The sequence below is a fragment of the Syngnathus scovelli genome, chromosome 3 (assembly GCF_024217435.2).
Source record: "Syngnathus scovelli strain Florida chromosome 3, RoL_Ssco_1.2, whole genome shotgun sequence".
NCBI classification, from domain to species: Eukaryota; Metazoa; Chordata; class Actinopteri; order Syngnathiformes; family Syngnathidae; genus Syngnathus; species Syngnathus scovelli.
In genome coordinates this window covers 11,049,619-11,326,748 of record NC_090849.1, presented here as the reverse complement: position 1 = coordinate 11,326,748, position 277,130 = coordinate 11,049,619, and the positions used below count along the sequence as shown (strand labels likewise).

General features: G+C 39.9%; 13 protein-coding genes and 9 non-coding genes across 35 annotated transcripts; 12 read left to right on the top strand and 10 right to left on the bottom strand.

The window, feature by feature from the left end:
* Positions 1-3,824: 3,824 nt before the first annotated feature.
* Positions 3,825-13,871, bottom strand: vamp8 (vesicle-associated membrane protein 8 (endobrevin)). Its single transcript, XM_049763596.1, has 3 exons — positions 13,704-13,871; positions 6,860-7,021; positions 3,825-5,520 (listed from the first exon to the last, which is right to left on the bottom strand). Exons 1-3 carry the CDS (start codon positions 13,716-13,718, stop codon positions 5,335-5,337), a joined length of 363 nt encoding a protein of 120 aa, XP_049619553.1. The 5' UTR covers positions 13,719-13,871; the 3' UTR covers positions 3,825-5,334.
* Positions 13,872-16,792: 2,921 nt separating this feature from the next.
* ncaph (non-SMC condensin I complex, subunit H) lies at positions 16,793-30,298 on the bottom strand. 2 transcript variants are annotated; one of them, XM_049763817.2, is made up of 18 exons: positions 30,167-30,298; positions 28,640-28,862; positions 27,706-27,796; positions 27,502-27,594; positions 26,337-26,454; positions 26,042-26,181; positions 25,312-25,501; positions 25,096-25,178; positions 23,909-24,099; positions 23,600-23,745; positions 23,099-23,205; positions 20,561-20,680; positions 20,145-20,252; positions 19,511-19,648; positions 18,841-18,951; positions 18,652-18,728; positions 18,245-18,320; positions 16,793-17,335 (listed from the first exon to the last, which is right to left on the bottom strand). In XM_049763817.2, the coding sequence occupies exons 2-18, from the start codon at positions 28,855-28,857 to the stop codon at positions 17,276-17,278; spliced, it is 2,067 nt and encodes a 688-aa protein (XP_049619774.1). In that variant the 5' UTR covers positions 28,858-28,862; positions 30,167-30,298; the 3' UTR covers positions 16,793-17,275. The 2 variants fall into 2 exon arrangements, with proteins under 2 accessions (XP_049619774.1, XP_068506361.1); XM_068650260.1 differs by having other exon boundaries at positions 28,640-28,864; positions 30,189-30,280.
* Positions 30,299-48,467: 18,169 nt separating this feature from the next.
* On the top strand, positions 48,468-48,539 carry trnad-guc (transfer RNA aspartic acid (anticodon GUC)). Its single transcript has one exon. It is a non-coding gene; the product is annotated as a tRNA-Asp (tRNA).
* Positions 48,540-49,078: 539 nt separating this feature from the next.
* trnad-guc (transfer RNA aspartic acid (anticodon GUC)) lies at positions 49,079-49,150 on the bottom strand. The gene has a single exon. It is a non-coding gene; the product is annotated as a tRNA-Asp (tRNA).
* A 360-nt stretch (positions 49,151-49,510) lies between these two features.
* trnav-uac (transfer RNA valine (anticodon UAC)) lies at positions 49,511-49,583 on the top strand. Its single transcript has one exon. It is a non-coding gene; the product is annotated as a tRNA-Val (tRNA).
* A 440-nt stretch (positions 49,584-50,023) lies between these two features.
* trnav-aac (transfer RNA valine (anticodon AAC)) lies at positions 50,024-50,096 on the top strand. Its single transcript has one exon. It is a non-coding gene; the product is annotated as a tRNA-Val (tRNA).
* Positions 50,097-50,197: 101 nt separating this feature from the next.
* On the top strand, positions 50,198-50,270 carry trnav-cac (transfer RNA valine (anticodon CAC)). The gene has a single exon. It is a non-coding gene; the product is annotated as a tRNA-Val (tRNA).
* A 279-nt stretch (positions 50,271-50,549) lies between these two features.
* trnav-aac (transfer RNA valine (anticodon AAC)) lies at positions 50,550-50,622 on the top strand. The gene has a single exon. It is a non-coding gene; the product is annotated as a tRNA-Val (tRNA).
* Positions 50,623-54,569: 3,947 nt separating this feature from the next.
* Positions 54,570-56,300, top strand: LOC125994258 (uncharacterized protein C6orf136 homolog). Its single transcript, XM_049763489.2, has 5 exons — positions 54,570-54,816; positions 55,092-55,168; positions 55,252-55,452; positions 55,540-55,609; positions 55,707-56,300. Exons 1-5 carry the CDS (start codon positions 54,688-54,690, stop codon positions 55,848-55,850), a joined length of 621 nt encoding a protein of 206 aa, XP_049619446.2. The 5' UTR covers positions 54,570-54,687; the 3' UTR covers positions 55,851-56,300.
* Positions 56,301-62,544: 6,244 nt separating this feature from the next.
* tacr1a (tachykinin receptor 1a) lies at positions 62,545-106,960 on the bottom strand. Its single transcript, XM_049763467.2, has 5 exons — positions 106,219-106,960; positions 92,789-92,983; positions 79,141-79,291; positions 78,142-78,338; positions 62,545-69,736 (listed from the first exon to the last, which is right to left on the bottom strand). The coding sequence occupies exons 1-5, from the start codon at positions 106,620-106,622 to the stop codon at positions 69,352-69,354; spliced, it is 1,332 nt and encodes a 443-aa protein (XP_049619424.1). The 5' UTR covers positions 106,623-106,960; the 3' UTR covers positions 62,545-69,351.
* A 3,272-nt stretch (positions 106,961-110,232) lies between these two features.
* On the bottom strand, positions 110,233-121,493 carry LOC125994255 (protein starmaker-like). 2 transcript variants are annotated; one of them, XM_049763468.2, is made up of 15 exons: positions 120,606-121,493; positions 119,633-119,749; positions 119,253-119,409; positions 118,773-118,962; positions 118,539-118,643; positions 117,725-117,829; positions 116,916-117,020; positions 116,103-116,207; positions 115,292-115,396; positions 114,386-114,490; positions 113,575-113,679; positions 112,763-112,867; positions 112,001-112,150; positions 111,842-111,928; positions 110,233-110,766 (listed from the first exon to the last, which is right to left on the bottom strand). In XM_049763468.2, the coding sequence occupies exons 4-13, from the start codon at positions 118,887-118,889 to the stop codon at positions 112,025-112,027; spliced, it is 1,083 nt and encodes a 360-aa protein (XP_049619425.1). In that variant the 5' UTR covers positions 118,890-118,962; positions 119,253-119,409; positions 119,633-119,749; positions 120,606-121,493; the 3' UTR covers positions 110,233-110,766; positions 111,842-111,928; positions 112,001-112,024. The 2 variants fall into 2 exon arrangements, with proteins under 2 accessions (XP_049619425.1, XP_068506298.1); XM_068650197.1 differs by having other exon boundaries at positions 111,842-112,150.
* A 10,525-nt stretch (positions 121,494-132,018) lies between these two features.
* Positions 132,019-146,355, top strand: zgc:110329 (uncharacterized protein LOC550500 homolog). Its single transcript, XM_049763718.1, has 8 exons — positions 132,019-132,354; positions 137,497-137,682; positions 139,073-139,147; positions 139,259-139,354; positions 140,342-140,458; positions 143,264-143,314; positions 143,848-143,964; positions 145,228-146,355. Exons 1-8 carry the CDS (start codon positions 132,268-132,270, stop codon positions 145,561-145,563), a joined length of 1,065 nt encoding a protein of 354 aa, XP_049619675.1. The 5' UTR covers positions 132,019-132,267; the 3' UTR covers positions 145,564-146,355.
* Positions 146,356-146,791: 436 nt separating this feature from the next.
* Positions 146,792-146,864, bottom strand: trnak-cuu (transfer RNA lysine (anticodon CUU)). The gene has a single exon. It is a non-coding gene; the product is annotated as a tRNA-Lys (tRNA).
* An 86-nt stretch (positions 146,865-146,950) lies between these two features.
* On the bottom strand, positions 146,951-147,023 carry trnak-cuu (transfer RNA lysine (anticodon CUU)). The gene has a single exon. It is a non-coding gene; the product is annotated as a tRNA-Lys (tRNA).
* Positions 147,024-147,319: 296 nt separating this feature from the next.
* On the bottom strand, positions 147,320-147,392 carry trnak-cuu (transfer RNA lysine (anticodon CUU)). Its single transcript has one exon. It is a non-coding gene; the product is annotated as a tRNA-Lys (tRNA).
* Positions 147,393-152,294: 4,902 nt separating this feature from the next.
* slc4a5a (solute carrier family 4 member 5a) lies at positions 152,295-188,525 on the top strand. Of its 2 annotated transcripts, none has more exons than XM_049763543.2 (26): positions 152,295-152,445; positions 160,422-160,483; positions 160,907-161,119; positions 162,384-162,513; positions 164,877-165,037; positions 167,155-167,307; positions 167,604-167,714; positions 168,629-168,684; positions 172,232-172,389; positions 172,465-172,552; positions 174,937-175,091; positions 175,158-175,286; positions 175,742-175,916; positions 176,060-176,193; positions 176,906-177,177; positions 178,038-178,072; positions 178,403-178,594; positions 179,390-179,503; positions 180,826-180,987; positions 182,301-182,479; positions 182,627-182,699; positions 183,750-183,818; positions 184,304-184,477; positions 184,740-184,907; positions 184,988-185,046; positions 187,708-188,525. In XM_049763543.2, exons 2-26 carry the CDS (start codon positions 160,426-160,428, stop codon positions 187,871-187,873), a joined length of 3,384 nt encoding a protein of 1,127 aa, XP_049619500.1. In that variant the 5' UTR covers positions 152,295-152,445; positions 160,422-160,425; the 3' UTR covers positions 187,874-188,525. The 2 variants fall into 2 exon arrangements, with proteins under 2 accessions (XP_049619500.1, XP_049619499.1); XM_049763542.2 differs by having other exon boundaries at positions 160,904-161,119.
* ogfod2 (2-oxoglutarate and iron-dependent oxygenase domain containing 2) lies at positions 188,349-195,931 on the bottom strand. Of its 3 annotated transcripts, XM_049763547.1 has the most exons (8): positions 195,863-195,931; positions 195,700-195,781; positions 195,559-195,615; positions 194,656-194,766; positions 194,478-194,577; positions 193,994-194,118; positions 192,456-192,725; positions 188,349-192,231 (listed from the first exon to the last, which is right to left on the bottom strand). In XM_049763547.1, exons 1-8 carry the CDS (start codon positions 195,874-195,876, stop codon positions 191,965-191,967), a joined length of 1,026 nt encoding a protein of 341 aa, XP_049619504.1. In that variant the 5' UTR covers positions 195,877-195,931; the 3' UTR covers positions 188,349-191,964. The 3 variants fall into 3 exon arrangements, with proteins under 3 accessions (XP_049619504.1, XP_049619502.1, XP_049619503.1); XM_049763545.1 differs by having other exon boundaries at positions 195,700-195,927; XM_049763546.2 differs by having other exon boundaries at positions 192,468-192,725; positions 195,700-195,927.
* A 545-nt stretch (positions 195,932-196,476) lies between these two features.
* zgc:113436 (uncharacterized protein LOC503528 homolog) lies at positions 196,477-199,988 on the top strand. 4 transcript variants are annotated; one of them, XM_049716456.2, is made up of 8 exons: positions 196,477-196,774; positions 197,458-197,651; positions 197,736-197,847; positions 197,945-198,083; positions 198,364-198,418; positions 198,497-198,778; positions 198,855-198,971; positions 199,516-199,988. In XM_049716456.2, exons 1-8 carry the CDS (start codon positions 196,606-196,608, stop codon positions 199,765-199,767), a joined length of 1,320 nt encoding a protein of 439 aa, XP_049572413.1. In that variant the 5' UTR covers positions 196,477-196,605; the 3' UTR covers positions 199,768-199,988. The 4 variants fall into 4 exon arrangements, with proteins under 4 accessions (XP_049572413.1, XP_049572414.1, XP_049572416.2 ...); XM_049716457.2 differs by having other exon boundaries at positions 196,478-196,774; positions 198,521-198,778; XM_049716459.2 differs by having other exon boundaries at positions 196,625-196,774; positions 197,458-197,607; positions 198,521-198,778.
* A 509-nt stretch (positions 199,989-200,497) lies between these two features.
* abcb9 (ATP-binding cassette, sub-family B (MDR/TAP), member 9) lies at positions 200,498-207,858 on the top strand. Of its 2 annotated transcripts, XM_049764241.2 has the most exons (12): positions 200,498-201,806; positions 202,928-203,042; positions 203,696-203,826; positions 203,899-203,936; positions 204,033-204,104; positions 204,187-204,384; positions 204,460-204,588; positions 204,692-204,880; positions 204,977-205,150; positions 205,811-205,970; positions 206,120-206,256; positions 207,466-207,858. In XM_049764241.2, exons 1-12 carry the CDS (start codon positions 201,152-201,154, stop codon positions 207,778-207,780), a joined length of 2,313 nt encoding a protein of 770 aa, XP_049620198.1. In that variant the 5' UTR covers positions 200,498-201,151; the 3' UTR covers positions 207,781-207,858. The 2 variants fall into 2 exon arrangements, with proteins under 2 accessions (XP_049620198.1, XP_049620196.1); XM_049764239.2 differs by having other exon boundaries at positions 200,499-201,806; positions 203,899-204,104.
* Positions 207,859-209,123: 1,265 nt separating this feature from the next.
* Positions 209,124-223,872, top strand: vps37ba (VPS37B subunit of ESCRT-I a). The gene is made up of 4 exons (XM_049716574.2): positions 209,124-209,326; positions 214,526-214,697; positions 220,944-221,026; positions 221,375-223,872. The coding sequence occupies exons 1-4, from the start codon at positions 209,222-209,224 to the stop codon at positions 221,867-221,869; spliced, it is 855 nt and encodes a 284-aa protein (XP_049572531.1). The 5' UTR covers positions 209,124-209,221; the 3' UTR covers positions 221,870-223,872.
* Positions 223,873-224,702: 830 nt separating this feature from the next.
* ppp3cca (protein phosphatase 3, catalytic subunit, gamma isozyme, a) lies at positions 224,703-253,045 on the top strand. Of its 4 annotated transcripts, none has more exons than XM_049716444.2 (14): positions 224,703-225,392; positions 231,868-232,065; positions 234,752-234,876; positions 239,410-239,521; positions 242,572-242,717; positions 243,023-243,162; positions 243,524-243,601; positions 243,681-243,775; positions 243,862-243,987; positions 245,449-245,526; positions 245,972-246,056; positions 246,775-246,872; positions 249,639-249,645; positions 250,711-253,045. In XM_049716444.2, exons 1-14 carry the CDS (start codon positions 225,332-225,334, stop codon positions 250,901-250,903), a joined length of 1,542 nt encoding a protein of 513 aa, XP_049572401.1. In that variant the 5' UTR covers positions 224,703-225,331; the 3' UTR covers positions 250,904-253,045. The 4 variants fall into 4 exon arrangements, with proteins under 4 accessions (XP_049572401.1, XP_049572399.1, XP_049572398.1 ...); XM_049716442.2 differs by lacking the exon at positions 249,639-249,645 and adding an exon at positions 248,999-249,025 and having other exon boundaries at positions 224,704-225,392; positions 250,752-253,045; XM_049716441.2 differs by lacking the exon at positions 249,639-249,645 and adding an exon at positions 248,999-249,025 and having other exon boundaries at positions 224,704-225,392; positions 250,743-253,045.
* Positions 253,046-254,521: 1,476 nt separating this feature from the next.
* On the bottom strand, positions 254,522-268,112 carry adam28 (ADAM metallopeptidase domain 28). Of its 2 annotated transcripts, none has more exons than XM_049764231.2 (22): positions 267,928-268,112; positions 266,229-266,317; positions 265,760-265,836; positions 265,370-265,448; positions 265,218-265,294; positions 264,534-264,717; positions 264,250-264,312; positions 264,029-264,100; positions 263,629-263,798; positions 263,228-263,309; positions 262,739-262,872; positions 261,889-262,066; positions 260,366-260,455; positions 258,852-259,047; positions 258,628-258,733; positions 258,367-258,523; positions 258,200-258,280; positions 257,046-257,139; positions 256,851-256,959; positions 256,662-256,752; positions 256,485-256,580; positions 254,522-255,277 (listed from the first exon to the last, which is right to left on the bottom strand). In XM_049764231.2, the coding sequence occupies exons 1-22, from the start codon at positions 267,983-267,985 to the stop codon at positions 255,245-255,247; spliced, it is 2,316 nt and encodes a 771-aa protein (XP_049620188.1). In that variant the 5' UTR covers positions 267,986-268,112; the 3' UTR covers positions 254,522-255,244. The 2 variants fall into 2 exon arrangements, with proteins under 2 accessions (XP_049620188.1, XP_049620187.1); XM_049764230.2 differs by lacking the exon at positions 267,928-268,112 and adding an exon at positions 266,787-266,829.
* Between the last annotated feature and the right edge of the window lie 9,018 nt (positions 268,113-277,130).

The following is a 277,130-nucleotide window of genomic DNA, read 5'->3' as shown; positions in this document are numbered from 1 at the left end:
TTAACTACTGAAAAGACATGTTTAAATTCATTGTCATACAGCCACCCATCATTATCCAAACAGCTAATTATAGGTAATGAGTGGCAATCTAGATGCAACCATTTATGTTACTTTTTTGGAATTGATTGATTGATTGATATCTTTATTTCGAACATCCAAAACAAAAAATAAATAAAACAATAACACTCTAAAGTGCCACATATAAGTCCATACAACAAACAAACAAAAAAATAAACCAACAAACAGAAATAAATAAATTACTTAATAAATAATAATACATAAGTAAATAAATCAATAAAGAATGCTCGGAAAGGAGCATAGCTTTTTGGATTCCTACCCCTTTCTCACTTTATCCATTAAACCAATGATTCAACATATACTGTAATTCTACAACAGAACACAAGCAGACACACTTTCACACTTATTTTTCTGTTTCATTTTTACGTGTGTAGCCCTTTGGCACTTTTAGCCTTTGTACCCACTAAACAACATATTTTTGTACATTCTTTTAAACTGGTGGATATTTGAACTTTGCTTGAGTTCCTCACTTAGATTGTTCCATAGTTTGACCCCGGTTATAGTTATACAGAAACTTTTTATGGTTGTTCTTATGTTTAAGATTTTGAAGTTGTGATTCCCCCTTAACATAACCTCCCTTCCGATTCCTAAATAAGTTTTGGATATTTTCTGGTAGTTGTTTTGCTTTTGCCCTATACATGATGTTTGCTGTTTGATAAGATACTTTGTCAGTGAATTTCAATAGTTTGGATCGTATGAAAAATGGATTTGTGTGTTCCAAGTAGTTGACTTTATGAATAGTCCTTATTGTTCTTTTCTGCAGAATGATAAGTGGCTGTAGTGAAGTTTTATAAGTATTCCCCCAAACCTCAGCACAGTAATGCAAATAGGGCAAGACAAGAGAACAGTAAAGTGTACGAAGGGAATGATAATCCAGAAATTCTTTTGCTTTGTATATGACTGCCATGCTTCTTGAAATTTTAGACTTTACGTTTTTGATGTGTGGCTTCCAACTCAGCCTGTTATCTATTATAACCCCAAGAAATTTGTTTTCCTGCACCCTTTCAATTTCAGTCCCATCTATTTCTATTCGTATCTTTATGTTCGCTTTGCCAAATACCATAAACTTGGTCTTACTTACATTTAATGATAATTTGTTCCAGTCGCAACACATTTTTATTTTTTTCATTTCCTCATTCAACACTGATTCCACTTGTTGGATGTTATCACCTGAACAAAAGATATTTGTGTCATCTACAAAATTGACGAGTTTTAGTTCTTTAGAGACTTTGCACATGTCATTTATATACAAAATAAATAATTTAGGGCCTAAAACTGACCCTTGTGGAACACCACAAGCTATGTCCAAATATCCAGAACAGTGATTACCCAACTTTACATACTGTTGCCGTTCTCGCAGATAATCCTTTATCCAGTCTAATACTAATCCCCTTATCCCATATTTTTCTAATTTATTGAATAGTATATTATGATTAATTGTGTCAAAAGCTTTTTTGAGGTCAATGAAAACTACTGCATGTCGTTTGGTGTCTATTGCATCTGTGATTTCCTCGATTGAAATAATTTATGTTTTTCCAAAAATCCATCCATTCTACTGTTAAAAAGCTTTGCCAATGTTTTTGAGAGTTGTGGGAATATTGAGATAGGTCTGTAGTATGTAAAGTTATGTTTGCTCCCAGTTTTATAAAGAGGAATGACCTTAGCAAATTTCATCATCATCATCATGATGATGATGATGGTTTGGGAATGTACCAGTTAAAAATGACAAGTTACAGATGTACACAAGTGGCTTTGAAATCCCCTCAATGATTTGCTTAACTAACATCATATCAATCCCATTGCAGTCGGTAGGTGTTTTATTTTTGCATTGTTTTACAATGTTAATGATTTCATTTTCATCAACTGCCTTCAAAAACATTGAGTGAGGATTCCTTTCTATTATTTTATCTCTGTTGCCTACGTCTGGTGCTGGAATCGGTATGTTTTTTTTTGCTATTTGAGGCCCAACATTTACAAAGAACTGATTAAAACTGTTTGCCACTTCTTCCATATTATAATTTTCAGTATTATTTATAACAAAATATTTAGGTAATTTGTGTTGTTCGGTACCTTCTCTAATAATGTGGTTTCGGAGAGTCCATATCCCCTTAATATTGTTTTTGTTATCCTCTAATTTATTCTTATAATATTTTTTCTTACTTAATCTTATAATATTAGTTAATCTATTCTTAAATCTCTTATATTTATCTACAGTGCCTTCTGTTCTCTGTTTTATGAAGTTCCTATAGAGTAAATTTTTCTTTTTACAGGCATTTCTTAAGCCTTTCGTCAACCATGGACTATTCTTATATTTAGTTTTTTTATTATATTTCTTGATTGGACAATGCTTATCATATAATGAAGTGAATATAGTCATCAATTTATGGTATGCATTATTTACATCTTTTTCTTTATATATTGCATCCCAGTTCTGTTCCATTAATTCATGTTTTAGAGTAGCAATTGTCTCATCTGTCCTAATTCTTCTTTGTTGTTTATACACCCCAATTTCAGATTTGAAATTATTGTCATATACTGTAAACACTGGAAGGTGGTCAGTAATATCAGTAATTAATAACCCGCTGGTTGTCTTGTTTTCTCTTATATTAGTGAATATGTTATCTATCAGAGTAGCACTGTGATGTTACTCTTGTGGGTCTAGTGATTGTAGGAAAGAGACTCAGGCTATGCATTAGATTTAAAAAAAATCATCAATATTTTGTTGCTTATTTGGATTTAATAGATCAATGTTATAATCCCCGCAAATAAAAATATTTTTGTTGCCTTTTTGTATAATCACACTTTCTATCCATTCTGTGAATGTCTCAATGCTAGAACCAGGAGCTCTATAGACACAGCTTATAATAATGTCTTTTTTCTTTTCAACACAAGTCTGTATCGTGAGACATTCAAGAAGATTTCACACATTTCATAAATGTTTAAATTTTTCCACGAGCAATTTCATGTAATATTTCTTTCCAAAAGAGGCATTTAATGCATTACTGCTCAACTATGAATGACAGTTTTGATAACCTAATGTACATAAGCAGTACCAATAGAGGAAGTGGATGGACAAACGGATAAATAAAATACCTTCGGATGACCATGAATATATATTTTTTTTAAGAGGAAGCTTTCTTGATTGCCAGTAGAAAGACCAGCTTATAGCCAGTGTAAGGGGGGGAAAAACATGGTACTGAAAATATTTTTTTACATTGTTTGCTCATTGCCCAAAGTGGAACAAAATTTATTTCAGGCCTGTAACCAAAGAATAGCCCGTTTCCTAAATAAGACTTTTTTCCCCTGCAAATCTCATGGAGAGATGTAAATTCAAAAGCCAGCAATGCTTTATTAATGTTGAAATGTTGTATTGTCAGTCAACAAAAGTACTCAAAGATTGCATCACTAGGAGCTAGTGGACTACAAAGTGAAGGCTTGTCATGCATTTTAGTGTAATACTGTGTTATCAAATGCATTTCAGAAAGACGTGACAATGTTTTTACACTAAACAATGAATACAATCAAATCCCCATCAGTAACAATAATCCTGGGGTGATGCACATTTTACATAAATGGTTTCTAAATGAAGACAATGAGAGAGACCATGGGGGGGATACTAACTGGTTGACAGTGCATTGGCAAATGAACCACCCCAGTCCACTGGCTTTGAATTTTTTTTTTCGATTGAAAAGTAGCAAGTGTTTTACCTGTATTGATTTTCTGTAAGAAATAAAGACAACACATAATAATTTTCAGAAGAAAATGTCTTTATTTCATATAAGAAAACTAAAACCAATACATAAAAGTAATGTTGAGTTGAAAAAGCTGGTTAGCTGATCAACGCTCAAGAGGTCATCACAACAGTAACAGGTGAGGCTGGATTCTCTGAGACTCACATACTCTGAGCCAGGTGAACGCGGTAACATTATAACAGAATTTAAAAAAAATTAGAAGAGGAACAGGTCAAGGGTTAAAAAAAAAAAAAAGACTGAAAAAAAGTATATGCAGCCTATTTTTTTCTAGAAATAAATGTATGACCCTAATTGTCTTTGATACAAGCGCAGCTCAAAATTTATTAAAAAAAAAAAGTAGACTGACAACATAATGTATTTAATAAATACCCCTAAATCATAGACACTCATTAACATAAAGCTGAAAGACAGTCATCCGTATATACTGAACACATAAAAATGGGAATATTTCGACTATATACAGTTAAAGGGAATTAAATTGACCTTCAAGATTTACAGTGCAGCGGGGTGGCAGATTTCCATCGTCACACTTGCACATTAATATTTGGGTGTCATCTCTCACAAATCATCTTACAAGCTTTAAGACAAACAGATATCAGTTTAGCATAAGCAGAGCAAGAGGAGCCATGATACCCAAGTTGTTGACCCTGCTGGTCCACCGATTGACATTGTGAACCAAGTTTGGGCTTTTATGCTTCACGATGTTGACGTTGGCACGGCTAAGTGAAAACCGCTCCTTTTCTTTGGTTAGTAGGCAAAGAAACAAGTCAGGATAGCAGCTATGAGTGGAGAGAGAGTGTGAATGCAACAAAAATGAAAACAGAAATAGGCATGAACTGCCAAGCGTCAAAGCACAAGCTTACGATTCTGTGTATGCTAAAACGAATAGATGTTTGTAGAAAGGTAACAAGAAAAGCTACCACTTCAACACTGATGTGATTTTTCAATAACGCAAGTGTCACATCGTGCTTTTCACCAACCAGAGGAGCTAGTTTCGACAATAAAAACTCCCAGTGTAATTTGGAGACTATTTAAATGGATATTTAGTTTGAAAAACTAACTTTGTATGGCTTCAAAACTACAAAATTCCAACATTTGAAAATATTTCAGCCTTCCTTCACTGTGACCTTCAGTAAAATGACATCTATACATTCAACAAGTCAAACAACTATCAGGAAAGCAAAGGACTCCCTATTGATATTTCGATACAAATACTGGGTCGAGCTCATTCAGGCTTGAACAATTTCTCTGCTGAACCTATTCAACCGCATTAAATATACTTTGACATATGTGAAAGGGTCAATAAAGTTACTTACACCAAATAATAAAAGAACAATCAAATAAAAACTGAAAGTCACTGTTAGACTCAGCCTAAAAAAATATCAAACATTTCAACAGACAGCAAGCAATTTGCTTAATATGTCCTATCATTTTGTAATCGTGCAACAGGAAGGTGCTCAATGATTAAATTATATCAGTATGTACAATTACTTCAAGTATGTTTTTATGGCTTGGGCGTGGGTTCGATGATAGGCGGCACAGGGGCACTGACTGGGATGACACCAGTGGCCAGGAGGATAATGATGAGCACGATGATGAGGACGACGACCACGATGGCCACGATCAGCTTGACATTTTTCCACCAGTAGGAGCGAGCCACTTTATGAGATGTGTGCTTGAAGTGCTTAGCCTGCACACAGGAGGACACCCCACACATTTCATGCTGTGACAGCGTCTAATGTATGAAATTCCTTTAATATGATCACAGTTAGGATTAAAATTGTGATTGATGCACTGTTTTCATGGACAGTAAAAATATTCCATCCATCCATCCATCCATCCATGTTTGGATGGATGGATGGATGGATGGATGGATGGATGGATGGATGGATGGATGGATGGATGGATGGATGGATGGATGGATGGTGAGCCGTGATTAGTTGTGACCCGATACCAGGCAACTGTGATGTTATTTTCAGTCAACAGAGAATGGCAAAATGGCCACCGACTGACATGGATAAAAACAGGTTGATTTTGCCCATTTAATTCATATTTCTCAAACAAAGCATAAATCAAAACGGTGCGTATCAACAAGTTACATGACAATGGCACCAAATACTCATGAAATGTATGTAAAGTTTTGACTGATGACAAAAGTAATGAAAATGTACAGAAGAGGATTAGGGCCAGTGAAGAAAAAAAAAAGTGGGGCGACACTATTCAGACTTTTTTTCTTATAATTCTGACTTTAAAGTCAGAATTCCCACTATTCTGACTTTAAAGTGAGAATTCCCACTTTCTGACTTTAAAGTCAGAATTCTGACTTTATTCTCAGAACTCTGACTTTAAAGTCAGAAAGTGGGAATTCTCACTTTAGTCATTCTGACTTTACAGTCAGAAAGTGGAATTCTGACTTTAGTCTCAGAATTCTGACTTTAAAGTCAAAATTACCACTTTAAAGTCAGAATTCTGAGAAAAAAAGTCAGAATCCTGTCACCCCCCCTCTTTTCTTCACCCTAACCCTCTTCCGTAAAAAGTGTCTTTAAAAAAAAAAAAAAAAAATCCTCAAATCATCATTCTGGCATTTAGCAAATAGAAATAATTACCACCAAATGCTCATGAAATGTCGGTAACTTTCTGATGGCCGAAACTCCTAATGAAAAATTGTCTGAAAAATCATTATTCTAGCATTTTGCAAATAATTTTCGTCCTCCTAACTGGTCTAAAATTGGAAAGATTTAGTCTGATTTCGCGTCAGTAAACTTCCGGTTTCAATTGTACACCGTATAATAAAAAGTGCAGGAAAAGAGGCACTGAATAGTTTTAATTTGTAAGCTGTTCAGCGGCTTCTACAACCAAAAACAAAGAAGGTCTATGCAAAAGCAGTTATATGTGGCTCTGTTGACTTGTAATTCAGGTTTGGCTGATAAGAATCACTGTCGTCACTGGCCTCTTTGTTTGTGAATACAGTCCACAAAGCAAATACCCATCAATTTATTTCTAGAATAAAAATCCTAAAAAAGACTGACCCCATCTTGCAGGTCCTCCGACTTGCCCACAAGTTCATCCAATCTTTCTCCTCGGGCCAGGATTCGGTCCACATTCTGTGTCATGATGTTTTTCACGCTATCTACTTCATTTCTTAAGGCGGCCGTTTTATCCAATACCTCTGGAACCTCACCCCCTCGCTCCTAAGCACAGAGTAGGAAAAAATGTTAGTCATACATTGAAATTGGCCCATCATATTTTGAGTGCTGATGTTAAAATGCTCTCACACCCAAGCTCTACTATCTCCATGATATTACCAGCCAATTAGGTCATAGTTACTCTGATTTATGTTCGCAGGTGATTTCTCGTAAGAACCACCTCTCAACACAATGGAACCTGAAACGTAAATTGGATATACTATATCCCTGTGTTGGTGCTGTGTTCCTTGACCTGAAAAAGGCTTTTGATACTGTTACCCATGAAATTCTTAATAGACTTCAATTTCTCGCCCGAGGCAATTCAGTGGCTTAAATCATCCTCAAGACAATAATGTGTACAAATTGACAGTGTAAAATCATCGGTCTTGGATGTCTTTGTTGGTGTCCCGCAAGGATCAATACTTGGTCGCCTGTTATTCTCCCTGTACATAAACGATCTCCCCAAAACATGTAATAAGGTGAATTTTTAAATGTATGCCGATGCGGCTATAAATTACACTCATGCAAGGAGTGTTAAAGAGTATTCTGACCTCAGCCATGGAGCAAGTAATGGGATGGCTTTTTAAATCATATTTGCTTCAAGTCAAGTTAAGTCAAGTCAAGTCAAGTCAAGTCTTGTCGTCTGACACAGACAGATGGGTTGAGTTTGTATGTTCTCACTGCTTGCATGCTTTTTCTCAGGGTACTCCGGCATCCCCCCACATTCCAAACACAAGCATGATAAGGGTCAGTGAAGACTCAATTGTCCTTGGGTGTGAATGTGAGGTTGAATTGTTGTTTGTCCTTTTATGCCTGGTGATTTGCTGTGCACCCTGCCTTTCCAGCTACAATTCGAATGAGCAAAAGCAGTACTGAGAATGCATCAATAAATGTATTTGATTTGGTCTGAACAATTTTTAACCGTCCAATTTGTCTATTTATTGAGAAGACTAGAAGATGAGCCCTTTATTATCATTGGCAAGTTGCCATTTTCCCCCTTGCTGCAAAATATTCATTAACAATATTGTACAAAAAGAATCTTAATTAAATGCAGGCATTGAATGGTCTGCTCAATCTTGAACTAATATTTATAACATGCAATGTTCTTGTGAGATTGCAACTCCAAGGGGGGGGGGGGGGGGGGGGGAAACACCTGAAGTCACGGTTTGTTTAAAAAAACGAAAACAAATAAAGTGCAGCATGAATTAACTATTTGACGAGCTCTTTATCAATTCCATTGCGTCATGCAATCCATTCAACAAACCGACTGGCATTAACATCATTAGCATGGATATAAACAGAGCTAACATGCCACTCCTGTGCTTATGCCATACAGTGATTTTAAAACAAATACAGGCAAAGTGTTGCCATATTCCATGTTCATGGATGGCGCGAAAACTTAAATATCAAGGATGAATGAATTGATATTGATAACACACACTGGGCAAAGGCAAAATAAAATTAAGCTAGTTTCATTCCACCATCAAACACGGCAGAGAGTTTCAAAATGGACCGAGGTCACTGTATGGGCCTGTACCGGTCATTCGGGTTTGGTCACTGCAGTGTTCTCAACAATCTGTCTTGTATTTTTTATTAACTTTATTTATAACTCAGCACATACTACATAGTATATAGATATCTCTTTTTATGAGTCATCTGATTGATTAGATATTTTGCCAAATAAGTATTAACGTCAGCAAAAAAAAAATCTATTATATGGCAGGTCCAACTATAGACCAGAGGTTTGGTATTTAATCAGAGTCCAACTTAAGGCAGCAGTAGTTTTACGTTGCATAGTGCATAACTACACTTGCGTTTCAATAATGTTAATCCCCAAAACTGATGTGCGCCACTTTGTCATTCGTCATCAATCTTAACACTAACTGGTTCTTTTTGGGTTAATGCCAACAATGGTTAACTTATTGTTACACTTGAATAATCTTTATGAACGTTAAAAAAGAACTACAACGTTATTATTGAGATAGTTTGTCTCAAGGATGTATTTTATTTTCCTGTATTTGTCATGAGAAACATTGTTTAGAATTACAAAACAAAGGTTCACTAGCATAGTGGAACGGATTGCCCTCTACCTTTGAGGTTAATGTTTGTTTTGTACGTTATCAATCTCACAACAGGGTTTTTAACCCTGTATTGGCAAGCTCGTTCTTTGTTTTGACTGGTTGACAAAAACACTTTCAAATGAACCATTTGGCATGTAGACAATGTAGACATGCACATGCTGATGCCATCTCAGGTTGGGTCAACAGCAAGTAAGGCAGTGACCTCACACAACTATGGAGCGATTACAGAGCAGAAATATGATAGCAGTCTGGCGTTCCATTGTATACAGACAGGTACCAAGTCTCATGAGTCTCCATTGTACCGTAAACATTACGTCTCTAGGAAACAGGTTTTGCTGCATCACTTGCTGTCCTCCACAGCTTTCTCTACCTCCCTGTCAATGATTTTTCCAACTCGCCCACTTTTCTTGTTCATGTCCTTTCATTTATTAGTCATTATGTCAACTCTTACGCTCCGTCGAGAACAATTCTACATGGTCAAAAGTTCCACAGTCTAAATGCATATTTACTGTTACTGCTTTCCACTGAAGTGCCATTGGGGCAGAACAACAAACATTTGAATTATCCATGGAAAACTCACCTACACTACTTTTCAGATTCCAAGAGATTTCAGAAAGACAAAAATGTTTGACCTATGCATCAAATAATACATTTCCATAAACATCAACTTCTATGCTTTTTGGTGACTGTACCGGTCTCCTTGTACAGCAGACATGATATTTTACGACCAACTCCATAACAACAACAAAAATATATATATTTTAAATTATTAAAAAAAAAAAAAAAAGAAAAAAAAAAGAAACCTGAAACATTTGGGAGAAAAAAACCCTCAAGACTGAATAGACTGAAAAACCTTAGATCAGGGGGTCCTTTGGGTCTGGTTTTCTGGATGTTTTCTATGTATCCCTGCTGCAACACACACCTTATTCAAATGATCAAGATTGTTATAGAAAACATCTAGAAAACCGGACGCTGGGGACCAGGATTCAAGACCCCTGCCTTGGATTATTTATGATAGCAGCACAGAACGTCCCTGTCGTCAACAAGACTGTTTGCTGTAATATTTTTACAGATCCATGATCATGAGTCGATCTGCAAATAATGACATTACAACCAATCATAGATGGTTTGCATGAAAATGCAATATATCTGCCAATCTGATCAGATCTGTGTAAAATCTATCATACGCAACATAAAAAGAGAGAAGGGAGATAAAAATAAAACATTGAGATAATATGGCTGAGTTCACAATTTTCCGATTGAAACTTGTGTTAAATGGGAGTCAACTCATAACTGCCACCATTTGTAGTGATTGATTAACTGATTGATAAACCCAATTCACCTTCTAATGTTCTAGTATGCTTATACTTCCCATCTTACAGTACAAAAACGTGTACAGCATCATAGGGTTTTGTTCAAAGGTCTCAGTCAGAGTAGGGCACAAATGAATTTCTGAGGCACTAAATATGCCATTAATTAATCGGAGTGAAGACAGTTTGTGAAGTCAATTGACTTAATGGTGTCTTTTTTATTCATACAAAATGCCGTAAGTGAACAGTGGTGTGAAGACTTGTTTAATTCATTGTCTCTCTGTTGCAACATGATGATGACACACTGACAACTGAAGGTCAGATGCTACTTCTCTGTGAGGATATCCTGTTTGAACCATTTCAATGAATATATGTATGGTAAGGTTGATCAATTGTCAGATGGTCTCATGTCAAAATGTGAACAGAATGACAATGAGGACCATTTAAATAACAACTCTAATTGAACATGGAAATATATCGGTGAGTTTGTCAATCAAACATGTACATTACGACTTTAGCCTGAGAGAAATTGTGCAAAAACTAGTGAAGAATTGTACAGCTAGACATGTATTAAAATTTTAGAGAAAGATAAATTATGTTTACATGTATAGGTACCATTTTGTTTATCCTGACATCACCTAAAATTCAAGTATCACTATACTTTTTGTGAATAATTTCCACCGTGGTACATACACAGAGATGGTACTTCAGCATAATCATAAGTATTGCTACTTATTTGGGAGTTTAATGTAATTATGATACACCCAACTCCACTCCTGTGATCTGTCAGCAGCAAGTTAAGGGTGTGCACTGGTTCTTGCCACGTGAAAAATGAAAAACAAGATCTCATCGAGGGTGCAGCATTTTCTGTGTGCAAATTCACAGGCTGCGTCCTGCAATGGTCGTTTATTTTGGCTGGTGATTAGTGTCAAAAACACATAAAGCCCGTCCAAAATGACCACGGTTTATGCGGTCTGCGGCGGCTACACGAGGAGGAGCAATTGAAGGCGTTGGAAGTCCCAGCCCGCTAATTGTTTTTCCAGAATTTGGAAATCAGGTGGGAGTGGGTCACGCTGGAACTGACATCATGCAGTCGAAAACGCAGCCTTTGAATTGGACATAGGCCCACCCAACTGAGGACAAGCGCTGCAAAAAACTTGATGAATGTATATTGTAAATACCCAATTTTTTTTCAATTTGTCAGTGTTTCTAATTGCAACCCTGCTTTTCATCACCTCGCACACAGATGTCAAACTCAAGGCCCGGGGGCCAGATACACCCCACCACATCATTTTATGTGGCCCGCAAAGACAAATTGTGCATCAAATTCGTGTGTCATTACTAGAATTGCAAATCGTCTTCACTTTTAATAATATCTTCTTTTTTTTTATATTTGACCACTTTTTACTCGTCTGATTTGAAAATGAGTTTATTTTGTAGCTTTTACAGTATATGTATGAGGTGCTCATACATTTATTTGGATTGACAGTTATAATGGCCCTCCGAAAGAAGCTATGACTACAATGCGGCCCACCAAAAAAAATGAGTTTGACACCCCTGACCTAGCACATTGGTGTCAAACTCAAAGACTGGGGTACAGATACGGCCTGCCACATCCTTCTGTGTAGCCCACGAAGACAATTCAAATTCATGTCAGTACTAAAATTGCAAATGGTCTTCACTTTTAAAAAAATAGATATTGCAAAATATTTGAACATGTTTTACTTTGATTTGAAGACTAGTTAATCAATTTGTTGTGTCGTCTATACTGTATATAATATGAGGCATTCATACATTTATTTGTGTTGACAGTCATAATGACCCTCCGAATAAAACTATGACGACGATGCGGCCCGCAACAAAAATAAGTTTGAAACCCCTGGTAGCACACGTCAACATCCATCTGTCAGTGCACATCCAGTACAGCCTGCAAAAGGCAGCAAAACAAAGCGGATAGCACATACTGTAGTATGTGGGACGACAGGAATCTGCCATTCTCCTTTCTCCCTCAATCCCTCTTCTCTGAAGAGTTTTGTAATGTGAAACATTTCAAACAGCACATGCCTCTCAGACTGAGTCATGTGCTGCTGTAGAAGTGATACAAAAGGTATAAGGTATTTTGAGTTTGAAAATCATTGGGCCATCCATCACCCAGTGTTTCATGCCTTCAGGACACACTGCATCATCATCCAATGGCATCATGGAACGACCACTTTGGCTCACTATGTTATCCATCCATCCATCCATTTTCTGAACCGCTTAGTCCCCACGGGGGTCGCGGGCGTGCTGGAGCCTATCCCAGCCGTCATCGGGCAGTAGGCGGGGGACACCCTGAACTGGTTGCCAGCCAATCGCAGGGCACACAGAGACAGACAACCAATCGCACTCACACCTAGGGACAATTTGGAGTCTTCAATCGGCCTACCAAGCATGTTTTTGGAATGTGGGAGGAAACCGGAGTGCCCGGAGAAAACCCACGCGGGCCCGGGGAGAACATGCAAACTCCACACAGGGAGGGCCGGAGGTGGAATCGAACCCGCACCCTCCTAACTGTGAGGCGGACGTGCTACCCAGTGCGCCACCGAGCCGCCATCTCACTATGTTATGAGTTTCTTTATTACAAACATTTCAAAAAGGCCTAAAAAATATGCCCAGGGTGCATCTGCAACTTTCCCCAAATGACTAAATTGTTTGCTAGTGAATAGAACCATGCCATTAACTTAGTTCCATACTGATTAGCGACCCTTATTGGACGATTTCAAGAAAAACAAAAAGGTGATAGTGTTTACTTGGAAGCAATATTTTTAAAACAATTTAGTAAATTTAGACGTGCAGTTTAACCTGAAGAATGGAATGCTCTGGTTGGTAGTGAAGCGTCTTGAGGCCCAGGTACGGGAGTACAAACAATTTAGTCAAAAAGACCAACTTTAACCGAAGTTATATGTCAGAATCATACATGAAGACGACAAATGAAACTCGGGCAACGATTCTTAGAACGTAACCACGTCCAGAACACTAATTTAGTGTCAGTTTAGCACGATCAAATAAATAGCTTGCTTCTCGACAAGGAAATGAGAACATGACGCTCAACGGGCGCTTTAGCGCAGCTATTTTGATGAGCTTTCTCTTGAGTGCGAATGAAAAGATCGGCTCGGAAACTTTTTTCGAACAAACTGTTAAACATGTTAAGCAAATAAAACTACTGCGTTTGTAAACAAACACACACAATTGCAGATAACGCCAACGTACAAAACCCAATTTCTTAACCGGAGTAGTCAAGCGTCGAATATTCCTTACCGGATCATAGTCCATCTTGTAGCAAAAGCGCAGTTTTCACCAAACAAGCGAGACTTTGACACAGTTCGTACTAGTTTTAATTCTTCAGCGGCAGAATTACTTGACGAAAGAACAGCACCCTTCCCCTTGTTGAACTTCCTGGTTGTGTTATTTTTTTCCCCGTCTCATTTGAAACTTCATTCCTTCGACCGGAGTGTCAAGTTTGCAATATTACTCACTGACTGACACGGGTTATTTGTGTGTTGTTAGCAGCTTTTCTGTCATCAAATTCCAAAACATTTGTATGACTTCTTCATTGTCACACGTCACATTTTTAAAATGATAAATCAATTTATCTTGGCTGCAAGTAAAACAATATTCCTTGTTTTTATTTTGAAGGCCCTGTTGTGCCTTTCCTTTATTGACGTCAGTGGTACAACCAATGACGTCATACTCCGCTGTTTCCACCGTGCGTTATGACAATCATCAGGACTAACTATTGAAAAAGAGATGTACCATTCTTTACAGAACTCTAATGGGTAGCCTACACATTTTGACCCAATAGCGCACAGGTGTCAAACTCAAGGCACGGGGGCCAGATACGGCCCGCCACATCATTTTATGTGGCCCGCGAAGACAAATTGTGCATCAAATTTGTGTGTGATTACTAGACTTGCAAATTGTCTTCACTATTAATACTATTATAAATATTTGACTAGTTTTTACTCATCTGATTTGAAAACGAGTTACTATTTGTCAGTTTGTTTTGTAGCTTTTACTGTATATAATATGAGGTGCTCATACATTTATTTGGGTTGACAGTCATAATGGCCCTCTGAAAGAAGCTATGACTACAATGCGGCCTGCCAAAAAATTGAGTTTGACACCCCTGCAATAGCGACTTTGATTCAATTTGAAAAATGACCCTACACCAGGTTGTCTCTCACAACTTCGTCTTGTTGAATGTCGGACATTCATTACAACAGTTCCTGTACCTGTGCACACTGACGTTATGTCACATTCCACCCAGCAACCAGCACCTGCCCAGACAAACCGGTTCTACCGCTATAGGAAGGTGCTGGTGGATTTTCACTAGTTAATTTGTTCTCGACCGCTTCAGGATGATCTTAACGCAATACGTTACAAGCTGCCTAATTATTAACATTTTTAGTTTTTGCTATTTTCCAGTCAATACAAATATTTTGTAACTGCAACTCCCAAAGTAAAACAGATTCCAGATGTTTGGTAACATGCGTCGGTCAAAAATACCCAAGGATCAAGAATGAAAGCAGACTTTTAACCTGGGTTGACATCACTGAGTTTTGAGGATGGGGTCATTTCATGCAAATGCACCACTGCATGACCCGCCCTGTCCCCACAGGAGGCCAATGAAGAATATGGTTTCTCATTGCTATATTGATGACTAATGCTAATCTGTACGTTCAACAAAATCTTCTACAGCTCTGCTTACCTTTCAGCTTTGATGGTTTGTCAGATATCGTCATTTGACCGTTGCTCAAATCAAAATTGATTACTCAGACACATTTTTGGAAATGGACATTGTGATAATTTACTTGGATATGGAATTCCACAATTGAGGGTTGTCAACCCGGAATTTGTAAGGATTCCAACTATTTGTTTCGAAGCGGGGGAAAAAAATGTCCCCTTAAAGCCAGAAAATGGAATACCTGGGTGTTCACAATACATAATAGTAGCAATCCTGTGAATCATTAAACTAGAATTTAATTGTATAACCACAGTTTATTTTTTTAGATTTCTTATAATCTGCAAGGCATGGAGTCTTGTCACGCATTTCAGCTAAGATTTTTTTAACGACATTCCACAGTTCATTCAAATTTCTCCTTTTTTGATGTCACCCCACTGGACTGGATTTATGTTTGCTGATTGGGCAGGCCAGAACATGAAGTTTGTTGGTTTGGAACTAAGCTTTTGCTGGTTTACTTGTTTGTAACTGTCTCGTTAAAACACCCATTTCAAGGGCATTTCATGTCCTTTTCAGCATAAGACAACAAGACCTCGTCAAGTATTTGCACATATTCAAACTGATACATGGCATGTGATATATGGGCCCCACACCATAGTAGGAGAAAAATGCCCATATCACGATACTTGCACCATCATGCTTCACTGTATTCACCGTCAACTGTGGCTTGAATTTGCTTTTCGAGAGATTCTTGCAAATAAATTAGCTTCACGCAGGTGTCTTCTGTCACAGCACTTGCAGGTAACTCTAGACCAGTGGTTCTCAACCTGGGTTCGATCGAACACTAGGGGTTCTGTGAGTTGGTCTCAGGGATTCGGCAGAGCCTCCACTGCAGATGTCGGAACACACCTAATTTATCGTGTAAATTCGTGATGTCGCATATCTGAATTGGTCTCGCAAAGGCAACAGCAGAAGTCACACTGATTTGCAGGTGTGTCATTTGTTGTGTTCATGTGAGTTCGTGTTGGTTTCGTTCATTGAACAAGGTGATGTCCATGCACGGCTCATTTTGTGCACCAGTAAAAAACATCTATGTCTTGAATTTGAAAAAAAAATTCTTATTTTCACAAAAGAGGGGTTCGGTGAATGCACATATGAAACTGGTGGAGTTCAGTACCTCCAACAAGGTTAAGAACCACTGCTCTAGACTGTTTTTGATCATCCTGATCTTTCTGTTATTCTGGTGGTTATTCTTCAATCCATTCTGATGGTTGTTTTTTGTTGTTTCTTTGGTCCATTCTAAAGCATTGGAGATCATTGTAGATGAACAGCCTATCATTTTTGCTCCTCTCCAATCAGCGATTTGATCAAATGTTATTCTTCTGAACAATGTCGTAAATGTCCCATTTTCCTTCGGCTTTCAAAGAAAAATGTATGTTTCAACAGGTGCTGGCTTCATCCTTAAATAGGGGAGACCTGACCCATACTTGTTTGCTCCACAAAATTTACGAACTCACTGACTGCCACACTAATGTGAGCACCCCCTTTTCTACTTTTTTTGTTGGTGCAGTGAATGTAATGTGTTACTATCTACCTTTTGACATTTGATGTAGCAAGGCATAAACAAAAAATAAATTGAGTGAATAAAAGCCAACTTTTGAAAATATTAGATTGAAAAAGGAAACAACTTTGTTTATTCATTCAATAAGTTGCAGGAACTTGAACTTCCAAGCCCAAGTACAGTATTCCATTGAGATGAGGATACAGGCCAAATTAGAATGTTAAGATTTTTAGTTTTCACAAATTGATTGCAACATGGTGGCAGTTAAGTGGCCTTGAAGATCTTACGCAAATTTTATACAAAGCATGAACTACTATGCTATTCATAGCCAAAGCCTGCTTTTACCATAATGACGATTAACAACCGCCAACCGCAATACTAATGAAACTTGATTCAATGAATACTGTGACCCATTTTTTTTCTCCTGAAGAGAACACACATCATCCAAAGTAGTTACATTTCTCTGAAATCTATGGAAGCCAACAAAATATATTTGCTGCTGAAAAACACAAATTATACACTTTAAGCGTTATATAAAAGCATAAAATAATTCAACATAAAACCTTTTATATCCAAATACGTTTCTCCTCAACGGCCTTGCCTAATGATAATGTCTGACATGTCATCAACCTTCTCCAGCTCCAAATTCTGCACAGACAGAACATACAGAAAAACATTTTGTCAAATGGGAACAGGGGCATAGAATAGTTGGGAAATTTGAGACAAATCCAGAACAGCAGATCCATTCCAGGCCAGTATTTATAAAATAGGCCCTGATTTCTATATTATTTTTAATACATACAGTTATTGTTTACAAGCAGCAAACCGTATTTTCCGCACCATAAGGCACAGCTAAAAGCCTTTAATTTTCTCAAAAATGAAGGTCGGCCTTTTAATAAGGTGAGCCTTTTGTGTGCCAAAATTCTAAAATCTGTAAAGTTGTTGTTTTGTGTGGCTTCCGTATTATACAGGCCAGATGAGCCAATCAGAAGACATTGCGTTTTACGTAAGTAGGGGCAAAAAACCCAATAAGAATACTGTGCGCAACACGTAGAGTATGTACCTCCGCCGCCATTGATAAATAAACATCGTTTGTGCAAAGAAAATAGCATTAGGACCTTCTAAAATGGTAGAGACAACGAGACATGCGTACGAAGCACAATTACAGATTTCTGGAAAGCCAGGATCATTGCAGAAGAGCAACGTCTCAACAACGAGAACGAACTTGGCATGTTTAATGGCGGACTTGCCCAACTGTTTAATTTGGATACAGAAGATGAGGACTTGGGCAGATTTGCGTATGAATATCAATTAACAATAACGTGAATACAGTAGAGTACATGGTTAACGTAGAATAGAGTACAACCAAACTCACTGTCTTGCTCCCACAACTTTTTTTTTTTTTTGGTTTACTGTAAGTCAAGGCATGCATGCGCCCTATAATGTGGTGTGCCCTATGTGTGGATTAAATACAAAATAGACCCCGCAATTGACAAGTCACCACAAGGTCAGTTTTAGGAAGAAATCACAAGGTCAGTTTTAGGAAGAAATACTCACCTTTTCATTTGCAAGATGGAGCAGAGCAACAAACGCCAAAGGTACTGACAAGTTCTGAGCCATTGTATTGGGTAATCTAGACCAGCAGAAAGATTCAGTCTTTAGTAATACAGTATGTTTAAAATTGCTGATTTTAGTTACATCAGAGCAAATTGCTTACTGTGTGTATTCTTCACTACTGTACAAACAACACATTTAACATTATAGCGGGGAACGAAATTTCGTTTTTTTTGTGTGTCTTTGGCATGCGGAGAAATTGACAATAAAGCTGACTTTGACTTTTTTGACTTTGACTCGTGTTACTCAGTAAAAACTAAAGAGTAATAAAAAAGTAATTTGTGAACCATTAGTCAGTGAATACTTTTCCTTCCTTAGGGCAGGAAAATTGTGTAAGAAAGGTCTGTTACCTCTGAAGCAATGTCTTTGTGGTCTGGCTGAAGACTTTTTCCCCACAAACCTCTGGTTTCTCTGCAACATCCACTTCCTAGATTGAAATTATTGAAATATAACCAGGTGAACAAACATGCAAAATGATGAATGTGGAGAACAAAAATACATAAAAGGTGAACCATTGGCAATCTATCAGGGAACTTTACCTTAGTGGGATTTTCTGGGCTATCAGTTAGAAGAGTCCACATACTGCTTTTGAGTCGTTTCATGTCCATTTTCTTGGCTGTCTTAGCATAGTTGATTTCTATTTTGTTGACCTTCATGGAGAAAGAAATTATTATTTACATTCTGTGTGCAGTATACACTATGATTGCAATATAATTGCGATTTGATACAACATTTTGCTAATTGCAAAAGCTGCGATTTAACACGGCGCGTAAAGGAGGTGCGAGCAGGCAGAGATGTCATCGCTGGAACTAAAGCCTGCCGTCGACGGTGCATGGAATTTTCGGCGACTTTTCCGTCTTACGAGACCCTGAGGCAACTAAATAACACATTTGATCTGTTTTGCCTCGCAAGGTTAAAAACATAAAACTTCACAGTGTGTGTACGTGGGAATGGGGGACTGTCTTTATGTGCAAGTGTGTGACTGATATGTAAATACGAGTGTCTTTGCTAATGGACAACCTGTCGTGTCAGACACTACAGCAGTCTGATAGTTTTTGTGTGTGTGTTTTTTTTTTTTAATAGTACCATGATCATTTTGCTTACTATGATTCTGATTCTATGATTCGCACCATTTCACCTTTGTAAAATGAAACCTTAGGTCAACAAAGAAACTTAGTTATTGTGAGAAGACGCTTGATAATCACATACTCTATGCGGTTCGGGCACAAGATCTCCATCGCCATAAGTCGAAACGTCTTCTTGTGAGAGCGGCGGAAAATTCTCGCCTGAAGGTTGGGTATCGTCACTGTCGGGAAACCCTTCCATGTCATCGTCACTGTCAGCAGCCTGAAGAGGATGATGGTTAAATACTGCGTGTAAACACTAGGAGGGTTCATTTGTTGTAGCAAGACAAATGTTGACATGACAGTCCTAAGATGTGAAGTAAATGATATCACTGATCATGGTCACATTTCTTGTATTACTGGAAAATTCAGTCTATTGAATGAACCTGAAAATAAGCTGCACCCACAAAATATAGTATTCTTTTCACATATAATGTAAAAAACAAAAAAACAGCATAAAGTAAAATAACAGTCATACTGATGGAACAAGAACATATATGTACAAAAAAAAATCTGTCCCGTTTTCGTTTAGATTGAGTGCTCTATGTGCACGAGCACAGCAGAGCGAAATACCAATTCAAATGCCTAACTGCAGATTTATTTTAAAAATGTTAACGTTTACACTAAACATGGAGGTCATCTGACATTTCATGAATAGAAAAAGCGGGACAAGTTCAGGGCACGTTTTGGAGAAGCAAACTCAAAATGGGACTTCATACCTGAAGACCAGGGCAAAAGTTGGTTGTATCGTTGGGATTGTTGTAGTCGTAATCTCCAATGCCTTCTCCAAGCTCCCCCGAGAGCCTCTTCTGTGCTTCTTGACATAACTACAATGAAACAAAATTCAATGCAATATTATGCTCAGGTACTAATGAGAATTTAAATCCATTACGGGGATGGTTGGAATACATTTGAATAATGCTCATAAAAACAAAATTTATGTTAAATCTGGTCAAATAATTTTTTTCTAAATTCTCGCATGCATGCATGCACACGCGCGCACGCACGCGCGCACGCGCGCACGCACGCACGCACGCACGCACACACACACACCTACCTCGCTTGTATTTTTTTGCATATACTGTAAATAAGATATCTGTATGTGTGTTGGCTGAGACTAGCAGTATGGCCTCACCGACATGGACGGTTTAAGGTTGAGCTGGGAGAGAGCCTCTGGATGAAACTGGAAGTCGGCTGGGAGAGTTGTTTTCTTGTTGCTGGAACTGAGGGCAGACTTGGTGATAGTGGTAGCAGCCTACAAATGGAAGACGACATTGGATTGACTTCACACTTACTGTCGTTATATATACTGTAATTTCCGGACTATAAGCCGCGACTTTTTTCCAAAATTTTGGACCCTGCGGCTTATATAAGATTTTTTTCGTGATTTTTGTGATGATTTGATCACTTTTACTCTTAACACTATTATATACCGTAAAAACTACAAAACAAACTGACAAATAACTCCTTTTGAAATCAGACGAGTAAAAACTGGTCAAATATTTAAAAAAAAAAGATAATGACACACAAATTTGATGCACAATTTATCTTCGCGGGCCACATAGAATGATGTGGTGGGCCGTATCTGGCCCCCGGGCCTTGAGTTTGACACCTGTGGTCTAAACCCTTTCTCTTACTCTCCCATGTGACTCAGAGATTACACAAAGCAGTGGCGCTGTTTGGACCATCTGCATTGTATTAAAACCCAATCAATCAGCATTAAAATTCAATTCTTCTGACATTTTGCTCACCAAAAACAAGTTGTAATGAATGTGAACTTTTAATGCATTTTATTCAGAAGGTTACTTTGAACCTTAAACGGCAGCGCGGTGTACTTATGGATTTCTACGGCCTCCAGGGGGCGCTCTAGCAGGAAGCAACAGTGAGACAGGCAAAGAAGAGATAATGCGCCGAAGAAGACGTGCTAGTTTGTGTTTACATTTCGCGCATCACGCAGAACGCGATCAAGACGGACATTACTGAAAGGAAGCTTTTATACACAAACCGTCATCATGGGGGACAAAAGAAATGCATATGATGCCGCTTTTAAGCCAAAGGCAGTCGATGTTGATGACATTATCTTGTGTCTACTCTGGAGCATATTTATGGACTTTTACGGCCTCCGGTCTCCAGGGGGCGCTCTAGCAGGAAGCAAGAGCGAGACAGACGAAGAAGAGATAATGCGCCGAAGAAGACGTGCCAGTTTGTGTTTTGATCGTCTCGCGCATCACGCACACACCCGCACTCACACCACAAAGAAGAGACAGAACGAGATCAAGACGGACATTACTGAAAGGAAGCTTTTATACACAAACCGTCATTATGGGGGACACAAGAAATGCATATGATGCAGCTTTTAAGCTATACGTGTCGCTCGCTAGTTTAATGTAATTTAGCGCTTCATGCATGAATAAGATTAGCATGAACAGACCCTCATCACACTCAAAGAAATGCATAAAAGAGACGACGAAAGAGAGAATGAGAAAGTGTGAGGCGAAGGATATCTAACGCTATTCCAATCGGACACTAAGGAGGAAGACTTCGATGGTTTCAGTGCACAGGAGGAAGATGAAGACGGCTCTTTTTTTTACTTTTACTGGTATGTTTTTTTTTTTTAACCAGCCCTGTTAGTGCTGTGCTACCGTATTGCTGCTGTGTTGCTGCTGTGTTACCGCCGCGTCTCAGTGACTTTGCTGTGTTACTTCCGTGTTGCTGCGGCATTACTGCCGCGTCACAGGCAGTGTTTGAAAAGAAATGTTAAGGTATGTTATTAAAGTTTTTAAAAGACTTTCTGTGTCCAGTCTTTCTTTGCTAATAAGTCGCGTGCACACTTCCGCGTTGCTGCGGTACTACTGCTGCGTCACAGGCAATGTTTAGAAAGACATGTTCAAGTATGTTATTAAAACATTAAAAAGGCTTTCTATGTACTGTCTTTCTTTGTAAAAAAACTTGTGTGCATGTGCGGTTTATAATCCGATGCAGTTTATGTAAGAAAAAAACTGAAATATCCCTGAATTTTAGCTGGTGCGGTTTATAATCCGGTGTGGTTTATAGTCCGGCAATTACAGTATATTTATTTATATATATATATATATATATATATATATATATATATATATATATATATATATATATATATATATATATATATAATTTTTTTTTTTTTTTACAATGTTGAATAAGGTACCGTAATTGCCGGACTATAAACCGCACCGGATTATAAGGCGCACCAGCTAAAATTCAGGGATATTTCAGTTTTTTTCTTATATAAGCCTCACCGGACTATAAGCCGCACGTGCACACGAGTTTTTTACAAAGAAAGACAGTAGGAAACGTGTGGACGCGGTATTATTAACAAGTTAATAAATCCAAATGTTTACATATTGTGTTCAGTAGAAACATTGGTAATTAGTTGTGCGGCATTATTTAGGAAAACTATATTTTAAAAAAATGACAGATTTATGCAAAAATACAGGCAAGTCCATAGGGTTCACATATTTTTTCCTTGCAACTGTTTAGGTATATGTTTGCATTTCACAAGTAATAATAGAAATAGCTTAATAACATTTAAGCATAGCCTGCTGCATTTTTTTTGCAGTTCGACGATGAGACAAATAGTAACTTTTGACAACAAACATTTGTAAGCAAAATACTGTATAGAGAAAATAGTTACTCTTGTGGTACGGAAGTAGGTCTCAAAGTTGACATCCGTGTTGAAGTCTATTTCAAAGGCCTTTTTGGGCTTCTTTTTTCGTGTCTCCTTGTCAGGTAAATGGTCCACTGGTGGGAAAAATAAAATATAATAGTTAATAGTTAGTCTGTGCTTTAAACAAAAGTGTAAAAGTATAAATGACAAACTCTTCTAACACTGACATCTATGATAACGAAATTATCAACTTTATCAAACTAGCTTGTTGACAAGAATGCAAGAAAAAAAGATTGTCTTAAATTATATTGTGAACATATTGCACATTTGATGTGTCATTCGCACTGCTGTACAGTTGAAATCCATTGGTAAGAATAGATTGCAGCCAACAGAGTCAAACGATCCTTAAAAGGACAAATTAAAACAATAACTTAAGATAATTTGCACCAAAGAAAGTTGGTTTCATCTGACAATTATGGGGGTGTTGCATAACCGTAATTGTTTTTCCCCTGATTTGAAATTACTTACACTTGTGTTTTGGCTTGAATTGCCAGTAGCCCGGTCCGGCCCACGCGGCCATTGTCCTTGGGCTGAAGTACGAATACTCCCTGGGCTGAGAGGACAGCTGCAGACACATAGTGGTGATATCTCCCTCTCCAATTGGTATCACACCGCTACAACACCAAAGAAAGTGAATGAGATTTTTTTTTTTCAGAGAAGAAATATTTTGTGGTATCTGGTGAAACAATCTCTTTGCAACAGGTGACATTTACAGAATTCTGTAAGCAGCAAGATTTCATTGAATAGAAGACAAAACTGCTCGCTTGTTGCTCTCACCGTCCTCTTCCAGAGACGAAAGGCTCGCAACCGTCTTTATGTTCTTTTGGCCCCTCCTCACAGTCGCCCTGCTCCTCTTCGTAGTCTCCATCAAATTCAGGGCAATCTTCATCAGCTTCTGGTTCAGGCTCAGCATTGACGTCGAAAACGTGTTCACCCTGCTTCATTTTCTCCAAAAGTTGGTTCATTGTCTATAAGAGGACAAAAATGCTTGAATCAAGATTGCAGCTTGGATGTGTAAACTTCCACTCCAACAGTATTCAGTTATTCATTTGTTTTCTGAAAAATAATACCTTCACTACTGTGTGAGGATTGCTATCCACTAGTTGGTTTCACCCTCTCTAAAGTCTAGTCTGCTTTCATATACCAAGTTGTCAGGTGTGCCGAGGCCAGGTAGAAGAAAACAACCTGGGTCCACCATCAACCATGGTGTAGTGTGGTCTGCCTAATTCCCAAAAACAATTGGCGCTTGCACCATGTTGTTTTCCTGCTCGCAATGCATTGTGGTCTATTTTCAACTTTTTAGTGAACATCAACAACATCAATGGTCATTACTTTTCCAAGTGCATTGTGAGTTCCCAACATTTTTGCTTGGACATTCGGACACCCTTGAAAACGGCATAAACCTTTTAGAACTGGAATCCGAAACTGCTTATTTCAAGCCTAATTAACAAGATGTTACACCCCATTCTGAGTACGCATTGATGTGTTATAACCGCCTCCCGAGGTCAACTTTAAGTAACCCCCAATAAAAACAATTTTAACACCCCTGATAAACAGTCAATGTGGCATATCTTGACTTGGTAAGATCTGTCCACTTTTCTGTGAAAACTGTGTCAGAGTCTCATGTATAAAACTCTCTCCAGGTCTCCTAAAGATTTTCAACAGAATTCAATAACACTCTTCTTTTGCTGACCTGGATATTTATTTTGGGCCATTATATTGTCAAGGAAAAAGGTAACATTTTCCAGGAAATTTTGAATATGTTTATTATATTGGTAGTTACACTCAATACTTAAACTTTCTATTTTATTTATTTCTGTCCTAAATAAGCGATTTAGAAATGATGACAGGTATCAAAATTATTCTTTGATCGTCAACAATATTATTATTGTGGTTATATTTAGTAGTGGACTTGAACTTCACTGCAAACTACGACTACAATGGTCAATAATCGATTGTCTGACCTGCTCAGGGTTCCAGCTTGTGAAGGAGAAGTCCTTCAGAGAGGGGCAGATGTCGCTTTTTTCCTGAGACCGCTGCAGTCCAGCTTTCAAAATCACATCACAGACATATGGTTTGAACGGCAGGTTACACAACAATTGAAACATATCAAATACTACATACAAGAGCGGCAAAGAAATATTACTAAGGTCGAATTAGTTCTTTTTCTTCTTTCTTACCCATAAATGGGGACGTAGGGACCGTCATAGCAGGTGGGGGAGAGTAGGAGGATGTAGACTGCAAAAGGGTCATGAGGGATGGAAAGAGCAGCTCACAGCGATTGTTTTCACTGAAGAGAACTGACAGGAAGACCCCAGCTGTGCTACTTTCATCAAAGGATGATGCCATGCGATGAAACATGGGGTCTATCTAGAGGGGATGGATACAACAGTCAAGACAAAAAAAAGTTAAAGCTAAGAAAAGTCATTGTTCTAATAATAATGACAAAAAAATATTTAGAAATCACTTTAGGGTGAGTAGTTCACTGGTGAAATACATCAGCAATTTTGTGCTCCCTCTTAAGAGCTCCAGTTAGGAGGAGAGCATTTAAGAAAGAAAGGCATTTAACAATGACAATGAGATATATTAAATATTAACCCATTGTAAACGGGTTCTTTTGAAAAAGCAAAATACTAATCAAAAGGCTGTGGAAACTGCAGCTTTAAATTTGAATTTACTGACAGTCATCAACACTAAAGTTATTGATGAATGCAAAAGAATTCAATTAACATTGTGCAACTCTGCTTTGATGATTTTATGCTATGAGCGTTTCTTGCTTTTGTGTGCAAGTGTTGTTCTGTACCGATAATAACTTCAAAACTTCTTTGGTTAATGTCCAAAGACAAGATGTACACAAGAAAAATCTCCAGTTATGAATGCCATTTGAACAGATTCAGCAAATGGCAGTACCTCACACTTCCTCTCCGACTCAGCACTATTTAAGTTGCTCAGATTCTGCTCCACTGTCTTCTTAGGGGGCCTTTTCTTCTTTGGCTGCTTGGTTGTTACTTCAGCATCTTCATTTTGCTCTTCCTCTTTGAGTCCATTGTCTATGGTTGCACACATAGACCAGTGAGATGTTTTACTTTAGGTGTTTTTTTTGGTTTTTTTACTCTGGCGAAAATCATAAGCAGACACCTATGGGAGTAGCTGTTTGTTTAAAAATAATTCAAAATGCATGTAATCACAGCAATGAAGCACTGACCATCTCCGGGTTTGGTTTCAGCCCCAAGGCCACCGAGTACTCTGTAGGCATCAGCATGAACTGCATCCACCCTCACAGCATAGATCTTGGTACTGGCATCCAGTGTCCCAGCTGCCACCTGGAAGCAAAAAACACTCAGTGCTTGTGTGTCATATACATACATATTCACACGTGACGAGTGAAATAAAATGAATGGAATTCTGTAAATTGGGTATGATTGCATTATCAAGGTAACGGGTCTGGCAACACCAATGCATCAAGCGCATCGATTCAGTTGAGCCAAACCCTTTTGTCAGTGCACATATCATTTTAAGAAAAAGTCACATGACACATACAGTCGCTTCATCCCCTGCCACAGAGGAGCTCGAAGCACAAATCATCCCTCCAAGCCATTGTGATATGGAGCCCAAAAAAAAGAAGTCTTTTCAGGTGTGTGATCATTTTGGTCTTATATTTGTAGCCAACTGGTTATTAGCACAATTGGATACCAACTAACAACATTTCCTTATGTCTTCTCGTTCCTCTCACTTCCAGCTGGATCAATCACAATTAAAATCAACTTTGAAGTAACTCTTCGCTTAAATTATTCATCTTTTTTGCTGCAAGTTACATATCGCATTCATAGAGAGGAATGTCCTACATATTGTAAACAAAAGAACCTCCTCAATGTTGACACAAATGAGATCACAAATAAACCTACAAATTAAACACCGGTAGACAGAAATTTGTCAATTTTCTCACCAACTTTATTAATGAAATATTACATAATACAGTGGGGTTTTTTTTTCCTCCTAAATCCGGCTGTTTCATTTTTGGCCATCAAGCTTTCTTTTTAAATAAAACGAGCCCATCATGACACCTTTTTATATGGCAAGTGGAGCAGCAGGGTAAACCGTTTAAATCCTTTTTTGGGCAACACATCAGGTTTTTTTTTTGTGGCGTATTAAATGAGCTGTTAAACGCAGCTCTATCCTTATAAACTTTTGAGACGCTAATAGGTTTGACAAACACTGCAGTACAGTATTACTACTGTAGCTGATGTGACTAAACTCAAATTAGCTGTTGTTTTAGTCATCATATTAGACAAATACAAACAATTGAATAAGTTAAAGACTACTTTTCAAAACACACAATGTAAGAACAAGATGACAAACCTCCAACATACCTTGAAGTTAGTGAGCTCCGAATCTTTCTGTTTAAGAATGTCAGCCATGTAATCAATAAGATGTAGACCGAAGGCATTTTTTGTTGTAATTTTCTACCAAAACAAGAAACACTGTGCGTTAGTGATGAAAACATGATCGATTACTGAGTGATTTCTCTGTAATTGAGCCTTTTTAAGGTCTGCGCAAAAATATGCTCCACTTACATTCTCAGTGGAAAGTTTGATGCAGGTGGAGTAATGTTCTGAGATTTGAGCATTGGACAACTTTGGCACGGCGGCAGGTGTCCCTGCAGCACTGAACACAATTTTGACAGCTTCAATTAGTATGCATTCTATACCTTCTCTGCAACTCATGTGATAGCCACTAATCATCCAAACAAGAACAAAAAAAAAACTGTGTTCTACAGCGATTTGATGTTCTGGAATAACTAACGGACGCTGATTAGGACACAAATAAAGTGCAGCTGATTGAGTTGGATTTTTCTGATCAGTACTTTGTTGCATTATAAAAACATGCAAAAACAGTGGCCTTAATTCCTCATAGGAATTATTGGGCCATACGAAAAGGAGCTAAACATTGCTTACTTCGAGTGATAACATTCGCCCACATGCTTTGTATAATAGACTGGCGGCCGTATGTGTGAATTAATCGATCCATTGTGTTTACCTATTCCAGTTGACTTGGTGCAAGAGGCGGAGCACTTAAGGACAATTTTGAGCAGGGGTTTCAAACTTATTAGGACCATCATGACAGTGAAAGCAAATAAATACTTAATTGTCTCAAAGCATTATTACATAATACACAAAAAATTGATAGATTACTAATTTTGAAATCAGAAGTCAAGGGTAACAGTTTGTTCAATTAAATCAATCTATATTTTTTCTTTTCTTTAATGTTAATAAAGACCAATATTATGCAGAAGTATACTCATAACAATAATGCTTTTTAAGACAAATAATACTGTTTATAGTGATGACAGAGAGTTGGGGGTGCGCAAAATGTAATCTTCTCACTTGAACATCAAAGATTGCTGGCATACATGGATAAAACAGTTTTCTAAAAATAAGAATGAACACATTTGATTTTTGCAGAACACCCTGAGCCCCGAGGATTCTTTCACTTCTGATTGGAATTTACCTGTGATGTGCAGAGTCATTCAAAGAGGAATCCAAAGCAGTTTGAAGGTCAATTACTCTTGAGCGTCGGCGCTGACGTCGCTCCTTCTCATCATCGTTGCCGGGAAAGGCTGCAAGTAATGGTGTGCTACAGGCTGCTGGCGATACGCCCTTGTGCTTCATGGATGACGATATCCATCCTTGGTGCAACCGCGAGACAGGTGAGCTGGCCGCACTCATCTTGGCTAAATACAGAGAGCAAATTAGAAACTATGTACATTGTATCAGTCCAATACCAGACTTATTTAGATGTATCGGGCACCATTGTAAGATGCTGATACTGATGCCCATATGAATGGCTGACAGACTGTTTATATGAATGAACTGTATCCTCGTCCACTCTCTCACATGCCAATTAAGATGCAATTTCGATAAGTCCATGTACGTTTATATTAATAACTGGAGTGTGCTATTAATGTGTTGCTACCAAGATGTTTTAAAACAGAATGTTATTACAATATTAAATGCAGTAAGTAAGGTATATTTTCTTTTTGAATGCAGTACTGTACAGGCAACATAGAGTTTTCTTCATGTGTATTATACAGACGACTGTTTCCTACTTGTTTTTGCACTCGTATGCACAGTACTTATAAATACCACTGATTGGGAGTCACGTATTAAGTAATTTACTTTGCACACATTAACCAATAATGTCTTGTACTATTTCATGTCGAGGGTTATTTTGACAATGTAAAATTGTAGTGTTGGTGCAAAGTAGAACTGACTGCATACTTGACAAAAAAAATCAGTTCGCTGAGCTCTGTACACTAAAACCAGCAGACACAGAGACAGCTTCTTCCCCCAGGCTGTCGCTCTGATGAACTCACACCACTCTTAGAGTCTCAGAGTCATTACTGTGCAATAACATCCCGCTTGCCACACCTTTTTTGTCTACACTGTTTGTACTATGTGTCCTCTCTGCATCCATTGCAGCCTGGTCATCCTAGAAGAGGGACCCTCCCATCTGTGGTCTCTTCTCAAGGTTTCTCATTTCCCCTAGCTGGAGTTTTGAGTTTTTCCTTGCCCTCTTGGGAGTTTAAGATCAGGGGGTGTTTGAGAATATCTTTCGTTCTTCACATGTCCTGAGTGTTGTTGTTAGTCACCAAAATGTTGAACAGAGGCTGTGATTTACCGAAGTCAAATTCCTTGTTTGGCACGCTCAAACATGGCGAATAAAAAACTCCTGAAAAAAACTCCTGAATCCTGAACGCGACGTAAACGTTGCCAAACGGGATTATAAAAGGAAAAAAAAGTGGTTATGTTAAGATTGCAAAATGAGAAATCACGATATAGTAAACATGATGGAGCTAATATAGCGACTTCGGAGAAACACATAAAGCGTTAGCATAATGCTACATTCACACTAAATCCGTTTCAAGCATTTCAGACGGTGCGATTCAATAATCTTTACGCTTAGCACTGTAAAAACAAACGCACGGTTCAAGTTCTGTTGTTGGACGAAGGAACATACTTTTACGTACAACCTTACCATAAAACGTGTTGTTTTTCCTCACGGTATTCTGAAATGTGTAAAATCCAGTGCGGGTTGATAATGGTAAAAACACACCACAATGCTTACTAGCGGCCAAGCGTTTGAATTTTGCGCCGAAATGTTTATTGCACGGACGCAAATGTGAATGGACCAACGGAAGACTCCTCGTGGTTGAAGCCAGGCGGCAGCCATTTTACGTTGCCACCACGACTGACGACTGTTCATTTTTTTCCCCTTCAGCTAAAAATTTTAAGTGCACATTTCAGGCTTAGATCCCTATATGGAGACACGAGAGCCTCTTAAGGAAACAACTGTACTCTTTGTATCGACATCAGTGTATGTTACCCCGATGTCATGACGTTTGTTAGGTTTACATTGTGCAGTGAATTTGTTCATTTCATTGTTGATGTTTCTGACATGGTGTGGCCAAATACTTGAGTATAGTTTTTAAAAGAGAAAATTTAAAATCAAATCCTTGCTGATGAACTATGTATGCGGTTCTTTTCCCAGATTTGTTGGTAAATTTGGATGGAAGAGGATTAGGGCCAGTGAAGAAAAATAAGGTTGACAAGATTCTTACTTTTCCCCTTAGAATTCCGACTTTATTCTCAGAATTCCAACATTAATAAGTCAGAAGTCTTTAAAGTTAGAATTCTGAGAAAGAAAGTCAGAATCTTGTAAACCTTTTTCTTCTTCATCCTCTTCCATACACTTGCATGCCATAGTCAGTGGATTTTTTTTTTTTTTTTGTCAAGACAAAGAATAACGTGAAAACGCCGGAGAAAAATCGTGTTCGTCATAGTCAGTGGATTTTTAATTTTTTTTTTGTCAAGACAAAGAATAACGTGAAAACGCCGGAGAAAAATCGTGTTCGTCAAGCTGAGAGATTGGCAACGCAACATGGCCAATGGCTTCAATCCTATCGACGGCGAGCAAATCCGTATTTATATATGTCCGTGTTTACGTGACAGTACAACGCGTAGCTACGTCATTCTGTTGTTGATTTATTTTTTTTTTTTTTTTTATGTGGAACAAGATAACTCGCGTCCCCGTTTATGATCATATATAAACTTAACTCGTCTTTGATAACTCTTGATATACATTTTAAAATGGGACATAAATTTTGTATTTAATTCCATGTTCACGCATAGTCTGGAAAGGACAAAAAGTGACACAAATAAATATACCATTGTGGCAGAAGGGAGGAACACGTCCATTAATGAATTAACATTAATTCCATTAATGTCTGACAGCAACAACTGTGGCTACTGGCTAGAGACAATTCATCAAAGATACAAAGAGAGCAAAACATCACAAAGAACAAACATGTTGCCCCACCAGTAACAGTAGGCCTGCTGGGTGAGAGGCCTGGTACTGAGGTTAAATAATAATATATAATATAATAATTAAATAATTACATACATACATACTATTACTACATACAACTACCTGACCGACTAGGATCTCAATGCTAGTTTGTCACAGAAAGTACGTTGAGAAGCGAAACCGTTGCGTTCTGAAGCAATTTTCCTCATTAGAAATAACTGAAAACGCAATAATCCGTTCTCAATCAGCAAGTTTTTACCCTAATGTTGTCTTTTTATATCACAATTGTGGAGTAAGAATGCATAGAGTTGAACATGCAATATAAGTGAAAAAAGAAACACATAATGAAAACGGTAGATTCAAGATCTACATACCTTGACATTGATGAGGCACTGAAGGCGGAGATGAGGTGCGAGGGGCAGTGGTCATAGTTTGGAAGGGGAATCTCCTTTCATAAAAGTCTGGTGGCTGCATTTTGTCCGTGTTTTCCTTTCTTTGCTTTTTATTACTGGGACCTGGCCAGTAACCCTCTGTCTTACTATAGACAAGGAGTGATCTCTGATCACTATTCGGTTAGACCTCTGCTCAATAGTCACAAATTATTTCTAGCATAGGTCCTATAGTTCCTGATAACATTCAATTTAGCTTAGTGCAAATTTCCTCAAAAATTTACATTCCATCAGACAGAATTGGAAGGATAATGAACATTTCAGCAGCAAGATTAGGATCCCACATAAATAATACTGTAAACGTCAGGCTTGTGAAAGAAAATTAATTATATACATAGTTTTGATGGCGTTATAATATTACAATTTACATATGTTGAGCGACCGGTCTCGCGAGCCTCGAAAGACAAGTAATATGATGTTGTGATTATTGCTGTCACAAGATGGCAGCGGATTATGGTTCATATTGTGTGTGTGTGTGTGTGCGTGTGTGTGTGTGTGTGTGTGTGTGTGTGCGTGCGTGTGTGCGTGTGTGCGCGCGCGCGCGTGTGTGTGTGTGTTCTTAATCAGGACTAGAGACAGGAGACATTGAATAAGATTGTTATTTGCAATTAGGTCTTGCAAAGAAATCCAGATCTTTGGGAGAGAGTGAAGAGAAAGGATGATTACATAGCCATCTGTTTGTCCAATATCTGTTCTTTTTTTTTTGTCCTGTTTCAGGTCACCTGGGAGTCAGGGTGCACTCTGAACTAATTATCAGTGAATCACGGGGTGATTGTGCAGCATTGACCAGAAATTGAGCCAAGGTCAGTTGCATGAAAGTGATGTGAACCACAACACTACCAACCAATGACCCCTTCATACGATATGTCAAATGGTAATGTAAAATGTAATGTTTTATAGTAAACGCAAACTAACTACTACCATTATCCTAACTAATAAAGTTACTCAATTTTGGGCACTTGCAGACAACTGATGGAGGTTTAAAATATGACAAAATACCATGTGGATGAGGTGACAGAGAAAATATGTGGCCTATGCCTTTGAGACCATGTTTCTTCCCTCTTGATGAATGTGAGGTCAATATCCACTCAATAGGAGAGCTCCTTATTGATCTCCTCTGAGAAATACTACTCTCTTCAGCTGCTCAATGAGGATACAATGTTTACCAATACCTTTGTGCTTGAACAGACATTTAATTAAGCCAATTAACCACAAACCCCAGCTACATAGTTGCCATAATGAGTAGTTCCTATACAAATTTGTCATTATTCAATTTTAAGTAAAATTCCAAAAGAATAATTTGTTTGAAACCGGATACAGCATGTTGTGAAAGAGGTAAGATGTGACAAATAGAGTTTTGAGTTGGAGTTCTATAAACACAACAATCTACCACCTCATCCATTTTGGACCCATGTGGGCTTTGGACCCAGTCCAGTCCAGCCCGAAGTCACCTGTTCTTCTTCTTTTGCTGTTGTCTATTGGCATTTGGCAACCCAGCCAATGTTGTCTTTTTCCATTGCAAGAAAACCAATGAGAATTGATGGCGGCTCTATGTTGTAAAGTTTGCTGCCGCCATCTAGAGACGGTCAGTTGTATCGGAAATTTAGCTGGAGTCTCAAGACAAAAAAAATTACCAAGTGACATCTTGCATCTTGATAAAGTCTCGACACTCATATCTAAGGGCACCACTGTATAATATACTAATAACATAATGTACGTTATTGTTACGGCTTTCCCGTAAGCAGTCTTCACTCTCATAATTTGTTTACCTTTTACTCTGGATCACTTTCCTGACACGACCGTTCATTTTTCATCTGGGAATGTGATTGGCAATAGTTGAGTACTGGTGCAATGGCTGGGAATGATCTTTTATCATCTGTGTCAAATAAAGTGAATTTGACTTAAAGCTCCAGGCTTCCTGTTTGTAAATTGTTTGTTCTCGTTTAGAAGAGGATCCAAAAGAAGCAGCATGGTGTTATGGTGGTTAGCACACTTGTCTCACAGTTTTCGGGTTCTGTGTTTGAATCTCAACTCAGGTCCCACTGTAGTTAGTTTTGCATTGTTTTTTATTATCACCAGTCATACACTATTTCTTCTATTGCAGGCTCAGAATTTGGACTCAGAAGCAGACATGACACGGAAGTTGAAAAGCCAAAGTCTTTATATACAGAAATCTAACAATAGTGAACACAGCTAGACATTCTATCTGGAAGAAATCTCGACGAGTCAACATACTGACAACTTTTCACTCTGTAACTCAAGTTTATGTACCAGTATTGTGAGACATTAGGCCTATATGACAGAATAAAAGTGACATAATGAAATGACGAAGCATTTAAATATTACAGCAACTGCATCGCAACTGGTAAGAACCAAAAACAAAATGTGTTTTTCTAACAATGTACCACTGCCCTTTTGTGTATAACTTTTCTTCTGCTATAATATGTAAAAGGAATTATGCCCACTAATCATGTGGCACATTATTTTTAGAATAACCTTTTTCTGTCGTGCTTATCTGACAAGTGAATCCTCTAAAATGAGAACACACCAAACACACTACATACTGGTTCCACTCTGTTCAGTCATCTCCATCTTGTTGACCCAAATGATCTCGTGAATATAGATGGATCGATATTCATATAACAGGTGGCGGCGTTCCAAATATTGATCTGATTCCCCAAACTACTGTTTTAGAGGAAAATCATATTTTATTTTCAAGACTGTTGAAAAATCATTTATATCCAACCTGCCCCCATTGACTTCCCCCCGCCCCGCTTTAAAGTATGCACCGAGCTGGCGTGGTATTCCAATTGTGAAGCTTTGCTAATTTTAACGATATGACGTTCACTTAGAATCAATTATTGCACAAACTCATGCAAAACCCAACACACTGACTCATTGAGTGGGACTTTGTACAGTTTCAGTTTCCAATAAAGTGATTATCAGCATGTCTTTAGAAATGTGTTAAACAAAAGGCTGTGCAAGTTCACATCCACCTATGGGAAGTGTTGCCTTGCACTGAGCACATTTCTTTCTTAATTTCGAAAAATCACAACATGTTTAATGTTCCTGAATTCAATCCAGTTCATTGGCATCTGTATGTCTTGGTTTGAAAGCAGAAAGATTAATGCATGCAACAGGGACTGTCCTGCCATGTCACTTTTATGCTTTTGTATAAACACCACCTGTTAACCATCTACCATTTTCGAGCTGGAATTGTATGGTCATTATCTGCTCTGATAAAATGAACACAAATGTTACCGCAAATTATGTGTTCATCAGGTGGACTGCATCCAAACTTGGCAAAATACTGGTATGGATAACTGCATCAGAGAGAAAAAAACGGATGCAGCAACCTTTTTTTAACAGTCTATGTATCCCCCCCGTTTACAACTATGTCTAGACCAGATTACATTCAGCAATGAAGGTAATATATTTCCTCTCAAAGGTGGGGGCTGGTTGCATCATCCAACAGTATGCTGTAAACAACATCAGGCAAACATGGCAGACCATCATCATCCACCTGGCACACATCTGCTTGATTTAAAAAAGTGCTGTAATTGTGCATTAATCCCGCCTACCCATTTTCTATACCGCTTGTCCTCACGGGGTCATAATCATTACATGAACTCATTATACATATTGTATATTAACAGTTTTAAAGTTAAGCTGATTCTGGACTGTGGCAGTTGAGCTGTGGTTAAAAACACACGAACATACGCACGTACACACACACACACACACACACACACACGCACACACACACAAACTACTTTGATGTGTCTATTGCTGTATAGTTATTCACTTTGCTTTGTGTTTGGAAATTTAAATGAACCTGTCCCAAAATGCTCAGTGTTACCTTTGGAGCAAAACATTTGCGTGTCCTGCTGGGTTGTACAGTTTTTCTGTAGAGGGCCTGCCACTGGGAAATTTAACGGGTCTATTGTTTTACAATAAAATGTAAACTGTACATTAATGAATTGTTGAGCCATCTTATTTTTCTCGCTGACCTTACTTTTAATTTCTTGTTGCATCCTAGCTTTCTTTCATCTTCGCAGTTTTACGAAATTATTCACCGTGCAGTCAAGCACACCCCTCGCTTTTGACATTTAACAGCCTTTGTGAAAAATAAAACTATAATCCATCAAGCAAGCTTTTCCTCCTCCCTTAGAATGAGGGTACAAAAAAGCTGCAGCTAGTAGCAACTAAAAATACTTATTTTGCTTGTGATGTCTAAGCTACATACAGATGTAATTTCCTCAGAAAAGAGCAGGCTCCTTTTTCTTGTTCATCGCTCTTAACACAAGAAAATATATCAGAACAGTAGATACTGCGAGTGTGATTTCAGTTGCAGATGTGCCAAAAAGTACGTTAATAGAATAGAAGTATTGATATTAGAGATCCCGGCTAGGCAAACCCAAGTATCAAGCGTGTTTGAGTGTAGTCAAAAATGAAAACACTGATTACCTCACTGTGTATTCCAGAGAAAGGCAGGTATTGTCGACTTGTCTACACAAGACAATACTTGACCATTAATTGCTGAGGTGAAAAGAGGAAAAGAAGCTAGCGACCTGAAAACTTCACATTCCAGGGTTATAAACTCGTCTTGGTATTTTGCACTGCAATTCTATATCACTGCAACCAGGGAATCACAAAAATCAACATTTTGTTTTTGTCGCACTTATTGGTTTTCTTTTGTGGCGCCGTTGTGAGTGGCAGCCTTTTCTAGAAGCCTATTGAGTTGCGCTCATGTCATCAGCATGTCTTTTATATACCCAGTCTGCGGTATGAATGCTGCTGGAAAACCAAATCTATCTATCTATCTATCTATCTATCTATCTATCTATCTATCTATCTATCTATCTATCTATCTATCTATCTATCTATCTATCTATCTATCTATCTATCTATCTATCTATCTATCTATCTATCTATCTATCTATCTATCTATCTATCTATCTATCTATCTATCCATCCATCCATCCATCCATCCATCCATCCATCCATCCATCCATCCATCCATCCATCCATCCATCCATACATCCATCCATCCATCCATCTATCTATCTGTCCATCTTTTCTTTTCATCAACATATTTGATTGCGCGGCTCGGTGGCGCACTGGGTAGCACGTCCGCCTCACAGTTAGGAGGGTGCGGGTTCGATTCCACCTCCGGCCCTCCCTGTGTGGAGTTTGCATGTTCTCCCCGGGCCCGCGTGGGTTTTCTCCGGGCACTCCGGTTTCCTCCCACATTCCAAAAACATGCTTGGTAGGCCGATTGAAGACTCCAAATTGTCCCTAGGTGTGAGTGTGAGTGCGATTGGTTGTCTGTCTCTGTGTGCCCTGCGATTGGCTGGCAACCAGTTCAGGGTGTCCCCCGCCTACTGCCCGATGACGGCTGGGATAGGCTCCAGCACGCCCGCGACCCCCGTGGGGACTAAGCGGTTCAGAAAATGGATGGATGGATATTTGATTGCCAATAATGGCCTAAGGGATGTTGTGCCTTCTTATTTCATGTATGTCCTAACTTGAACTCTATTTTATTAAATCAGTAGTGTGTGTGTGCGTGTGTGTTTGTGTGTGTGTTTGGGCGGGGTGTTAGTAACAGAATGAATGGCAAAATACAGTATATTGCACATTACATTTACAAAAACTCCTCGTCAGCGTGTACACAATGTCCAACTTGTTGCAAAGGAGTAGCGTTTTACTTCAGAATGCTGACAACTGTCAGAACTTGGTTGCAAGTGAGGATATGGTGTGAAGATTATTCCTCTTCTTCATGATATACCAACTATCAGCCCGTCATGGAAAAAAAAATTGTGTGGTTAATGCTAAATGTCATGTTTTTATTTCAGGTGGGGCTCGATTGTGTCGTGGCATGGTGTTTTTATTCGACACTGAGGAGAAACACGGAGAAAAAAGGATGCTCTACCCTCAAGATCTATTAAGCATGAGCTTAATAGTATGTGACCTGTCCCAATGTGACCTGCCATGTTTGGAGGGAACGTTTTAAACCGAAGCGCCTGCTCATATTCAGGTATTTTTAGACCACAGGCTTTGTAATGTCATTAATACATGCAAGCATAATAGCGGCAGTACAAAAAAAGAGACCCTTGTGATTTAGTTTTTCATGAGTCTTATGTATTGTGACTTTGTTGTCAGTGTCCACTTTTGGGTCCAATTCCTGCCTCTCATCGCAAAGGGAGCATCCTTAACAAAGCATTTTCATTTTCTGAATTAAGAGCTAAAGCATGGTATTGGAGAATTAAACTACCAAGAGAACATCGAGAAAAGTAGAGCTCTATACTAATGTTCAATAAATTCACCAAATCCTGTTCATTTAGCATTGGATAAATCTTCTACTAGCTCACAATGGGGAGAAAAAAAAGTGACTCGGAAATTCTCTTGTCTCCCACCTGCAGGTCCTCTGGTTTCACACTGGTTTGCTGTTGGCTTGGTCTATGGTGCATTTGCATGAGTTTCATCTTCAAAGTGCCGCTGTTGGCTGCCATTACTTGGAAATGACGTAGGCAATAATTCTCCAGCCCATCAGTCATACATTTTACAGTAAATGCATTAAAATCATGCATAGCGTTCCATCAGAAATACACATTGTAATGAAAATGCAAACTAATTAATTGTGGTGGAATTTTACTGCCTGAAGTACACTCAACCACCACTAGAGGTGTCAAACTCATTTTTTTCCGTGGGCCGTATTGTAGTCATAGCTTCTTTCGGAGGGCCATTATGACTGTCAACCCAAATAAATGTATGAGCACCTCATATTATATACAGTAAAAGCCACAAAACAGACTGACAAATAACTCGTTTTCAAATCAGACGAGTGAAAACTGGTCAAATATTTTTTAAAAAAAAGATAGATATTAAAAGTGAAGACATTTGCAATTCTAGTAATGACACACGAATTTGATGCACGATTTGTCTTCGCGGGCCACATAAAATGATGTGGCGGGCCGTATCTGGCCCCCAGGCCTTGAGTTTGACACCTGTGGCTTAAAACGTCTGAAGAGGTGTTTAAGGCTGCTATAGTTAAGGAGTTTGAGTTTGTTTTGAAAACACACACATTCACACACACACACACACACACACACACACACACACACACACACACACACACACACACACACACACACACACACACACACACACACACACACACACACACACACACACACATGATACACGATGCAGCTTTATGATGTTAACATTTATTCTCGAACTCTACATGGGAATAGGAAGAAATATGTCATAAGCAAAACTAGCTAGTTTCTTGAATGTTTTGGAGATGTTTACAGTGGCAATAAGCAATTATCCCCACATATGTATTTGCCAGATAGAGTCAGAGCACAGCTCACCTTTTTTCTGGGTTTCAGCTGTGATTGGTAAACTGACTGAGCTCTTCAGCATGGTGATGTCATTTTCAGTCTGCAAGCAACGGGCCAAATGATCGCCCCCTCAGATGGATTATAACAGGAGGATTTTGCTCCTCAATTCTTATTTCACAGACGCTACATTAATCAGAATGTCATGTTTAGACTAGTAGGGGTACATAGAACATATTATAAAGAAATGTTTTCACTCGACTTTTCTTTTATATCAGGCTAGATTTGTGCTCCATGCCATTAAAATCTAAAATTAATTAAAATTAATAAAAATGAATGGGCCTAATTACTCACCTGCATAACAGAAGGAACTAAAGTTCATCCGCAATGTGCCCCCGCTGCACAGCAAGTCATTCATCTGTCACAGCAGCCACTTCTCCGGGCCATTACACACGTTTGAAACACTATTAGTGGACACAGATTCAGTAACGCCTCATGCACCCCAAATAGTCAACATCCCTTTTGACAAAACCCCGCAGCTGCTAGCGTAGCCTACCATACTTTTGAGCTGTGTCGTGACTTAGGATGAAAACCTTTACAAGGGGCCGAAATGAGTTTCCTCTGCAGGGTGTCTGGGCTGTCCCTTAGATATAGGGTGAGAACCTTGGTCATCTGTGAGGGACTCGGAGTCGAGCCGATGCTCATTCATATTGAGAGGAGCCAGATAAGGTGGCTCGGGCATCTCATCAAGATGCCTCCTGGACGCATCCCCGGGGAGGTGTTCCGGGCATGTCCCACCGGCAGGAGATCCCGGGGATGTCTCAGGACACGCAGAAGAGACTACAGTATACATACTTGCTATTAAGAATAGTTAAATACTCATACCAATTCCATCTCTCCACTCAGCTGCATTGAACAACAGAAGCATCAGTAACTATCTAAATGCAAGAGTCCGCCTGCTCACATTACCAGCCAGCATGAGACACAAATAGAGTCATTTTATAACTCAATGGTGTGTAACAAGTGCAGTTTGTGGGTGGAGCAGCTTCCTCGGCTTCCATCATCCATCAGGCTATTTTCCTTAGCAACGATTCAAATCGGTGACGAGGGACCGTCAATCTGGGAGGAGCAGTTGGAGGTGGCAGCACATCTGAGGATTGGCATACATGGATTACAAACACAAGCAGAGATTAACAGCCAGACAATATTATGAGCTGTAACACACTCAGTAAGCATCCTAAATTCATTTTTCTGAGTGGCAGAGTCATCAGTTACTTGAAGAAAATCTTTATTCTCTACCTACCACACGGGATAAAAATGTTACATTTTATACCTTATTAAAAGACAAGAATGTATCATGTTCACCTTCAAACTAAATAAATAATAATCCGTGGATCATCATTATTATTACAATGATTTCAGGTGGTGGTTGCTTGTTGAAGCTCATATGATTTGAGATTAAATTAGCCCGTAATTACATCAATTAAATAATCAACATAAACAGTATCAATCAAAATCCAAGGGGGGATTTTCATCACAAAAAGGTAACATGGTAAAAATAATAATTATTTTCCAATCCTGACACATTCCCACATAGTGCCATATTAATCTTTCACTGACCAAAATGAGCCTTTTGTTTTTAGTTCCAAATGACCTTAAGTAGAATCTTACTTTGCATTGTGGAACATCATCCCTTTGTATATTATTTTAATCTCAGTCATCATTGACTAGTTGTTTGTTTGTTTTTTGTTTGTTTTCTAACCTAGAGTAACTGTTGAGTTACTGGAAATTTGAAATAACAGCCAGCAAATTGCATAGAATTGAATCATTGCATTGACAAACCACAAAACTTTTTTGTGTGTGTAACTTTCCATTACTGAGTTCTTCGCATTTCATCTGAGATTATTTTGCAGGAAAAAGTATGTTTGTTACTATTTTGCTGGATTACGCCGGCTTTCAGGCCTGATTTTCCATTTTGTTTAACTTCCCATGACTGAGGTTTGGTAAATACACTACAACCACCAGACGGAAGCAGGTTATTCATTTCATACAGTGCCAAGAATAATGGATGCCTGGAATATGGCTCATTTCAACTCTACTATGTGCTAAGCAAGAGAGTTGTCAGGCGCAGAGCAGGGAGAGGACTCGAATGCAGAGATTCCAAAGTTCAACAAAGTGTTTATTGTCTCCACTGATGGTCGAACAAAAAACGCCTCACGAGGAGGGAAAAAGGGGAAACTAAGGCGCCTCGAACCGAGGGAGAAAAAGGAGAAATCAAAGCGCCTCGAACCGAGGGAAATACAAAAAACAAGATAGCGATGTAACCAAGTTAACATCGGTGATCAAAGACGTTCAAACAAGGCTTCTACGTGGACTCAAGGGTTTCGTGATCGCTAGTGTTCTCAGCAAGGCAAGACGCACTGGCACTGGATACTAGGAAAGACGCGGGTTATATGGACACAGGAGGGGAACACAGGTGAAGACAGTTGGTCATTGACGCAGGTGCACACACTTGGAATCAGGGGATCACGTGACCGGACGCACAGGGGAAGGACACACTGACTGGAACGAGAGGAAAATCACACAATAAAACAGGAAATGATCCGGACGACACATGACAGCATGACAAGAGTCTTATTTAGAGAGGAGGGGAAGTCAACCTCCAAATTTTCCTTTGTCATACGTTCTGTGCAGTGCAACTAGCTGATATTGTTCTGATCAATGTCTTGTTTTTGGAATTTGAAGGCAAAATCCACCTGTTTTTATCCATCTCGAAGGGCGGCCATTTTGCCACTTGCTGTCTGTGACAAACCAGGCTGAGCAACCAAGTGCAGCATGAGGCTTTTATTAAATTTCGGGCAAAGGAAAGTGGGGAAAATGGAACTCTAGCAGAGCAGCAATGAAGCAGCAGCCAGGCAGGCGGACAACTGGTGCCTGAGCACAGCCACAGGCAACCCAGCAGGCTGACGGATTGGTAGGGAAGCAGGCATCATGCGACAATGAATCAGACAGGGGCAAGATGAATTCGCGGTCGGGAATGGGCAGGAGGTCAGACCAGGCAGAGTTCGGAGCAGATCGATCAAACAGGAAGGCATGACATAAGTGTGATCAGGAACAGGTAGTGGGTCAGGCTGGGCAGAGTTCAGGAATGGTCGGAAAAACAGGCTGGCAAGGTCGGCAACGGGACTCAGTCTGTGTGAGTAAATCGGCAGGATCACGGAAAAACTGACACAGGAGAGGTGCGCTTAAATAGGTGTCTTGATTTGCGGGTGATCAAGGCTGACCAGTTTTCTGAAGCTAAACCGTGATTGGTGTGCCCTGGCTATTAACGGGAGAATTTCGCTGCTCAACTCAAATTCCACAAACACAATATTCACCAGAATGTCGTGTTTAGACTAGTGGGGGGTGGGGGGCGCATACAGCATATTAGTGGACAAAAAAAAATCTTAGGATTGACTTCCACTTTAATTTAATTTGTTTACAGACCAAGTGTTTCATTCAGTTGTCTTCCCAAGACACAAACAAAGGCATAGGGAAGTGTGTTAAATAGTTTTGCATCAAGGAAAATCAACTCAAATTCTTTCACAGCATATACCGTATTTGCCGGTGTACAGGTCGACTCGGTGTATAAGTCGACCCCCTAAAATTCGACGGAAATTTACGATTTTATGATATATCCTTTGTATAAGTCGAGCTCAATTGTTGCATTATATTAAACTTCAAAATTCAATATGCGAAATTTATTGACGAAATCTGTTCAAATTCCGGGAGGCCGTGCGCATGCGGCTGTTTATAAGCACCGCGGAGGAGATCGCGGCCGGCGAGCTCGCGCACGCCGCCCGGCACCAACGGAAGGCCGGAAATAGCTCCAAGCCGAGCGGATCGGCTGTTTATAAGCACCGCGGAGGAGATCGCGGCGCCTCATTCGACTTCCAGCGGCCGGCGAGCTCGCGCACCCGCCCGGCACATCCGGGAGGCCGTGCGCACGCGCCAAGTGGCCGAAAATAGCCCCCGCCGAGCGGATCGGCTGTTTATAAGCACCGCGGAGGAGTTCGCGGCGCCTCATTCGACTTCCAGCGGCCGGCGAGCTCGCGCACGCCGCCCGGCACCAACGGGAGGCCGGAAATAGCTCCAAGCCGAGCGGATCGGCACTTTATAAGCACCGCGGAGGAGACTCATTGGACTTCCAGCGGGCCGCGCACTCGCGCACGCCGCCCGGTTCAAATTTTCTAAGTGCAACGCACAATGAGATGCATGAGAAACGGCCTTGGTTACCATCACATTTGAAGCGATGAATACGAAGTTAAATTTTATGACTCGGTGTATAAGTCGAGGTCGATTTTTTTCGGTCGATTTTGGATCGAAAAAGGTCGACCAATACACCGGCAAATACGGTAGTCAATTATAAAAAAAAAATACTAACTTAACATTTAAAGTGGAGCAAAGTCTGCCTCAAGAGTTAAATTGTGAAAAACAGTTCTTGATGGAACATATGGACTTTGATTTGCTGAAATAAAAACACAGTCACGGTCATTTGTATGCCAGGTGAGTGGCATAGGAACTTCATCAACTCAATAGGTTGATTAATTGACTCTCATCTTATTCCTAATCATTTCCTCATAATGTATGAAATCTCAATGCCCTTTAATCACTGATGTGGAGAGTAGACTCTTCATTCAAGCTTCCTCTACCTGGTCTTTGGTACTCATCTGCAATTACACTGTGAACATTGCTTAATATAACATTTTTATACACTTAAAGCTGTGCACTCTTGCTTGTCTGTAGTTCCTTGGTCATGTTTCTGCCAGTATTGAACTAAAATGCACATAGAATATGTGTGATGTACAAGAACCTTCAATCGTTTTTGACAGTAAAAAAGTCAGCACCTTGATAGTCGTGTTCTCCCGTTAATGTGTATGCCGGGAGAGGGCAGGGAAGGTGAGAAGAGGGCAAAGGCTGAGGAGTCTTTCATTTACTTGAGCTTTAGATTAAAGATGATGCACTTGCCCTGTGGTTATTCAGTTTAGTAGTAATTTGTTGAATGCTCGTTGGCCAATTTTAGTACTTTTATACCGAGCGCACTTGTGCCGATTATCATCCTTTTGCTGAAAAAACAAGAACCTCTGAATAAAAAAGTAATGTAAGGGAAATAGATTATTTTCTCCTATAAATAGATTATTCCTCCTCCTGGTCGGCCAAGCCTGGAAAACCTCAGCAAGGAGGTTTCCAGGACGTACTTTGATCAGATACCAACGCCACCTCATCTGGCTCCTTCCTCTGAATATGGAGGAGCAGTGGCTCTGCTCTGAATCTCTTTCCCGATGACTGAGTTTCTCTCCCTGTCAATATTGGAGAGCGCGGACACCCTGCAGAGTAAACTCATTCAACCCTATTGTGTCCAGGATCTTGTTCTTTTTCTCAAGAGCCATTACCGTTTGAACAATTGGGTCAGTTTCTATGATTTATTTATTTTTAACCAACAGCGTGTGGTGGATCAGTTTTGTATGCCCTGCAATGAACCCTTGTTGGCCATGTTGACCATCAAATTAGATGCTGCAAAAACATCGCTAATGCATTCCTATATCGTTATAGTAAATTTGCTACAAAAGCTCTAAATTGCTTGAGTGAGTCTAAGTAATTTCAAATACAGATGACACAGCAACAAAAGTAAATGGTGGTTTACTATCTAGCTAAAAGATACAGGACGGAGCGGTCAGCAAGAGAAATCTTCCATTATATCACCTAAGCCATTAGATTCCAGCCATTTAATTTACTCGGTCAGCATGTATCAATTACTCTCTATGGTAATTGGATGGCTATTTAAAGTGCACTCATTCTATGCTTGGTCCCAGATGATATAGAGAGCTCTACTTTGGTGACCGGTGCAAGTCTGGCGTGAGCGCGCCGCAAATCTATATGCAGATTGGTTGGACTGGCTGTTTCAAAATTGCAGACCAGAGTGGTGAAAAAGAGCGTTGTGCAATGTGTTTGCTTCCAACCAAAGTGGATCCTCTCATTCTTTTTAATGTGCCGCATGATTACTAGAATTGGGAGGATGAGAAAGCAAAATATTACAACTCTACTATTGCCTCAGAGTCACTTATGGATAGAATGGGCTGTATCTTAGCAACAGTGTTTCTACAGCTATCTTGAAAAAGTTAGTTACTTTACTGATCATGTGATTGGATCAGAAACTAAGTTAGATTACAGGTTATTGTATTAGTTTGTTTTCTCAGAGGCCAACAATTCTGCTTAACATCATAACAATAATGAAAACAGGTTGTATTTTAACAGTACACTTTAAGGATATGGTCTTTATTATAGAGTAAATATAAAATAAAGACAGCCTTTTCTACATAAATATATACACATGAATATCTTTTATATTAAAAAAAAGCAATTCTGGATCTCCATCCATCCAGCCATTTTCTGTACTACTTAGTCCCCACGGGGGTCGCGGGTGTGCTGGAGCCTATCCCAGCCGTCATCGGGTAGTAGGCGGGGGACACCCTGAACCGGTTGCCAGCCAATCGCAGGGCACACAGAGACAAACAACCATTTGCAATCGCATTCACACTTAGGGACAATTTGGAGTGCTCAATCGGCCTACCAAGCATGGTTTTGGGATGTGGGAGGAAACTGGAGTGCCCGTGGGCCTGGGGAGAACATGCAAACTCCACACAGGGAGGGCCCGAGGTGGAATCGCACCCGCATCCTCCTAACTGTGAGGCGGACGTGCTACCCAGTGCCCCTCCGAGCCGCCCTAATATCTTTTATATTAAAAAAAAGTCATTCTGGATCTCACTTAACATAAATGCCCTACTTGTTTTCATTGAAAAATAAAAATGTTTCTAGACTTCACTAAACATACATAATTTTCTATATTTATATAATATAAAATGAAAGCAGTGTTTTTTTCAAAAGACATGGTAGAACTAAACGATGTACTGTGCTGCGACTGCAAATGTTCTTTGAATTCATACATTTGTTTTCAATCTCCAGAAAAAACACTCTTTACAGTTCATACTGTACAACACATTTTAGTATTTTAAACTGTCACAAACTCACTAGGGACTGTATCTCCAGCTTGAAAATGCAAACAACTTTCTTTATTGGTACATGTACACAAGAGTCATGGGCTGAAAATGTGACTCAGTGCATGATCGACATCACTACCCGAGATGAAAGGGTGACCTCATCACAAAATGCTTCGATGGTACTTTTTTCCCTGGCCTGTCCTGGCACCATCCTTCATCAAAATTAGGGTGCTAAAAGCCTCAATATTTATGAGCAGGTGCTGCCTGGAGGCTTTGCCCAACCACCAGACCAGGGGACTGGAGAAAACAAAAAAGCACAAATCCCTCAATGTATGTATCCAAAACGTATCCTCAATGTAGCCAAACAATCTATCTTAGTGCCCAAAGTGGTCCCACCAATCAAAAGGTTTAATTATGTTTGGGGCAGAGGTTTTTAGAAAATTGCATGAAATTACTAACTAAATGGGAGATTGGGAGTACTAGAAATTGCCGTTGTGCTATTTAGGGTCATTTTTTATGAAGACAGATTAGCCTGGATAAAACACGGTGATGCAAAAACATGATAATTGTTTTTTGATAGCAGAGACGCTTGTTTTTATTTTAACAAACCATTGTTCCAAATTTTTAATTCATGAGGCATAAAGAAAGATTTTGTTACAAATGTAGTTGAACATTTTTTCTTTGCATGTTTAGAAAAGCTCTATAAGTCCAATTTAAGTGGCAAAGTCGCAAAGATGTTCGCCACCAGTTTATTGCAAACAGCTCTTGTTGTTGTTGGGAACTTGTTCAAAACTGCTTGTGACCTTGAAAGAACCCTGAATGAAACTGCATTCACTACTTGCAGAGCTGCTGCTCCCCTGGATTGAGACCAGCCAGATGAGATGGTTTAGGAATCCGATCAGGAAGCCTCCCTAGTGAGGTATGCTGGGGCACGTCTCAGAAGGATAACCTCGGGCACACTGGAGAGACTCTGTACGTCTTCTGGCTGGCCTGAGAACACCGCTGGAAGAGATGAATGAAGTTGCTGGAGGGAGCAAAGTCTGGGCTTCACTGCTAAAGTTGCTGCCCCCAGATAAGAGCGCAATACCTAGAATGGATGGATGGATGACTGGATGGATTATTGGATGGATTTGTTGCTGCTATAACAATGCAACACAATGCAAAGCAGGTATGCAAATGACTAATATTTAAAAATATTGAAATAAATACAGAAATAAAGTTCACAATTCTAGCCAAGATTTGATTCAAATCTGTAAGAGCATAGTAATAGGGGTGGCAATATTCTATGGGCTGTTGTATAATGACAACAGGTTGTGGGCCAATAACTTGTAAGCACCACTAATCTTTCGAACAGTATGTCTTTGTAACGAGACTGATATGTAGCACACGAGATTACTTTTTAAGATGTGGTTATGGAGAATGTCTAATAGCTGGAAATATAAATAAAGCTGAAAATATACCCCAAGTTTACTTCCCACCTCATTATACACTAAAGTCACACGCACACATGTACAGACACACACACACACGCCCACGCAAGCACACACGCAAACCACACACACACACACACGCACGCACGCACGCACGCACGCACGCACGCACGCACACACACACACACACACACACACACACACACACACACGCACACACACACACACACACACACACACACACACACACACACACACACACACACACACACACACACACAAGAGATCTCGTGACGTAACATGCAGGGACAATTCTTGATCCCTTTGTAGCCAGCAGGCCGCTAGGGTGCACTTTGTCCATATGTAATTAGCATTAACGATGGGCTTACTTTAGAGTCGAGATGTAGCGTTGGGTTACAAGTTTGATTTTGTAGCAAAATTGTGCAAAGTGCCTTCAAGATTGATTGAAGATTGGGGTGGAAAGAATCGCTATACATTTGATGTATTAAAAACAATTTGTAACAAAAAAGGTGTAACCAAAATGTGTCTCATTTCATCAAAACCGTTGGCCTCACATAGAGTGAATAATGTGTCTTTAAAAAAAGCAGGTGGTGTGGTATTAAATTAACACTTTGAGATTTCTCTGAAATGTAGTGCGATATAACTTACTCCACTACGCGCCCAGTTCTAGTGACAAGTTGGCTTCTTTGACTTCCTCGTTAGTATAGTGGACAGTATCTCCGCCTGTCACGTGGAAGTCCGGGGTTCGATTCCCCGACGGGGAGTAATTTTCTTCATGTGAACTAGCGTTGGGTATGTTGTCTACCAAAGTGTGTTAACGTGTTTGCAGCAAAGCTATTATATACCAACTGCAGTGGTTTTTGTGTGACAGTTTGTGTTAACTGCAGGCAGTGGAATTCCACCCCATTAACTGAATTATAAATTCATTATTTAATTAGTTTGCTCATTTGTTACTACATATTCACAACAGAAATGGTGCCTCGTCGGAATTGAAGTGAACTATGATGTTGGTAGATTTGGAGTTTGGAGAGCACACTGCACAGAGCTGGTTGAGACTTCACAAATATATCTGCAACTAACACAATTGTATAGGCTTTTCATATAAAAATTTGAATAACTATGTTTACAGGTCCTCTCTATTTTAGCTCTTTAAAAAGACGGCTTGGGTGACCCTGACAGGAGTGCGAGACTCCGGCCGACATAGTCTCGGGGTTATGGAGACGCACAAAGTGTCTCACCACAATAAAGTGGCGATCCCGTCAAGACACACGCACACGCATTAATTTATTCCAAAAGTATAACTCTCCCCGTCGGGGAATCGAACCCCGGTCTTCCGCGTGACAGGCGGAGATACTGTCCACTATACTAACGAGGAGCTCTTCTTCGTTACAAGTGCCCAGTGGAAGTGGCAGATATCCAGCAGGTAAAGATACACTGACACTGTCATACGAAAGAGTTCTCCAGTGTAGTTCACATTCGCCTAACACGCAAGAGTAAAAACGGCCCGGCGCCAGTCCGTGATGCCACTCTTTGCAAGATAGCTCACCAAGTGTGACCAGGGCAGTTTCCATAGAGTAGTGGTTATCACGTTCGCCTCACATGCAAAAGGTACCCGGTTCGAAATCGGGTGGAAACAAACCAGCCGTACCTTTCTGTGAGCCCATGTGAAGCTGTCTCCGGCGACAGGCCGTGATGCCACTTTTTGGAAGACGGCTCTCATGTAATCTGCAAGCAAGTTTCTATAGTGTAGTGGTTATCATGTTCGCCTTACACGTGAAAGGTCCCTGGTTCGAAACCGGGTGGAAACAAGCCAAATGAAATTTTGTGTCAGCCCATTTGAAAAATTTCTCCGGCTCCAGTCCGTGATGCCACTTTTTGAAAGACAGCTCTCATACAACAGTTTGGCAAGTTTCTATAGTGTAGTGGTTATCACATTCGTCATACACGCGAAAGGTCCCTGGTTCGAAATCGGGTGGAAACATGTCACATGTAATTTTCTGTCAGCCCGTTTGAAAAATTTGTCTCAGGCTCCAGTCTGTGATAACTTTGTCTTCTTTGGAAGACGGCTCTCAGGGACCAGTCAGGCAAGTTTCCATAGTGTAGTGGTTATTACGTTCGCCTCACACGCGAAAGGTCACCGGTTGAAACAAGTTATTTTGAACCTTTTTGTCAGCACATTTGAAAAATGTCTGGCGCCAGTCCGCGATGCTACTTTTTCCAATACGGCTCTCATTCAACCATCAGACAAGTTTCCATAGTGTAGTGGTTATCACGTTTGCCTAACACGCGAAAGGTCCCCGGTTCGAAACCGGGTGGAAACAAGCTATATGAACCTTTTCGTCAGCCCATTTGAAAAAAATTCTCCGGCTCCAGTCCGTGATGCCACTTTTTGAAAGACGGCTCTCGTTCAACAGTCATGCAAGTTTCCATAGTGTAGTGGTTATCACGTTCGCCTCACGCGCGAAAGGTCCCCGGTTCGAAACCAGGTGGAAACAAGCTGTTTTGAACCTTTTTGTCAGCACATTTGAAAAAAATTCTCCGGCTCCAGTCCGTGATGCCACTTTTTGAAAGACAGCTCTCGCAGCACAGTCATGCAAGTTTCCATAGTGTAGTGGTTATCACGATCGCCTCACACGCTAAAGGTCCCCGGTTCGAAACCGGTTGGAATCAAGCTATTTCGAACCTTTTTGTCAGCACATTTGAAAAATTTCATCTCCGGTGCCAGTCCGCGACGCCACTTTTTGCAATATGGCTCTCATTCAACAGTCAGACAAGTTACCATAGTGTAGTGGTTATCACGTTCGCCTAACACGCGAAAGGTCCCCGGTTCGAAACTGGGTGGAAACAAGCTGTATGAACCTTTTCGTCAGCCCATTTGAAAAAAATTCTCCGGCTCCAGTCCGTGATGCCACTTTTTGAAAGACAGCTCTAACACTATAGTCATGCAAGTTTCCATAGTCAAAGTCAAAGTCAGCTTTATTGTCAATTTCTCCACATGCCAAAGACACACAAAGAAACCGAAATTTCGTTCCCCCCTATCCCACGGTGACAAGACATGGCTCACAACAGACAAACAAGTAAACAAGTATAACAAAAGCGTGCTGAATAAATAATGAATAAATAACACAACAATAAATAAATAAATAAGAGGAGCAGAAAAAAAAGGAGCAAGTGCGCGTACAGCAGACATTCCCGAAAATAGCGCAACAGTGCCGCACGCTACGCAGAAGGGGGTAGCGAGTTCAGGGCCCTAACAGCCTGGAGAAAGAAGCTGTTGGCGAGTCTGGTGGTGCGGGAGCGCAGGCTCCTGTACCTCTTCCCAGAGGGCAGAAGGTCAAACAAAGAGTGAGCCGGGTGACTCACATCTCTGGCAATCGAGGTTGCCTTGCGGGCGAGATGGGAGGTGTAAATGTCCTTCAGGGAGGGGAGCGAAGCACCAATAATCTTACCAGCCGTATTCACTATGCGCTGCGGGGCCTTCAAGTTCTGTTCAGTGCAGTTACCACCCCAGACAGCGATGCAACTGGTGAGGACGCTCTCAATGGTGCCACGGTAGAATGTAGACAGGACTGCCTGAAGAGCACATGCACGCCTGAGCTTCCGCAGGAAGTACAGGCGGCGCTGAGCTTTCTTTGCCAGTGACGAGGTGTTTGCGGACCAGGAGAGGTCCTCACTGATGTGCACCCCCAGGAACTTGGTGCAGCTCACCCTCTCCACCACAGCACCGTCGATGATCAGTGGTAGATGTGTTGTGTGACCCTTCCGGAAGTCAACAATGATTTCCTTGGTCTTATTGACGTTCAGCAGGAGGTTGTTGTCCCTGCACCACGTGGTCAGAAGGTCAACTTCCGACCTGTACCGAGTCTCGTCGCCCTTCGTGATGAGACCCACCAGAGTCGTGTCGTCAGCAAACTTCACTATGCGGTTGTCGCTGTAGGTCGCAGTGCAGTCATGCGTCAGCAGGGTGAAGAGCAATGGACTGAGCACGCAGCCCTGGGGGGCCCCCGTGCTCAGCGTGATGCTGGCGGAGATTTTGTCGCCAACACGCACCACCTGAGGCCTCTGACAGAGGAAGTCCAGTAGCCAGTTGCAGAGGGAGGTACTGAGGCCCAGCTCGTCGAGTTTGCAGATGAGTCGCTGCGGCACAATGGTGTTGAAGGCATAGCTGAAGTCCACAAACAGCAACCTCACATATGAGTCCTTTCTCTCCAGGTGGGTGAGGGCCGAGTGGAGGGCAGAGCAGATGGCATCCTCAGAGGACCGCTTGGCACGGTACGCAAACTGGAAAGGGTCAATGGTGGGGGGGGAGAACGGACTTGATGTGCTCCATGACCAGCCGCTCAAAGCACTTCATGATGATGGGCATCAGTGCCACAGGGCGGTAGTCATTGAAGCAGGACGGTGCAGGTTTCTTCGGCACAGGAACGATGGTGGCAGCCTTGAAACATGAGGGGACGATGGCCTGCTGCAGGGAAACGTTAAAGATGTCCGTGAAGACACCCGACAGCTCCCCAGCGCAGTCCTTCAGCGCTCGACCCGGGATGTTGTCAGGGCCCGCCGCCTTACGGGTGTCAATAGCGGCAAGCGCCCTCCTCACACCGTCGGCAGAGAGGCGCAGGGGCTGCTCGTGTGGGGGGGGAGTGGTCTTCAGCGGGCAAGTGCTGTTCTGGGTGTCGAAGCGAGCAAAGAAGCAGTTCAGATCGTTCAGCAGACGGACGTCGCCCTCACAGCTCCTCGGCGACGTCCGTCTGCTGAACGATCTGAACCGCTTCTTTGCTCGCTTTGCTAGTGTAATGGTTATCACGTTCGCCTCACACGCGAAAGGTAACCGGGTGGAAACAAGCTATTTTGAACCTTTTTGTTAGCACATTTGAAAAATTCGTCTCTGGCGCCAGTCCGTGATGCCCCTTTTTGGAAGACGGCACTCGTGAGACAGTCAGGACACTGTCCATAGTGCAGTGGTTATCACGTTCCCCTCACACGCCAAAGGTCCCCGGGTGGAAACAAGCCTGAATAGCACTGTTGATTGCTTATTTTGGGCGTTGTGTAGCTATTTTATTTTAGTTAGCAGAGCTCTGAACGTTAATAAATGAGAAGTAGAGTGCCAAAACCAACATCCTTTTTGTCCTGTTATGATACAAATGGATTAACTTTCATTTCGAATCGTAAAAGTCCTGTGGCGACCGGTAAGTGGCAACGGGGGCAGGATTGTGAAGTCTGGAAGCCCCTAGTCACAAGTTGTCACATCAGGCGGTGGATGTTAGATGATCGTTGGGCTCTTGGACCGAGGCAGAAGAGCTCTTCGGTAGCTGCATCCACGACTGAGCAGCCCTTTTTAGGATCCACTCTGCTCACCCCTGTGGGGGAAGGGGCTAGAAAAGGTGCCCTAAACATAGCCTGCCTCAAACCTCCGGACTGGATTACCGCGTTCAGAGGGATCACCAATATGCGGTCGAAAACACAGAAACATGAATTTTGGAGCATGGAATGTGCGCACACTAATGGACAGTGTAACCAGTGATAGGCCGGAGAGGAGAACCGCCATCATTGCCAGGGAATTGAGAAGATGCCGGATTGACATAGCTGCTCTTTCAGAAACCCGACGGGCAGAGGAAGGTCATCTGAAGGAGGAAAAGGGTGGATGCACTTTCTTCTGGAAAGGAAAGGCCACAGATGAGCCTAGGATCCATGGGGTTGGTTTTGCCATCAAGAACCAACTGATCAGTCAGCTCTCTGAACTCCCTGTGGGAATCAGTGAGCGCCTGATGACACTCCGTCTGGTGCTGGCCAACAACCAGACGGCAACAGTTCTTAGTGCTTATGCACCTACCCTCATTTCCGATGAGGACAAAAAAGAGGCCTTCTATGCCTGTCTGGATGAGGTATTGTCAAAAATCCCCAAGGAGGACAAGATTATTATATTGGGGGATTTCAATGTCAGAGTGGGCCGTGACCACCACCTCTGGAAGGGCACCATTGGAAAGGAAGGCATTGGAAACATTAACTCCAGCGGGGTTTTGCTTCTTAGCAAATGTGCTCAATACGACTTTATCATCACCAATACCATCTTTCGCCAGAAGAACAAACTCAAGGGCTCATGGAGACACCCTCGCTCTAAACAATGGCATCTTATTGATTATGTCATAGTCAGAGCCAGGGATCAGCGCGACGTGAGCATCACAAAAGCCATGATGGATTCAGAGGACTGCTGGACAGATCACCGCCTGATACGATCCACGATGTCCATCAGACTCAAGAGGAAGAGGAGACTGCAAAAGAAGCTGAGCCGGCAAAGACTAAACCTTGAGACCCTGAATAAAACTGCCGCCCTGCAGCTGTTTCAGGCCTCTCTTGGAGAAAGCCGCAATCAGGAATACCCTGAGGACATTGAAGAACACTGGAGCCTGCTCAAGTCTTCCATCCGCGACACCTGCAGTGCCACTCTCGGGTACAAGGCCAGAAAGCATCAGGACTGGTTTGATGAGAACGACACAGAGATAGAACAGCTCATCTCCAAGAAAAGGGAAACCTTTCGTGTCTGGCAAAATGACATCACCTGCACAGCAAAGAGACAGGCTCACTCCAGAGCCAAGGCTGACGTCCAGAGCCGGGTGAGACAGATTAAAAACTCCTGGTGGACAGAAAGGGCACTGGAAATCCAGAGTTTGGCAGACTCTGGTGACACCAGAGGCTTTTTCAGTGCTACCAAGGCTGTCTACGGCCCAAGCCATCGCGGCCAAAACCCCAAGCGACGACAGAGCCATGAAACGGAGTCAACTCCGCGCTAACTGTCTCTCTTTTAGGTTCTCGAGGGGGACTAGAAGCGCAGCCGGCCGGAGTTTGGATCGAAGAACAATTTGCAGGCTCGTCGTCCATGTGACTTTGCAGCCTATTGGATTGGAGAGAAACAAGATGGAGGAGTTTCCCTGTCATCCCAACCCTGTGTATAGTCGCCATGTAAGAACAGAGGGCTTGCAAAGTGAAAGAGACAATGAAGGAGAGCAAAAGCTGGCCGTGGCATATGAAAGACTAAGGACGGAGGTAGGTAGGCAGATGCTTTCTCTGAGATAGATACGCTCCAGGGAAAGTGGCTGAATCTCTTTCCAAACAATCCAACTTCAATGCTTGTGTTGAGTTGTGCACTTGACAGTATTACCCATTGAATAGCTTCATGATGCAGGGCAGGGATTCGGCAAGTCGTGTGACAACTTTCCGTTCTTCTAGTTTAGTAACGAGAATGAGCATTGAGACATGTTATCTGGGAACAAATAACAGGAGTTTTTTTTTTTGTGATACATTGAAGCATTCTTTTACAGCTTCCAAAGAATCACGACTATACCATGTACTCCCGTGACGTTGAATTCATCAACGGACTTGTCAACACCAAGACCAGGTAGTGATTCAGCTTCCCTTAGCTTGAGACTATGATCCTATTTCTTTTCTTTTGTGACTGGCCCATCCGTCCGTCTCTTGCAGGGGACGTGCGATCTACCAACTCAGCAATTCGCTGTGGCGCCTGGTGTGTCTGTTCTGTTTCACCGACGTCCGGCTGGAGGTGTTGAAACTGACCAAGCACGTGGAAGACGGGACCATTAAGGCTCGCTGGAGGCTCCGGGGCCTTCCCTTCCTGACACTGATGCTTCGCTTCTACCGCAAAGACAAATCACACCTGTACAGGTAGCCCCACCCAGACTCTTTTGGGTCCATTTGAAAGCAGCCCGTCCATATGTGTCATTCTGACTGAATGGCATCTATCTGTTCCAGGTCCTATGACGCTTTCGCCACATTCTACATAGGACGGGATGGACTCATCCATTGTCATCAAGTTGAAAAGGTAAGAAAGTAGCTGCGGATGTGGCTTGGCGGGTTAGGGCTCGGTCAGGTTTTCCAGTGTTTCTTCCTTCAAACAGCAAACTTTTGTGATTGTGCAGGTGATGCCAGCTCAGCCCCCGGCCCTGCCCAGAGTTACGTCCCTCCTGGCCGGTGCTTTAGTAGCTCTGGGGGTGGAGGAAAACCGACCCGCCCTCAATCTGCTGCCCTCCCTCTTGTCATCACTGCGGCAGGTCCGAGAATGACGGATCATGTCACACTGAAGGTCCACGAGACTGTTTCTTTGGCATTATAGGAACAAGAGCTGTAGCACAACGCATGATATCGTTGCTTTTGGATTAAGTGCACAACTCTCCCGGCGATTGGTCTGAACTAGTAACCGCGGCATTTTAGGTCAACTATCACTTACTACATTTACTAATTGACCGAGTGTTGTGAAAATGCTACAACACGCAACTTTGGTTTACCATCGCCTTTCCCAACTTGTCTGGTGTTTTGTAGTGTACCAAAATATCCCATAATTATCTGCCTAAATAATTGTGACTAATTTAAAACTATTCTACTTGTTAATACCTACAAAATAACATTCTAACTGGAGATTGCTTTCACCCCAGCGACCCGGGTTCGAATCTCAGTGGGACGAAAAAACTTTTACCATAGAAAATTTGCAACACAGTTGCTCGTGTAACCATGTAACGATACACTTCTTTAGAACTACGGTTAGGTTTAAAGTTAGGGTTAGAGCTAGAATTAGGTTTAGAGCTAGTGTTAGGGTTAGAGCTAGGGTTAGGGTTAGAGCTAGGGTTAGGGTTAGTGCTAGGGTTAGGGTTAGAGCTAGGGTTGGGGTTAGGGTTAGGGTAGGGTTAGAGCTAGTGTTAGGGTTAGGGTTAGAGTTAGGGTTAGGGTTAGAGCTAGGGCTAGGGTTAGGGTTAGAGCTAGGGTTGGGGTTGGGGTTAGGGTTAGAGCTAGGGGTTAGGGTTAGAGCTAGGGTTAGAGCTAGGGTTAGGGTTAGAGCTAGGGTTAGAGCTAGGGCTAGGGTTAGGGTTAAAGCTAGGGTTAAGGCTAGGGTTAGAGCTAGGGTTAGGCTTAGAGCTAGGGTTAGAGCTAGCGATAGGGTTAGAGCTAGTGTTAGGGTTAGAGTTAGGGTTAGAGCTAGTGTTAGGGTTAGAGTTGGGGTTAGAGCTAGTGTTAGGGTTAGAGTTAGGGTTAGAACTAGGGTTAGAGCTAGGGTTAGCGCTAGGGTTAGAGCTAGAGTTAGGGTTAGAGCTAGGGTTAGGTTTAGGGCTAAGTTTAGGGTTAGAGCTAGGGTTAGGGTTTGAGCTAGGGTTAGGGTTAGAGCTAGGGTTAAGGTTAGATCTAGGGGTAGAGCTAGGGTTGGGGTTAGGGTTAGAGCTAGGGTTAGGGTTACACCTAGGGTTAGCGCTAGGGTGCTCTAACGCTATCCCTAACTCTAGCCCTAACCCCAACCCTAGCTCTAACCCTAACCCTAGCCCTAGCTCTAACCCTAACATTAGCTCTAACCCTAACCCTAACACTAGCTCTAGCCCTACCCAAACCCTAACCCTAACCCCAACCCTAGCTCTAACCCTAACCCTAGCACTAACCCTAACCCTAGCTCTAACCCTAACCCTAGCTCTAACCCTAACACTAGCTCTAAACCTAATTCTAGCTCTAACCCTAACTTTAAACCTAACCCTAGCTCTAAAGAAGTGTATCGTTATATGGTTACACGAGCAACTGTGTTGCAAATTTTCTATGAAAGTTTTTTCGTCCCACTGAGAATTTTGTTTTTATGTTTTAATTGGCGAATAAAGAAACAAGGAATAAAACACCAGACAAGTTTTAACATAAATGTTGCTTTTGTTGTGCAATTAACCCTTTATTTATTTATTGTCTTTTTTTTTTAACCTCCTGTAGTGTACCTACACATATTGTCATATAAAGCAGTTAACCAAATGTCTAATAATATTAAAAGCTAATTTCAAACCAGCAATCTAATGTGAAATTGCATTGAATAGATATATTGGATAACAATATTTAGGCGTATACAGGTATACACGACTATAAGTGTTATACTATGATACAAGTGTTTACCAGCTCAGTGGCCTAAGAGGAGTGTCTGCCCTGAGATTGGGAGATTGTGGGTTCAAACCCCTGCCGAGTCATACCAGCGACTATAACAATGATACCCATTTCTTCCCTGCTTGGCACTCAGTGTAAGGGGTTGAAATGGGCCCCCCCCCTGCTGCTCGCGATCATTGGGACTTTTGGCACTCAGTGTAAGGCAGGGGTGTCCAAGTCCAGTCCTCGAGGGCTGCATTCCTACATGTTTTCCAAGTTTCCCTCGTTAAACACACCTGATTCAAATGATCAGTTCATCCTCACGTTCTACAGGAGCCTGATCATTGAATCAGGTGTGTTTAACGAGGGAAACTTGGAAAACATGGAGGAATGCGGCCCTCGAGGACTGGACTTGGACACCCCTGTTGTAGGGTGACCAGATTTGGGGAGGACAGTCAATCAGGAGGTGGGGTTGAGGGCGGGTGTGGCACCATCTAGTGTCCAAGTGACGTAGGTACACCTGGAAATGGCCGTGTACCTAATGGAGTGTCTAAGTGACGTCACAGAACCAACAGCCAATCAGGAGGTGGGGGTGAGGGCGGGTGTGGCACTTTTCACTTAAACCAGGGGTGTCGACCTCCAGTCCTCTAGGGGCCGCGTTCCAATATGTTTTCCAAGTGACCCTCGTTAAGCGCACCTGCGTGAAAACTTTTAGCTACTTTCACGTTCTGCAGGAGCTAAAAGTTTTCACGCAGGTGCGCTTAACGAGGGAATCACACGGACACTCCATTAGGTACACCGCCCTTTTCAAGTGTACCTAATAACAGGCCACTTTATTAGGGAACTATCATGGTCAAAGGTGTCAAGCTCTAGTCCTCAGGGGGGCCGCGTTCCAACATGTTTTCCAAGTGACCCTCGTTAAACACACCTGCGTGAAAACTTTTAGCTACTTTCACGTTCTGCAGGAGCTAAAAGTTTTCACGCAGGTGCTCTTAACGAGGGTCACTTGGAAAACATGTTGGAATGCGGCCCCGAGGACTAGAGCTTGACACCTGTGACCTTCGACCATGATACCGTTTTACGTGATGTCGTAAATAAATAAATACATAAAGAATGAACGAATAAAAGAGATTTGAAACATCCATCCGCTTGTTGCGTGATACAAATATTGATGTAATCTCCCCTCCTTCACTGCATCGGGAAGCTGATCTAATACTGCTATGGAACATGATTAAAGCTCACTATAAAATAGTAAAATACAAATGACTGACTGAAAAAAGTCATCATCTAAAATAGTAAAATACAAATGAGTTAAAGCATTTTTCATCTGATGTAATGATCTCTACAACATTAGGTGGGTTATAACATGAAGTTCAACTTTACAGCAATTTAAAAGCTAACGTAACACGTTTGTACTGTACCATGTTTTATATCTTCTAAGAAAACATTTTGTATTTCATTTTCTAAACACGTTCAACTTTCCAAACGCTCACTGGCATCGAATCTTTTTCGAATACTCCCAAACTGAGAATGAGTATGTCAAATCAAAGCATCCGTCAAGGAGAGTAACACAAATATTTGAGCACAGGAACACACACACACACCTACATGCACACACACACACACACACACACACACACACACACACACACACACGCACACGCACACGCACACGCACACACACACACACACACACACACACACACACACACACACACACACACACACGCACACGCACACGCACACGCACACGCACATGCACACACACGCACACACACACTAAAAAGTGACACGCGAGCATGCTTCCATACTACAGAGTCATGAAACTATCAATGTGGACTAAATATTTTTGACAGGCAAATGTGTTCAAACGCATTCAACCACACAAGTTGTGTTATCATCTCAGTTGGAAAACTATTTCTCTTTGAATAACTTCATAGTAGAGTGCTTCTAGGAATAAAATGCACTGAGAAAATAGAAAAGTTGTATTCGCTGGGGGTTGCAAAAGCTTTTAATCTATTACATTGTTTCACAATGCTCTATATAACGTTATTAACAGCTTTACAATAGAGGATGTCATGTATGCTATGGTCTACGGTTTTTATATCAGTATTCTAAATCAGATACAGTAACAATTTAGTAATATGGTGTTCATTTAACAGCATCATTATTACGTTCATGATTATTTACTATAAATTACACAAGTAAACTGAAAACACAGTTTATTTGGGCCAAATTTTATGGTGGAAATATTCAATATTTGTGGTCTCATCATATTAACAACAGATTCAGCAATGCCCCTGAGAGTGTGGTAGTTTGTCTTCCTGACATTTAGCTATGTCCTCTACTAGCCTCTCCATTTCTTTTGGGAATGTACTCACTTAAAAGTCAGGATGACTAAGCACACTGCACAAATCAATGTCCAAAGCTCTGCCAGAAGTTTTTAAATTCAAAGTTGTTTCTATTGTTGTATTGTCCTTCAGAATGAAAGAACTAAGCAGTGGGAGGCAGAGAGCCCCAGAAATTATGGACTTGGAAATGAAGTGAGAGGAAGTATTGACCATTATTCCGTTCCTACTGCAGAGAATGCACTGTCACTATCTCCTGCCTAGCTGATAGTGACAATAATTAGTGGTGCTAAGAAGTCTATATTAATATTCCACTTACTTCCAATGTTTATTATTCCAAGATGGTCACCAGCTCCTGCAATTGCCAAGGAGCCACTGCGACACTTAAGTGTCTGTACTAAAAATGATTTTTTAACAATTAGTCCTTTTACTATTAAGCTGTAGTTAATCTAACAAAAGGATGAACCAGCCCCCCCTCACTCCCCCCCTCCCCCCGAAAAAATCTCACTATGAAAAGTATTTAAATGCAACTAAACAAATCATGAAACCGAAATGCAATTTGCTTACCTTCCTCACTAACATGAGATGGTAGCTTACCCCTACGTGATACTGGAAGCACATGACTGACAAACAATTTGACATATTTTGGTCGCTTCGACGGAAATTGAGCGATGCACACATCTATGTGAAAAAGCTTCAGTGGCTATGGCTTCCAATGCTCATTGCTCAAGTTCTTTTTCACGGCCAAGTAACGCATCCTGTACTTGCCAACCCTCCAGACTGAGGCATGGGAATGGTGTATATACAAAGACCTTAAAGGTCAAAAGGCCAGGAACAATGATAATAGGTACAGCACGTCGACGTTTGAGAACCGTGGTAGTTTTAGTGCTATAACCAGCCTGTGCGGTCGTCACCTGGCAGCCCTCTTGCACTTTGTTGAAAATATTGTATAATTTTTTTATTCACTTTCACTAAGTCAGTGGTGCATGCCACCCCAAGGCACTGATCTTCATATCAAGGAACTTAGAGTAAATCATGCCTCACTTAGAAAACCACTCTCCTAATTTTATACAGTACGTATGTGAACTACCTCCCAAGAGGCAATTGCATACTGGAGCTAATGTATGCTAATGTCACATATGCATGCATGTACACTGTCTTTCTCACTCTTGGGATTTCTTATTACAAATTTGTATGTGTACAAAAAAAAATACCTATATGAAAAAGTTGCTTGTTTCTTTTTATATAAACAAAATAGACTGAGAATTTGTTTTTATCATTGGCAATTTCCAAACTTTTTAAACCATTTCTGTGACCTATGATATAAACATGGGCGCAGATGGTACTGGGACAGGAGGGGTCATACCCCCCTCAGTTTCATTAAGAGCACGAGCCATCCCCACCACACAAGGCGAAAAAAACCTTTCGGTATAACAGAGGACTAATGTTTCTCTTCGGTGGGGTCGAACATGGAACCCGCTTAGCGCATGTTGTGCTACAACTAGTGATGTGTTTGTTTCACAAAAAAATGCTGGAATTTTCACAGCTCAGTCAGAATTTAAAAAAAATTCTCTGCCTGATATCAGATCGCCAACTCAGCAAGGCAGATGAATCCTACAAGCCAGATTGGTACTTTCTATGGTAACATTGAGGTTACATGTTTTGTTAGACATTTAGAAGCTTGAGAAGCGCTGGGGGCACACAACTCTGGAGCTTTACATTCTCAATTGAACTCACCTTCACAATGTGCAGCATTCTTCCACCAGACACTGTCATTTGTTGTCTTAACACACATTTGTAGTCTTTGGCTTCCAACGCAGCATGAGCCTCGCCATTGTTTTGTGTTTTATTGTTTTGTTTACTGCTCTTTGTATGCAGCTGTGGTTGTTTTTAAAATGCTTTATAAATAAGGTTGAGTTGATTGAGAATAATAGAGAGTCTCAGTTGAGCACTGTAGTCCTGTTGTGTTGAAAGCTACTTTCCCTTTCATCACTTTGACGCTGCCATAATAATCTCAATATGTGGACAGGACAGCTGTGTGGTAGGCAAGAGGTGAAAAAGGACAGGCTAATAATTCCTACTAAAGCTCGACTGTTACACCTCTGATGTGTCAGAGAAAGCGGTTCGACGTTTGTTTTGTTGCTACCTTATTGAAGGAAATGAAAACATAATAGCACCCACTCATGTCATACAGGATAATGGTATTATTTGGAATTCAGATAGACAGATTGTTTGTAGTCGAGAGTTTTCTGGCTATTACTAACTGTAACCAGGGACTGAGCCTCCCCTGATGGGTTTTCAGCAGCTGAAATGCAAACTCTTGCTTTCTCTCTCTCCTATGCTTTCTGCACCTGTGCAGGTCAGGCTTGAAAAAAAAATGAAAAAAAATCAGTCACTGTGTGAAGTTCAGCAACAAAGTAAATCACAAATCTTTTCCACTCTGATCTGAATATTACGGAAGTCGTTCAGCTTTAAATACTTTTTGTGCAATCGGAGACACACAAGGTAAAACAAGACAACGCAAGCACAATTTGGAAGTGTGAAAGGAAACTGTAATCTCTTTTTTTTTTTCAAATACTTGAGGACATTAACACATTTACACCCTGATATTTTGCCACAGAACACATAAAACGGCCACAGCCCAGTAAAAAGCAGATAATAGTGGAGGCGGGAATACATACAGAGCACATTTCAAAACATTGATAATCATACAGAAGTTAATATTTCCATTTCAAACAACAACAATGATGGTGTGGTTTTGGAGAAAGCCATCACAGTACCAAGGAAACAGTTAATTTTACTTGCTACATTGCTTTGATGACAACAAGCATGATGGTAACCACACAATTTCTACTCGGCCAAGTTTCATATTTCCTTCTCTTACTAATGTACAGTACATTCTACTAAAAAGGGATAACAAAAGGGACGGTTTGGTCAGTGAGATCATTTGCAGCTTTATGGGTATGACAACATTTTGAAAAACAATGCTGGAGGGCGAACAGACTTGGTGCAGGTCCACACTGATTCCTAACAGCGGCCATAACACGTACCTGCACATACACGTTAGTGGTACAGTCACATGTACATATAAAATGAACACAGTGTCACAAAAATGACTTCCCTTAAAATCATTACATTGTCCAAATCTCCCAGAATGATTTCAATTGCTTCTGCAATTATTGATCGAGGAAGAATATAAAAGATATATTTCTAAGTGTTGATATAGAAACTATTGATTCTTATTCTTTGATCACAGAATTGTCATCAATCAGTAATTTGGTGTTGCTCACACCATACATTACTGTAATTATTCACTGCAATACATATAAAGTATTTTTATTTCAGATATCAAGGTTACTTCTATTTACAGCACACAAGCCACATTACACATTCAAAGTAGCTTCAGTTAAAGAAGGTAACACCAGCGAGGTATGATTTTGTACAACTCAAGCGATTTCACAAAGTGACAGATTCATATCTCTAACTTGTATTAGTGCATTAATTATACAATTATTTTTCTTTTTTTTACAAGTTATGTTATGTTGTTGAAATTTCAAAAATCCCTCAGTGCCTTGAAAATGTGTTTGCCTGCTGCCTTGATTCTTATTTTTGCAGGTTTCACCCTGCTAATGAAATATTACACAAACAAACACACTGATCCACTGGAGCGTACACACAACCTGGAGGATTCACCCAAGTCACCGTGTGCGTGAGTGCACATATCTTCCTGTGCTCTCCCCCTTCTAGTCTGTAATTAGCATGATTGGATGGTGAGAGATGGACAGAACCACAGGAAGATATGACGCTGATGAGACCATACACCCTGCTGGGTAGCCTGCCTGGCGCTTCGCCATAATAAACAACAACCTTTAGTCTGCAGTGTGAGTTGGAGAGAGACAACCTACCGCAGGCTCATTTAGGCAGCACTCCTGAACAAAGTTGATTAAACATTCATTAAAGGCCCAGAATCCTCACCTGCATCACTCGACTTAATCAAACGATAGAATTGTATTCAATCGTGTTTGGCTTTTTAGACACAACAAATAAACAACACTACAATCAAAAGAATTACAGTATATCAAATTGGGCTGAATGCGCCCCTAACATTTTATTTGGGTGTGTTGGAATTCTAATTTAAAATTGTACTGATTAAATTTGTTCGCTAAGATTCCCTACTTAGAACGGTGATCAGAAACATTTAGATTTTTCACTTATGAGTCCTTGGAAATGGAACATGGTGCATTGAATTGATTATTTTTCTGACAATAGGCAGGATCAAACAAAGAGTGAGTGTCAATGATGCTCAATTTAGAGCCGAGAAGCCACTTGGTCCCACCATCTGCGAAGGATCAACAAGCAAACAATTCTCATATTTAAGAGCTCATTTAAATGCAACAACACAAGCAGTCAGGGACACTACAAGGCCCAGCTCCAGCTGAGTCCAAACGCTCCGAAAAAGAGGCATCAAGGGCCAGGTTGGATTCAGAGTCTGATCAGATAATTCTAATTAGAACAACCCTTCCTTCTTCATGGAATTGTCTGTTGGTGACAAGGCTTGCTTGCCAATCCAGTCATGCGAATGATGCCTAAATATTGTCCCTCGGCTTGGTGGACTTCTAGATTGAATAAATTCAATCTAGATTGAATAAATGCTTGAACAGGAAAGTTCAAGGGGCACAAAAACACTTCATCCAGTGTGTGAGGACTGTAATTACTGTGTTTGTACCTTTTCTATTTTGATAGCAATTCTTGTCCAACATACACAAAGAGTGGCTGTATTAAATACGAGCTATATAGCAGAGCAGGAGGAAAATGCAGATTGCTCTTTCAGATACTGTATATCCGCTTAGAAAGAAACATTTTGGGATAGTCACCGTTGGGGAGAAATTTTTGGATCAATATGCACTGGAACACAAGTAAACAAATTTTCTTTTAACTTCTAATGTGTGTCCAACTCTTCAATTGTTGACTGACTTTTACACAACTTATTGTTCTTTAACAAGGCAATGTTTACAGAGCATGATCACCAGAGCGGCAGGAAGAGTCACAGAAAGGCGTAGAAGTGGATGCCCTTGGAAATGTATTGGTCCAGTCATGGATTCACAAATCAGTTCACAAACGATTCGGCAAAAATCCATTATAAATTTTGCTGCTCAGCTCCTTTTTAAAGTTGGATTGAAACATTGAACATCTACATTCCAACTGTTTCAAGAATGTCAAGCGTTGGGGCCTCTGTAAAGGATGTTAGGTTGTGTATTTAATCCTCAAATTTCACCCAAAAGATTTTTTATATGTGATTTATGAATTGGAAGAAAGGTTACCGTATTTTCCTGACTATAAGGCGCACCGGACTACAAGGCGCACTTTCAATGAATGGCCCATTTTAAAACTTTGTCCTTATATAAGGCGCACCGACCGGACTATAAGGTGCACCATTAATGCATCATGTCAGATTTGTAATCCAAATAAAATTATTCTCCAGTTTATCTTTTTTATTTCAACTTCAGACGCAACAAATTACTTTATAACAGTGGCTCTTAACCTTTTTAGAGGTACCGAACCCCATCAGGTTCACATGTGCATTCACCGAACCCCTCTTGGGGGGGGTACCGGTGTGTTCGGCCATCCGCGGATGGGGGGGGTGCTACCGGTGTGTTCAGCCATCCGCGGACGGGGGTGGGGGGGGTGCTACCAGTGTATTCGGCCATCCACGGACGAGGGGGGAGGTACTACGGATGGATTCGGCCATCCGCGGAAGGGAGGGGGTGCTACCGGTGTATTCGGCCATCCGCGGACGGGGAGGGGGGGGTTGCTACCAGTGTGTTCGGCCATCCGCGGACGGGGGGGGGCGGGGCGGGGCAATGACATACCAGCTCTGCCGAACCCCTGAAGCTGACTCACCGAACCCAGGTTCAGAACCACTGCTTTATAATCACAAAATAATGATCCATAGTCTAGCGATTCATAATTCATAGCCTTCAGCGGGCCATTCATCATTGATTTCATGACACAATGCTTCGGGCCAGTTTAAATTTAGGAATTTGGTCCATATATAAGGCGCACTGTCGGCTTTTGAGAACATTTTAGGTTTTTAGGTGCGCCTTATAGTCCGGAAAATACGGTAACTTTGGCTTAAGGTTAAGTAGGCGGGTCTTAATGTACACTCACGCCAGGCAATCAACAAAGTGTTTGGTCACGCTTGACAACTTACGTCCATCCAACTTGTATAGCCATTGCAATCTTTCCTTTCGCCAGTTATTAATGAACTGCCACCTTGCATAATGGACACAACAATAGAGCACAAAAGCAAAGCCCAAGCAAGCTTGCATATGTTCAATCGAGCACATGTAGATTTGTAGTTGATGGAAATAGCATCTATGGGGTATAAGGTAAAAGCCAAGCTTAGTGTTACTATATTTTTATCTCAGGGTGAGCATTAACTATCATGAAACCATTTTCAAAGAGGCTCAAATTGAAAAAAATCCATATTTCAAATTACAATATGTAACACATTCCAGAGGTTCCATATCCACCCATGAGCGGTGGTAACACAAAATATACGGAAGCATGTAAAAAAAACCAGTAACTTTAAAAAAAGAAATTTGCAAGCATAAAATTGTATGCTATAACAAACAAAAAAGCCAAATCTACTTTCAAGTGACCCATATTCAATAACACTGTTTTGATTGTACAATGTGCATCGTGCACTTGGGTAGACATCCAACGTCACCTTGGGCTACGTTCACACTGCAGGACATGAAGCCAACTTTTGATTTTTTTTTAAAATACAATATTATTATGTAGTTGTTCAAGTTACAAAAACAAATGCGACTTCTTACGCAAAACAAATATGTCCGCGAAATGATGACACTAATGGACAAACGAAACACGTCATATGGTGCAGTATTTATGGAAGTAAATATGGCCTTGACTTCCCTTCTCTGTTTACATGCTTTGTACCCCACCAGGAATTCCGTTGAGGATTTGAGGAGATTGACGGAGGTGCGAGGCAGGAGGAGCGACAAATACTTTGGCGAATGAGACAAATCTGTACTACTCACTTAAACTTAATGTCTTTGCCAGAAACTAAGTGCAAAGAAAATGTTTTGACCATGTAAACACCATCATCAATACACTTGATACATTATAGTGGATTGGAAAGCAGAGTATGCAGGAACCTTCCAGTTGAAAGATGCTGCCATTAGGTAACACAACAAGGAGTCATGCTGATTCGCATCTGCTGCTCAGTTTCACATCAGATGACGTTGGAATTTGAAATAGCAGCTGAGAATAGATCACGAGATGAACTCGAGCGAGCGCGGGGTTAATGAATCTGATGCATTTCAACAGGTGATAGCTGTGTGTGTGTATGTATTTTTTGGGAAGGTGGGTGTGTTGCCAAACATACGAACAAGCAACAAGTCACAAAACCAAGCACGTTGCCTGTTCAGCATTGGTGGATGTGTGCGTAAACCCAGTACTAATCCAATCAGTGGACGTTCACAAATCCTTCGTTGTACAAATCAGCTTGGCTTACCGCTGAAAAAATAAGATTTTATCAATGTTTCAGTTCCACTTATGGCAATTAATTAGCATGATGAATTTGCAAGACAAATTTATATAGATTGCCATTTCACACAATGGCTACTTTCTTTTCTGTAGTGCATGTGTGAAGCCTATAGGATCCTAAATGATCCCGGTGGGTGTCTGCAGCACACATTATCGAACTGTCTTTTTCCTGGACTCCAGCAGAGCGAGCTGCCTCTCTGTTTCCCTTGTCCTTTTACAATTATGCTAAGCAGCGTGGCGCATCACTCTACATTAGAGCCTCAACTAGAGAAGGACGCATGTGCAAATTTTCACAATAACATGTCTACACAGCGAGGCCAATATCATCATACACTAGATGACACAGAAAAGTGTTCGAAGCAAATACATTAGGACAGCAAAAATCAATAGATTGCACTTTAAATCTACAACATTAGATCATTTCTGCACCTGTCTAATACCCCAAGGCTAAAATGATTTTGAACAGGTTGACAACATTGGTTTAGAATGGGGGGCGTGCAGCCACATTTGATTTTGTTTTTCTTTGTTAACAAACAGAAATAAAAAGTCAAATAAGTGTTCAATATGTTAAAAAGAAAAACCAATTTCTTAAATTTTTGATTTGTTTTTGATTTTGGCTTTGAACCCAATTTTCCTTGATATTATAATTCAACCATTAAACTCTTAAAATCTGAGAGGTATGAGGCAGCTAAGATACATACACCCAACATGCTGCAACACTGTGTATAAAAGTGATGTAGGGTACTTAGATGTGTGTTTGACAGAGGTTGGAGTGTAAATAAAACATTTAAATCTGCTTTCTGTGTGAAATGGAGCTTGCCTCTATAACTACCGTATTTTCCGCACTATAAGGCGCACCTAAAAAACTCAAATTTTTTCAAAAGCCGACAGTGCGCCTTATAATCCGGTGCGCCTTATATATGGACCAATATTGAGCCACTACGGCAGGCGTGTCCAAATATATGGACTTATATATGGGCAAAGTTTTAAAATGGGCCATTCATTGAAGGTACGCCTTATAATCCGGTGCGCCTTATATATGAACAAAATTTTAAAATGGACCATTCATTGAAGGTGTGCCTTATAAGCCTTATAGTGCGGAAAATATGGTAGTCTGAAATGCACAATTCAAAACAGAAACGCTTGCTTTGTGTTTGTCGATTCTGCTCAAGGCACATTCACAGCCAGGGGAGCCTGTCGATGATGAAAGCAGCTGTTCCAAGTCAGTTTTTAGCCTGGTAAAACATGAGTCATAACTGTCCAAGTAATTGGCAAAACATTCAGCAGCAACAGGTGAAAGTCCCTTGACCACAAGACAAGCGCTCATTTTTTACATGTTCCCAAAATCCTGCTTGGAAAGATATTACCTGTCTTCCACCTGTGATTGACAAGTTCAAAAGGAAAAAAAAAAAAAGCACTTTTCAAAAGAATCCAAGTTCGTCCAGTTGGCTGCTGAACAGACAATAATGTGGATTAGCAGCGTGCTGTTCTCATGTTTGAACTCAATGTCAAAATAGACTGGTGGGATTGAGAACGTGTGAACCTCCCATGCAAAATGACATAGAGCTGGTGTGACAAGCAGAAGCTGTGAAAATAAAATCGAGGCATCACATATGCTTCAGTTTACAGCAGTCATGTGTTCATCATTCCTTTTTAACACTAAACTAAACGGTAACGGCAAGAAGCACAAGTCTCACATAAGAAAGTGTTGAGTGAACAAATATTCTTAGATTCTCATTCAGGCTAAAAGGTTTTCGCAGGCCTTGACTCACATTCTTTCCTGGCTATCGGACAAAAAGTTGCTTGTGTTTAACATCTGCTCTTGGAGGTTGCTATATGAGAAGAAATTAGATGCTGTGGCTTTGGAGACGCTCTGGGAAGAACCATTTGATGTAAGGTCCAGCGAACAGCTTTGTGGTCCTGCCCCGATGACGGTTTCATCAGGCCCATGACCAAGCGTGACTTTGGCCTTAGAGCGCTCCATTTCATCGCCCACCTGGACTACAGTAGACACAGTGGTCTCTATTCGGCTTGCCTTGCAAATGCTCGTCTGAGTTTGAAAGTAGCGTGTCGACTTCAGTTCCAGGCCTTCGTAGGAGCTTTGAGGGACACAGGGGCAGCAGCGGAAAGCTTGTTTGAAACCTGCACGGAACCTGTAGGGGAAGTATAGCCAACTTAATTTCCTTATCCACACATACACATCGCCACAAAAGTAAAAGAAGGTAAACATTCTTGTTAATGGCTTTTGTTTTTACTTCCTGTTTCATTTTTCTTCTACATCCCTTGCAAACTCAATCATTTAGCTCTCTGGTGATTGCATGACGATTAGTAAAATTGTTTTGTCTTAACATTTTCAAGCAACTACAGAATAGACACATCACTGATACAAACGTCAGATTTTATCTGAGAAAGAAACATTTGATCTCATGAGGAAAACATGTAATATAATGAGAAGATAAGTGAATGAAGAGAAAAATAAATGTTAATTTGATTTGATTTGTTTATTTTGGTATGGACATAGTCACACTTCATCACAATGTATGAACTGAACAAGCACAGAACTTGCTAAAATGGGAAAACTTGCTTATCGTGTCTCCGTCCAGATTTCAACCAAGGATTTTGTTTACATGACACATTACTACTATTTACTTTCTTCCACGTAAACCGAGAGCAACAGTTCAATTTACATACAATCAACAAAAGGGGAATTTAAAATTTTGGTATGTTCATCTTTGTATCTGAATACTTCAGATGGAAGATAAGGGAGAAAACCATAACATTTGGATCTGACCTGGCAGAGACGAAAGGCAATCATTGTTTTATGAAGGATGATTAAATCTCAGTTTGCATCAGTGCTCTCATATATTGTCAGATTATTTCTTAGTGAAAACATCCAAATGTGAAATGTAATTTTTCAGACAGCACGGATACAGTTAACAGGTGAAAGAAAGACAGCACTTAGAGGGTAGATTGAATCTAACATGCACCATCTGTCTTCTTTTGTCAAACAAAATCCATGTGACAGGCATGCTGATTTTTTGTCATGGTGTGAGATTCAATCACTGAGTGCGAGCAGTTGAGCACGTTGTACTTTTTAGCCTAATTGGGTTTAGTCTGCTCTAAACCTGTTCTGTTGCCTGTAAATTGATAGATAATTCATTCATTCATCCATCTTCCTCACCGCTTATCTTCGCTAGGGTTGTGGAGCCTATTCCAAGCAGTTTTTGGGAGCAGGGCACATATAGACAAGTAAAAGTTAAAAGTTAAAGTTAAAGTTAAAGTCCCAATGATCATCATCACACACACATCTGGGTGTGGTGAAATTTGTCCTCTGCATTTAACCCATCCCCATGTGATTTTGATCCATCCCCTGGGGGAGAGGGGAGCAGTGAGCAGCAGCGGTGCCGCGCTCGGGAATCATTTGGTGATCTAACCTCCCAATTCCAACCCTTAATGCTGAGTGCCAAGCAGGGAGGCAATGGGTCCCATTTTTATAGTCTTTGGTATGACCCGGCTGGGGTTTGAACCCACAACCTTCCAGTCTCAGGGCGGACACTCTACTACTAGGCCACTGAGCTGGTTAGTAACCACCAGGGATGGGGAGAACAAGTAAATCGAACCCTGCACCTCTGAACTGTGAGGCAGACGTGCTAACCAGTACGCAGATTTTCTGCGTGTACGCTTCATTTGCATGCTCTTACTCCTGTCAGCTGCTTAAGTGTCTGATGGCTGTATTGAAAAGGATAGAACCGTGACTAGTCCAATCAGTGGGTAAGAGGGGTCTTTGATGTGGGAGACAGCTCTCCCGTGAGGTGGTAGATGCTTTCCAGAAAGTGTAATGGAATCTTGCGGATTTTCCCAGCTTTTCACCACACTGCATCTACATTACATGGCAGTCATTCTGGTGTTTCACACAGAGATGCTTCTTCATGAGATGGATGGTGAATGTTTAAAATCGTGGGGTAACAGTGCTTTGGGAAAAGGAGAGGGGGAAAATGGACATCAACTTGTTGGCAGATGCTTTTAGTGCTCCTGGACAAGTTCCTTCTTGTAAAGGCCAAACAAGGCCTTGCAGACAGGCCTTGTTGTCTTGCAGGGGTAGACATTGCTTTGTGTTCCTTGGTGGACTTGGAGGGTGATCTGGTTTGGTTGGCCTCTTTTCTATGCTCCAGGTGGAGGTCTTGAAGCAGATGTGAAGTTCATCTGGCAGGATGTCTGTGGTGCTGATGATGATGATGATGGTGGTGGTGGTCTTGTAGTTTGCAATGTGTTGCAGACGTTCCCATGGAGTCGCCAGCGGAGTCGATGCTGTCCAGTTTCTCTCTGTACTATATATCTTAGCTGATGTAAAGGATTTCCTCAGTTTGTAGTTAGCAGCACTGCACTCTGTCTCATTACCTGATTTAAATGCAAGAAACCATAAATGGAGCATGATACTTTATCCACTGCTTCTGGTTGGAGAACCTCACATGGTGTACTATGTAGGGGCACAATGTTATTGACACAAATGCTGATGTGCCCAGTCACATAGCCAGCATAATGGTATGCAGACAACTATCCTCCAGGGTAGCTGCATCTTTAAACACATTCCAGTCTTTCGCAGCAAAACAGTCCTGCAGGGTTCTTTCAATCTTAATACAGTCCAATGCTTGACCTGCTTAGTAATAGGGTTTATTTGTCACGATAGACCATTACTAGTATTTTGGCACATATCAACCACCCCCACCTCATTTTTTTACCATCCGGCAGCGACTAAGCAATTATTTTGCCTCCGATGGCCACTCATAGCATCATCTGATTAGTTACTTGTGCAGTAGAGGAACAGTAAGCAGGAAAAAGTACATATGGCTGCATTGGTGCTCTACCCACAAACTTATATAGTATGAAGGACTAACAATGCCGCTTACTCAGGAGAAGTCAAGCTATCAGCCGCAATCTTAAATTGCAATGTGCTAAGCCCCCCTAACTTGAATTGAGTTCTCCATGGCATGGTCACATACATTTTTCTCTATGTACATAGCATTAAACCAACAAGTCCGGCAAAAGCGCTACATGGACATTTAATTGGTAAAAATACAATTTCAAAATTACTTTTACCCCTCTTTTACAACCAAGGACATCAGTTTTTTGTGACAATTTACTTCCGGGTTAGAGCAACGCTGGCATCTGGATTGTTGACTGCCGCTTCGATCCCAAACCGTGACCGCTATTTGTTTGTCCCCTATCTGTTTTATGTTTCCCGTTTTAAGTGTGCTCGTTTTCTCTTTGTTTTTCCTTCTAATTTTTGCCTTTTCACCTGCCCACTGTGTATCTCTGGAAGCTCCGCTTGCACCTCTCTGTTCCCGCTCCCTCTGGTTACGAGCTACGCTAGCCAGCTAGTCAACCCACCACTGGACCCTCCTACCTCCCACCTCTAATCCTGTAGCTGCTTACTCTTGGATCGGCAAACAGCCTCAATCCAACTTTCTGGCCGCTAGGCCGGCGTCCTTGGGGGGAGCACCCGCTCGCTGCGAGCTCGCCGGTCGTGGTTCGGCTGTGTGCCGCCATGACGCACTGGGGCTTGCCGTTTGCACGGGTACAGTCGGGATTGAACATCACCAGCCACTCCACCAACATCACAACTTGGTCCACTGCTGCTTCCATGCATTTCACTGCCCATCAACTTCTAGCGAACCAGCTGCTAGCCACTTCTAGCATTTTATCTGGATTATTCCCAGCTGCGGTCACGTCTCATCTCCTCCATAAACTATCAGTTCTATTACTCCGGGCTTCCATTCCACCAACTTCTCGCACAATTGTCTATACTGCTGCTGATCTTCATCATCTCAACAATAATCAACGTCTCCCTGCCGCTGCTGCCTCAGCTGCCAGCAAGGCTGGGATCCTTCGCCGTCGCCGCTACATCCACCGTGGCTCTGGACTATCTTTTAACAGACATTTCCCTTATGGCTCAGCCATCCCTTCTTTCTGGACTACCTCGCACCCCCCCATCACCCCCACCTCCCGTACTGTCAACCTCAACAATCTCCGCTCCCCCACCCGCGCTCCTTCATCCATTTCCCTCACGCTGCTGAACTGTCGCTCCCTCTCCACCAAATCACCAGTTATTTTTGAACTACTTTTGGACAATAACTTGGATCTGCTCCTCCTCTGTGAAACATGGCAACAGCCCCTGGACTTTTTTTCTCTCAACCAAGCCACTCCGTCCAACTACAACTACATTGCCAAACCCCACCTCTCTGGGCGAGGAGGTGGTATTGCTGTCCTCCACAAGCAGTCCCTACACATCACTGAATTGCACCTGAACCTCCCATCTATTTCATCCTTTGAATATCTCGCTTTTTCCCTCCCCAACTCCACTACTGCTGTTCTTATCTACCGCCCCCCCAAAGTCACATCCGTCATTTCTTTCTGAACTCTCTGAACTCCTCACCATTGTATCCTCAGTCTCCTATCGCCTCCTGCTCATCGGTGACTTCAATATCCACATCGACCAGCCAACTGCTCCACTGACGTCTGACTTCATCTCCCTTCTGGACTGCTTTCATCTCACCCAGCACATCAAATTCCCCACCCACACCAAAGGCCACACCCTGGATGTAGTATGCTCCTCCTTTCCACTCACATCCAACCCCCGTCCTCTCACGTTTCCACTGTCTGATCATCTCTGCATCCTCTTCTCCGCCCCTCTACCCTCGCCTCATAATTCCACAAAGCGCACCATCTCCTACCGCAACATCAAGACTGTAAACCCGAACACGCTTTGCCAGCTCTTATCCTCTGCCCTTCCCTCCGACCCCACTTCTTCCTCCCCTGATGACCGTGCCACCATGCTCAACAACATCCTTTCCGACTCTCTTGACTCCCTATCCCCCTGGAAAACTTCCTCTGTTACATTCACTAACTCTGCCCCTTGGTACACCCCGCAACTCCGTTCCATGAAACAAACTGGCTGTCAACTCGAACGCCTCCACAAAAGAACCCGCCTCACCGAAACCTGAAACCTTTAAACAACACATCTCCTCCTATCGTGATGCTCTTCTTGCTGCCAAATCTGCTTACTTCTTATCTCTCATTAATAACACCAACCGGAATCCCCGCATACAAATTGCTCCAGCCACCGGCCACCAAGCCACCCTCCTCACCTGCCCTCTGTAACTCCTTCCTTGTCAGCTTTAACAACAAAATTGCCCAAATCAACAGTTCTCTGACAGTCAACATCAACAACTCCTCCTCCCCCGCCTCCCCTCCTCTCCTGCCCCCCTTTCCCGATCTCCCGCCCTTCCCCTCTCTCACTGCCTTCTCCCTTGTCGACTCCTCCACCATCCTAGACCTCATCACCGCATCCAAGACAACCACCTGCTCTCTCGACCCCCTTCCAATGACCTTAACTAAGTCCTTCCTCCCTGTCCTCCTCCCTTACCTCACCACCCTTTTTAATCAGTCTCTATCCCTCGGCCACTTTCCCACTGTCTATAAGGTTGCAGCTATCACCCCCATCCTCAAAAAGCTCACCTTGGACCCACTCAACCTCTCCAACTACCGTCCCATCTCCAACCTTTCATTCTTTTCCAAAATCTTTGAACGCATTGTCTCCGCCCAACTCCACACCCATCTCCAATTCAACAACCTCTATGAACCCTTCCAGTCCGGATTCCGCCCACTTCACAGCACTGAAACAGCTCTTGTTAAAGTCACCAACGATCTCCTCATTTCCGCTGACTCTGGTGCCCTCAACATCCTACTACTACTTGACCTTAGCACAGCCTTTGACACTGTGAACCATTCCATCCTCCTCCAAAGGCTGCGCCAACTAAGTGTTGAGGGCACTGCACTCGACTGGCTCACCTCGTATCTCACCAACAGAAAACAGTTCATTTCACTCTCTGGTCACACATCCATCTTCTCCCCAGTTACACAAGGGGTCCCCCAAGGCTCAGTTCTTGGCCCCCTCCTCTTCATCTGTTACCTCTTTCCTCGTGGTAATGTCATCCGCAAACTTAATCTGGACTTCCACTGCTATGCGGATGACACCCAGATCTATATACGCACCACACCAACCCATAACCCTTCCCTCACCCACTTTGAAACCTGCATCTCTACAATAAAAACATGTCTGTCCCACAACTTTCTCAAACTCAACAGTGATAAAACAGAACTCCTCCTCATAGGCACTAAATCCTCCCTTAATAAAACAGGATCCATCACACTCACCATCGACTCCACAAACATCACTCCCTCCCCCCTGGCACGCAACCTTGCCGCTGAATCTCTCATCCACGCCTTCATCTCATCCCGGCTTGACTACTGCAACTCCCTTTTCACTGGAATCACTGCTCACTCACTCCATAGACTGCAACTAGTCCAAAACTCTGCTGCCCGTCTCCTTACCCACACCCGGTCCCGTGAACATATCACTCCTGTTCTCCGCTCTCTTCACTGGCTTCCCATTGAGGAGCGCATCATCTTCAAGATACTCCTCCTCACCTTCAAAGCCCTCCACAACCTGGCTCCCACTTACCTATCCGACCTCCTTGTCCCCTACTGTCCCAACTGCCCCCTCCGATCCTCCAACACCTCACGTCTGACAGTCCCAAAATCTAAACTCAAATCCTTTGTGGGACAGAGCCTTCGCCTGCACTTCACCCCGACTCTGGAAGTCTCTCCCTCAGTCTGTCTGTGACTTACCCACACTCCCCATATTTAAGTCTCGTCTAAAAACTTACCTCTTCTCTCAAACCTATGACCTCCCCTACCCATAACTGGTTTCCTCGTCTTAATTTTATCCCATTGTCTCTTCCCCGTCCCCCTACCGCTCCCCTCCTGTTTGTCTTTGCCTTCTTCTCTGTAAGCGTCTTTGGGTTTTTGAAAAGCGCTATACAAATTTAATGAATTATTATTATTATTATTATTACTTTAATAAGGTATATTCCCGAGTGCTACTCAAAGATCCGTTCCTTGGACATTTTGCTAGTATTTTAAATCAAAGCTGTCCACAATATTTTCCAAGATTGAAACAACCTTCAACATGTTGCTAATTGGAGAATCTGCTTAGTAAAAATATGCTCAGTCGTGCAAACATAGTCAAGTTTGGGAGTTTGCTTTATAAGCTTGATGCCATTCTTTTATCTTTTACTGCAAGTGAATATTGGCTCCAAATATCAGTTATCAGCCTCCTTGGCTAACAATATTCTGAATTGGACCTCAAAAAACATTTCAGTCAACCTTTGATTAAAATAGTCATAATTCATGTCTGGATGAGTCGTCTGCACTGATGCCATTGAAAAAAAAAAAACACTGCAGTAAATTAAACTATCTGTAGAAACTTTTGGGACAACCTTGAAGCACTATAAAGCCTCTTTTCTATTGCACCGGTTCTAGCATGAAACAGCCTGGCTCCGCCCTGTGTGGCTGCAATTCTTTCAAGGCTGGACAGTCACAGTGGAATCGTTCGTCATAACCTTTTCCAACCTGGTTAGGAGGCCTGAACATTGCTGTCATCTGATTGGCCGGCAGATGTAGGCTTTTCTTTAAGCAGCCAAAAATTCCACTGCACACGCCCATTTCCTTGATTTAAGCCAGTAAAATAGCTTGCTGCCGCAGGAACACTACCACCAGTTACACTGGTATGCGTACCTTATGCATACTTGTCTGCACCATTCGAATCAATTAAGAAAAATTATAGGGAGGTATTCTGTTCATGTTAGTGCGCACCGATCAGAATGATCTTTATTGGTCAATTGTGTTTAAAAACAGAAGAAATTTGTCTTCAGGATCCAGGTTTGAGCCACATTAATATTACAGAAACAGGCATCAATAATAAAAGGAATATAACACATAATTACAATGTCATTATTACGGTAGCACTGAATATTGACAGCTGTGCAAATCATGCGGAGTCGTCAAACATAAGATATAATACCAACTTTAAAATGCAGTATTTAGTGACTCAAGTAAGGTGGCATTTTCTTTTTATACCCTTTCACGTCAGCGCAATCAGCACCCTGGACAGTTCTGTCTTGCTGCTCCTACCCCTCCCGACCTGTGACGCACTTTGCTCTCAGCCACACCCCGTAAGAAATCAGCTCATCAACACACCGGCTCATTTACGCTGCTATTTAAACCCTGCACTCCCATCACTCCTGGTCGGTTCGTCTGGCTTGCTATCTGTCGGTTTGGTACCTGTTCTGATTTCCGTTGCCAACCTAGCTTGCCCGTTTACCCGACCATCCCTGAACGTGGCCCGGCCCCACACTCTGCCTGTCTCTGGCCACGTCTCCGCTCTATGTCTTGTCTGCCGGTTTGCTCGCTGTTTTGTTCTCTGCCAGACCTAATCTGCTGCTCTTTCCAGTCTCCCTCATCCCTTTTCCTTAAATAAAGATGGTCGTGTTGCGCTGTCTCATCCGTGACAGAGGATTTTGCCTGGCAGCGATGATAGTTGAGGCTACTATTTCAGGAACTGTAGAATTAAATCCCTCCTACCCCTTCTCAACTTTAACTCTTCTAATAGGTAAGAAAACATCAAAAGATGGTATATGATTTGAGTTCACATGCTTACCTGTCGTTTAGGCAGCAGTAGATGATCGGGTTGTACATGGTGGAACTCATGGCCAGCCACATGACGGCCAAATAGACCTGCTGGATAAACGTTTCCTCAAACATATCGGGAAAAAATTGGTGCAGCAGGAAGTAGACATGATAGGGCAGCCAGCAGATAGCAAACGTACACACCACTACAATCATCATCTTCACCACCTGCAACACAGATGAGGGCTCCAATGTTTCTCCACACCAAAATTCACCTAAAAATTCAATTACTTTTTCACACAGGGCCAAGTAGCTTTGAACAGCATTTTTTTCTTTAGTAAATTTATCATTTCAAAACTGTGTTGTGTCTGATATTTACATTTGTTTGATAATCTCAATCATTAATATGGAAAAGAAATATGCAAAAAAGTAAGAGAGAAAAGGCCAGATACTTTTTCAGAGCTCTGGGCGAGTTTGTGGACGAGAATTGTGGAAAGTTTGTGGCAGTTGTACGTTATATTTTGTATTTTGCTTCCACACAAATAAATCTTATTTGACATTATTGACACAAATGCACATGCGCATCACACATACTTAGATGCCTAGTGCAAACATATTCTATACTGCCTTCAAATTCTCATCATCAAATAAGTACAATCAGTTCTGATGTGTACATTCATTAAATTTGTAAGGTCTATGGCGATCACAGAGCTCCAGGAAGACAACCATATGTCAACTTTAATAAATGAGCCATTCACAGCAGGACAGACTTCATCAATTATTCATAAACAATGGGATTAGAAATGAATAGTATATTATACGATTTGATGTACTTTTCTACGCATTGCATAAAGCGAAGTCACTTGAACAATGAAGCTGCCTGACTTGGCTCGACCAAGGTCCGTCTGTATAGTTTATTGTTGTTCAAAGGCATGACATGAAATCAAGTCGTATCTCTGTTCGAATCTTTATTAGGAACCTGTCAAATAAAATAAAATAAATTGCTGTGGGTGGCTCAGGGGGAGCGTACCTTGCGTTTAGCAGTCAGCTGCTCCTTGTAGCGATCAGAAGAGTCTCCTGGGATTTCACTGGCCCAGAGGGTCAGTCCCACTACTAGATAAGCACAGCCCATCACCAACAAAGGAAGGAAGTAGATCAGGATGGCCACACACACATAATACCTATGGAAAACAAGCAAGCTTCATTAATCAAGGAGCCTTTGAATATCCGTTCATCATCACTGCAGCCCACTACTGAGACAACCTTAACCCTGACACCAAACACTACAATTGTTCGAATCAGCATGGTATTTAGCCAGCAGTTTTAAGAGGAGGTTGTCAGAAGGGTGAATTATTAAGATTGGCCTTCAGTGACAGGTAAAATGGGCATCGGAAAAAACATTTGGTCACAATGGACATGGTCGAAGGATGCATGTGGGGCTGGAGAAGCTCATCACATCGCCGAATCCTAATAGCACCTCTCGTCTGAACTGGAAGTACTCTGCTAACTGATAACCATGTGTACAAAGAAGCACAAATATATTCCGTGTTTTTATTGAGTGACAATGTTCAGAAATTTGTTCTTGTTCAGAAATGTCTTCATAACGTTGCAAAAACATTCTAATTGTCACCCAAGACTAATATCTTTTATCTTTCAATTTTGAGTTATTATTTATGATGAGTTCATATTACTAAAGTATAATCTCAACCACTCATCCAGTTACTGATGAGCGATTTTAAACACTTTACGATATCATTAAATGTAGCAGTTTCAGTGATTAGAATATTTTTCATGGATAATTTATTATGGACGCATTGTTAACGTAGGGAAACAAGCATGTCTAATTATGCAGCGGTCTATGAAAAAGTGTGTGTCTTCATTTTGTCTGAGCAAAATGAAAAAAAGGAGAAGAAAATAATGAAAAAAATCCTTCAGACAATGCATAAAATGCTTGTGCCAATACCACCATGTTGGAACAGTGACTTTGACCTGCACAAAGATAATCTATTTGCTCCTCAGTAAATTCTGCAGAAAAAGCGCACAGGCCATTTCCGTAGCTAATAAGTACAATTATGTTAACGCCTTTGAAACTCCCATTGGCTTTCACTTGGGTGAAAACAACCATGCACGCACACACAGTTGTACACTGTAAAGAGGGAGGGGAAGGAAAAGCAAACTTGGAGCTCAGTGGACTTAATCTGAAGTCTGTACTGTACAACCCAGCAAAATGAATATGACAGCAGCATGCAGTAATAGGCAGTGGCTTTTCAAATTCATATCTTATGTTGATCGGATAAATACTGTGTGACAAAATCAAAGTGAGGTACGTTTTTAAATGAAATAATGATGATTTGCAGGCCTTAAATTGTATTCTTGGAAAAGCAACATAATGCTGACATCAAGGAGAAAATGTCTGTCATAATTTGGTCAGTTTCATGCTCCCGCCCCCCCCCCCCCAAAATCTCATTTCTATTTTTCTATTGGCCAGTTGACACTTTGGGGTGTTAGTTTTACACATTATTGACCAATCTAAAGAGTTGAAAATGACTTGCTTTCAAAGACAATGCAATGTTAATGGTTGAGCAAATGTGCCATTTGGGGGTTTCCTGAAAAATGATGATTATGGAGGACCGCAGCGATAAAATTGTTTTCAGTGTGATACAAGCTTTTTATTAAGTCTCCGAGGTAATATTTTATACTTGTGATCGTGTCTAGAATTCCAATCAGCATACTTCTTTTGCTCAAAAAAAGTGAACACCGATTTCTGAAGTCGGTGTCCAAAGTCACCTAACGTGAACAACTTCAGCGATAAATTTGCAGCTATGGACCCCTGACTGGAAGCCCAACCATAAATTGGGGAACAATTCAAATCGATAGTGATGGAGTCAGCAAAGGTAATGACTGCGCCACAACTGGTTTGAGAAGAATAATCACACTTCTGGCTGATAAGACAAAGGCATTTGATGAGGGGCGGAACAATTCCTCCTCCATTTCCAGGCATGATTCCTTCAAGTGCCTCCAGATGCAGGCCCAAACAACCAAATGAATCGTCGGTGAAGAAGGCAGAGATATCCCGACACACAGAACCCCAAGATGTTCCTCAGCACCATACAAGAGGTTTATGCCATCCATACACTTCCCCACTCCAGCTGGCTCAGTGCTGCTATAGGAGAAGAGCAGCATTAATGCACGATGGAGAGAACCCTTCAGCAACCTGCTCAACAGGCCCTCCATTTCAGGCCCCTGCGTGCTCAATTTGATGGTAGGCACATGGACGGGCAAGCCTGGCACACCCTCACTACCCAGACACGACATCATTGAGGCAAAGAGATGATTAGATGAGATTGATGCATGCACACGAAAAGCGGCATATCCGGTATACCCAATTTCCTTGCCCCCCCACTGTGGTCGTTTGCAAATTAAGAACTGGACTGACCAGCCATCTCCGCACACACGCAAGAAAAGGACAGACACAAACTGTCATCATTGGAATAATTGACAACCAAAAGATTGTTTTAATAACTACTATTAGCACTGTTGCGCTATTTTCTGGAATGTCTGCTGTACGCTCACTTGCTCCTTTTTGCTCCTCTTATTTATTTATTTGTTGTGTTATTTATTCATTATTTATTCACTTTTTTACTTGTTTACTTGATTGTCTGTTGTGGGCCATGTCTTGTCACCGTGGGATAGGGGGGAACAAAATTTCTGTTTCTTTGGGTGTCTTTGGCATGTGGAGAAATTGACAATAAAGCTGACTTTGACTTTTGACTTTGATATATCACTCTTGTCTTTGTCTTAGATGTAACTTTCATCGGGTTGTTGATTTTACATTTCTTGTGTTCAGAATAAAATGTGTGACAATATGTGGTTTATGTCTTTTAAGAATTGTGTGATCACACCAATAATCCTGACCATTTTGTTCGTGATATTTTCAGGATGACATTTTCACATTATTTTATCTTTAAATACAGATATATATTGAACGTTGTAAATTGTGTTCTTAATTCCAAATGCGTTGCGTGTTTACTGTAAGAAATGGACCACGATGATGTAGTTAGACGACTTTATGTTACAATCGATTTTTTTAAAATTCGTTGTTCACCAAATTATTATAAGTGATGATAGTCCCACAGGTCAAACTGCGGCAAAGAAAAATCACAAAATCTGTAAGTATCAGAACTGTCATGTATTTTGAAGCGAACTCGGTTGGTCTGACCATGTACAGAGAGAATAACTGAGTCGTCTCCTTCAGTCGTCATGGCAGAAAAGATGTACTATACTGCCTGACTACCACTCAAGCTGAATCAATAAAACGTTGCTTACTGCATACCACAGAGCCACTGAAAAATTACACTAAGTTGGAGCTGCTGCTTTGGCTCTTATCCCAACGTGAACAGTGTTTGGCAACAAATGGCACTATAGTAGTTTGGAACATGAACAAATAGGCTCGCAGAATAAACTTCCCGTCAATTTATGTAAATGATGGGTAAATTCATATGCACATTTGAAATGGCAATTTTAAACATGTGATTGTATCATTCTGCATACGTAATGAGTGTGTGATCTGGAAGGAGAGGCATCTGCTAAAAAAAAAGAAAGGGCAAACGCTATCTGGTGCCAAATTTTACGGGGATAAATCACAGAGCGAGATGCTCAGCCTATGATTTCATCAACCTGTTTATTTACTGTATGTATGTGCGACTATTGTACACACTTTAGCATCTTTCTTCAGCATGACACTGATTCATTTTGTTAGGAGTTCTTGTATTTCTTTTGACAAGGTAGAAGTTGAAAGCGAGTATAATGGCTAGGGGGACAAAACGGGTCAACCACTTTGGAGCGAGTCAAGACAGCATTTCATCAAGGGACCATTTGGTTATGTGTGCTAAAGTGCACAAACATGCTCAGTAGTCCCTTCAGACTTGTGCATGAGCTCATGCTACGGGGTCATTCACCACCTAAATTTCGAAGAAAATAGAAATACTCAAATAACACTCTCACAATAAAGCTAATTTGCTCTCCCAAAACCATTTTGAATCAATTACAATATTTCAGTTGATATTTACATTTCACTGTCAAAATATGTGAAGTGTACAAAAACAGTGTCAGTCATGTTTTGATTGTTTCAGTGCTTGAGGTGCCAATTAGGACAACAACAAAAAAAATCCAAGGGTTGATTGACTGTTACAGAACAATTTTGAATTTCTTTTTGAGCTAGCATATTGACATTGTTCAGTAAATCACACTGCATAAAATGAGCAGAAAATGCTCTACGCAAGTTTGTATTTAGAATCTGTTCGTTGAACTTGGCTGGCCAACCATTTTAGACATGTTGCCAAGGCTCTCCTTCTCAAGAGTCATTATCAAGCATTACACATTCACAAAAATTAAAGAGCATTTTGAAAAAACCTTCTTGGCCCTTGAAAGAAAATAGTTACTACTTCTCTGCGACAAGAACTTGCAAAGAAGATGTACTTGAAACTGAAAATAAACGAAAATAAAAGTCCAAATCGTTTTTTCGAGTTTCACATATTTGACCTGAATCTGGCGTGGTACAAGGTGAGCGGGGCGTGGAATCAGCTGTCACTCGTGATTCGTGATGAGCTCATACCACGGCCCCCACGCCAGATTCGGGTCAAAAGTGTGCAACTTGAAAAAACGATTTGAATCTGAAAAAAAAAAAAAAGATCAGAATCTGAAAAAATAAAGAAAGAGTTGGACCTGAAAAAAAGAGATGTGAATCTGAAAATATAAAATACACAACTGAAAAAAAAGCCCTCAAACCTTGAAAAATAAATGAAGGTAAAACCTGAAAATGAATAGTTTATTAAAATAATTGACGAAAGCAAAGCACAACTATTTTGAATTCGAAAAACCTTTTCATACAAGTATTTTTCTCTTGAATAATTTTTCTTTTCAAGCTCAACATGTTTATTTTCAGTGTCAAGTTTAATGTTTTCAATCAATATCATAAAAATGTTCAGTGTCTGGAGAAATATATGAACGCGGCAAGGCTGAAAAACTGACGTTGAATTGAATTGGCATCATGGCATAGAGCAGTGGTTGTCAACCAGTGGTCCGCGGCCTCTAGTGATCCAAGGCAGTATTGCAGGTGGTCCATGAAATTGGAAAATAATTATAACGTTTTTAAAAATAAAATTTATTCATTATTTAGACTTGATTTATTTTCCAGCTAATTTCGTGAATCATTTCCTTCATAGATGACTTTTTAGGCCGCCTTGTGTCATCTCGCCTAGGCAGTGTATTTTACAGCAGACTGGGTCTTGCTGGCCAGGCTGGCAATCATCCCCTCACCCATGACGACTCGTTGGTGTGCTCAACTGCTGTTGGCAAAGAGCGAGCACATGCCGTGACATTGCATTGACGTATCACCTAATATACTACAAATATTTCATATTGAATGGCTCAACTTTGTTGATGATGTGTGTGGATAAAGTCTCCCGGATTGATTATTACCGTAATTTCCGGACTATAAGCCGCACCGGACTATAAGCCGCACCAGCTAAAATTCAGGGATATTTTAGTTTTTTTCTTACATAAGCCGCACCGGACTATAAGCCGCACGTGCACATGAGTTTTTTACAAAGAAAGACAGTACACAGAAAGCCGTAAAAATCCATAAATACGCCGCGCCGCCATTTAAGCCTCAGGGTTCAAAGTAACCTTCTGAATAAAATGCATTAAAAGTTCACATTCATTACAACTTGTTTTTGGTGAGCAAAATTTCAGAAGAATTGAATTTAAATGCTGATTGATTGGGTTTCAATACAATGCAGATGGTCCAAACAGCGCCACTCTGAGTCACATGGCAGAGTAAGAGAAAGGGTTTAGAGCCCTTTGACGCAGGTAACCTAGTGTGCATTCCTACTAAAGCTCATAATAGTCACAAACAACACAGCCAGAATAAGCAGCAGCCATAGTAGTGTTTTAAAATAGTATTTTTGTTGTTGTTTTCTCTTCAAGATACCGCACAACAGTGGTCCACAGCCTTTTTACGAGTGTATAAAAGTGATCAAGTCATCACAAAAATCACGAAAAAAATCTTATATAAGCCGCACCTGACTATAAGCCGCAGGGTTCAAAATTTTGGAAAAAAGCCGCGGCTTATAGTCCGGAAATTACGGTATGTAAATCACCCCCACTGTTGTGCAATTGTAGAAGGTCTCACTAACAAGCGCATTTTCATAAACAGTCGGATAATAAAATAATTATACGGTTTCACTCTTGAGCAGGCACTCCAGATAACCAAATATTTGTACACAGCAATTAAAACGTCATTTTCTAAAATATAGTTCTTTGATGAAGGCTAATTGGCAGTGCTATCAGCACAAAGTACTGACAGCAAAGGTGCCCTAAGGTGAGGCAGAGCAGTGCCTGAAAAGAGAGCATGTGAGACTTTACACAGTTTCAGCAGAAGATTGCATTCTCATTTATCTTCCTTGTGCAACTGAAAAAAAAGTGCAACAATCACAATCAATTGAACTTCTGTCACGCAGTTTATTACCGTATTGGCCCGAATATAAGACAATGGTTTTTGCATTGAAATGCGAAGTTTGGTGTGTTGCCGAGAGTATTTCATTTATGGTTATTTAGTATAGTGGAACCGTTACACGCAGTTAGTTATGTAATGTGTGCCGTCTACTAGTGTTGTGTGACGTCAGAAGTTGAGCGTTGACTTACGTGCTGTATTTCTGTCTGTTGCAGAACCACACACACAAACACCCCACAAACCACACACACCCTTCACATGCTTCACACAAGAATCACATTCACACACCCAAAGACTCACCCATGTACACTACACACACCTGCTCTCACACCCTTACGACCAAATGTGTGTCTATATCCTTTTGCCAGTTTGCCTGTATGCTCCTATGAGCCACAGTGCCTGTTACTTTTTTGCGAATAATTCAGTAAAGCAATCAAAACTGAACCACGTCTTCCCTCCTGTGTTCTGACCGACACCCGGGGGCGAAAAGAGCATAACTAACTGATCCAGCCCCCTATATAGTCCCCAGGCTCCCCAACAATAACGGTAGCAGTTTGCATTATTTTACTGCAATGTTTTTCCTTATTCAGATTTGTTTCAAGACTACAGTTAGTTAGACTTCACTTTGATGGTTAATGCAGTTATTGCAATTTTGTTGTTTTATCACAGTAGATTGGTTGATTTACATTTAAAAAAACAGAAGCCATTCATTTACAAATGTGATTGCACTTTAGTTTACATATGTAAATGTTCAGATATTAAGATGTGATAGACAGTTTTTGCATGATCGAATGAGGCAAAATAACATGCTTTTTCTATCGAATATATTATAATAATTTCTTTCAGATGTAATCATTTTCTGTATAAAAATTTAATTTGGTGTTCAAAAAGTATTTTTTCAAACTTGAGTCTTGAAAAAGAGGGGGTCGTCTTATAATCAGGATCGTCTTATATTCGGGACAATACGGTACAAATTATATTTCCATGGAGAAATCTAACATTTCGTAAAAATCTGGCTGGCTGCAGAAGCAAAGAAAGGTTGAGCTGAGAAGTTGTTATGAGCAGAGCTATGATCAGCGCAACACTGCTTTGCCCATCATTGCATGGACGTGTGTTCTCTAATGTGTGTATTTGTGTGAAAGTATTCATGCTGATACAACATCCTGTGAATATTAATGGTGACAGTAGTGAGACTAGAGAAATACAAATGAAAGAAATGCAAAGGTTACAGGGGCGGCACAACCTGTAAACAAATCACTCTCAAGCTTGCTGCAAATGATTCTGTTTATCTATAACAAACTACAGAAGTTGGTGATTCATAGGCGTGTAAGCGTGATTAATACCAACATTTGCACACTAATACATCACCGAGCTTCCCTTTGAACATTGCTCATGGTGACAAGGTAAGATGCACTGCTGTGCCTCTGTGAGCAATGACAGTTTTATTTGTTTTATCTTCTCTGCAAAAGACAGATATGGTGTGGCTTGGATATTTCTCCCAATTTGACATGAGACCAGATGGTTCTATTTGTAGCAGCCTGTGGACATATGATATCTGGAGTAAAGGTGATCCCTGAATAGCTGCAGTCGTGTCAGAAATCAATCAATCTGTAAACTTGTTGAATCACAACAGTTAGTTTTTATGTTTAATGTTTAATGGTAGGTAAATGGAAATGGGTACAAAAGTGCTCGTATATGGGCCAAGGAATAGTACAGTTTCAATGTGATTTTAATATAGTATATGTTTTAATTTAAAAGTAGATTAAAACATCAGATTTTTTTTTTAAAAAACAACCATACTTCGAATTAAAGGTTTGAGCCAGTTATGGACATGACAATTTCTAATATTAATTTTCAAAACATGAAGTGATACCACATACAACAAGGGCAGAAATTGGCAAGAATATTCTTACAGTGGGCGGAAGTTGGAACAATTTATCAAGGCCCCAAGAAGAGAGGGCACTCTGGGTTTTTGTAAAGACTTTTCAATTAGTTATTATTAAAATACATCTCAACTCAATAATAATTGTATTTTTTTGGCAGGAAAACGAAGACCCTGAAGTTGAAACCACTTGAAATGAGGTCTAAAATATAATGGAATAGAAAATTGAATGAATAGAAATGAACCCTTTTCACATATTCTGAGAAAAACTGTTGCGACAAATAATTGACCCTGAAGTTACATGAAAACACTTGAAATGAGATCTAAAATATAATGGAATAGAAAATTGAATGCATAGAAATGAACCCTTTTCACATATTCAGATAAAAACTGTTGTGACAAATAATGATTGCAATACACCGCTTTCAACCTGCTCCAGCCCTCAGAGGTAAAAGCAAAACAAACTGTTATAAACTACGATTTGCAACCGTCAACCTACCCATTTTTAAAACATGCATACTAGTAGCTATTGATAATAGTGATGCTGATAATTTAAAAATCAGGTTGGAACACCTAGACAATTATTTTACAGTAGTCCTCACAAGTTCTTAGAATAACTGTGGGGCCCATGGTGGTATTGTTGTGGGACAATGTTGGATGGACATTCATACTCCCCTGACATATCTATTCTTTTTTTTTAATTATTTTGTAACCATATGTCTTAACATGTTATATGCAAATATTACTGTATGCCTAATATCTGGGGATATGAATCAGGCACCTGGGACAGCTACGGGGTCCTCTGAACCCGGAAATTAGTTGAGAGTAAGCAGTTAGTTTTGTCATGTCTGGCTGTAACTGTCGTTGTTGTACTGTGTGTTTCAGTAAATATACTATTTTTTTCAACAAACCCCGCATGCTTGGAGTGATTCACATCCATGCGTGCGACATAACCTGTAGGAAGAACATTAGTTGTGTTTATTCCTGTATACTTTGATTGTTACTAATAGGCAAGCTTTTTGATATGTGAGCTCAAACAACCTCAGGCTAGACCATGATCCATGTGTGTATGTGTGTGTGGGGGGGTGGCTTTAAGGTACGTCAGTGGGCCCTTTGGGAAACCGAACAGCCCAGGAACTTTGAGTTTCTGGTAGCAGGTGTTCTCGGTAGTAAGAGCATGTGCGGCCCACTAGTTTGTGTTCACACAGAGCAACAGTAGGCGATGTGGTTTATTAAATTTGGACAAAACTGAAAAAACTGTGAACCTGAAAACTGACTGCACACTAAACTATTAATTCCGATCTTCAATAACAACAAAAAAAGACAAATTGTATAAACTTCTCTTTGTTTCTTCTCTTTTCATGTTGTTTTTTTCACTCTTTGTGACCTTTAGTACGAGTTACGTTATGAGTTAAGACCAGAGTGGAATAAGGGTCTGGCAGAGAGGAGCAGCCAGTGAAGAAGAGGTAACGTGCATCCGCACTGCAGCTTCGATGACAATGAGGAGCTAACTGCCGTGCATGGCTAACTAGAAATCAAACTTTAGCACCGACATTATAAAATCTGAACGATTCTGGGATGATAGACCCTGTTCCACTCGATTCCCAGTTCTTGTTGCCAAACCTACTTCACACAAATCTTGAGGTGTACAATAGCGGTGGCAATGTGACACCCCAAGTTCAATGACCCAATCAGCGTTTGTCAACACAGCACGCCCCCATGAACATTCTAGGTACATAGACGAAGACGTGGCTAGGTAGGCACTTGGAAAGACGCTGGTGGAACCCTCCAGACCCGGAACCTTTTTTGTGTGTGAACAAGGGAAAAACACAAACTACCAGGGTGGAAGGGGAAAGTTCCTGAATTGGTTCCTGCGATGTAAAACTCTCTATACAGTATGTATGGGGCCCCAAAATTTGAGTGCAATTATTTTGAGTGAACTTATTGCAGAAGAAAACTTGTACATTTTCAAAATGAATATTGTACATTTTTATTTTATTGTTACTTCATTTTGTTTTTATGACAGTGTACATTTACTTAATGAAGACTATGCAATGAAACATAAGAAATATCTTTAGCTTTTTAACTTTATCTATGCATACAAAACTCCGGTGCATCACACACATAGCAATCAATCCACCAATAATTGTGAGTGCATTTATTGCAGCAGAAGCCTCATAAATTTTCAAAACAGACATTATATGTTTTGATTTTATATTTTATCTTATTCTTTCATTTACATTTTTACTATACAGTATACATTTACTAAATTATAACTAGGGATTAAAACATATGCAATACCTAGTCCTATATATGCAAACAAAACACCAGCATTCTATTGGCTGGTAAATGGAAAATGATGAGAAACTTTGAAAAACTGACAGACACACCGCTGACTGAAGCGGATTTTCATCAGGTACGCCTCAATAACCAGGTAAATATCAACAGACCTCAGAAGATCATTTTCCTTGCTCAGCAAATCAGGATGATCTACTCACCATTTACAGTGGGGCAAAAAAGTATTTAGTCAGCCACCAATTGTGCAAGTTCTCCCACTTGAAAGATGAGAGATGGCTGTAATTTTCATCATAGGTACACTTCAACTATGAGAGACAAAATAAAATAAAAAAATCCAGAAAATCACTGTCTGATTTTTAAAGAATTTATTTGCATATTATGGTAGAAAATAATTATTTCGTCAATAATGGTCTCGATCTAGGGCTCCACACAAGATCTCACCCCGTAGGATCAAAATGATCACAAGAACGGTGAACAAAAATCCCAGAAAAACACGGAGGGACCTAGTGGATGTCTTGCAGAGAGCTGGGACCAAAGTAACAGACTACCATCAGTAACACACGACGTCGCCAGGGACTTAAATCCTGTAGTGCCAGACGTGTCCCCCTGCTTAAGCCAGTACATGTCCAGGCCCGTCTAAAGTTTGCTAGACAGCATTTGGATAATCCAGAAGAGGATTGGGAGCATGTCAAACTGAAAGTTCCATTCCAATGTGATTTTCTGGATTTTTTTTAAATGTAGTTGAAGTGTATCTATGATGAAAATTACAGCCATCTCTCATCTTGTAAGTGGGAGAACCTGCACAATTGGTGGCTGACTAAATACTTTTTTGCCCCATTGTATATACTGCAATTGCTGGCCCAACATTTATTAAAATCATATCTAAAAAGCACAAAGACTCTTGTTTCTTCACAATTTATCACTGCTTTATACCTTGTTTTGTTCTTGCTTGTATTTTGATGAAATATATTCCATTTTATTCCATGAAACCATGTGAGTGATTGGTGTCACAAACAATGACTTTTGCTGATTATGGTGTCAAAATAAATAAAGCCCACCCAAGGAGTGAATAATAAGGGCTCACAGCCAATAATATTGTGATGGGTTTCCCAAGTCAGTAGGAAATATTATTTCTCGTGATTATCATAGTATGCAATTCAGTTTATGACGTAGCGGACTACACTCCTGTCAGAATATCCATCCATCCATTTTCCGAACCGCTTAGTCCCCACGGGGGTCGCGGGCGTGCTGGAGCCTATCCCAGCCGTCATCGGGCAGTAGGCGGGGGACACCCTGAACCGGTTGCCAGCCAATCGCAGGGCACACAGAGACAAACAACCATTCGCACTCGCACTCACACCTAGGGACAATTTGGAGTGATCAATCGGCCTACCAAGCATGTTTTTGGGATGTGGGAGGAAACCAGAGTGCCCGGAGAAAACCCACGCGGGCTCGGGGAGAACATGCAAACTCCGCACAGGGAGGGCCGGAGGTGGAATCGAACCCGCACCCTCCTAACTGTGAGGCGGACGTGCTACCCAGTGCGCCACCGAGCCGCCCTGTCAGAATATATTAAATAATTTTGAGTTGCGCCCGAAATTGCAACGCGTTACAAGATTCAGTAACTGCAATATCACAAAACCATAAGATGTAACTCGTTATATTACCTTGTTACTGCCTAAATATAATATCGTGTTACTTTTGAGTTACCCTCAACAATGAGGATAACGTCAATTGAGAGAACAAATAAATTCTCAGTTGAGAGAACAAATAAATTCATCCGTCACCTTCAGATTGTCACCATTTTATTACCAGAGAACTGTCAAATTGATTGAATGTTGCTTGTATTGTCTATTGGCACATAAGACTTCAATATTTTTTTTCTGGTGTTTTCTGGCTTTGGCTGTTGATTTCTTAACATTCGACAAACAAACAACCCTCTATAACAGACAAAACGAGGCCTCCCTGTTGTGCTTTATTGGCTTTGCATTAGGCATTTCACACGTGTCATATTCTGTTTGGGTGTTACACAGGCAGACCATAACTGCCTGTTTGCTGTCAGACCTTGAGGCACCTTTAACAGCTAGCTGCAAGGGAGATTTGAAAGAAGGCTCACATGATGAGCTAACATAGGTGTGAAAAGCAGAACTGTGTTGCCCAAGGAGAATGAATTTATAAAAAAGCAAGACTGACAAACAGAACCAAAATAGAATAGCCATTAAATTCTCTTAATTCTCTGTTTTCTATGGCAATATTTTTTATTTAAAATGCCATAAATAAACATCACGGTGGGCTAGTGGTCAGCATGGACTCGCTTTGGGGTTCCAATGCCAGCTCTGGCCTTCCTGTGTGAGGATGCATGTTCACACTGTGCTTGTGTCATTACCTTTCACATCCAAAACCATGCACATTAGGTTCAGTAATTCTCAATTATTTTCTGTTATGGCCCTGCAGGAAGAAGAATATATTTTGCACCTCCTCCCCCAACTCTCTTCAATGACTATGAATAGTATCATTTATATATAAAAGTGTAAAACGTACACTTCAGCATAACATTGTATCCTAATTAACGTGTTCCATGGGCTCACAATTGATTTCTGCAGTGATTCAGATTGTATGATGCACCCTGTTATCATATTCTACCACACGTCTGCAGAGCTCAGAATATTTCTTCCTGCTTCTTACATTCCAAAGTTAGAGAAGTTAGTACCGCACCATGTGCCAAATATGAAATCATTGCTTGATGAATTACCGAACGAAAAATGAATGCTGACAAAGGATTCACTCATATCTAATCATTGATCTTGTTTGGCCACCAGTGTTTTTCATTCTCAATATAAATTCAATGTGCTTTTCATTTAGTAACGAGAAAATACAATAAGCTTCAATGCTGCACTGGCCAATTTACTTGAATACAAACCGTTTACTCCCTGAGCTGTTAACTCAAATGCATGGTGACTGATTAAAAAGCTGTTTCAGACTCACATTTTTTTGAAGTCACATATTGTGTATTCAGGCCAGTCAATGTAGCACACCACACGGCCGGGGTACTGCTCTATGTTGGAGTAGTAGTACTGCGGAAAGGCCAAGAGCAGAGCCAGGGCCCAGATCACTCCTACTACGACCTTGGTCTCTGTGGATGACATGCGCTGCTGCAATGGGTGGATGATGGCCATGTACCTGCAATAAAAACATACAACAAGGCATTAAGGGTTTTTGCATTTCGGTTTACAGTTCATTTTAACAAATTCATTTTCTTGATTTTTATCTAACGTGACATGAGAATACAAATATGGTTCCTTGACCCTAAAGTCACATATTGTGTATTCGAGTCAAAGAGTCAAGGAACCACATTTGTTTATTTTATTGGGTATTTCACACTAACAATACAAATCAGTAATTTCCAGTGATATTTTCTATTGTATTGTTATTTTATGTTTTTGTAAAGCACTTTTCTACAGTGAAAGATGTTGTAAAAGCGCTATCTAAATATAGTAGATGTATTGTATTGTATGATTCCCAGAAAATACAAGTAAAAAAAAAAATATATATATATATATATTTTTTTTTTTACTATATATATATATATATATATATATATATATATATATATATATTTACTATATATATATATATATATAAAACTTCAGCTGTGAGCACCTATAAAAGGCCCTGTGATACGAGCATATTGGGGTACTGGCACATTGGAATTAGATTTTTTTTTAATGCCACAATACATCTCTGACAGATACGTTTTTGCTAGGCTCGATGTGCATGCAAAGCCAAATTACAAAGGCGTTTGTTTCATTTGCAAAGGTTTAAATGAAAAGAAAATAGCAAAATAGGACAGTATCATTTAGATGTGGCAATGATGTAGTAGCTCCAAGTTTCTAAACAACAACATCGTAGTATTGTTATTGCTACTCTTTCATCACAAACTAATTGTTAATTAGGAGTAATTATTTGCACATAAGACTTATTGGGATGTAATAGTAGCAGTCTTAATATGTCTGCTTGTTGATCCTATTGGCCATTAAAGATGCCATGCATCAATGGTAGAGTGGTCGTCTCCCAACCAAGAGGTTCAGTGTTTGATACCCGGCCATTGTGACCAAGAATCCTTGGGCAAGATAGTGAACCCCCAGTTGCTCCTGATGCTCAGTCATCAGTAGGTGAATTTACTGTGAAGTGCTTTGATGGCCTTAACAGGTGGCAAAGCACTATCCAAGTGAAAGACCAGTTACTATTAATGAATAGGACGGACAACATTTGGACAATGTTCCTATTTTTAAGAGCTGCTTTTGTGCAAGCAATTTTATTAGTCTCTCAGAAAGGATTTACGAAAGCAACATTTCATAAAACAATCCACCTGGTGTATCTCGTTGGTGTTTAAAATTCACGCAAAAGATTTATTCACTTACTCATCATAAATATAGGCTATTAGCAAACCTATCAAATTGCACAATTTTGCCAAAGAAAATACCAACAAAATTGAACGTGGCCTTTTTTTCTTTCCAACACTCAAAAATGGCAAAGTTAACTGAATCTCTGCATCTCCAGGCTACTGGCTTCATATCGTATTGGATATCGGATAACTGCCTAGAAATTGGCATTATTGTGTTACCAGGAAGTTGAACCTCAAATCAAGTCAAGTGAAAACACAAAAAGAGTCAATATTGTATTTTTATCTAAAGAAGGGAAGCTGGAGAACGTGAGCAGGTAAAATAACACAAACGAAAAACTATATTAGCAAAAGGCAAAGACGAAAACAAAAAACAGGCGCAAATGCAGGTGGGCGGTCGGACAAAACAAAAAAAACGATCTAATAACAGATTCACAAAATGGTGAACAAAAGAACTCAGCCCTATGAAAAAAAACTAGAAAGGTAAGCAATTAAAGCAAGAAAGGAAACAGGAGAACTGGAATTACTTACATGAGTGGTATTAGATAAACATAACAGATAACAAGTGTTGGGAAAGTTCATTTTCTACCTGAACTAGTTCAATGGTTCAGCTCATAATGTCACGGATGGAATGGAGCAGGGCGACCAAATGCAGCTTGGACCAGGGTTTATTGGAGAACTCAAAGACAGAAGCTCGACTAGGGACAAGACCAACTGATCAAAAAGATAAGATAAAGACAGGAACAACGACGCCAGACGAGACGAGAACAATCTGACAGGGGTGTGACACGCAGACAGGACTGATATACACGACAGGTAACGAAGACAGGTGACTGTGATTCGTACATAGATTGAGAGTACACACAGGAAGGGAGGGGCGAGCACACAGACACTGACGCATAAACTTTCAAATGAACTTATTCAGCTCATAGTTCAAAGTTTTTAAACTTAGTTCATCGCTCCAAAAAGTTTATTGTTGTTTTCTTCCCTCCGGATCAAAACTTTTGTTGCTGCGAGCTTTTACATATTGGCGTTTTCTCATTGTTTTCATCCATCCCATCCACACAAATATCCAGGTGCTGCTATCACCTTACAATCTCAAATACAAGCGAAAATTGCTTGACTTGTCTTTTTCTTTAATGAAACATGACTGTGGTCCAAAAAAAAAAAACAATCTGCTGTAGTTGCCAGACTGAGCTAGGAAACTAAGAATGACAAATGAAGTTTTTATTGAACATCCATCCATCCATCTACTTCTGCTTATCCGGGGTCGGGTCGCAGGGGCAGCAGCTTTAGGAGGGACTCCCAGACTTCCCTCTCCCCAGCCACTTCATCCAGCTCATCCCGGGGTATCCCAAGGCGTTTTATTGAACATATTATTTCTTAACTTGTTTGCCCAAAGAAGCAGAAAATGTTTATAATTCGAGACATAAAAGTGCAAAGAGCCCAAATAAATTATTACAACAAAAAACAATCTCATGAAGAATAATTTGTGGTTCAACACCATTGAGAGCACAACAACGTCTCCTAAAATTCCTGAATGCTCTCATAGGATGATTGATGCCTTATTGTTGCTGTTTGACAAGAAAGGGCTCATCGACTGAACCGTCTGTCATCACGCTTTCTTCACTCTTAAAAGCACACGTCACATTTTGATGGCACACACGCCATGCGATTATTTGGGGCCGAGGTTGCCAAATATTTTTTCCACGCCTAATTAAGCCTTGTTTACAGTGTGTTTAGTGGGGTTTTATTCAGTCTAAGAAGAGAAAACCTGGCATCCTTGAACAAAAATGAACTGCCCGTCAAAACCATTCATTGGTCCCAGAATGAGCCCGTTCACAAAAATGTTCACGAAGCAAAAATGCACTACGTTTAGTTCACGTCCGTCCAAAATATGAACAAATTGATGAACTTTTGTTGAACTCATTCAGGTACAGCACTGCAGATAACACATTCGATCAGGGCAACAAGCAAAAGCAATAGCCCGGCCACCAGCTTTTATCTCTTCAGCACTAAAATAGCCAGCTAATAGAGATTTCAAACAGGCGTGTGCTGGACGCTCCGGCTCAAGGACTGGAAAAATACAGAACACAGAATCATGACACAAAATGTGTCAATTAGTGTTAAATTATCATTTATGTCAGCTATTGTCAACTGGTGGTCTGCGACCCTCTAGTGGTCCATGGCGATAATCCTGGTGGTCCGCAAAATTGGAAATAGAAATTAATTCTGATGTTTTTTAAAAATAAAATGAATTTATTATTTAGACATTGATTCATTTTCCAGTTGATTTTGTGGCCAATCAACAGACTGTATCTTGCTGGGGGTGGTTTGAATAGGTTCCCCCCCTCCCCATGCAAAGTTACAGGCAAATTCTAACAGAAGTCCTACTAGAAAAAGTCACCCCGTGAAAATAGGTACCACCCCTCCCATTTTAAAACGGTGAACTCTATACATCAACTGACTCTTTCTGTGTCTTCTTGGGGATGTTTTCACCAAGTGTAGCAAATTTGAATAGTATCCCCTCCTCCCTAAGCAAAGTTACAGGGGGTACTAATTCTAACAGCAGCCCCAAGTGAACCCATGAGAATAAGAATAACCTTCCCATTTTCAGATCCCGAGCCATCACCTTTTTCTAGCCAATGGTGATAAAAGATTCTGATGAGAATAGAACTCCAGAGGGGCAGTACTGTGTCTATTCGAATGATGGAGGATTTGAAGGCAGTTTACCTCATCAAGTGACAAATTGTCATAATAATGCTTCCTCGTCGGATGATAGCTATGTAAAAAAACAACAACAACCTTGTACATTATTAGTACTGCACCTCATTAGTGAAATAAATTAGTTTCAAACACTTTAGCTGCCATAATCAATTGCCCTTTACTGTTAGGAAAATAAATGAGGCTGTCTGGAGCATTTGATTCATAGCTTTTCGCAAGCCAGGTTTTTATTTAATACCAGATTTTACCGTTCCTGCCGTTAGTATTGCTCTTATGTTGAAGCACACTACTGGGACACGTCGAGAAATCCGAGTATTTGCAAATGCATGTAGCTGGCTTAAACTAAATATTATAATGAACTGTATACAAATGTATCAACAACTCCTATGGTGCAATGTGTTTTTTGAAGCATTCTGGATAACTGAAAAAGTTTAATTGACGGGTTAATCCCACTAATAACCCACATTAATCTGCTAATGGAATTTCTCACACTAATTATTTCAAGGACAAAAAGCCTTTTAAATTGGTCAATGGGATGCTTAAAAAAGAGAGAGTGAGAGATTTGCTTTGTCCTGGCTTCAAACAGCTCAGGAAGCCATGTGGCTTTTCTTTGAGGAGCCATTGACGTTGTGGATGTCAAAATCACACCTGGCAGATGTTCGACCTCTGCTTGCAGCAACAATTCACATCTGTGCTGCTATCATCAAAGTCAGGGATGTGCAAAGTCTGGCCTCAGCTACATTTCGACACTTTTAAAAGCAATTTTAAGACTAGTAAGCATGAAAATTGTGGTTGTCTGCGTTGTACTTTTTACTTGCAACACTCGATTGCAATCCTCTAACAACACTTCAGCAATCATTCTAAGAGAATAGGCCATGTGAAAAGATAAATGTCAGTCATGAATTGACTGAAGGAAACGAAGGGGGGTCAAGAGAGGCTCTTGCAGAAATTGTAGACAAGTTTTAAAAAAACTCTAAAAAGACACGTAGGAGTAAATGTGGGGAGGGCAGAAGTTAAGGAGACACTTCTAGCCTGCTAGCAGGCCTCCATTTTTGCTGTGAAGAAAAAAAGACACCATATCTTTTTGTCTAGTTATATATCAGGAGAAAGATGACTGACACCACACAGCTTTTTTTCCAACATGACAATGACATAGTTTGTAGCTGGAAAGAGCTGCTAAATGACGAGCGGGTTGATACATATCTTCTTTGTCGCGTAATATTCTTTGTTCCTTTGTTCTCGCGTCTTCACTCACTTGTCAGTCAGGGAAATATTCAAGAGATTCTGACGTAAGTCAACATACCGTGTTGTGTGGCCAACAATAACTACCTGCCATTTGCCAAGGATGGCTGCAGTGCACCTTCACAAAGACCAGCTGCACATTAGATGGTGTCCCGCCATGGCCGCCTGCCAAGACTGCGTGCTTGCTAGTATCGGTTAAGGCAACTCAGATGGCCACTGACCAGCAGGCCGGGATGACAGTGATTCAGGATTGCAACTCCGTTGGGACCGGCCCAACTCAGCCGTGCGCCCATCCAGTTGACACAGCCCCGTGACCTACTGCCAGCGCCTCAATGTGTACCCTATGAATCAGGTTTTCAAAGTCTTCAGGACAGCTGTATGCCACATTCGGGACTGGCCCAAACAGTCGGCGCCACCCGAGACCTAACGCCCATGCCTCAACGGGTACCTTCTGAGTGTGGCTAACCGGATGCTTCAGGATAGCTGCATGTCGCAGTCACGACCGGCCCAACCTAGCAATCCTTGTTGGACCCTAGATGTGGCAAACCACCAACGTGCCTCAATCCTCCTCCTTGCTAGTTGCGCCCCCTGTGAGAGATTCGTGCCCTCATCTTTACCCTTATATCCTCAACCTACGCCTGTTTTTGTGAGGATTGACGTCCATAGTCCATCAGTTCACACCATTGACGGCAACTCGCGCTGTACGGGTCATCTGCCCGCTGAAGCGCCTCTACGTTGATTTATGGACCCTGTTCGTTTTTTGTTTAGAATTTTCCTTCTGGATATTGTCTTTGTTCTTTTGCTCATTTGTCTTCACTCACTTGTTGGCAGTCAGTGAGAGATTAAAGATGTAGAAGACTGTGCCACATTATTATTATTATTATTATTATTATTAATCATTTTTGTTCAAATCTGAGTGTATCTAGGCTTTAACGCTTTGTCTGATTTTGGGTTTACAGCTCTTAATCCACTTGTGCTTTTACCATAAATGTATAATAACAACCCAAGACTAATGCGGCGGGCATTGCCTGTACACGAATGCAAGCATTGCCTGTACAGGAATGCAAGCTAGACATTAATTACAAAAGGGGTCTGAAAATGCAAGTGTGCCTTAATCTTTAATGCCATTTGCTATACTCTATGTTGTTCTGCATCCAGATTGGCACTCTGGAATTGTCTGGCACTGTTGACAGCCTGTCTTTGATCCCCAAAATTGTCCCACCAATCTGTGTTAAACATGATGGCCAGCCTCTCAATCTGATGAGTGGATGTCAGGAACACCCTTCATCAATCATTTGTACCCGTTATTGACTACGGTAATAAAGGGAATCGTTTACCGTCTTTCAGTGCTCGCTGTTCTTTATTATTTTGCAGTCAGAACCAATTGCACACATTATTAACAACATTTTGCCTTGTTAAATATTTAAAACCAGCTGTGACTTGGTGATGCAAGCAGATGGTACTGGTATGTGTGGGGAAATAATCTTGATTTGAGGCTTTTATTATTTTGCTTTGCCCTAAGTAGTTGTGTACACCTAAGGACACATATCTATGCCATTTACCTTCAATTCCATCAGTTTTCAATGTTGCTGTTGCTCTTGTGTTCAAAGAAACTGAACTATAACCCCAAAGATTTCATTTAACAACAAAGCAGCTGGGAGAAGCATTTTGTGTAGAATGGCTGTAAAAAAAGAACAATCTATGGTGTTTCTTTCATTCACATCTCACAAACACCAACTTTTGAGTCTTTGTATTTCAAATAATGGGTAATACATGGTTTCTTCTCTTGGTGTGGCAAGCAAGGCCTAACATGGTCAGCTTTTACTAGATGGTGCGGGTGATATACACATTGAATTATCAATGGATTGCACCTAACCTACAATGGCAAGGCAGTGGTTCAATATAAATATCATGAGGTTGCTGTGCTGCATTCCTGCAAAGCAATGTGTAATTAAGTGATTAAAAAGCAATCCACCACAAAAAGCAACTGTGGAAATTGGCTTCATATCTCACAGTCTTTACTTTTTATTTTGTTTTGCAAATTATGTTTGAACGAAGTTTGCGGAAATTTGATCAAGCATTTGTTTCACAGTTTATTGGCCTTTCAGGCCTGCTTTTTATTTGTTTTACAGAACGATTTGTAAAACTACCATCAAGGAGAATGGCTGGGGCGGAGCCTATAGGGAGTCTATGTGACGCTTTATGCAAAATATCCAAGTATAACTCTTTTGATTGCTGAGATCGTTAATCACCGGCAGATGCCCCTGTGCTACCCTGTGAAATCAAATCAATATCTGCATTTTATTTTCAGAATCCAATCCACAGGTATTGGCTGAAAAACGTGTTTTGGATTAAAAACATTTTTTTGGGGTTACTTCTGATTGTTTTATCATTATTGTTTTGTGTTCACAACTTTGGTACAGCTACATCTGCTGTCAAAGCGTAATATGAATAAAGTTGAGTTGAGATAATCATGTTCACCACCTTTGATTAACACTGTCAGGGAGGCATTCATTTCACAATGTTTATTGGTTCTACGTTCATTATGGTGATGGTGGTTTGCAGTGAACTGCACGACATCATTGTGAGTCATTCAATATTTTTATGATTTCATTCAGGTAAACAAGGGAACAAATATATAGAAACACTTGGGTGTGTCTGAAACCCAAATGCAGTAAAGCAGGGAAGCAAATTAGATGATGACTTTTAAAGCTTTGACAGGTCCAAAGACAAACAGATGAGGAAGAATGCTATTCAATTAAGATTCAGATGAAGAATCTCCAAGTTTAGGATGGGTTGGGCGCTGGACAGGTAAGAGTCTCATTGCTCAGATATATAGAGGTAGTAAGACATGAGTTTGTGGTTGTCCCATTGCGATATGTACTTTGCGTTCTGTTATAGCTGCAGGTGTTCATTCATTCATCATCTGTACTGGTTAGTCTCTTGAGGGCCGTGGGCGTGCTGGAGCCTATCCCAGGAGTCTTTGGGTAGAACGCGGAGTACACCATGAACTGGTCATCGCAGGGCACACATAGACAAACAACCATTCACTCACAATCATGTTGGTCACCATCATGAGGATAAACAGTTTGGAAGAGAACGAATGAATAAACGTAGTATTTGGTGTGACTCTATAGTACTCAGTGTAACGTAGTTCATAACTCAGAAGACTTAATGTGGCCATTACTCATCTCGCTCAGAAGGGATGGGAAGGAACGTTCCGTGGCAAAAACGAGAATCCAAAGTGGGTCAAAAAGGGCACAACTTGTGGTCATGGTGAAAAGCTAAGAAAACTTGGTTACCCATGATGGCTTAGTTGCTTGCTCATATTTATTCATACTCTTAAACATTTTTCTTATACGATGGTCTATTTCTTACTAAGCTGTATTTACAACGCAGGCCAACTGCTAAAACTGAGATATTGCTACTTATGGCCATCTTGTCAGTGTTCGGCCTACAAACAAAAGGCACTCAGTGTATTGTACCCCTTTGTTTTCCTGATCACTTGATGGCACCATAAAGCTAATGAAGCACCATGACACTTCAAACCATGTGCAAACTAATCGTCTGGAAAGCCTGGGCGGTACAGAAGGCTTAATTTTGCCATCACTATCAAGAAATGCTCTCCGCAGATTCAGGATTGTTATCCACTGAACTTTTCCTCTGCCGGTTATTGTAGGAACTATGTACTGTGCCAAAATCATGCATTAGAGATGACTACGCAGTCCATATACCTTTATTTTTGAATGCTTCAATTATCTTTACATGGCTCAGAAGTCATTGTTTGTGACAGCAATCACTGCAAAGCATGTCCATTTAGCCTCAATGCTATTTATCAAGATCCAATCAGGTTTGATTTTTCTCAATAATTACAGCGAGCTGGTGTTGATTGGTCTCTTTTTATTATTCGTTTTGAGGTGACATGGCTGCAAGGCAGCTGTTTAAATGTGTCCAAGTGTGTGACATTGACTCTGATTTGGACTGATGCACCAAGGCTCTTTTTTTTTATCATGAAGGGACAGACTGGAAGAGACCAGAATATAGGAGGCAGTCAGCGGCTCTACTGCTTGATAGAGAATGGCAAGTAATAGGATTCTGTGTGCTTTTTTCATTTGTTAATTGCTATGCAGTAACAAATAGAGACCTTGTAAAGTAACTGTAGTCAGATTAATTAACAGAGAAAAGTATCGTGATGTGAAGACAATTTGCAATTCTAGAAATGACACGAATTTGATGCACAATTTGTCTTCGCGAGCCACATAAAATGATGTGGCGGGCCGTATCTGGCCCCCGGGCCTTGAGTTTGACACCAGTGCTGTAAGGTATCAATGCGTTGTTCCTTTTATGACTAGACTTTCATACAAGTGGAAGAAACTGGAATCAAACTAAAGGTGTTACGCATACATTTTGAGCTCTGTGAAACTGCATTATAAAGTACATTTGGGGAATAGTTTGATCAAAGTGATACAAGAGATCCCTCATTTCATTAACCCTTGAGTATCGTTCGCTCCTGTAAGGTATCCAAGCAGTGTTGCTATTAATTCTGTATTTATGCCTTTTGAGTGATTAATGTGGAATCATTTTCCCTAGTGATGTACAAGCCTACAAATCCAGGGGATGTGATGTGCATGTCAGGCACCAACCTATCATTTAATGATAATGCATCATGATCCCTCTGGGAAAAGCGCAAAGGATGAAGAGGGAGAAGTGCATGGAAATTCAGGAATGAAAATCAGAAGAGAGACAACGATGAGATTTTCATTGATATATTACAAAGGTCATCATCTGTTATGATGATGTGATCTAAAAAATAAACACATAGCCTTCCCATTTAGTTGCAACAGATGAATAAATGATTTAAGTAGTTTTAATTTTCTCTCCATAATAATAATAATACAGTTTCATAGTCGCCAAATGACTAAATGGTTTCACTATTAAATGATTGTATTTTTCTTGGCATCTAAGCGATGTTGTTTTTCCCCAACCACCAATGTCGCACTCTCAGAAGTACAATTTAACCTTGAGTTATTGTACTTATGTCGAATACACGGTGAGTGCTTCTGACAAAGATAACGGAACACCGCAGAGACTGGGCCAACTGCTGGGACTAATGATGAATTCTTTACAATGACTATAAAGAATAACACAGCAACCTTCATTTCTGGTTATGGAAATAAATGCTGTACACCACGCATATGGACAAAAGAAGCATGAATTAATTGTTTGTCTGAAAGAGACAATTGGGTGATGATTTCACTGTACATTTTAAGGTGGTGCAGCTGGAGAGGAACAAAGAGTGGAGAAACATGTGCCGCATATGTTTTGAAGCTATAACACTTGGTGAGATCATAAATGTGATAATAAAATTGTTATTTAGGAAATAAATCAGGTGGAGCAAGTTGCTAAATCTCAGAATCTCTATTTTGGAACAGATTATGTAAATTGTTGGCATCCTCATGCCGAGGGCTGACATTGTTGCTCTTCGTTATTGCCTTTGATTGACTATCAGTCTTCCTGATTTTTTGGCAACTTTATTGGCGGTTAACAGTGCATGACGTGAGTAGCTTTTTATTTAAATGGTACACCGCTTTCCATTCAGATGGTTAAGAATTTTTTTTCAATCATTTGTTTATTGGGTAATTAATCTAGAATAATCACACATTTCTCTTAGGACCAATAAAAATGTGATCTCCTATTCATCAAAATGTTACAATTGACTTGAATTTTTCAGGATTTAAGGTATGGAGTTTGAAATAGGAAATCCGGAACAAAAATGTTCTTCTATTAATGCATGTAAAATTAGATGTGTAACAGTACAAAGCTTGAACTAATTAAAATGCCTAATTTTACATTACTCACAATGAATTGGAACCTTAAATAACAGTAACAACAATGACACATGGCAAGTGCTCGAATGGTAAAGTTCATGCTGCTGCCTGTTCCTTTTGTGGTACCTTGTTCTGTTAGTATCTGCCACTTCTTAGCAACAAGAATGTGACAAGCACATGCTTCTTTACAACACCTAGCACAAATGAGTGCTGACATCAACTATCATCCATCAGGGGTGCTGTTACCCCGAGATAGTTATAGTAGTTTACTGCTGTCCGGTGGTCTCCTGTCAATGCAATAAATGTAGCTTTGGCCACCTTCCCACCGATTGAAGGTTTTTTATGTAATGGGTCATCTGTGGTAAGAATTTTGAAACCCCTCATCTAGGCCTTGATGGGTCTAGTCTCAGGCAACCCGCGATTATGCAACAGTTTACCTCCTTGCGTACACAAATCTAAGTGTGCACATAGTGTAACTTGATGACTGTGGCTTGATTTCACAAAGGTGTTAGCATCTTCGCTAACAATAAATTCACTTTTGCAAAGTTATGCAAAATTTTACTCACAGTCATCACAGCTTTTAGAATGTACTGTAGCTTTTGTAAAATATTTTATAGCTGCCCTGTAATTTGTAATGCAGAAATTAGGTCAAACAAACTACATTCTGTAAATGTCTATTCTATTCTATTCTATTCTATTCTATTCTATTCTATTCTATTCTATTCTATTCTTGCACACACATATCATGACAAGGTCAGGAGAGGACAAAACAATAAAATACCACCCAACGCGACCGCCCCTTTGGTCCCCATTCTAAAACACTGCAGTAGACCAATCTAAGTGAACTCTTAAGGGATGACGTCACTCTGACTTGAGTACTGCTCTATAATAATTTTAAAACTTGGATGAGACATATTGCACACTATGTATAAATAATTCTTAAGAAAAAAAACGTTTACAGACAAAGTGTGATGATTCTCAGCAGCTGCACAATAATATTCATACCTAATTAAAATTAAAAGTGCCTTATTTCTTGTAATGGTCACATATTGCAAAACCTCTGTATTTCTCCAAGTAAGAACTACTGGCAACCAACAAGCATGTAGCGTATAATGAGCTGTAAGACTATTAAGCAAAATATTAGAAAAACCGGCAGTTATGTGGATTTAAGAAACTGTATAATCCTCTGCAGAAAAGTAGTTACATAATCTGAGTGTTATTCAGCAACAGCAACAACTGAATAATTTAATGAAATAAAATGAATATAAAATAATTTTACAAATTTACAAATAAATGAAAGGCTTTGTGGTCAGTTCAATTCAAGTGGTTACTTGAAGTTTAAGCTCATAACAAAATATTGTGGTGATGTTATCTGGCCCCCAGGCCTTGAGCTTGACACACATTCAATGGACTACGAGCGTTGTGTCATGTAGTACCCAGATGCAGTTAGGCAATCGAGTCTTCCGAGTTCCATTTTGTAAATTCTGCCAGCGTTACGTTATTTATTAAGACATCAATTGTAAAAATGTGTATTCATACAATCACACCATCATATTCAGAATACAAAATATATCTTTTACTCCTGCCCTGAAATCCATAACCTCAGCAGCATGGTTCATGTTTTTTCATAGGGGGCCAAAAGAACGACACACACTACTGAGTAATATTTCTCTATCCAACTGGAAAGCAGATGACACTGCTGAGAGAGCATGTTTGTGCCCTGCACTTGTATTGCTAAGAAAAGGAGTGAGGGCTTATGATTTTATTTATTATTTAAAATAATAATGGTTTACAATTTGTGCACATAGAGAAAAGCTTCCTGTAGCTTTTGCGCATCACATTTACATTCATTCACATTCATTCACTGACAGAAAGAACATCCCCATTGATGAATCGGCATCACACAAAATATGAAAAACATAAGGCAGGAACAAATGACCACCCACAAGACGTTTCACTCTGTTTTAGACTAATTGGAATCGGAGGGAGCATTATTAAAATTAAGTTAGATAAGACAAGATGACATTTCTTTTAGCAGTCGCACAAAGGGGAAATGTGAAATTCGAATGTGAATGCATTTTGTCAAGTTTCACTGCAAATGTTTGCAAACAAAATTAATAGAATATGCAGTTATTATTAAACGACCGTTTTCTTTATTCTCATCACGAAAGCACAAATTCCACTGGAGGAATGCAACAGTACTGCGAGGTGCATGTTACCTGTCCAGGGCGATGGCGGTCATGGAACAGATGCTGGCAAACACAGCCGCGATAGGAAAGAAGTTGTGAAAGCGGCAGTAGATCAGTCCGAAGTACCACTCGTTGTGCACGGCGTAGACGAAGTTGATGACCGTGTTGAAGGCGGACATGGAAGCTTCGGCAAACGCCAAATTGAGCAGGAAATAGTTGGTGACCGTTCTCATGCGTTTGTGCGCCATGATGATCCAAATCACCGTCACATTCCCAAGAACCGACACGATGACTATACTGCAGTAAGCAATGGCCCACAGGAATATTCTCCAGGCTGGCTGCACAAATTGGTTCCAGTACACGGTCCCGTTGTTGGTGCCGTTGTTACTTGTGGTACAGTTGACTTCGTCCGCGCCATCAAAAATTGGGTCCATTTTACCACTTCGGAGTAAAAGTCTCGCTCACCAGATAGAGGTCTTGTGAAATTCGGTCTGATCGATGAAAAGTTTCACACTCATACGTATAGGTATCTTCTACTATACTGGATTAAATTGGAATCTAATCTGTGCGAGATCTTAATTTGCAAGATGGGTAAAAAGATGCGCGTATTTTACGCATGTCTCCATACAACCAAAAGGAATGCGGACTTTCCATGATGTGAGGAGTTCTGCTCACTGCTCAGTTCTGCTCAGTTCTGCTCATGCTGTCATATGACTCATGGTGCTTCTTCTACTGACTGCTCCAACACGCTGCAAACACACACTGCACACACGCTGGAGAAAATAATCCCACGCACATTTATAACCTGCCTCCTGCTGCCCCCTGTGGTACCAATGATAGACCTTTTTAAAAACAATTCTAACCCCCCCCCAAAAAAGAAAAAAAAAACAGATAGATAGATAGATAGATAGATAGATAGATAGATAGATAGATAGATAGATAGATAGATAGATAGATAGACAGACAGACAGACAGACAGACAGACAGACAGACAGACAGACAGACAGACAGACAGACAGACAGACAGATAGATAGATAGATAGATAGATAGATAGATAGATAGATAGATAGATAGATAGATAGATAATAGATAGATAGATAGATAGATAGATACTATTTATTTATTTATTTATTTATTTATTTATTTATTTATTTATTTATTTATTTATTTATAGTCCACATATAGTTCACACATCTACACTGTGTCAAAAATTAAAACAAATAAATGGAAAAAAAATCTTCATTTCATTCACTTCTACCTTTTATCCTCTTCTTCAGGGTTATAAGTGAACAGGAGCCAAATCCCAGGTGAATTTGGGTAGAGGCAGATTACACTCTGGACTGGTCCAGACCAGTAAATCACAGAGCACATACGTATAGACAAACAATTATTCACTCTGACATTTGGTGTAATTACACTTGAAAAACTGGAAACAAGAGCCATCCATCCATCCATTATCTGAACCGCTGATCCTCACGAGGGTCGCGGGCGCGCAAGAGCCTATCCCAGCAGTCTTTGCGTAGTAGGTGGACTGCACCCAGAACTGGTCGCCAGCCAATTGCAGGGCACGTACAGACGAACAAACTATTCAAACTCACCCCTACGGACAATTTGGAATGTTCAATCAGCCTACTTTGCATATCTTTGGAATGTGGGAGGAAACCGGAGTACCCGGAGGAAACCCACACAAGCATGGGCAGAACATGCAAACTCCACACAGGAAGGCGGGAGCCAGAATCGAGTGTTGTACCACTGAACTGTGAGGCGATGTGCTAACCCGTGTTTCACCGTGCTGTCCTAACAAGTTAAGTGAACGCAATGTTACAAAACTAATCGAATCAGAACGTTGGTAGTGTTATGGTGGCCACTTTCCAGCTTGGAAGTTTATGCTTCAGATCTTGACTCTGACCTTCCTATTTGGAAAGTACATGTTCTCCCTGTGCTTGCATCGGTTTTCATCGGTGGGAGGTTGATTGAAGACAATAAATTGTCCATAACATCACGCAATAAAAGAAATGAGAAAAAACGATAGCAACATTCTTATTTCCTGCACAGTGGAGGTAAAGAGGGCCAAGGAGATTTCGACTGATATTCTATCCATCAATCCATCCATCCATTTTCAACACCGCTTATCCTGTTCAGGGTCGCAGAGGGTGCTGGAACCTGAACCCTGAACTAGTCACCAGCCAGTCGCAGGGCGCATAGCTAGACGATCAACCAATCACACCCACATTAATTCTTAAAGATCTACACATGCAGCACATTTTCTTTGTAAATACAAACCCAAAGTTGAGGTTAGCATGTTGGCTTGGCCCTCGACAGACGCGCCAGCTTGTCATGTGCCCTCTTAAATGCCGGGGTGCTTTAGAGGCAGGGTAAGCCGTGGCTCAATTACATGAGACAAGACCAAAACTAGTTAATTCCTCCAACACAAAAACTCAGAGTCACGTAATTATTGATCTTTGTCATGGACAAGCATGTCACAGACATGTTATTAAGGATCTTGCATGCATAGAGATTCAGCATACATAGTATATTACCTACCCTAGGGCAGTATGGTGAGCTCGTGTTTAGCATATCATCCTCACATTGAAGTGTAGGATTTGTAAAAACTCCCCATGCTTAAGTGGATTTTCTCCAATCTTTGTCATGCTTACCAAAAACATGCATGATGTTTGGTCATTTGAAGACCTTTGAAGAGAAACTTATCATGTGTGTGAATCAGTTTTGGCCCCATTTTTCAATAGACCCAAGATTTTCCAAGACATACAACCTTCTTTGAACAAAACATATCATTACAGACTTATGTTCAACAAATACTGCACAACTTATACTACAGGGTAGCCAGTATAATATCAACAAAGACATTCACAACAGGTGCACTGGCAAAAGCCAAAAATGCGTACACTTGGCTGACCGATTGACTCGGCCAGATTCAGTGTCAAACACTGAATTAAGGCCCGCAGGCTGCAGCATGTTCATGCTTTGTCGGATTGTTTCTGTGGCACGACCAACATCTTAAGCGGTAGACTTAAAGCCCCATAGATATATTCCCATGCCGAAGCTTTCACTGTACACGAGGAAACACACTTATATTAGTTCTTCTGATAAAACTGATGACTTTCAATAATAATGCAATCACTAAACAACACGCAGAATAGGCAGCTTTTTCATTGAAAGGAGTGACTGGAACTGATTTATAACAATGATCTTATAAGGGGGCGTCATCCGACTCCCTGATCCCACGGGAGACGGAGCTGATGTTTTCATTAGACTATAGATTTTTGTATTTTCTATTGATTGTATTACATATTCAAAGGCAAATTTAATGTATCATAATTTCATTTGGACACAATATTACCTAAAAATATTACAAGAACTGGGTTGTAGGAATTCCACTATGGATACTTTTTCCTGAGCTAGAAACACCCCCCCCCCCCCCCCCCCCCACACACACACACACACACGAACACGAACACAAACACGCACACACACACACACACACACACACACACACATCCTTGTTAACCTCCCTCTGCAGGACCCAACTTAGTTTACCGAGTTCTGGGGTCCACCCTTTCTAGTGGTCCAAGAACTATGAAAAAAATCAGGCAAGTCCCAAAAAAAATCTTGTTACTAAAAATCACTTTCAATAAACACAATTTGAAACTTTTTTTTTCATGTCAGTTTTTCAGTCATATCTGGGGCCTGTTTCTAACATTCCGGCTTTGCGGGGTCCACCTTTACACACATGAGATTTTTAGTCAGTTATGGGGATCGCTTTTAATATTTCAACCTTATGAGGTCTACCTATACACACATTATTTTTTTAGCCAGTTATGGAGCTTGCTGTTAAGATTTAAGACTTGTTAGGTCTGCCTTTATAAAGAGGATCTATCAAGTTCAACCCCAACCCTAATCTAACCCAAACATGCATTTGTGTGGACTTAATCATTTGAGAAAACCTAAAAATTGTGTTAGTGTTATTAATACTTTCATCTGGCTAAATATACTAGATATACATTGAAATGTGCATTCTAAAATACATTCTGAAGTCTTTATTCAGATTCTGGTCCATTTTCCTTGGTCACAGTCTTAATATTCTTCAATTTGTTCAGTCATATTGGTACATTTTAAAATATTTAAATTCTGCATTTTAGCTAACTATAAAGTACACAGGATTTACAAGTAATAATTGTCTTGAGTCAAAATTTTAAATGGACACATTACAAATGTAGCCAATGAATAAAGGAACTTATTTAATCTAACATTTACGAACAGGAGAAGTGGAGCATAAAAAAAATCACAAACAAATAGTGAACAAATGGTGAAACAGGACCAGCCATGTGTTTCTATCTCTGTTAAGGGAAGCTGTTTCACTCATATTTTCTCCTCATGGTGGTTATTCTCTTTTTGACAAAGTACTTAACAGCTCGGTGCTTGTGGTTCTGCAGCAATGCATCTCTCGCAGTCAAGCTTACCAGGAACCTGATTTGTCAATATATACTTCCTTGAATGTTTATTTACTGCAGCACATTCCTCTGGGGTCCAGCTTCTTTTCACAACTTTTCCGTTACCTAAGGGCATAGGAAGAGCACTTTTTAGTTTACAACTTAATTAGAACAAAATTGCATAAAGAATACATTCACTTTATGTACAATTATCCGACAATATAATTCAAATGAGATATTTTATAACGTCAACTATCTTTGTCAACAGTGATGAGCCTACAATAGACATAAGTAAATCAGTTAATATCTGAGATATTAATCCGGTCATTTAAGTTGCTAGGTGGTCTTCAGTGTCAGCTGTTTTGATATTAACAAAATTAAAAATAGATGCACAAAAGGGTAACATTAGAATGCCCCCAGTTTTGGTGGTGGGGGAAAGAGGTCTCTCATTTTCTTGACTACTTTTAAGCAGTTTTGCATTTGACCAGAATGTCACTGCTGGTAGATGAAGCAATTCCTGGACCCTACAGAGGTTGCACAGGCAGTCAAACTCCACCATGGCAGCACATTGGGATGCACCATTTCTCTGACAAAACCATTAAGAACAGATACAAGTTGTTGCAAAATCAGGGAAAATAAAAAATAAAAATCAGAGAAAAACTTTTTTCAGACAGTGTTTTACATGTATGGGGAATTTGCTTTGATAACGTGCTACACATGGACAAACAAAGATGATAAAAGTAAATTTGGAAATATATAGTGTGTAAAAAATTAAATGCAAGCTGTATAAGAATGGTATCTGCCTTGGTGTGACAATGTGTGAATTTGCATATTCACTAATAGGTTAATCTAGAGCAATTTTTCTTTCTCTCTTTTGAGGTAAATGTGTCATGTATACATTACCCCTATTTAAAAATAGATGTAAACAAACATCTCACATATAATCAAGGTTAGCAATGACCTGTAACTCACATGAGAAAGGATGGGTCAATTTTCATTTTATGACAAAATTCAAAAGTTTAGACCTTACATGTCTAAGAAAAAAAGTCAAGTGGTGTTTAATATATCTTGCTTGGGTCATCTAAATCTTAGTAAGCAGCATATGTGAGGATAATTAGATACTGATACAGTAGTAACAATTGGGCAATTTAAAAGCAACTGTGATAAAGTTATATATTGAAAAGGATTACTCTAAACTCACCTCCCTTTTTGGCAGACTTTTCATTACTTGGGCCACGAGATGCGGAGGTACAAGAGGTCACTTCTATCACTTCTGGGATCAGCCCATCTGAAATGACGATTTTTAAGTACAGAAAAAAAACACAGTATAGCAATATTCTAAAACAAAAATTAACTGCACCTGTATAAGAATGCTTGGTCAAATTTAATATACTCTTGTTTTGAGCAGATTGATTTGCAGAGGTACAGAGCAGTCCTTTTGGGAATCATTGTCAGTATCATCACTGTCTGAGTAGTCCACTTTGAGAAACTCCTTTGATAATTGATAGCTCTATGGAGGGAATTAAAAGAAATGTGTTGTTAGTTTCTGCAAGATACTCTTATATGCTGTATTAATATAAAGACTAGAATTTCTTTGCTCAAAATAATTAAAATTTCTGTCCAATATCTTAACTGGTAGACGACCGGTGCTGTACACATCCTCTGAAATATGCCAAAACCTTATATCACAGGAAATTTTACATATAAAACATGGAAAAGGCTCCAAAATTTACAACAAAGAAGCCACAAGAAACCATATTTCAGAAATCTGTTATGTGTGTGTGAATGATTGGCTTGGTTGGAATAACCATGACAACCTTAGATCCATACGGAGGGCCCCACAAGTAGCCATCAGAAATCTGTTATGTGTGTGTGAATGATTGGCTTGGTTGGACACCCATGGGCGCATGTTTAAACAATCCATCTATAGGTGTGTGTGCCACTGGTTCGTTTGGGCTCTATGAGGAGAACCACTAAAACCGTGTGATCCAATGGTTGGCTGAATGCTGTTTAAGGTACCTTCTGACTAAAGAACAGCTTTCCAACTAAAAGCTGTAAACTAAGAGAACAAGAAAAGGTCTACAAAGTTTATTTCTTACAACAAAGTCGCACTGAATGTTACCTGTTGGCTGGCATCTTGTTTGATGTTATCATCAGGGTCAGAGTCCTGCCAAGTTCTGGCTGGTTCAGGCAGCGCACCATCAACAGGAGCCTGAGAGCCTGTCACCTGGAATTAAAACCACAAATAACTTACCAACATCATACAGACACCACAAATGACAGACTCAAGACCTGTATAGTTAAATCATGTGAAGTTAGTCCCCGAAACCAAACAAGCTTTTCTAACTAAAGTGTTCCAGTCAGTTCTGGATGTCTAATCAGGTCCTATAACAGCATCTTTATGGATGTAGTGGAGCATCCTTCAGCATGACACTTTAGCCGTTTAGCTGTTGAGGATGTGTGGAACTATAGCTGTAATATAATCAGCATCCATAATGTCCATAACCAAAATATGATCTAAAAACATGAGACAACCTTCGATCCATACGGAGGGCCCCACAAGTAGCCATCAGAAATCTGTTATTATGTGTGTGTGAATGATTGGCTTGGTTGGAATAACCAAGACAACTTTCGATCCATGCGGAGGGCCCCACAAGTAGCCATCAGAAATCTTTTATGTGTGTGTGAATGATTGGCTTGGTTGGACACCCATGGGCGCATGTTTCAACAATCCATCTATAGGTGTGTGTGCCACTGGTTCGTTTGGGCTCTATGAGGAGAACCACTAAAACCGTGTGATCCAATGGTTGGCTGAATGCTGTTTAAGGTACCTTCTGACTAAAGAACAGCTTTCCAACTAAAAGCTGTAAACTAAGAGAACAAGAAAAGGTCTACAAAGTTTATTTCTTACAACAAAGTCTAACTGAATGTTACCTGTTGGCTGGCATCTTGTTTGATGTTATCATCAGGGTCAGAGTCCTGCCAAGTTCTGGCTGGTTCAGGCAGAGCACCGTCAACAGGAGCCTGAGAGCCTGTCACCTGGAATTAAAACCACAAATAACTTACCAACATCATACGGACACCACAAATGACAGACTCAAGACCTGTATAGTTAAATCATGTGAAGTTAGTCCCCAAAACCAAACAAGCTTTTCTAACTAAAGTGTTCCAGTCAGACCTGATGTCTAATCAGGTCCTATAACAGCATCTTTATGGATGTAGTGGAGCATCCTTCAGCATGACACTTTAGCCGTTTAGCTGTTGAGGATGTGTGGAACTATAGCTGTAATATAATCAGCCTCCATAATGTCCATAACCAAAATATGATCTAAAAACATGAGGCAACCTTCGATCCATACGGAGGGCCCCACAAGTAGCCATCAGAAATCTGTTATTGTGTGTGTGTGAATGATTGGCTTGGTTGGAATAACCAAGACAACTTTAGATCCATACGGAGGGCCCCACAAGTAGCCATCAGAAATCTGTTATGTGTGTGTGAATGATTGGCTTGGTTGGACACCCATGGGCGCATGTTTCAACAATCCTTCTATAGGTGTGTGTGCCACTGGTTCGTTTGGGCTCTATGAGGAGAACCACTAAAACCGTGTGATCCAATGGTTGGCTGAGTGCTGTTTAAGGTACCTTCTGACTAAAGAACAGCTTTCCAACTAAAAGCTGTAAACTAAGAGAACAAGAAAAGGTCTACAAAGTTTATTTCTTACAACAAAGTCTAACTGAATGTTACCTGTTGGCTGGCATCTTGTTTGATGTTATCATCAGGGTCAGAGTCCTGCCAAGTTCTGGCTGGTTCAGGCAGCGCACCGTCAACAGGAGCCTGAGAGCCTGTCACCTGGAATTAAAACCACAAATAACTTACCAACATCATACAGACACCACAAATGACAGACTCAAGACCTGTATAGTTAAATCATGTGAAGTTAGTCCCCAAAACCAAACAAGCTTTTCTAACTAAAGTGTTCCAGTCAGTTCTGGATGTCTAATCAGGTCCTATAACAGCATCTTTATGGATGTAGTGGAGCATCCTTGAGCATGACACTTTAGCCGTTTAACTGTTGAGGATGTGTGGAACTATAGCTGTAATATAATCAGCCTCCATAATGTCCATAACCAAAATATGATCTAAAAACATGAGACAACCTTCGATCCATACGGAGGGCCCCACAAGTAGCTATCAGAAATCTGTTATTATGTGTGTGTGAATGATTGGCTTGGTTGGAATAACCAAGACAACTTTAGATCCATACGGAGGGCCCCACAAGTAGCCATCAGAAATCTGTTATTATGTGTGTGTGAATGATTGGCTTGGTTGGAATAACCAAGACAACTTTCAATCCATGCGGAGGGCCCCACAAGTAGCCATCAGAAATCTGTTATGTGTGTGTGAATGATTGGCTTGGTTGGACACCCATGGGCGCATGTTTCAAATATCCATGTATAGGTGTGTGTGCCACTGGTTCGTTTGGGCTCTATGAGGAGAACCACTAAAACCGTGTGATCCAATGGTTGGCTGAATGCTGTTTAAGGTACCTTCTGACTAAAGAACAGCTTTCCAACTAAAAACTGTAAACTAAGAGAACAAGAAAAGGTCTACAAAGTTTATTTCTTACAACAAAGTCTAACTGAATGTTACCTGTTGGCTGGCATCTTGTTTGATGTTATCATCAGGGTCAGAGTCCTGCCAAGTTCTGGCTGGTTCAGGCAGCGCACCGTCAACAGGAGCCTGAGAGCCTGTCACCTGGAATTAAAACCACAAATAACTTACCAACATCATACAGACACCACAAATGACAGACTCGAGACCTGTATAGTTAAATCATGTGAAGTTAGTCCCCAAAACCAAACAAGCTTTTCTAACTAAAGTGTTCCAGTCAGCCCTGATGTCTAATCAGGTCCTATAACAGCATCTTTATGGATGTAGTGGAGCATCCTTCAGCATGACACTTTAGCCGTTTTGCTGTTGAGGATGTGTGGAACTATAGCTGTAATATAATCAGCCTCCATAATGTCCATAACCAAAATATGATCTAAAAACATGAGGCAACCTTTGATCCATACGGAGGGCCCCACAAGTAGCCATCAGAAATCTGTTATTCTGTGTGTTTGAATGATTGGCTTGGTTGGAATAACCAAGACAACTTTAGATCCATACGGAGGGCCCCACAAGTAGCCATCACAAATCTGTTATGTGTGTGTGAATGATTGGCTTGGTTGGATACCCATGGGCGCATGTTTCAACAATCCTTCTATAGGTGTGTGTGCCGCTGGTTCGTTTGGGCTCTATGAGGAGAACCACTAAAACCGTGTGATCCAATGGTTGGCTGAATGCTGTTTAAGGTACCTTCTGACTAAAGAACAGCTTTCCAACTAAAAGCTGTAAACTAAGAGAAAAAGAAAAGGTCTACAAAGTTTATTTCTTACAACAAAGTCTAACTGAATGTTACCTGTTGGCTGGCATCTTGTTTGATGTTATCATCAGGGTCAGAGTCCTGCCAAGTTCTGGCTGGTTCAGGCAGCGCACCGTCAACAGGAGCCTGAGAGCCTGTCACCTGGAATTAAAACCACAAATAACTTACCAACATCATACAGACACCACAAATGACAGACTCGAGACCTGTATAGTTAAATCATGTGAAGTTAGTCCCCAAAACCAAACAAGCTTTTCTAACTAAAGTGTTCCAGTCAGCCCTGATGTCTAATCAGGTCCTATAACAGCATCTTTATGGATGTAGTGGAGCATCCTTCAGCATGACACTTTAGCCGTTTTGCTGTTGAGGATGTGTGGAACTATAGCTGTAATATAATCAGCCTCCATAATGTCCATAACCAAAATATGATCTAAAAACATGAGACAACTTTCGATCCATACGGAGGGCCCCACAAGTAGCCATCAGAAATCTGTTATTGTGTGTGTGTGAATGATTGGCTTGGTTGGAATAACCAAGACAACTTTAGATCCATACGGAGGGCCCCACAAGTAGCCATCAGAAATCTGTTATGTGTGTGTGAATGATTGGCTTGGTTGGACACCCATGGGCGCATGTTTCAACAATCCTTGTATAGGTGTGTGTGTGCCACTGGTTCGTTTGGGCTCTATGAGGAGAACCACTAAAACCATGTGATCCAATGGTTGGCTGAATGCTGTTTAAGGTACCTTCTGACTAAAGAACAGCTTTCCAACTAAAAGCTGTAAACTAAGAGAACAAGAAAAGGTCTACAAAGTTTATTTCTTACAACAAAGTCTAACTGAATGTTACCTGTTGGCTGGCATCTTGTTTGATGTTATCATCAGGGTCAGAATCCTGCCAAGTTCTGGCTGGTTCAGGCAGAGCACCGTCAACAGGAGCCTGAGAGCCTGTCACCTGGAATTAAAACCACAAATAACTTACCAACATCATACAGACACCACAAATGACAGACTCAAGACCTGTATAGTTAAATCATGTGAAGTTAGTCCCCAAAACCAAACAAGCTTTTCTAACTAAAGTGTTCCAGTCAGACCTGATGTCTAATCAGGTCCTATAACAGCATCTTTATGGATGTAGTGGAGCATCCTTCAGCATGACATTTTAGCCGTTTTGCTGTTGAGGATGTGTGGAACTATAGCTGTAATATAATCAGCCTCCATAATGTCCATAACCAAAATATGATCTAAAAACATGAGACAACTTTTGATCCATACGGAGGGCCCCACAAGTAGCCATCAGAAATCTGTTAGTGTGTGTGTGAATGATTGGCTTGGTTGGAATAACCAAGACAACTTTAGATCCATACGGAGGGCCCCACAAGTAGCCATCAGAAATCTGTTATGTGTGTGTGAATGATTGGCTTGGTTGGACACCCATGGGCGCATGTTTCAACAATCCTTCTATAGGTGTGTGTGCCACTGGTTCGTTTGGGCTCTATGAGGAGAACCACTAAAACCGTGTGATCCAATGGTTGGCTGAATGCTGTTTAAGGTACCTTCTGACTAAAGAACAGCTTTCCAACTAAAAGCTGTAAACTAAGAGAACAAGAAAAGGTCTACAAAGTTTATTTCTTACAACAAAGTCTAACTGAATGTTACCTGTTGGCTGGCATCTTGTTTGATGTTATCATCAGGGTCAGAGTCCTGCCAAGTTCTGGCTGGTTCAGGCAGCGCACCGTCAACAGGAGCCTGAGAGCCTGTCACCTGGAATTAAAACCACAAATAACTTACCAACATCATACAGACACCACAAATGACAGACTCGAGACCTGTATAGTTAAATCATGTGAAGTTAGTCCCCAAAACCAAACAAGCTTTTCTAACTAAAGTGTTCCAGTCAGCCCTGATGTCTAATCAGGTCCTATAACAGCATCTTTATGGATGTAGTGGAGCATCCTTCAGCATGACACTTTAGCCGTTTTGCTGTTGAGGATGTGTGGAACTATAGCTGTAATATAATCAGCCTCCATAATGTCCATAACCAAAATATGATCTAAAAACATGAGACAACTTTCGATCCATACGGAGGGCCCCACAAGTAGCCATCAGAAATCTGTTATTGTGTGTGTGTGAATGATTGGCTTGGTTGGAATAACCAAAACAACTTTAGATCCATACGGAGGGCCCCACAAGTAGCCATCAGAAATCTGTTATGTGTGTGTGAATGATTGGCTTGGTTGGACACCCATGGGCGCATGTTTCAACAATCCTTGTTATAGGTGTGTGTGTGCCACTGGTTCGTTTGGGCTCTATGAGGAGAACCACTAAAACCATGTGATCCAATGGTTGGCTGAATGCTGTTTAAGGTACCTTCTGACTAAAGAACAGCTTTCCAACTAAAAGCTGTAAACTAAGAGAACAAGAAAAGGTCTACAAAGTTTATTTCTTACAACAAAGTCTAACTGAATGTTACCTGTTGGCTGGCATCTTGTTTGATGTTATCATCAGGGCCAGAGTCCTTCCAAGTTCTGGCTGGTTCAGGCAGCGCACCGTCAACAGGAGCCTGAGAGCCTGTCACCTGGAATCAAAACCACAAATAACTTACCAACATCATACTGAGAGTAATTCAAATAAAAGAGACAAAAATCTTCCTTTTTTTAATAACAAATTAATATTCCAACTTGCATACTTGATCTTACTGACTTACTTTTTCACGCCATGGCCATTTAGAATCACCATAGTTGTAATCGATTTCAGTTCCCATTTCTATGTTTTTGATGGCAAAAAGGCACAAATGGGGCTCGTCATTTACTATTTTTTTCATGGTGCAGTTTGGAGACTTGTGGTTGTCATTCACTAATCTTCCAAGAGAGCCATCCTCTGTTGATGCATCAATACTAGGAAAGAAAAAACAGAAATCAAACATTTTGTATCATATAACTAGTTTTTTAGTCAAATAAAAGTTGGCTTACAGAAATAAAAACTTGCAACATTTCAAAAGAAAAGTTGAGAGGGAAACAATGTCTTTTTGAACGTCATAGCACTAAATAAAAAAAATTGTTAATGCCACAATCCTGATGTGTTATTGAAATATTGCTTCTGAGTGACTCACTAATTTAGGGTATTTTATTCCAGTCTCTTTCTAGAGTTTATAATTATTGTATAGAAAATATTTGGATATACATACCACCAGTAATGATTCTGCCATTCAAAGTCAAAGAGAAATGTACTCTCCTTTTCAGAGTACTTGCTTGTTTGGCATTTTTCTGCTGACAGAAGTTGACCCCTGTATTCTAAGATGAACTCTCCTTGTTCAAAGTGCTGGGTAGCAAACACACCTCTTCCTGCAAGGACATTTTATATAAAACCATTGGTTATGAGAAAATATTTCTTTAAGATACACCTTTAACCAAATAATTGTGGTGTTATCTTACAATTTTAATACTAAGTTCTCGCTTAGAAACAGAAATACAACAACCAATCTGAATTTGATTGTTTTTTGTGTTGTTTTATAAAATAAATAAATATATACTTAATGGATAAATGGTCTAAAAATGAGTTTATTACCTTTTTGATCATCAATAAATCTTTCCACTAGTCCAGGTTTGTCCTTTGAGGATTAAATGTAAAAGGCTGCTTCATCAGCAGGCTTTTTTCTTGCTTTCCTTTTGGACATTTCTGGCTCTAAAAAATAATTCAAAACATGGCAGAGAGAACTTTAACAAGCACTCTATATTAATTTTAAAAGATTTGTAATCATCCACTGTATAAAGACTGAAGGAATAAGCCTGGCCTGAGAACTAACAGGACAAGAGTGATTAAAGAAAGAATATTTTTCAGAAAATACTGATGTATTAATGAAAATGTTTGTCGGTTTGAAGCTGAGCTTTGTTACTTTTAACTAGTCACAGTTCCAACCAGGTGCTGCATCCAAAGAAAAGTTATTTCAATAGTTTTACCAGTATAATTCGTTATACTTTTCAGGAGCTACCAACTCGTTTTTATTATGTTTGTGTTTGAAAAGTGAACGTAGCATCCTGATTAGCGGTAGCTAATTAGCCAATAAGCTAGTTTCCGGATAGTTTTATTGCGTCAGAATGCTTGTGTTATTTAAAGAAAGCATTCTTACATGATAGAAAACCACCGAGAAATACAGAAGACATGCAGATATATCATAACACTGAGCTTTACCACGTGTTTGACGAGTTTTGAAGTGGTTTCGGCAATTACGGCCAGAGTCCGGTTCTGGGCTTAGCAATTATGAAACATTAGCACATCGAAATCATCCTGAATATAACACGGAGCAATTATACATTCTGTCGTTCGCTTTTACGCCATTGTTTTTAAAACCACTGCAAGCTAAGATGAATAACAAGTTAAAAAGCCGGACTGTCTGAGGGGAAAACGTTACGCCATCCGAGTGACAATATACCGAATCCGAAGCCATAATCATTGCATATAAACCCCTCGGGGTCTGGACAAAAAGCATTTCTACATCAGTTTCTTGTACTTAGTATTTACATGCAGTTGATTTACTCACCGTGTATGTTGTGTTTCGTTATGAGCAGCGTGTCTTCGTCGCGGAGCAGTCTCAGTCTGGCGGCGTCACACGTGGCGAAGTGACGTTAAGCTGGTGGTTTTAGCCGCATGAAGCTAACACATGCAATACCTGCTGATTTAACTAATATGTAAACTGATGGTAAAGAATAAATTACTATTTACTTATACCTTTATTTTTATGTTTAGAACATGAAAAATGCACGAGATGCTGATTTAACTAATATGTAAACTGATGGTAAAGAATAAATTACTATTTATTTATACCTTTATTTTTATGTTTAGAACATGAAAAATGCACGAGACAGTTTTTAAAATAAGCCTAATAGAATGAGCGTATTTTTATAAAGCAAGTGTAATGAATATTAAATAACATAGATAAATTGCAATTGTAATGCAGGAATTTTATGTTTACAGTATTATTTTAGCTGCTATGGTTACTAAAATAATAATTACCTGGTTTAAATCTACAGGAAATAGCATTTTATTTTCTTAATCAACACTCGGATCACGAGGTGCCCTGATTGGTTGAATCACACACACTTCCGGTAGTGTGTATACTTGCAATACCACTTGCCATGGTCGGGGGGCCGCTACTGAGCACACACACTTCACACACACAATTCTCAACATTGCGACCATGAGGGGTAAGTGAAAAAAATTCGTGAGGCATGTTGTTAGAGCATTTCAAGCTGTTTTAGAGTGGTTTCCCGAGTGGGGTCCATGATTTTGGACCCCACAACGACACAGGGCCCCACTTTGTTGGTGGGCTCCCTGTCTTCGGACCCCCCATACTAATAAAAACAAGTACACACACACACACACACACACACACACACACACACACACACACACACACACACATACACACACACACACATACATACACACAACTTTGAGCTCTGATCGGCTCGAGGGAGTCTCAATTTCACCTTTCAACAACTTCCTCATATAGACAGATAATAACGTGAGAATATTCTAAAAAGAAGAAGAAGGGTGAGAAGGAACTGGTTGGTGCAGAAAAAAATAAGATGAGGGAAAAAAATGTAATGTGTGTGTGCGTGTGTGCGTGTGTGCGTGTGTGTGTGTGTGTGTGTGTGTGTGTGTGTGTGTGTGTCTGTGTGTGTGTCTGTGTGTGCATGCGTGCATGATTTATATCTGGCCTTTTCATACATGGGTTGCTTTTGTAAATTAAGAACTTAATAATTATGATTGTAATTATTATTATCATCATCAACAACAACATCAGCTATGAAGGTCACTCGCAGAGACGTGATTGAGAGGATGGGTGACCCCAATCGTGACATGAAGATGTGGTGCTGTTTTTTAAAGAATGACGACGAAGAGGAAGAAGTGCATTTAGTGGGGTAGAGGATGGAAAAGGAAGGCAATGGAACAAAAAACCCCATGACCAGATCACCATCTCAAATTCCTGGCCTGAATTCTGGGCTCAGTGCGTCCCTGTTGCGAATGATTAATGATTATGTACCCACTGCCCAGGGATGAACTGACGACTAGTCAAGGTTTTTACCCAGCCTCTCGCCCAAAGTCCATCGGGATAAGCTCCAGCTCACTTGTCCATAATGACCCCAAGTACATACAATAAAAACTGTCTGGCTGTATCCTTTAGGTGAAGCAGTGTACTTTTCTGAACAAGCCAGAGAAAAGTATGAAAAACTGAAGTGGGCTGATATTTTAAAAATTATTTTGAACAAACATTTAGAAAACAAGACAAAATCACTAATGAGATAAACAGGAAGATGAGGTTGTGAGACACAATGATATGCACCGTAGTTTTGACAGAAGTAAACAATGTGACAAAACAAGAAGATAACAGTAAAAATGAATTGGACATATAGTAACTTGAGATTTTTTTACACTTTAATTTAAAAGAGTGAGGAGAGTGGTCCGTGCAGTGCGTCGCTGGCAAAGTTGATATGTGTCTGGATTATTTCCCTGAGGGAAAGAAATTTGTGGATGTATATGCGCCGTTTAATAATGGTGTCCATATGTGTCCGCAGGGAGTAAAACTGGTTTCATAGTTGATGCTGCCCTATCCATTTTATTAGCACTTTGCTTCTGAGCTGATTCTATTTTCTCAGGGGTCAATGCAGTGGCAAATTGAGAGGTGGTGAACAAACTCACCAGAGTTTAGCAAATGGATTCCTGATGACACTGTATGTCTTCAAAATGCAGCGAGTGTAACACAAGTTTTGACCCAATGAATATGCACAGTATGATTAGTCAAGTTTGTTAACTGTCATATTAACTGTCACGGATAATCATTCGGCTTTGAAATTGATGTGTGTTGATTAACAATCCTGTACAAAACGATTGCTTAGTGCCAGCTCATCTGTCATTACATATGGCAAGATACAAATCACATTCATAATAGACATCATTAGTGCTCATGTTTATTTTTTTCTGAAACACAATCGCATTTGTTACATACAAATAAGCATCTTCATGATAAATAGTTCTTGCACTAAACGATGGGTTAGCTAGCATGCTTCTTCTTGGGAGGTAGTTTTTGAGGCCATAGATATACAACAGCTAGTGTTCGTGTTCATTATAACTCATTGAATTCTTCAGCGAGTTTCACGCGTAATGTATTGTTACAAACATCAGACACAGAGCTATGATACAAGGCACGTGCGTCATTTTATAATCAGGCCTTTAGCAAAAAGACCATCGCAGAACTGCCTCTTCAACACCGCAACACAGCATAGACATCAATACCTGCCTTTGTATTGATGTCTATGCCGGCGGCCGTCTGCCTGAATCGTATGTGTTAGTTTTAGGTTAAAATAACTTATTTAAATCTTGATGATCCCTTGCCATACATTGGTCAGCAGATCCCCTTCCACCCATCAACAGATTATCTGAACTACCGTATTTTCTGGACTATAAGGCACACCTAAAAACCTAAAATTTTCTAAAAACTCAGACAGTGCGCCTTATAGTCCAGTGCGCCTTATATATGGACCAAATTCCTAAATTTAAACTGGCCCAACGCATTGTGTCATGAAATCAATTATTTTGTGATTATAAAGTAATTTGTTGCATCTAAAGTTGAAATAAAAAAGATGAAACAGAGAATGATTTGATTTGGATTAAAAATCTGACATGATGCATTAATGGTGCGTTTTATAGTCCGGTGCGCCTTATATAAGGACACAGTTTTAAAATGGGTCATTCATTGAAGGTGCGCCTTATAGTCCGGAAAATACGGTAGTTATTGTTTTGGTCCAGTTTTAAATCCATATGCATGTGTTGTCCTATTTGCTAGTTAGAGTGAAGCTAATCTGAGCATTCGTATCCATGCTTGCTCCCTTATCCAACAAGTGAACAAATCCCCTTTGATGGCCGTCGTAGCTGTGTGACAGGCTCGCAGTGAAGTAACTAAAGAAAAAATGGCATTGATATTGATATTGTCCAGCTGGGCTTCGTTGACAGAGTTTGGAAAGAATGTAAACATGAAATTGTACATTGTCATTGGCCACTTTTATGTCAAACACCTGCTCTCTACATGAGTATGAAGCGGGGATAAACTCCCCCCACAAGCTGGTATGTAACTGTCAAACAACAAACAACAAAACAGCAGTTGCGGTGACACCACACTATCTCGTCCCGAGTCTACAAAATATAAACTGATTAATAATATGCCAATTGCTCCGAAGTGCGTATCGGAGTGTAGCTCTGTAATGTGATACCAGTCCACATAATAAGGATTGGCACGACTCATTGTGGACAGAAATTTGAAATTGGTACATGTGGCTGGAACATCCTGTTCAGCATGTTAAATCTGCATGAGGCCTGTGGGAAGTAAAGAGTCTTTAATTACCGTTGCATGGATTTAGATGGTGAAGGTTGAATGTTGACTCACAGATTTTGTCTTGGAGTAGCAGGAACACAAAGCCTTATTTCACTGAATCACAAGATTAGGTATAAATTGTGAAATTCCATTTCAGTGTCCTGATCATGTCTGTTGCCTCAAATGTTGAAATTAATCTAATATATCTAATATATAATATTTAATATCTCTGGAGTTCACCATGGTTCTCTGGCCAGGACCTATATAATGTGTGTTGAAAAGAACAGTAGTTACAGTTCTTTTGTTTCATTCTTCAAGTACCGTATTTGCCGGTGTACAGGTCGACTCGGTGTATAAGTCGACCCCCTAAAATTCGACGGAAATTTACGATTTTATGATATATCCTTTGTATAAGTCGAGCTCAATTGTTGCATTATATTAAACTTCAAAATTCAATATGCGAAATTTATTGACGAAATGTGTTCAAATTCCGGGAGGCCGTGCGCATGCGGCTGTTTATAAGCACCGCGGAGGAGATCGCGGCCGGCGAGCTCGCGCACGCCGCCCGGCACCAACGGGAGGCCGGAAATAGCTCCAAGCCGAGCGGATCGGCACTTTATAAGCACCGCGGAGGAGATCGCGGCGCCTCATTCGACTTCCAGCGGCCGGCGAGCTCGCGCACGCCGCCCGGCACCAACGGGAGGCCGGAAATAGCTCCAAGCCGAGCGGATCGGCACTTTATAAGCACCGCGGAGGAGATTGCGGCGCCTCATTGGACTTCCAGCGGCCGGCGAGCTCGCGCACCCGCCCGGCACATCCGGGAGGCCGTGCGCACGAGCCAAGTGGCCGAAAATAGCCCCCGCCGAGCGGATCGGCTGTTTATAAGCACCGCGGAGGAGATCGCGGCGCCTCATTGGACTTCCAGCGGCCGGCGAGCTCGCGCACCCGCCCGGCACATCCGGGAGGCCGTGCGCACGAGCCAAGTGGCCGAAAATAGCCCCCGCCGAGCGGATCGGCTGTTTATAAGCACCGCGGAGGAGATCGCGGCGCCTCATTGGACTTCCAGCGGCCGGCGAGCTTGCGCACGCCGCCCGGTTCAAATTTTCTAAGTGCAACGCACAATGAGATGCATGAGAAATGGCCTTGGTTACCATCACATTTGAAGCGATGAATACGAAGTTAAATTTTATGACTCGGTGTATAAGTCGAGGTCGATTTTTTTCGGTCGATTTTGGATCGAAAAAGGTCGACCAATACACCAGCAAATACGGTAGTTATATTTTCAATAACTATCTAAACCAGGGGTCACTAACATGGTGCTCGTGGACACCAGGTTAAGCACAAAAGAGCTTGGGAGTCTTTTAAAAAGTAAACTTGCCAGTGATAGGACAACAATTTGTATGATGAGCAATGTTGTAGTAGTGATTATAAATGTGAACTGTACGCTGGCAAATATTTAGAAACATATAATCATTCCGTAACAGCCCGCTAATATTTTTTAAAGCACGATAAATAATAATTAAATAGATCAGGCCCTAACAATACCATCAGTGAAGCCCATTTTTGAACATGTTTTTTATTTCAGAAATGCGTATCAAACTAGTGTGTGTGTGTGTGTGTGTGTGTGTGTGTGTGTGTGTGTGTGTGTGTGTGTGTGTGTGTGTGTGTGTGTGCGCGTGTGTCTGTGTGTGTGTGTGTGCGTGTATGAAGTAAATGTTTTTTTTTTTTGCCTATACATGATTCTTGCTCTCACTACAAGATAAAACAAGCTATTTCACCACCAAATTAATTGAGCAAAGTCTTGCTGACAGGTAAAATGAGAGACAGTCAAATATGATTAATTTTCATCTGACCACAGAGGAACACAATAACATGTTTATCAGTGAGAGAGAACTTCTTGGGAATTAATTTATTAGAGATGGTGGGGAGACGCTGAAAACATTTGTGACGAATTAATTTGAGAGGTGGTGGGGAGATGCTGAAAACAGGCTCTTTAGTTTGCATTCCATTTGCAAAATTGCAGGGGTATAAATGTATTTATATTTTCTCAAATGCAATTAAACACTCGAGGCAATTTTCTGTCATCATCTATCTTCATATACGTTTGTGACCGATGCCACTGTCTTCGTTCAAATGAGACAAACATGCTAAAACATTGTTGATGAATGATTATGAGATATGCTAGAAGATAGACATTGTTGTCTTCAGACAGCCAGGCAAGCATGGTTTGTGTCAATGAAAGCTAAGCATGCTACTTTCATGCATGTATGCACAGCGAGAGCAAAAATAGAACACTTAAAGGTAAAAAAAAAAAGTTTTTCTTATATTTTGAACTGTATATGTTGAAAACTCACAAATGTGAACTTGTATGAATGGTGCTATATAAATATAGGTAATTATCATGATAAATTTGCATTTTCAATGAGTGTCATTTTTCATGAAGACACAGATGATGTCCATTACATCTTCTATGAGCCATTACACTGTCTTAAAACGTTTAGAGTTAAGATTTTTTTTTAAATTCAAACTGGTTTATTGGCGCTACTTTATGATTTCTTTGTTTACTCTGCTTATGTTTTCCCCCCACTCACTTTACACTTTATCCTTTCAGAAATATATTTTAGTATGGTGTACTTGGATGTTGTAACAGCACTATACTATACTATACTATACTATACTATACTATACTATACTATACTATACTATACTATACTATATTTATATTTATATTTATATTTATATTTATATTTATTTATACATAATCTTGTGATACTATACGTATATACTATATGGTATACTATATTAATATTCTTAATGATAAACAATAGTTGTAATGCGTTATTATAAGCATCAAAAAAGTCTGCAAATAATCTCATGTTTGTTTTAGAACTTCTCCCCTCTGACCTCCAAGTGTTCGTTAGCAAGCTTCGAAGAAGACTGAAAACGATCCTGATCATCGCGACATCTAAACATGCAGGACAGCGGCTCTCGGTTCGGACACCCCTGTTTCAAAACCCGAATGGCCTAATGAATATTGAATAAAAATGCTACAAATACATCAATTAACGCAAGGAAAGAAAATGTTTGCAAAAAAGTATGACATCATCAAAAACTCTTGTGTGATTCTACAGTATGTAATTTAAGAGCATGGATGGATCCAATCACAAATAATAATGAAAAAATACTGTTTAGTCTCAGGTGGTGTTGAAGTGTCTTATTATAATGAAGTTGTTTACTTCTGCTGATGATATCGTCCAGCTCAATCAGCATGCTTCTAGTTTCTTGTAAATTTAAGACATTTGCCTCCATCTGTCATCAGGAACTGTTCTCCCAGAACAAACTATAATACAGGAGAAGCTTCAAAGGAAAACGTGTTTCACTTGACCTTTCAAAGGTTATTGCTGAGCACAATTCAAGTTGTGAATCAACAACTTGTCCACTTTAGTTCCATTATTTTGAATCCTGGGAAATCCTTTAAATTTGTTACATATGTGCCTCTCAGTACATTGATGATTGGTAGGAAGTGCAAATATTGATGGCCAATTGTCTAACTGACCTATGAGGAAAACAAAAGTGCAATTGCCAGCAATCTTAAGGGGTTTAAAGAGTTAATATAGATTCCACAGTTAGAGTACAGCTATTTAGATGAAATAGCTGAATTTTAATGAAATAGCGTCATTTCACATCACCATCTCCTAACTGTGGGACACTTTGCCAATACTATTAAAACCTGGGCAAGGAATTGACGACAATTGGAATGTTGTGTCTGATTAAAATCAATGTGCGGCACAGACACATTCATATTCACATCAAGCAACTGCAGTGTCATGCACTTTTATGTTTCAGTCACACTGAGGATGCAGCCTCAATGTCCCCTGATAATGTCAGAAAATGTCATTCAGAGGAAAATTAAATGGATTGAAACAGAACTTTAAAAATGTATGGAAACACTTGAACCAGAGAGTGTCTGACTTTTCAAAAGTTACAGGAACACTTGCAGACAATTTGTCTGGTAACTAATTTCTTTGGGCGGCTAGCTATGCATTTCCAGTGATTGAATATCAGAGCTGGCTTTCTGCTCATGTTCCGGGCTCTATGGTTGATGGTAACACAATATTTCATTTAAACCCAAACCTCCTTCGACCTCGTGTTCCATCATTGATAATGTGTCCCAGTGCATGTGCAAGATGTCGCTTTCACCGAAAAGCAAAGGAGAAAATATTGTGACACTTTAATGAAGTCATCACTTAAACGTGTATGGCTTGAAGCAGCACAGTAGCCTAGTAGTTCACCACTTTGTGAAAAAATGCTAGAAGAAATACTTCAGCGGTTTCTTAATGTACAATTTCAGTAATTAAGGGATTTAATTATGTACGAACTATAATAATTAATTAAAAGCAGGCATCATTGTGTCAAATGTATTGCCACGTGGGATCAGGAACGCTACGACTTTGCCGCTACATCTGCAAATGCATATATCAACATCACCCAGGAACGCTGTTGTCTCTGGGTTCATCTGAGATGGACTGAGGCAATTTGGAAAATTGTGCTGTGGTTTGGCAAGTCCACCTTTCAAATTGCTTTTGGAAATCATGGACGTCGTCTCCTCTGGGACAAAAGGATCATCTGGATCATTATCATTGCCAAGTTCAAAAGGTAACATCTGTAAAAAAAATATGGAGGTAGCAACACATGCTACCATGCAAGTAACTTTATTATGAGGGCTCAGGTAACGACCAATAACGGCTCATTTATTACCTAGGTTTGGTCATTTGACATTCGCAAGATGAGCCCTTAGGCACTGGGATGTCAACAGCAAGTGACAAAAAGGCTGCCCCTTGAGACTGATAAAAATTAAATTTTGTTGCCCAACTCAAATTATACAAATGTAAAATCAATACAAATACCATGTTTAGACTAGTGGGGCCACATAAAACATTGTTGTAAAGAAATATTTGACCTGATTTCCCCTTCAAATATGAACTATTGTTCTTATTAAGTACAGTTAGTACTTTGATACAGGTGAGATGATACAGTTGATAGGCAATAATCCATAGAAAACATTTAAGGATTTTATTTAGCATAACAAATTTACACTTTTTAATAGATGATAAACATTAATATTCAAAATGTTAGATGTCTAGAGTCTGTGACTGTGTTTGACTTGGGCCCACAGATGAGTAAATGTATCCTTGGGCATGGACAACAAGAATGTGTCGAAAAGCACTATGATGGCGTTTGGCATGCAGAATCATGCAAAGGTCGTCAAAGTCAGTGAACAGAACTTAAACTTAGACCAAGTCAAGGTCAGAACTTTTTATTTTATGTCTGATAGGTTTCTGTTGGTAGGTTTCTGCTGGTATTATTGCGATAACAGCATCTGCTCTATGCACTAAGCCCATTAAGGCTCGGCGGAGCTTAATGGATGTGTGGACGAAAGTGCATGCAAGGACTGCAAGCAGATGAGAGGGATGAGGAAAAACAAAAATGGGTAAAAATAGAAAAATGGGCAAAAGATACAAATGATGATAAAACATTTACATAGTATGTAAACTTAAAGGGACATTAGAATACTTTTAGGAAGGTCCAGGGACATATTTAAGTTAAACAGGAATTCCTAAAATGTATTTCAAATTCACGCAAACTGAATCCACAACCGCAATATCTAATTTTTAGATCATGCAAATTGGTGTTTGCTTAATGACCCTTAAGGAACTGTATAATGCATGCCTGATGTTTTTCTCTAAATCATGGACACGGCCAGAGTCGTCTTGACGCTTCACTACTTGATTGTATCTTATGTTTTGACTAATGCTAGACGCCAGTTTTTGATTACTACTGATTACTACTGTGCTCTGCACAGAGGGAAATATTTTGCCTAACAAAGAAAGAATGAGGTACGACAACGTATGTCCAAGATTGGAGAAGAATGTTCACAGGAAGGTCACGTGGAGATAAAACCAGCAGGTGCCAGAGGGAGCCAGCCAAGGACTCGGCCAAAGATGATCGCCATGGCCGAACGACGGGATGGAAGACAACAGCCCCCCACGCACACCGAATCGCCCATAACCAGCACCCACTCCCATGGCGAACTTGCCCCACCCCAAAGACTCATCACCCATCAATCTCGGCCCACAATGCGCAATTTAATATAAGCTGATCAAAGAACCTTGAACATTGCCTTTTCTGAATGGAGACTTTCTGCTCTTGAAGGGGCCAGCGCTGTATTGTACTTTCCTGAAAACAGAGCTTTTTGAACAAGAATTGTGATTGAACTCAACCAACCTGTGTAAGTCTAATTTCTGCTTCAGTGTCTTAGCATTTTCCTAAATCTGAAGAAATCAAACGAGCACGCAGTGAGTAAATTGGATAACAGGTGATTGGCAATGGCTTTTGCCGTGAGGCGCAGATAACGCGCTCCCTAAATTGTGGACAAAATCCAACAAAGGAGTGAATGGTTGAGTGAATGACTGGTCAGCTGGGATAGGCTCCAGCAAACCAGCGACCTTTGTCAGGAAAAGTGATTCAGAAAATGGACGGATGGACATATTTTCATTTACATTAGGTTTGGCGGTGAACAGCATACAAAACATAGAAACAAATTTACTATGAATGAAACATTGCGATAAGAACGTAGGGGTAAACTGATGTATTGGCAGAAAACCCAAGCCATCCAAAATCTATTCAGGAAGCCCAAACCTTAGAACCTAAAGGGAAAAATAAAAATATAAAACAAATAAAAATATAAAAATAAAATAAAATAAAGTGCCAACTGTAATTTTATTGACATAGTTATGAAGGTCTAACTAATGGCACTTTGAATCTGAAATAATACCGTGCATGTAAATGTACCAATGCAAGTCCAGTATTGATTGTAGATTCAGAATAATAAGATAGGAAAAGCAGTGACCTCAGGATATAAACAAATCTGAAAAGAAAAACAACTCCACACTGATAATCTCTTGGGGGTGAACCTGACACATGGCCAGCTTTGAGACGGCATAAACCCATTTGTAAATACGTCAGTCATGAGCATGCCAAATATATCTAACAAGCGGTGGCAACAACTGGTGTAACTTGAAGCAAGAGCGCTAGGGATTAGTTTTGCACAGTGGCTGAAAAGTAATCCAGTTCCTGTAATATGACTGATGTTTTTGTTCGCACCAAAATACTATATTCGATATTGGATGCATACTGACATTTTGATTTTGTTTTCTTCCCAGTTGTCTACCTATTTATGAAACTTAAAAAGAGTGTGCTGTGATATATATATATACTGCGTATGAATGTCTTTGTGTGTGCGAATGTACAGTCAAATGCAAAATTATTAATAATTAATAATAATTTCGGGCTCGACTGTTGGCCTATCCCTGTCACAAAGATAGTCACCCGTGGGGTATGAATAATTTCAGGCTTGACTATATACACTATCGTTCAGAGGTTTGGGGTCACCCAGACAATTTAGTGTATTCCATGCACAAGGGTTTTCTACATCGATTAGCCATCTAATACAATTAGCAAACACAATAGCAAACATTATATCACGAAAATAGCCTGTATTGTAGAACAGCATTGGTGCACTGGCCCTTTAAGGATGAAGTCAAAACAAAGCGTATAGGAGCCGGTTGCACGGAAGTAGTTTCGTTTCAATCGTCTGCGAAATGACATCTAATACATTTTGAAAAGAAGAAAAGAAACGTTCACTTCTTGAACATGTTTATAGCGGTGTAATTTGGTCCATTTGTTTTTATAATCGGTAATTAAGGAATTCGGGAACTAAACGAAAGGTAGTGAGCGTGCTACCTAGCTAGCTTCAACAACACAAGCGGCCATGCCTCCCTATTCTGAATTGAGGAAAAGCAATCACTTCTATTACTTCATCAAATTTACCCTGAATATCTATTCGATGCTGTTTTCGGTAAGTTGTATTTATTCTTATTTAATTCACCTGCGATTAATAAAATAATGACGTTAAAGTGGGTCTTAAATTGTAAACGCGAACACCCAGAGACACACCCAGACTTCGTTTAAGAATACCTGAATTTAAACTCCAGTCTATACATGCATCATTATGCAATTCAAGACCAATAATTGGATATGCTAAAACATTAGGATGGATCAACATAATATTCGGCATACACTAATAAGTATTACTGCCTCTCATTTGGCCACACTATTCAATTGTATCCCTGCTTTCTATGAAACCAAGGACCCTATTGATAGGCGGCTTGAGTGCTGTATGACAGGTATAAAATGCTGTAATAGCGATTAAAGATGCTGTATTGAGTAGCAAATATGATCATGTTTCTCTAAACTCTATAACGAATCAACAACAAGCATGTCGTTCTGTATATTTACTCTTTGTTAATGTCAACTGAAGTTGCTACATTTTCTAAAGGGATTTAGTACAGGGATGCAAGCTAGCTGCAAACATGACGTTTCACTACATATATTCCAACTGCAACCCCTTGCCTTTTGGAAAGGGGGGAAACGTTTCAATATCATTTATTGTCGGGTAATGCACAGTATGAACAGCATACAAAGTTGATGCTCGTGGAATTTGGTGTCGTAGCTTCACACCTCGTTCACCGCCTATTGAACAGCACGGTGGTGCAGGGCGTTGGACCCTCTTAAAGGGATCAATTATTGTTCTGCCGATACAAAAATGACAGCGGCACGTGCATGCTTGGGGTATTTGCACACTAACCAGTTCATACTAATAAACATGAGCTACTGTGTAATAGCACATCATGCAACAATTAGCCTCTGTGGTGTTATATTTTACAATTGTGTTACAAGTTTGTTCAATAAGCTTAGTGTTGCAGGCCACAACATCAGGGGTGTACACACTAGTTCAGGGGTCTTTTGCTAAAAGAGCTCTTAAAAAAAAAATGCCGTTTTGAATTGTATTTTTATTGTTTCATTGTTCGGCTCGACAATGTTTAACTAAATCGTGTACTTAATGTGTTGAATTTCAGTGATATAGAACTGTGTTGCATTGTACAGAGGTCTGACTAAATATCTCCCCCTATTTACTTAACTATTTAAGTGGCAAGCATTTTCACAAAAGATAACCTCTAGAGTAGTGTTTCCCAACTTTTTCTCATTCAAGGAACACATTTATTCAGAAAATCACACACCACCAACACAAATCTTAAACATGTGCATGTTCTACATTAAAATTCGTTGTATAGGTGGAAAAAAAGTAGATGCTTTTAATTGTATTTCTTTTTTCTAATGTAAGTGAAAGTTTTTAAACAATTAGACAGTGTCAGGAATGAACTTTTGGAGCTGATTGTGATTAAAATCCAAAAGAATCAACTGTGTTTACTGTTTTAAACTAGCTCCATGAACTTTGTGACAATAAGAATAAAGTCACATTTTAAGACCCCCTGCTGTTGTGGCAGCAGCTGAGTGGTTATCACAGTGAAGGTGGCACGACTTGTCTGTGTTCTTTATGTTAGTGTAAAATGCACAATAAATCCAGGTTTTACTGTCGAACTACATGCTGGGGTCTCCGTCAGTCTTCAAACACACCACGGCCGTCAGAGCGTCACTGCTATTGATCGCACACAGCAGCTGATCCACACACATCAACTGAACATGTGCCGATGCACACGACTCAGACTGACACAAGAGGAAAAGTCAAGATTCTCAGATTAGCCATGCACGATTAACAAGTGGCTGATGAGGCGTACGGACACCAATTGACACAGGCCGCAGTGTATGACCTGTACGTGCCTGAAAATCTGCACACGCGAGACTGAAGAGTTGAATTTACGTGATAACAAATGTCTTTATAGGGAGCATATTGTAAGCAATTGGCACACTTGCCTTTTGTTCACATTGATGCGCTCTTGGACATTATTTAAGGTACTTTAGCTCTTCTACCATGGGTAAGTACATTTTGTGTTTAAATGGTGTTATTTTGTTATGTTTAATTTATTTCAAGTTTGATTTTTGTCTTTCTTTTGACTCATATCAAGCTATGTATTTACCTAATTTTGTAAAACAGCACACTTTGATAAGTACCGTTTGTGAATAAATAAAAAACAAGTTTGCATCTTCTTCATCTTTGGTAGCAGACACACGCTGCCGACAACATGCAAATGCCAGAGTTTGCGTTGTGAATTTTTTTCTGTTTATAAGAAATATTTCATCAGGCATTTTCTATTGATTGCCTATCAATCACGATACGTGTTGATATTGAATTATTGCCCAGTTACGGTGAAGAAGCTGAGCCAAAAGGCAAAGATCTTGATTCACTGTTCTACATTCCTACCCTCATCTATGGTCATGAACTGTGGGCCGTGACCGAAAGTGCAGGATCCCGGATACAAGTGGCTGAAATGAGTTTCCTCTGCAGGGTGTGTGGGCTCTGTCATTCGAGAGGGACTTGGAGTTGTGCTGCTGCTCCTCCATCATGAGCCAGATGAGGTGGCTTGGGCATCTTATTAGGATGCCTTCTGGAGGCCTCCCCAATGAGGTGTTCTGGGGTGGGTCTCACCGGCAGGAGACCTTGGGGATGACCCAGGATGTGCAGGATCGCTAATTCTTGACTGTGTATTAATATGTTTTAAAAGAATTGTAGTCATCGAAAGGCTCCTATTTATGACAGTGAAATCAAATGTTCTTCTGTTGGATGGTAGAAAGTACAATCAGCCTGTGTATCCAACTGTTGCCGTTCATCCCAGAGAATGCATTGAGCTTGTCCGAGCCCCATGAGTGGACGCCCGACCTCCAGGTCCCTGTTTACGAGCCTAACCTTGAGGCAAGCCACGTACGAGCTAGGAAAAATTCCATTAAGGGTTCATCATTATCATTAGGATCTTTTGAACCATGCTCTCTCTGGTCTTTCAGCTCTAGACCTGTTTTCCATGGGTGACCCTTCAAGGGGCATAAAGCCCCAGACAACTTTGCTTCTAGTATAATTGGGAGGCACAAATCCCTCTACCACAATAAAGTGACAGCTCCTTGAGGATACATAAATAAATAAAGATTATCTCATTACCTGTACTTTGCCCAATTTCTTCATCTGATAATGTACCTGATTATCATGCATCTACACAAGATTACTAAAAATGACTTCCTGACCAAATGGACTCAATGATAATTATCTCATTTTACAGAGCTGGTCCATGACAGAAACATGGCCCCATTGTTACACCCTTCCATTACGTTTAAACCTGTTAGACTTAAACTAGTGTAAAATGTTATTGTCCTTGGAGACCAACAGTGTTGGTGGTAATGTGTGGGTGTGTGAAAGAATATTACAAAGAGGAGTAGTTCAATGTCACCTTTACATGTGTGACAGAATCGTACATTTAATTTAATATCAATTCCATTAACAAATTACTCCTGTGAGCCATCACCTTAACGTGGTGGACGAACTTGTGTATTCCAATCATCCTCGTAGCTAAGTTGTCTGGGGCTTTATTCCCCAGGGTGACACTTGGTAAACCGGTCCTAGATGAGGGACCAGACAAGTGATCACCATGATGAATAAAATAACCATCTTTCTCGATGGGGGTCACCTGGGTAGCACTTTGGAGCCAAGCCAGGAGGTGAGTTTCAAAGGCAAATGTCTGGCCTGGCTAAGTCTGAAAGGAAACCGTGGGACCTCTTTCTGATGGTCTCACCTGCTGTGATGAAGTGGACATAGAGGTCAGTTGCAATGTGAGTTGGGCTTTGGATAAAGCCTGGGACCTTGACAGTCCGTTCCGGAACTACAGAAGCTGGCTCTAGGGATGTGCAATGTTACCTCCCTGGAAAGCAAGGAGCCCCAAGCTGGGGAAGAAACGTTCCAACTACATCGACATGCTAGGTTGTGGATCAGAGGATATCCTCCCCGTCTTCGAATGAGGGAACGTGCCCCTCCTGTTGAGGTTTGGACAATTTCAGGAAAAGATTGATTGGCAAAAAATATCATATGTGGTGGGTATTGGTTGTCATTCTACCATGTCAAAGTTGTCACAAGTTTATGTCTGAAAGACCTTCTGAATGAAGGTAACATCTGTCACGATGTTTGAAGTTAATTGCTGGGAATGTTGCAAAGACTGAGAACTACTAATGTAGTACTCATACGCCATATACCCTTTAAAAGAACTATTTCAGCCTTTGTTGTTGTTTTTTTTGTGTTGATCTAAACTTTATGTAACATGAAGTGTTACTGTATGAATGAACTTAAACACACATGCACAAGGAGGCAGTGTGAGCCAAGCGTTAAACTGTAGTGTTTGGTGTTAAAGATATGGATGCCCCATGTTGTTGCAACTATAATTGTATTTTCGTCCATTGTACATCGTAAAGGTCAAGACAGTAAAAGCATAGTTGCTGTGAACACATCTAAATGGCTGTCTTAATAAGTGGCAATACATTTTTATTACTAGAACTGTGACAAATTGGATGCGCAATCATTGTTATTTTTAACCAGCGTTATTTTGATAATGTTCACGTTACAGTATATTTATAACATGGCATCTCCTTAGATTATGTTTCATTTAAGACATGAATTCCAAATGTCACGCGTTTGCCTCGTAATCAAAGGGTTGGGTGGAATCTTTCTTTGAACCTTCCAACGTGGCATCTGCACCTTCTCTCTTTGCTTGTGTGGGTTTTCTACAGATGCTTAAGTTTCCTCCGAGATTCCAAAAACATGCACTCTTGCTTGCATATTACAATGCATGAGAAACCTAAGCCGAAAGGTTGACTGTCAATCACATGACACTCACAGAGACAGCTAAGCATTCAAATTAAATTCAGCCCATCAAGCCTTTCGATTTTAATTTATGTTAGGGCTGAATTTTTGTTAGTATGAAAGTTCCTTTTTGCAGTCATCTAATGATGCACATTAATTGTTTTTTGACATAAACAGTATTTCTTTGTATTTTTTCAAATATGTCAGTATAAAATCCTGAGATGCATCACTGTTTGGCTGCTAAATTACATACAGAGACAGCAATACTTTTTCAAAGAGCAAAGAAATTCTTGCTGCAATCCTAACAGCACATTGTAGAGTAATTCTTGAAAGTATGACAGAAACCCTCTTCTTTTTGTCCAGCTGGTGGGTCTCTGTGTGCTCTGTGTGGGGGTGTACGCCGAGGTGGAAAGGCAGAAAAACCGAACGCTAGAGGGTCTCTTCCTGGCTCCTGCAGTGGTGCTGATCCTGCTGGGTCTGGTAATGTTCACAGTCTCACTTGTGGGCATGGTTGGCTCCCTCAGAGATAACAAAACCCTGCTGCACATGGTAAGAATGTTAAAGATAAATCATGTATGTGTCTTTTCTATTGCACAGTTATAAGCAGAGGTTTAGAGCCAGACAGCACAGGCAAAAACATCGTTACAAACAGTACAGTCAATCCTCTACATATGAATTTAATTTATTCCAGGACCTACTTCATACGTTGAAATAGTTGTATGTTGGATCAAATATTTCCATAGAAATACACTCTAATTCGTTTAATTCGTTCCACAGCAAAAAACAACAACAATGACCCCTTAAATACTACAGCTAATTACACATAGCAATAAAACAAATGCATTATATAAGAGAAAAAAAAAGAAATACATTACAGGGAAATAATAATAAAAGCGGGTTTTGATTGTCACTGTACTTTAGCGACACATACTATGTACATACGTTCCGTAACTTACTGTAACTTACAGTATTTGAAGTTCAAACTAAATTAGCTTATTCATTTTTTGTTTTATATATTTTTTTTCTATATATCACTTTTTGATTTTATCCAACTTACATAACATGTAAGACAATATATGGCGTTGGCCTTCTCACACATGATCGTTTCAGTGATCGTTTTGCCAGCAATCTACTTGTCCTTTGTCCTTACAAGCAAAAGCCGTTCCATCTCTTCCAAGGCAGGGCTGCGACGTTTAAAAATGATGGTGCTCCTCTTGGATGGCTTGACCGCTTTGAGGGTTTCCTTCTGCTTAATGATCATCGAAATTGTTGACACGTTTTTATGGCCATATTGTTTCGCAAGATCACACACACCTACTCCGCGCTCAGGTGTTCTTATGATTCCTTGTGTTAATTGAAAGGAAATCATCACCTTCCTTTTTTCACCACTACTATTGTTTGCGTTATCCTTCTTGGGATGCTAAATGATGTCATCTCGACATGCCGCCGTCAAGCTGGCTAACCATGATGACGTCATATGTTGAGAATTACTTCGGATGTTGAATCAAATATTTGATCAAATTTCAAATCGTATGTTGAAAAATTCTTATGTTTAAGCAATCACATGTAGAGGTTTGACCTATTACTACCACTAATGCAAAATCACAAATGTCAAAATGCAGTAGATGTAGCATTAAAAAATAAAGATGCAAAATGAATTGTCAGTTTACCAATTGTGAGCCTACACTCATCTGAAATGCAAGAGCTGTATCAAAAATTCTACAGTGTCAGTTTTAAAGTTTCAAATGCAAACAGCCAAAATAACGAACATATTGTTATTTAATGTCACTGACAATTTCAGTGAGTATTTTATTTTCAAATTATGTAGCTCCTGCTGGATCTCATTAGATTCATAGGAGTACCTTGTGGCCAGTATGTTTGTTGAATATGTTTGCAAAGTGATGTTCCGTGTACTAATGCTTGTTCTGTGCCTCCACAGTTCCTCTGCGTTCTCTGTGTGTTGCTTCTTCTCCAGGCCGTCGCCCTCATTATCGCTCTCATTTTTGAGAAGAAGGTAAACTGGTGGCAGCAAGTTTGATTATCACGTCTCTTCACAACGAGCTCACGATGGCTTTTTGTCATTTGTCATCATTCACTGACCTTTTCATGGTGCCATTGGTTCCAGACGTCTTCCCTGTTTCAAAGCAGCATACGAGAGGGAATCAAACATTACTACGACGACCTGGACTTCAAAAACATCTTGGATTACGTGCAAGAAAAGGTATATAGAATTATGGATTTACTGTATGAAAGTAAATGATGAACATGGGAGTGATTTATGACTGAGTGCATATTGAAGGGCATGTTTTCAATGCATTTTACGGAACGAGACAGAGACTATACAGTACGATGAAAAGCAGCATCAGAGAATTGTCTTGTTTCCAGTGTTGCTTTGAAAAGTTTTGAGTTTATTTTTTTTATTTTTATTTAAATAAATATTGCATATCCTGCTACTTGAGCGCTCACTAGTCAAAACGAATCCTCAGGTAAAATTTCAAAATGACAGCACCCTTGAACATCATCAATATTTCTCATTTATACAACTCGCATTGGGGCATATTCTCCCGTTTGCATTTAAGTTAGCGTCTTTTGCGCACTTTCAAGGCTCAGCGATTCATCCATCTAGGATTCTGGCACACCCATCGTGCATAACTTGGAAATAAATAAATCAATCAATCAATCAATCAATCAATCAATCAACTTTTATTGGCCAAGTTTGTCCATGCCAAACAAGGAATTTGAATCCAGTTGATCTCAGACTCTTTACAACATTTAAGTGACTGACAACATTCAGGTGACTAACAACATTTAAGTGGCAAGAGCAGGATGTTATTGCCCCTACTTAAATTCTCATAAATGATATGAGGGGTCATTTAGCCACAAAGAGTATGAGTTCTATGTTTTAATAACTACATAACATTTGACAATTCATGTTAGTGTGGGATTTTCTATTTGTCCTACGTTTTCTATTTGAGTATTAAATGCTGAAATGGTATTGGTGCTATTAATGCTTCAACTTGGCAATGCTATGTATACAGCTAGAGAACTTGAGTTGTCCTTCAGTGTTTGAGAGAGGTCTGAGCCAATAGTTTGATTTTATCATCTTTTATTCCATTAAAATTTCATTTGCCATCACACACTGAGCAATTAGTTTTTCAAAATCGGATGCATAAAGAAGTCAGTCTCACCAAATTGTTGCTTGGTCCAGTTTTCATGTTGCGGAGGAGATGAATATAAGGACTGGGGAGTCAACCAATACCACTTCTGTAATGGTACCGGTCCACTCGCATGTGGAGTTCCATATACCTGCTGCGTCCGTCGTGAGGTGAGTGTTACTCCTACATCGAACTGCCATAGGGTTGTATATTTTGAAATGAGAGTTACAAACAAAAACTGGTCCTGCATGAAAACACACGATATCAGCACGTCCCATGAGACTCCACTGGTGAGCATTGAAAAGACAAACTGTTGACTCCGTGATTATAAAACCCAGCACACAGGAGGCGCCATTGGCACTCGTTGCCGTCACCATTAGAGCCACGTGTGGGTTTTTTTCTTGAGGTTGGCGCGGAGTAGCAAACATGCTGGATACTGGTCGCTCAAAAAAAATATGAAGAGCGGGTGGCGCCAAGGGCTGATGGCAATTAGCACCAATGGTGCCTTGTGTGCGCCGGGCTTTAAGAGGAGAAATATGACAGTGACTGTCGAAAGGGACAAGCAGCTAGGTAGGTGGTTTCTACGCCTCTGCAGATCAATACAGTATTTATTATACTAAAAGACAAAAGCGCTGTAATGCAAAAATCAATCTTTGTGCATAACTCGCCATCTGCCCTGTCAAGTATGGTCTTGTACGTCTGTAAGCTCGATGGTTGGGTTGGTCAATGCAACCATGTCTGGGCTACCTAAAAATATTCTTATTATATATAATAATAACAATATTGCATGATTATTAATTGAGGTGAAACGATTAATCAATAACTAACGCCCATATTAATCAATTACTTTTGATATTCAATAAAATGTTTGGATTTGTTTTTTAAATTTAAAAGTGTACAGATGCTCAGAATGTCAGCTTCTCAACAGTGAAGATCCAATCTTGTCTTTAATTTTCAAATGGGCCTATTGTTTGGGGGAAAGAGCAGATGGCCTTTTCTGAGTTCAACAATTTGCATACATTATAATAATGTTTAATGATTCAGAAATGTAATAGTCAATTATGATGGGTCTATGGCTTTTCATGCTAGTCATGGCTAAAACATGTCAGTGGAAATAGAAAACTAGTGCTTTAATTTGCTAATCACAGCTTGACCTGCCGTTACGAATAGTGCTAAATGCCCTTCAGTCTTCAGAATGCAATATGGCTCCGCTGCACTAATCATGGTGTCACGAACAGATCATTTGTCAAGTTGCGAAGAACCAAATATAGTTCATACACGTGAGCCTCGATTTTACACGCTTCGATTCCACGCAACTTTCTGTCTAACGCGGAATCCCAATATTTTTTGTCATAAATACATTTTCAAGTATTTCAAATGGATGATATAAGGACCGTACAAAGCTAAATGACTAGCGCTAGCGATTTAATGAATATCTGTGACAAATGTAAAGGTGTTTGAGTGATACTGTTTGATTTTTATGACTGCTTTATTGCAGTGTTACGGATATCTAGGATTGTTTTTGATTTGAAAAGAGGGAAGTTCTCACTCATATGTCAAAGAGCGTGGCCGGACACAGTAGTAGAATAAGTGGCTGCTTTATTCTCTCTTCCATCCAATTCACATAGCATCAAAATGACTTACTCATTCCACCTGATATTGTCATCTGCGTATTGATTCTCTTTTAAGAAAATGTCAACTGACTTCGATGTGTGTGGAGAATTCAAGGTGATGGACAGCAAACGGGTGCCCAACAACATGCCGACCTAAATTAACATAACAAAGGGCCCCTTTGGCTGCCTAAAAACATACCTTTCTAAAAAAAAAACCAAGAGTTTCTGTACAATGGGCTATATATATTGGGCTTAACACGATTACCAAATTCTGGACCCCAAAGTCCGCATAAAATCGAGATTTAGGTGTATTGATACATACAATATTGCTAAAGAAATGTTCAGTGTAAGAAAGTTATACACTGTGTGTGTACTGTGTAGGCCTCAACAAATTAGGTATTGTTTCAAAAGTCAAAGTCAGCTTTATTGTCAATTTCTCCACATGCCAAAGACACACAAAGAAACCGAAATTACGTTCCCCCCTATCCCACGGTGACAAGATATGGCCCACAATAGACAATCAAGTAAACAAGTAAACAACAACGTGCTGAATAAATAATGAATAAATAACACAACAATAAATAAATAAGAGGAGCAAAAAGGAGCAAGTGAGCGTACAGCAGACAGTCCAGAAAATAGCGCAACAGTGCCGCACGCTACGCAGAAGGGGGTAGCGAGTTCAGGGTCCTAACAGCCTAAATGCTTTCTGTAATGTCATTTTCTACCGAACTTGAACTTATGATACCATTTGTCGAAACATTCACATCCTCAATTGATATGATACACAGCATGATTGGCCTCATATTGGTTAGGCCTTTTTTCCCCCTTCACTTTATTTCCCATTGGTGAAGATAGCAGCAAAATAGCTTCTACTTTATCACTGTAAAAAGAGACTTTAATTATTTCCAAGTCCGTATCGTACAGCCAGACATGTTCTGGTATATAGCCTTCATTTCACTCTTGAAATGAAGCGGTAATCCTTGAGGGGCTCCTCTGTGCTCTCAATGACAGGTATCATCCTTGTTCCTCCCCTCAAAGCGCTGATACGGACTGTGGAAGTGGCGCAACTACGCTGAAGCAATAAGGAACAGTTGCCTGTCTGACACTCACAAGCTCAGACACATTGAAGCGTTTATTAGAGAGGTGGAACATGGGCCAGATTGCCACCATTATCGGTTTTCAGCTATCACGGCTGCTGTTTTCTAGCACACAAGTTCATGCTCTAGCAAGCAGGTGTCGTGGGCGCCCAACCTCTCTCTATTCCCCCAACACCCCCATGTAAGAGTAGCATGCCACTGATGCATTATGTCCCCACATTTTGTGTCTAGTTTCAGACTCACTCATTATGTTTTTTTTCCACAGTTAGGAGAGGTCATTAACACCCTGTGCGGTTCCAAGGCTCTGGATAGGCAGGTATGTGCAATTGGAGATATTTGTTTCGATTCTATTGCAGTATTGTGTGGCTGCCATTAAGGATGTTTGCGCGTCACAGTTAATGAAGGACATTGACACAATAGTTTGGTTATGGGAACGCAATAGAGGTGGGAAAGACAAGCAATGTTTAAATGTTTACTGGAATACATGCAATTCTATTTAGACAAGAATGACACATTTTAGAATACCTCTTTCTAAACTGACGTGCAATGTTCTTGTGAAACGTGACAATTTGAAAATATGGTAAATATATTCGAAGAAAAGGTCTAGCAATTTGTCAAGAACATCTTTTTTGGGGGGGTTTTGAGGTCACACGGCAATTTTCATGTCAGTTGATATTAAACATTTTAAAACTTTGTGTGTGGAGGTATGCATGAAGGATCTTTTAAAGAATACCTTTTTGAGTTGTGCACCTAGCAGTTTAATCTAATACCTTTTTTGAGTTGTGCACTTAGCAGTTTAATTTTAATTAAAAAAATGTATACTCTTGTTGTCTTTTTGCTGTGCATCAGCGTGAAAGCCTGCATGAGGAGATTCACGTGCGAGGCTGCATCCACGCTGTCAACCTTTGGATGAGTGACAACATTGGAATAACTGTCGCACTCTGCTGTGCCATCGGGCTGCCACAGGTAACTTCAAGTCTAAAGCTTTTTTGCAGAATTCCTTTATGGTTGAGTTCCAAAGTTGATGGAAGGTATTTTTCTTTGGCATGGTGCCTGATTCTTTGAAAACTGGATGGAGATTTATGTAGAATAAGAAAAAATGTGTTGAAATATTTGCACTTAGATTTGATTACTGCAAGAAAACTCTTTCCCCCTCTTCTAGGTTACCCTTTCATTTATTATTTGCCTTGTACTTCGATGTTAACCGTAATAAAAGCAAATCAGAAATTAACAGACATGAGTGAAACACCACTGAAACAGTTTCTGTTAAACAAAGCTTGTCTTATTTCTCATTCAGTTTGTCTTGAGCGGTTATACAGTGGCTATAAAAGGTCTACCGTATTTTCCGCACTATAAGGCGCACTTAAAAACTTAAAATTTACTCAAAAAACCACAGTGTGCCTTATAATGCAGAGCGCCTTATATATGGATCAATTGATGAATTTGTTGATCCATACTGGTTGTACACAGTGCTCTGCCAAAATGTTAAATACGTTTTAGTACGACTAATAAATTCAAGGTCGCATCGCTTTCAGCATTACGGCAACCGTGGTCAGTAAGCTACTACTGGTCGATTGCATGACATTTAAAAAATAAAATAAAAATTCTATAGGCTAGAATCGCTTGATTGACATACATGTAAGCCTATCGGGAGGCAGTCACAGTGACTCCCCCCCTCCTTACCTCAGCACATAGACACCAAAGCTAAGAAGCTAATCAACACGTTACACATTAACGCACGCACTCACTTTTTTCTTTTAAACTAATGAAAGTTTATAACCAGCCAAAATGAGTGGGGTTGCTGGACCAAGTAAGAAGCAAAACCGAATCACTTTAATCCCATCGCTTGATTGACATACAGGTAAGCCTAACAAGAGGCAATCACAGTGAACTGCAGCAAATTTGGCTGCGCAACTATAACATAAATAACAAGTTTATCAAACCATTCATGTCACTCCAAATCATTAAATCCATCAAAATCTTTGTCCTCTGTTCCAATCTCTGTCCTCTGTGTTGTAAACATTTCCTGACTCCGAAAGTCAGTGAATGGAACTCATTGTCAGTGGTGGCGCTAATTATTCCACAGGCCTAGTGCGCCCTTATAGTTGCACCCTCGGCCAAACTATGATAAACAAAATGCGATTTATAGTCCGGAAAATACAGTATATCTATAGGTTATGGTATGTCATGCCTGTGTTTGTTTGAACCTGCGTGCGCATCTCCCTGCAGCTGCTTGGCATCATCCTGAGCTGTGTCTTCTGGAACCTTCTGGTTGAAATGAGCGAATCTGTTGACATGGTGGACTTCAAGCTGAAGAAGCTCGAGTTCAAATACAGTGAGCTTGACCTGGCCGGTGCCGGCTGGTGTATGTGTTTGCCAAGGGACGGCGGCTACTTGCCTGTTCCAGCTTCCGAGCCCGAACTAGACCCCATTGACATTCACCTGCGGAAGTTGAAGAAGCAGCCGCCTCGCACACACGCTCAGCTCCGAGAACTTCAACAGTCCAGGTCGGCCACCGGGCTGGACGAGGTAGACATAGGCCGCAAGCTGAAAAGGGAACACTGAAAGGTCTTGTCACCCTACTTGCCTTCTCGGCGACATTGTCATTGTTTCATTTTTGTTTGATTTGTGTTGCACTACTTAATGGTTGAACCTCTGCTGATTGATTTAGGGAATTTGCTCAGCCAAAGGGATACAAAGTACTTTGCCACTTTGAGTGTTCTGTTTACTAGAAATTCTGTGAACAAACTGACTGCAGCATCAGGTTTTTTTTGTCTTTGTTTATGGTGTTCATTCGTATATGATTCTCATATTTTAATTAGATTTTACCTTTGAACTTGAGCTACATCTTGTGTTGAAGCTTACCTCAGGCTGTTTCAAAGAGCCCAATTGCGAAGAGGATGAATCTTGTACCTTGTGTAAAAATCTATTGTAGAATAATGGAAGATTTTCAGTGTCGTGAAAATAGGACTAGCCCGTATGTCATGCATTTGTGACAGATGTGTACAGGTTGCTTAAAAAAATTGTTTGGATCTCAGTTGGATTTGTGTAGTCAGTGTACACTGTAAAACTGATAGTTGTGGAATAATAATGGGATGCATGTTTTGTACTGTGTATGAATTTAATTATTCGTAAAGTGAGCTTTCAATAAGGAGGTCTGTGTTTTACACATTTTTTAAAATAGTTTTTGTTATTTCCATCATTTAAGGGACAACTAAAAGGAAAACACAGCCGTACAGCTGTTTGACAGTTGAGTGTTTTAAGCTAATAAAGTTTCCAACCACTGGAGTTTCCCTCCAACTCCTGCCTTGTACCAACACGACTGCTCTTGTTAATAAACTGGAATTTGTCTACTGATTCGACTGTGATTGTATGACTTCATTCTATTATATTTACAAACTACAAATTTATACTAATTTGTGAAAGAACAAACTCATTACTGGTTAGGACTAATCCGTTGAATATGATGGGCAATATAATACAGGATTGCGGTGAAAGTTGACTTCCCCGTTTGAGGTTTTGACTCAGACCCTTTATTTACTCAGCTGCTGCATATTTTAATACAATATTTTGTAAAATGCTTGTATAATGGTGGGGGAAATTTCATTATGGCGCATTCACTAATGTAGCATAGGAGGCTGAGCCGGAGACATCAGTGACTATTGGTTTACACACATCATCTGCCAAACCAAAGAGGACAAATGTGATTGCTTATTCATAAAGTTGTGTAAAGACTTGGTGGGTGTTCTGGTATGGCAGATTCAACATTAAAACCTGGCAAGGAAGTGACAGATGCCCAATGTGGGGTTCGAACCCACGACCCTGAGATTAAGAGTCTCATGCTCTACCGACTGAGCTAACCGGGCTACTGTTCTCAAGAGTTTGTTTCTTTTTTTTTTTTATAATAGGCTACGACTGAGTTAACATTAAAACCTGGATAACAAGTGACGAACGCCCAATGTGGGGCTTGAACCCACGACCCTGAGATTAAGAGTGTCATGCTCTACCAACTGAGCTAACCGGGCTCCTTTTCTCAAGATTTTATTTCATTTTTTTTAATAGGGTACGACAGATTTAACCCGGCCAACAAGTGACAGATGCCCAATGTGGGGATCAAATCTATAACCCTGAGATTAAGATCGCCAGGTCGCCATTGTAAATGAGAAAGTGTTCTCAATTGTCTTACCTGGTAAAACATTAAATATATATTTTTTAAAAGTCTCATGTGCTACCGACTGAGCTAGCCGGGATGCTTCACTTGAACATTTGTTTAATAGGGTATGGACGGTTTAAGATTAAACCCTGCCCAATGAGTGGCAGTCACCCAATGCGGGGATCGAACCCACGACCCTGAGATTAAGAGTCTCATGCTCTACCGACTGAGCTAACCGGGCTGCCTTTCTCTTACCTTTGTTTCATTTTTTTTTTTAAAGGGTATGGCCGATTCTTCAAACCTGTCCAACAAGTAGCAGATGTTCAATGTGGGGCTCGAACCCAGACTTTATTTATTTTATTTATTTTTTTAATTAGGGTATGGCAGATTCAACATTGAAACCTGCCACCCGTCATCACATACGCTACAAAATTCTGTATAAATTATAAGCTTTAATATTCTTTTTTGGGGGAAGAACTGAAAGCAGAGCATTACTTTTATCAATCAGATTGGTGATAAAAGCAACCATTAGTGACTCTGTTGGCTGGAGAAAGAATATTCCATTCTTATATTCTTCAAATGATTAAAACACTATTTGGGGTTACATTTTTAACTACAGTGAGCTCAATCTAAAATAACACCTGATGAAGGCGGAAGAAACCGCCGAAACATGTCAGGTGAATAACCTAAAACCATTTGTTTGATATAAAAGAAACCTGTGAAGTGATTAAATAAGGAAAAACAAAATGAACTTAGTACAATTAAAATAACACCCATTGCTATATTTATGAAAGGACAGTGCATATTAAGATAACAGTACAACTGTAAAATATGCCAGCATAAGCCAAAAGGCATTGTTCTGCAGTCCTTAGCCAGATTCACAGTGGCACCCTGAAAAGAGTACAAGTCAATGGTTAATAAAGGCAAAAAGATGGCAGTGACAGAAAGAAGCTCAGTGTTGACAGGTATGGTTGTCAACGAGCCAGTGATTTATTTAAACGACATAAATTAAACTCATTGATTTCTTGTATTGTTTTCAGAATGCTATTGCATTCTTTTGAAGTTCTCCTCTGGATTTTCACTTGTGATGAGTTTTAAGGATTTTTCTTGTACTTAGTTAAAAGTTTCTCTCTCTGGAACGGGGAGGGGGGGGGGTAAGAGATTGTGCATTTGATACATGGGACTTTGTGCGTAATCATCAAGTGGAGACAGACATTTAACAGACAATTAAAAACACGTATCTTTTTCTTGTATTTGTCACATGATTGTAATGTAAAAAAAGTATTTACTGCTAAAACGTAATGTTATAGAAAAGGTGTTTGTAAATATATATGGTTAAAAAAGATCCTAAGCTTCACTGGTTGGTTGGATGTTTGATATTTACATCCATTGGATTTACTGTCTTAAATTCATCATATGGTTAAATTGTATTTTGATATTTGATGAATTTACATGAATGCATTTAAAACAGTCTATTTTTCTATTAGTGTTTAAAGTCAAAACTTTCCATAGGTATTTTCTGTGTATCTGATTTTACAAATAATATGCAAAATAGTAACTGTTGGGATTTGTTTGTTTGTCTTTGAGGTTTTTCACTTAACTTGCAGCTAACTTGCAAACTGTTAAGTACAACTGAGACCACCCTTACAGTAAATGATTGACAAGGTGGAAGAAAATCACGGGTGAAGAAAATAAATGGAAACAATGGATCAACAGTCTGGTTATTGAGTGGAATCCAGTTCAAGTTCAGTTTGGTACAACCCTTCAAGTGTGGGAAGAAGTAAAACACTTGTGCCTTCAAAAGCGGCCTAGAATTGAACCTTGAAGCACGCCACACGTTACTTTGTAGACTTGCAAGGAATAGGCCAAGGATATATTGCATGTGTGCATGCGTGCATTATGAGTTTAGTTCTACTCAGTGACGTGAATGGTTGTCTATCTTTATTTGTGACCAATGTTTGCCTGGCGACCAGTCCAGAATGTAGCCTGCCTTTCGGTCAAGTCATTTGAGGTAGACTGTAGCTCCCCATTTTTTCTGAATGAGGTAAGTGCAGTAAAAAATTTAAATGGATTGATTATTTATGCATGAGCCACAATCCTATTGAAATAGAAAATAAAAATCCGATAGAAAATGGATGGTTGAATGGATGGATTTATTTTCATCTAGTGAAAGGCTAGTGGCATTATAATGTTTTCTTTTTATTCTTCCACAAAAGCTGATGTTTTTATCTTTTAATTCTCTGTTTTTACTGGTCTTTAAGAAGCTTTGTTTCAGTGGATATCACAGATCAGCCACATTGATTGAATTTCAGTAGTGCTCCTACAGCTCCTTCTCCACCTGCAGGTTATCTATTATTCACTTTTCTTGGCTCTTCTTCCCTCATGATGACGGTTCAGGAACAGCAGATTGAATAACTACTTAAATAAATCATTTATGATATACATGAACTGCAGTTTTGTTTTTCTGTGGGTCCCAGTAAATCAGGAGTGTTACAATGTGGGCATGATTTTTTTTTTCTGTCACACACAGGAGAAAAGCACACATAATGCCAGCCCACCCTGTGAAATTCAGAACCAGTTGTCAACAGCACATTTACTGAGCGAATATAATGACATACAATATCCTCTGTTTTTGGGAAATTGCTGTGAATGGATGTGTTTAGCTGTCAGTGTTGCAGCAAACAGCAAGTCACCAACGAATAGCCAATGGGAGACTGCATCAGCACAATGGATGGGCTTTTTCATTTCATTTTATAGGATTATCAGTCCTGACATGAAAACAATACACTGGACTGAAAAGGATGATAGAAGTCAGACTATAACATTGCCACATCTGGGTTTTTTTTTTTTCACAGGCAGTGCACAGACCCTATTTTAAGAGAGGCTGCTCTTGTTAATCTGACCCAAATCCAACTTCTATTTTAAAATTACTGAAGTTCCCATGGCTGAGCATCTTTGAATGAACCTGTATTATGTTACAGGGGAAACTTGATGAAGCAACTTGCAGTTATTTTCACACTGAATGCTCTATATCGTAAGTGTCTCAAGGCCCGGGGGCCAGATATGGCCCGTCACATCATTTTATGTGGCCCGTGAAGACAAATTGTGCATCAAGAACAAATTGTCTTCACTTTAAAAAATAGAGCTATTGCAAGCAATTTTTATTATCATCCACCGTTTTAAAATATGAAGAATTTTTGCTAGTTTCTAATTTTATAACTAGTTATTCATCAGTTTGTTGTATAGCCCATACTGTGTATAATATAAGGCGTTGACAGTGATAATGGCCCTTCAATGTAAACTATGGCTGTGATGCGGCCCGCGACAAAAATGAGTTTGATACCCCTGCTCGATATGCTGTGTTTTGTAAAAAACAATTTAGTCTTTTAGTCAGCACTTTCTCCCACTTCACATTAAATAACACACATCATACGACAGCAACACACTTCATTTGCATCTCCATTTACGGTAAAAGCTCACCGGACACTCATGGTCCAAATCCATTCGATTAAAATAGATAGCACTTTCTTGGTGACGTTCCATAATTATCTGCTGAGTAAGCAGTAAGCAGCAATTAATTTTACAACATTTTTGACCCTGTGTGGACCAATGTAATTTCTCATTTTGAAATTGCAAAATGAGGTTTATGTCATTGAAACAGTTATCTAGGTTAGGGTCTTTTCTATCTTTTTGAACAAATAGAAAAACTGAAAAGAGGGACTTGCAATATTCTTCGACCCCTTTACTTTCAGTGTAGCAAACGCACTCCAAATGTTCAGTCATGATCTCTGAATTATCCAATGTTGCCTTGAATGACTAATGATGATAAATTGAATCCACTTTTCTGTAACCAAGTCTCCGTATAAATGCACCTTCACTGTGAAAGTCTCACTGTTCTGTTTAAAGCGCAGAGTATCAAAGCTAAACTGATTGAAAAAAATATTATACAATGTAACTGATTTTTTTAGATCATTTATTGTGCAGACCTCAAACATCAAAAAAGCGGTGTACGTAGTACTACAATGAAATTTGGGGAAGCTGGCTTGGATGAGGACGCAAGGCTACACAGTAGGCTACTGTTGACCTGCAGCCTGCCTCCTGATCTAGATTCGTAGCTTCCCAAAGTGTATATACACGTGATGCATGTTAAAGCCAGTTACAGATGTTGAGTGTGTCAAGCATTAAAATCAGACGACAGGCAGGGCAGGGAAGAGCAGAGCAGCGCAACAGCTGGACCAGTAAACAACATTTGTGTGCTGAAGCCCAGTCCATCCTCATGCCTTGTATGTGTCGCCATGTGTTAAGTGTGTGATTTAGAATTTTAGACTTCAATTTTTATTACAGTCCACAAGGTTGTCAGGGAACTCTACCTCCAACCAGAAGACGACTGTAGTTGAGGGCAATAGCCGGCGGGAAGAGGAGGAGGCTATCTGGGCTAGTGACACAATGTCCCGCCACAGTCCAAACCAGGGGACCAGACCCTAGTTGGCATCACCCTAGCACCAAGGGACCTTGGGCAAATCTGACACGAGGGCACACCATGACGGTAGTACAGGCACTGCACCACCTGGGGAAGAGGAGCACGAATGACCTTGATCCCCCACAGCCTCACATTGTATATGAAAGGTCAACATGAGTTGATCAAATTTTCCATGCACTGGAGTCTAGAAGAAGAGCGTTTTTTTCCATTATATCATTGTTAGGTGATATTCTTTCACAGGACGAAAGGGACCAATAATCTAGGTTACATTTTTATGTCATTTAGTCAAGTCAATTTCATTTATATAGCCCTCAATCACAAACATTAAAAAAAAAATGTCATTGTATTTATTTATTTGATTGTTTATTTATTTAAATATGCTGCTGCTGTGAAAGAGCTCACTAGAGTATGTTGGTGTGCCTAATAAAGTATCCACAATTGTATATTGTCCATAATTGTATATTGACCTGTTGCCAGAGTACAACGCGAGGTTTCCTATGACTGGATGAAGTCAAGTATATTTTCACATAACTTCCTGCCTGGAGGTCTTTGCCAGTCCTAGTTTAGCCATTATTGAACCAGCCATGAGAAAGCCGGAGAGAGAGAGAGAGAGAGAGAGAGAGAGAAAGAGAGAGTGTGACAATCAGACAGACAGACAGATTGGAAGCAAACAGAATGGAGCACTTTCCTCTTTGCTTTTTTTTATCTTATGCACAACTTTGCTGGTATTCTGCTGGTGGGTTTTCCCTGATATGACCACAAGCTACAGGTGCCATTTCTTCTTTTGCCTCAGCTGTCTTGACAACTGAACCAGGTAGGAAATCATTTTGTTATTGTATATTAAATTTTACAGTGGTGTCGTTTTTTTGTTTATTTTTTCCACTGCGCCATTGATTTTGTTTTCCCCTATTGCTCTCCCCTGTATACGCACCATGCTGGTCTATGATGTACTATTTCGTAGTGGCATGAACGGAAAAAAAGTATTTGCCATTAATAATCTGGTTTAGCTTTTTTTTTCAACATGTTTCGTAAACCGATGTTTTTTTTCAGATCAAGGATTTTAATATGGAACACCAACACAAATATGTGAACAAAATTAAAACATTCAAAGTATTATGCATTGCTTCATGCAATTTTTAACAAAATGCACTTATTGAAAGATGTCAAGCTGCATTTTGATCTGAATATATTCTCAAAGTTCTACCTTACAAACTCAAGTTGGCTATATTAAAGTTTATAAATGTTTTTTTTTTTTTTTTAACCCAAGCACTCAAACTCATTCTGTCTGACTTATTTGTATTGCGGTTGTGTTCTTTAATTTGTTGTTGTGCTTATTTTTTTTTATTCTATTTTTTTTCAGGGGGTGGTGGGCTGTTGTGTTTAGTTATTAGGTTGTTAAGAAACCCCTCGAAAACACCCACAGTTAACAAAGCAACAGAACTGTTTTGGTGAGGAATAACAGTAATGCACACTGTTTTTCCTTACACCTAAACTGATAAAAATGTTACAAATATATATACATAAAACAAAATGTGATTTGATGGACCAAACAATGCAGGCTCAAATCTTCCATTGTGTTGTTAGACCGACATTTGTGTGCGCGCATTTCTCCCGCTGCATCAGTTGAAACTATTGTTTTCAAGTCATGTGTGTCAAGGATAAAAGTTTTTCAATTGGAGCTTAAATGCTAGTTTAGTTTTTCCAAATAGTGACATTTTGAGTTAGGCCCATTATTTGATGCAGTTTAAAGTACAAAACTTCCATCCATCCATCAATTTACTGTACCGCTTAGTCCCCACGGCGGTCGCGGGTGTGCTGGAGCCTATCCCAGCCGCTATCGGGCAGCAGGGGGGGGACACCCTGAACCGGTTGCCAGCCAATCGCAGGGCAGACAGAGACAAACAACCATTCGCACTCACACCTAGGGACAATTTGGAGTGCTCAATCAGCCTACCAAGCATGTTTTTGGGATGTGGGAGGAAACCCACGCGGGCCCGGGGAGAACATGCAAAGGTGGTGGAATCGAACCCGCACCCTCCTAACTGAGGAGGACGTGCTACCCAGTGCACCACCGAGCCACCAAGTACAAAACTTCATTTTGAAATTATATTCATAAAGCTAGTAATATGCACTCCTCCATTTTAAGTTTATCATAACATCCATACTCAAAGTTCTAAGTGCACAAGTGCGTGTGCAAAATGTCAGGTTGCGTTATGGTATGTAATATGAGTATGTTTGTAGCTTCCTTGACATGCCTAAATGATGGGAGGCTCATGTGAAGTCCCGGTACGCTGCAAAAAGTCCAGCTACTGAGAAGTGCCGTTATTCCCTCCTGCTAAGTACCAGCCCACTTAAAGCACTGGTTAATATAAATAATTATTATTTTCCCTGATACATTTGCAGTCAATTATAAAATATCAATTTTTCAATTGATAACAGCGATCAGCTAAAAGCACACATTATATAAATTGAGGGGTGCAAAACATTCTATTGAGTCAAAAGCAAAACTTATAATTTGTTAGGGAAGCCCATTTCTTGTCACCAGGATTGCACACAGCTCAGGAAAGATTATGGCCAATTTAATTCTCTAAATCATTAGATTTTTTTGGGCTGTCACTAAAAAACCTGTCGCTTCAACTGCCCCCAGAGGATTTCCAATCTTGGGTTGAGGTCAGGACCTCAATTAGCTTGTTCTTGAGCAAGTCCTTTGTTGCCCAGGGAGTATGTTTTGGGTCATCGTCATGGTCATAGTCTGCTTTCATTTCATCTTCTGAACATGTAAATATAAATAAATAGAATAGATCAACATTGGTTTCATAGCATTTCTCCCAAACCAGCCCCAAGTCATTTACATGTTTACTAGCAAACTTAATGTAAGCCTTTACATGTGCCGTCTTCAGCGAGGGGGCCCTGCGGGTGCTCGACACTGCAATATTTCACTCCATTAAGCTCCTTTCACAGTACACTTAGCAGGGTGCAGTGCACTGTCCACGAATCCATTTACTATGTACATATGTGGTGAGGAGCAGAAACCTTGCTGGGTGGCAAGGGGCAAGGCACCACACATTTAATTGTCCTTTTCAGCGTCGTGACATTAGATGAGAGGCTGCAGTAAGAGAGGTGCTGGCACAGTGGTTTAGTGCTATTTTGGCCAACCTGTTTACAGATAATGGCATGAGAATCCCCAAGGGAGACACAAGAGATGACATATACAGTGACATATTTGAGAAGACACTGCTCAGCACCGGCTCAGCCTGAATTAAACCTCAAAGTGGTCTTGGTAGAACTGTAGCCCTTAGTAAAGGATGCGCCCATGGTCCCCACCTTCTTCTTCTTAAAATGAATAGAGCCAGAAATTTGTTTTGCAGCAGTGAATGATACATCTTGTTGAGATGCAGTCGTGTCCATACTAGCAGGTCTCCAACAGTTTCCAAGTTTACTTCCTGGTGGGAAGCTACGTCAGCACTTCCAAATAAGGGCACGCTGCTGCCATCGTGTTTCCGCAGTACCACGCAGCATTTTCAAGCCGAGCGAGTGCAGTGTGAAAACGACTTGACAGGGCATTTTGTTTCCAACTGTTCTCTTAGTCTCTGGGGTAAAAAATGACTTCATATTGTTAACAAATTCATACCGGTGCTTTGAGACTACTCATGATCATTCTCATTGCATGAGGCGAGATCTTGCATGGACAATACTGGCAGTCATGTGCCTCTCCTACTCACCAAGCCTTCACATTCCACCCAAATGTTCTTCTTTGTGCTCCAAACACTTCAAACCTAGTTGTGTCTATTCATACAACTTGCAGTCTTCCATTTCCATTATATGTGTTGGTCTACTGTAAATCCTTCCTTTTTTGTGACCACGTTCCGAAGCCTTTTTTGAAAAAAACTTTTGGCGTAGAAGGCCCAGTCACCTCTTGACCGTGGATGTTGAGACTGGCGTTTTAAGGGTACAATTTACTGAAACTGCTAGTTGAGGACCTATTAGGTGTCTATTTCTCAAACTAAAAACTGTAATGTACTTCTCCTCAAGCTTCGTTGTGCACAGGTTGCCACCTCTAGCCACTTAGCTTTCTATTCTGGTTTGTGCCTTTCCCTGTTGGAAATCTTCAATTTCTTGGCAATAGCTTGTATGTAATTGCTTTCATTTCTCAGAACGAGACTGTTGAGTTTAGAGTATGAATAAACCCATAAATGCTGATCCTCCTGATACTCAGCAAGATTAAAGTTCAATTTTAAAGCTTCAGTATAACTGAAGCACAATAGCTTTAAGTTATGCTGACATAGTTGCACAAGGGGTTTCTAATCATCAATTAATCTTTCACCATAACTACCTGAAACAATCCATCAGAACACTATTAACGGTTGCTGTAAAAAGGCTGTACACCTACTATATGTTAGGTATCCTGATTAATCAATTGTTGATCTAAAAAAAAAAAATTGCTCTTAAAAATAAAGAAATTCCTAAGTGAGGCCAAGCCAAACTTTCCAAGTAGTTATGCAGTGTCTCTCAAAGGTGGGTACAACCTTCACATTTTTTCACAATTAATTTTCATATTGTATCCATAGAACACCTCCGGCAACAAAAAATAAACATTTCCCAAGGAGAAAATGTCCAAATTGGGCAAATTATTAGACATGTTATCACGCGCATACTCACTCCTACTGTTTACTACAAGTTCAATGTGGCACCTCATGTCAAAGAACTCTCTGAGGATCAGAAAAAAAGTGCTAAGATAACAATTGGCTACATTAGATTGCTAACTACCTAAAAATGAGCTGGCTAAGAACGACACGAGTTTCACAGTACTGATTCCTCACAGAACAAGCCTTGCCATGATTAAACAATGGCTCAGGACATGGACTGCTGTAGCCATGTATTGCGGTCTGATGAAACCAAGATAAAACGTATTTGGTTCAGATGGTGTCAAGTATGCTTGGTGGCACCCAGTTGAGGAAGTACAAGGAAAAATTAGTCTTGCCAATGGTCAAGCATGGTCTGATGGTGCACGGGTTCTGCTGGCACTGGGGAGCTACAGTTTATTGAGGAAACCATTCATGTCAATATGTACGGTGACATACTGAAGCACAAGCAGAGCATAGATTGAATTGATTCATTGAATTTATCGAAAGAACGGCACAATAAAACTTTCCATGTCTCCATCAGGTCTTGTATGTGCTCCCATGAGTCTAACCACGGTATTAGATATTGTGTTTGTGGAATATGAGTTAAGCAGCTAAATTCCACCTGTTTTTATCCATCTCAGCGGTTGGCCATTTTGACACACTGTCGACTGAAAATTACATCACAGTTGTTTCGGGTCACAACCAATCACAGGTCAGCTTCAGAAAACTGGTAAGCCATGATTGGTTCTGACCCGAGACCTGGCAACTGTGACGTCATTTTCAGTCGACAGTAAGTGACAAAATCTCCGCCCATTGTGATGGATTAAAAACAGGTGGTTTTAACCTATTTCATTCATATTCCGCCAACAAAATATTAACCAGAACACTGTGTTTCAATTTGTTGGGCTGCACAGAACATATCTTCCATCCTTCCATTTTCTGTACCGCTTAGTCCCCACAGGGGTCGCGGGCGTGCTGGAGCCTATCCCAGCCGTCATCGGGCAGTAGGCGGGGGACACCCTGAACCGGTTGCCAGCCAATCGCAGGGCACACAGAGACGAACAACCATCCGCACTCGCACTCACACCTAGGGGCAATTTGGAGTGCTCAATCGGCCTACCAAGCATGCATTTGGGATGTGGGAGGAAACCGGAGTGCCCGGAGAAAACCCACACGGACACGGGGAGATGCAAATTCCACACAGGAAGGGCCGAAGGTGGAATCGAACCCGCACCCTCCTAACTGTGAGGTGGACAGTTAAACAAAGTGTATATGGTTTGACCTACATTGTACCATTGTGTCATTCTTTCAGTATTAGCACACGAAAAGATATAATTGAACACTTTTATCGGTATTTTTATATATTTCTATCTTATTGGAGTTGCACATACATTGCATATCCTCTATATATGCAGGCAGCCTAGCACATGAACACACCATTCCATGTGCATGTGAGCTTGAGTGCAGCTTGTGTTCAGTTTTGACAGGGTGATCCCATTGATCCTTCCTGCCTACTGGGTGTGAAGGACACTGATGTGACAGCACTAATTACCGAGGCAGGGAGCCACCACTGCAAACATTCCCGAGTACAGCTCAACTTGGTTTGACTCTCCACCAGGCACCTTCTCCCATCCCATCCCTCTGGAATGTCCACAATGGAAAGAACATTGTCACTGGGATAATGTATATATAAGCACAACATTTTGAGAGCAATCCTGAATGGCAATAAAGAGTAAAGACTCATTGAGACTTGATGCTGACTCACCATTTTTATGAATTTTGATAATGACATAAGTCATGGATCGGCAACTTTAATGATGGAAGGGAACCAAGCAGATTAGCAAAAATCTGCACAACGATGGCCAACATATAAATCCTCCTATGTGACAAAGACATCAACTCTAGGACTAGAAAGTAAACCCTGTCACAGTTTGTCTTTAGCTAGACATGCTTCTACTCACTCGGCAGGTATAATTTTGAGCCAAACCAGCCCGTAATAGTGACCTCTTATAATCAATGTGATTTACAGACTGGATTGCTGATATGGTGAGCATTCCTTTCTTGTGTGTGTTGATTTTTGTGATGACACTCAAACTAACATGAATTATTTTTTATTACACAAGGATGATACATACATTGCAGCCATTAAAATGGGGAAATTTAATGCACAGAATAAAATCCAATACAATACAATTTCATTGTCACTGTCACAGGAGCAGTGAAAATCATCTATGCAACTCACACTTTGCAACTTTGACATAAGAAAATACATGCACACATAAAAACCTTTTTACAGAACATACAATTCCTCACATTTGCGAGAAAATGGTTGTAAAGCAATAATTTACATTCAGGTATTTTTCATCAGATAGTCTTGCCCAGATTTTGATCATTGTTAAATTTACCTATAAATGGGGGGGTGGGGGGTGGGGGTGTCATTATTAGTCCTTCCTGCATTTCACAGTTTAATGGCAGAAGCTGATTTAGAACTTTGTGGTGTGACTTAAATGTCCTGTGGCGATTCACAGAGGGAAGCGGTGGGAACAGTGAGTGTCCGAGGCGATACAGTCGTCAGACAAGGTACGGACATCATTAGCTAATTTGCAGTTTTAGCATCTGGTCAGGCTTTAAAAGAAAAATTCAATAAAATTGAGAATTAGATTAAATTTGCAAATCGGTCTTAATAATGACTAATTACAATGATGCAATTTCGACAATAGTGTATATACTTATGAAAAAACATCAGGTGTAGGTTAGAAGCAGTGGAAAGCAATACATCGCATTCAGCAACCGTGTTTTAATAACATTTATTTTAATAGATGTGTGTGTGCGTGTGTGCGTGCTTGCGTGCGTGCGTGCGTGCGTGCGTGCGTGCGTACGTGCGTGCGTGCGTGTGTGTGTGTGTGTGTAAGGTCAATGAACATAAGCCATTAACACCTGATCTAGCAGGCTGCTATTCAGTGTTCGAATAGTTTGGGATTTTTCATTATAGTTCATTTTTTTTGTTTTGGCTTTTTTTTTTTTTTGATGCTGTATTTTTAGTTTTTATTTATTTATGTTTCTTGGTTTTGTTTGCTTGTTTGTGTATTTGTTTGTTTCTTTGTTTTGCGCATTTGTCAAGTCCAAAAAGTCACTAAATCATAAAGTTAGCAAGTCTTACCATGAAACAATTCAATATTTTTTGTGGTAATCATTTTCTGCCTTCATCTGATTTCATCTCCTGAAGTCGATGCTGGTAATCTTCTACTTCATAAATCATGATGCATAGGAGTATAATTTTCCTTCAGTTTGAAGGCCGTACTTTACCAGCTACAGTTTGTGATATGTCGATGTCACCCGATTGTTGTCAACCATTGTTTCCTTAAGTCATTTAAAAAACGTGCTGCCCGTTGAATCTTTTATACTGCCCACATTAGTTCCAGGTTTGCGTTGGAGTTGTTCTTACACAATCTTAATAATTACAGCACCAGTGTAATCTTCATTCGGCTGGTCACTGGCTCCGATTACCACCTACCCAGAACCACCGCTACTTTGGAGCAAATATTTATAGTCAATGTAGTTAGGCTCTGCCCAAAATGTTCTTAAAGTTTGCCAGTTGTGCTGAGTGGGTGAGTTTAAGTTACACTCACATTAGTTTCAATCATGCAAATTTCCATTGACTTTGCCTGGCTTTTAATTATTTTCCCATTGATCTCCTGCAAAGGTCAACATGCAGGTCAGTGCACAAGATTCATGATTGCTGTTGCTCTTGTTTCGCTCTCATTGAATCAGAGCAATGACACACGAGCAATGCATTAGCATGTGTATTTACAGGCACACTAATAAAAATAAATTCAATAACAACACGCAGACATTATCACTATCAAAAACACAAAACATGTTGGGAGTGATGCAGATTTTCAGTTTTATTAACATTTCTGTATATTTCTTTATGTTTCCATTATATTAATATCAACCGTTTAATTGGAAAATACATCAAGTTTGTGCAAAAATTCAATGTGGAAAACGTCACAAATATTAAAAACTACCAAAACCTTTTGACCAAATCAGATATAACAAAATCATTACCACCGCAAATATGGAATGACAGTTAACATAATAAGTTAACGTAATTTTAAATTATACTGTCGTTTAGCTTAACTCTGTCACTCTTTGTTGACATTAGCAGGATGGAGCACGGAGACAGAGGGGGGGGCAGCTCACACCTACGTTATGAGGAACAGGAAGGTGAGTGTAAGCTTTTCAAACTCATTTTTAAAAAAACAAAAACCCATTACAGTAAATCCATAGTACACTTTATGTTTTTTACTTTTAGTAGATGATGTTCAGTATTGCAGTAGTGCTTTACGACTTGGAAAGGTGTGTAAAAGAAACTCCAGTCCAATCTTATTTTTTTTATTTGTTGTTTTAATATTGTACTCTTTATAACCTCTCAAGGAGAAATTCAACAATGAATGGGCAATAATCAATATTATTGGCAGAAATAGAGGTCAACATAATCAAATTTCACCTCAGGCCCGAAGGAGTTGTGGGTTATTTCCTTAGTGTGTATGCATCTTACATACTGTAAGAGGTTGATGGCTAATCATTTCGAAAGATGTTGCAAATCCAGCATATATTTGTGAATCTTCGCATCATCTTTGTTAGCAGATCATCAGTCTATCTACATTGGTGTACCAGTTCCTCGAGGATATCGGCGTAAGCGCAGGCGAAGGCGTTCTAGTCATGACACCAGCAACACGGACAGAGACAGACGCTATAGCCATCAAAGACACCACGAGTCTGACCAGTATAGAGACATAGACATTGAAGAAGGAATCATGGATTCACACGACCAGAGTCTCCAAGACATAAATCGCACAAGTAAGTTGTGTGCGTGTAAATGTGTGTGTGTGTGTGTGTGTGTGTGTGTGTGTGTGTGTGTGTGTGTGTGTGTGTGTGTGTGTGTATATGTATGTATATATATATATATATATATATATATAGTATATATATATGTGTATATATATATATATATATATACTATATATATGTATATATATAGTATATATATATATATATACGTACATCTCAAAGGATTTATTGTTTAGTTATTTTAAAAAAGATTTATGGCGGCATCATTTCACATCATGTTCAATCCACGACCAATTTTATTTATGACATACCTTTCCTCATTACCCCATTACACAAGCAATGGCATCATTTGGTAATGGTAACTGCTGATTTGGTGAGCCAATTACTAATTTTGTTTTTTATTTTTAGTCACACATTGGAACCGGCCTATTGGGCAAAAATTATATATACTGTTGTGTAGATTTTACAATATATATATATATATATACTTTTGTTCCTGTTTTTATGAAGTTATTTGTAAATGTTTAGTTTCAGTTCAGGGAAAAAAATAGCATAAGTGGAATAAGCCCTGGGTTGCTGTCAGCCGAGTACATCAATATTATTGATCACTCATGACATTAGAAAACAGCACGTGTACAATAATTACATCCGCCTATAGGATGACAAGCAACGTGTGAACATATGTTCCCAAGCATCTTTCAAAACCTCCCTGAAAGGTGGCTATGAGATAATACTCAATTACACAAATAAAATTATTTCAATTTGTATTGTTATTAGTACCTATTTATTAATTTTAAGGTATTAAGTCTAGTCCCATTGCACTGTTGCTGCCATTACCTTGGTCTTGGCAATTAAAAGAAAAAGTTTTAATTTTCGTTTCTATGTACCTGAATACGTAGTGTATATTTGGGCTTTAATTTACAATGAAATAGTTTGAATTGCATCCCCTTTCCTCATATTGTGTTGTCTTCATATTGTTTTTGTTTTATGTCTCTTTCTGTGTTAAGGACTACAATGGAAATAAGTGCTTGGCTTTATTGTGTATTTATCCTCAGTAATGCCTGATGGAATGACAGGAAGTTTGAAGATTAAATTTCCTAATGTGCTTTCAAAAGAAATTAAGGGGAAGTCGAGAAAAGTATTAGTTCATTAAATGCAAAAATATCCCTGGATCTTTTCTCGGTCTATGTTTGACCCCGTTTCCTTAAACCTCTCAAACAAACAGTTTAGTTCCTAATGTCCTCCTTCCTGAACTGTTTTGTTTTCCATTAAGTGTCACCAGCAGCTGAGCGGCTACGTTACATTCTGAATGAAGATGATGACATGCCTACGCCCACACTCTTCACTGAAATGGACACGCTACAGCGTGAAGGGGATGAACTGGAGTGGAAAGAGTCTGCAAGGTGGATGCGCTCACTCATTAATACTTACATCCTGATTTGCAAATGACTGCAAATGCAAATTAAAACTCTACTAATGTAAAAGTCGTAAATCAGACTTGAGTCATCACCTTATCGTGGTGGAGGGGTTTATGTGTCCCTATGATCCTAGGAGCCATGTTGTCTGGGGCTTCATGCCCCTGGTAGGGTCACCCATGGCAAAAGGGTCCTAGGTGATGGGCCAGACGAAGCACGGCTCAAAAGACCCCTTATGAAGAACACAATATATGGACTTAATTTTCCCTCGCCCGGACACGGGTCACCAGGGCACCCCTCTGGAGCCAGGCCCGGAGGTGGGGCTCGAAGGCGAATGTCTGGTGGCTGGGCCTTCGCCCATGGGGCCCGGGCACACCCCGAAAAGGGAACTTGGGTCCCCCTTCCCATGGGCTCACCCCCTGTGGGAGGGGCCAAAGGGGTCGGGTGCGTAGTGAGCTGGGCGGAGGCCAAGGGCGGGAACCTTGGCGGTCCGATCCCCGGCTGCAGAAGCTGGCTCTTGGGACATGGAATGTCACCTCTCTGGCTGGAAAGGAGCCCGAGCTGGTGTGTGAGGCAGAAAAGTTCCCACGAGACATAGTCGGACTTGCCTCCACACACAGTTTGCGTTCTGGTACAAGCCCTCTCGAGAGGGGCTGGACTCTCTTCCACTCTGGAGTTGTCCACGGTGAGAGGCGTCGAGCCGGTGTGGGCCTACTTATTGCCCCCCGGCTGGGCGCCTGCACATTGGGGTTCACCCCGGTGAATGAAAGGGTAGCCTCCCTCCGCGTTCGTGTTGGGGGACGGGTCTTGACTGTTGTTTGTGCCTACGCACCGAACAGCAGCTCAGAGTACCCACCCTTTTTGGGGTCCTTAGAGGAAGTGCTGGAGAGCGTTCCCTCTGGGGACTCCATTGTTCTACTGGGTGACTTCAATGCTCACGTTGTGGGCAATGACAGTGAGACCTGGAAGGGCGTGATTGGGAGGAACGCTTTTCCCACGTCCCGGGGGAGGCGGGGGACGTTGAGTCCGGTTGGACCATGTTCCGTGCCTTCATTGTTGAGGCAGCTGACCGGAGCTGTGGCCGTAATGTAGTCGGTGCCTGTCGTGGCGGCAATCCCCGAACCCGCTGGTGGACACCGGCGGTAAGGGATGCCGTCAAGCTGAAGAAGGAGTCCTATCGGGCCGTTTTGGCCTGTGGGACTCTGGAGGCAGCTGACAGGTACCGGATGGCCAAGTGGAACGCGGCTTTGTCGGTTGCTGAGGCTAAAATCCGGGCGTGGGAGGACTTTGGCCATGGAGAATGACTTCCGGACGGTTTCGAGGAAATTCTGGTCCACCATCCGGCGTCTCAGGAAGGGGAAGCAGTGCACCATTAACATTGTTCACAGTGAAGATGGCGTGCTGCTGACCTCAACTCGGGGCGTCGTGAATAATTCTTCGAAGACCTCCTCCTTGCACAGTCTGTTTATTTATTTATTTATTTATTTACTTATTTATTTAAGGTTGTCCTAGGTTTTTGGGAATTATTAATATTTATATATATACAATAGGTTGACGGTCTTGTTCTTGGAGATTTTTATTTCTCGTAGCATATTGCTCTGTTAGTGACATTTTAAAGTATTTGCAATGTGTGAGATATCCATTACTCAATTTTCCATACGGCTTATTCTCATTGGAGTTGCAAGTCAGTTGGAGTATATCCCAGCTGACTCAAGGGTGAGAGGTGACCAGTCAATCAGATGGAACATGTAAACAAACTACCATTCAGTCACGTTCACACCTACAGGCAATTTAGAGTCTTTAATTGACCTTAACGTGCATGTTTTTCAAATGAGGGAGGAAGCAGGAGTAACTAGAGAAAATCAAGGCAACCATAGGAAGAACTTGTAAACCCCAAAAAGAAGGGCCTGAAAGAAGATTCAAACCTGGAACCTCTCAACAATAAGGCACATGTGCTATCCACAAGAAAATATTTAAAAAATGTTAGGTTTGAAAGTGAAAGTGGCAAATCAAAATAAACAATTAGAATAAATGCTTTAGTAATGCTTTTGATGATTATGAATGAAGACATGTAATCTGGGAAAATTGATGCCTCATTGCGGAGCTTCTTTTTTCATACTGTCAAGTTGAGTCCAATAATACTAGAGGGAAATAAACTGCTTAGTTACGATAAACTGAAGATTTTTACACCTCCTTAGCTCTGGAAAGTTCTTCACTCACGAGGCCGTTTCCTCCGAACTCAGCTGAGTATTTGAAAACTACATATATTTCACATTCACCGAGTGCCATGTCCAAAAGCCTTCTGTCAGCATCACCAGCTTACCTTCTCTGTGTTTGCCGTCTCCTTTCAGATGGGTGAAGTTTGAGGAGAAAGTAGAGGAAGGAGGCGAGAGGTGGAGCAAACCGCACGTGTCCACGCTGTCCTTGCACAGTCTGTTTGAGCTCAGGACGTGTCTTCAGACAGGAACCATTCTTTTGGACCTGGATGGATATTCTTTGCCCCAAATAGTTGGTGAGCTTTTCATAATAGCATGGCATCAGGAATTGTATATTAGTCATTTGTTTGGCATATGCAGTCATGGTTTACGCGTTTCACTTGTATGGCGTTTATTAACAAGGCAAGGTGAGGACAAAGGCAGTCAAGTAAAGTGGTGCAGGCAATGCCATAAAGCTTTCTTGGACTCAGGGGTGTTTATTTATTGTTTGTACAACAACTCAGGTAAAGATGCTGCTGAGAACCAATTGATTCTGCTCTGCTGCACTACACACCATCAAAGCAATGAAAGCATTTTATTAAGACATAGACGATATGACAATCCTGATTTAAAGTATGGTATGCTGACTAGCCCAATCCAACTCACACAAACTCAAATAGAAGCTGCAGACAGTTGTATGTAGTCAGCAATATACCAATTAGCAGCTCAATATAACATGGATCGGCATTTATAATTTCAGCTTCACAAACCACAATTTCCACATGAACCACTTACAAATGACTCTGAAGAAGAATTTGTATGCCAATAGCAATAACTCATTTGGCTTGGAGTCAGGCCTATTAATTCAATATAGCATGTCCTGGCTAGGTTATTAGAACAGAATTAGAAAAAATGTTGAATAAATGAATTCATGTCTTTCAGGCAAATGGAGCATTAATCACGACATTTAATTTGTTTCTTTTCATTAAAATAACGTGTATAACAATAGTTATGCTTACATATGAGACATTATTTACCTGATTTGTGTAATTAGTATATTAAATGTATTTTCCTCAAGATCCCCTTTCCCCTCATTATAATATAATTGCGTAGCTACATGTTTAGTGGGAGTAATTATTTTCTTTGGTGACTGTTTTGCGTAAGACAAAAGGTTCCATGTCTCGTATTTTTCATAATCTTTCTACATACAGTGCTTGTGCAGAGTGGTCTGTGTTTTAATGCATCCACTCCTCTTTAGAGCTGCCTCACACTGCACAATGTTAGTGATGGAATGAGACAGCCACCCAACCACACTTTGTCAGCGGAACTCATGTAACCATTCCCACCATCGTTCATACACTACGTCTGACATCCCCAGTGATTTAAAAACGATCATAATGATGACATTTTAGATTTTCTGTCACCAAATTGTCAATGTCAAAGGACACAGGAGGGCTGTCACTAGTGAATATTTTACTATTATTTATATATTATATATTTTTTTAAAAAAAAATCTCGATTACTGTTTACTAAGCAATTATTTTTGTTTATTTGGTATCATTTAGTGATTCAAAAAACAACTAAACAATATGTAATCGATATCACACAACGACCAAGAGTCATTGTTTTCCAAAAAAAAGCAAATGTTTGCAAATATCTGATTTTGATGAAACACAAAAGATAAATCAGTCTGATTTCATGAAGGACCAGAGAAATTAGATAATTATTACATATTTGAGCGCCTGAAATCAAAAGATTTGGACAATATCCAGTAAAAAAAAAAAAAGTGGCTCTATACGATCCCTCGATTATTGAAATACAAGGCGATTATATTGACAATCAATTTATTGTCAATTAATCAATTTATTTTCTCTGTACTACATAGACATCAATGGGGTATAGTCCATGTTCATTCCATCAAGAAGAAGAAATTTTGTTGGGTTCTGGGCTTCTGGGTCGGAACTCAAAAGTCAAAATAGTCTTTATTCAGTAGTGGTTTCTCAAGAGGACATTTTTTTGCAATTTTGACCTTTATGACCTCTGATCTCAGTAGACCAACATTTAATTCAGTTATTCATTAATCTATCCTGAAAAAGAATTTAATGCATATACAGGTTGGTTGCCAAGTTTCTTTTTGGGCTGTATCGAGAAGGTCACCCCCCAATTTATTGACCAGCCTCTAAGTCTAACTCTGACAATAACACAAGGCGCTACATCAACTAAGTTTAGATAATTAAATTTAAGTGACCTTAAATGTGCTGTCACGGGTTCATTTCCACTCTTATATCACATTTATGTGAGGATTGTTATCTGCTTGTTAGTAGTTGAGCATCCCCAGTTTTCTGTGTGAGTACACAAAGTTGACACCTGTATTTGTATGAGCAAATCCTTTCATAACTCTAAATGTTTGACTATGTCTTTTTTTTTTATACAGATGACATCATTGAAAGACAGATAGAAGAAGGCATGATCATGCCTGAGCTGCGAGAGAAGATCACATTTGTTCTGCTGAGGAAACATCGACACCAGACCAAGAAGCCAATCCATCGCTCTCTAGCTGACATTGGGAAGTCTAGTTCCTCCACCTGTGAGTATTGCAGTTACAGCCCAAATGTTAGTGTCATTAAATGCAAGCTGTGGCATATTTTTCTCATTCCTCTGAGTGATTATGTGACTTGAATAATGTCACACCTGATTGTTATTCTAATACCTTTCAATTTGTGAATGAAGATGTTTCCATAATGAATATATTAATATCTATTAATGTGTGATGACTTGGTAGTTATCAATTTTCCGCTTGGTATCCAGTGTGCAAGGTGTTGGGACTTGCCATAGAGCATCAAATGTGACCTCTTCTTTCTGTCCGTGTCTCTTGCCTGTCAGCTCGCCCAGTGGGGCCCAGAGGAGCACCTGGCCCAGTGCCGGTGGCCAACTACAATCGATCCACAGAGGACCTCCGAATCAAGCAGCAGTCTAGCAACTATGGCCGCCTGCGTGAGTGTCCACTTGTTTCTTAATGGTCTGCTACAGTTTTCAAAATATGACACCAAACTATTGTGCTTCATCTTTCGCATCCACATAATATCATAGGTCATTTATAAAATGTTTTTTGGGAGTGGAGGTTACAGTGTAGAAGCAAGACCAAATTTAATTCAATTTAATATCATAACGGGAGCTGGCACTTTACATAGCACACTGCCCACACTGGATTTACAGTTTAACTCTTTCAGTTTCAGTTGCCATATTGTGCTGTAACATGCTGGGGAGCGTTGAACTTAGTGGGCGTAGATGCAGTGTAATTAACTAAGAGCAAGAAGAAGGGACAGAGAAGCACCCCTACTGAGCTGCTATAAAAGTCAGACATCATGCAATAGAACATACTACGTTTGTGAGTATGTTGGAAGCTGTGTTTGTATAGTATGTGTTGCTATCCTGTGAGTCTTAATGTGGCTGTTGTTAGGTTTATCTATGCATCTGACATATGGCTTGGATGGATGGATGGATGGATGGATGGATGGATGGATGGATGGATGGATGGATGGATGGATGGATGGATGGATGGATGGATGGATGGATGGATGGATGGATGGATGGATGGATGGATGGATGGATGGATGGATGGATGGATGGATGGATGGATGGATGGATGGATGGATGGATGGATGGATGGAGGGAGGGAGGGACGGACGGACGGACGGAAGAACGGACGGAAGAACGGATGGACGGACGGACGGAATGATGGATACGTGCATGTTACAGTCTGTCGTTCACAACTTTTTGTTTAAAGTGATCCCCAAACAGGAGATGGTCCCCTCATCGTTCTTTTATATTTAAAAGGGAATTTATTCCAAACATTTACAGCAGCTGATGATTAAGGTTTCATTGAAGTTGTTGTTGTCACCCAGCAGGTCACGCTCAGAGTCGGAGTATGAACGACATTGCAGATACTCCAAGCACAGACCAGGTAAGTCTTCAACACAGTTATGTGTCTAATCTAAAAACTCAGGTCACCGCAAATGGTTTAAGATGGAAACATTTGGAGGGGCACAGACAACCTGGTACACAAATTCCAAAATTGAAAATGACAAAGCTCTTTACTTTAATGACTAATTAAAATTTAACAACAATAAAACATGCAACCATAACGTTATTAACAAGTTTAAATGAACATAGTTGAAATGTTTAACTTGTGGTACAGACAGACTGTAACACGTGTGACACATGACGAAATGGCCTATGTTTTTGGTTGTTCGACTTTTTCTTCTAGTTTGGCTCCTCCCATCAGGTTGGGTCACCACATCAAATTATGCCTTTTGATCTCTCCTCTCAATTATCTGCACCTTTTTATTTCTCTCCTACCATCATACGATCTCTCATCACATTCGTAAATCTCACCTTTGGTCTTCTGCCTGGTGGTTCAATTTTAATGTTCCTCTTCATCACACCTTAATCTGGCTTCTCAGATTTGGTCTCCAAAACCCCAGCCCTGTAATGTCCCTCTAATGTGTTTATTTTTAATCATGTCTTTCCATGAGCGAATGCCAGCATTTTCATCTCTTCCAGCCTTGTTCTTTCTCTAGTCGTTTTTTCAGAGCAAAACATCAGTGCTGATTCACAAGACACTCCTGCAGCTTTCCTGCTTTCTACTCCTTGTGAACTCCCCGTCCTTTTTATTTTCACCTCTGTGCTGCACTCTGTGTTGTGCTGATTATTCTTCCTATTCTATCCACATTCCTCTTTGCACTCAAAACAAATTGCAATTATTGTTTCTTAGCCTGGCTCCCACCACTCTTTTCCAAATATGATTTGTGTGACAGCCATCCCTCCGCAATTGTTCCAGGAATGCACATCATCCTTGCCCTTCAATATCAGTACCAATAGACATTTCCTCCACCCCTCCGAATGTTTTTATTTAAAAAAAAATCTAGTCAAGAGCATCACTGTCATCTGGACCAATTTTTTTCCAATCTTCATTCTTGGCAATGGCATCTTCATTTCCTCTTTAAATCCGTCTGCATTCTTGCTTTAGTTTGTACTTCTTTCACCCTTCTTTCTTTCTTGTATTGCTTATTGGGATTTAGGGCTGCCACAAATGATTATTTTGCTAGTCGGGTAATCACCAACAATAGTTGTGATAATCGGATCATATTTCAATCCTAGCATATCGCACCAGCAAGTAGCTACTCTTATATGACCGCCAGTTGCTTACAGTTTGGATTCTTTACGGCATGTGTAAATTAATCATAAAGACAACTAACAGTACAAACGTGTATTAAACTCCCGAGCTTGTACCAATATTTCAGATAAATGGAGAAACTGATATTGAATTTCAACCGATATTGAACATTCACTGTGGCTGTAAATGTTTACTGCATTTTACATGGAACCAAAAACTATTCTCTATGCTGAGTTAATGCAAATACTGAAACCTCATATGAATAAAAAAAGCCTTATATTGGTTGCTTAACTTTTATTCAACCTTGATTCAAAACATTTTGTTTTGCTTTTCTGGTATGCATAATTTGTCTGCTTGTTTACTAATTTGTCTCATCTACAACTTCAATTCAACGGCACATAAATAACTGCTTAAATAAACGACTCGTTAACTATTAAAATTAGATGTCTGTGCTTTTGATTGTCGACGTCATCATGATTCATCGACTTATCTTGGCAGCCCTACAAAACATTTGTAGCTTTTCATCAACCATAATGAATGACTGATGGTAGCATTCATTTTCCTACAACTCCTTTACAATGCTGTAATATCTATTTTCTGCCTGGAAGCATATTGCCGTAGCATTCATTTTCCACTTTGCCGCTTTGAATTATTGTTGAGATTACCATCTAATATCTCACGGATATGTTGAATTGATGCTTCATAGGGGTGTTGAGAGGCAGCTCTACATTTCACTGCCATCAGTCATTGAAGGTGACAGCCAGTGAAAGAGGAAGTGTGCACCCACATAACACACTCATTTCCAGGGCTAACACCCAATGTGCCTTAAGCCCACTGACACACGCTTGGATATAAATGCAAAGATGCGAAATGCATTAGGTTTAAAAGTGCCTTTCACACTGGTTGACTGACATGACAATACATACTATAAATGCATGTAGTTGGAATGATTGAATGTGCTAGGTGACGAATGAATGAATGAATGAATGAATGAATGAATGAATGAATGAATGAATGAATGAATGAATGAATGAATGAATGAATGAATGAATGAATGATATAATTTGAACATGTGTGAAAAGAACGACAAAATTAAACAATACAGTAATCCCTCGTTTATCGCGGATAATTGGTTCCAAAAACCACCCGCGATAAATGTAATCCGCGAAGCTCGGTCACCAACAAGAAGTACTGAGCAGGCTGACGAGTTAGCGGAAAGATGCTAATTCGCGATCGCGCTAACACGCGAAAACGGACTTTTAAAGGAATGTAAACAAACGTTTGGAGCAATACTACATTGTCCTAATGGTTAGACACATGTTTCTTCAATTTAGAAGTTTTATTTTGACTTTTAAATGTTTTTATTTAATTTGGAAAAAAAATCCGCAATGTAGTGAAGCCGCGATAAATGAAACGCGAAGTAGCGAGGGATCACTGTATATACACACATCATTATTCCTCTCTACATCAATACTTGAGTATGATTATAAGTTGTTATTTCAAGTTGTCATTGTAAGTTGTCGCTAGTTGTAATCGTAACACATACAGAACGCCAACATAAACATACAAATGTGGGATGTGTGCTGCGATTGCATTTCCAGACCTATAGTTGGTCACATGTGGCAGTGGATAAAGGACACTTTACTGTATTGTGTGTGTGTGTGTGTGTGTGTGTGTGTGTGTGTGTGTGTGTGTGTGTGTGTGTGTGTGTGTGTGTGTGTGTGTGTGTGTGTGTGTGTGTGTGTGTGTGTGTGTGTCTGTGTCAATATTGAGCTGGTAAAAAATGGATCATATTGTCCGCGTGTTTGGCTCTCACATGGCGCTACACATTCAGGCTGTGGGTTATTGGCAATTCTCTGTGTTATTGTGCTGCCAAGCGTTTGCCACAGCATCCAAATATATGAGGTCAATGTGCTTCCCAAATATAATGTAGATCCTGTGCAGAAACTTGCATTATTTAGCCACCACTTTATACACAGGCACAATATGACGTTTGTTACATTTAAAAAAAAAAAAAAAGCAGTGGGCTAATATTTGGGGGATTTGTGTCAATCAAATATGCTGTTTCAAATTACACCATTTTGAAAGGCGGGTAGGTTGCACTTGCTGGTGTCACATTAAATTCACCTGTTGCTTTTCCCAACTCTGTTTTTATTTGTCGGTTTGGCAAAATAAAAACAAAGCCTTGTAATAACCACCCATTTTGACAGCTACTTAAGGAGAATTGGACTTCAAAATGAAAATTTGGTGAGAGTAGTTGGTGAATGAGGCTGATTGTATTTTTCTTATGACTTATAATTCATACTGTCTTACCTCATGACTTTGCCCTCTTTAGCTGAAAAACAAATTCATGAAGAAGATCCCCAGAGATGCTGAGGCCTCCAACGTCCTGGTGGGAGAAGTGGATTTCCTCAACAAACCCTTTGTTGCCTTTGTTCGCTTGTCACAAGCTACAACACTTGGAGGTCTGACAGAGGTGCCTGTGCCCACCAGGTAAAATGGCCACCACTGTTACAGACCAAATCTCTCTCCCTGCAGAAACCTCACGTTTGTTTCATCATTGCACAGATTCCTGTTCATTCTCTTGGGACCACAGGGAAAGGCCAAGTCGTATAACGAGATAGGCCGAGCCATAGCAACACTGATGGTCGATGATGTAAGTAGTTTGATTTTTAAAATGTTTCTGGCTCGCAATATGAAATATATATTACCAGCTGAGATGCAATGCTGTGATGTATTGTCCACAGCTGAAAATAATCCTAAGGCTCTGTCACGTGTAATTTCTCATATTTCTTGGTCTTACACTGTGACGTGATTCTTGTTTTCTTTGAATGAACGGAAATACAGTATTTGCATTTCAGTAATTCGTCTCTCAAGTCATTCCCAAATACAGTTTTAACAATTCAGTCAGTTATGAGGCATTGTATAGCAAATTTAAGGAAGCTGTTGGAGACAATGACGTTTAACACACACAGTTTAAAAATTACCATGCAATTTACAATAAAACATAGTGAAATCATATAGACAATTACTGAAAAACAATACACAAAAGTGATTTTCAAATTATAAATATGTTAAAACAATAGTTTTTCATATACAAAAAGAAGAATCAAAAGAAAGCAAATAGAATAAACAAAATAACAACATAAATGTTTTAACATAACATTGTTTATCATCACATGAACAGTCAGGGTTTCATGGAATAAACTAAATTGTCATCACTAGTCAGAAAAACTTTAGCAATTGCCATTAGACAAAGAACATCAGTTCTGTTTTTTTGCATGTAAAGAATTAGGAGATTGTTCTATGTTGTCCCAGTTCTTGGGCTTCTTGGATACAACTTCAATAAATGGGATTCATTCTATATGCAAATTGCTGTCAGCCATTTTACATATTGGCTGTTAGAGTCAATGTCAAAGCAGGGGAAAAACAGACTGACACGACCAAACAAACAGCAATAAAAAAGATATTATCTAGTAAATCAAGCATAAGGGTTTTTTATTTAGATTTGTTCCTGCTTGTATTATGAGTGTGTTGGGCAAGGGTAATAAATCCATCCGTCCGTCCATCCATCCATCCATCCATCCATCCATCCATCCATCCATCCATCCATCCATCCATCCATCCATCCATCCATCCATCCATCCATCCATCCATCCATCCATCCATCCATCCATCCATCCATACTAGTTTAAATTGTTTAAAGTGTGATTTGGACTGCATTAAAGATAAATGAGCCCCCCAAATGATTTTTAGTGATTCATTATCAATCGTAGTTAGAACATTGCAATGCAGGGAGAAATTTGGCTGCAAAGCATTGCCACTTTGCATTTTACACTGCCGGCCTTAATGTCCAATTCCCATGCATGCTGGTACAGAAACGGAGCGGACTGTATTGGAGAAGTGAATATAGAAGTAAAAAAAAGTAAAACTTTAATTGAGGCCTGAATGACTTGGAAGCCGATCCCATTCTTTTTTGTTCTTATTATACTGACATGATGTAGCATGCTTAATAAATATATTTGTCCACCTGACCCTTTTTGTCTCAGACACAACTGTGGAATTTTATTTTTGGTGTGCTCTCACCATTTTGAACAGAAATGAGGTATTCAATTCACCTTTAGTGCCCAAATTTGAGCCAGCTCCCCTGAGAAATCAGAAATGTATCAAGCATAGCAATCAAAAAAGATATTTGCACAGGAATGCAAGTAAATAACCACAATCATCATCATCATCAAGAAGTGTACTTTTGTAAAACTATGAACTCAAAAATGAATGGATAATAACCCTTACTATATTTTAGCAATAAAAATATAAGTTCAGCTATTACCGAACCTCAATGTACTGGTGGGTTAACCGTTACAGAAACATGGAATTAAATTTGGGTAAATACCCTTACTGTTAATTTACAGAGGCTGCAGAGCGCACTGAAGGCCCTCAGTCTATATTAGTGTTAGTTAACCAGTTGGGGAGTAGTGTACATACTACCTTAACTGTGAAGCATTCATCTTAAAAAATGTACAGTAAATTATTAAACTAACTCTCAGTGTGGCTGGCTTTTAAAACCCATCCACTGGTCTTAATTTGAAGCCTTGGAAAAAAACAAAGCCCATACCAAGATCAAGTTAAGTTGCTTGTGGTGGTGCCTGGTGGGAAGAAATCAATGAATGTGCCACTGCTCTGCGGAAAATATGTTTGTCCTCAGACTGATAATTTAATAGGCTAAAGGCCACTCTGTGAGAGTCATGTTTGTTCTGTGTTTTGAGTATTAATCCCATTTGGCAGAGACCTGTAGTGTGGCCAGCTACCATTCACAAAGACAGAATAGACTATAAAAATGGACCAATTTTGTTGTCAATTACAGTGCCCACTCTCAGCTGGGTTTGAAATGTCAATATGGCTTGCAGAATTTAAGATATGCATGTTGCAATTCTGCTATGGACAACAGAGGATGAAAATGAGTCAAACTGCAGCATATCGTTTCTACTTATCATCATTGCATGTGAAATGCTAAATTTTTACTCTGTCCTCCGGTCATAGCTCTTCAGCGATGTAGCTTACAAAGCCAGAGACCGTGAAGACCTTATTGCAGGCATCGATGAGTTTTTGGATGAGGTGATTGTGCTTCCGCCCGGGGAATGGGATCCCAAAATCCGTATTGAGCCACCCAAGAAAGTTCCCTCGGCAGACAAAAGGTTGGAGTTGGAGTCATACTGTGACACAATTTAATGGCTCAATTAATGTATCTCATTCTTCCACAGGAAATCGGTGTTTTCCTTAAATGAATTGGGACAGATGAACGGTACAGCGGGTGGAGGAGGAGGTCTGGTTGCGGATGAGGAAATGCCAGTACAACATGAACTGGGAGAGGAACTGGCCTTCACTGGACGGTGAATTGCCCAAACATAATTGTTAGGGGAAGAAAATAACTATAATAAACAATTCATGAAACCTTTTGTTTTATGGGTTGCCCGCAGTGTCAAATTTATCTTTGTATAGGTACAATACAAAATAATGTGTGAAAAATAACTGTTAGTTGTTGAGCTGCAGATAAAAAAAAAATGAGTTCATTATTTTTTCTCCTTTTTAAAAAATGATTCATATATGCTGTAGTGTAGTTCACAGTGTCAGTCAAATTACATTTAAAAATCATGACTAAAAATGTATAATATTTTTGTGAATTGGAGGAATAGAGCATCGATAATACATCTCTTGCAGTTTTGCCTTATGATGTCAATGTGCATAGATTTAAAGAGGAAGGAAATGATGAAAGGATGAATTGCAGATATCATCAAATTACTGCACAATTCACAATCGACTTTATCGTGCCTTGTCTTTCCAATAGCTTCTGTGGTGGATTATACCGGGACATAAAGCGCAAATTGCCTTGGATACCCAGTGATTTCTACGAGGGTTTCCACATTCAGTCCATCTCTGCTGTGCTCTTCATCTACCTGGGCTGCATCACGAATGCCATCACCTTTGGTGGCTTGCTGGGAGATGCCACAGATAACTACCAAGTAAATCAATGCACACGTCCTCTTATTTTATTTTATTTTAATTTCATAATTCCTGTTTACTCGATTTTAAAATTCCACTTAGAGCTCACACATCCTTCTCCCACTACAATATTATCTGTGTATGTTCTTCTCATCTTCAACAGGGTGTAATGGAAAGTTTTCTTGGTACAGCTCTGGCTGGCTCTGTTTTCTGTCTGCTTGGGGGTCAGCCTCTCATCATTCTCAGCTCAACTGGACCCATTCTCATCTTTGAAAAGCTCCTGTTTGAGTTCAGCAAGTGAGCCTCTTCACCAACTAATGATACTGCAAAAGATTTGAATGAGGGAGATTATGGAGAGTACTGTGCTTTAAAAAAAAACACTTCAACGAATAATTAGAATCTAAAAATGTGTGTATATACAACCGCCTAACCAAAGTTAAACTATTTGGTTATAATTTGCCTCAAGTGGGTCTTTTCTATTACACGTCTCCATGAATGACCAGATGTGTTGGTGGTGAACACAGCTAGAATGTGTGTTATAATGGGGTGTGCACACTTGTGCAACCACATCTCTTGTAAAGGACGCTGTGATTATGATAAATGTTGAACTAGTGAGACCCTTCTTCTTGTAAAGATGTAGCAGTTGGCCTTCTTTGGCATTAGGCAGTGCTGACAGCAGGAGTGAACCATGGTAAAGAACAAGTTAAACTACCAATCTGTTTTTCAGCAGGGCCAATTTGTTTATAAGGTTGTGGCGACTGTAGTGAAAGATCAGTTAATGAGTGCTTGAAAATCTGTCCCCATTGGAGAAGAATTTAATGTTAGTGTTCTCGCTGAGTACAAAAGTTGGTTGGCTGAGTCTGTTGTCAAAGTGATTTTCGTTGAAGTGTTTAGGATTTCCTTTGTAAAGTGGTAATGAGGTGAATTTGTGCTTGAGGGGTTTTAGGTCTTTGAGCCCTTGACTCATTTCATTCATTCAACACGCTTCCGCAATTTCTCTTCCCTAAAGGAATAACAACATTGATTACATGGAGCTGCGCTTGTGGATAGGCATCCACTCATGCTTGCAGTGTTTCATCCTGGTGGCAACTGACGCCAGTTACATTATCAAGTACATGACACGTTTTACTGAAGAGGGCTTCTCCAGCCTTATTTCCTTCATCTTCATCTCTGATGCGATCAAGAAGATGGTGGGCTCCTTCAAATATTACCCTATCAACACCAATTTCAAGCCGGACTACGTCACCGCTTACAAGTGTGAGTGCTTGGCGCCAGACCCGGGTGAGTTTATCTCTTCTTTGACTATACTGACGCTTAACGTTTGTGATTTATTTTTAACATTAAGGGCAGTCGTCATAGTGGTCATTATTTGTGCAATTTTACACTTTTCACACTTAAGTTTGATTTTCATTTGTAATTCAGCCTACATTAATGACAGCAATTTTCAAAACAAAAAAGTGGGGTCGATTTTAAGGGCCCGTGACTGACAGGGCCCAATAAATATAGTCAGTTTGGTTCAGTTTGGAGCATTGAAGTGCTGAAGCTCAAATCCCTTGCAGCACCCGTAGCAAAATTGACTATGCTTCCTTCAACATAGAATGCAACACAATAGAGTTCCGTGGAATCACCTGCATTAGTGGAATTGTGTACTGTACATCTAATGTCAGAGAAGTTCCAGGACTGGTGTTACAACATTTCAAATCCAAACTACAAATTACACGTTTACTATTAAGGCCCCTGGACTCTAATCGGAAATGTGTAATTTGGATTTTAGATTTGAAATAAATGTTGTTGTAGCAGTCCTGGAGCTTTTCATACCCATCTCGTATTATTGACCCACAGATGGACTGTAAAACATGCAATCATTTTTCCAAGCATTGATTTCTGTAACTGATTTGTCATTTGTTTGTTTTTGGCATGCTCGATCAATTTGGCTGCTCTCTCATACAAGTGAGTCCCCTTTTCATTGCATGGCATGGCCCACAGGATGCACTCTGCGGCATTCTCATTATGACGTTTTACATTTCTTTTCTATTCCCTCCTGTTCCCCTCCTCATCTACTTCTGTCTTGTTAAACCCTCACCCTCAATCTGTCCTCTCCAACTCACAAACAGTGGCTGCATTGATCTTCAATGGTTTAGTTCCAATGCCAGATAACAGCTCTGGTGTCTCTGGGGTAAGTGCTTATTTTCACTGAGTTTTCCATCTATACATGATTATGGAGACATTTATTTCAGGTTGAAAGTAGAGTCCCGATTACAGATGTGTTGTTTTTCCTGATCAGGTGTTTTTCATTGTGATAGGAGGTTGTTTTCTCTCCTGTTGCTTTCTTTCCTTTATCCATCCCATAATCCTCATACTCCCTCTGTCATGTGTGGATTACAACGTCACATTATTGCTGCTGTTTATTTAAAAAAACAAAAAAAAAACACCATTTAATTGAGAAACCTTCCTTTTTCTCACCGTGTCTTTATCTCTGCATCACTGCCACCCAACCACTCGGCAGTTGAATGTGACAGCTCTTGACTGGAGCCAGCTGAGTAAGAAGGAGTGTTTGAAGTACGGGGGCTCCTTGGTGGGGAATTCCTGCAAGTATGTCCCGGATCTGGCTCTTATGTCCTTCATTCTCTTCTTTGGGACATACTCCATGACTGTCAGCCTCAAGAAGTTCAAGTTTAGCCGCTACTTTCCCACCAAGGTGTGATGCTTTAATATCTGTATATTTTCTGCCCCAACTTTAATTTAATATTTTGTTGCACAAACTTTCATTGCATTCATATTATTTTCATAACTGTCAATGAGACCTGCCTGAACAAACTGCTTCAGCTTTCTCAGAGCTATAGAAGCAAAATTGAAGCACACAAAGTAAACAAAGTAAAGACTGTGAAGCATGGAGGGAGCTTGTTCGTGTTCTCAGATCATTGTGGAGCGGAATTTGCTGGCCATTTTTAGAATGCTTGGTCTCATCTACAGATCATGAGTCATCCTGTTGAATCCGAATGAAAGAACAAAAAAAGAGAAAATCATCCAAGAACAGAACAAAGAAAAATCAGATAACGCTCACAATTTGCTCGTTGATCCAAAGCTCATTTGAATATCTGTGGAAGAAGGTGAAAAAGAAGCAGTCTTGAGAAGACATCCTTCAAACAAGAGTTACAGAAATGATTTGATTGCAGTAATCACCTCAAAAAGTTATGCAACAGAAAAGTTGGTCATTTTTGTTTAGGAAAATAATTTTATTGAATCACATATTGGACATCAGGAATATGCAATCAACAACAATCGGACAAATCGGACAACTTTGCTTGTGCTATTTGGCAATCAATCACATTTAATAAATAGTGCTTAATCTGCACTTGTTTGGCAGTAGCTGTGTTAATTGATGCCATGTCAGTGACTAACCTGCTTTTTATGTTGTTGTTTTTTTGGACTGACTTTGTCATTATCTTCAGTTGTCTGTTGTCATATTGTTTTTTTTTTTTTCCTATTCCAGCTTAGGAAACTCATCAGTGACTTTTCTATCTTCATGTCAATTATGACGTTTGTGGGTCTCGACATGCTAATGGGCCTTCAAACTCCCAAGTTAATTGTACCAACAGAATTTAAGGTAACGCCTATAGTTCTTCCTTTCCATGCCCTCTTTTATGCCCACCTGTCTATTGTTTTCACCTTCATTTGTTAACACCTACTTGAGTCAGTCACCATTGGCTTTTCAGAACATTAGGATCTGATTTTGTGCATAAATTTGAATCTTGCACAGTGTGCAACTCATTCTCCAAACAGGATGGAAATTAAATGATTGATTACCTCACTGTATTGATGCATGACGGAGGATGTTTCATCCACTCACTGTGAAAATATGGCATATTACGTGAAAAATAGCTACAAGGATGAAAAGTACCAAATGCATGCATTAACATGTTTACAGCGAAGATGCACATTTGCCCCTTGTTGCCTCACTATATCAGATTGTACAACATGCTGTTGTTTGCTTGATTGTGCCAGTAGCTTTCAAAGAATTCTGCCACGGTTGGGTGGGTGAAACAAATTGAGAGGCTGTTATCAGCAAAATAAATGAGAGTAATACGCAAACATATTGAATAGCTTCAACCATTGATTGTGTTCATTTGAACCTGTCAAGAAAATGGCCAAACACTCCAAAAAAAAAAAAAAAAAAAAATGAAGAGAAGCAGTTACAGCAAGCAAATACCGTATTGGCCCGAATATGACCCTGATTATAAGACGACTCCCTCTTTTTCAAGACTCAAGTTTGAAATCAGACTTTTTGAACACCAAATTTAATTTTTATACAGAAAATGATTACATCTGAAACAAATGATTATAACAATATAGAGAAAAAGCATGATATTTTGCCTCATTCAAATCATGCAAAAATTATCTATTACATCTTAATATCTGAACATTTAAATATGTAAACTAAAGTGCAATCATATATGTAAATGAACGGCTTCTGTTTTTTGTAAATACACCAATCTACTGTAATAAAACAACAAAATTGCAATAACTGCATTAACCATCAAAGTAAAGTCTAACTGTAACTGTAGTCTTGAAACAAATCTGAATAAGGAAAAACATTGCAAAAAAATAATGCAAACTGCTACCGCTATTTTTATTTTTATTCTTCGTGACAGGGGTTCGCTTTGGCCTGGGGAGTTTCGTTCAGCATTCGCTTTGAAGATATCTTGCGTCATCTAGCGTTGTGAATGGGTATAATGTCTAGACCCCGAATGTAAGACGACCCCCACTTTTTCAGTATTATTTCAATGCAAAAAACACTGTCTTATATTTGGGCCAATACGGTACTAAACAAAAAAAAAAAAAAAAAGAAAAACAACAAAAAGCAGACCCAGTTTCCATTTATTGTATTTCATGACATGTTTACGGCTTGTTTCTTTTTGTCTCAACTAGCCAACTCGACCTGGTCGGGGCTGGCTGGTGTTGCCGTTTGGGAAGAACCCCTGGTGGGTTTACTTGGGCAGTTTTGTCCCTGCCCTCCTTGTTACTATCCTCATCTTCATGGATCAGCAAATCAGTGCTGTCATTGTCAACCGCAAGGAGAACAAACTGAAGGTAGGTCTTCTTATGACAGAATACTTCATTTTAGGGGAATAACAGTTGAAAAGAAATTAAAACAGTTGAAGATTTTAAGAGCATTATTTTTTATTTACCTTTTCAAACTAACTCACATTTCTGCATTGTTGTAACTCAGTTCAAAGTCCTTATTGACTTTTATACAACTTGTCATTTTAGAGTCAAGATGATGTAACTTTAAAATATGTTTCACCTTAGGTAACCCAATTAGAATGACTGACCCACAGCATCTCTGTTCAAAAATAAATTATATCATTTTTTCCAAACACATTGGCATTCAAGGAGCAAATCGGGGTTCAGTATCTTGCTCAAGAACCCTTTGACATGGTCATGTAGCCTGGGGATCGAACCCTTAGCCTCTGGGTTGCGAGACGACTATTCTACCACTGAGCCGACCCATTTCACAGCCTTAGGATAAGATTTCATCTCAAAGAATTTCACACCAAAATAGGTGAAAATTTAAAATGGGGGGGAAATAAGCAGCTGACTTAACTGAGACTTGCATGTTATTTAAAGCTGCTAGTGTTTTGTTTGCGTATGACCGTAAAGTAAAATATAAACAAGAGAAATATGATACAATCCCAAACAAATGCCAAATAAACCTACTGGTCTTCTTCCCAAACTGTTTCAAAACCTGAAAGATGAAATTTACAAAATATTCTATTTTGCTGTAAAAAGCTTTTTTGGCAGTTTTGTCTATGAACAGCGCCAATTCCACAGATACATAAAACCAATGTGAATTGTACCATCTAAAAACTACAATAGTTACCAATGGGAATTCTTTTTTTTAAGGCTCTATCTGAGCAGTTTATTTCTGAGACAATGGATTCTTGCCAAGCACTGGTCTGGTTTAATGTCTATGATAACTCCAGCAATAGCTTCGTGTTGTGACTGTTTTCGTGGCTTAAGCAGTAAATGGCACCCATCAACATGGCAAAGCCTGCGGGTACATCTTTAAATGTCATGAAACATAATTTTCTCTTCAACCACCGCAGCTACATGAAAGATCTCCAGAGGAAATACAAACCAGAGACATCCTTCGTTTGATAATAAGCAGTGCGACCTGTATCCCCTTCCAGAGCCTAATGAAAAATACATTTTTCAACATCTCTTATTTATCATTTCCGAAATTCATCAATCAATGTTTACACATATTGTTACATTTTAGACTGAGGTTTGCACAACGGAGACTTCACACACACCTTTGTCTGTTCTAATTTCAGTCCATATAAAAAAATAAAGACCAATTAACTGGTGCTGTAACTATGATTCTGTGCCTGTTGTCCCGGCAGAAAGGTTGCGGCTACCACTTGGATCTATTCTGGGTGGGGGTCCTGATGGCCGCTTGCTCCTTCTTGGGTCTGCCCTGGTATGTAGCTGCCACCGTCATCTCTATCGCCCACATCGACTCTCTAAAGATGGAAAGCGAATCCAGTGCACCCGGAGAGCAGCCGCAATTCCTCGGAGTCAGGTCAGAAAAAGACATTTGCATTTATGGATGTCTGTGTTTTTATCTGTGAAGTCAAATCCTTTGCAAAGTTATTGATAGCAGAAGCGAAGAGAACTTTGTGAACTGATGATATCTTATGAGTATCTGCCATTAATTTTGGATTTTCAGAGAACAACGAGTGACAGGCATTCTGGTGTTTGTTCTCACTGGGGTCTCCATCTTCCTTGCTCCAGTGCTAAAGGTATGACAGAGAAAATGCTTTAAAGTTATCCATGTCATCATAATACAGCAAACCCTGACCTAAGACCTGACTGACCAAAACACGAGCTTCTGGCCCCGCAACCACTAGGGGGCTTCAAAGAGCAATTAAGTCATCATATAGCCTTCCGTGTCTGAAGTATTCCCCAAAAAAGGGGTTCAAGTATACAACAAAAAAGTTCAACTAATCCAATACTTTCAAACTTTATGTATAACAGCTCAGAACATTAAATGTTCCTCAGAACATCAACAAGATTGATGATCTTGTCCTCGCTCTCAATTCCCTTGCATTCTGGATACTTCTCAGCACGCCTAGTTGAAAAATGAGCATCAAATGTTGACAAAAAACCCATCCCATCTCCTGTTTTTTGTAAAATTGGTTGTTCTTGTCTCCAACCTTTTTTCTCTTCATGGCAGGTTTTAAAAATGACATGACTGGGATTGGGTGACAGGATGTCTTTTCCTTTCACTTGGCGTCACTTCAGAATTATGCAGAATTATATTTGTTCTTGCACATTATAGTTGCTCCAATTTTTTTAAGGCCGAGACAATGTTGTATATCGAATGCTGTGCAAATCAACCCGTCGTCCCCTGCAGCGCATTTTTTAAATTTTTATTATCCCTATTAAAATCCTCAAGCCCAAAGGGAGATCCAACAATAAAAATGATCAATCATTATTGGCAGGAAAAGAGATCTTCAAAAGGTTTGCTTAGGGCCCATGGAGGCTTGAGGTGGTTCTGAACAAATTTCAACACTTGGCAAATGAGTCCGTGCATCTCTGGCAATGTTTCTGTTCATAAGTCTTGAACCATATGAGACCAGAAATACAGTTTCACTCAAACGAGCTGAACTGTTATTAAACATTTCTATTTGTATGTATAACAGAGTGTCGTTTTTGTGTTTGTTTGACCATCTGTTCCTTAGCTATCTTCTCCCTGGTTCATGGAGGATGACAGAAGGGTGGCACTATTTTGAGTCTATTTATCTTGATGTTTATTTTGTCAAATTATTTCTTGTGGTTCCTCTCTTTAGTACATCCCGATGCCTGTGCTGTACGGCGTCTTCCTCTACATGGGTGTAGCTTCCCTCAGCGGAATTCAGGTATTAATGGTTGCATGACCTTCGTATTACCTTTTTTTAAATGACGGAGAGCAGTAAGCAACTCATTGCAAGCTGCCAAACAAACCAACCAGCAGACAGACGATCAGCGCTACTCCAATCAAAAGTGTTTTTTTTTTTTGTTTTTTTTTATTATTGTTTATTTTTTTATGTAGGCAGCCTTGTACTTTTGATAGTTCTGGCATTGGAGCTGATTTGATCACGTAAAGATGCTTTCGATGCTTTCACCTAAACACTTTATGGTGCGCAGACAGTCTGAGCTGCGGCACAAGCACGAACCCTGTCGGTGATTGCTCATTCATTTTACCGGTCTACATTCAATTAACTTCTTCACCCCTCTGCCACACGCTTGAATAATTCATGCTCTTCCGTCTGGACCCGAATACCAAGTGACCCAAGATAACTTCTGCGATAATTTAACCAGGTGTTTGAAACTGACAATACCTGGTTTTATTCACCATCCATAGTTCTGGGACAGGATTAAATTGTACATGATGCCATCCAAGCATCAACCTGACCTCTCCTACCTGCGTCACGTTCCTCTGAGAAGGGTCCATCTGTTCACGTTGATCCAGATCATATGCCTGGCTGTACTCTGGATACTCAAATCGACATTTTTAGCTATCATCTTTCCAGTTATGGTATGTCATGATCTTTTTTTAAAAAAAACTGCACTACACTGTTTAAGATTGTGATTCGAGTAAATGTCTCACCAAGATTCATGGCTGCGAAAGCAATACATGGCCATGAAACAAAGTCTTATTAAGTACACGTATGATTCATGTTAACGCCATCTTCAAATGCCATCCAACTACATCATACATAGAGCACAACCTGCCTCTGAGACAAATATTGTTGAGAAAATAAAAATGTGTATGCGTATCGTGTGGCATTCAACTTCAGATACTGGGTCTGATGGTGGTTCGCAAAATGCTGGACATGGTCTTCTCCCAGCATGACCTGGCTTGGATGGATGACCTTCTGCCAGATAAAGAGAAGAAGAAGAAGGAGGATGACAAGAAGGGGGGGAAAGACAAGAAAAGGCCCAAATTGGAAGCCAGTGATGAGGAGGTGAGAAATGTGAACTCTTGCTGCTCCCTGCAGGCCATGTCTGAAATTGCTTTTGTGTGTGTGCTCGTATTGATTTGCAGGATAAGTACAGCCCTTACTCCAACCATTCACCAAGTTCAGATTCAGACTTGGATCGCAGGTACTGTGTTCTCAAACTGCACATCCCCTACAAAGATCTGGTCTATCCTGATGTTGTACAGTCTGAGTGGGGGGCATACTGCCAGCCCTCTCCCACACACCATGCTCTTTAACACGCGCATGCGCACGCACACACACATACAGACAAACGTAACTTGTTGTTTTCAGTGACACACTTGAAAAGTAGAATTATTAATGGAAATCCAAATTGTGGTGGTCAAAAGCTTGAAATACAGCGGAACATCTGACATTCCATTCTGGGATGCTGATTGATCTCATTTGGTCAAATTTAGAAATTAATTTATGAAATGAATGAAAATAATCAATTTCAGGTCCAAAGTATCATTTTAAAAAACATTTAATTGGATGGGGCAATGTTGTAGAGTAAGCATAGGTAATTAATATATCAAACCGTTATATTAAACCATTATATTGAAATATAATATTTATTGTTTACATTGATGAGCAAGGCGTAATAGAAAAATTGCAGATGTGCCTCTGGCATCTCACTTTTCCTAACTATCTTAATGTCACACAAGTGTAAAAAGTTAATAATGTAAAATGTGAATAATACATTCAGATTTCATTCCGATTGTCAACAATCTCTTTAACACTTAGATCCTGCAATTTTTTCTAACCAGTCAGAGAGTAGCTCATTCAGGCGCACAGCATCACATAGACCAGGGGTGTCAAACTAATTCTTTTCGCGGGCCGCATTGTAGTCATAGCTTCTTTCAGAGGGCCATTATGACTGTCAACCCAAATAAATGTATGAGCACCTTATATTATATACAGTAAAAGCTACAAAACAAACTGACAAATAACTCGTTTTCAAATTAGGACGAGTAAAAACTGGTCAAATATTTAAAAAATATATATATATTATTAAAAGTGAAGACAATTTGAAATTCTAGTAATGACACACGAATTTGATGCACAATTTGTCTTCGCAGGCCACATAAAATGATGTGGCGGGTCGTATCTGGCCCCCGGGCCTTGTATTTGACACCTGTGACATAGACCATGACTCAAAAGATTTGCAATGTTGGATGCAGGCACTTCAACCTTGGTACACCGCATGGAGAATTTTGTAAATCAGATGATGGGTCCTAGAGGGCACACATGCACACACACACACACACACACACACACACACACACACACACACACACACACACACACGCACACACACACACGCACACACACACACACACACACACACACACACACACACACACACACACACACACACACACACACGTAATTTTTATTTTCGTTTAAATTTTAATTATATGGTTCTAGTATATTATCCAAAAGTGTACAAATCAAATGCCATCGCCGTACACTTGGACATTTATTTAGTGGCCAACTCATTAGGTACACCTCCACCATCTTCTGACATCCAAGATGAATGCAAAATAATTATTTTCTTTTGTTTTATTTTGTGCACTCTTCTCTTGTATTGTATAGCAGTTTTAGAAACAATAATCCGTAGTCTTTTGTTTCCCCTATGTTTCGTGTCTTATTATTGCATGGAATGTAAATCATAGGCAAAGACATAATCCGTTCAGGGATTGTCCGTAAAACATTGTCCTCAGTGTGACATGCTTGGTCGGGCTTAGCCGCTCACTTGTCCTCTCCATGCACTTTAAGGCAATGCAGATCATTCTAATCTTACTTTTCTTCCTGTGGTATGTAGCAAATCCTTCACGGTATGTGCACAATTGTAAACAATGTATTTTTCTTTAATGTGTGTAAGTTTATGACAGATGGGCTGTGGAAATAAATACAATTTATTATATTTATTTGTTGGGTCATTATGCCATTATGTCAGGATATTTATCTTTCTTTGTTCATGATCATGTATTGCATGGATAATAATAAGAAATTAACAAATATGTTGGTGATTAAAGGACAGATGTCATGTTTAGACAATTCATTCCCAGATATGCTCATCCATATGTAACGAGAATCATTATTACTTTGGTTGTTTCTTTTTTTTCACCCAAAACTCTTTGAAAAATCCATTATAATTGCATGTGAACTCTGTTGTAACTTTAATTCACTGATCTTCCCTTGTCCAAAGTCCAAGCACAATTGATAGATGTGGTAATTTAGTCCTACAAATACATATCACCCTTTAGGCCTCATTTTTTTGTTCGCAAATGGACCATCATGTCTGCATTGCTTTGAAAGAGGCATGGTTTGGAAAAAAGCAACACAAATTTGACTGCAGTAGATTATCATGTAGTTTAACATCCCCAATTAACAAATCAACGGGCATTTCTCGTTAGTTGTACAGTATATGCATAAGAGACAGAATAATGGATGAAAAAGTAATTTTATATTTAAGCAACAAGTGAATACTGTGGTTTATTTCTAAATTATTTGTATTTTAAAAAGTGTAGTTGTGAAGTGTAATTTGGAAGTGAACTGTAAAAAATGCATAGCGACTATTGCTTTCAGTTAACCACAAACAGTAGAGGCAGTTGCGCTTCCCCTGTCACTTGTCCATTTTTTCCTAGACTCCATCATGAGCTTCTGTAGTTTGTGTCAGGCATCTCAGGAACAAACTTGTATTTCCTCCCGTGGCCTCCCTCCTCAAACCCATGTTTTTGCCTAAGTGTGTGAGATACTGTAACTGGCGCTTGCCCTTCCTCAGCATTACCCTACACCTGAAGATCTCCTGCCCGTCATCTCCAGCCATGCCAATGGGGCGAGGGATGGCCTGCCCCGTCCCACAGGTCAAGATAGAGATGGAATCTGACGACGACTCGGACATGGATCACCACCGGCCACGAGACATGAGCGGTGAGACGACGTTATGAAGTGGATCCTTGCGAGATGTGCTTCAGAGCTCCAAGTGTCCAGACAGCAGACACCTCAATAATTCTTATGAATCAGTGGGTTCCTCATAAATGTATTGAACTTATAAGAAATTAAGCTTTCATGTGTTGTACAACTCTTCCTTTGATGTATCATTGCGTACGTAGCATTTTCTCAATACGATATACTATATAACGTACTGTCGTGTTGGCCTCGGTATAGTGTTATGATGACAGGCTGACTTGTCCCTCAAAATTAAACAGAGGATTATTTATGATACAGTATAGGCTATTAACATGACGTTGTAAAGTTATATTTTCAATAATTTTGCCATGTAATGTATTGTGTACTGCTGTACTGCATGTATGTATGACCCCTCAGAACCAGCTTGCTTTTGACCATGGCCTCCTAAACCTGTCAATGAAAACTATTCACAATGGGATATTTATCTGGAACAAAAAGAAACAACCAAATGTCTTGATGTTCTTGAGGTTTTTATTAAGCAGGTTATAGAGTACAGGTTTCTGTTTTCGCAAAAACTGTTATGAGAAATGAACAACTTAACCATGAGCAGGCCCATTTGAAAAATGTGTCAAAATGCTTCCTGTTTCTCAATTTAAATATTACATTAAAAGTACAGTATTCTAAAATGGACCGTTTCTTGTATCTTTGGATTACAGCACAAGCACAACAGCCTACTGGACCCATGCTTTTAGCATGCTAATATGCTAACCCATTGTCATGTAACAAGTATCTACACACCTTGTGCTACATGACTGAACACACTAGAGTACATGAGGATCATTATTCTGGAGTTTGCTGATCAGTTTCCTGATAAATCTTGTCGAAATACTACACGACCATGTGCCCACTACGTTCTAGAAGGTGGTGATATAATAGCGTTCTGCGTATATTCTCAACATGCGACATGTCATATCCTATTAAATAAGTGGACTAAAGTGCTTTGAAACATAATTTATACCAGCATTAAAGTTCAGACAGCCCTCAGCCTATTGCCTGATAAAAAAATCGTATGTGTACTACTTCACAGTGCTTAACATTCCTGGGTGACGAAACAAGCTAGTGGAAAACGGAAAGGTGGGGGTCTGGTCGTGTATGTGAACCCGGGACATGTTTCTGTAAAGACTGTGTTGTGCTGCCGGGACCTTGAGCTGCTAGCGGTTAGCTTGCGGCCATACTACCTGCCGAGGGAGTTCAGTCACGTGATTACCACTGCCTGTGAGACTATACACACTGTCACAGCCAGGCTAACGACTCAGCACCCCAATGCTTTTGTAATAATCTCTGGAGACTTTAATCATGCAACCTTGGACTCTACTCTGCCCGTTTTCCATCAGGCTGTTGACTGCCCCACAAGAAACAACAGGACAATAGACCTCATGTATGTCAATGTGAGGGATGCGTACAAGGCCACACCGCTCCCCCCACTGGGGAAGTCAGACCACAACCTGATCCACCTACAACCAGAGTACACCCCCCTGGTCAAAAAACAGCCCGTTGCGACCCGCACCATCAGGAAGTGGACCCCAGAGATGGAAAGTGTCCTGAGAGACTGTGTTAACACCACAGACTGGGATGTGCTGATCGATCCGCACCGTGAGGACATAGAGGGGTTGACACACTGCCTGACGGACTACCTGAACTTCTGCATGGATGTGGTCTCTCCTGTTATGACAGTCCGCTACTACCCGAATAACAAGCCTTGGGTAACACGGGAGGTCAAAGCCGTCCTGAACAGGAAGAAAGCCGCCTTCAGGAGCAGAGACAGGGAGGCCATGAAGGCAGCACAGCAGGAGGTAAAACACTGTGTGAGGGTAGCCAAAGACACCTACAGGACAAAGGTGGAGCAGAAGCTGAAGGAAAACAACATGAGGGCCGTCTGGGAAGGTGTGAGGACTATCACGGGCCACAACATCAAGACCAGGGTCGTTGAAGGGACAACGGAGAGGGCGAACGAGCTGAACAACTTCTTCAATAGGTTTGATCGGCCCTCGACCCCCCCACCTCTACTGCAGCCATCTCTCCTTCCCTCCACAACACACCACCCCCGAAACGACACAGCACCCCCACCCTCCTCCTCCTGCCCCCCCACCCCAGATACCACAGCACCACCACTCTCCTCCTCCAGCCCCTCCACGCCAACACAAGCTCTGCCTTAGTTCACAGCAGACCAGGTCAGAGGACAACTGAGGAAGCTTCGACCCAGGAAAGCACCAGGCCCGGACAAGGTGTGTCCCAGACTACTGAAAACCTGCGCTGCTGAACTGGGGGAACCACTTCAACGGATCTTCAACCTCAGCCTGCAGCTGGGGACAGTGCCTACACTATGGAAGACATCCTGCATCACGCCGGTTCCTAAAAAGACCCGGCCCAGTGAACTGAATGACTTTCGGCCGGTGGCACTCACTTCACACCTGATGAAGACATTGGAGCGGCTCTTCCTCGGTCTCCTCAGACCTCAAGTGCGACATGCTCAGGACTGCCTTCAGTTTGCATACCAGTCAGATGTTGGAGTGGAGGACGCCATCCTCCACCTACTGCACCGAGTTCACTCCCACATGGATAAGGGAAGCGCCACAGCGAGGATTCTGTTCCTAGACTTCTCCAGTGCGTTCAACACCATCCAGCCCCCCCTGCTCAGAGACAAACTGGGCAGGATGGGAGTGGACCCATACATGGTGACCTGGATCTCCAGCTACCTCACAGACAGGCCACAGTACGTCAGACTAAAAGACACCATCTCTGACACTGTGGTCAGTAGCACTGGAGCCCCACAGGGCACAGTGCTGGCCCCTGTACTCTTCACCTTGTACACCTCAGACTTCTGTTACAACTCTGAGCTGTGTCACATACAGAAGTACGCGGATGACACAGCCATTGTCGGGTGTATCAGGGACAATAGAGAGGAGGAGTATAGGAGCCTGGTGGGGGATTTCGCCACCTGGTGCCGTGCCAACCAACTGGAGCTCAACATCTCCAAGACCAAGGAGCTGGTCATAGACTTTGGGAGGAACAGGCCTAAGCCTAGGCCCGTACTGTTGGAGGGGGCTGAGGTGGAGGCTGTGGACTCCTACAAGTACCTTGGGGTGTGGCTGGATAAAAAACTGGACTGGTCAACTCACACCAACCACCTTCACAGGAAGACACAGAGCAGGATGTACTTCCTGAGGAGACTACGTTCTTTTAACATCTGCAACAAACTCTTGGAGATGTTCTACCAGTCCGTGGTTGCCAGTGTCCTGTTTTACACCGTGGTGTGCTGGGGCAGCAGCACATCCAAGAAGGACACCTCCAGACTGGACAAACTGGTCAGGCGAGCCGGCTCTCTGATCGGCAAGAAGCTGGACTCATTGGAGACGGTGGCAGAGGCAAGGACACTGAAAAAACTGTTGGACATTATAGGCAATGTCAGTCACCCTCTGCACTCTGTCATCACTAATCAGAGGAGCCGGATCAGTGGGAGACTGCTCCTCCCCAATTGTAGGACAAGCAGACTGAAGAACTCCTTTGTCCCCCAAGCCATCAAGCTATTCAACTCCTCACTGGGGAGGAGGTGACATGGACATGAACAGGGACATAGAGATGCTTGTAATAACTGTACACATTCTTCACGTCAATATACAATGTGCAATATTATGGCAACTACTGTGTAGTGTTTTTACCTCCCTCAATTTTCTTGCCTAGTTTATCTTTTGGCCTCTTTTACATTTCATTGCTATCTCTTGCACTGTGTGTATTTCTGCATCTTCTGTATATCTTGATCTCTTGTGTTTTTCTTGTGTATTTTGTATTTTACTGCTACTGGACACAGAATTTCCCTGAAGGAGTAATCCCAAGGGATTAATAAAGTTGAGTATAAGTCTAAGTCTAAGTCTAAGCAGCAAAGCGCTATTGCTCACCTGACAACACCCATATTCAGCTGCAGTTTAGTGACACATCTTTATGGCACATCAACTTTGCTACCCACTTGAATCAATAGTGGATGAGAGTGGCACCTCGGAGAAAAATGGCCTCATGTCATTAATGGAACGGACACACTCCCTGTCAGACATGTGGTTGCCCTCAGCATATGTCAGGTGAGTTGACAGAAGTTACCAAGCAGCAGAGTGGGTTGTTTGGTGAATCCATCCGCAAAGCCCTCCCCTTCTACCAGGACTGGCCTCCTATTGCACATTGGGCAAAGTTTATTGCGCTCCAGGGAGGACCTCATCCAGATGATGAGGTTCCAACGCTGACCCGAGGAGATAGGCAGGGCGCCGTGCATGTGTTGGCCCCGGTGAAGAATCCCCTCGCCTGCTCTGTGTTCAATCTCTGAACACTCTGTCTCATTTAAAGGCACCTGCAAGAAAAAGGGATGGAACTCACCAACGTAAAAAGTAGAATACTGGGACTGACTTGTTCATTTTTAGTGCCTGTTAGACACAAAAAATTAGAAGTTTGTTGTGTAGTTCATTCCAGTGGAAATGTAGAATTTCTAATGAAATCCAATCAAAAGTTATGAAAGACCAGCTTGTTCCAGAGGGTGTTGAATCACAAAAATTCACATTCAGAATCAGAACACACCTCAAAATGTACCTGTCTCATATCACCAAAGTAAAGGTTTCCCTCTGTGAAGTCCCTGCTCAAGGAGACATTGAGCGTAACCTCCGCGTTATCGTAGTGGTAGCTGAGGTCCAGGTCTTCGTTTATGTCATATTTGACAACAAAGGCTTTGTGACTATCCAGACTGTGGCCTCCACAATCTGGGTAGAGCACAGTTGTGAGTGAGTGTAGGTACTGCTGACGAAGAGGTGTGACAAAGCCTTCATCAAAGCCAAGTTCGTTTAGAAGAATCTGTGAAGAAAGCAAGACATGCCATTGAAGGACTGAAGACATTAAAATTTGATATTTATAATTCCATTCCAGCTTTCATTATCTAGATTTACATTATTGTATACACATAGTTGGCCTTTGCTAAGGCAGGGCGATATGACCCCCCCCCCCCCCCCCCCGAAAAACTATTGTTTATTTTATTCAGTTCAATCTCAATTATGAAAATAAAGTTTTGAAGAGTGAGTACTGAAAACTAAAGAAACTAGAGAGTAGTTCAACATTTTATGACATCTGAAGTAGATTTTTCAAACAAAATGAAAAAAATGACAATGGAAAGATATCATTAGGTATCAGTCTTGAATGTTTTAGGAGGTATGCAAGACCCAAAATAAATCAATTGCCCCCTCGGGAATAATGATGCCTTGAAATGTAAACATGATCATTTTTGAGTTATTATGCTACACACAGGCACATCATTGCGTTAACATCTATGCAACTTGCAATTGTGTATTGTCAAAAGATGAAATAAATGATTTCTGCTTCGGTCTGGAATGGATGATCCACCACTAGTTAGTAGTAGCCTGGTAAGCCAAGACCAATGCTACAGCGATCGGTCTGGTGGAGAGTCGCATTGATGCGCATTTCTGAGGCAAGGTAAAACTGCGCAAACTGGAACCAATCAGCCAAGAGCCAATGTGACGTTGAGGAAAAAAATCCACGTCTGCTTTTGAAATAAATGCTTCCAATGCTGTTGCTTTTAATGACGATGTGTCTCTAGATATTTAAAAATGAGTTTGATGTTGGATTAAATTCATTGTCTCTCTTGCACTCCGTTTTGAATGTTGAGAGATGGACTTCCGCTGCCAAAAAGTCACGCTGCTCACAAAGAATATGTCACAGTAAGTAAACGAATATGATTTGTCGGTTGATTTTAAGCCGAGTCGCGGTTGATGCCCCTCCAGACCCAATCTCTAGTACAGCATTGAGTCTGGCTTGCCACTTGCCAGGCTAAATTAATAGTGACTAAAATGCCAATGGTACGTGTAACTCTAAAGTGGGATTACTACAGAAAAGGCATTTTGGAGCAGGATGGTCTACAAACATGGCTTAGTCATTCGAGTTCTGACAGAGGGAATGGGCAAAACAGTCCAGGTAAGCTTTTGGTTTCAACTGTATATCTTTAAGATGTTTTGCTGAGTGAGCTGGACCAAGCAACATGAGATGTGATTGCTAACAACAAAGAACCCACATTTAAGCTCAATTGGAGCCAGAAAAGATGGTTGAATCACCCCATAGTTGTTCATGGTGTTGGGTCGACCTTTAGGTGCTGCAGAACGCTCAAAGTGCTCCAGCTCGTCCATCAGATCGTCACAGAAGCTTTTGGTGAACACTGGGAAGCGGTAGACCCTGGCGGCTTTGACAGAAATGATTGTAAGATGTGCCACTATCATGCCAACAATCAAACAATTGTACCTGATTTCATCCAGTACAAAAGGCAACAAAAAATACTTTTACAAATAAAAGATAAAATATTGAAGAAAAAAATTTGTATATACTAAGTGTGTTATGTAAGTGTGTTTAAAGACATTTTTTTGTAGAATTCTGTTTGAAGTTTAAATGTTTTAGGAGCGTATCGGAGGAAGCACTATTGAACAACCCTGTCGACAGTCAAATGTACTATAGTTGCATTATTGCATTACTTTGTTAATAATGATCTTGTGAACATGCTAAAAAATATATACTAAAGTTTAGAAACATGTTTCTTTAGCTCACCTGTCTCTTTTTCCAACAAGTCACAAAGACTTTGAGATGTGACATTTCGACTCTGAGAAAATTTAACTATATGCTTGAACTCTGGCGCAAGGAACGTCTCCTAAGAGGAGGCATTTAAACGCATTAGAAAAATGTTTACAATAAATTATGATGACATATTCGAGAGCAAATACTGCACCTGCAGATGGTACACATGAGGATGTAGAGGCCGGTATGTGGCCTTTATGATAACAGCTCTGTCAGCAGATGTCGCAGCAAGACACATTCGCCTGTCCACTTCCTGGGAAATCTAAAAGAAGGATGGACATTTAGCGCCTCGACAGTAGGTTGCAATAGTACAATTATTTTATCCTTTGTAAATTCTCACATTTTTTCACTTTAAAACCACTAACAAATGTAATTACACAATTAGGATCATGGAGCCGATCACCGAGCTAAAAAATAACTGATCATCAATCGTAAAATCAAAAAAGATGGACAATTTGTCCAGTCAATGTAAAAAAAAAATAAACAGAAAATCCTGAAACCCCCCATCAAAAAGAAAAAAAAAAAACACTATTTATGACATTTGGAAGAAAAACGTATGTTACCGTATAATATATGCTGAGAATTCTTCAATTATTAACAATGGCAGCATAAAACGAGATTGTGTTTGTTGTCATGTCTTGCTTTGCTGATCCGGTCAATGACGTCATTGATCAATCAGCAAATTATGATATTACAACTGATCCCAGCTTTGACATGACATGTAAACATGTTATAATTTTCTCCTTTGGTTCAGATGACATCTTTCATGAAGGAGTTATGAGTCATGACAATCCACTGATGAAAATTACAGGATGATTCTGTTTTGTCCGCAAAATTGAGTGATTCAACATCATTTCCTCTGCTTGCTCTAAAAACAAATTGTAACTGAATAGAACGAATTTCTCCCTAGTTATTTTTGTGAACCTTAAAGCTAGAAAGGTGGCTTTTTTTTTTTTTTTCCTTTTTTTAATGTAACGCACCTCATTCAAATGATCAGATCGTTTCAGGTTTCCACATAGCTTGCTGATGAGCGATAACGTCTTAGCGCACTTGCCTTGTTAAGGACATCCTCAAACTGTTGCTCGGTAACGCAGCCAAGGCTCTTCAGGAGCTAAAATATACGCGTCACGTAGGTTAATCGGATTTCCACATATGAATACTGCAATCAAAACACGTTACGATGGACTCAACTCACGGCTTCATAGTCTCGTCTGAACTGCTCCTCCGTCATAAAGCGAACATGAAGTTTGTAGTCTTCGAGAAAAATGTTGTCTGTCCTAAAACAGCCGCAGATATAAAACTGTTGATTTCCTTTTCCTTCATTTGTCATCGTGGTCACTAAGAAAACATTGACACACCATGCAACTGACATGCAATGCGCCAACTTTCCTTGTTTCCTGTGTCAATTATCTGCGAGTTTGCCTACCACTTCCGGTTTGCAAAGGAAACCCGTGATCAATAACAATACAACTTAGACTACTACTACGACTACCAATAGTAGTACTACTGATAATAATAATAATAATAATAATAATAATAATAATAATAATAATAATAATAATAATAATAATAATATAATAATAATAATAATAATAATAATAATAATAATAATAATAATAATAATAATAATAATAATAATAATACGTATAAAATGTTTCCTACCCAAATATTTGATCTACAACATTTAAAAACGTTGAGAGCAAAATAATTCATGCAATGGGCGCAATACCAGTTTGTATTTGCTGATACACTCGCCCCAAGTTTCTTGATTTTAATTTTACAAGTATTGTATTTTTAACACCTATATATGTTCGAAGTGAATTGAAATTCAATAGCCAATTATTATATAATTGATATATAATGATTGGTATAACAATATTGAGGGCACAATGTCCGTTTTCACAACAAGCCATAAGTATCGTAAACGTTTTGATTGCAAGACAGTTGGTGGCGATAATGATCCTCGATGTTGCTTTTCATCATTAGTGAAAAAGAAGAAGAAGAAGTCGCCACTCCGGTCGCATGTTTTAGCATTAGCGCAATATGCTACTGGATGTTTTCTGACGGTTTTACGTCCTACTATCGATAGGTCTTTGCAGGAATGTTGAGTGTTGACGCTTTGCAAGTAGCAGAGGAGGAGGTGGTCGAATCCAGCTCGAGTAAACTTGGCGACATTTACACTTTTGTGGCCAAAGGATGCTTCCCACAGTCGATGAATCCATTGAGGAAGAAGAATCTCAAAAGATACGCACAGAAATTCATCATCGACGGTGAGGCTTGCTTTAAAATGTTACACTATCGAATGTGTTCCAGGGTCACGAACCGCGGTCTTTAAGGGCTTAATCACAATATTTTAGATTATCCCTCTTCCACAACACCCGATTCAAATGATCAGATCATCAGCTGTGTAAGTATGACAACAATCCTGATCATATCAATCGGGTGTGCTGTAAGTGCGACACATGTTTAGATTGGTGCTCTGGAGGACCAGAGTTGGTAAGCCCCGATATTGTTTGTGTGTGTGGGTACAGTACTGTATTTGGCTTTCTACAACGGTATGGGGCAATTGCCGCTGTGCAATGCATATTATTGTGATTATTTGGGAATTTGTAAAATAAATGTAGCAGCCCTCACTTTTAATCTAACCAACATTGTTTATTAAATTCATTCAACTTTTAAAATGCAATGTTTTCTTCTGCTCAATGAGCAATCGTTGATATACCACCTGTGTAAACTTTTTTTTAAAATTTAATTACGCTTTTGTTTGCTCTGAAAATGTATGCCAGACTTAAAACATTGACTCTAAATTCATTGTGAGTTTCTATGAGATGTCAGCCCAACAAACATGAAAACATTAAATACATTTCCCAATCATTTCACATTTTAGGTTACTTGAAATCGGAGCCTTTACTGCCTGCACCCACTATATTTCAATGTATCTCTGCATTTTAAGATGCCAAGCTCTATTATGTGGGGCCAAAGAAAGAAGAAAAGAGAGAGGTTGTCATCGAGGCTGAGCGGAAGAGGCAGATTTTTCTGGACTGCCACTTTAATGACATCGGACATCATTTGGGTCAGAAGAAGACCGTCCACAGAATTCAAAGCAAGTACTACTGGCTGGGCATTATCAAGGATGTGGTGGACTGGGTACTGTTATTATGTGCTTATTAACATCTAACAACAGCTGTGGTACTAATGATGACGCCTAATCTATCCGATTTGATTTTTCAGATTAAAGTATGTGAGACATGTCAACATGCGGAGAGGAATAAAAATCTGGCGAGGACAGTCCGACCAATCAAAGTGGATGCACCATGGGATATCGTTGGAATTGACATAATAGGTTTTTGCTTCATTTTGTTATGAAAAAATTAGCTTGTTTTCTGTCATTGGTTTCCAGTTTGAGACATGTTTTCTGCTTTTCTTTTTTTGTTCTACAGGGCCTTTCCCAGAGACTCAGCAATTGAACACGCATGTTACTATTCTCATTGACTACTTCAGCAAATGGCCCGAGGCATTTCCACTGCAAAAGACGGATGCTGTCTCCATAGCGAGGTGTATTTCCAAATGTATGTCCAGGTAAACGCACACATTCTGACTGCTTAGAATGATATAGAACATTCCTCATAGGGTCTTGTTGACATTATTACAATTTAGCATTTTATTTTAGCATTTTACGTTGTGTTGGCCCACGTATTGATGCCGTGAACCTCGACATACGTAGATGTGTGTTCAAGGTCCCTAATTGAAACCTTAATATAAAATCATCCAAGGAAAGCATTAGTTTTTACCTGTAATATTTTGCTATTTAGAAATTGATGACTTGATGAAATTATGCTTTCACCCCGGTTTGGTTCAGGTTTGGTTCCCCGAAAACAATCGTGTGCACACAGAGCCCAGACTTCTGTGATGAGGTGAGATGTCGTCAATAATGAAATCATGCAAGCCGATCAATCGGAGGTTTAGAAACGTGTGGATCTTCGGTGTGTCAGTGTGTTGTGGATTATTTTTGGCAGGTTACAAATCTGCTGAGCCACAGATGGGGCATCATGCAAAAAGTCTCTCCTCTGGCTCAGCCTCAACTCAACCCGCTACACGACTGCACTAGTCCGTTGCTGAAAGAGGCTATTACGCAGATGGTGACGGAAAAGCAGACAGACTGGGATGACTTTTTGGATCCTGTGCTGTTTCTCTTCAGAACATCCATGAACCCCACAACCAAGTTCACGCCTTACTCGCTCATGTTCAACCGGAAAGCTAACGCTCTAAACCAAGTAAGACTGGGCGCAAGCTATTTCCAACAAAGCAGTTGGTTTTCTGTTCTTTAAATTTCCCTTTTCTTTCATTTAGGCTGCACTTGGTCCACTTGGATATGATGATCATGAGCAGGACATGTATTCTGTCAAAGAGAAAGCTTCCACATACATGACTATAATGCAAGAACAGCAGAACACCGTTAAGCAGTTGGTAATTATTTATCTTTTCCTTTAAGATATGTATAATCTTAGTGGAATGGGGCTTGTTTTTACATAATATTGATGTTGGGCATGGCTTGGAAAAAAAAAAAACATATTCAGAAGTAGTTCAAGAATTCATGAATAGTTAAATCTGTGGGTGCCAACCCACGAGTGAGTATGGAGTTAGTCAAAAAGGGTTTGTTTCCACGTTAAAATAACTACTGTTGTTCGCCAATACAACGGTACCATATACATGACCAGAAATTGGTGGTAAATTGTGAGAGAAATTGTGGTAAATCCCCAACTACAATTTACAATACGTGCTATAATCGTCTCTCCTTACCAGCATGTGAGTGGTGGTGGTAACTTTACTCTTATTTAAAAACGAAAATATTACCAAAAACAACATCTCGAGTTATTCTTGTCAGTGTATTTAGCACGATAACAAATGTTAAACAGATGTTTAAAAATTCAACTACTGTATATTTATAAAGTAATTCAGTTACATTATTTTTTCTTTACCTGTTTGTTCTTTCAATGTGTGTCTTCTTCAGGTGATAGCCAACATGAAAGCAGCCTACAAAGAGGAGAAGAAGAATGTAAAAAGAAAGGCACACAGCCCCTCAATGACTTTAAAAACGTCCGAGCCACTGTTTTGCGCTGGAGTGTCCCCTTCGAAAAAACTGAAAGAAGATGGTTTATATTTATCTTTCCCCGTGGAGACGGTGCTGGCCACCGAGCAAAGTAGCTCTGAAGTTATAAAAACTGAATTAACGTTTCACATGGCTGAGTCTGATATTCACTGAGAATTTAGGACTCGGAAATGTTCATCTCACAAGTTGGAAAGACTGCATTTGGAATATTTGAAGTTATGAATGGAAAATGGTATCCTAATTATGATAAAAGGAGTGTTCATATTTCAATTTAACACACACTTCAGTGATGTACATTAATTGTGCTTCTTTGCCTGAGCTCCAGAGATCATACAAATATTTTCCTAAAAAAAATATTAAATTATTTCAGTCCACTTTGTCTTTGGCAGTGTTTTGTTGTTAGTGTTTTTTAACTTGATTAATGTCAATTATATTGTTAATATATTTTCCAAACTTTCCACCGATTCCTCCAGGGCAACCATACCACAGAGTCCTTTGACAATCAGTAAAATAGTTTAAAACAATCAGTGATCCAACAAAACTGATCCTGGCCCCCAGTGTGGTTTGGCCGCGCTGCATAGCGTTTTTTAAAAAAAAATATTTTTAGTGTATTTAACCCTGCAGTATTTAAAAGGTTAATGTTCGCCAGTCGATTTGTATACAGTATATTGCAGAGCTATCTAATCGGGTTTTAGCAAAGAACTTGCGGGCTGACTATCAGGAGGCTGAAATGCGCATTGTATTTCAAATACGTATAAACAATTCTATATATAAAAGTATGCCGTACACCATTTAAAAGGCTTTCATCACGATGTAATGTAATGCATCGCTGACGTTGTCTTTAACATTCACGGCTTAGTGTTCTTGAACGCATAATGTGGGCGGAGCTTTACACTTTCCTTCCGCGTCAGACACGCTCATTTTCATGTACAATGTCATTCTTAATTTCCCCAAATAACCGGAACACGAAGCGACTGGAGTGGCGCCGCAGTAACGTGAATTACTTCACAAGTAAATGGCAACGTACTAGGATTTAATACGAGGGCACTCCATTACGTCGATACAAACGCTCCCATTATTTGACGTCGCAAGTGCACTTGGCGTGACAAGTGAACGCAGCGGGGTTTACATATTTTATTTTTATTTATTTTTTGCTATTATGATATGAGTCATTCTGAGACTTTTTATTCAGCATATACCGCGGTAAGCCTCGTCGAACTTTATTAACATCGAGACAGCAGTGCCTGCATGAGACTTGCCACCAGAGAGACCAGCACGCTGCTGTAAGCGAATTATCATGGTTAGCTCAAAATAGTGGGTGAGAACTGTCAATGTTCCCGAAATAATCCACAAAGGATATTTATTTTTGTTGGTGTCATTTTGTTACGGAGTTATTTTCTTAGTGCTTTATGTAAAACGGCCGGTAGAACGTTAGAGGTTAATAACAATGAGGGATTTTGGTCTATAATTGGCCCAAAACCCTTAAGTCCTCCCCCTACAACACGGAGTTCTATTAGTTCTTGACAAAGTAATCGGCATGGGTACTAAAATAAATGTGAGCTGTACTATTTCATACATTCTACTGGACCTCATTATTGCCACAGTCCTTTATGCACATGGATCACATTTGATCATATTTGTGGAGGACGGCTTGAACTTCAGCATTCTGCAGTCCATGTTGGACATTTGGGGGACTGCGCTGCTTCGAGCATGTCTCCTGCTGGGTGCTTCCATTGGAGTGCTGTGGAACAGAGAGGATGGTCCACACAGGGTGACTAAACTCAACACCCTCATCCTCTTAGTCTGCCAGACCATAATAACGTATACGCTGGCCAAGCTGCTGATGCTGAGTGAACTTGGGCCCCTATCTCATCGTCCCTGGTCTTTGAGTCTGATCTGCTGGACCTGTTTCTCCTCACTGGCAGTTCTGGTACTGTGGTGGGTTCTTGGTCGGGAAAACCATGACACCCGTAAACAAGGACGTCGCGAGGACACTGAGAAGTTGCTTCAGTCAGATTGTGAAGAGGAGGAGGAGGAGGAAGGGGTGTGCAGGGAGAGGAAGAACAAGCAAGAGAAGAAAGCAATTGCAAAGACCAACACAGGAGCTACTCTTGGCCGTCTGCTGAACTACTCGAAAAAAGATGGAGGACTGTTAACTGTAGCCATCATCTTCCTCATCATCTCTGCTGTGTGTGAGTATCTAGTTGGATTTCTGATGAGGTGCTTCCTGTTTTTAAACTACCGTATTTTCCGGTCTATAAGGCGCACCAGACTATAAGGCGCACCTTCAATAAATGGCCCATTTTAAAACTTTGTCCATATATAAGGCGCACCGGACTATAAGGCGCACCATTAATGCAATCACAATATAATAACTTGAAATAGTGAAAACAATATATCAATAATGTTAATATGACACAACACAAAATAATCATGTAAAGCTTACTTTAATAAGTACAAAACAAAACAGTCAGATCAGTAAATTTTAAAAGTTAAAGATAAAGATTAAAATAATAAATTAACAATTTTATGAAAGTTGAATGCATTTTTTTATTAGATGTATTAAGTTTGTTTTATTGTTGTTATTGTTGTATGAATAAGAAGGGTGATATTGGTATTTGTGACTGCAGTAAACAGGCCAGGTTGCATCATGTCAGATTTTTAATCCAAATCAAATCATTCTCCATTTTATCTTTTTTATTTCAACTTCAGATGCAACAAATTACTTTAAAATCATAAAATAATGATCTATAGTCTTTTTGATTCATGATTCATAGTCTTCAGCGGGCCACTTATGATTGATTTTATGACACAATGCTTCGGGCCAGTTTAAATTTAGACCCGCGGGCCGGAATTTATATAAGGCGCACCTGACTATAAGGCGCACTGTCGGCTTTTAAGAAAATTTGAGGTTTTTAGGAGGCCTTATAGTCCGGAAAATACGGTAGCATGCTATGATTAACAATGATGATTATCAATGCATGTTTTGACACCATCTTGTGCGCTCTCTTTTAACACCCACTGACGTGAACTGTACTTCCTGGTCAAATGGTCAGTTGGCCCTTTCTTCATTCGTGCAGACAAATTCACTCATGTCTGATTAGCAGGGTTCCACGTTGACAGTGGCCTCTGTCGGGCAACTTGAAGTGGTCCAAACCCACAGTATGCCTAAAAAATCACTGGTTAATTACTAGTATCATTTAGTTGTTCAGATGGAAATAACCAATGATGATGACTAATGGTAACAATGATGATGACTAATCTTGGTGTGGCTTCCACTATGACTGTCTCTTTGATTTTTTTCCACTTGCAGGTGAAGCCTTCATACCTTATTACTATGGCAAGGCTATAGATAGCATTGTGGTCCATCAGAGCATGGAATACTTTGCTAAACCGGCTATCACACTGACAATCCTGGCATTTACCAGGTACTTTCTGTATTTGTATGTGGTGTTGTACACTAAAATAACATGTCTTCATTGTCTGTTAGATTAGAAGGAATATATATCGAGCAGCATAAGCAGTTTATGCAAAACCAGCATGGAAAAGCATAATTGGTGTGGGTCATTAATATAAAGTAGGGATGCCCAAGTCCAGTTCTCAAGAGCTCCTATCCAGCCTGTTTTAGATGTTTCCTTAGATCTGACACACGTCATTCAAATGAGGGATCATCATCTGCAAAGCTTGCTAGTGAGCTGATGGTTTAAACCAGGTTTGTTGGAAGAGGAATGCATCTAAAACAGACTGGATAGGGGCTCTTGAGGACTGGACTTGGGCACTCTGATAAGCATTGTTAATGTTTACAGACAATAAACAATCAAGTTAACTGAATGGTATGTGCAGGAAGTGGGAATCAGACTTTAGCATAAGAACCATTTGGTGCTGGTTCAAATTAGCGCTGTGTTCTTTTCGTTTGTACATTTTTAATCTGACATATTGGTAATTCGGTAAAATTTTTTGTCAGTTAACATTGTATTGTACATTGACTGTAGGTATACATGCAGCAGGCCACAATGTTTCTTAAAAAAAAAAAGCTTAAATTAAATAAAATGCCTGACGAGATCACTTTTCCTCCATTCAGTTCAATTGCAGTCGGCGTGCGTGGAGGAGTGTTTACACTCACATTTGCACGACTGAATCTTCGGTTCAGGAACCATCTTTTTAGAACTCTGATGAAACAGGATATTGGTTTTTTTGACGAGAACCATACAGGTAAAGTTAAGTGTTACCAAAACCCCAATCCCTTTTAATATTTAATATTCTAATCTATTTATCACTTTTCAGGTGATATCACTTCACGTCTGTCAGCTGACACCACCCAAGTGAGTGACCTCATCTCCCAGAACATTAATGTGTTCTTGAGGAGCGCCATCAAAGCTGTTGGCTTTCTCATTTTTATGTTTGGGATGTCCTGGAAGCTAACATTAGTGAACATGATGGGACTTCCTTTTATTGCCGTTCTTTCAGCGTATTATGGGAATTACTACAAGGTAATCTAACAGTTTTTTAATTAATATTATGTATATATTTTTTTATTTTAAGATGGATCAAATTACGCTGTATTTTTTCCAGAAACTAACTAAAGAGGTACAGACAACACTTGCAAAGGCTAACAAAGTTGCAGAAGAAACCATTTCCGCCATGAAGACAGTGCGAAGCTTCGCTAACGAGCATCGAGAAGCTGACTCCTACTACAGCAAGCTCGTTGTCATGTACTATCTCAACAAGAAACAAGCCCTGGCATATGCTTGCTATATGTGGTCCAGCTGTGTAGGTATTAGATTTCGTTGATTTCCTTGGTAATGGTCACAGAGTGGGTATTTATCAAGTCTTTCTGTTTTGTAGATCTCAGAGCTCGCTCTAGAGGTGACCATCCTCGCCTATGGTGGCCACCTTGTGGTTACTGGTCAGATGGAAAGCAGCCAATTGTTATCATTTTTTATATACATGCTTGAAATGGGGGAATGTTTGTCGGTAATTAACTTCAATTCATTTTTCTCCTATGCTACTATTCTGCAGTTAATCAATGACAAGGTTCATAATCTGTTGCTAAATACTTGTGCACTTCATCTTGCAGAACATTGCGTCAGTTTACTCGGGCCTCATGCAGGGCGTAGGGGCCGCTGAAAAGGTTTTCGACTACTTGGACAGAAAACCGGATCACCCAGCAGATGGCACAGAGACTCTGGAGACATTCACTGGTCTGGTGGATTTTCAAGATATCAAATTTGCCTACCCTACTCGGCCAGAGATCGAAATCCTTAAGGTAATTTCTATAACTATACGCATTGTATATAGCACATTGTATATACCCTACAGCGTAATAACTCAAGTTGTTTTAATAATAATTGGTCTGATGCAGGGAGTGTCATTCACTCTAAAGCCGGGCGAGGTGACTGCCCTGGTAGGACCTTCTGGCAGTGGAAAGAGCTCCTGTGTCAACCTATTGGAAAACTTCTATGCTCCTCAGCAGGGTCAAGTCCTCTTGGATGGAAAGCCTGTTCACACCTTCCTGCATTGTGACCTCCATTCTCAAGTCAGTCCATGTCAGACCGCCAGGGAGAAAATCTGGCATTCTGCTGTGACATTGAGAAAATATATAGAAATGCCAATAGGAGACAGTGACACCAATACTAAAAGCGAAATCAACCCCCAATTTTTCTTTGTAGTAATATGATCTGTGCAGCCGAACGAGTCAAAACACGGTTTTCTGATGAATGTTTCGTTTGTGGACTGTGAAATAAACAGGCAAAACCCACATGTGTTTATCCATCACAGGGCAGCCATTTTGCCATTTGCTGTTGATTGAAAAAGACGTCGCAGTTTCCAGGGTCACAACCAATCACGACTCAGCGTCAGATAACTGGTGAGCCATGATTGGTTGTGACATGAGACCTGGCAACTGTGATGTCATTTTCAGGCTACAGCATGTGGCAAAATGGCCGCCCCCTGAAATGGATAAATATGGGTGAATTTGGCTGCTTAGCTTATATTCCAAAAATGCAATATTAATCAAAATGCCATAATTAGACTAATTTGGGCACATACAACATATTAATGTGAACAAAATTTTGGGGTTGACTTCCCTTTAATTAATACATTATTGCTGATTGACCAATATATCAATGTTTTAATGATATGCTGCAGGACTTGAAAATATATTGTTACATTTCTAGTAATGATTATCATTATGCAGGTGGCGCTTGTGGGCCAAGAGCCAGTGCTTTTTGCCCGAACAATTGAGGAGAACATCACTTATGGTCTGACGGATGTCCCCATGGAGGCTGTCGTAGAGGCAGCCACAAAAGCGAATGCGCATGATTTCATCATGGACCTGCCCCAAGGCTATCAAACAAGTTATTATTGCATCTGTTAATTTCTGTCTTTCAAATCTATTTTCTCTAGAATAGATGTAATGTTGTTAAGTCTTGTGCTAGTTTTCCTTAAATGGTGTCAAGGAATCAAATATATCCTTTCTCACTGAATGCATTTTACTTTTTGCTAGGTGTTGGCGAGAAAGGTGCACAGTTGTCAGGTGGGCAAAAACAAAGGGTGGCCATTGCAAGAGCTCTTGTACGACACCCTCGTGTTCTTATCCTGGATGAAGCGACCAGTGCCTTGGATGCTGAGAGTGAACACATTGTGAGTAACATTGCTTTTTCCCAGTGAAAAACGGTCCAAAGCACTGATGGGCAAATGAAGACACTCTTGAGATGTAATAAAATCCCTTAACTTAGTTTGAATAAATGTATGCCAGCCAGTGGAACCTTTGAAGTCAAATGCACCTAAAAGACATAACAGACGATCTTTCCAACAGCTCAGAGAGAAGAGCCTATTTGTCCGTTTTTGAATACATACTGCATAAGTCCCTCCTCCCCTGTTGTTTTTTAGGAAACGCCTTGCACACTTGCATGCACGAGTGCCATATTTGAATTTGTCTTCTCAAAGACGTCAACAACAGGCTTTCTTTTGCGAGAACCTTCATCATCACGACGTTCATCAGTCGTTTTCACACAGAAATCAAGCAGGAACGCTACAACTAAGCCAGAGTGTCCAAAATTTGCGGTATTTTAATCACAAGCTATGCACATGCGCAGTATTTCACACAGTGAAGTGAGCGAGTTTTGATATCAAAAAGGAAATAAAACACAGAAAACAGATTGATTGACAAGGTAACTGACCAACGTTGCCATTATTCATGCTGACAATGATTGGTTGAGGTTTTTCTGGTACCACAGAGTGCACGGTTTATATATATTAATATAAAGTATTTTAAGACGACCTATTTAACAGTCTGTCAGTGGTATGTGGGGAGAAATATTACAATAAAATTCTATATAGGACCCTCTCTAATACCTTTAAGCTAAATGCACTACCACTAGGAAAAAAAACTCCTGTAAAGTCACACTAAATTTAGGAGTTCATGACTTTAGAACGTCAGTATCGAGCAAGCCTAGCAAAAATTAAAGGATTCATTCTGGTTGTGTTTTGATTTAGATTTGTTTGAGGCCTTTTGTAGCACCTATTCAAAATGATGTCTGTCTACATTGTCAGACTTCATTTTAAGCATGTGGAAAAAAAAAAAATAGATTTTCTTTGTTTTTAATTTTTTTGTATTGATGGGTTGAAATCAACTCATTATAGGTACTCAAACATCATGATGTAGACAGTATGATATAGTTTGACCGCATACGTCCACCATATTAAAATTAAAGCAGCATTGCTTTTGTTTCAGTAGCATCTGTCTTTGGGGTTTCCACCGTTGGAGGATTTAGAAATTATTATTAAAAATAATAGTAATAAACTTGATTTAATTGATTGATCTTTTCTGTAATCTTATGGTTCCTACAGGTTCAGCAAGCTCTAAACAACATCATTAGGGAGCACACGGTGTTAGTGATTGCACATCGGCTCAGCACTGTGGAGAGAGCAGACAGCATCATAGTGATCGATAAGGGCCGTGTGGCTGAACAGGGATCTCATGCTCAGCTGATGGCCAGTGGGGGGCTGTACTACAAACTGGTGCAACGACAGGTTCTGGGCATAGAGACGGGCGATGAAGTACTAAATCTTGCAGAGAGTTCCTCCTGGAAACCTGATGGAGGACATCAGCATAGCAGACAAAGCAGCAGTGCAAGCGATCAAGAGTACAATCCTCGCTATTGAGAACAAATTATGTGGAATTGTTTCTTGCTGTTTTGTTATTTAATCATTCACCAAATATAAACAATACTTTGACAATAATACTGATGACTTCATCTTTTGTGTTCTGTGGAAAAGCATTCTGCTATGTTTTGGCTCATAAAACAAGTTTATATCTCACAATGACACTCATGCAAAACGACGTTTCTAAATGAATATTGAATTTAGTTAGGACAAATAGAATCCAAACCTATGTAGCCCACTATGAAAAAATACAGAAATTGCTCCTCGACATTTTCCGCAGGTTTAGAACAGCTATGTTTTGTTTCACTATAGTCACACTTGGGTTGAGAAATCACTCGAGTGCCTGTCAATGTAAAGTGGGACTACAAGGTCAATGCTACAATACAAGGAACTTTAAGAACACATGGGAAACAAAGTGTATAAAGTCTGTAGCAGTCTGAAAAAGGCAAAGAAACACTTTTTTGAGATTTTGCAATTTCAAAAACCCAGTGGGAGCCATTATCCACAAATTAAAGCAATGCACCCCTGACATGTAATTTTCTGTCATTCATTCTGTCATTTCCATAAGGGTTACGAAACTGATTAGGGCAGAATTTCTCCCGATTGTATATTCATATAATGTTGTGTTTGTATCTTATGATTTTGCTACCATCTTCCAAACACCATACTCCAGACATTCATACTCAATAATGCTCAAAGTCTATAATTATGCATTCTTGCATCCTTTCTGGGCGATTCCCGTAGTAGACAGTAGACACAATTTTAAATACCACACATCCCTTTTATTTTGATTGATTCCGAACCAATTTGTTCTGATCAAATACATGTATTCAATAAAGATTTTCAAATGGAATATTTAATCCATCTGGAGGTGGGTGGGATATCAGTGTTCCCTTCACTCTTTTATTAAATTATTTATCTAGTGTGTAAAGTACTGATGGATTAAGGCCAAATGCTGCATTTATGGACAATTGGACGCGTGTGGGTGTTCTGGTTGAGATTGTATTACAGCGATAAATAAATAACTAAATAACACAGAAAGACAGCATACTCCTTTATCTCACGGTTATTTCGTACACCTGTTGTGAAAAAAAAGACTAAGAATTTTCTTGTCTATAAACCCTTTCAAGTTTGCTTGATAGTCAGACAGTTTGATGAAATGGCTTTTTTTTTTAATTTCCTCATTGTTGGCTATTTGATTTGAATTTATTTCCTCGTTGCTTCATTTCTGAAATGGTTTATGTATTATGATTTGATAGAATTTTTACGGTATTTCTTGCAAATGCGTATTAAAAGACATGAAGAATGTATTTCCGACGGGCCCTGAAAGCAACATTGGGCCTATATGCAATGTACTTCCTGAAGGAGAAGCTCAGTCAGCTGTCACAAACAGGCGAGAACAGTGACCGCGGCAGTGAAGAAATACTCGACGACAGCAAAAATGTCGAGCTTTTCCAACAAGTTCAGCGAGTACACGTTGACTCAGCTCAATGAAATGCTAGAGGACGACGAAAAACTTACCAAAATGATTCAAGAGATGGACGAGGTATGTTAAGCTCTTGCTAATGTAGTTGCTAGCTACTGGCTCCCGTCGTTTGAGGTTTTCTGAATCTTTTGTTTTCTCACAAAACACCCCCAGTAATTGCATGAAATTTTGTAATTGTATTGTAAATACAGCCATAAATTTGTACATTCAAAGTAGTCGTACATGTTGAACAATGTTCACAGTGTTAACATTGCGTCAAGGATTGTTTAAGTCTTCTTATTAGTGTATTCAGTTGACAACATCGCCCTAGGGTTTTATTTTCCTCGCCCTAATAAAAACCTGCATTTTTAATGAATCCGTTGGAATTTGAGTGAGACCCTCATAAGGAAGAAGCACTGTCATGGTGAGTCACGCGAAAACATGCCAAGAAGTTTCCGACCTACGGCACTGTTAGATTTGTGTTGTCCTGCCAGATCACTTGGGAAACCTGCTAATTATTGTCTAATGATAATCTGATCACATGATCTAAAGTAACAGGCATTAACCTGTTTTCATATTTTCCGAGAACACGATTTCCACTAAACAGAAACTCCCGAAACGCTGTCACGCTAAATTGTTGATTTTAACTCGGGATTCGGTATTTCAAGACTTGACTCGATCTGGTTTACAATCGAGACTTGAGACTGGGTAACCATGGCGATCGTAATCATTTATTACATGATCGTATCATATGGCCAAGTGAGGACTACATAGTATATTTATAAGTTGTTAATTGCAATCATTAAACATGATGCGTAAACGGACGAATTTAGCGTTTTTACTTAGGATATGCTTACATAATTTAGGATGATGTGTGGTTTTGAAATTCTTGTGATGTCAATGTATGACCTGTGACAAAAGGCCCCGGCAGTCAATCGTAAGGTAGAGTTTTGAAGTGCGCTACATTTATTTCACCTTTCCAAAGTTTAAGGATTACTGGGTTGTGAGTCAGTCTTTCTGTCGCTGTTCCACACCCTCTCTGTCAATCTCTGTGATGTTCTTTTTCCATTAACGACAGCGTGTGAGTTTCATATTTACTCTAATAATATAGTTGTTGACTTATGTTATTCATAAGTAGATAAGCAACCTAGTAAAGACGTCCACAGGTGCTGTCTGGTTGGTGGTTCTTTCTAAAAGACACTGAATGGAAACAAAGAGAGTGGATGTCACGCGGTCATTAACTGAAACTTAAGCTTGCCACCAAAGTGCACCACCATAATGTTTCTTTTCATACACAATACCTTACTTGTGATGTCAATGCCTGCTTTTGTTGTTTGTTGTAAGAACTTTAAAGGCAAAGTGAATGTTGAATTTTAGGTGAAACTCAAAATGTCAACAGACATGAAGCGCTCTTTGTGTAAGGATAATAGATAGGACTGTTAATGTCATTACTGACAACGGCAAAAATAGAAATCATGTTGTATTATTGTTTCATCTCATGTGCCAGAGTTTTTTGGGACTTGTTTACATATTTTAGTCATCCCCATTCCCAAAGCTGAACCTACTCTACTCTCTTCTTTGTAGCTAGATAATTGTGGTAGGCTGCAGTATTTAGAACAGGGGTCACCAACCTTTCTTAAACCGAGAGCTACTTCCTGGGTACTGATTAAGGCAAAGGGCTACCAGTTTGACACACACTTCTGAAATAGCCAATTTACTCAATTTAGCTTTCACTTTGTTATTATTGTCATTTCCAGTTCTCATGTATGTGATTTTAACAAGAATAGCAAAAATAAAGTCAAACCTTGGTTTTCGACCACAATCCGTTCCAGAAGGCGGTTCGAGAAGCAAATCGGTCGAATTCCGAATCCATTTTTCCCATTACAAATAATAGAAAAAATTTTAGTCCGTTCCAAGACTAAAACCCCCCCCCCCCCCTTTTTTTTTTTAAACATTTTTTTCATTTGCGCATTTTTCTCCGATCGCGCAACTGCAGCGCACCACCGAACGCGCAACCGTACCGCGTCGCCGACCGCGCAACTGCACAGCGCTGGTCGCATTATTGTGACAGAGCCGTCGCTGAAATTTAGAAAATATTTTTAAAGTCCTGATGTACTTTCTAAAATTTAAGTGGACTTCAGTGCGCGGGGAGCTTTATTTGGTCCGATCGCGCAACTGCAGCGCGCCGGGCGCTCAGTGTCGCATTGCTTTAAGAGCGTCTTTGTGTTTTAGGACGGCTTTTCTGCTCCCACTTGCTTTCTTTGGAGGCATGATTAGGGGCTAATACAATCCTCAAAGTAACGAAAATACAATAACTACTGATTCAGTCGGCATCCGGGCCGTGCGGTCGGGTTTTCTCGGGTCCTCCCGGCTCATCTCGTGAGGTTCGACCTCCGAATTTTGTTCAACAACCGAAGCAAAAAAAACCTCGAATTTTTTGTTCAAATTACGATTTTTTCGAGAACCGGGACGTTCGGAAACCGAGGTTTGACTGTAAAATAAATAGATGCAGCTCACTAACAAGTGCCGCTATTTGAGCTAATTTTAGAACAGTCCTGCGGGCGACTCATGGGGTCCTCACGGGCTACCTGGTGCCCGCGGGCACCATGTTGGTGACCCCTGATTTAGAAGTTAACAGAGTTGATAAATATTCAGAATTGCCACAGAACCTCGAAGGTCAACTAAAATCCATCACTTTGTCTGATCTACCCAATGTTTGTATTCGAAAACAATTTCTTAACTAGCATGCAGTCAACACAAGAACGAGTGGCGACTGCACAGAGGTTAGCGACTAATGTACAGAGGCATCAGAACTTTTTTTTCACCCCGCAAACTTCAAGGCAAGAGCGTTGCAAAAATGCTCGAGATTGTGTATTTTGTTTTGTAACAATCTTTTGTTAAAACTGTTATCATTGATCTTTTTTCAGAAATTGTTCATTACTTTGTGCCTTCAATTGAAAATGATTCAAAACAGATACAGACTCCAGATTTGATACAATTAGTGTATGTGTGCTGTTTTCATCTAGTTATATTTCCTCTTCCCAGTATTGTGCCAAGTAGTAAACTTGAATATGTAGAATATGCAAGATGCAGTATACGCTGCATCTTGCATATTAAGTGACACAAACGTACTACCTTGATGAGAGCCACTTTGCACATTTGAAAGGCGCTGTCCTTGGTGCACACTGTTAGTAAAGCAGGTTACACATTTATGACCGCATAGCACACGCAAATAAATGTATAACCTGCTTTACTAACAGTGTGCACCAAGGACAGCGCCTTTCAAATGTGCAAAGAGGCTATGTGGCGGTTTAGTATATCTAGCCCAAATCCTCATCCAAATGTTCCTGGCCCAGGCGCTTGATAAAAGTGTAGAACCCATAGCAGCCTGCAAGTCAAAACGTTTGCCCACCCTTACCCCAACAGCCCAACTTTTTTCTATTGGCTTGTAACACACAGGGAAAAAACGTGACTCAATCTTCCAGTTCAATATAGTCATCTGTCACTTGACTTTACTTTTAAGTGCTTACTCTTATTCCTGTCCACATCGAGTCTCCTTGTGTCGCAGCTCTTTCAAGCCCTCCCATCGTAGCGAGTCCGACAATAGTGACATTTTCCGCTCAACAAAAAGAGGGCTGTTGTAGAAATGCTGCCCACGCTAACGCGCTAAACAACAAGCACACATAATATAACAATTTAGTTAAAGCTTTTGTTTGCCCATTTATTTCAAAATTCATTACAATCTGGCAAATTAATGATTCAAATCAATCCCTGTATATCTGCTATGACAAAGATTGTAATTCTAAAGTATCAACCTTGACACTTTACAACTGTTGTTCAAGAGAGGGTTGTGTACTGTACCATTGTGTTGGGATGAGTACTTAGCATAGCGGCCTCACAGTTCCGAGGTTCGAGATCCGAACTTAGGCTCTGGCTAACCCCAATGAGGGTAAGCAGTATAGAAAATGGATGAAGTGTGTCGAAAATAAGGGTTTCCCTTAGAAAATATTCGTTTTTTTCCAGAAACTAGGCCTGCAGTTATTGATGCTATTTATAGATTTCCATCTTTAACGAGCTGTGACGAAAGAGCAAACTGGCTCTTGTAAAGACAGACAAGACAATGGTATGTCATATATTTAGCTGCTTGTCCAGTATAACATGTTTCCTCTGATTCTTGCAATAACCAAACAATGCATGCAGAGTCGCTCTCAAATACATTCCATTGTTTCGAACTGTATGATACTTGTTCAACTTCCCACTGGTCTTATTCTTACATATTGCTTTCCTCATTTGCACATTCAGCCTGTTGTTTGAATGCCTAAATTTCAAAGTCTTGTTTTATTGTCATTTTCTTCACATGTACCAGACATACAAAGGAATCAAAACTACATTCCTTGGTATCCCACGGTGATAACAAGACAAGACATAGACCCCAAATAACAATACTGTCAAAGGAGAGAAAACCTAATGTTAACTTCACCCTAATACTGCAGTGACATTAATCAGGTAAAAGTGCCCGTGATAAGAGTTGAGCAACAAGTAGTAAAATAACTCCATGTATAACATCAGTCATGCAGCAACGAGACAGTGCATGACATTCAGTTAAATATAATATTAATAAAATAAAGGAGTGAAGACTGCGGGTTCCTCGGCTTCATGACAGCCTTGATGCAGCTGAAGGAAGAGCGTTCAGCATCCTTACAGCCTGGTGGACAAAGCTGTTTGTAAGTCTGGTGGTGTGAGAACGGACGAAGGCTGTATGTGTGTGTGCATGTGTGTGTGTGTGCGTACACGCGCAGGCGTACACCCACTACTATTCAAAAGCTTGGCGTCACTTACGAATGTCCTTATTTTTAAAATGAAATTGTTGTTTTTCAACAAGGATAACAAACTACCCAGGAATATGCCTATACATTCTTAATGTGGTAAATAACTATTCTAGCGTCTGAACGTCTGGTTTTCTGGTTTTTAATGCAGTATCTAAATAGGTGTATAAAGGCCCATTTTCAGTTTTGAACGGTTGTGTATATAATATCATATAAAATATGATATGCTGACATAGAAGTAGGCCATCCGACTTTCTGTCCTGTAAAGCGCTTTGTTACTACTGCAGTTGTTTTTAAAGTGCTATATAAATAAAGATGTATTAAAAAAAAATTAACATCCATTATGTTTTTCTCATATCATGGTGTTCTGTTTTTTTGTGGTTTGAACTTTGAGCTAATCTCAGGCTTGATTCCCGTCATGCTAAAATACAGCCGTAACATTCTTTTGTTACAGATGCAGGAAGTACAGCAGAGCAAAGAGAAAACACTTGTTAGCAACAGAACCCTGGCAGAGGAAAACCTTACCCTCCAACCTGGACTGGAGCTCAAGAAAGAGACTCTTATCAAGAGATATGGCTGCCTTCAGGAAAACTTTGAAGCCTATCAGCTGCGCAAGTCGACTCTAGGTATAAAGGCAGTTTATTTCTTTATTGCGTGTGCCATAACACAGTCCAACATTGAATGATCTCATCAATTGCTGTTGATACCTTTGGCAATTCCGCTTCCCTCTGCCTCTTCTCTCAACTTCACTATGGTTTAAACAGCTCTCAGTTCCTCATGTTTGTGTAACAACAAACCCAGTTTTCACAGGTAAAACCCAAACTCTCCGACTCTGAGCTTTAATTTGAGGATATTTACATCCAAATGCGGAAAATGGTGTTTCAATTACAACAGAATTCACATGTGCCTCTACCTTCTTAATGTATCAGAATTACAGTTGACGGTTGGTAACTTAACTGACTGGTAACAAGACGACGCACATGGGCCGGCTCGACAACACAGCTGGGAGGTCCTCATCTCTACATCACCAGCGGTGGTTGGCTGGCTGACACGGTGTGCGGTGGGCTCAGAGTTTTTTGGCTGTGGCACAAAGCTCCATGTCTGGCTGCTGCTAAGCTAAAATCGTTCAGCTAATCTTGTTCGTTTAGCCGCCTGAAGCTAATTCTGCCTGGACAAGCCATAGGAGCTAGCAGGAGTAGAGTCTGTCCGACAATGACCTGTAACAACTTAAGGGTTGCTAAACGTCTGAAGACCAATTGCCACCAAAATTCCGATGCACATTCCTCCTATTGTCCCCTTGATTATTACCATGATCACCACAATAGCTTTGATTTTATGAGGTGCACTTGTGACTGTACAACACAAAAGTTGTCATTCAAGTTGTTTTCTTTTAACATTTACGATCGTAGAATGAGTTTACTCACATATTCAGTCGGATGACTTTTTTTTCGCGTCCATTCTTACACAAACCCTGTTGAAATATGCCAACATGCTGTTTCATTTTTTTTCCCCTCTATCTCTAGCTAAGCCACACCCCCAACACGACACAACATTGTTTACAACCTCGAAAGAAGTCCATTCTCCCAGAAAAAGCTGTAGTCATTGATCCAGCAAATTTGTTATCGGGGGTGATTGGACTTCTTGAAATACAAACTGAAATTTTCAACATTTCTGATCTTCACTTTTTGATCTAAAACCCAAATGTCTTGGGTATAAAACAAAAGCAGAGGGATGGAACTTGCTGTTCCAATAGGTTGTTAAGTGCCTGCCATTTACCAATTGTATGTTGTTTTTCCTTTGTTGGACTATGTTATGCCTTTATTTCAGAAAAGTACAAGGAGTGACCATTTAATTCCATTCGTCAACATTAGTAGCGAATTAAGAATTTAAAGCATGAATCTGAGCTCTCACATTTACACATATGTGTTAATATCGTGATGCTATGGTCCATATCATTCATCAATTTTGAATGGGTTTGAAATTGAACATGTTGTTGCCATGTTCTGTTATTTCTTTGAACAAATAAGTGCTGGAAAACCTGTTTTTCCAGTTTGGCTACTTCCCGTTCAGAGACTGAAAAGCTTTGTTCTGAGAATTCTTTTATTTATTTTTTGCACAGCGGACTGCAAATAGAAGCTGTGATGCAAAATACCCCCAAAAACGTAATATTACTGGAGCACCTTCACACTGCTTTCTAGTGTGTGAACATAATGTGATGATACTTCTGGCTGTGTTGATGCAGTGGTTGCCTAGCTACCGCCTCAAAATAGCTCTCCAGCTTGACTGGACCACTACAGTCACTACTCCTTCTGCTGGCACAAGTCTGGCTTGATTTCATCTGCATTTGAGATAGTATATGCTTTGTTGCATTCACATATACTAACTACTAGCGTCGGGCAAATAATCACAATTTGTTTTGGATTTTGGATTGACCTTGAAAACATTATAATCCAAGAAAAATGCTTAATTTGCAAGTTCCCGACACTATGAAAGTGCAGAAAGCGTGTGATGTTACGTGATTCGATCATCTCTAAGCGGCTTTTAAGTTGTTTAATGACACCCCAGTTAGAGTTTATTGTTAACTAAACACAGCTAAAATAATTGCACGCTTTGTGTTTTTAAATACAATAAATGTTTTATTATTAAAGCATTGCCAGTGCTAATGTTAGTCAAATCCCCTTGACCTGCTAATGCTAAAATGCTTGGCTAAAACAACCAGAGCTACGACTCCAATTGCTTCATAATAGTAAGCTCTACCCTGTCTTGCGAATTGGTCGCATGCCCTCCTATTGGATTACTTTCTCTTGTCCATTATGCTTTTGGATGCCAGATTAGTGTCTGCCCACTGCCACTGACTCGCCACAGTCGGTTGCCTCTCAGGATGTTCTAACACAGTGAGCCATTGTACTGCCAAAGCCTGGTGTGAAACAGAAGCAGTGGGCGGAGAGAGTGGTGGATGATGGGAGCTGACTTGTTTTCCTCTTTTCCGCAGTTCAGTACTGGCTTTTTAGTTCAAAATAGGACATGTTGGGTTACAATTAGGGTTTCACTGATAAAGATTTTTTTAGGCTGATTAAGATATTTGGCAGAATAAAATTTCCTGGCAGTCAACCCCTGTTGTTCGTGGATGGCGCCTAATGGAGGCTTATCCCCAACTTTTTTCAATATTTTTTGGTGGAATCAATGCATTCATAATGGACGTCAACAGTCTACAGTTGTAGCGAGGGGTATAACAAAACACATTTTTGTTAGTCCTCATTCAATTGTAGTGTTAACAATATAATTTGGGACACAAGCTCTGGCAGCTCGTCACCTTGAGATTCAGCCATTTTAAACTGAGTCAGATGCAATGTCCTCACTAAGTGCTATGACGTTTGGTTCGTATGGTCCAAAGCCATATGGGAACCATATTATTATTAGGTATTATTATTATTATTACTTTATGTAGCTGGCAGCTTGTCGCTTTGAGATTTAGCCATTTTCAAACTGAGTCAGATACATTGTCCTCACTAAGTGCTATGACGTTTGGTTCGTATGGTCCAAATCCATATGGGAACCATATTATCATATATTATTGTTATTATAACTTTATACAGTCTACCACACACCCCACATCTACCACTATGGAACCATTTCTGCCAGCTTACCTTATGGTGCACAACCATGATGTTGGTGGCTCCTCCATCAATCCATCCATTTTCTTTACCGCTTGTCCTCACGGGGGTCGCGGGCGTGCTGGAGCCTATCCTAGCAGTTATCGGGCAGTAGGCAAGGGATACCCTGAACCGGTTGCCAGCCAATCGCAGGTTGGTGGCTCCTCTACACTGCAATCCAAATACTACATTCACCTGGATAAAATTAACCAATCACTGGCAGGCACTTCATCGCAAGCTGGCACGTTCATCACCAGCAGGCAAGATTGCCTGTAGGCACCGATCATGCTCTGACCTCTGTCACCGTGTTGCAGACATAGCAGTGTTTAATCAGACTAATTACTTGGCCCACCACACACTGATGTAATACCTCACATCCGGGAATTTAACAGTGACTTGCATTGTGAGAGCATCTGTGAACGTTGTTTAATCATTCATCCCATTTCAAATCAGTGATAGTCACACCCAGTTGTTCCTCCCACCTCAATTTCATTTAGCACAGACATAACTGGCTCAATTGAAAGCACGTTTTCTTTGATATTTGAGATTATTTTCTAAGGATTTGGTTCACATATAAGGCATTCATCAAGATGGGAGGGAGCAAAAGCCTCAAAGGTCATACCAATGTTTTCTCACAGTCTTATTTGTATTTAATCTGAAAAAAAATGGATCTGGAAAGTGAACCTGCTTTAAATAGGCAACTACCCACTTGAGATATAGCTCATTAACTGTGTCAATGCTGTTTGGTTTTAAATGTTTAAGAGTGTTGACTTGAAGGCTGGATTTCCCACAATTGGAGTGAGGAGAGACATTTGATTAGGAAGTTCCTTTCTTATAAGACGCCTGCAATTTCACCTTTGGTGATTCTCATAACCTAACGGGAATTAGATTTATGAATTATCACTGTAGCCTTCATATTCAGGGTTTTTGAAATCACAAACGTTTGACCCACTCCATCCACATCAAAGCAAGACAGAAGCTTTGTGGATTGTATTCAAAATGCGCATGACCAAACCCAGAACAAAATAGCTGCCTGCCCCCCCAAAATGGATAAAAAATGTTTGGCTTTTTTGCTTAGTAAATCATTTTCATATTAACATTTTCATCAAAGTAACATTTCATATTTCACAAATATTAATGATTGGAGTGACAGTTGGAAGTCAGCACTACACCCAATGAGAAATGAACGTGACAAGTAGCAAATGCGAAACGACACGATAGGGCATGGCATGGCAGGACACAGAAATGAGTCAGGCATGTATGAGGAGTGGCTTTGCAGTAGCAATATACCCTCTAAGACCTTGAGTGCAAAAAAGGAAGACAGTGTAGGGCAATTAGGGTGGCTCCAACAAAAGCAACTAAATCACCTAGGCGTGCTTACGAGGGACATGCTGCGACACAACTATGTAGCCACGGTTACCTTGAAAAAAAAAAACTTTACCAATTACCTGATTTTGAAAGTAATTAAGTCAGACTACAAGTTACTTTATTGTAGTGTTGTTTTGACTTCAGTATTGCCATGGTACTGCAGCGATACCATGGCAAAAAGTAAAAACATCAGTCTAAAGCAGTGGCCTGCTAACAGATAAACAACTTTATCCAAATAATTTTTATTTTTAATAATTCAGAAAATATATACAACAAAGATACTAATTAAAATTATTTGGCACTAACAATGCAGTTTGAGCATTTTAAAAAAAATCACAACTTTATACTATACACCTAGTACTTTACAAAAGCCAATTGATTATGTTTCAATCATATGATGGACTTTATCCTTGTTGTAGCGAGAGATCTAAGTAACATCTGTCATTTAATGACTTGGTCACTTATTAAAAGCAAGTTGCAGATTGCCTCACTTCATCAAGGTAGTGTTGTCAGGGTATGAATATTTTGACTCAAGACAACATAGTTCAGTGGTTCTTAACCTGGGTTCGATCGAACCCCAGGGGTTCGTTTGGTGAGTCGGCTTCAGGGGTTTGGCAGAGCATCATTGCCCCGCCCCTCCTTCCGCGGAGCTGTTTACCAAACCCACGTCTTTCTTTGTACTTTAACGCTACAATATAGTTATATACTAGATCTGTGGAATAACGACGATGCTGACATCAGGGTGCGCGCACGGCGTTGTTGACAAAGGACGAGGAATTTGATCGATGGATTTAATGATTTTAGAGTGACACAGATGGTTGGATAATATTATTGCTTATGTAATCGTTATTTGATATATAATTTATATATCGTTATGTGGGCCTGTGGAATATTTTGTAGTGCAAGCGCCGTCAGCGGTGTGCACCAATTGTTGACATAAAGGACGATCGATGGATTTAATGAATTGGAGTGACACAGATGGTTTTATAAACGTGTTATTTATGTAATAGTTATTTCAATAACTCTGAATGTTACGTCAGGCCCGTTCTTAGCTCTTCGTTTCTGTTCATGTCACGTTAGCATACCTATCGTTTAGCCTGTTGTTGCTCGTTCATGTCTGTTCTTGGTGTTGGATTTTATTGAATAAATTTCCCCCAAAATGCGACTTATACACCGGAGCGACTTATATATGTTTTTTTTTCACGTTATTGTGCATTTTATGGCTAATGCGACCTATATTCCGGAGCGACTTTTAGTCAGAAAAATCTGGTAATTGCCCTTGAATTAAAGGTTGGATTTTTTATTTTTATTTTAAACTTGGTCCTATATTATTTAGGGAAAAATAATTTCTCAGAAGCTAAAGAAGACTTAACCAGTTGCTAGTAATTACAGAGGGCACTGTACCTGCCCGATGACGTGGCCCTTTGGTGCTGATTCGTACGTACTGGTGTTGACTTTCAGGCTTGCTCAGGAGCACAACCATAACAGATACCTTCCTTAGAGATTAACAGGTAACATGATCCGTTTCAGTTGACTCAGTGGAACATGTTCTGAGCAAACAGAAAGCATTTGTGGTTGTCGGGATGAACTGGTTACAGGGCCAGTGGTGACACAATTTACATAACTTCTCTCAGCCCCATGTGACAAGCATGTGTTTTCACACCAAAAAGAAGAAGGCTTATAATTATTAATTATTTCAGAAAAATATTATGTGGTGATTACAAGTTAGCTTTATCCATTGGCTGATGTTAAAAACAGTCTTCACTGTTAAAAAAAATATCAGTCCCAGTATACATCACTTTTAACATCTTTTTGGATCTGCTAGTCATTTTCGTAATTTTTTTGTTTTAGATCACAAATCAGGAAGCACATCGCTGGACATTCTTTTGGCTCTACTGCAGGCAGAAGGAGCCAAAATAGAAGAGGAAACAGAGGTAATTATATTGTTGTCTCCATGAATGTGTTGCTTCATTCCCAGTAACCTGTTAGTAATTCTTCTGCCTGATATTCACGTCTACAAAATTATTTTCATGTTAAAATGTTGACATCATTTGCTACGTGAATCAGTCATTTTATCAACTACTATCATACTGTGCTGATATTTTAGGCAGTACTGACGAAAAATGCAATTTGTCATTGTTAAAATAATGCTGAACATGTGAGGCTGCATACACTTTCTTATAGGGAGAAAAAAAAATACTCAGACATGATCTATGCAGTAGATTGGTTACCTATACATATTGCACTTTAAAGGTATGTCCCAATTGTGTTCACAAATGCAGAATATGGCTGATTCTTTCCTGGATGGTGACATGACCCTTGAAGCCTTCATTGATTCCTACCAGAACCAGAGGAAGTTGGCACACTTGCGAAGGGTGAAGATCGAGAAGCTGCAGGAGATGGTCATGAAGGGCCAGCAGCTTCCACGGGCATCGGTATCTACCTCCCGGTCTCAGGATATGTCAGCTGGAGCCAGACCCTCATCCTCCCAGCTCACTGAGGCGGGCAGTGACTCATCCCCTCTACTTCATCCCATTAGGAAGCCTCCACCTCCTCCATCCCAGACGGTACCACAACTAAATCCAGTTCCAACTGTTCCCCCCCAGTCTTCACCCTACTATGCAGTATCACCATATCCACCAATTCCTCCCAGAACAGGCCAGCCCTACCCAAATGTTTCCTCTGGCTATCCTTTCTTAGCGCAGTACCAACCTGCTCTGCCACAGAGAACCCCCCCCTCTCGTGTGGCCCCGCAGCCCGGCTTCATCATTCAGTGAATTAAAGCCATCGCCACTTAAGAGTTTACAGTGTGTGCCAAGGACACTTTACTACTGGAACTCCTTTGTGAACATTTTTTTTGTGGCGTTTGCCATCTTTGATCATGACCGATCCCCAGACAGAACCAGCGCTGTATGCAATGGTGACTTTCATCAAAAGTCAATTTGTAATTGTGGGGATATGTATGCACCTGTCACTCAACACTCCCATCAATACTCCAAAAAATATGGTGAGATCACCCTGACCTTCATTTGGCCCAATTCTCCACAGAGGAAGCATCTATCTATTATAGCCTCTAATAACACAAGTTGCAGGTGTATGTCGGCTGTTGAGCTTGTCATGTAATGGCACTTTCTGCTTCAATGCTGTGCCCTCAGCTTTGTAAGCCCATTAGTTTTTGGTTTTAGTTTTTTGGGTCTCTTCACTCTCTACTGGCCTGCTCCTTAAGCTTTGATGGAACTCGGGAGGAAACTAGGTTTACTTACTCACTGTTTTACAGTTGCAACATATTAATATTACTTGTGTAAGTAAGCAGAGAGACCGTATCTAACTGTGTTTTGACAAAAATATCATTTCCCAGCGTATATTCAGTGGGGAAAGCATCTATGCTGTGATTTTTTTTTTTATATATATATATAAACATTCACAAGGTACATAGAGAAACATTTAATTTCAGCATCATTTTATTAAATAGTTCATAATTGATTTATGTTTCTGATAAACAATCGAGACTGATCAACACGTATAGAGAAAGCAATTAAAAGGCAACGTGTCTCAGAAGGTGCGAATGTGTCTTGTTCAAGAGGGCTGACTTTTGCACTTAGTCCAATAACAGGGCAGATGTCAAAAGGGACTTGAAGAAGATGGGTGGCTGAACTGTTTTAATGGATAATCTGGGCTTGTAGAGCCAAGTCTATGATGACGAATTTCTATATTGCCATACAGTTTAAGTTTGTTCAAGTGTCTTTTCTGGATTCATTTTGTAGCAAAGAGCTCTGTATATCTTTTGTCTTCAACACTCCTTAGTTTGGTCTGGAGCTTCTTCCAACAATTCAGTTGATCTCAAACATATTAAGTGGATCTTAAACTTATGCTTGTGTTGTCACCCACGGAGCAGCAAAGGCTTCACTCACTGTGTTAAAAGTTGTTTTTGTTAATGCAACCTTTGGTCAGATTGTCTACCATGTGGAATATGTGGATCAAAAACACATTTGCGCTCATGCAAAACAGATTTCTTAAAGAGGGACTGGAATTCCAAATCTTGGCTAGTCCCATGTGTTTCCGTGGTGTAACTAGAACACCACTTTTAACCCATACTGCTGTTGCTGTGCACTGTTTAAGAGCCGCGAGTGCCTACACGCGTAGTGGTGTCGACCACATCCTGCTGACTGCTCCGTTTTCTCTATTCTGCTCACTTGGCCGATTTGGGAAATTTGAAAAGAGCAGCTTTTGACTGTCAGGAATTGTCACTGTCCGCTCTCACAAGAAGCAAAAGGCCAGACGAGTGAGCATGTGCCAGTGTGACATCTTCAGCAGGCTTTGTGCCCACTGGTGCTTGTGATCTCTTCCCAATTTCTTCCACGTTGTGCTGAGGTATGCCTGGCGTGACTTCAAATATTTTTGCATGTACAGTTTTTTCTGTTCGTTTTTGTTTTGCTTTTAAACCCAATGCGTGAAATAACAGGGCTCTGAAATATTGTCATGTCAGTTATACTTACCCTCAAGACAAGCGTATTTAGAATTGGAAGCTAAATTATTAATGTTTTGATGAAAAAGCGCATCAAACGAATATAGGATAATTATTTTTGTGCATGGCCTTTGTGCTTAGTCTGAAAACACCCCTTAACACTTTAGCTCCTATTCAGCTGACTTGATACCTGTAACCATGGTTTTATTTGTGGTTGGTGATATTTTCAGTGTACTGTTTTGGTGTTTATGTACTCTGAATGTTTAGGTAGAATTTTATGCTGTTTTCAAGTTCAATAAATCTCAAATTTTTGTATCTGTTGAAGTTTTCCCTCGTATTGATATTGACATCACATCCTTTCAGATCACCGGTATTTATTTTGTATTGAACAAGATGGCCATCTGGTGTCTTGGATTGATAATGCACGAGTATTTCCAGGAGCGATTGATACAGGTAGAAATCTGGCCCCGACACACAAGTTTGGAATATTCAAATGTTGGGTAAAACTTTAGGATAAGAAAAATATGCGTTATATAATTTTTGACTGGAGAACTTTTTAAAACTGGTCGTGGCACGTTTATTGTTTGGTTAACCGTTAATTTAACTGTCTTTATGACTCAATTTTACTCGGTGTACTTTATATGCAGCAATGGTTATTTTAAATTGTAATAAATTTTAGTTAATCGTGATGTTCGCGTTTTTACGTCATTAGACCAAGAAGACGCATAATATTTGACCTGATCGCCTCTAACACCGGTAAGTGACTTGACTTTTAGTTTCTTTTGCTGATAATTGACAGCAGGTTGCAGCAGAGGGACAGGAAGACCTCCCATAATTGTATTTTTATTTTGTTGCCTTAAAAGTCTTTGTTAAAGAATAGCGACTTGTACTAAAACAATGAATACGTGCTTTTAAAACTTTGGAGAAGGTCAAAATAATTTCACTTGCGAAGATATCATTTCCATAACAGCTAAAACCAATAATTAAAAAATAAACATGGGTACAAATAGAAATTTCGCGTCGGGATTGCATCAAACAAGCACCTAATTGTTGAGCGAATTCTGGTATTGAATTTGCAGCACAGAACACAGGGCGTTTGTGAACGCACCCTTAACCCACGTGTCACGTTTCCATAGTCACGTCACCGAGGCTCCACCATGTTGTAGGAAATCCACCACTGCTCCACACTGACAGATTACACTTTAATCTGTGGAGGAGGATACACTGTCAAGACGAGCTCAGTATCTTGGAGCGACTTTTCGTTTTGATATGTGCTGCCTCAAGGTTGTCATTTTTCTCCGGGGAACGGCTTGTACCTAGAAGATGAATTGTCGGTCTTCATTTGCTCTCTTTTCCTGTTCACCCACTTGCCACTACATTAAAATGTTAGCTGGCTAACTAGCGAAAAATAGAGTAACTCAATCGGATTATCTTGCATCGACTCCCTTCGCTCTAGGTAATATCAAGTTGTTGTTTTTTTTTTCTGTAGTTGACGGTGATTACAAAGCAAAGAAGCTACCGCGTCTATTCTGCAAGCAATTATTAAACACCGCAATTATTCTCTAGCACTAATGTTACTGCAAGTAAGCTAGCACCCCGCAAAAGACCTGGAGCTCCGAGTCGAGCCTTTTTCTTCCCCCTCCCTACTGTTTGTTTGTAAAATCAAATTTTAAACCGAAAGTGAAGACCACCAAGCCGATGTGCGACTCCGTTTCAAGCTAGCCGGAAAAAGAACAGTCCATTATTTCAACAGAGAAATACAAAAGAAGCGATAATGTCAGGAAAGGATAAGGATAAACCAGAGAAACAATCCACAACGGAGCGGCTCATTAAAGGTGAGTGATTGTCTTCACGCGCCCTCATCATACTGTCTTTTTCTTTTGCACTGCGTGCTGCTTTTTGAGTTATTTACAAGTAACCGCTCCCTAAAAATGTCTGCAGTTTCCTTCGTGCTGTAATGAAAGATGTATGACACATTCTAAATGCTTATTAATCACCTGTTCCATCAATGCAGATTCTGGAAAACGATACTGTGAAACTCAATAACTGCATCATCTACACTGTGGTTATTTTGTTTATGTACTTGGCATTTCGGCATAAATCAAAGGAGAGTCACAGTCCTGTATTGGTGCTCACTGCCCTTGACATTTAGGAGAGATGACTACCTAATTCTTCAGGGCCTTGCTCACTCACGGGAATACCCAAGGTCTGATCGGGTTGCTAGCAGGACTTGACAAGAGGGATTCTGTCACCCTGTGGTCTCTCCGCTTCATTGAACAGACAGGACACCATTTGTTGTGTCTACCCAAGACAGGCAGAGCCAAGGCTGAGGTAACTCCCAGGAGAGAGAACCCAACTTGGGGCACCACACCAATACTACTACTTAGAGCAAGCACAGCCCACATCCCTGTCTGTCTGCAAGGGCACTCCGAGAGTGTCCTGCCAAGGGGACTGGAATGCTCAAGTGTGAGCCAGTAGAGAGTGAGTGAGTTAATTGTGGAAAGAATCTCCCCAGTGATCTTCCCAACATGGCCAGCCGCATGCTGCTCAGAGTGAACAGAGGAACCTGAGAAGGAAAAAAGGGTGACTTTTCATAGAACCATTTCTGATTTAGGGAAAGCCCAAAACCAATATGTTTAATTAAAATGGGATCGCCTTTAAATCTGTGGTAATACAATGTAATCTGTCTCATATTCCGGAAGTAGCTGCTTTGCTTCTCTACTCTAACTAATGGCTTTAAGGTTTCCACCATGCAGTGTAGTTCAGTTTGGTTTATCGTGGTCCGGTTTAGAACAGTAAACCTTGACCAAGTTTGTATTGCCACTGCAGGGTTTTTAGAGTAGCTGGAACAGCTACAGCATTAGCTATTTAAATAGCGTGACAACTAACAAATAATTGAACAAAATATTACAAACCCTGAATGAAAGCCAGAATTTGCTTTTGTTCTTCTTCATGCGTGGCAGTTAATAAAAAGAAGACAATTTTTCTGGAATCCATTACCAATGTTACACAGACGTACTTCCTTGTGTCAAGCCCTAAACTTCATGGCCACCACACAATGAGCGATGAGGCGGAACTCTAATGAACACTTGCACAGTGTGCGGGGACTCTTGCACAATATTTGATGAGTGGATGAGTCTCGGCCACTGGATTTAGGTCTGTTCAGTATTTGAATTGGTTCGACAATTTTATGATGTTGCAAATTTTAGACAAATCAAAATGTACAGAAGCTGTCACGCAGGCGAAAAGTCCATTTCTACATGAGCCAGACCCAACGCTGTGCATCGCCAAGTGATAAAAATGGTGTATACTCTACAGTACACATTAATTGTGTTTTTCAACAATACTTCACAATAAGTAGTATATTTTCATATGTACTTGTAGGTGAAATTTTGATCCTTGGGATATTTTTACTACAGTTACTGTAGTTTTACTAACAATTAAGCTTGTTATCTGGCAAGTATTCTAATGTATGTGATAGGAAAACTAGGTATGTAAGAAATGGCCCTGGTGGTTTTATCTTATTTTTTTTAACATGCTTGAGTTTTTTAAATTTTCCACTTGTGGCAAAAAGTGTCATCCGTATGTTTCAGAGCTTTATGATTTGCACCGTGATGCTACAGTACGCCATCATTTCTGATGTAGTTTTCAGTAATGTTTAAAATTTTACAATTTCTTTTAATCCAGACCTGCAGGTGCCTAGATGTCTTAAAACTGTTGAAGGAGATCTTATGCTGTTTGAAATGAAACAAAAATGGCTATAAGAGCAGATTTAGCTCGCTACCAGGTTTGACTGACGGTGATGAAGAATAAAGCCAAGGATTGGCGAATTACCATGCAAGGATAATGCATTCACTGATAATTAGAGCAATCTGAAGAGGTTTTATAATTCACCCAGCAACAGTCTGCTCCATTCATCTCTATCCAGCCGCATCTTTATAATTCAATTATGTGTGTCGTATTGATTCTGAAACAATAGCAAACATATTCCGGTTCAAACATACACTGGTTCATAACACTATCCCCAGTGGACAGGGCGGTAGATAGTAGTGCTTTTGTTTCTTGAGTCGTTTGTAGTCATGCCAGACAGTGTGGGTGTTGATGCAGTGCAGCAGTAGCCCGGTGCGTGTCTGTCGTTTTGAAGAGTTCATCAAACATTAATGCTAATTAAGCCAGGCGCTTTCTAATAAGACACCCAGCTCAGGGTGTGTATCCCTATTTATTTTTAACAAAACATTTGTCCTTACTTGGGTGCAAAACTTACTTCACCCTGTTGTAAGAGTAAACATTTGTGCTTGTTTTATTTCCCTGCACTTTGTTTGAATGAAGTGCTGCTGTTCAATGACAGACAGAGCTACTTTTTCTATCTGTGTTTGAACAGGTTGCTCTGGCCACATTTGGCAACAGACTTTCCATTTATGTTTGTTATAGGCTGTTTATTATTGTGTGTGTGTTTGTGTTCTTCATGGTCAAGTGTTCAAATTTGGTCAGCATGTTTGTTGCATTCACTTTTTCCACTCTTAACTTGTCGTGACCACCACGTTAGGGCTAGCAAGATTGTCAATAATTAATGTCAATACTCAAGTCATTTATTTGTCTGGTGTTATATTTTCGTTGTGAAAATGCCTTGTCTTCCGCTTCTCGTGCTGGCCGTAGACCTTGTGTATGCCTTGGTGATGCAAAAAGGAAGCACGTTATGTCTGATGCCTGATATTTTTGACTTAGGGACAGGTTTGTCTAGCTTTAGCTAGCTTTAGCTAGCACACACAAGCTACCTACCATGTGCATCTGATGGAACCCCTCACACAATGTACATAATTGGCCCAGATTCTACTGTTGGCCACAATGCAATGTGAGATTCTACTCAAGGTAAGCCATTTGGAACAATAAAAACAGCTCAGGGTTTTTCTTGCATTCAGTATTTCATGGCAGCCACCTCCATCAAACTATTACACTGTTTGCAACCTTTCAGGAAGCCTGATGAAATATCAACATTTGCTACGTGCGCAAACACTTGTGGCTCAGTGAGATACTGGTTTAAGTACGGCAGTAAAAGCTGTATGTATTTCTCTATGATGGCGGCTGGCGGAATCTTACGCATTAGTTTTAGGTAGGGGTGTAACGGTTCACCATACCCATGATTCAGTTCAAGTTTCGGTTTTTAAGTGACAGTTCAGTTCAAACTTCGGTTCGGTTTAAACATAAAAAAAAAGAATTAAAAAACACAAATATGTTTAGTTGTTGAAAACCTCCAGACAAAATATCTTGATTTTATTGCAATATTAAGATCATGTACATGACTCATTTATTTATGTTATAATAACATCTCTGGCAGCAGGTCGGGGCACTGTTTAGCACGTCCGCCTCACAGTTCAGCAGGTACGGGTTTGATTCCACCTCCGGCCTGCCCTCTGTGGAGTTTGCATGTTCCTGTGTGTGTGGTTTCCTCCCACATCCCAAAAACATGCTTTGTAGGCCGATTGAGCACTCTAAATTGCCCGTAAGTGTGAGTGTGGATGGTTGTTCGTCCCTGTGTGCCCTGCGATTAGCTGGCAACCAGTTCAGGGTGTCCCCCACTTACTGCCCAATGACGGCAGGGATAGGCATGCCCTCGACCCCCGTGGGGCCAAGCGGTACAGATGATGGATAATAACATCTCTTTAGACCAGTCCTCAATAATAAGGTACTTCTAATTAACCTCAATTAACTCAACCAAAACTACATAAAATATTATGTTTTATGATCAGTCTACTTTGTCATAATAAAATAAGTGAAAGTGTTCTTGAACCAGTCTGAGTTATAACAAAAATAAATAAAACATATATTTCTCTTAAGAGCAGCCAACAGTTTTTAATAAAAAAAATATAAATGAAAAACCTCTCAAACTGATCTCAGGTAGAAAAAGGATGAATAAAGATCAATTCTTTAAATACCAGTGTAAATTGTCTAAAGTAAACCAAAAACCTGACACTTGTCTGAGGTAGAAACAGGATGGATAAAAATCAATTCTATATTCTCAGGTGAGAGGCTGGATGTCTGCTGTTATTACAATGTCAACTGCAGAAGAGAAAACCATCTCACAAGCAACATATGTTGCTGGGACTCCAAGAGAGTTTTTAGCCAATCTACCTAACTCAAGCTCACTCAAGGACTGGTCCATTCCTAGTACCCTGGCGAACGTCCGTTGTGCTTTGACAACTTGCAGTATATTTCTCATTTGCAGTGCTGTTTTGACTTGGGATGTGTTTTTGCCATTTGCAGTGTTTTTTTTTCTTTGCTTTTATTTTGTGGATTGTAAGTTTGCTTCCACTTGGTTTTATTTGCAGTTGCCACAACTTTTTACTTGCAGTTTTTTTGCCATTTGCATCTATCCATTTTCTGAACTGCTTTATCCTCACAAGGGTCGCGGGCGTGCTGCAGCCTATCCCAGCAGTCTTTGGGCAGTAGGTGGGGTACATCCTGAACCGGTTGCCAGCCAATTGCAGGGCACACTTAGGCAAATACCCATCCACAGTCACAATCACACCTACGGACAATTTTGAAGTCCTCAATTGGTCTACCATGCATGTCTTTGGAATGTGGGAGGAACTGGAGTACCCTGAAGAAACCCACGCAAGCATGGAGAGATCACGTAAACTCCACAGAGGAAGTCTGAATCAAACCCTGCACCTCTGAACTGTCAGGCGGACATGCTAACAGTGTACCACCGTGGCGCGCCTTGCATTTACATTATTATTATTATTATTGTATCTTTCATGTTTCAAATGTTTTCAGTCTTTTCCCTTGTTGCCCACTGTATTAGTCAAATAAAATTAATAAAATAAATACAATTTTGATAATGCATTTATAACTTGATGTGAGGGCATTTCCTGTTTTCTTTAAATAGTCATCATTTTTTTTGAAAACGTGCTTTTTCCTTCCAGCTTTCAAGCAGCTGTCTCAAGTGTGTCTGGGCTTTTAAGTAAACAGCCCCTGAATCTGGAAGCCCTTGCTAATAGAGGCTTTACCTAATCTGTTCTTAAAGCTTGCACCACCTCAGCTTATAGCCCTCTTCATGGCTGTGCCGTAGGCTGAAGAGCACTTTCTTGTTATTCATTCCACACCAGTCAATGTATAGTTATGATTTATGTGCGTTTGTTTTTTATATGTCTATAGTTATGATTTATGTGTGTTTGTTTTTTATATGTCTATCTATCTATATACACATATACAGTCATATGCAAAAGTTTGGCTTTCATGATTTTCCTTTATAAATCATCGCTTGTTCGAATCAGCAATTTCAGTTAAATATATCATATATCAGACAAACACAGTGATATTTGAGAAGTGAAAAGAAGTTTATGGGATTTACAGAAAGTGCAATCATTACTTGAACAAAAGTAGGCAGGTGCATAAATGTCATCATATGAAAAAGTTTGGGCACCACTGATCATTTTCAAGATTTTCCTTTATAAATCATTGGAAATCATTGGTTGTTCGGATCAGCAATTTCAGTTAAAAAATAAAATATATATATATATAATATATACACACACACACACACATATACACATACACGTACAGACATACATACATACATAAATACACACATACACGTACACACACACACACACACACACACACATTTTTTTAGTGGACCTTGACAATTTTCTTAATGGCAATTTGCTCAATCGCTATGCCCCATTTGCTTTTACTAATGTTCAATTCTAGTGCTGAGCTAGCATGCTGATATGCAATGATGCAAATCATCTCCCAAGGACTGATGTACAGGGTGGCATTTTTTTGTCCATAGGGGATTATGTTTAGATACTGTTGGTATCTTTGTTGTAGTAATTTCATTGTTTAAGTTATATCTGCAGTGGTTGTCTTCCTGACAGCACTACCTTGTCACTAAATTACACAGTGAAAACAAATGGGCTTTTAGGTTCATTTTACTCACGAAGCACTCAAGTTCCAGCCTCAAAAGCACTGACCTTTTTTCGCTGATGGCAGAAAGGATTGTGTGGGTGGTCTGAAGCAGATTGCTCATTGAGGGCAGGTCATATAAGGTGCAGGGCTTCATGCATCTCGGTATTGTATAGTTGATGCAGATGCATGGGTGCACCCCCCCTTCTTTCATAATTTCTTCCTCATTGAGATCAGACCTTTTGTTCCAATCATGCACAAGTGTTTCATAACTCCTACAGTTTCCCCGTCACTTTTGAGCCTCCTCTTCTGGCCTATAAATGCTAAAACACATCTCTTAATGATTTCACAACCGTCGTTTCCCTTTTTATCCAAATAACCCCCCTCCTCCCTTCCCCTCAACAGCTGTGCCATACCCACCACAACATAAACTGACTGTAAAAGAACTATTTGAAGATGGAAAACCCAATGCAGAGCTGCTACGAAACCACCTCGTCAAAGAGGGCAGGGTGGAGGAAGATGTGGCGCTAAAGATCATCAACGATGGAGCCAACATCCTTCGCCAAGAAAAGTGCATGCTGGAAGTGGAGGCACCTATTACAGGTATGGAGGCAAACATTCTTTAAAATGCCAGACAGTTGATTTTTAGTGATTGTTGGCAGGTCTGCATTGCTTTCAGAGAACTATGTTATATGACTATGTTATAGGCCCACAACTCATGTATGTAAACACAATTAACACTGCATGTGTATCGCTCAGTGCATTTAGAATTGCCTGGATCTCTGCATATATTAGTCATGAAATATCATCTGCTATTTAGCTAAATGTTAACAACACACAAGCCCAGTCTGTAATATTAGAGACCATGTAAACATTTAGTTATTATTCACTTTCATGTAAATTATTTTTTGGACCAAATAAAAACGATAAAATTAGCCATGTTAAAATGGAAAATGGTGGGGGGGGAAGCTGTAAATGTATAAATTATAGTATGCCTTGCATCAATATCCAATGTTATTTACTATCACAGTAGAACTCCGTTGAGAAGCAACACATTCAGACAGATTATAGTTTGTCATTCTTCATCATTTAATCAATGAGTTGCCATTGCCGACGACATGAAAGTAAAAAGCAATGTCGTATAAGAAGTTAAAATCTTACTTTACTTACACTTTAGTACGTATGTTGTTACAGACTGGAGATTGTTTTACATTTCTATATAGGCTACGTACGTATAATGTATTTATTTATTGAGTGCAGTTCACTTGTGTACATATAGTGTTTCATGCAACATGAGAAGTTTCATATGGTGATGTGGTAAAGCCGCCCTTTACACCACACTTGTGTGGCAGAATTATGCTGTCATGGTCAATGTTATAAGATTACATGTCAAGACTACATTAAGTAAGACGAAACCTGTAATTGTAGTAGGCAAATAAACTGTCTTTCATATTTATTAATGCTTCATTGGCCTTAATCATAGAATAAAATAATAGATCTGATATTGTTTTTGGAATTAAACAAAATAATTGAAAAATATCTTGAAAATAATTCTATATTTCATCAAAAAACGCAAATAAAATAAAATCACAAATACATTGTTTTCCATAATTGTTCAGCCCTGATCTGAACCCCAAGGCTAACGACTTCAAGAGCTGATCTAAGTCAGGAATTAGCCGACCTGGAGTCGATGATGACATGAGGTGAAGAAAACCCTAGTGTCGGCTCAAGAAATCTCTGGCACGCTAACATTTCTGTTGACAAATCTGATGTGTAAAACGTCAGACATCAGAACAACAATGAATGTCATTGGAGGACACCACAGAAAGACTACTGCTCACATAATCATTGTTACCGTTTGAAGTTTGCAAAAGTGCACCAGTATTATTCCACGACATTACTACCGTAATTTTCGGACTAAAAGTTGCTCCGGAATATAGGTCGCATTAGCCATAAAATGCACAATAACGTGAAAAACATATATAAGTCGCTCCGGAGCATAAGTCACATTTTGGGGGGAAATTTATTCGACAAAATCCAACACCAAGAACAGACATGAACGAGCAACAACAGGCTAAATGATAGGTATGCTAACGTGACATAAACTCAAGCGAAGAGCTGAGAACGGGCCTGACGTAACATTCAAAGTTATTAAAAAAAAAAAAACTATTACATAAATAACACGTTTATAAAACCATCTGTGTCACTCCAATTCATTAAATCCATCGATCGTCCTTTGTCAACAATGGGTGCGCTGACGGCGCTTGCACTTCAAAATATTCCACAGGCCCATATAACGATATATAAATTAGATATCAAATAACTGTTGTATAACCAATAATATTATCAAACCATCTGTGCACTCTAAATCATTAAATCCATCGATCAAATTCCTCGTCCTTTGTCAACAACGCCGCACGTGCGCCCTGACGTCAGCGTCATCGTTATTCCACAGATCTAGTATATAACTATATTGTAGCGTTAACAAAGTACGACAAAAGATGTGAGTTTGGTAAACAGCTTTTTATTTAACAAAGCAAACTTCCAGGCGTGTGGCGGCGCGGACTTCCAGCCACGGAGGTGGAAGAGAGATCCATAGAATAGGACCGGGCGTGCGTAAAAGCCATGACGAAGCCCCATCCACCGTCCCCGGACAGCCATCCGGCCGAGCGCTGGCCCCCGACTTCTATCCACGGAGCCACAATAGTTTTTCAAACCTTCTGTATCACTCCAAATCCTTAAATCCTTCAAACTCTTCGTCCTCCGTGTCACTTAGAAACAAAGCTGCTAATGATGCCGGTAGTATGTGGGGCCCTTCGTCATCCCGTGTTCAATCCTTGTTCTTTTTGTAAACAACCGCCGCACTGCGCCACGCCACGTCGCGCTGCTGACGTCACTTGAAATTCAAATTACAGTAATCCCTTCCTACATCGCGGTTCGTTTATCGCGGTTTCAAAACACATTATTATAAGTCGCTCCCTCCCCCACCCAAACTATGAAAAAATCGCGAGTTATAGTCCGAAAATTACGGTAGTAAACAATTGATTTGATGATTGATTGATTTGAACAAATGAATCCAAAGTTGAGTTTTTTAGAAGGAACACAACAAGTTTATCGAGACATTTTGTAGAAGGCCATTTGTGTTACAGTTGCACACATCTTCAGTCTGACTAATTAACAAATCCTCCAATAATTCAACTTCTAATTTATAATGTGATTACACCAAATTAATTTATAATAACAAATATCTGTATACCGCAATCTAATTAATAGTGTTATGTTTTACCAGTATGTGGTGACGTCCATGGCCAGTTCTTTGACCTCATGAAGTTATTTGAAGTAGGGGGATCACCGAGTAATACAAGGTATCTCTTCCTCGGAGACTACGTAGATCGAGGATACTTCAGTATCGAGGTAAGTTATGTGTGTGTGTGTGTGTGCGTGTGTGTGTGTGCGTGTGCGTGTGTGTGTGTGTGTGTATATGTATATATTTTTTTGTCATGATCATATTGTTTCATAATTTAATGATACATGTAGTCAGTGTCTAAGTTTTGCTAATTAAACATACTGTAAACAATATTTTCTTTGTTGTGTTCAAGATCTTAGATGTGTGCTTCTTGACTGAATGGGTTTGTCTGCCTGAAATTCTATTTCAGTGACTATTCCAAAGGGCACAGTTCACCCATGGTGATTGGAATGGTTAAAAATAAGACACTGGTTTGGAATAGAGGGCTGCAGGCTGGCTGTACCAAGTGTTTTGCAGTGGCCTTGGTGAGAGTCATGGGTAGAGGGTGGCAACTAGATTAAGCTTGGATCCATTATAGTTTTCAATGATGGCCTACTTTCATGAGTACAAGGATTTACATCTATCTATCTATCTATCTATCTATCTATCTATCTATCTATCTATCTATCTATCTATCTATCTATCTATCTATCTATCTATCTATCTATCTATCTATCTATCTATCTATCTATCTATCTATCTATCTATCTATCTATCTATCTATCTATCTATCTATCCATCTATCTATCCATCCATCCATCTAGTATCTGTCTGTCTGTCGCTCTCTCGCTCGCTCTCTCTCTCTCTCTCTCTCTCTCTCTCTCTCTCTCTCTCTCTCTCTCTCTCTCTCTCTCTCTCTCTCTCTCTCTCTCTCTCTCTCTCGTGTCTGTTCTTTGTGTTGGATTTTGTCAAATACATTTCCCCCAAAATGCGACTTAAACTCCGGTGCGACTTACTATATATGTTTTTTTCCCCTTTATTGTGCATTTTATGGCTGATGCAACTTGTACTCCGGAGCGACTTTTAGTCAGAAAAATACGGTATATATACGTGTATCCACTCTTATTGTGACTCATTCTGCTAAGTGGTGTGATTTTTTGTTTTGTTTTAGGTGTGTAATATGTGCCTTGGCACTACTGGTTAAGAAACACTATGGAACATTAGTCTGTAAATTTTCAAATAAGGAATATAATTTCCAACAATGACTGTTGGGTTAATGTGGAGGTTACCCTCATTTAAATCAATCAAGAGTCACCCCAAGCCAACTAAAGTGTAACAGTTAGTATTTGTATTTTTTGTTATTAGGGTTGACTTCCCTAGTCTCACTTCCTGGGGGGGTATTCCAGAAAGCAGGTTCAACATACTCTGAACTCTGAGTTGACTTACTCTGAGATGGGAGACTGAGTATTTGGTTCCAGAAAAGCTGATCTGATTTAGTTCAATCAACTCTGAGTATGATCACCTGGAGTTACGCGCGTGCACAACTCCTATAAAAAGCCATTATCAATCGAGCCCCAATACCACAAGTCACCATGACAACTGAGGAAAAACAGATGCTTAGTGTACCACAATGGAGTTGGAGGTCCTTATGCAAGCCTATGGCAAGTATGAATCTAATACGGCTGCAGCAGCGAAGGAGAGTGAGACGTCATGGGAGGAAATTGCTGCCCGATGCGCAAGTTTGAATGTACTATTTCATAGATGTAACATCTAACAATAAGATCGTAGCATAGCCCATAGTTATGAATTTAAGTAGGAATGAAATCTGATCTTCATTTAGGTACAATCCAACAGTAGAAAAAAATACTTGGAAACAGCTCAAACTGAAACATAAGAACATTATTCAAAAAGGTAATTCATGTTTTGCTTGGCTGTGATTGCACCTCACTTTGGTTTTAATTTAATTATTTTAAATGGACTTATGCTATTAAACAAAGTCAATATTCATTTCAACTAAATTATTAAGTAGCTACTTCAAATAATTTAAACCCCAAACAAAATGTTTTTCAACGTCCTCAGTTAATTCTACGCTTTGTGGATTAACACGTAGTCATTTAAAATGTGACGCTGTTGCCTACACCAACACTCATTCAAATACTATATTAAAACAAACATTGAGCTTTGCTCAGCCAACAGAAAAAACAACCGACCTCACTGTTTTGCTCGCATTTAGTTTTTTTGTTTTGTTTACCGTAAATCATGGTATGCATGCGCCATATAATGCAGTGCGCCCCATGTGTGGATTAAGTACAGAATCACCCCAAAATTGAGTGCGCCTTTTAACCCAGAGCACCTTATAGTACGGAAAATACGGTCTGTTCAATAGGTTCTTGCTTGCTTGTGTCAAAAAGTATGTACATACAATTGCCGATTTTGTTGATGCTGCACAGTATCTGAGCTTTTTGTTGTTGTAATAAATATCAATTTTCATCTGAATTTTGATCAGGATTATCATCAATAAGTTAAAATGTTATTCTGGTTTGATCTCTGTTTATGATTCAATCACACAAATTGAATCAAGTTGTTGCCAATTCTTTCCTGCCAAGCTTTGTAGTGAATTTATGTGCCATAGCTTGTCATTGGGTGTGGTGCAAGGATAATGAATAATCGTTTCACATTGCTGTTCTCAATGATCCACCACTGTATTGAGTTTTTTTTTTTTTTTTTTTTCCCATCCCTAAGCGCTGAAGGCAGATCAAGTCAAGGAAGTACCAACAATGTGCTTCCCCAGATCTTGCATTCAAATCATCACACCCACAAGCGCATGTGGGCTGAAGTAAATTTGTTATTTAAATGGGAGTGCTGGGCAACACACACCAACAGCAATGACGCTGCACTGTCACTTTATCCCAGGTGTAAAATAGAGGCTTAACACAAAAACCAGTTGTACTTTATTCAACAATGTATTCAATCATCAATTGTTAATTTACACAAAATGTAGCACAGTATTTAGCTAAAATATGTATTTGCTTATATTTTTCTCTTAGTAATCTAGAATATGAAATGTGCGCATACTGCATTTACTGTTAGATTTATATTGCACACATAATAAAATAAATAGCTACATTTACACTCTATTAGAACTGAAGATTTGTCTTTTTACTGAAGGCAACATAGTAGCTCTCTCCAAAATGAGTGTACAGGAAGATGAATACAAGGATGTGGTTGCCTAGGTAACGTAAAGTGCCCCTTGAAGTTGTATTCTACCTTAGCAAGAAAGCATTTCAGAGCAAGTGAGTAATCCATGTTCTTAACCTATCTAACGATTTAATTTCGCTTTGATTTATAATTTGCACCACAATCTCTGCATTTGTGCTTAGCTGCACTGTGTTTTGTTTATTGTTTTAGATATAGACAGTTTTTGTTCAGTTTAAGTCTGATTTGCTCTGACTGACTCTAGTGAGAATAAACAGATTGGAAAATGAATGTATAAATGAATATTTTTAATCAATAACAGTTACATTATCTTCTTTTATAACCCGAAGAAGTTGTGTTGTGTTATATCAGCGTCTTGCTCAAGGAAACCCTGACACCCAGTCAGGAAGCAGATGAGCATGCCTTTTACAATTATGTCTTAATCATAATTTGTCAGGAAGGAGATGAGAATCCCTTTTACAATTATTATGTCTTAATCATAATTTGCAGCAGATTGCAAAGTTTATAGAGCGATTCATCATTTATTCTTGCATATACAAACATAGATAGATAGAATGACCATGGCTACCATTGTAGCCATTTTATCGGTTTGGTTTGGCAAGGAGTAATTGTCCGTCATCCTTGAATATTTTTAGAATCAACTATTACTTCAATGAATTAAAAAGCACTTTTAAAAAAAATGCATTAAAGGAAACAAAATATTTTTCCTTGTTACTTTTTGGACCTGATTAGTGATGTTTATTTGGTAAAAAACAAATAAGCAACAGCAATATCACCAAAGAGGGAATGTTTTGCCCACCAATTACTACTGCTACTTGTTGGGTACTAATTATACAAGTTGTGTGAAGACTGAGGCTGAGACTTTAATATTATAATTATTATATTTTAGTATATTTTATTCCTTGCATTTTTTTGGCATGCTACTATGTCTACATTTTTTGACCGATTCTCATTGTTCCACCTTCCTCATTCCTGGTCGTTGTATATCATTTGATGTGATTTGGCATTATTCAATATTATTCCACAAGTTTTTATTCAGCCTCTCACAAACAGTTTCGACGGAAATTGCGTTCTCTAGTTTGATGTACTTCTGAGAAAGCTTCTGGTTCAACTACATGTTAATTACACCAAAGCTGCATATATTCGATATAGATTACACTTATAATATAAATACTGATTACAATTCCTTTGTTTTGGTCCATAATGTGTTATAAAACAGAAGAAATCTTAAGTTAAAAAAAGTAAAAAAAAATTTAAGAAAATGTACATATATTTTTGATTTAGCACCACAATCTGTAATAGAAATAAATTTGATGTCTTGTTTGTAAAGTTTAAAAGTATCTTATTCTTTTTCTGCTAATGTACCCATGGTTGTATTCCGTCTGCCTTATGTACAGTGAGTTCAAAGACTGTGCATGAACGTGTTGTGCATCACAAGTCAGTAACTTTCCTAATTTACAAATTTCCTCTCTATTTTTCCCCCTCCTGTCACTTTGTCCTCGTAGTGTGTTCTCTACCTCTGGTCACTCAAGATCAACCACCCCACGACACTGTTCCTCCTGCGAGGGAACCACGAGTGCCGACACCTCACAGAGTACTTCACCTTCAAGCAGGAATGTAAGTGCAAGTCTTTCAGTCATTTAAAGGCCAATCCAATTTCCCCTCCTCTTAATTCTACCATTTATTTGCCAGATGTTCTCCAATAATTTTTGTGATTTTTCCTGTGGCAAGGGATTTTTGAACATCACTGAAATCACTAAAACTGCACAGCACAAGCAAATGTCTGCTGAAAGTTTGGCAACCTTTTGGTGAACATTCACGACATTGAACGAACCTTGACGAGAACACATTTGCTGCCGGCGAAAACGCATTTGTTCGCCGCACTGTGGGATAGGGGCTTAACAGCGTTAAGTGTTTCTATCCAGCAAAGTTGTCGACTTGGCTCAAGAGTCAAGTTACAATCAATTGATTGGAGTGATTGCCTCAAAGGGTTGTGCAACAACATGTTAAGGGTACTGTCCAGGCCTGTTTCATGAGTTTGCCTTTTGAAAATTATTCTCTTGATCAACTACTCAAAAGCAATGTCTGATTTCCAATGGTTAATTTTCGTTAAATTTTTATTATTACTTGCAACAAAACTACAGCAGGTCTAGGGTCTGTAGACACAAAATTCAAGGCATTAATTGTGTTCATCTTGCAAAGTGTTATTTTTTGCAACATTTTGCTCTTTATTGTCATAATTTTCACACACTCATTTTCTCTGAATAAGTCATTTAAATTTGGGCAAAATGGAATTGTCCTGTCGGATAAGCGGATGGATGGATGGATGGATGGATGGATGGATGGATGGATGGATGGATGGATGGACGGACGGACGGACGGACGGACGGACGGACGGAATTGTCCTGTTGAAGTATGTATTAACTGTGCTGACAAAAAGGCAGAGTTATGCCAAGTTTCAGTAATTGCTGGAGATCCAGATTGCAAAACATAATGTATATGTTAAGAATACTGTTGGCGACAAGAAGATCCCTGCGTTATTATTCATCTGTATGGGAAGGCTTGGCGTCTGGGAAGTGTTTTTTCGCTAACATTTTACAGACAAACTATGGCTAAATTACTGTATTCATGTGTGACATGGTATCCGGTCCTGTTATTTCTTTGCAAAACGTGTTTCATAGTCAAAATTTGCATTTTTTTTCCTTTTATTGATCTATTCCCTCAAAGTGTTAAAACATTTTGGTGAATTTCAGGACTTTTTCTTATTTCTAGCGTTTTTTTCCATTCAGGGTAATTTTCAAAATTATTGGAAATTCGAATAAAAATACATTATCCTTAGTATCTTTAGTTTAGTTAGATCAAGGATTGGTGAAACTTCAATTTACTATTTGCACACCTAAAAATGTGGTATAAGAAGTTATGGCTGATTAAAATATTTAGTTACTGTACTTTGAAATAAAAGCAGAATCATTCACCTCTCATCATATCCGTGTTTTGATGACAACCCAAATCTTTTCATTGTATTGCAAAAATTCTGAAATTGAACAATTACTTTTGTAGGGTAGTTCTTATTGTTCCAGCAGTTTACAGTTTGGGACTGCAGCATTAGAATGATTGAATACGAGTTTAATGGCTACAGTTTTTCAAATAAGGTGGCGGTTGCATGGTGAAAAAAGATGCACTTAATAAATTGATCAGTGTCCCTGGCCGTCTTTGTCATAAAAGTGCCGGTGAGAGCACTGTGACACTCCATCTGCATAAGAGACTCCACACAGCCAAAGAAGCCTTTTTTATTGTCATGATGATGAACTGTCGGAGTTCTGAGTGCTGTCAGGCGTGCTGTTGATCCTTTTCACACAGTTAAATGCAATTTCAGTTGAAGCCTGTGTGTATGTTCCTGTGTATTTTTGTGTGAGTTTGTGTGGCTTAATGGGACAGCACAGACAACCTTGCCAACTGCTAATTGATTTCACTCAAAGCATCTTCACTGTTTTTTCCGCCTCCACCCACATGCAGCCTCATTTGCAGACACACAAACTGTATCTTTATGCACATCCATCTTTAGATGCTTAGAGTAACGCTCTCTAAAATGTCACTAGGCAATGTGCTTGTAGTTTTGAATGATATTGTACGAACACACACACACAGTTCAAATGGTGCGAGTTCGATTCCACCTCCGGCCCTCCCTGTGTGGAGTTTGCATGTTCTCCCTGTGCCTGTGTGATTTTCTCCAGGTCCTCCGGTTTCCTCCCACACCCCAAAAACATGCTTGGTAGGCCGATTGAGTACTCCAAATTGCCCATGAGTGCGAGTGCGGATGATTGTTCGTCTCTGTGTGCCCTGCTGGCAACCAGTTCAGGGTGTCCCCTGCCTACTGCCCGATGACGGCAGGGATAGACTTCAGCACGCCCGCGACCCCTGTGGGGACAAGCCGTACAGATAATGGTTGGATGGACAATTCAAGCATTTTTTTCCTGTATTTCATATTGTTGATTTATAGCAGCACCTGGACACGAGTGTGCCTATATGCTGGAGGGTAAAAGCTCGCAGCAACCTTTTTTCTGATTTTGGGGAAGAAAAGAACTATGAGCTTTTCATTTTTGGAACGATGAACTTAATAAAATTTCAATTATGAACCATGAACTGAACTAGTTCATTTTAAAAGTTGTGAACTGAACTTTGAAAAAGTTCATGTAGAAAATGAACTTTCCCCAACACTGGCTTACTGTGCACATACGTACGATACTGCATTGACATTTTGTACACGGTATGAATTACAGTCTGCAGTGCAGTATTTGAGTCTGGTCTGACTTCAACTGGCATTATCTGTGCACTTTTGGACAACCATAATACCATATGCTGTACTGACTTTGTCCTGTCTGCTCCGGCCTGTAATGACTTTGCTTCTCCTGACCCTAATCTGATTTGCAGTGCTGTATAAGTGACACTGTGGAAGATGTATTGGGACTCTTACTGTTAGGGAGCCATAGAAATCATTTCCAGCATCTCCTTTAACAAAACTTTGACCATTTGTGTGTTTGTTATGCACATTAATGAACACGTATGACTAAAGCCTCGGTCCCAAATTTCACAGTACAGCCTTCTCCATAATGTCTGATATATCAATCATTTAACCATACAAATTTGTTGTGCTATGTTTGTGACAGGTAAAATTAAGTATTCCGAAAGGGTCTATGATGCCTGTATGGAGGCCTTTGACTGCCTGCCCCTTGCTGCCCTGCTTAATCAACAGTTCTTGTGTGTACATGGTGGACTCTCACCAGAAATTAACTGCCTTGACGACATAAGGAAAGTAAGTATCATACAACATTGGTCACACACACTGTCATGAAAGCACACATATCGTTGGTGTGGGGCTGAAGTCACACATTCTGATGAATTTCAGTTTTTTTTTTTTCTCTCTAGAAATCTGTGCTATAGGTCAATCCACACAAATTATTGAACAACCTCAAGTGTTGAAAATTGCTTGCTCTTTCTCGATGCAATACTAACAAACTTGGCATCTTGGGGGTCTCCTGAGAAGTGATAACCTTGAAGATATGACGATTCTATCCAACGGCAATGATATAATGCTTGTGAACTTGTCTTTTTTAACAGTTAGACAGATTTAAAGAGCCTCCAGCATTCGGGCCAATGTGTGACCTGATTTGGGCCGACCCTGGTGAAGACTATGGCAGTGAAAAGACATCTGAACACTTCAACCATAACTCTGTCAGAGGCTGTTCCTACTTTTTCAGGTATTGAATTACATCTCCTTGGCAGTTTTTCCTCCTAATTGCAATAACAGTCTTTGGAAATCAAATTGTTCTATTAAGCACAGAATAATTGCTTACTGCTCAGTAATATTCAAACTAAATGTTCCAGTAGTTTCCTCCATTTTGTATTGTTTGGTGGCTATACGATTTGTACACTCAGAGTTGCATAATAGTCCTGAATTTTGCCATAAACCACATTACCACATTTGTTTCTGAATAAGTAGTAGTGTTGTAGATTGCTAGAAAGACATTTGATCCCCTTAATCTGTCACAACTTTACTGGCAAAAAGCATAGCACTGAACACAACTTTTAATAAGTCAACTTGTCTTCATCTCTTTGCAGTTACTCAGCAGTCTGTGACTTTTTGGTAAATAATAACTTGTTGTCAGTAATTAGAGCCCATGAAGCCCAAGATGCAGGGTAAGTTCATTTGCTGTTTTCTCATCTCTTTCTCTTAATATGCAATATGTCTGAGTGTTTTTGTTTTGTGACTCAATAGATATCGGATGTATAGAAAAAGTCAGACTACGGGCTTCCCTTCGTTAATTACAATCTTTTCGGCTCCAAATTATCTTGATGTGTACAACAACAAAGGTTTGTGTATATTTCTTTGACTCAGCAGTTAGTATTCTCACTCACCTAAAGTTTTAATCTTCAGACTTCATTTTCTTATGCTCTAGCTGCTGTATTAAAATATGAGAACAACGTGATGAATATTCGACAGTTCAACTGTTCCCCCCACCCTTACTGGTTACCTAATTTTATGGATGTCTTCACATGGTCTTTGCCGTTTGTGGGAGAAAAAGGTATGTTGGAAAAAAACAAATGTTGGCTAATGCTGAATTCACTCTAATTGCTTTTGACATTGCAATTGAATGATAACATGGCTAAATTTACACTTCATACAATAACTGTATGTCTTACAGACAAAGCATAAATATTTTACTGTGCAGTCTGAGAAATAAAGAAGAAATGTTAGCTAGTACTGAATTCATTCTAATTGCTTTTGACATTGCAATTGAATGATGACATGGCTGAGTTTACACTTTATACAATAACAGTACACCATACAGACTGGGCATGAATATTTTATTGATCAGTCTGGGGAAAAAAATCCCTTCAAAATTGCCAAACAAGCACTGAATATCCTCCATTTTGAACATCCTATCAATATGAAACCGGATTTTCCGTAATAATAACCAAAACTATATTAGGAAGTAAACCAGGCATCTTTAATACTCCAGGTGTTATCGTCAGTACTATTATGGGTAGTTGGTTTCTTATGTTAATTTGTTTGTATTCGTTTCTCTGTCAGTCCATCAGCATCTTACCATATGTGAAATGTCACACAAATGTAAGGTTCTTGGGATAGTGACAAAAAATATCTAAATCAGAAGATAATTTTTGATTAAAAGATGAGTGCATTGATATCTTGGAAGGAAATGGCACACATACTGTACAGTACTGATAAGTTCGTTCAAATGTACATAAAATGACAAGAAAAATTATTGCATCATACCATCTCTCAGTGTACAATATCAAATTGCAATTCTCGTGAGTTGATACGACTCAAGCCGTTCCACTCTCAAATCAAACTGTCCTCCAATTGCATAAAATATATGTTTTATCCAGCTAATTCGTGTTGGTAGCATTTCAAAATTATTTACAAAAGGGGAAACATTTTCTCTGCCGCCTCTCATTTTGCCTGGTCCAACCTGGCATCACTTTGCCTACTTGTTTGAACCTGCCCTTCAGATGCACAACATAGTGTAAATATGTAAAATTAACCATTATAATTAGTCTCAAATTTGATAAATCACAAAACATGCTAAATGAATCTGTGTACATGTACCCTTCTCAGAAGAGCAAGTACTAAAGTAAAATGCGGGGATATTTTGTGCATTTGGCAAATGCAGTTTTGGGCTCACTCAGTTAGTAGATTAGAGTTCACATCTATTTGCATGAGCTCAAGTTTCGGCCCATTTTTGCAGATGTAAACCTTTAGTAAATTAAAAAAAAAATTCAAACCTTGAGAATTCTCCAAAAAATGCCGAAAAAGCTTCAATATGCCGACCTGCTAATATTATTATTATTCCAGAAAGTATGACAGTCATATATTTGTTGTCATTAATGACATAGTACCTTATTTTAGTTGGCTTAATCTTATCCTATTTCCTGTTTTTCTTTTAATACTTGTAGTACTTTTGAATGCGAATGTTAACTTGCAAATTGACGATATAATGGGCTCTAATTTCTACCATCTACAGTGACAGAGATGTTGGTGAATGTGCTCAACATTTGTTCTGATGATGAGCTCATGTCAGAGGGAGATGATCTATATGAAGGTAAGGATGCAGCTACTCAGTTATAAATCACAAATGTTTACCCTCTATAACAGGGGTGGCAAAGTGAGTCCTGAAGGACCACTGTCTTGCCTGTTTTCCATGTCTCCCTGCTGGGCAACCTGTTCTACATCTCATTATACAGCAATCAGTTTTCTATATAGCATAAGTGCTCAAAAATGCACTGTTTTAAGAGAAAACTATTCTCTTAGAATTAACTATCCTAGAATTAACTATTCTGCATTATTCTCTTTTTATTCTATTTAGACCCATTAGAATACAGCTTGCAACCATTTGTTAATTTCTTTGAATGCCTTTGGGATTGTGTGTGGTTTTAAATTGTTAAAGATTGGAGTTGTTGAAGAAAATGTCATTCCCCTCAGCTGTCATTAGTGTCTCTCGATGCCATTGTTGTTGAAATTGTCTTGACAAAACGATTGTCTTCCAGGTGGTACCACAGCGATGCGTAAGGAGGTAATCCGGAACAAGATACGTGCAGTTGGGAAAATGGCCCGAGTCTTCTCAGTCCTCAGGTATGAGCCAATGAGTTCTGTTCTTTGTCCTATATTTTAGCATTTCCTCCAATGGAACCCGGAGCATGATATGCCTTGAAATCTGACAACGGACAGTTGTGGTCTTGCAAGGATCAATAAACCAAAATCAGCCAGCTTGCACATATACACTTTATAGCCATTCTAGATAACTTTTTTTTAAATGTGTATTTATTTATAGCTGGACATTCTGTTGCAGTTTAATTACTGTTCACATGAGTACATATACAATTGGACAAAAAGTGGTCCTATAAAAAATGATGTTTTTACCACTTGAAATGTTTAGAAGACGTTAAAAATCACCAGAAGTTCCACTGCATACACATATGGACACAAACCAAAACAAATGGTGCTTCCAAAATGTCCCTCCCAAAGTATTGGAACGGTGAGGCTAATTCTTTTATGACTTAACACATTTGGGTTTGATATAAAAAAATAACTATCAGCCAAGATATCAACTTTGTCAGTTCGAAATCTTCATTCAATGTCCCTGAAGAGCACCTTTGTTGTTTCACTTAAGTGATCTACTAATTAATTGCTTGCATCTTTGTTTAAATTGGGAGCACAAATGCAGGTTGATAGGCGACCCTAAAGATATTTGCCTTCTTAATTAGATAATAATTGAACCATTACGTATATGTTTCATCACTCTCCCAAAATGCGATTCATTTGCACCTGTGTGCTTTGTGTCGTGGTCCAGGGAGGAGAGTGAGAGTGTATTAACTCTCAAAGGCCTGACCCCGACCGGAACGCTTCCTGTGGGAGTACTGTCAGGTGGAAAGCAGACATTACAGACAGGTAAGTGTGATTTTGTATCATCTGCCAGCTCCTTAGTGTCTTCCTATTCTGGATTTGGTGGATTTGTGTGTGTGCGTGCGTAACAGTCTTCACAACATGTACAGAACCCAGCCCTTCCCACTCATGCGAAGATGGAAGTCCATCATAAGGTTTTCAGAAAACCCTGGAAATTCCTTTCAGAAATAATATTATCAATGTCTTCTATACTCTAATATGATCCCACTAATATGGCCAATTGATTGCAAACAAGATTTGTCAGTCAACACTCAGTCAACCAAACCTTAGTGGCGTTCGAGTTTAGAGGTTTTAAATTTTTGGAAATGTAGGGAATTATTTTCTGACTTAAACAGTACAACTGTATGCCACATCGAGGATGACTGAATGAGGTCATCAACTGTTCTGCCAGTAGGTTTAAAGGGCTTTGGATCAATGCCAGCGTACACATCACAAGAGGCACCCCCACAATTTGAAGGCCAAACCTATAGCCTATTGCCTAGAAAAGCATGCTTACCGTCTGATGGTTCAGTGGCTGGTCTTACCCCCTAGAGAACATGTTGGGCGTCACGCTGTACCCCTCTGAAGACTTACAGAAGTTCTGGAGCCATCAGAAGGGAAACAACATGTTATGACCTTTAGGGAGAATGTCATTGTTCATGTCCGCCTCTTTCGCCATCGCTTTCAGACCTGCTGCTCTGGAGGCAAATTTTGAGAAGGCTAATGATTTGTGTGTTTTTCCCTCCTGGCACATCAAGAAGTAGTTTCTAACCCAAAAATGTATGGAATTATAAACAGATCAAAAACCTCCAAGCTCACCAGATATCAGATCAAGCATAGAATATCCACTAATAACCATAAAATGTATAACAAGCATGCTTATTTAATTGAGTACTTTATTTGAAATACATTACAATAAAATGTATGCTTACTAGGTTAGCGCTGGCTTTCTGTTATGTTTGCTCTAACAATTAGCATGGCACATAATTCATCACTTAGCAGACTATGTAAGATTGTTAGGCCTTTTCACTGATAATTTAAAAAGTTAAATACTTTAATACTCTAACATCATCGGAATCGCTAATCACAATTTGTACTCGTGTCTGCTCAAGAAATTGAGACAATGAATAATCTGTTTGCGTGTCTAAACAAATGTTAAACATCAACAGCAGCTTTGTTTTTTTTTTTTTTTTTGTCGTGCGAGAATGTGCCGTGCTTATTTGTCATCGTGCACTGTTGTGCATCTCCCAGTCTCCCTATTAGGGCCGGACTTGCTAAAGGTTTGCGCATGCAAGGGATTACTCACAATAACAGATGTAGAAACTGATCTACTAACCGAGTGCACCCAAGATCATATCTACTGCGCATTTCAGTTTGTGCATTCTGGGAGGAGCCAATGCAACTGACCCAATATATCACACACCTTTTAAACTTCTTTTTTTTATATATATTTTTTTACACTAAAAAAGGTATTTTTTTTTAATTACCAGAAACAAAAAATGTACATACATAAGCTATTGAGAAATGTAATTTTGGAGCCTCATGATGATCTGACTTGGAGCCAGTCCCAAAAAGGAATAATGCCGTATCACCTATCAGTATTTGTTCCCAAATTGTAAACACAGTCTTACACAGGAATGGCAGACGAATCAAATTTGAATACTCAGGCCAAGTTAAATTAAACAAATGATTGATTTTAAACAGTTGCACACTTCCCCAAAATAATTGGAGCAAAATAATTCTGTCACTTTTTGTTTTCCGCTGCAGCTTCCAAATGCTTCACTCAAAACTTCATGTTATGTTACGGTGCTCTCCTATTTTTATTTTTATATTTTTTAATCTATCAAACTGTGTGGTGAGCACAATACCCTCTTTTAAAATATGTAAGTCCTCCCCCATTTCATACCTTGCACCAAATATTTTCTTATTTGTAGCTGCTGCTAAGTGGCCTAAACATTAACATTTTCTGTGACATTGTTGTTGGCCAACTTGACCTATACGTTTTGCCATCAGCTGACAACTGTTAATGACGTTGAGGCTTGATTTCAGTGATGTATTTGCTTGCTCTAGTATTTGCTGCATTGTAATGTCTCCCTTTTTGCCTTCTTTCCCCAAACCCCATTTTAACGTAGCTACTATTGAGGCAGCTAAAGCAAAAGGTACGCATGGCTTTTCAGTTCAGTTCTTGTGTTGTTCTCACTGTCACAATACCAATTGTACATACTGTACTATTGCATTATTCTGTAGACTGTAATTGCTGGTTACTCTTGCATTATCAGTGTCTTTTGGCTTCTACTTTTGTAATATGACAATACTTGTACAAACTGGCATTTTACTATTGCAAGCCCCCAGCAACAGACTTCTTCAAAGTAATATGCACTTACTGGGCACAAAAGCGCAATAACTTTAAAATGAAATTAAAATCTGCACAATCTTCCAACATCCAACTATCTTTACAAATAGAGTATAATAATGATCCGTTCTAATGATCAGCAAAATGTTTATCGTTCTTGTAGTCGGCAATGCGGAGGAACTGTAATTCTGTGCAGTCACATGGGTTTCTCTTGCCAGTAGTGGCTCCCCACACAGAGAAAAGCCTATTAGTACTTTGCTAAGACCTGGGACATCCCTTCCCAGGCTATTTTCAGCAGCTAATCCTGTTATGCCATTTTAGTGTTGCTCGATTGTCTGCCCCTCTTGGTTGGTTTGTGCAGTAACAAGCTACAAATCTGCGGGGTCAAACACTAAATGGAGGAGATGCACATTACACAGAGACAAGGTGACATTCGTTCCGGTGGTTTCTAACCAAATGCGTTCACATTTAGGTTATTATTACTACTATTAAGCAATCACTTTATGATAACCATGTTATTTAGTGGTCGTAAAATACATTAGGGACTGTGTAGGAATTATGCAATGTTTACAATTCTGTGTCTCCAATATTCACACTCGCACACTTTTCTCTGCTTTATTCACATTAAAACACACCGGTTACTGTTACAAATATGATTATATATATTTACAGTAGCAACAATGCACATTGTAATCCAGTATGCATTATGGATGTCAGCTTTTCCGTTCCTCATCTCTAATTTAAATTCCTTTCTATTATGTTCATGTTTTTGTCCTCATCCGCATCTAATCACTAGCAGTCTTTCTTCATAATGGAACTAGCTTTACTTTCAGCTTAAAGGTCTAAGTCCAAGCACAGTCATGATGGAACAGAAAGAGTTTTTCAGAAATGATTAAACAGTAGAACTAGTAAGTGAGAAAGATAATGATAAGAATGAAAAAGTTCAACTTAAAAACTATATACTGTGCACACAGTACATATAAACGTATAGAGATTGATACAGTATATTATTATTGTCATAAATTGCTAGTCCTGCCGTGGTTACGCTAAAGATTGCCAAGATTCGTCAAAGATATCTGATAGTGCAAGAGAGCTGTTAAACAAAAAAAAAAACTCAGCATGTTTTTTTTAGATAACGCCTTGACTGTTTGCTGCCATTATAACTTGATGCTATATGAATCACTCAATATTTTGTCAAACAATTCTTCACAAGTTTGCCTTTCGTTTACTCACCTTTTCTGTCTGGTTTCCATGGCTGTTTCGGGACACGACCGTAAGTCAACCGAGCATGAGATTGTCATAGTTTGTCCCTCAGGTGTTTGGAGTCTTCCAACTTTTTGTGCATGTGTCGTATTTACTTCCCATTTGTGTTGTGTTAAGCCATAACTGTGTTGTAAATAAATTCGACAAGGACAAGCAGAAGAGCATGGTGCACAACTGAGACTGCAGCCACTCAAGTAGTTTTCTTAAAACAATGTGTTTGGCTTTTAGTCATTTTCTTTTCTCTTTCCTCTGCCCTTCAGCCATCCAAGGCTTCTCACCCACGAGGAAGATTCGTAATTTTGAGGAGGCACGTGGCCTGGACAGGATAAATGAAAGGATGCCACCTCGCAAAGATGGCCAGCAGCCGGATGGCACGACCATCAATACCAGCGCATCTAACAAGAACGGCACTGATGGATAGGCCTTAGAGACCACACCCTTGCTTCCCCGACTCATCCCCACCAATCACGCTCCTCCTCACTTTTCTGTCCCATCCATCCCATTGTTTGTCTCTTCACCCAAAACCACCTGTCCATCTTCTGCGTGCATGCTGTTTTGGACGGTGGGTAAAGGAAACAGACACGGTGGTGGGGGGAAAAAAAAGACCACTCTGTTAGCAAAGGCTTCTCGGGGAAAACAAGCAAACAATCATGGGGAGGGGGTGGGGTCTTATTTATTAAATGAATATGTTAGAGGTGATGGAATGAAGACATTTTGCAGTTGTTCAAACTTTTACTGTACACTGAAGTCCATGCTTATACATGTCACAGTCATGCAGGTTAGATGAAAAGAGACACAATTATACATGCTTTATGCTTTAGCTTCATTCATTTTTGGGGGGGTTTGTTTGTTTTGTGTGTTGTTAACGTGTGTGGCAAAAAAAACTACGAATTCTGTAGCCGCAGCGGCTCTTTGATGGTTTTGTGAGGTACACTGCTTATAGATGGTGGAGGGTAAAAGTACCATTTTATATTTTAAGATGAAATGTGATGTCTTATGAAAGCTATGGGAGCGGTTAATTAGTATTTTATTCTCTCTGAGTAACATGTATTATCATTTGTGAATGAAACTGTTTTAAAATGAAGATAATATGCTTTGTGTGCTGTAGACCTCATAGTTGTTGACATGACGGCAGCTTGGACGCTTGCTTTCACCTAAACCAAATTAGGGGATGTACAGTACAGTACAGTACAGTACTACACAACACAACACACCACACGTCACCGCAGTCCTCCCCCATCCTGGAAGGAAGCACACAAGAAACAAGAAACTGTATCAAGACAAACCAGTTTAAACAAAAGAGGACACTTTTGCCCAAGAAGCAGAGGAGCCACAGGGCATACTCACCCGCTCACTCATTAAAACAGACTTTTATTAATTGCTGAAATATTTCAGTATTTAAAAGAAATACAGCAGGTTAGCTGCTGCTTTATCAAATGCGTTTTTAGGTCTTTTTGTTGCTTTACTAAAGCTGTATAAATGTCCCCATCTACTTTTAATTATTTAGTATGCAGATATGTGTGCTTTTTCTAAAAAAAAAAAAAAAAAGTGACTACTCTGGAAAAAAAAATGCTTCTAAATGACTGCAATATATTGTATGGGTGGAGACCCAATAGACCGTTGCCGTTACCACACTTCTGATTTGGGCTTAGCAGCACTGCAGTCGATTTTTGGCTCACTTGCCTCACGCATGTTCCTTTTTACAAGCCGGAGTGGGAGCCACTTAGTAGTCGCTGTGATTTCCTGGTGTTTGTGAAGTTTTCATGTGGCTTGGCTCACAATTTAGCTTTAACCACCTTCACTTATCTTCATTGGCACCCAAACAACCCTTTAAGACTTGCTTTTTACCTTTTAATAGAGCAACAACGGAGGAGGAGTTGGGCCACTCACATGTGCAATATACTATATATATTTTTAAAGGGAAAATAATTCTGATTTTAGTAAGATTTTTTTTCTCATATACTGTATATACAATGCTCTTTTTTTTGCAGGTTTGTTCATATGTGACCCAGAGCCTCCTCTCTCATTTCAACTGGTGCTGTTATATACCCAATGCTTAGTTTCTAACAAGTCATGGTGGTGGAGCTTTAGTGAAAGAGTATGCTATTTCCTTAAGAAGAAATGTTATTTTATTTTATTGAAATAGTTGTGTGCACTCGTGCCATGCCACTCTGGACACGCTTGAAGATCTCTACTGTATGTGTGTGGAAGGCAAACAGAGTCAAGCCATGCAACATTTTTGAATAAGAGTTCCAAAGTCAAGTAATGTACTTTGTTCAAATGTACACATTTCAGTAAGACCCCAAAGTATTGCATTATAAATTATTGTTTATTTAATGTTTCTTTAAAAAGTAAGGCTTTATTGGGTGGCCCACACAGTATACAGACCTGTTCAGTCTTATACTGTACATAGCTTGCAGAATGTAAAAAAAAAAACAAAAAAGAAAAACTGCTAACAAAGAATATTTTAATGGTGAAAGTGTACCGTGCGTATCATGCAAGGCCATGAAATCTTATATGTAGATGTATCACTTAAAAGAGAATAAAATACTGTTTTACTTCATTTGTCTGTTGGTTTTAAAGATTTTTGTGAGTTATCATAAATTAGTCATGAAGATGTAGTAGATATTAATTCAAACCAATGTTACATTGCAATTTTACGAAGAAGTACACGTATTGATGTGTTTTATTTGTTGGATATTTGGGGATTTTCTTAGCGGGTGTGTCGAAGTAAATATGGTAGAAAAAGCGACTGTTGATTCTGACTCAATACAATAGCTAATTGTTTATGACTGTTGCACAAAAGCTCACCACTATTGTGTATTCTATTCACCTCTCATTGTAATTTTTTCCACACTACTAAATTGGGAAATCCTAGTAAATGTTTTAAGTTTTCCTGTTGTGAAAATTGGCTTTCCTCTATTTCATAACAAAGAAATCAGTTTACAAAACAGTTGTCCCTTTGATTGAACACCAACTTGTATAAGTAATAACAACTTGCTTGCCTGGTTGCGTTAGCATTTGAATAAATGTCAGTAATTTATCTTTAAAAAAAAAAATCCAATTTAAATTTCTCTTTATGACACCCCAAAATCCAGGTTGTGCTGTTTACTTGACATCTTTTGTCCAGTACACTGATGTGTCATGCAGTTGGAAGAGGCACAAAAATCGAGCAAAGAAGAAATTTAAATCCTTGGTTAAAAATCATCTAAATATAAAAATGAAATGAATTACTTCATTAGCATTTTGAGCACAGCTGCTGTAATGTCTCTGGTAATTTTGAAAAAAATTTCACTTCTTAAAATTAATACAGTATTTTCTTAATGTTTATACTTGTTTCTAAAACATAATTAGACTTGTGCAAAATTGTCCTCACTCACATAACATTCCAACTTTTTGTAAATTTCTACCTTTTTGCCATAAACATTTCATTTTTTTTCTTAGTGTGGCCCTTTGTGCATAGGTTACATTTATGATACCATCACCAAGTGGCCAAAACAGAAATAACTAAAAACTATAAATTATACTATTTTGTTACAGTTTTGAAACATCTAGTACAGAGGTGTCAAATTCATTTTTGTCGCGGGCCGCATCGTAGCCATAGTTTCCATTGGAGAGCCATTATGACTGTCAACGCCTTATGTTATACACAGTATGGACTACACAACAAACTGATGAATAACTAGTCATGAAATTAGAGACTAGTAAAAATTGTTCAAATATTTTAAAAACGTGAATGATAATAAAAATTGCTCGCAATAGCTTTATTTTTTAAAGTGAAGACAATTTGTACTCGATGCACAATTTGTCTTCGCGGGCCACATAAAATGATGTGACAGGCTGCATCTGTCAAATTGCCTTGACTTTGATACCTATGATCTAGTACATTGCTCACCAACATAGTACATGTGTACATCTGCTAGCCCCCAGGGGACCACATGAGTACTTAATGGGCCTGTTCTAAAAGTAGCTTAGAATTGCTATGGTGTTGCTGTTCTTAAAAGAAATAGAACCACTTACAGTACACAGTACAGTACACTCAGATTTGTGCCCCCTTTATTGAAATGGCAAACCGCAGTAGTTCAAGCTGTAACTAATAGAGATTGTAACACATGTAGAAGAAACTCGAAACAAATTTCATTTTTTTTAATTGACCTCTAATGCCATTTAGCTATTTCCAAAATGATGTGCTAAGAGCACATATTGACAAAATGTCGTGTAAATTATTGTAATTTTGTAGATTATTGTGGAGAAGTCATTCAACACAAATCTCTGTTTGCCTAAGAATACACGCACACACACATCCACACACACACACATATATATATATATGTATACGTATATATATATATATATATATATATATATATATATATATATATATATATTTATAATATATATGTATACATATATACGTTTAAAAATATTTTTGCACAAAAATATACACACACGCATATACATACATATATAAAGAATTGAGACATGCAGAACTGTTAATTGTTGAATCCACGTCTATTATACTCAAATTCAGCAGTGAATACAATTAGATAAAAAAATACAAAATTTAAATAAAGAAAAGACATTTTTAAAAAGTCTTTTTGAGATGAGTCCTTAGCGCTTGACTCAACACAGTCCATTTAGCTCCTCGGTGACTGGTTGCGCTGAGGTACAAAAACCTGAATCGCAAATAATTGTGTTCTGTGGAAAAGATGGATATTTCTCTCGTGTTTTACCCTTGCTGAAAGTATTGCATGGTGAGCCGTTAGACCTTAGGTGGAGGTACTGGCCTTAGTGCCTATTGAGAAAAGAAATAAAACACAATGTTTGTAAATTATAATTATGACAGTTATAATCATGATTATTTTTACTATTCATGATTATGATGATAATTTTTACTAATTCTTTCCCAGTCTCCCATCACATGAATCCAATGTCATGTCGAAGACTGTTACTGCCAGCTCAGTGGCCTAGTAGTAGAGTGTCCGCCCTGAGACTGGAAGGTTGTGGGTTCAAACCCCAGCCGGGTCATACCAAAGACTATAAAAATGGGACCCATTGCCTCCCTGCTTGGCACTCAGCATTAAGGGTTGGAATTGGGGGGTTAGATCACCAAATGATTCCCGAGCGCGGCACCGCTGCTGCTCACTGCTCCCCTCTCCCCCAGGGGATGGATCAAAATCACATGGGGATGGGTTAAATGCAGAGGACAAATTTCACCACACCCAGATGTGTGTGTGACGATGATCATTGGGACTTTAACCGTCCCACCCGCCAATTTGTAAATCAGCCAAGGTTAATTTGTAACCGAGAAGAGTGCCGAAATCAGCCAAGGTTAAACTTTCAAGGGTGGACTGTTGTATTTGAGCTAGGCTAAACTTTCAAGGGTGGTCTCTTGTCTTTGAGCTTTATTTGTCCACCGAGCCAAGGATGGCTATTTCCTGGTTCATGGTGTATGACAAACAAGCATAACCTGAATCTGGGGGGTTGGGTTGGGCATGCCCACTGATTTCATAGAGAGCCCATTCATCCATTTTCTACCAGCACAAATACCCTGGAGCCAATCACTGTTGAAGTTGGGGTAGAGACAGAGTACACGTCCGAGTTTTGATTACAGTATTTTCCGCACTATAAGGCGCACCGGATTATAAGGTGCACCTTCAATGAATGGCCCATTTTAAAACTTTGTCCATATATAAGGTGCACCGGATTATAAGGAGCACCTTCGATCACTGGCCCATTTTAAAACTTTGTTCATATATAAGACATATACATTTGGCCCGCGGGCCGGACTTTGGACACGCCTGTTGTAGTGGCTCAATATTGGTCCATATATAAGGCGCACCTGATTATAAGCCGCACTGTCGGCTTTTGAGAAAATTGGAGGTTTTTAGGTGCGCCTTATAGTGCGGAAAATACGTTACATTAATTGACTGGATTAAGTGAAAGAGCACATCTGAGTTTTGGATTACATCAATTTAATGGATTAAGTGAATGAGCGTTACCTGAGGGACAACCGTGTAGTTGTGGTTTGCTGGATTTGGTCTGTTTGCTGCTGGTGGAGGTGGAGGAGGAGGTCCTTTGGGTTTTGGCCTCCCAGCCTTCAATCATCATCACAGATTATTTTAGGTGATTGTGGATTGTTTCATATGCGAGAATTTCATTAAACATTCTAACGTTACCTGCGACACTTGTGTGGGTGGACGGGGAACTTGTGCTTTAAGACTGAGAGCAGAGCCGTCCACTGCTGGTTCCTTCCTTACTTGATGAGCACTGTTATAGAAAAATGACAGTTTATCCTATTGTTGCCACAACTCTGTGCTTACAGTGACATTTTCAAACTGTGTTCAATATGTTTGATGCCTACTTACGTTGGTAACACAGGGCTTTGTCGTTTTTTCCAGATGACGCCCACGATGACAGCAATAATTATCCCCAGAACCACTAATGAAATTGCCACTGCGATGGCAGCAGTTGCTCCTGCAGTGACAGAAAAATGATCACTTGCATATGCAGCAATGCAAACTTATACTGGTAGAATTTTTCTAATGAATAACTGCAGGTACCAGTAGAAGGAGAGCGGAACATGTTGTCTTTGGAAGAGCATGAAGGAGGCAACCAGCCAGGCTCACACTGACACTCACTTTTGTGATTACACACCTGAGAAGTTGAAAGCACAACTGCATTAAAAAAAAAGAAACATCAATGTTGCATTATCTCTCTCTCTCTCTGTCTTTCTCTCTCTGTCGCTCTCTCTCTCTCTCTCTCTCTCTCTCTGTCTCGCTCTCTCGCTCTGTCTGTCTCTGTCTCTCGCTCTCTCTCTGTCTCTCTCTGTCTCTTTCACTCTTTCTCTGTCTCTTTCTTTTTCTCTGTCTCTTTCTTTTTGTCTGTCTCTCTCTCTCTCTGTCTCGCTCTGTCTCTCTCTGTCTCTCTCTGTCTCTTTCACTTTTTCTCTGTCTCTCTTTTTGTCTCTCTCTCTCTCGCGCTCTATCTCTCTCTCTCCCACTAGATGGCAGAAGCGGTGGATTGAAGGGCAAAATGATATGCAGTGTGCCTTGCACTGGAGCCACATTCCTAGTCTGTAAATAAAATACATTTTATTTCTATAGCACTACAACGACCACCACCGCAAAGTGCTGTACATATCATAAAAGACAGTAATGAAAAATAATAATACAGTATTAAATAACTGAATGTTTTATTCTTCTCTTCTTTTAGTTAATACAAGCACTCCCTTTACAATGCCATTTAGTAGACATTTAGCAGACTGGATAAAGAGGGGCAAAGACGGAGGTCTCTAACGACCTATAAGAGGGTGCCAGGATCGGGGACACCGATATTGTAGTATCATGATAACACAACTCAGGGACACGAGCTAGCCATGAATTTATAAAAAATAAAATAAAAGGGTGGGAGCAATCTCTCGCTCTTCAGATGGAGCCAAAGCCGCCAGTAGCAAATGGCTTTTTTAGTGTTTTGATGGCACAACAACTCAGAGTGCTCAGTTACTGTTGCACTGCATCCTTATGTTTTGCTTCAATTTCCTGATACAAAAAAGAGTTCATCTTGTTTTATTCTAATTCCCCCATTTACACCAACCGTAAATTCTAAATGAATGTGGCATCACCATTATAACTGGCCGCTTCAGCATAACAATCACTACGATATGATCCATGACAAAAATAATGTGAATGTTCAATATAGTTGTTGAAGTACTTACGGCATGGCCAGGACATTTTGCAGAGCAGTTTGTGATTCTGTAAGCATTTGGAAGACTCACGCATTCATTCTCACTGCACACCTGAAAAAGCAAGGCTATCATGTTAGAAATCTAAGTTGTTAACTACACTGAATATCAAAAAGAGAAAAACAAGCATTGCCTGTTACCTTTCCGTCCCCACATTTGGTCCCGGTGTCCACCTGGCCGTAGTCTTTAGTGTATTCTCCAAAGAAAGCTGCTTTGCAGTCACCAAACCTCACCATGCGGCCATAGTTTGGGTTGTCGTTTCCATTGTGACAGAAGAGTTTCCCACAAAACACATCTCTGCAATGAGCGCAATAGTTTTATTTGTGCAGGTGTACGAATTGTGACAGTGACATCAATAAGCTTACTAAATTTGATTCTGTAATCGAAGCCAAACAACTCACTCTTTCTGGCAGGGGATGTGTTGATCATTTGAGGGACGTTTGCAGAAGGCAAAGTAAGTTCCTCTGGTATTTTGGTCATAGCAGGAAGGACGGGCCTCAATAGCACCTGAGGACACCTAAAGTTGTCACTTCATATCTGCTGATCCAAGTGCTTATGAAATCCTGACTGAATGTTCATTTCAGTTTAATTTGCACTTAACAAGTCAAGGAACATTGACACTTACTTGCTCCATATAGTTTGCGGCACTGGTCTGATCTTTTTGGACACTGGCCATTATAACAATAACCAGAGCCTTCATCACATGGTAAGCCGTTGACACTGAATACATCCTCAGGACATGCGTCACTCTCCCCATCACAGTATTCTGCGAGATCACATTCATCCTGTTTCCTCCGACACTCCCAAGATCGCGGAAGTATCTGTGGACACAACAGGACCCATTGCACTTTGATAAGGCCATTTTGTGTCCATTTCTTTCGTGGTAATGGGGGGCTATGAGCAACCGTATCCAGCGGGTGGAGAGTCAAGCCATCCAAATTGAAGTGTAGGACAGTCAGATTTTGTCAGACAAATAAGTCAAACGTGTTTAGTATGACGTAGTCTTGACCGAAGTATTCACAGATTCGGATGTGGAGTTAACCTATATGAACACGATACCTCCCCTGAGCATTTGTTAAGGGAATGTTAACACACTGCTATTAAAAAGCATTTGGCCTGTTTAGCACTTGGAACACAGAAAATACAATCTACTTAATGCTTGGCTTTTTACTGTGATTTTGTTTGGTTTATGACATCAGTGTCAAGGGGTTTACCCGCCTCTCCTGGTAGATTGGGGTTCAGCTGGATGATATTATGGGACAAGCTGTATAAACTACCCCGGCAATTTACATAATTTGCATTTGTATGTTCTATTTTGTGTTTGCGACTGTCTGATTGAAGTGCTCGCTGAGTCTGCAGATATGATTTTATCTTCAATTGTTGGCCATTATTCAAATATCCAGGAACACATTTTTTAACAGTGTATCATATGACAGGGTTGTTGAACGCAGCTGTCCCACTTGCAGGACGTGGGGAAGTTGCATTGGGCATTTTCCTCATAAGGGTTGCGGGTGTGCTGGAGCCTATCCCAACAGTCATTGGGCGGTAGGCGGGGTACACCCTGACCAGGTTGTCAACCAATTGCAAGGCACACATAGACAAATAACCTTTCACACTCACACTCATACCAACAGACAATTTGGAGCGCTCAATCGGCCTACCACGCATGTTTTTGGAATGTGGGAGGAAAATGGAGTACCCGGACAAAACCCATTCAAGCACGGGGAGAACATGCAAACTCCACACAGGAAGGCCGGAGCTAGAATCGAATCTGCAACCTCTACACTGTGCAGGCATGCTAACCAGTGCTCCACTGTGCCGCCTACTGTATAATAATAATAATGATGATGATGATGATGATGATGATGATGATGATGATGATAATAATAAAAAAGGACAGTCACTCACCATCCCCCTTGCTCGTTCAGATACAGCACCTCAAAGTCACTACAGTATACACTTCTAAATGTGAAACGTGTCAGTATGTCAGAATAAGCACATTTTGTATGGATTATTGCCTTGTAGCTAAACAATCAACTGTCGGATGGAGGTTTATACTCATGGCACCCCACTAGATGGCTGCACCGCATCTTATAGCCCAATCGATGACTTAGATTGTACAACTACAACGTTTCTCACCTTGCAGTCGTCACAACACTCCCCTGCAGCACACTGGGAGCCCTCACTTAGGGTGCAAGTGGTTGCATTGCAGCATGGGTTGGTGCACTCCTATGAAAAGACACAAATGCAGAAATGTTTGTTTTTGAGGACGACAGAAAACAATGTACAGTCGTGGCAGTCTTCCTTTTCCGTCTTCACCTGCTTGCCACCTGCAGGCTTATCAGACGAGATATAGGGAACAAATCCGAACACGTTCAAAGCTTGCCATAAATGTCACTGTGATGAGGAGGCACAATCAATATTCTTCAAGCATAATGCACCAAAAGTACTTGTGCAAACAAGACAACATTCTGAAAGCAAACCAAGTGGCAACAAAGCAGGCTGAGGTTTGTTATAAGCTTCACAACCAAAGCATATCAGTGAAAACAATAAACTATCATTCCATCAAATCATTAAAACTTGAAAATGCATGTCTGCTTTTTAAATTCCTTAACTACATTCTTTAACGTAGTTAGGAGACTGATTAATTTTGAGCTCTATTTCATACATTCAAAGGTGACCACCAAATCTCTAGTCACGAGCCAGTTTCTTCCAAAAATGTTATCATCAATGGAATGCATCAAAATTTTGCCATTGAAAAAAAAATGTTTTGAAAGAAAATATATTTATCAAGCTTGCTATCATGGCTGTAATTCACACTGGGGTAGAATTAAATGTTACTTCATATAGCCATGATGAGTGCCAAAAACAACAGCTCATGCGATAACTAGTATACTAATAAACCACCAATAGCGAATGATACTTTGTAAATGTGTCTGTTCGTGTGAGACTCCTGATGATGCCTTTGGGCAAAAACCCTAACCAGAGTCTCAGACAAGGGAAGCAATATTGCTCCACCTCATTTTAGCAAAACAGGCAGCTTTCAACACACCAACATTGTTGCAAAATTCACCACAGATGTCCACAGATGTTGCTTGGATAACCTCTAGATATGTCATACATTTGCAATTCAAAGGTTACACCCAGTAGGGTCAAGTGTGGCTCTCAAGTGACACAATTTGGATGTGAGTCATGGGAACGTCTAGATAAATGAACAGAATCAGTCATTCTTTCTTATGAGGGATAAAAATGCAGTCATAGCAAATATCATCTCCTCGGGGCATTGTTTGAGTGTTGACGTGTTGCCACAAGTTGTCTTGCCGCAATATTCACCTTTGCTTGCACACTGAATGATGAATTGTTTGCCTGGAGGAAAACCTGTAGTTTGGGTCTCAAAAAAAAAAATATATATATAAAATAAAAAATATGTATCGACGCCAGTCCTGGAACTTTTATAATGGAAATTAATTGATCATATGAGATGCACGTGTCACTTGAAACTTAAATGGAACTATATTAGCTCAAACTACTTGGGCACTTGGAGGTGCAGTATAAAGTCAAGCTAACTGAAATCCTTGACAAAAGATAGACCTTGAAAGGAAGAGACAAGTTGGGTTCAAACGTCAAAAGAATTTGCTATGATATCCAGTAAACGCATTTACCTTTTCAGTCCCACAGTCACACTGCTCTCCTTTCTCGACAAAACCGTTTCCACAGACAGAGGGCACCACCAGACTCATGTAGTCCGGCTTGTCCAGCATACAGCTTGGGCTGCGGCCGGTCAAGTATTTCTCATAGTCCCTGCTGCTGCAGCTACTGAAAGTGCGAGGGGTGTCCCAGCTGGTGGAGAGGATGGAAAGCAAATATTGCATTAATCAGACGACCATTTGTGTCAATGCAGTGCCTTTTTCCGTCAGGCAAGGTGTAATTGTTTTCGGCATTGGTTGTGAAGCAGAAGTGTTGCATTTATTTGGCACAAGACACCTCGGATGTCTGTGAGGCGTTTGCATGTCCTTGTGCTGTGTTTTTTTTTTTTTTTTTTTCCAGGGACTGAATCTGAATTAGCCAATGTTGAACGAATGTGACTGTGTTGGTGCGCTATATTGTGCTGTGATTAGCTGATGACTAGATAGATCTGGTCATTCTGCCTCTTACCCAAATTTGCTGTGATAAGCTCCACCTCACCCATTACCGTGAACAGGATAATAGAAAATGAACGGATTTTAAGGAAACAAACTGCAGAAATCAGTGACCCTGTTTGCTCTCTGCTATGGAGCATTCAGTCCATTTACACTTTTTTTTTTTTTTATTGATCAATTTTATGGTAATCTATCAGTGGCTAATTAGAATAATTGTCCATAAAGGCTCTTGAGTTAAAGATACCTTTAAATCCACAAAAGCTCTTATGCAAGCCTTATAGGCAACATGCAGCTTTTGTCATCACGTGTTGCTGTAATTGTCTCGAGGTTTTGCATGCATTGTGAATGCAACCACATGTCAGAGGTTCCTTACCTGAGGGCTGCGGCCATGATGCAGCTATCCCCAGCGCAGATACAAGCACTGGAGTCATCATGATTCATGCCAAGATTATGGCCCATCTCATGGGCCAATGTGGCCGCCACAGCAATGGCTCGATTGTTGTGGTCCTGTGAGACACATCCGTCAAATTCCTCAACGTCAACAATAGTGAGGTTCCTCAATTAGCCTTGTTCTCCTTTACTCTAACATCTGTGACTTTATTTTTTGTGTGTGTAACCTTTAAGCTTAAGTTTTGCAATTCATGAGAAATATCCAACAAGGTTTCTCAGCAATATATAATTTATTATCTGCAGCATGAAATTTTGGAACTGAGCTAGTGGGGATCACAATGATGCATGTACAAAACAATAACATCTCCTGTTCAGGTCAGTCAAAAGTTGCAATCACCAATAGACTGAGCATGTGTCTGCCAAATATTTATTATCTAGACATCCCATGTTTCGTATAAGAAAAAAGGCTTACCTGTACTACCCCGACAGAATGACCAGAACAGAGAGTCCCGATGTACGCCAGTCCCACCGTTGCTCCCTCAAAGTCAATCCCACTGAAAGACAAATAGAAACAACATATTTTGAATGCAAGGTAGGTCTTCCAGAGCCACTAGTCCTTGAACTTTTACAAAATGGGATGGAATCAAATTTATTACCGCAAACACTGTGAGTTTTAGGATGATAGGACATTTCTGTGTTGGTGTCAGATTGAATCACTTTCAGAGTCATCATATATAACAAGACATGCCAGCAGGAAGTCAAGCTTCCTTTTTCTTTGACACATGTTTTGCACATGATGCTACGTATCTGTGATTCCAAAAAGAAATCGCTCACTAGAGTTATACCAATTATGTAAATGGAAACCATTCCGACCTGATAAGATGTGCATTGTCATGTTTCTTTCTCTTGACCAGCTCAGAATTCCTCCATGTCATAAAAGCATTTAGATTAGCGCCGGCCGGAGGAGTGATGGAGATCAAATCACCATTGGACCAGATCTCCAGCCCGACAAGAGCAATGAAGGTCCTCAGGGGCTTGTATACCTGCACACAACACCAAAACGAGGTCATTAAAATAATTTTAAAAAACTCTTTATCAAATAACACACGATAAGCTAACATTTTAATGCCACACTAGATAATTTGCAATAATTTATAAATCGTGAGGATTTGTGTTACATAGTAGCAAAGCAATAAAATGTCCACCGAATGTAATCCAAACTTCAGAGGGCAGTGCAGCATACAGATCATTGTTTGAATTAGTATCAACTCACCATGTTGACAAAGTTGACGACTTCAAATATCCTTTTCCTCAGTGCTGTTTGATCCCGGTTTATCTTCACATACTGAAATCGCACAACCATTTTAGAGGAGGCTCATGCCCTGTATGTTTTACTAGCAGTCAGAGAAAAAAAGTGAGATGAACTCATAACAACTTAAAGCATATCACTTCCCCACCAAAAAGTATTCATGATGACATTTGGTGTAGTCTTACCTCACGGTTATCAGCAACAAGGTAGAGCTCAATGTATTTCTGTTGCTGAATGATGGAAATACCCTGAAATACAACAAAGACAGTTAAAGCTCTTGCACTGCAACAGACAGAATTTGAATTCCATCTGCTTACAAAAACAGAATCCCCGTGGCAACAGGCAGCTATAAAATCTACCCTGGCTTCCAAGGTAGGGTTAGACAATCATGTTTTTCTTGTGAATTCCACATACAGCCGCATCAGAGCCTATACTGTGCATGTGAGTGTCACAGAAATGTTTCTCGAACCGCTGATCTGGAGCGACTGCGGCTTGTTGGTGGCTCGAAATCTGTGCTCCATGTCGTGTTGGTGACACCGCACACAGCGGGTGTGAAGTCCTCTTCGTTGAACTTCATTACGGCATGATCCCCCTCATCATCACCAGTCAGAGGCTCGATCAAGTACCTCTGGGCTGATGTCCTGAAATAACCCCTAGAACAAAATTTAAAAAAACATGCTACTGTACTGAATATAATTACCAGTCCAATCTATTTAGGTAATTTTGAAAACAGACTGTAGGTTAAAGTCATGATTGGTTGAAATGTGTGACGCAAATGTTTTTATGCTAGACATTTGGATTTTGTATGCAACCAATTTAGTGGGAATTTTCCTTTGAAAAGAACTATTTCCGTTTCAGCGTGACTTATTGACCAAGGTACACAATGACATGGTTGCGCAATTCTGTTGTGGAACAAATTAATTGGCCTACACAGAACCCTGAAAAATTTATTAATTAATTAAATTACACAGGGGGAGCTCCTTGAATCTTGTACAAAAACTTTGCGAAGAGCTTGAAAGCTGTAATAGGTGTCACCACAACTCAATGTTTTCATCCGTTTTCATGCCACTTACGTGTGATTGTTGGCCCTTCATTCATTCATTCATTCATTCATTCATTCATTCATTCATTCATGGTTAATTGTAAGGCTTACCGAAGTCCATCACAGGTGCTGATGCTAACTGTCGAGTCGCTTTGGTTCACGATCTTCCCATGATAGTAGCAGTGATCCTGGTAAAGATGTGACCATTAGTTTATGCTTTATGCTCTGCATGCATGCATGTTCCATAACGCTAAAAGACTTACAATGTCATTTGGAGAAGTCGTGACTTGTGTCCCATCCTCTTGGTAAAAAGTCTCTGTGTAATCTCGAGTGAGTAAGTCACTGAGAATGAAAATGAAAGGATGACGTTATCAGTCACATGTACATACACAGGTTATTTGGTGCAAAATTGTGGATGTAGCATGAGTAATATGGGTCTTTTTTTTTTAAATCAGTGCTGACCAAAAAAAAAAACCACACAAAAAGGATGTGAAACATCTCACTCGTGAGAACAGCCTACAATCAGCAAGTTCTAAGTACCACAGCAACGCCACTTAACTTCTTAAGTTAATATTCAACTACAATCTTTAGCATTCAACTGCAATCGTGAAATAAATGCCTCGTTAAATTTTTTTCCAGAAATGTGCTCTTACTTGTTTTTTTGTAAGTGCATTTCGACATCTCGTCCTTCTACAGTCATTGCATACTTCAGGGTATCTGGCCTGAGGTTCTGCAGAGGAGGGAAACAAGATTGTCTCCATCAAAACAAATATGATCAACTTCATTCTACTCCATCAGACTAATCTGACTAACAAAATGCAGTAGCATTTATGCAGTTGCATTTATCTTAGTAATATGTATTATAGTATGTGACATTTCACCTGCCAAGCAGGCTTATGAGTTCATTCAACAAGAGGCTGAATGGATTCAGTGCCATGAGAATAAAATTACCTGGATGAAGGAGAATTCTCAAAGGAATAACTGCAATTTACTACTTATCATTATGTTTTATGTGTTTTCTGATTGTATTTGAATGAATCATCTGAGAAGCAGTATACTTCAGGTTGAAATGACACATTTAACGAGTTAAGATTTGCACAGGACTTTGTAATGTTTGCTCACCCCGGTGTCTCTTCTTCTGACAGAGTGAAGCCGGACAGGTCGTACGAGCTCATAGTCCTTTCCAATCTCAGATAGGGCGGCATGGCTGTCTGTTGAAGGAGAGCACTTTATTTTGCTTTGTGATGACAATAACGGAAGAGAAAAAACAACGGTGGGCTAATTTTGAATTTAAAAACAATAACATGAAAATAATAGTAAGTGATGGGGGGGGGGGGGGTAGACTACTGTAAAAAAGCTGACTCTTCAATTTAGTGGGAAATGGACGAGGAAAGGAAGAGACACATCCATCTGTTTGTTGGAAAGCTGCTTCCTGGATTCTGGAGGGTTACAAGGGTTACAGCAAGTGCCAATTTAATTTGGATTCTTCCATTAATACCACAATGGTATTCATCTTGCCCCATCTTTATTCTTCTTTTAATCGCTGTCACGATCGGGTGTAGCATGGAGCAGGACGACCAAGTGCAGCTTGGACCAGGGTTTATTGGCGAACGCAAACTAACAGACTCGGCAAACTGTCATGACTTTACAAAACAACATGACTTCCCAACCAAAACATACTCGAAACCGACAGGAACCAAAAGGACATGAAGACGACACGACAGCAACCAACAATGATCCGACAGGGAGTGAGGGGCAGACAGGACTTATATACATGACAGGAAACGAAAGGCAGGTGGGAATAATTACACTGATCATGGGCACACAGGAGGGGAGGGGCGAGCACACAGACAGAAACCAAGACAACAGACACATAGTGGAGCAGTTGGGGACGAGACGTGACAATCGCGTGATTAAGGCTCATTTTGGCCTAATAATATTTGTTCTCTTTTCATGTACTGTTGCCGCAAAAAAATTACAACACCTCACTGGATCTTGCGAGACCAGAAATAAACATCAAGCACGCCACACTGACACTAGTGACACTAGTCTGGGCTTGTTATGCAGCGATTTCATCTGTTTCGTGTTGTGTATGTATGTATGTATGTATGTATGTATGTATGTATGTATGTATGTATGTATGTATGTATGTATGTATGTATGTATGTATGTATGTATGTATGTATATATTATATATACTATAAACATATATATAATATCCATCCATCCATCCATTTTCTGAACCGCTTAGTCCCCACGGGGGTCGCGGGCGTGCTGGAGCCTATCCCAGCCGTCATCGGGCAGTAGGCGGGGGACACCCTGAACCGGTTGCCAGCCAATCGCAGGGCACACAGAGACAAACGACCATTCGCACTCGCACTCACACCTAGGGACAATTTGGAGTGATCAATCGGCCTACCAAGCATGTTTTTGGGATGTGGGAGGAAACTGGAGTGCCCGGAGAAAACTATATACTATCACTATTTTTTTTTTTGTTTTTGTTCATGTCCTGACAGAATGAAGTCACTTTATATCATTCCAATTTGCTTTGCTATTAAGTGTAAATTATATATGTGGCAAATTCACAAAATTAATATTATTCTTACTATTACTGTTAGAACTTGATCCTGACACTGACATGCTGTTGCTGAAACATACATAATTTCATGATGCTCAGTGGTTTCAAGAAGATACGTTTATAAGTGCATGACAGTTGACAGACAGGTCAAAGAGCTTTACACAAACAGAAGAATGTCATTCCAGGCTGAGTTATTAATTAGCCCATGCACAATGGAGGTAAATGTTTACAATAGTGACATACCTGATAGATTGAGCGCGCCATTTAGGATGAGGACCCACAAAAGAAGTTCACGTGTCATCGTAGTATGTGGTAAATGAGCAGATTGTGGCGCCGATCAAATTTTATTCTTTCCACCTACATGCTGTGTTAGTGCTCCTGTGAGGCCACACCTTCACCCGCTATCTGTTGAACTGTCACAGCGTACTTCCTCGTTGACAACAAATACTCCCACAACTGGCCTGAGCACGCCTCTGCTATGCTACAGGAATGCAGGAACAGCTTTGATGGCCTACATATTTTGTGCCAGTAACATTAAATACAGATTAATTCAGCTTTGTTTGTGTTTTTAATTATTAATATTAAAGTCCCTTACCTGGTTGCTGAGGTAGCAGAGGGGCCGCTTTTTCTTTTGAGAAAAGCCATCAACCAGCAAACTGTCTCATTCTGCATTGCGGCTGACTAACTCAGTATCAGTCACAGCGCTTACGTCATCTAATAATTTCCATTTATAGTATCTACACGTCATTGATTTCTCATGTTTTACTAAATAAAGTCATAGGGGGTGACCTCAGTTAACTCAGCATTGATGCTCCTACATTGTCCTCAGTCCTGCACTCACTGCACGCATGCTTGCAGTCGCTGTAGAAAAATGAAGACAGAAGACAATAAGGCCAATGTGTCTGCTCCCTCTGCAGCAGTCTTGGATAAGTCTGAACATGGCTCAGTGTTAGTGGAACATGCTGTCTGCTCAGAGTGCTGCTTTTCTCATCTTTATCCGATTGGTGGACAATGATGATTCGACCTAGTGCTGGAATTTTCTCATGGTGATTTGGTTGTTTTTCTGTATGACTGCCAGACAGACACAGACATTTAACAGTGCTGTATATTTGTATTAGAATATTTACATTGGAGACTGCCCAAAGACCACAAGACTATTAATGAGAAATCTTCAAGTCAGTTCAAGCGGCCGAGAGGGTAGGACGCTGTTCTGCTCTCAAGGTTACTGCTGCAAACGGAGAGATAACGGCATAAAGACACATAGACATGCAAAATACAAATTAATAAATGCAAACTAGTTTTATTTGTACAAAGGAAGAAAACTCTGGAGCAATGGGCTATACTGGTCAAATTTCTGTTTTCCTTTGTTTCCAACTTTTTATTCAAACTTATATTTGTGTCTGGCAGTGAAACCTTGGTTGTAATCTGAATGCAGAATTGCTTCCTCCCGCTTGCCTTTTCGAAGTCATGTCAAACAAATGTGAAACAAATCTGTAATAAGTGTGTTGTTTATGTGATTGCCAAAATAAACGACTCAAATCACTTTTATGATGTCTAAGCGTGGTGTTATCGTGTGTTTTTCCGCTTCATGCATGCAACACTGAGATTTATTGACAGCCAGTCATTCCCTGAAGTTGAGGACATGGCCTAACAAAACAATGACACTTTTGTCATGGAGAGACCACATTGTGCTCAAATAAAGTCACAATCCTACAGATCTGATGCTGATGGGTTGGCTTCTACTCACTCACAATGGTCTTAGGGCTGCCTAAAAACAAAAATGATGCAAACTTGCTGTGCTGATGCTATTGCTAAAATTGTTGGCTTTGCAAAGATAATGTCTAACTTAAATTTCTTAATGCTCAGGGTGCTTTTGCATTGCTTAAAACAGTGTTTGTTGTGTGTAGGAATAATATTTAATTATGATTTATTATGTGTTATTATACATTTGTGACCGCTGTGGAAAGTGTGTTGTGAATATGGAACAGAAGCAGAGGAGCCGAAACCTGTGGCCTCTGCTTGGTCCCAGCTGATCTCCAGCCGGCGATATGAGCCCCAGCTGATCTCCAGCCAGCGATATGAGGAAACCACCGGAGACGACCTTTCTGCTTTTAGATCAGGGGTGTCCAAACTCTTTGCAAGGAGGGACAGATTTGATAAAGTGAAGGGGCCCGGGGGCCAATAGCTTTTTGGGACATTTTTTAACTACAAAAATTTCATGTAAATACACACTGTTATAAAACTAATTTCATTGTCCCAATTGTCTTTATTTTTAAATGACAAAATAACCAAATATAAGGCACTCAGGCAGTTGTAAACAACTCTAAAAACACAAATTCTGCCTTTCATTCATATCTGAAGAGTCAGATAACATTGAACAAACTGCATGAAATACCTTAAATTTACATGAATTTAAAATTATTTTTGCCTCATGAACATTTTAAACAGGAGTTATAAGTAATGCAAAGTTGGCTGTTATTAAAACTTAAAACAAGTGAATTTTGCTCTTATCATTTACAATATCTTTCAGAAAGTAATAGTTTGTGTCACGTCTACAGGTTCATAACATCAACAGTATTAACATGGCCACTTCGTAATACTTATAAGTACCACACTTCACCTGGATCAATGGTCGTTTAAAACAAAGCAATGCAACCTCTGTTCATTATTTACACAACCTAAATGTCTGCTGTACGCGCACTTGCTCCTTTTTTTTTTTTTTTTTTTCTGCTCCTCTTATTTATTTATTGTTGTGTTATTTATTCATTATTTATTCAGCACACTTTTGTTATGCTTGTTTACTTGTTTGTCTGTTGTGAGCCATGTCTTGTCACCGTGGGATAGGGGGGAACGAAATTTCGGTTTCTTTGTGTGTCTTTGGCATGTGGAGAAATTGACAATAAAGCTGACTTTGACTTTGACTTTTTTTTTGACTAAAGCTTGTTTACGGTTTAATAGTTCATATTTAATGGATTTAAATTAGTCGTCTATTTTAGGTCTATATATAGACCTAATTTAGATGTCTATTTTAGGTCTACACATAGACCTAATTTAGGCATCTATTTTAGGTCTATAAAATAACCTAAAATAGACATCTATATCAGGTTACAGAAATAACCACTTCACATGTACGGATCAATATGAAACAATAATAAAACAAAGCCAAACAATTTCTGTACATTATTTATACAACTTACAGCTGGTTGAGACTTTAAAATTTTGAAATATGATCATATTTGATGTTTTTAATTTAGGCGTCTATTTTTGGTCTATACATAGACCAATTTTAGACATCTAAATTAGGTCTATACATAGACCAGACGTCTAATAGACGTCTATGGCTGACATGGTAATATTAAGTAATATTTACTTTTGATTTACTTTTGACTCACAGCCCCGCGTGAAGAATCACTGTTGTGATGCCAGTTCAGCTTGGAGCTGCGTCACTTTATCAGCGCGGTCACTCCCTGTTAGCTTGTCTTATGTTAGCATGTTTAGTCTGACAGTGTCTCTTTGGGTTGAAATCCTTAAACAAGGATTATTCTCTTTACAAATTAGACAAACACAATTGTCTTGATTTTCAGTGAAGAAGTTTGTAATTCCCATTTCTCTTGAAAGCGACGGCCCTCAATGTCAACTTTCCTCGTTTTCTTTGCAGTCGCTATGGCAGAAATGAGAGGAGGGGGTGGTGCTGTCACCTTTTGATAATAGGAGGAATTACAGTTTCAAGTTTCATGATTTTTTTATTCAGTTTGACAGTGTAGGCGGGCCATAAATAATACATTATAAGACCGAAGCTGCGGGACGTATGAAATCTGACTGGGGGCCGAATTTCGCCCGCGGGCCGGACTTTGGACATATTTTAGAAGATATGATGAAATGATGTGCAAAAGAGCTTATCTGCTAATGCCTGCTTGCAGTGACTCTGCAAGAATCATAGAGTAAACACGTACAGGGCGGATGCCTGCTGGCTAATTTCCCCACCCCTTTAGGGGCACTGTCCTTATGTAACCAGGGACCTCAAAGTGAATAAAAGTGAGGTTGCTGGGAGAGCTGATTAGAGTAGATGAGAGAACCGCGTACAGCTCTTCTATTCCCCTTGCCTAAACCTAACATTGTGATTTAAGGAATTGAAGATCCCATGTGCCATCAAAATCAAATTATCTCTCCTGTACCTTTCACAGAGAAAGTTTTTTTCTGATTCTGTCATTGATTGCAATTGTTTGAGCACTGTGGCATGCTTGCTGATATTCACTGCTTTGACAGGCGCTTGCGGTCATTCGATGCCATCAACAGTAGAAACAGCATTTTAAGCTCACAAAGCAAACTCTTTTTCTAAGCCATGGGCAATACAATAACTACAACAATGAGCCAGAGATGGCCCAGATAGGAGAAATTGCCATAGCGCGACTCTAGCCACAGGTGCTTCTTTTTAAACACTTCCTAAACATTTTTATACAGGAGGAAATTAATCTGGACAAACTCACCTTGTGCCATTTGATGCTGCCTTTTGTGTACTTTACAGATTGGAGCAGTATGTGGCACAATTCTCAGATGGACTTTTGCTCTTTATTTTTGTTTGTCCCTGTCATCCCATCATGAGAACAGTGTTCTTATTAAGATTAAGATCTTTATTCGTCCCACATGGGGAAATTCCAGTATACGGAAGCCCTGATTTAAGGATATTAAAAGGAGTTTAAAACAATTAAAATATTTAAAAATAAAGTATTTATGAATCTCATTTACGGTTAAGTGCTGGCAGTTGGTTCCGTATGAATATTCATTGCACCCCAGGGTTTTTGTTGTCGGGTCTGACACCTGCGATACCTCTCTGTCAACACACTTCGGTGGAGCATCGTTTCACTTGAGGAGCTCCTCGGTGGAGTGAGTAGAGTCTCTGCCCAAAATGGAGGACAGCTTAGCTAAGATCCTCCTCTCTCACCTCATCCACAAGCTGCAGAGGGCATCCCAGAACAGAGCTGGCCTTCTTAATCAGCTTGTTCAACCTCTTTTGCCGATGAAGGCACATTGTGAGCAGATACGTTGGCTAGCATATGCTAATTGCTCATCCTGCAGTACTATTTTATACAGGCTTTTAACAGAAAAAGTAAGAGGCGAAGTGTACCAAATGCATGAACTATGATCTCAGCACCACCAGTAGATAGAATGGGCCGTATCTTTGCGAGACTGCGTAGATGAATAAGTCGAATACAACAGAAATATTTGCTGAGTTACTGAGGTAATGGTACATAAAAATTGAGAATGGGGTTCTCAAACAAGTGCGAATAACCAACATATTGATTCCCAAATCACATCACTTGTCGGGTCAGTTCCGCCGTGTCCCAGTCGGCTGCAGCTGCACAAACTCAATTCTCTTACTTTATTTTATCATCAAAACAAGTAAATGCATGAACCATGAGCTCAGCACCACCAGTGGATAGAATGGGCTGTGTCTTAGCGATATTGTGGAGATGATTAAGTCAAATACAGAATGTTAATATTTGCTAACCAACTCAGAGTGGGGTTCTCAATCAAATGTCAATGACCAACATCTGAATTCCCAGATTACATTAGTTGTTGGGATCAGTTCCGCGGTATCCCACTCAGTTAGAGCTGCACAAACTCAAGTCATTTACATTGTTTAGTCAAAAGAAGCAATCATCAATTATCAATCATCCGGTGAATTCGGCTTTGTAATCATGTCTACAATTAATCGTTCACGCTGCCTTGGAGTGCTTTACCAGCAAGATACAACAGTCTCCAGAACAGCGGACTTGCCAGGAAGTTGTTTTGGGGTTGTGTCACAAGATCTGCCACAAATTTGGAAGTTTGCGGATGATGCAACAATAAAGATAGTGAAGTGTCCCATAGAGAGGAGTTCTCAAACTGTTCTTTTACCTTTAGTTTATTAAACGTACCACGTCTGGAGAGGGATATGGACCCAGAAGCAGACATGGCACGAACGTTGAAAAGTAAAAGTCTTTATCAAGTATCAACAGTAAACAGGATTGGGCACTCAAGAAAATAAGACATTCTATCTGGAAGAAAGCTCGACATACTGATGACCTCTCACAGAGTAACCGGAGCTTATATACTTAAAGACATCAGAGGGCAGGCACGTGCACTCATAGGAGGCAGGTGAGGCAGTGCCTCACCTTGCCACCAGGGGCGGTAAAGGGCTCAACATGGTTTCCTCAGCTGTCACCATAAGTTGTTAATATAATAAAACATAATATCATAGCTGTCCTGTGGTCTATGCTTTTAATGCAATTTTGGTGTGTTTCCTATACATTTGGATCATTTTCATAGTCTAAATAGCTGTATTTCTTGTTCAAATAACGACGGGAGACGAGAATCATGGAGGCTGAGGCAGTGACAGGTAGTGCCTCTCAGGGCGTGCGTGTGAGAGTGTGCACCACTCACACACTGTACTGAGCGCGTGCAAACGGCGCGTGCTTGCAGTCAGCGGGAAAATACGGGCCTTGAGGCAGCCAGTACTTTTGCCTCAAAGATGGGGTGATAGTGAGCCTGCGGCTAATAGTTCACGACACGAGTAAATGCGAGAGTAAATTAAGAAGAAAAAAAAGAAAAGAAAAACAACCAACAACATTCGGTGCTAACGCGTTGCTATTTGGCTTTATTTTCCCTGAAAATGGAGGATATAATCTCGAAGATAAGAAATTTTTCAAAACTTGACTTTCAGTCAAAGCAAGAAATCATAAGTAAGGGAAGACCAATACCAGATTTGCGAGGATTAATTCAAACTATGGGCCTCCCGGGACGGACTACAACACGTTTGTTTCAAAAGGATTGGTACTCTAAAAAATACTTAATTTACAAGTAAAGGTAAGAATACTGCAGTGGTATGTTTAAATGTACAGTGGTGTGTTTAAAATTTTATTAAATTTAATCAAGAATGGGATAGAAAGCTGCGGAAGCTCAGGCGTGCATGTGCTCCTCAGGCAGTCCTGTCTACATTCTACCGTGGCACCACTGAGAGCGTCCTCACCAGTTGCATCGCTGTCTGGGGTGGTAACTGCACTGAACAGAACTTGAAGGCCCTGCAGCGCATAGTGAATACGGCTGGTAAGATTATTGGTGCTTCGCTCCCCTCCCTGAAAGACATTTACACCTCCCATCTCGCCCGCAAGGCAACCTCGATTGCCAGAGATGTGAGTCACCCGGCTCACTCTTTGTTTGACCTTCTGCCCTCTGGGAAGAGGTACAGGAGCCTGCGCTCCCGCACCACCAGACTCGCCAACAGCTTCTTTCTCCAGGCTGTTAGGGCCCTGAACTCGCTACCCCCTTCTGCGTAGCGTGCGGCACTGTTGCGCTATTTTCGGGAATGTCTGCTGTATGCGCACTTGCTCCTTTTTTTCTGCTCCTCTTATTTATTTATTTATTTATTTATTTATTTATTGTTGTGTTATTTATTCATTATTTATTCAGCACACTTTTGTTATACTTGTTTACTTGTTTGTCTGTTGTGAGCCATGTCTTGTCACCGTGGGATAGGGGGGAACGAAATTTCGGTTTCTTTGTGTGTCTTTGGCATGTGGAGAAATTGACAATAAAGCTGACTTTGACTTTGACTTTGACTTTGATAAGAACCATGTATGCTTGTAAATCTGACTTGTGAGTCAGTGCCTTAGCGTCATACAGTACGTTTGTAAATCTGACTCAGAGTCAGTGCCTCACCAACCCCAACCCTCACCGCACGTCACTGTCAGAGGGGTATTCCAGAAAGTGGGTTATGGGAAAACTGAGTAAGTTAACCCTGAGATGAGGGAAACTCTGAGTTATCCATTCCAGAAAAAGAAGTACTGCGGTAACTTACTCTGTGAACATAATCTGCTCTCTAGCAGGTTTATTACAAGAGACCCAGAGTGTCTACCTGTCTCCAATATATAAAGAAAATGACATTTGCAAATAAAACATGCATAAATGCATAAAGGTTGCTCTGATATTAGTGCTCGTTCGAGGTGCGTGGGAATAGAACTCACGATGCCCACACACAAGACAGAAAGAGTGTACCACTCCACCATCAGGCATCCCACGGCCAGCGAAGGTTATTGAGATAAATTATACTGTTCAAAGAAAGCAGTAGCGCTCGAAAAGATATTCTCCTAGAAATGATGAAATATATAATCTGGGTCAGAATATTCTCTAGCAACGTAAAGCGTTTCGAATTATTACGGCTTCCATGTCGATCGGATTTTGAATGAATGGCCAATCCATGATTAATTGCTTTCTTTGTGTGGGATGAGACAGATTGAAACTCTGGGTCTCTTATAGTAAACCTCCCAGCGAGTAGGTTATCTTGACAGAGTAAGTTACTGCAGTAACTGACCCAGAGTTTAAATTACCTCGCTTTCTGGAATGGATAACTCAGAGTTTTCACATAACCCGCTGTCTGGAATACCCCCCAGATTTAGGGGATGGCCGGCACACTTGTGGCCCTCAAGGAATTCTTTAAAATCAAAATGTTTACTGGAGCTAACCAGTTGTGAGTTGCAATAATAGTCATGGATGTTAATGGACGTTGCTCACAGTGCCTGTGAGAAGGGAAAGCAGGCTGCTAACCTCAACTCAAGATGTTGTGAGTCACTGGGGAGAATACATTGGAGACCTCAATTCTACCGCCTTTGTTTGAAAAGATAACATGATTGAAGTCCCCCCCATTCTTTCCACTCTCAAGAAAGACCAATATCAACATATTAAAGTTTTACAATGTTCATTTTTGGCTTCAGAGGGACCTAATGGGCCATTGCAACCCACAAAACAGATCTAAATGAACCATATTCTGACTGAAAAAATAAAATAAAATGAAAGACATACACATGACGCCTAAGCCAAAAAATGGGAAAAAATGTGAAGGAAAACCAGACTATAAGCAGATAACATTCACAATGGTCCCCTTACTGAACACAATGCACAAAAAAGTATTCTCTAAGTCTCCCACAGAGAGTACATAGGCAGAAATCTGATCACATGGTACAAGAAACAAAAATATAGGACTAAGGTAGGGGGCAACATTCCACTACCCTAACATCATATCCAACTGGCAGCGAAGCTTCATCAGATCCATCCGTCACAGGGGTCATCAATTTCGGTACTCAAGGGTGCCAATCTAGCCTGTTTTAGGTGCAGCCCTGCTACAACATACCTGATTCAAATGATCAGCAAGCTCTATTAATCCTTATAACGATCCTGATGATTTGAATTAGGTGTGTTGCAGTGGGGATGCATCTACGTAAAACAGGCTGGATTGGTGCCCTTGAGGAACGGACTTGGTGACCCCTGATCTACAGTATGTGGGTGGATGTCCACTTCACCTATGTATGTGCTCTGTCTCTATGTACTATGTGGCATCTCAGCATATAAGTATAATATATATATATATATATATATATATATATATATATATATATATATATATATATATA

Bases quoted from the DNA above. Each gene is read 5' to 3' on its own strand.
- vamp8 (XM_049763596.1), bottom strand. The intron at 5,521-6,859 runs GTCAGTCTTTTT...TCCTGTGTGCAG, and splicing joins CGGAGGACCTGCAAGATGGG to GCTAAGCACTTCAAGCACAC.
- ncaph (XM_049763817.2), bottom strand. From the start codon at position 28,857: ATGAGTGCGGCCAGCTCACCTGTCTCGCGGTTGCACCAAGGATGGATA. The intron at 27,797-28,639 runs GTAAATTCCAAT...AATTGTGTTCAG, and splicing joins AATGACTCTGCACATCACAG to TGCTGCAGGGACACCTGCCG. The intron at 24,100-25,095 runs GTCAGACAATCG...GTCCTCTTATAG, and splicing joins CAAGCTGGAACCCTGAGCAG to ACAATGAACCAACTTTTGGA.
- LOC125994258 (XM_049763489.2), top strand. From the start codon at position 54,688: ATGGAGGAGTTTCCCTGTCATCCCAACCCTGTGTATAGTCGCCATGTA. The intron at 54,817-55,091 runs GTAGGTAGGCAG...ATTCTTTTACAG, and splicing joins ATGAAAGACTAAGGACGGAG to CTTCCAAAGAATCACGACTA. The intron at 55,169-55,251 runs GTAGTGATTCAG...CGTCTCTTGCAG, and splicing joins CTTGTCAACACCAAGACCAG to GGGACGTGCGATCTACCAAC.
- tacr1a (XM_049763467.2), bottom strand. From the start codon at position 106,622: ATGGACCCAATTTTTGATGGCGCGGACGAAGTCAACTGTACCACAAGT. The intron at 79,292-92,788 runs GTGAGTCTGAAA...TGTTTTCCATAG, and splicing joins ATATGTGACTTCAAAAAAAT to GTATTATGTGTGTGTGGCCA. The intron at 69,737-78,141 runs GTAAGCATGTGA...CTTCCCCTACAG, and splicing joins TACTGCTGCCTAAACGACAG to GTTCCGTGCAGGTTTCAAAC.
- LOC125994255 (XM_068650197.1), bottom strand. From the start codon at position 118,889: ATGAAAAAAATAGTAAATGACGAGCCCCATTTGTGCCTTTTTGCCATC. The intron at 115,397-116,102 runs GTAACATTCAGT...TTTTAATTCCAG, and splicing joins AACAAGATGCCAGCCAACAG to GTGACAGGCTCTCAGGCTCC. The intron at 113,680-114,385 runs GTAACATTCAGT...TTTTAATTCCAG, and splicing joins AACAAGATGCCAGCCAACAG to GTGACAGGCTCTCAGGCTCC.
- zgc:110329 (XM_049763718.1), top strand. From the start codon at position 132,268: ATGCCTCCCTATTCTGAATTGAGGAAAAGCAATCACTTCTATTACTTC. The intron at 139,355-140,341 runs GTATATAGAATT...TGCTTGGTCCAG, and splicing joins TGGATTACGTGCAAGAAAAG to TTTTCATGTTGCGGAGGAGA. The intron at 140,459-143,263 runs GTGAGTGTTACT...TTTTTTCCACAG, and splicing joins CCTGCTGCGTCCGTCGTGAG to TTAGGAGAGGTCATTAACAC.
- slc4a5a (XM_049763542.2), top strand. From the start codon at position 160,426: ATGGAGCACGGAGACAGAGGGGGGGGCAGCTCACACCTACGTTATGAG. The intron at 177,178-178,037 runs GTGAGTTTATCT...TCAATGGTTTAG, and splicing joins GTGCTTGGCGCCAGACCCGG to TTCCAATGCCAGATAACAGC. The intron at 178,595-179,389 runs GTGTGATGCTTT...TTCCTATTCCAG, and splicing joins GCCGCTACTTTCCCACCAAG to CTTAGGAAACTCATCAGTGA.
- ogfod2 (XM_049763545.1), bottom strand. From the start codon at position 195,876: ATGTCAGTTGCATGGTGTGTCAATGTTTTCTTAGTGACCACGATGACA. The intron at 194,578-194,655 runs GTGCAGTATTTG...GCCTCCTCTTAG, and splicing joins CTCATGTGTACCATCTGCAG to GAGACGTTCCTTGCGCCAGA. The intron at 192,232-192,455 runs GTGTGTTCTGAT...TTTTTCTTGCAG, and splicing joins TGAGACAGGTACATTTTGAG to GTGCCTTTAAATGAGACAGA.
- zgc:113436 (XM_049716456.2), top strand. From the start codon at position 196,606: ATGTTGAGTGTTGACGCTTTGCAAGTAGCAGAGGAGGAGGTGGTCGAA. The intron at 197,652-197,735 runs GTACTGTTATTA...TTGATTTTTCAG, and splicing joins TCAAGGATGTGGTGGACTGG to ATTAAAGTATGTGAGACATG. The intron at 198,972-199,515 runs GTAATTATTTAT...TGTCTTCTTCAG, and splicing joins AGAACACCGTTAAGCAGTTG to GTGATAGCCAACATGAAAGC.
- abcb9 (XM_049764239.2), top strand. From the start codon at position 201,152: ATGGGTACTAAAATAAATGTGAGCTGTACTATTTCATACATTCTACTG. The intron at 205,151-205,810 runs GTCAGTCCATGT...ATCATTATGCAG, and splicing joins ATTGTGACCTCCATTCTCAA to GTGGCGCTTGTGGGCCAAGA. The intron at 206,257-207,465 runs GTGAGTAACATT...TGGTTCCTACAG, and splicing joins ATGCTGAGAGTGAACACATT to GTTCAGCAAGCTCTAAACAA.
- vps37ba (XM_049716574.2), top strand. From the start codon at position 209,222: ATGTCGAGCTTTTCCAACAAGTTCAGCGAGTACACGTTGACTCAGCTC. The intron at 214,698-220,943 runs GTATAAAGGCAG...TTTTTGTTTTAG, and splicing joins GCTGCGCAAGTCGACTCTAG to ATCACAAATCAGGAAGCACA. The intron at 221,027-221,374 runs GTAATTATATTG...TCACAAATGCAG, and splicing joins AAATAGAAGAGGAAACAGAG to AATATGGCTGATTCTTTCCT.
- ppp3cca (XM_049716444.2), top strand. From the start codon at position 225,332: ATGTCAGGAAAGGATAAGGATAAACCAGAGAAACAATCCACAACGGAG. The intron at 239,522-242,571 runs GTAAGTGCAAGT...TGTTTGTGACAG, and splicing joins CTTCACCTTCAAGCAGGAAT to GTAAAATTAAGTATTCCGAA. The intron at 243,602-243,680 runs GTAAGTTCATTT...GTGACTCAATAG, and splicing joins CATGAAGCCCAAGATGCAGG to ATATCGGATGTATAGAAAAA.
- adam28 (XM_049764231.2), bottom strand. From the start codon at position 267,985: ATGACACGTGAACTTCTTTTGTGGGTCCTCATCCTAAATGGCGCGCTC. The intron at 265,837-266,228 runs GTGAGCAAACAT...CCTCCTCTGCAG, and splicing joins TCAGAAGAAGAGACACCGGG to AACCTCAGGCCAGATACCCT. The intron at 258,734-258,851 runs GTAAGTGTCAAT...AGGTGTCCTCAG, and splicing joins CCGCAAACTATATGGAGCAA to GTGCTATTGAGGCCCGTCCT.